This window comes from Cydia splendana, chromosome 3 (genome assembly GCF_910591565.1).
Source record: "Cydia splendana chromosome 3, ilCydSple1.2, whole genome shotgun sequence".
Classification (NCBI taxonomy): domain Eukaryota; kingdom Metazoa; phylum Arthropoda; class Insecta; order Lepidoptera; family Tortricidae; genus Cydia; species Cydia splendana.
Window position 1 is genome coordinate 3216098 of NC_085962.1, and position 288358 is coordinate 3504455.

At 38.7% G+C, this 288358-nt stretch overlaps 7 protein-coding genes and 1 long non-coding RNA gene across 8 annotated transcripts; 3 read left to right on the forward strand and 5 right to left on the reverse strand.

Moving 5' to 3' along the window:
* Positions 1-13718: 13718 nt before the first annotated feature.
* LOC134806244 (uncharacterized) lies at positions 13719-15564 on the reverse strand. The gene is made up of 2 exons (XR_010146490.1): positions 15305-15564; positions 13719-13872 (listed from the first exon to the last, which is right to left on the reverse strand). It is a non-coding gene; the product is annotated as an uncharacterized LOC134806244 (long non-coding RNA).
* Positions 15565-35431: 19867 nt separating this feature from the next.
* On the forward strand, positions 35432-129852 carry LOC134806451 (venom dipeptidyl peptidase 4-like). Its single transcript, XM_063779732.1, has 20 exons — positions 35432-35579; positions 84286-84355; positions 91514-91699; positions 93118-93262; positions 94800-94894; positions 95770-95847; positions 105214-105226; positions 113068-113319; positions 113868-114037; positions 118606-118697; positions 118920-119040; positions 119549-119641; positions 120392-120528; positions 121200-121410; positions 122823-123007; positions 123686-123880; positions 124491-124648; positions 127818-127903; positions 128595-128720; positions 129717-129852. The coding sequence occupies exons 2-20, from the start codon at positions 84305-84307 to the stop codon at positions 129804-129806; spliced, it is 2484 nt and encodes an 827-aa protein (XP_063635802.1). The 5' UTR covers positions 35432-35579; positions 84286-84304; the 3' UTR covers positions 129807-129852.
* Positions 129853-136095: 6243 nt separating this feature from the next.
* LOC134806650 (juvenile hormone acid O-methyltransferase-like) lies at positions 136096-142273 on the reverse strand. The gene is made up of 3 exons (XM_063779978.1): positions 141890-142273; positions 139872-140043; positions 136096-136196 (listed from the first exon to the last, which is right to left on the reverse strand). Exons 1-3 carry the CDS (start codon positions 142252-142254, stop codon positions 136188-136190), a joined length of 546 nt encoding a protein of 181 aa, XP_063636048.1. The 5' UTR covers positions 142255-142273; the 3' UTR covers positions 136096-136187.
* A 1124-nt stretch (positions 142274-143397) lies between these two features.
* Positions 143398-150596, forward strand: LOC134806441 (juvenile hormone acid O-methyltransferase-like). The gene is made up of 4 exons (XM_063779721.1): positions 143398-143600; positions 146442-146616; positions 148299-148407; positions 150459-150596. The coding sequence occupies exons 1-4, from the start codon at positions 143482-143484 to the stop codon at positions 150485-150487; spliced, it is 432 nt and encodes a 143-aa protein (XP_063635791.1). The 5' UTR covers positions 143398-143481; the 3' UTR covers positions 150488-150596.
* A 22978-nt stretch (positions 150597-173574) lies between these two features.
* LOC134806351 (acyl-CoA Delta-9 desaturase-like) lies at positions 173575-185092 on the reverse strand. Its single transcript, XM_063779563.1, has 4 exons — positions 184870-185092; positions 179724-179854; positions 174850-175055; positions 173575-174079 (listed from the first exon to the last, which is right to left on the reverse strand). Exons 1-4 carry the CDS (start codon positions 185090-185092, stop codon positions 173575-173577), a joined length of 1065 nt encoding a protein of 354 aa, XP_063635633.1.
* Positions 185093-221013: 35921 nt separating this feature from the next.
* LOC134806352 (acyl-CoA Delta-9 desaturase-like) lies at positions 221014-233220 on the reverse strand. Its single transcript, XM_063779564.1, has 4 exons — positions 232998-233220; positions 232259-232389; positions 223190-223395; positions 221014-221518 (listed from the first exon to the last, which is right to left on the reverse strand). Exons 1-4 carry the CDS (start codon positions 233218-233220, stop codon positions 221014-221016), a joined length of 1065 nt encoding a protein of 354 aa, XP_063635634.1.
* Positions 233221-267732: 34512 nt separating this feature from the next.
* On the reverse strand, positions 267733-285380 carry LOC134806354 (cytochrome P450 CYP12A2-like). The gene is made up of 8 exons (XM_063779566.1): positions 285159-285380; positions 283935-284050; positions 282116-282232; positions 271929-272207; positions 271284-271452; positions 270345-270557; positions 268587-268758; positions 267733-267885 (listed from the first exon to the last, which is right to left on the reverse strand). The coding sequence occupies exons 1-8, from the start codon at positions 285192-285194 to the stop codon at positions 267734-267736; spliced, it is 1254 nt and encodes a 417-aa protein (XP_063635636.1). The 5' UTR covers positions 285195-285380; the 3' UTR covers position 267733.
* Positions 273951-277572, forward strand: LOC134806353 (uncharacterized). Its single transcript, XM_063779565.1, has one exon. The coding sequence runs from the start codon at positions 274480-274482 to the stop codon at positions 275860-275862; it is 1383 nt and encodes a 460-aa protein (XP_063635635.1). The 5' UTR covers positions 273951-274479; the 3' UTR covers positions 275863-277572.
* Positions 285381-288358: the final 2978 nt, after the last annotated feature.

Here is a 288358-nt window from a genome sequence, read left to right on the forward strand (position 1 = left end):
TGAACTAACGGGTTCACAATCTTACGGTGTCATATACAATAGGTACCGAAATAGATAGGTATATTTAAAATCTCTCTTTGTCAAGTTACAGCTTAGTGCATAATTGTTTTTGAAAAGTATGAAGTGTCTTGCTATTTCAGTCAGTCTCGGTACAAAAAGTGCTGACGTTGACCGAGTAGCATGACAAATACGAACGTTTCCGAGAAAATACGATGGAAAACAATTAAGTATGCACTACATCTGTACTTACCAATTAAACAGCCACTGAAAAAAAACCGGGCAAGTGCGAGTCGGACTCGCGCACGAAGGGTTCCGTACCATAATGCAAAAAAAAAAAAACAAAAAAAAAGCAAAAAAAAAAAACGGTCACCCATCCAAATACTGACTACTCCCGACGTTGCTTAACTTTGGTCAAAAATCACGTTTGTTGTATGGGAGCCCCATTTAAATCTTTATTTTATTCTGTTTTTAGTATTTGTTGTTATAGCGGCAACAGAAATACATCATCTGTGAAAATTTCAACTATCTAGCTATCACGGTTCGTGAGATACGGACGGACGGACGGACGGACGGACGGACAGCGAAGTCTTAGTAATAGGGTCCCGTTTTACCCTTTGGGTACGGAACCCTAAAAAGGTAAATATTTACAAAAGCTAAAGCCACGGTAAATCCGATAATTTATTGCTTCAGCTGTTTTCATATAGGTATTTGCAAATTGCTTTTCAATTTCTAAAATATGAATTTACGCTTTTCGCTGCCGTCTGAGAAATACTAACACACAGGCCAATTCGAACGTACACTGACATCAGAATGATGATATTTGAATCATGTTATTTAGGGGCTGTCCATAAATTACGTCATCGTTTCTTGACGATTTTTGATCCCCCCCCCCCAAAATTCATCCAAAAATCATGCTTCGAATGACCGTTTCCTCCTACGTCATGCTACCATCATCCGATGTCCAGAACCCCCCCCCCCCTAATTTCATCATCATCATCATCTCAGCCATAAGACGTCCACTGCTGAACATAGGCCTCCCCCTTGGACCTCCATTCGTACCGGTTGGCAGCGACCCGCATCCAATCCAGCGTCCTCCGGTGCCCTTAACAAGGTCGTCTGTCCATCTTGTGGGTGGACGTCCTACGCTGCGCTTGCTAGTCCGTGGTCTCCACTCGAGCACTTTTCGACCCCACCGGCCATCTTCTCTGCGTGCAATGTGGCCCGCCCATTGCCACTTCAGCTTGCTAATCCGGTGGGCTATGTCGGTGACTTTAGTTCGTCTACGGATCTCCTCATTTCTGATTCGATCACGCAGAGAAACTCCGAGCATAGCCCTCTCCATAGCTCGTTGAGCGACTTTGAGTTTTGAGATGAGGCCGATAGTGAAAGACCACGTTTCGGAGCCGTAAGTCATCACTGGTAACACACATTGATTAAAGACTTTCGTCTTGAGGCACTGAGGTATGTCGGACGAAAAGACATTACGTAGTTTCCCGAACGCTGCCCAACCGAGTTGGATTCGGCGGTTGACCTCTTTCTCGAAGTTGGACCTACCTAATTGGACTACTTGTCCTAGGTAGATGTACGAGTCAACAACTAGAGACTGGGATGGGTACAACATTGGAATTTGACATAAGTTTCGTCTTGTCCATGTTCATTTTCACCCGTTGTGAAACTCGGTTGAGGTCATCGAGCATCATGCTGAGTTCCTCCATCGACTTTGCCATGACTACGATATCGTCGGCAAACCGAAGGTGAGTGATGTATTCGCCGTTGATATTGATGCCAAGTCCTTGCCATTCCAGGAGCTTGAAGGCGTCTTCCATTACGGCAGTAAACAGTTTCGGAGAGATAACGTCTCCCTGCCTTACGCCTCTTCGCAATGGAATCGCCTTCGTGCTCTGCTCCTGTACTCGGACCGACATGGTGGCGTTACTATACAAACACTTCAACACTTCGATGTACCGATAGTCAATATGGCATCGCTGAAGAGACTCAAGCACCGCCCATGTTTCCACCGAATCGAAGGCTTTCTCATAGTCCACAAACGCTAAGCATATTGGCAAGTTATACTCTTCGGTTTTCTGTATAACTTGCCGCAGCCTATGGATGTGGTCTATGGTACTATAGCCTTTTCGGAAACCGGCTTGTTCGGGAGGCTGGAAGTCATTCATCAAGTCTGTGTTCGAGACGGTTCGTGATGACCCTTGAAAACAGCTTATAGACATGGCTCAGAAGCGTGATGGGTCTGTAGTTCTTCAATAGGCTGTTATCACCTTTTTTGAAAAACAGCACCACCTCGCCTCTACTCCATGTTTCAGGCGTTTTGCCCTCGGACAAGACGGAATTAAAGATCTTCTGGAGGACTTTAAGTACCGGTGTTCCACCCGCTCTCAGAAGCTCTGAAGTGATTCCGTCTTTGCCCGGCGCCTTATTGTTCTTAAGCTGCTTCAGGGCCATCCTAATCTCGTACAGACTGATGTCCGGGATATCTTCGGTATAATGTCGGGACAGCTTGCTTGGCTCTTGGATCTCCTACCAAGCTGTCAACAGGCTTTGCGATCGAAGTGTATAACTAGAGAACCTCTCGATCTCGCCTAAAACCTCCGCTTTGCTCGACGCTATACTGCCATCTTCCCGTTTCAGCTTTGTCAGCTGGCTTTGCCCAATAGACTTGTCCTTTGTTCTTTCGCAACTTTGGAGCCTTGGTTTCGCTCAATAGTCTCTTTAATACGGTTAGTATTAAAGAGGTTAGAATTCTCGAGTTGAAAGCTTTCGGGGTTTTGAACATGGGCTCGAGTAGGTCGGAGCGTAGACTTCATCAGGCTGGACCTTTCAAGTTTAATATTGATATTTAGTGAGCCTCTTACGATTCGGTGATCACTACCGGTCTTTACCCCGTTGATCACAGAGACACAGTGGCGTGCACTTCATAAAGGCAAAAAGGCACTGCCTACCCTACTATAATTCCGATGTCTATCCTCTTAAACTACTTAATTTAATTTATACTTGATCGTACTATCAGTAATCGATATAACTTAAAACATTCTAAAAATTAATAAGCGCTCCATCTACCGGTTATTTTTTGTCATCAAGTCATCATCTATAATATTCTACGCGACGAAGTTTACACCACGCGGCACTAGCGCCGCTACGTGCCTTGCACGGCATAGACAGAAAACATTTCCGTCTAAATCTTTCTATGTGTGCCTCTCCGTGAGTCGTCGTTACGCGGTTACAGTGTAGTGGGCCTTCCTATAAGTACGAGCACACAATTATACAAGTAACGCACACATTTAGACGCAATAGGCAGTGTCTTTCGTACCAAACCTAAACGAATGACGCCCGAAAGTTTCCGAATAGTTCCGATGTTTATGTGACTATTTTAAAAAGTAGCATTTGCTATGGTAATTTAGTGCAAATACGAGACTATTTTTTTATTCGTTTACAGTATTTGGTTAAGTTTATTTTCATTTTTTATTCGGTCGCCATTGTTTGTTTGTTTTGGTGAGTTTATGAGATAACAGTTAACAGTTGCCGGAAATTATAAAGTGCGATTAGTGAAAAAATGGATAATTTAACTGTGAAAGTTGTGGTGGGTGTGTGTGTGTGCAAACTATTAAAAATGATGCGTTTTCGAAGCTTTCGTTTAGCCAAAAAAAGAAGTAATTGAAAAGACTTGACAACAAAATGAAAACCATCACGCAATTTTTTTGGTGAGTTAGTAGCTCTCATTTTTTAAGGATCCGTATCCAAAGGGTAAAACGGGACTCTATTACTAAGACTCTGCTGTCCTTCCGTCCGTCCGTCTGTCATCAGGCTGTATCTCACGAACCGTGATAGCTAGACAGTTGAAATTTTTACAGATGTATTTCTGTTGCCGCTATAACAACAAACACTAAAAACAGAATAAAATAAAGATTTAAGTGGGGCTCCCATACAACAAACGTGATTTTTGACCGAAGTTAAGCAACGTAGGGCGGGGTCAGTACTTGGATGGGTGACCGTTTTTTTTTTGCCTTTTATTGCATTATGGTACGGAACCCTTCGTGCGCGAGTCCGACTCGCACTTGCCCGGTTTTCTGATATAATTTTGCCTACCCAGTCCCAAATCTCTGTGCACGCGACTGCAGAGACATCACTGAATATCCTTTTCTTGTCGGTCATGATGAAGTCTATCTCGTTTGTCGTGGAACCGTCAGGACTCATCCAGGTCCATTTCCTGTGAGGCGGCTTCTGGAAGAAAGAGTGAATCAATCATTTATTAATAACAACCAAAATGAACACAAGGAACTAAACGTTAAAATTAAAACTAAAATAAAACAAATCTTAAACTAAACTTATAAGTAAAAAATGCTCCCCAGGTCACCTTCGTGCCCAGAAGGCTGGCAGCGTTCTTTTTGGATGGCCAGGCTTATCCTCTGGCCGAGGTAGCTGCCAGCCCTCCGGTCACCTGAGGTGTCAATGAGGCGCTGTGATATTTCCTTAAAAAGGCTTTTTGCACTAGGCCCCCACGGTCCCAGAGTCTCTACGCCAAACGGCGCAAATATGTAGCCCTCGCCGAGGACAGCATATTTGCGCCGCTTGTTCTGCTCAGCACCTCTAGCACATCTTGCATCCGCGACTTAGACCGCGACTCGAGTCGACATTCCCGCGGCTGTCAAATCTGTCGATTTCCGTAGCACAACTTGTACCCGCGACTGCAACAGCCGCGTAGAGAACTCAAAGTCGCGGCGCGACTCATCAGTGTTCCCCGATGGAATCAAAGTCTAAACATAAATGCTATTTACATGTGACAACACTGAATCGGAAACAGGGTTGCGCTATTTCATTCGTTCTTTGGTGGTAAAAAATCTAGTTTATTGTCGATGGTTAAGTTTTTCCTGTCAAAGTCAAGGAACTTTCAAATTTTGTCAACATTTAATTACGAGAAAAAATATGAAAAAAATGTAAGTAATAGAGCCTTATACTAAATTTTGATAATATTCCTTAAAATATATAATATATAGTTTATTAATTTATGTTTAATAAACCTTTTAAATAAAATATTTTTGTAAATAACTATAATTAATGGAATTGCTATTATTGGTTTGGTTCTCATATTCCTGTTGTAAATTGTGTTTTTTTTTCAGAATAAGTCCAGCATTATCCTAGACACGATTGATATCCCAGCACCCAAAGGAAAATATTGTTAACAGGAATGTGCCAACGGGACCCGAAGTGGAGAGTCAGGAAAAGAAACACACTAGGCAAGCTTGTAGGTTTCAAACGCGGAGCTGTCCATTTCTAAAGTCACTAAGATGTGAGAAGCGCTTTAGCTTTAAGAAAACCACCGAGGAAGTGAACTATTATAATAACCATAATGGTTATGGCGTACCTATCTATAGTTCATTTTTTTTTTAGCATTAGAAATAAGGTAAACAATCTTGATGTGTCCTTTAATTGAAAAACACATTTTAAAAATAAGTTACAGCAAATATGTAACAATTATGAATCTAATACGATCATTTATATTTTTCTGCTTTCATAAGCAAATATTGTGCCAATAATGGATGGCATGTGTGTGTACCTGTGTAACTGTTTATGATTTGACAAATTGATATAAAAAGCTTATTTCATAGTCCTCGATGAAGTCACGACCATATTTTATTTTTTTGTTTACAAACCAATTTTCTTTCCAGGGTGATATGTAATTGTCCTACGCCGCATGTCGAATAAAAAGGAAGAGAGAAAATACTTTTCACGGGTAATAAAGAAGATTCTTACAATTTCTATATTGTGGTTCTAGATGTTAATAATATATTAGGTTTATAATAAGAAGTCGAATATTGCAAGAATATATAAGGCAAAGCAATATACTATTAATTTAAATATTGCTTTTTTTTTTCACTCCTGTATTTTTTACCTGAAATTAAATAAACATAAAGTAGGTAGGTACCTACAACTCCTAGAAGCCATGATTAGCTCCCCAAGGCCCACTTCATACCTAATGCTGACAGCAACGTATCATAGCATGATCGTATCAGGCCCTGTCAAACATGAAGTGAAACATCTAGAACGCGGGTATGATCTAGAGGAGTTTCAATATGGTAGACCATATGATAACCGTACCTATGCTACGCAGACTATGACATGAGCGTAACGACTCCTTCAAAATATTGTTGGTCGGGTCGGTCCAGTCACGTCACGGTATGGTGTTGGCAGGGGACGGAATGGTTTAGTGGGTGATGACTGATAATATTTCATACAAAGCATGATTTTGAGCCGGACATGATCCTGTTACAGCCACGTATTACATCATTCTGTTACAGTACGATGCAGCGGGCACAGGCCACATGTAGGTATGTTTTGTTGAAGTCGAGGAAGGTTCCAAACGGTACCTAAATAGTAAGAGATTGTTGAAATTAGACATCTAACCGTGATCCTAAATACTACTACTAAGACTATGGCTTACTTAATAAGTTGGATAGTTTGTTTTGAACATTTGTACCTACCCACCTCATCGGCTTCGTTTATGTACAAGCAAGCGGGCTCCGTTGTTAGGTTGATGAAAGTTTTGTGTAAGGAAGTCTTAGGATTACTTTTACAAACTTACGAACCTGAATTGAAATTTAAAAAATCCTACATATGTACCTATTTACTTAATTGAGTACCTACAAGCTAGCTGTTTGAAATTAAAGTTGTAAACATGATGGGTGTGCATGTTGTGGTACTTGTAGGTATCACCGTGCATAATCGATATAATAAGAATGCGTAAAGCGCATTTAGTGATTATTCCATACTTCCTTATCCCTTAGGGCAATAAGTAATTATACAAATTATATTATTACATAATATATGAAACTTGTTTTTAAGTTATAATTATCATGAGTTCAGTTAAAAAAGTACAAGCAAACCACCCGCGAGAGCGAGTCGCGTTATAAAGTCGCGTAGACTTCAACTCGCGGATTGACATAAAGCCGAGAGAATATTTTGTCTCAAAATAGGCAGTTGTGCTACGGATTTTAGTTCAAAGTCGCGATCGTTGTCATTTTCTGACAGTGACACCTGATCGCGAGATTGTCGCGGCTCTCGCGCGTGAGTTGTGCTGCCAACACGCGACAAGCCGCCAAGTCGCGCCGATCTGTCTCTTCTCGCGCCTGTCGCGGCCAGTTGTGCTAGAGGTGCAGCGGTTGTAGCCACCGCTCCCGCCTTAACGGAGGTCGCCTGTAGGTGGGACGGCGCGAGCGTGTCAACGCAGGTGGCGTCCCATACAAGCGTCCTCCCCAGCCTCCACGGAATAAGTGTCATTCCGTCGGGCCGCTTGCCGTCGTCACGTGCGATACCGTTCGGCTCTAGGATAGCCGGCACGCTAACGGAAGCAAGCGCCCTCCGGATGACATCATTCAGGGAGGCGTGGCGAGAGATGCGGCCCGCGCTTCTCTGGCATGACAAGCCGTGGTGGCCCAGCTCGCCAACAATGGAGCCACAGCGGCAGCGGTGAGGCTCATTGGTTTTGACTCCCAATCGCAGACTGGTAGCGAGTGCGAGGATCGTTCTCTCTAGGAGGGTGCCTATGTTGGGGGATGGCAATGCATGGAGCCAGAGCCCCGACTCTGGCTCCGATACGGCTAGGAGACGAGCGCGCTCTGCAGGGCTTTGAGCATTATCAATAAGAGCTTTTAGGGTGGCTCTGCAGAGGGGCTCATCCCAAAGTTTTTGGGAATGAACGAAGGCTGGGATTGGATTTTCCGGGCAGGCTTGCGTCCAAGCATTTTTGGCCTCGATCTGTATTTGGATGCAGATATTGTCGGCGGGAGGGCAAAAAATTTTATTGGCGAGATCTTGCGTGCTGTGGAAAGAGGACAAAAAAGCTGGGAGGGCAACGCTGACAACTTGCCGGATGCCCAGGCCGCCATGACGGATTGGCAAAGAGGCCTGGGTCCAGGCACGGTTGTCCAGGTTGATATTGAGGATTGATGAAAGTGTGAGTTTAAGGACGGAGTCTAGGGGTTCGATGAGATGAGGGTATTTCCAGACGGGGCTGCATCTAAGTATGTATGTGAATTTGGGCACAAAAAGACAAAATTTAATGATTACTAAGTTAGTAATACTAACGCCATGTGTGCGCTGATTTTTAGAAGGCGGTCCGAATAAGCTTTGTGAGTAATTAGATGTTCGCTAATGATAGGTTCTATGGATTCCGGGAAGATAGGGGCACCAAGGAGTCTAAGAGATGTTTTGTCTATGATTTTGATATTAGGAGCTAAAGTGTTGAAATTGGAAATAATGCTTTGCAGGTCGGTAGTGGGGAGAGGATTATTTATAAAAAGTTCACATTTTGTAAAGTTTAATTCTAAGCCTATTGTGTTAAAAGAGTCGGTTAGGCTTCTCAAATCATCTAGAACAGACCTCCAATCACCACCTAGAGTTCCGTCGTCCAGGTACCACGAATTAAATTTTGAATTTATGTTTGAAATTATGGGGTCGATGGCAAGGCTGAATATAGCTGGTCCAAGTGGGTCGCCTTGCTGACAGCCCACTGCTGATGCCAAGCGATGGGTTTTGAAGAGGAGGTTTGTGGATTGGTGGTAACATTGCCACAGGTATTTGTAGATAAGAGGTGTGGCATCTTGGATTTGTGTCAGTAGGGCGCCTCTATCGACGGAGTTGAAAGTGTTTTTCACGTCCACTTTCAGCAGCAACTCGCACGAGTCGTCATTGACAAAGGCGCGCGCTGCGTGAACAGCAGCCTCGCAGCCGCCTTTGCTGCCGAAACCAAGTTGGAAAGGTTGAAATTTTTTGGTGAGTGATGGAAAAATGTTTGCAGCAAATTTTAGAACAAATACGCCGAAAGGTAAAGCCTACAGCGATAGGCCTTATGCCACCGTCTTTCTTTTTAAGGGCGCAGAGGTTTGCGCCATATAAGATTCCTAAGACCTCGCTGCAGACTTTACCAGACAGCATGAGGTTTATTAGTTGGGTGATACCGTCCAATAGACGCTCGCCAGCGTCACCGGTGGCACCGCATAGCAAATCTTTTAGGTGTTGCGGCGAGAGGCCATCGAGGCCACCGGCGGAGCCGTTTTGGAAAGACATAACTGCGGCCAACACATCTTTCTTATTAGCAATCAGGTGTGGTGCATCGGGCTCCGGGGGTTCAGGCAGGCGGAGGGATGCTGCTGGAAGTGGATGCTTTGACGTTAATGCTGCGACGGTATCAGGGCAGTCTGGAGCAGTTCATCATGAAGAGTTCCTCTCTCCAGAAAGTCGGCCAGCCTCTGACCCCTAGGGTTCCGTTGCCCATACCCAAATTTGAAATGACGTAATTTATGAATAGCCCCTTAGTTATTGTGCATTTGGCTCGTGCTCGTCCGCACATTTGTGTTGGCGCGCGTAAACGCACGATAACTAAAAAAACATGATATATGATTCAGAACCCCTAGTGTAAATTTAGGTATTTTATTCGATAGCGTGACGTACGGTTCGTGACACGTACTTAAGTATAAACGCGTTCGCGTCAAGCCTCATTTTGGGATATTGAACAGCGCGCCAAGCTGGACGTTTAGGAAACATCAAAATCCCATTATGATTTATGAGACTTAACGCAAACGCGTACATCACGTCACGCTATCGAAAATTTACACTAAGAGTTCTGAATGATTACCTATAACCTATAATAATATAAATCATGTTATTTAGTTATCGTGCGCCCGCGCCAATCAATACAAATGTGTGGACTAGTACAAGCGAAAAGCACTATAGGGACCGTGCGCATTGGAGGGTCTACCATCTTGTGGCCTGAATCGGAAACATATTGTGCACATGTACATTGCCAAAGCAAGTGCAAACATTGCAAAGTCTACCGTCTTGTGGGCTACGCGCTACGCCTAACGCTTACGCCTCGCGCCAAAAATCTGACGGCTTCTATGCTGCCCCCTATAGTTCATGCACGGGGCTTATAACTGGACCCCTATATTCGACAAGCGACGTTAGACGTATCGTATTGATCTCCCGTTGATGTATGAAAAATCATAAGTTCTCGAATACGTACAATGTCAACATTAGCAATCCACAGTTTGGTGACACCCAAACCAAACCGAACCGCCCCGAGCTCAGAGTTGAGTTTTAGCTGTACCAAATGATATTATCCACAGTTGATCGAATCAACACTTGATAGAATCAACATGCAATCAACTGTTGATTCGACGTGGATGCGAAATCTGACAGTTGTACATGTCGAATTTAGCCCCTGAATAATATGAATCAAATATCATTCTGTCAGCGTATGTACGTTCGAATTAGCCTGTGTATTTCGTTTAAATATTCCGCTCGCGCCCTGAATCTAATAAAGAGAATCCTGCCATCAGTCAACATTAGCTTGAGATTGCGTAAATAAAGACGTGGTATTAGATATTTATGAACTAGTTCATACTTACTTTATTAGATATTTATGAACTATAAAGTTTATTTTTTAAAGTACTTTATTTAGTTCATAAATATCTAATAAATATCCTGATTTGTAATTCAAAACCCCTAGTGTACCTAAATTTATTTCATTCGATAGCTTGACACGTAAAGTGTCATTCTATGGAACTTGTTAGACCAAGAAAAGTCTGCAGCGATTTTGATAGCCCACGCAGCGCAAGTGTTATTTATACGTCATAATTTCATAGAAGTTTGACGTTTAAAATAAGGCGTGCGTTGGGCTATCAAAATCGCTGCAGACTTTTCTTGGTCTAATTCTAACTACCCATGTAAACAAACCGCCATATTGAAATTGTCACTGAATGATGATTTCAATATGGCGGTTTAACACATTCATTGCCACTAAGTGCTACAGGTTACGCTCGTAGCGCGAAGCCACGTCTTTGCCGTATGGAGCGCGTAGTCGCTAGGAACAATGTACCCGACTATCGGGTTCTTGGCCCTGAATGTGTTAAAAATAGTCCTCTACTCTAATGCATGAAGAGTAATACGTACTTATAGAGAAATTACCGTTTTGTTCCCTACGGAGGGAACGATTGGCAATTTGGCTAGGCACCCTGGTAATTATCGGATTACCTACGTTTAGCTTAAGCCTCTTTACTTGCCCTAGAAAACATTAAGCCTCCAATATGTTGGATAGGCATGTCCCTTCCACCTAATCAGCTTTGCGGTTAGCAAAAGTTAGACTAGCTGAGTACATACATAGACACCGCATTATATAGGTGATTCTACATGTAAAATCCTACACCATTTTAAACTAAAATAGCCCAGGTGCAGAGGCCTGAAGATCAATTTTTAGGGTTCCGTACCCAAAGGGTAAAACGGGACCCTATTACTAAGACTCCGCTGTCCGTCCGTCCGTCTGTCTGTCACCAGGCTGTATCTCACGAACCGTGATAGCTAGACAGTTGAAATTTTCACAGATGATGTATTGCTGTTGCCGCTATAACAACAAATACTAAAAACAGAATAAAATAAAGATTTAAGTGGGGCTCCCATACAACAAACGTGATTTTTGACCGAAGTTTTGCCGAAGTTAAGCAACGTCGGGCGGGGTCAGTACTTGGATGGGTGACCGTTTTTATAGATAATGGTACGGAACCCTTCGTTTGCGAGTCCGACTCGCACTTGGCCGGTTTTTGTAAATATTTTGGATTATTTACACGAGTACCGGTATTAACTTGTTGTCTATTACCAAGCTGTCAAAAAAAGCACCCCTCTATATCTACCCCGGCCGGAGATCTCCGTCAATTATTCTGTACCCGTATATGTTACGGACGGAGATCTGCGGCTATTTTAACCTGTCGAAAAGCAGTTTTTTTAAATGAAATTAAAGCTGCTTTTCACCTGTCAACTCGGGTGCAAAAAAAACTCGGTCGTAACAAATACGGGGTGTCCGGCGCGTGTGGCGAGCGGGAGATAAGGGCAAAGAACAATTGGCCGGAGATCTCCGGCCTGGGTAGACGATAGGTTAATTGTGGGCGCAAGTGAAATAATCGTTCTCGCTTCCATACTTATTTTGTAGGGTAGCGCTTGTGTGTGTAGTGTACTTATTTAAGAGTATCTGGTGCTCTGAAGATCTAATAAAGGGGCGTTGCACGCAATTTAATTAGCCTCATTATCACGGGAGAGCTCTTGTCTCCATTAGTTTCCACTTTAACCTCCTGAGTCCCTGCGTACAATTTTTTGTACATATTCCAAAATCTATTTTGAACTTTTATTGTGTAAATAAGGATTCCAATTTGAAAAACAAAACTATTGCTTCTGGGTCTCAGCCCTCAGGAGGCTATATTATTATGTAAGTATCTAATATCATCATTTTAACTCGAACTTTCTAGTCCTTACGCAATTAGGTCAACTATCTATGGAAGAGTTTCCTCAAAGGAATTATAGTTGGTCAGGTCAAACCAAATTTTTAAACAAGAACAAAAAAAACTGTACTCGTCCTTTTCTTTTGGGTGCTAGTAATACTAGCGTAAGACAAAGATAGTATGGTTCTCTCTGTCTATGTTTGAAATGAGAGTCCTTTGACAAACTACAGTTTGTTTGACTGCTATTATATTGATACAGATGTAGTGCTAGTGCATAATTGTTTTCCATCGTATTTTCTCGGAAACGTTCGTATTTGTCATGCTACTTCAGTCAACCTCAGCACTTTTTGTACCGAGACTGACTGAAATAGCAAGACACGTTCGTACGTTGCCGTGAAAATATGATAGAAAATAATTATGCATTAAGTATTACATCTCTTACTTCTTTTCAAGCTTTTACAGTTAACTTGAATTATATTGCCCTCTACCTATACCTACCTACCTTACCTATGTTAGTATGGGATGATCTGTGGTGTGGGGGGGTCAAATCTTGGAAGCTAAATTTGATTTGACCCACTTCCCGATTTACATTTGAGCTGAATATTTGCATAGGTAAGTAAGTAGGTACATATGATAATACTTATGTAAATCGGGTGACAATGCAATGTAAAATCGAGCTGATCTGATGATGGAGACCTACCCTACAGGAGGTGGGCATAGGAACTCTGTGATCAACTGTGATGAAACAACGCAACTATTGTGTGTTGTTTGGGGTTTTTAGAATGATCTCGATAATATAAACTATTAACGCCATCTACACGTTCCGCTGTGAACTAATACGACGCGGAACCCACCAAAAATTTAGATAAAACACTTGTTATTATCACGCCATCTGTTAATAACTGTTGAATTTTCTGGCATAATGATGCCTGTGGAATAGGTAGGTATGTCATAAACCCAGAAAATTCAGCAGTCGTTCACAGATGGCGTGATAGTTAAATATTGCTTAATACATTTTGGCGTACATTCTTTTATGTATTCATTTAGATTGACTATTTGTTAGTGTCATGCATACAAATGTAGTGAATAATCCTTTACCATGTTATTTTAATGGAAATGCACGAACGTGTTATGCTATTCTATTTCAGTCGGTCTCAGTACAAAAAGTACTGAGGTTAACTGAAGTAACATGACAGTTTCCGAGAAAATACGATGGCATGGGATTGTTTACTACATTATAATACCACTAGCAAAGGGAATTTACCCAACAACCTTTAATAGGTTGAAGTTGAAACAGATATTATAGTTATAGCAGTTATAGTCATACTTTAAAGAAAAATTAACTGTCCTACCGATTTAAGGGTGGTATTCCATCTGTCCAATACCTTTGTCCAATGTGTATTGCGTCTCACATTTTGCTTAATGAGAGAGTGAGACTGCGTTTTAAATCTACAATTTTATTTAAACTTAAATTAATAAAGACTAAATAACAATAAAGTGGTAAAGTTTTATGATTTCCATTGTACCGCCTCTAATGATCTCTTCTCAAATGGGAAAGTCTGTTTATATCTCGCTATGCCGAGACTCACAAATGCTGTAACAAACAATAAATTATTCCTTACTTTGCTAGTACATCCAAAATCCTGGACATATAACCTTTGTACATAAATATTGATTATATTTTAATAATGTAAAATTTAATAACATATATGGAAGCAGTATTAAATATAAGTAGTCAGAATATTTTAAAACAATCCGGAAGAACTTAATCAATAAGGATTAGTATGACTTTCATTTTAATGTTAACGACGACTCCATAGCTCACTTTAGTCTTACCGTGCGAAAAATACTCCCGATGCCTAACGATAACTATTGAAATTATTTGTGTCAATGTCAATTCAAGGGACATTAAGTACTATTTTATCAAATGCATCAAATAGGTCAAAAGTAAGTAACTTTGGAAAAAAATCAGGTTATTTTATCAGATATTTTAATTTGTAATTTTTTCAAGTAGGCTCACTATGTCTAGTAGATTATAAAGTAAATTAGATGTCATATACCTACTGAAGAAAATCCGGCCTCGGCCAATGCTTCTTCACTTTTTTTCTTTGTTAGTATTAGGTCCTTACCTATGAAATTGGCGTTTTTGTTCATAGATATAAGTCTGATCCTAGTTTTTTTTTTTTTACAAAAGTACATACACAATTACAATAAAACTACAGTGCACTCAATAAACAACGATTTTACATACAATTAATTGTTATTTTTTATTGTTAAGTGTTCAGAATTAAGCCTTGAAAATAGGTCTTTTCATGTGCTGTCGGTTCGAGTATTAAAATTACTTATATTTTTCTAATGGTACCAATTTTCAAGAAATGGTGATATTGAAAACATACCTTAAAGGTGTCAAAAATTACTGGAAAAATTTTGTTTGGTTTGAATTAGCCATCAAAAAAATATCCGCAAAATTAATTGTATGGAAATTCGTGTTTCGTTGAAATTCTCCGGACAAAACGCCAATTTCATAGGTAATGACCTAATATAATACAATTATGATAACTATTTCAGCTTATGTCTTACTCTGTCAGACATTCATCAATGATAACATAACATGGGTGATGCAATTTTCTTCATGGAAATGGTAAATTTTTAGCTTGCGGCTTTACTTAACTTTTGTTGTGTTGAAGTGTAAGTAGACTTAAATTTAGTCCAAATATTTATACATTACACTGCTTAGTTGCTTACAGTACTAAGAAATGTGGTACTGTGTGAATTTTGAATGTAAAAATTAAGAGTGATAAACACAAATATTTGTTCCTGAGTCATGGGTGTTTTCTATGTATATAAGTATGTATATAGTCATAGTACAAGCTTTGCTTGGTTTGGGGCTAGATCTGTGTAAGATGTCCCCTGATATTTATTTTAAAAGATGTTTGGAGCAAGTGATGCAATAAGTACTACTTTTGTAAATTTTGCTTTCTTACAGCGTTTAAAAATAACTTTTACAATACAAACGAGTTACTTACTGAGGGAAAAAGTAGAAACCAGTATTCTCCCAGGCAGAGTCTTGTTTTTAAACGCTAAATTTGCAAGATAACCTCCAATGCCAATCAGACCCACGGCTCCGAAAATTCTGCAGCCCAAACAGTCGCGAGGCGCTGCCTCCTCGGTTTTCGCTGACATTTTTAAGAAATATACTTGGATAAGTATTACTAGTATTACTTTATTATTATGTAAAGCTCATAATTTTTATAAAAGAAAGTTTTGCTGTTTTGATACTTTTGATTTTAGTTTTTAAACGTCAATGTCAGTGTCACATTCTCAGCAGTCATGCAATGTCAAACGCGTTTAGTTACTGCTATTTGTTTTTCCGAAATTCAGAGTCTCAATTTCAATGGTGACTTAAGGCGTTTAGTCAGTCAGATAGTCTAGATTAGTCAATTTTTCGCCAATCTGATTAAATTGCCCGATCGAATCAGGACGTGCGGACGCAAACGCTAATTTGGCTCGCCGAATTCAACCACCGATAATTACCGATATTACCGATAAAATGAGGTGCGGACGCAAGAATACCAATTTGTGACGCCAGTATTTTCGTTCTGGGACATTTTTTCAATTTAGAGGGCTCTAATATCACCATAAATCTAAAATTGGTGATTAAATTGGAGATTTACTCCAATTTAATTTCTGATCAAATCGGTCGATTTGATCATCTCGTCTGGATACCGCTTTATAGTTTGTCAAAGGACTGTCTCATTTCAATCATATACAGAGGTTATTCATCGGCCGCCAAATTGGTCGTGTCGCTTCGCGATTCATTTCTTTGTTTTTGCTCATTAATGTTGTTTAAAGTGTAATATTGATAGCGTATTATGCAGTAAATTAATGTGGAAGTGTGCAGATAACGAAAAATTGATCACGAAACGCGTTTAACCACCATTCTGGCGTCAACGCTGGGTAGCTCACGCAGGCCCGTGTAACGTCCAGCTATCGCCTTACAAGATCCTTAAAATTCAATTATCGAACAAGATTTTAATGAAACTGAATGAGAATGGATATGACCAAATAACTGGAAGAGACGCTTTTACTTAAAGTATTTTGAAAATGAAGACTACTGAAGACATTACTATCGGAATTAACCTAATATGAATAGTATTTACTGAAGACGTTTACCGGATTGAACTTACTGAAAAGACAAAAAATCTACTTATGACTAGGCAGTATGGCTTAGAGCTTTAGCCTGTCCTGATGGACGAAAAAAAAAAAATCAATCATAGACAGAGAGAATCATAATATCTTTGTCTTAAAATACTAGTACTAGCACCCAAAAGAAAAGGATGAGTATAGTTTTCCTGACTGACAAATTGGTTTGACCAACTATAATAAATAATCCGTAACTAATACAAATTTTTCCATATAAGCTGGCCGATGCACGGTTTCCTGATGAGGAATCTGAACTGGGAATACAGATTCGGAAACCTGAATGCACAATTTTCATACTAAATGTTTGACCAGCACACGTTCTGTAGTTTTCTGAACGGGAAAAATACCTAAAGACCCCTGTACACAATGGGCCAGCGCCGGCCAGTCCAAGGGAGGCAACCATGCGGTAGAATGAGATAGCAATATCACTTGCTCTCTAACGCATAAATGCGTCCCCCAGTCTGGCCCACGCTGGTCCATTGTGTACAGGGGCCTTAACGTTCGGTCCGAAGCGCTGTCTCGCTTGCACATGTCATTCCGATTCTGTGCGGAAAATTCCGTGCGTCTGCGGCCAGTCTAAAGCTGTAATACAAGGGCGTACCGAACCGCGACCTGGGTTCGGTCAGTAGATACACATATTTTTCTTGCTCTCACTGATCTTGTCTTATAGCTGCGTCCTTAACAGACGTGCGGCGGACCACCTTCCACTCGATCGAACAGACCTCAAACCGGACCAAAGTCGCAGTCCGGTATGCACGTCTGTTAGAGCTTTTAAAAACGTGGCGGAGGCTTCAAGGCCTGTCCAGACGGGTACGATTTTACGCCAATCTGATTAAATTGTCCGATTAAATCAGGCCGTGCGGACTCAAACGCCAATTTGGCTCGCCGAATTCGACCGCCGATTATGACCGATATTACCGATAAAATGGGGTGCGGACGCAAGAATACCAATTTGTGACGCTATTATTCTCGATGGGGGCATTTTTTTTAATTTAGAGCGTACAAATATCACCATAAATTAAAAACTGGTGAAAGTGGCCATATTGGCGTTTGCAGACGCACGGCCTGATTTGATCGGACAATTTAATCAGATGGGCGAAAAATGATTCCCATCTGGACAGACCTTCACTTTTAACCTACTCTGAAACAAGAGGCTGAAAGCATAAGTCACAAGTTAAAATTTTACAATCGCTTTCTTGTTTTACCGTGTCACCGAATCTGTAGAGGACAGATTGAGGACATTACAAATTCAAATTGCTACGTTGTTTTTATCAGGCGCTCAATTTATGTAAAACAAACGGCTTAAATAAATAAACACAAAGCAAAGTGTAATTTTGGCGATAAAACTTTGCTGTTTTACCCAACAAGTTAACAAGGCGGAATTTCCCCAGATTTTCCCTAAGGTCCCTTTTACGATGTTGCTTCGGTACTAAAACACCCGAGACAATATTCAACTAATAAATTTCGTTTTGCCAAAAACTTCTGGCACTGTTGGCAACAGCTTGGTCGTTATTCTTGAGGGTTACCGAGTTAGTTAGAGTTGGTCAAACCAATTTGTCAGTCAGTAAGAACCAGGAAAACTATACCTACTCATCCTTTTGGGTACTAATGTAAGACAAAGATAGTATGATTCTCTCTGTCTGTGATTGAAATGAGACAGTCCTTTGACAAACTATATCTTTGGGTGAACCATGGAGGGCTAGCCAAGATGATAATCATACGATTATCATACACCCATATGTACTATTTGGTACTATACAGTCCGACAAGAAATTGTAGAAAATTATTGAGGGCGCCACTTCCTACGTAACATGTAACTGTAACGTTTTTGGTACGTCAGTACCATGGCAACATTTTAGTATGGACATTTTTTAGTTCCATTTTATTTAATTGCTACTAGAATTAGACCAAGAAAAGTCATAAAGTTAGTGTTATTTTAAACGTCAAACTTCTATGAAATTTTGACGTATAAATAACACTTGCACTGCGTGGCCTATCAAAATCGCTGCAGTATTTTCTTGGTCTAACTCTAATTTCATAGAAGTTTGTCGTTTAAAATAACACTTGCACTGCGTGGGCTATGAAGATCGCTGCAGACTATTCTTGGTCTAACTCTAGGTGGAATACCACGCTTATGGAAGAGTGCTTGTGCCTATAACCCGACCATGAAAAAATGCTCGGTCGGTGATAGAGACAAAACATGGCACTCTTTTCTATTACCTCTTATAGGAATCGCTATAAGGCTATCTTTCTCTATTAAAGCGCGTCAGAGGGCCTACCGCGAAACACATTCGAAGTGTTGCATCTCTCTCGCACTTGTAAATTTGTACGTAAGTGTGACAGGGAGGCAACGTCGAACGTGGTTCGCGGTAGGCCTCCAGGCCCTTGACGGTGGGCCTTATGTTTCCCTGCTCGTTCGACTACCCTGTCCTCTGTAAGAAATCGTAATAGCACCCCTCTGCTATTGTCTCTAGCTCTCGACGGTCTCGACCTAGTTTCGAGCTGCCATCTTGTTTTGAACGCCACTCGGCACGGATTGTCTATGATAGCTTGTCAGGAAGTCAACAGGTTTACTTAAACCCCATTCAGCTCTGTACAGTCAGCTGCGGAACGATATCTTCCAGACAACTTTTGGGGCTACCCAATCCGCTAGGATTTGATGGACCCACGATTACTTAAACTTAAATGTTCGTGAAGACAATCTTTTTTGTCAATTTTTACATTTGTCTGTCTGTAATCTAAACTTGCAAGTAAAAAGATCCATTTCTTGGTTTCCAATGAAGCTGAAAATCTTCTTCTTCTTCTCTTCTTTCTTCAATATTATGGTACCACCGAGCTGATCTGATGATGGAGACAGGAGGTGGCCATTGGAACTCTGTGATTAAACAACGCAACATATATGTGAGTATAAAAGTAAGTACAATATAAAACACTTACAATAAATATTTAAATACATTATAAAAAACCTAACCTAGGGCCGCCAGCAGCAGGGCAAGGCCCAGGCTGCTGGTGGTCAGGCCCGCAGAGAGAGGAACCGACGTACTATACGCGCCGTGTCCAAAATTACCGCCTTCTGTATCAGACCCTTGATCCAACCACCCAGCGGGAGTCTCACTAGGTGTTGGTCGAGACTCTTCGCTATGTGACCGTTCGCAATACGATACGATGATAGGAACATGATCGTCGAGCCAACATCCCACATGGCGGCAATCTCGTGAGTCAAGGCACAGAATAAGTCCCTCCCTCCCTCCTCCCTGACACTGCGGGGTTGCGTAATGCATCGCAGCCATAATATGATATGTAGTGTTTGTTTAGTTTTTTAAAGTTTTGTTTTAAAATATATTTTTATATAATATGTTGTATGCTAGTTTAAGGTATTTATGTAATATTTTACAGTCGTTGACATCCAGTGTGGCCAGAGTAGAAAAGTTACCCGCCTTTGGTGGTAAAAATATATAATGGAGGGGCAGTTTGATTTACTTTGGAATAGACTGAAGGGCGAGCTAGAAAAGCAGACCACTATTATTACCGAGTCAGTCCACACATCCCTTTCCTTAGCATTTGATGAAAAACTAAAACCTATCATTCAAGAAAATGCAGAAATGAAAACAGAAATAGTAAAATTAAAATCTACAGTGAAGCGATTAGAAATTGATGTCAGAAAAAATAACCTAATACTCTTTGGTGTAAAAGAAGAGGAAAACGAAAATATAGAACTTATGGACATAGTTTTGGAAATTCTGAATGATATCAATAAGAACTCGATAAAGTCCAACGATTGGGATAGGTGGGAGATCAGTGAAGTGCAAAGAATTGGGAAAAAGGAAGAAAAAAGAATCAGGCCAATAAAATTAGTACTCACCCTTGGCTGGAGAAAAATGGAACTCCTCAAAAACAGAAAGAATTTCCCTAAGAATATAAGTGTAACTGAGGACTTCCCAAAAGAGACCCTCGAAAAAAGGAAGGCTCTAATCCCAAAAATGTTAGAAGCCAGAGAATCTGGCAAGTACGCCATCATTAAAAATGATAAACTTATTGTGAAGGAGAAACGTGAAAAGAAAGAGAACAATGATAAAAGAAAACGGGTTCCATCTTCCCCACCCAAGACCCCCCCAAGTAATTTTAGTACAACTTCTGGAGAGAACAGAGTGCCACACTCTCAGCCCAATAAAGTACCAAAAACTAATAATCATAACATAATTACAAAAAACGGGAGCTCACTCGAACAGACTCAATCAAAAAAACAATTAAACTACGGTAACCGAAGAACTCTCCCAAGCCGACTGGTCCTCGTGGGAGATAATGACCGCGACCCTCTAAACGGAACAAACGAAGAAGAAGAAGAAGAAGAAGCAAGTAAACTAAAAGGAACAAACACGGACATATATATAGCGACTCTGAACACGCGAACACTCCGGACCCCAGAAAAACTAATGGAGCTAGAACTGGCCATAGAAAATATGAAATGGGACATAATCGGAATCAGCGAAATGAGACGGTACGGAGAAGAAATTGAAGACAAAGGAAAGTATATAATGCACTACATTGGAGAAACCAAGGGACAGTTTGGTGTCGGTTTCCTGATCAAGAGTCACTGGGCAAACAAAATAGAAGAAATAAGGGGAATCAATGAGAGAATAGCACTCCTCAACATTAAACTTCCAACACATAACCATAGAGAAGAGATGTGGACCATCATTCAAGCGTATTCCCCAACTGAATCTGAAAACTCAGATCACAACACGAAGACGGACAAATTTTACGAAGATTTACAAGCAACCGTTCAAGACTCGTATAAAAACCTAATTGTGATGGGAGACTTCAATGGTCGAATAGGGGTTTGCAATGAAGGGGAAGAACAAATAATAGGAAAACATGGATATGGCCAAAGAAGTAGTAACGGAGAAAGACTAGTCAATTTTGCATTAGAAAATAAACTTAGTATTTTAAACAGTTTCTTCAAGAAAAAGAAGACAAAAAAATGGACGTGGACATCACCCAATGGTAAATATAAAAACGAGATTGATTTTATTCTGACCAACAACCGAAAAATTTTCAAAGACTTACATACAGTACAACAACTTAACTTCCATACAGATCACAAAATGGTAAGAGCATCACTGTCAACGAAGCTGAAACCAAAAAGAAGACAATTTCAGAATAAGTATAAAACTGCCTTGGTGTTAACTGGAAATAAGGAGTCACTTCTTGAAAATTTGAATACTACAATAAACAGACATGCGACCGTAAACTACAAGACGACCCAAGAACGATACGACAATCTACTGGATATACTCAAAACGCAAATTGTTAATACAAATAATCAAAACAAACAAACAGAAAATATACTATCTCCAGAAACTAAACAATTGATTATAAAGAGGAAAGAACTCTTAAAAGAAGGTAAAAACAAGCAAACTCGCGAAAAGATATCAGAAATAAGCAAACAGATACTCATGCATATAAGACAAGATAGAAAAAATAAACGACTGAACCTTATCAAAACATCCATTGAAAAAACTGGAGGACTAAGGAAAGCATTAAAACGACTTGATAAAAAGAAAACGTGGATGCCAAAGATCAAAAGCATACAAGGAAAGTGTACAAGCAAAAGAGAAGATATACTAGAAATTGCCACAGACTATTACAGAATACTTTACCAAAAACAAACAACACTACCGGAAGAAACCCAAATGGAAATATTCGCAGACACCGAACCAGTACCAAATATACTACAGGAAGAAACAATAAGAGCAATCAACACACAAAAACAAGATAAAGCACCAGGCTCAGACCAAATAACAAACGAGTTACTAAAACACACGTTACCAGTGATTGGACCAAGACTAACAGAAATATTCAACGATATCCTAACAACCGAAAGCATACCCAAAGATTGGATGAAATCAACTATAATACTAATACATAAAAAAGGAGACAAGGGAGACATGAGTAACTATAGACCAATAAGTCTAATGGCAAACATTTATAAGGTATTTTCAAAGATAATACTATCACGTATCACGGTCAAACTCGAAGAAAATCAACCCAAAGAACAGGCGGGCTTTCGAAGCAAATTCTCCACGATAGACCACATCCACGTCCTAAGACAAGTGATCCAAAAATACAGGGAATATAATAAAGTCTATTACTTAGGATTCGTGGATTTTAATAAAGCATTCGATACCATATATCATGATAGCATCTGGAAAGCGTTAACAATACAGGGAGTAGAGCCCAAATACATTAGATTACTCAAAAACATTTACTCGAACAGTACGGCCCAAGTTAAGCTGGAAAGAACAGGGGAAGAATTTCCACTCGAAAGAGGAGTCAGACAGGGCGACCCAATCTCACCGAAATTATTCTCCGCGGTATTAGAGATGGTCTTTAGAAACTTGGAATGGGATCGAAATGGAATCAACATATACGGCGAAAAACTTAACCACCTACGTTTCGCAGACGATATCGTCCTGTTTTCTGAAGATCCAAGTAACTTAGAAGAAATGTTACAACAGCTATCTGATGAAAGTGCCAAGGTAGGTCTCTCAATGAACACCTCCAAAACAAAGGTGATGACAAACTCAACTAGAGTAGATATTAAAGTAAATAATGGACAAATACAGTATGTGAATGAATACATATATCTAGGTCAACTAATAGCCCCAGAAGATACGATGCAAAAAGAAATAAACAGAAGGATTACAAATTGCTGGAAACGATTCTGGTCTTTGAGCGAAATTATGAAGGACAAAGACATGCCCATCAAAGAGAAAAGGAAGGTATTTGATACGTGTATCCTCCCATGCTTATCGTATGGATGTCAAACATGGGCACTGACCGAACAACAACTAAATAAAATAAAAGTGTGTCAAAACGGAATGGAGAGAAGTGTTCTAGGAGTAAAACGCAGAGATAAGATTAGTCTACAAATTATAAAGAATAAAACTAAATTCAAAAACATCCAATATGTTTACAAACGATTAAAATGGAGATGGACAGGGCATATGTTAAGGGAAAGAACAGAAAAGTGGACAAAAATAATACGACATGGGAAGACGACATAAGAAAGATAGCTGGCCCTACATGGAGACGAGCTGCAAAAGACAGGATTAAATGGAAAGGTTTAGAGGAGGCCTATGTCGAAAGACAAGCTGTAAAAAGGAAGAAGCGAAAACCGGTTGCCGATTCACTTAGTTAAGGAATTAGATATATAATATATAGTGTAGTATAAAAAAAACATAGTGCAACTTAATACTTATATTCTCTTTATTTATTTTTCGTCTTAAGTTAGGTATTTTTATAATATGAATATAAAAGTAAAATATAAAAACACTTACAAAACAATAAAAAATACATATAAACACATTATAAAAAAACCTAACCTAGAGTGCCGCCGGCAGCGGGGCAGGGCCCAAGCTGCCGGTGGTCAGGGCCGCAGAGTGAGGAACCGACGTACTATACGCGCCGTGTCCAAAATTACCGCCTTCTGCATCTGACCCTTGATCCAACCACCCAGCGAGAGTCTCTCTAGGTGTTGGTCGAGACTCTTCGCTATGAGACCGTTCGCTGACACGACTATCGGAACAATGATCGTCGAGTCAACATCCCACATGGCGGTAATCTCATGAGCTAAGTCTAGGTACTTGCTGGACTTGTCCTTCTCGGCCTTCACGAGATTCTCATCATGGGGGATGGTGACGTCGGCGAGCACGACCCGGCGCTGCGATCGGTCTATCAGCACGATGTCAGGCTTATTGGCGACAATAGTCCTGTCAGTGATGATAGATCGATCCCAATAGAGCGTGGCACGACCATTCTCGAGAACAGGCGCAGGTAAGTACTTGTAGTACGGTACTTCGCGGTCCACAAGGCCGTATAGAAGAGCAAGTTGCTGGTGAATAATCCTGGCTACGAGATTATGTCTGTGCAAGTACTCACCGTTAGCAAGATGAGAACAACCGGAAATGATATGCCTGAGTGACTCTCCGGGACGGCGGCATGCCCGACAAATGTCGACCGTACCGTCCTTCAGGATATATTTCCGATAGTTGTTCGTCATCATCACTTCGTCCGCAATTGCACAGGCAAAACCCTCGGTTTCTCCGAAGAGGTCCCCGAATCGTAACCAGTTCACCGACGCGAGCAGGTCCACATCGGGTCCCGTGAGGGCCTTGTAGAACCGCCCGTGTAGCGCCTTACTCTCCCATGCCGCCTTGCGATCCGCAGTACTTAGTACCACAGGTTTGCGCCAGTTCTCGTTTGCCAAGGAGAGCGGCGTGAGGTTCCTGTCTACTGCCACCACATCACGATGCATCCCACACTCGTTGTTAAGGAAATAATTCCTGAGATTGTACACCTCGCGGTTGTGGAGATCCTTGGCGTTTAGGAAGCCTCGGCCTCCACACTTCCGTGGGATGTACAATCTCATAACTGACGAGCGTGGGTGTAGCATGCGATGTGTGGTGAGCAGTGATCGGACCCTCCGATCCAGGGCGTCCAGCTCGGTCTGAGTCCACCTTAGTATGCCAAAGGAGTATGTGAGAAGAGGCATTACCCAGGCGTTGAAGGCGCGCACTTTGTTGCCTCCTGACAAAAGACTGTTAAGGACTTTTGTGAGCCGACTGAAAAAGCGCTCCTTCACCGACCGTCTAATACCCTCGTCCTCAATACCCAACGACTGTGACATACCAAGGTATTTATAGGTCTCTGATTCAGAGATAGACCTGAAAGACATTGTCTCAGAAAGTTGTAAATTTGTTGAATTTACAACCTTCCCCCGCTGTACATGCATAACCGCACATTTATCGACACCAAACTCCATGTTGATGGCACTACTGAAGACTTCGGTGGTTTTCAGTAGCTCCAACAAGCCTTGGGTATTTGATGCAAATAATTTGAGGTCATCCATGTACAGAAGGTGAGAAATAACTTCACCCTCTCTCCGAAGCCGGCAACCTAGTCCCAAATCCTTCAGCAGGGTGCTGAGGGGATTCAGAGCTAGGCAGAACCATAGCGGACTCAGACTGTCGCCCTGAAATATTCCTCGTTCAATCCTTATAAAATCCTGTGGGCCAGGTCGGTCATCCCCGCCTCCTGGTTGACGAAGGACTGTGGTCCACTGCCCCATACACGCGCTTAGGAAGGCTCTCAAAGCTGCATCAACTTTGTACAGCTCTAAGACCCTCCCCAGCCATGAATGAGGCACCGAATCATAGGCCTATATTATTATTATTATATTACACAGCAATAAAGGCTTATTTTATTTATTTTATTTTATTTATGTAATATGGGCCATTAGTTGCCTGAAATAAAGATTTTCATTTCATTTCATAAGTAATAGTACTACCGTACAGACAGGACACTTCCTACAAAACCGAAGTTTGACAGCGATTCACGGTCGAATCATGATATCCCTTTGTAACTAATGGCTCTATCCCTTTCGACTATTTAATGCGGTCAAAATTCAAGTAATTATCATATCTGTGGTCGTGCACGCAAAGGGACGTCAAGTTGTGCCAACCCTAATAATTGCTCGGAGCAATCTCCCCACTGACCAAGGTAAGGTCATTATTTCTTCCTCATTGGTGACGTCACCCTTAGCGGCGGGGGAGCACCGCGGGCAACGTAAATGGTCAATTAAATGACTAATTATGATAATGCCATGACAGTTAATGTGATTTCGCTTGCTTGTAGGGGAATTATACCTAATAATGACTTCAACTCGGAACAAGAAACTTGGTATAAATACAAATTATCATTACGAAAATGTGTGTAATAAAAACGACCCGTCCCGGCTTCGCACGGGTTACACAAAACCTTAACAAATTATACACCTAAACCTTCCTTAAAAATCACTCTATTGATAGGTGAAAACCGGATGAAAATCAGTAGTTTTTGAGTTTATCGCGAACATACATACACACAAACAGACAGACGCGACGGCGGTGACTTTGTTTTATAAGGTAGTGATGAATGTATAATTAGTTTCGATATCTTCAAACCAAGAAAAGAGCGTACTTACTCCTATCCCAAACGCCGGCAACGCAGTTGCAACCCGTCTGTGCCCATGGACAACGGTAATAACTTACCATCAGGCAATTGGTCTGCTCGTTTGAGTATAAATGAAAATGTCACGCAACCATTGTGAATCGACTACAAATGGAAATGAAGAAATCCTATAATCCATGAGAACCAAGGGCATTGATATTAATATAATAGTCAGTATCACTACAGGGTCTCTATTGTTTCCCATAAAGTTTTAAGTCATAATGTATGGTTTCTCCACATTTTCGTTAGTTATAAATTAGTTTTTCTCAGAAAGACGTAACTTTTCAGGATTGCCATAAAACAAACCTAACCTAACCTATCTATAGGATAACCTTACGATAATCCTGAAAAGTTAACTGTTTATGTGTTATGACCAAAGAGAATAGATAGTATAGAGGGCTATTTCCAAAGTAAATTTTGTAGTCACGGTACATGTTCTGCCATCTATCGACACACGATTTAAACTTAAAATAAAATTGAAAATGTAATAAATGTAAAAAAATGTTTACGGATAAATTATTTTTAATTTTTATTGTTCCATACTGACCCATGTTCTTTCACTGATATTTGTTAAAATTGTTAAATAAATATCAAACGGTGTCGTCAACGCCATCTAGCCGAGAATAGGCCAAAGGTATGGCACCATCTATTCGAGAATGACTTTTTCTTGATTTCCGAGGCACGTTTTTTTCTTAGACTTTATTTATCTTATACGGAGTTATATATATCTCTGGTTATGACTAACGATAATCTGACAATCATTACATTCAATAATTATGTCAAACAAAGGGATCCGATCACTTACATCTTATAAAAGAAGGTCCCCCGCGGCGTCTGTCTGTTTGTATGTTCGCGATAAACTCAAAAACTACTGAACGGATTTTCACGCGGCTTTCACCTATCAATAGAGTGATTCTTGAGGGAGGTTTAAGTGTATGACATCGGTTACACGCTAATTCTGGCGTCAGTTCAGTCCATCATTCTGGTCAGAACGACGAGAGAATTATCGTGTAACACTCGCGACTGATGGACTGATGGTCTGGACTGATGAAAATTTAATATTTTAGATAATATTCGTCAGTCCATTTTGAATGACAGAAAACTGATAGGACTGATCGTGTAACCTGTTTGTGTCATTCTCGCGTCAGTCACCATATCAGACAAGGCTAAATGACTGTGTTGCGTTCTGTGTCCAAACGGCGACTGTGTCGTAATTTTATCAGTCTGTTGTCAGTCTGGACTGATCGTGTAACCGTGTCCATTTTCCCTCATTCTGGCATCAGTCAAAACTCGAATAAGACTTATGACTGAACTGACGCCAGAATTAGCGTGTAACCGATGTCTATAATTTGTTAGGGTTACCCGTGCAAAGCCGGGACGGGTCGCATACAAACGTAGTCCCCATTTCCCTCTCTGGATATTGACATTATGGAAAATATTCTTTCATCACACTTGCTCGAAAAATATCTTATTTCATGCAGGTGTACTGAAGGGCAAATAAATGCCTATATTGTTCCCGCGAGAGTTATGTATTGTGAAAAAGAAGCTATAACTCCCTAAGGAGTTCGATGTACAGTAGAATCCGCTTATAATGACATCGAAGGGAAGTGACAAACTAAGCGGATGTCAAAATAAAGTATAGTTGATTAAATTCTTATTTTTGTTAAATTTCCAAATTAGTCTCAATTTCCTGTGTGAGAGATGAGGTTTGTTAACCTTGTACCAATTATCAACTTTCACCGAGAATCAAACTAACAACTTAAACGCCACGCACGCACCAAACGTCCTCCCAGGGATAGACGCGGGGACGGCCACGAAAACCACCGTATGCTGCAAATGTGTCAGTATAACCGGTCATGATTTCATAAAAATAGGATTTTTAGTTCATAGTAAGCGATTTGTCACTATAAGCGAAGTCATCTTATCCGAAATTGACACAAAGAATTTTATATGAAAACCAAACTTCGCACAGTAATTGCGTCATAGTAAGCGGTTGGTCAGTATAAGCGGAGTCATAATAAACGGATTCTACTATTTCTACTGTATAATAAAAATGGCCCTTCGTTTCACTTTATTCCGTAAACCGCTAAACCGCTTCATAATAGTGTTACCATAACAGTATCAGTATTACACATGTTTGTAAATAAGTTATACTTAGTACACACCGATTTATAAGAATTCAGTGGTGTCACAATACTCACAATACGGCGGCGGAACCAGACTTATCAATAAAAACCAAGTTAATTAAGAACGACGCTTAATCATTTTATTTCAAATAACAAGGAAACATATTAAATGGTTGTGTTTATAAAATATACACCCATAGTAGAAAAAGTAAGAGCGAATCGCGAGCGTGGTATGGGCATGTGATGCGGAGGGATGAAAGTCATGTGACGAGAAAGGTGTTATGAATGAATGTGGAGGGAATTAACGGGAGAGGAACCGAGGAAAAGGTGGATGAACTGTGAGATATGAAACGAGAGATGTTAGTTATCTTCTCTTTTAATGAAATAAGTTTTTACGAAATTAAATATTCCTAGCTTAAAATAAAATTTGAACCCTATACAAATTTTCAACCCCCTTTAAACCCTTTTAAGGAATGAATTTTTAAAAACGCTGAAATTACTTTTCTTGTATTCTAATAATATGTCCTTAAAATACCATGATAAATCGGAATACCTCCACATGAAGCGGTACAGGGACAGTCGCACCCAAAGACAGAACCTACTTGTCCTACTTGTGGGTGAAAACACTTACAAAGGAGTGTCCAAGTTTAAATACCTTGGGTGCACTGTCTCGGATACACATACAAGGGAGGACGAAATCAACATCCGAACTCAAAACGCCTTACGCTGCAGTGCTGCGCTCCATAAGGTTTTGGTGTCCAAGCTTCTTAGTAGACGTACTAAGCTACGGATCTACAAGACCGTGATCCGCCCCATTCTGATGTATGGGTGTGAGGCTTGGACACTAACACTCAAGGAGGAGAACAGCCTTTTAGTCACAGAACGTAAGGTGTTAAGGAAGATTCTGGGACCCGTCAAAAGAGACGATGGCAGTTGGAGGATCCGAAATAATGCCGAAATAGAACATCTGATAGCCGAGCCGAATATAATAGGTGAGACCAAAGCGCATCGTCTCCGCTGGCTTGGCCATCTCGAAAGGATGGGTGAAGATCGGGCAGCCAAAAGGGCCTACTGGGGTCGACCAACTGGGCGCCGTCCTATTGGTCGTCCTAAATACCGTTGGGCAGATAGAGTGGAGGCAGATCTCCGTGAGCTGGGCGTCGGCGAAAGCTGGCGGGATACCGCTCTGGACCGATCAAAGTGGCGTGCTCTTGTGTTGGCGGCCAAGACTAATTTTGGGTCACCGCGCCAACCAAGTAAGTAAGTAAGTAAAATACAAAGATTCAAGTTCCGCACTCACAAAATATTTGATCTCCATACAAACTTTCAACCCCTTTCTCACCACCTTGGGAGATGAATTTTCTAAAATGCTTAAATTCGTTTTCATGTTTTTGCAAAGTTTCAAGTTCGTAGCTTAAAATAAAATTTGCACGCCAAGACGAACTTTCATCCCCTTTTTAACGTTGAATTTCCAAAAACGTTGCAATTACTTTTTTTGTAATCGGCTATTATGCCTTTCTAAGCAGTTTCAAAGCATTTGTAATGGATTCAAACTTTCAACCCCCTTTTTAACCTGTCAGGGGATGAATTTTACAACACGCTGCGCCGACCCCAAATGAATGGGATAAGGGCAAGCGAAATGTTTATAAAATATACAAAACGGTAAGCAGGACCATAGCTATATGTACCGTTTAATATCGCTGATCTAATGGTATTGCCTGTGGGGATATTGCGAAACGGCACCAGCTGCCAGTTACTAGACGGAGAATGTACGGATACAGATATGTTTCACCTCAATGCAATCATTTACACATACCAATGGGTAAACCTATAGCATACCTTGCTTAAAATATACACTTCCAACTAATATTAACATAGTTAACACACATCCGACGACCGGTCTGGCCTAGTGCATGGGTAGTGTAGTGACCCTGCCTATGAAGCCGATGGTCCCGGGTTCGAATCCTGGTAAGGTCATTTATTTGTGTGATGACACAGATATATGTTCCTGAGTCATTTGTTTTCTATGTATGTATATAAAAAGTAGGTACCCACAACACAAGCCTTCTTGAGCTTACCGTGGGGCTTAGTCAATTTGTGTAAAAATGACCTAAAATATTTATTTTTTATATTATTTTGTCCTCCTTTTTAATAGCTTTTTTTCTTTTGTCACTTAACCTATATTTTGTCTTTAAACATGCCTTGTAAGGTACGTATAATAATTATTATAAAATGTAACCAATACTACTTTCTACAAGTACAAAATTTATAGTGCATAACGATAACATAACAATAGGGAGAATTTCCTTAAACAATAGCCAATTTTATTTATGTAATGTTTGACTGACTATAGTGACTATAGGTACCTAGTACATCATATTGTTAGGCACCAGATAAATTAGATAAAAAGATAAAAGATAAAAGATTTTTATTCGTGACGATCACAAAACATGTACGAACATGTACAGACAACAACAGCAAGAACAGAAGAGAACAATAAGTGTGCATCACGAAATTAGCGGTATAACCTATTAGAGTTATTTTGTTAGGTACCAAGGAAATAATTCAAACATCAAAATTCCGAAATGTATTCTGTCCCAAGGGCTCTTTCACAAGTTAATAGAGTTAGACCAAGAAAAGTCTGCAGCAATTTTGATAGCCCACGCAGGGCAAGTGTTATTTATACCTACGTCATAATTTCATAGAAGTTTGACGTTTAAAATAACACTTGCACTGCGTGGGCTATCAAAATCGCTGCAGACTTTTCTTGGTCTAACTCTACAATATTTACGGTATACTCATATACCTACCTAGTGACATTAAAAATACATAGCAGAGTACAACATAAGTATACATATGTTGTACACCCCTCTTTTTCCGTCGGGGGTTAAAATGAGATGGTATAGGGCGACCTACTGTACATGCAGCAGAAGTTTTAAGGGGTCCACTGATTAACAGTCCGCCGGACGGTATCGGCCGGTCAAAATTTTGTTCTTACTGACAGGCCGATACCGTCCGGCGGCGGCGGACTATTAATCAGTGGGCCCCTTTACATATTTACTTACTTACCTACAAAATTTCTACTCGCTCTATTTCTAAGTTTCTTCATGCATACAATTTTGCGACACATCCATATTACTTACTTTGATTTCAAAATGGAAAATGTGTCCCGAGATTATTTATTCTAAAGTAAAATAGAATAGAAGAATAACACTATTAAGTATTGTAATAAATTCACTCTCAAGTAAGATGTTTGTCATTAAGAGTCCGCAGCAAGCTCGGCCGATATTCACCTTCCTATACTTACAAAAGGAGTTTCGTTCTCATTTTAAAACTACGTGTTGGATTGTAATGAAACTTTGCACCTAGAATGACATGAGGTATATATCCTTAGATAAATGCTCTAAGGATATACCTCAAGTTTTTCATACAAAACTTGTTTTTGCTCTATTTCGTTTGTTTTATAAACTGATTATAGAAATAGATATACCCTTAGAGCATTTAACAACTGGAGTTGCGTTTACGAGCTTACCCCTCTGGCGAAAAACTTGCACAACTGTGCAAACTTTTGTATGGACTGACATGGCTATTTGTACGTTTGTACAAATCATGTAGAAATAGCAATACATTTGACGTCCCCTCCCCCGCAAAAATCGGCAGACTATTTCGTAAAGAAAATGACAGCGATGACATCTCCTTTCTAATTGCTCTAAGTGGAAGGTAGAGGTAAGGAATACAATCTCCATGTAATTAGTTAATGAAAAAGTGTCCGTCAAAAACCTTAAAGGGGCCCACTGATTAACAGTCCGCCGGACGGTATCGGCCTGTCAGTTCTTCGGAACTGTCAAAATTTTGTTTTAACTGACAGGCCGATACCTTCTGGCGGACTGATAATCAGTGGGCCCCTTAAGAGGGAAGGATACTACGTAATCGTCCATACAAAAAGAGAAAACGTTTTTCTACTTCTAAATATTTTCCATTCTCCATGATTTTTAGTACGGTATTGACACAATGAAAACTAGGTTTATGGGTTTTATTTTTTTCGCTGCTCTGGAGTGATTTAGAACAGTTATAATAGCTGACAGCGTGCCCAGCTTTTGCAAATATTCTCCCATAAAGGAGTTTTTCCATAAAGTCATAAAGGATTTTCCTTACCTCTACCCTCCATATTGCTAAGTTCAGATTTCGATAGGTAATTTACCGTTTTCTCGTACTTTTGATATTATTTTTTTAGGTGTGTCCTAGAGACGCTGTACAATCCTCCGATATAATTCTTGCTCTTTTTTTAGTATACTTAGAAAGGGACAGTATCGTTTGGAGTGGAGTGAAGTTAGGCACATAAGACCGGAAAGAAACGTAAAACGTGACTGACATACGGCACGTTTATTCACTGAAAGTAAGTGAAAAATACTCTGCCAACTGATGGTAGAGGCTCTGAAGCTACATAAACTAATTACAGGACTGAGTAGTTTCAGAGCAATCTAGCTATTCGTTTTAAAATGAGAGCGTAATTACGTTTGTATGGAACACCAAGCTTGCTGCGGACTTTTAAGAACAGAGTAATATTATTCTTTCAATTTTCTTTCCATTTTATCACTGACAAAAAAGCCCATTTAAGGAAATTAGGCCATAATTACTTTCAGTTATGTTATGAGGACTTTTCTTTGTTTTATTTTTCTGCGGATTTGGCGGGGGTCCGATGGAAATTAGTTTTGTGGTCATATTATTTCATGCTTGGTGGTGGTTTACTACATTTATTTGCGGTTGGATGCTGGGAACATTAATGCATGTACAAATACGCAAGTAGGTAAGTACCATGGATCGCCCATACCAACCCATACGGGTTAACTGTCCATCTTTGGACCTTATGCCCGTTGGAATAAGGTCTAACGACGGACAGTTAACAGTGTTGCTGTTTGTTTAACGGGTTAGAAGGTTATTATTTCGCGGATCTAAAGTCTGACATTTTACGGCATAGCCTAGTCGGTAGTCTACCTACGAAGCAGGGGGTTCGAATCCCGGTAAGGGCATTTATTTGTGTGTTCAACACGAATATTTGTTCCTGAGTTCTGGATGTTATCTAAAAGGATGACTCACGTTAGACCGGGCCGTATACGTTCCGGAGCTAGCTTCCGGCGCCTCGTTTTCTATGGAAAGCACCACGCGATCACCTCGCCATGTCATAGAAAAGTAAGCACCGGCCCGGACACGGCCCGGTCTAACATGAGTCATCCATAATGTATTCATCTTTATAAGTATGTACAATGGTCGCTAGTACACATAGTACAAGTTTTGCTTAGTTTGTGGCTAGGTCGATCTATAGAAGATCGTCCCTAAATATATTTATTTATTCATATGTTTTTTCGATAATTATTCAATACCTAAAGGATACCTGGACGGAGCAATAAAGCCCTTTGACTTTGTGCACGTCACTAGCGCAGGGCGTTAAATGGACATTTTGCATACGATGAATATTCTATTAGCTACTCGTCTGTTAATATATTGAACTTGATTACCTAGGTGCTCTAGGTAATACGGGTGTTAGGTAGAGCTACCGGTAAGGTCCTTTTAAATTTCTGTGTATGTATTGTATAACTATGTACTTATACTGAAATAAATGATATTCTATTCTATTCTATTCATTTATAATTAAATGGGTCAAACACAAAACTGTGCTTGCGTCTTACCTGTAGACATACCCAAATTTAAGGGCTAAAAAGATTAATTTTCTTATTCAACTCTTGTCCGCATGAGGTACTTACTCCTTTTATTTGGATAGGTATGATAAAATCATTATCTACATGCCCACAAGCTGTTAACTAATTGCCCACAGGAGATAAAACTTGTGCGTTCGTCCGAAATGTACAGGAACTTATAGGTATAAGTAGCGTAAAACGGGGTGAGTAGGTTTCGCGGGGAGAGGTGGGTTATGAATGTGGAGAGAAGGTTTGAGAGGGGGGGTGAGAATGAGAAGGGATTTTAAGGATACTGCTACAAAAATAATGTATTCCAATTTAAACTGGAGCTATAGTAATACGCATAATAAAAAAAAATCGATCCACCATTCTTCCAAAATCACCTTTGTATGAAAACCCCTCTCACCCCAAATACGAGGCACTACGGGGTGAGGTGGGTTTTCCTCTTTATCGTCAAAGTTATGAAATGGAACTACCCAAAATAAAATAAAAACTAAAATACAAACGTCCGGAACACTTAATTTATACACCATTCAGTTTTCATATTATGTAAAAATAAAATGTTATCGAGGTTTGAATTTCAGTTTTGACCCTACTCACCCCATTTTACGGTATAGGAAAGACGCGAACACAGTTGTGCGTTTGACCCAAATATGTTAAACTTAATTTCGTCAACTTATTCCAAAATACACGTTTTTTACAATTAATTTGGCGTTAATTTCCTCAACGTATAAAATTACAAAATCTTGATCACCAAACGTTCACTTACATACGTGAAACGATTTAAGTTTGCCGTTTTGTAGCCAAACAATCCATTCAAAATACGACTTTGTCTCCCACGTTTAAGGTTCAACTTTCAACCAGTTGTATCACAAAGTTAGCCATACAGTTGAAACATAGACAGTTGAAAATCGCGGCAGTTGCGGCCCGTACTCCGACAGCGCTGTACGCGCGACGGAACCACGATCGGCATTTGTTTTGTTTACAAAATAAATATGAGACGTCAAAGACCAGACATCGGTTTAAGGTGAAGTGTTAGTTAAGTGGAAGAAACTCTCTCATCATAGCAAATGCGCCATTGGCGTCGGAGCCCACGATTTGTGAGTTTAAAAGTGAAAAATTATGTTTTCAAAGTGTTTTCAATTAAGTGTAACTGGAAAGCTGAAACTGTAAAGTGAGACTGTTCAGGATAAACTTTATGGACTTGACTTTGAAGAATTGGATTGGTAAGTACTGAAAAAACTTAAATTTATAAAAATGCATGATTGTTAGATACTGAGATAAATATTTAGTTAAGCTTGAGAAATTACATTAATTATTTATTTGAAGCAAGACTCTAAGTAAATAGGTTTAATTCATTCTTTATTTTTGTTTGAGATATATACCTATCGGAAACTACCTATTTATGTATTACGAAGAATTCGAGATTATTTTACCTACAGCTAACCTTCTTGAAATTGTTTATATCATTGACTGTTTTTTATCCTCGTAGGTACATTGTTTTCATTTTCCTCGTTAAATTGCCATCATTTACTGAAAATTGTACAGTCAAACAATTAAATTTCAACAGCATTTAGCTGTACTTTCAGTAGCAATTTCCAAAAATTATGGAAACTTTCAGAATCCTCTGCAACTCATTGCTACATAGATATGTAGGTACTATATTTTAAAAGTAGCTTAAAACATAATTTTGCTCTACTTTTAAAATTAAATATTATACCTAATAATAACATGACAATAAAATCAACTTTACTAGTTCAAACAGATGTAGTGCATAACTATTTTCCATCGTTTTTTCACGGAAACATACGACTGTGTTGAATAATTTTACGGTTTAGACTCACTTGTTTTTAGTCACTCGCGCGACATGACTCGTTCGGAGAGCTTACGTTAGGAGCTTAGGTTTTATTCAATGTTAGTAGAGGCAGACCAAGAATAGTCTGCAGCGGATTTGATAGCCCACGTAGGGCAAGTGTTATTTTAAACGTCAAACTTCTATGAAATTATGACGTATAAATGACACTTGCACTGCGTGGGCTATCAAATCCGCTGCAGACTTTTTTTGGTCCAACTCTATGTCTCACAACAGTTAAAATTCGATACGACCGTGTCTTGCTATTTCAGTCAGTGTCGGTACAAAAAGTACTGAGGTTGATTGAAGTAGCATGACAAATACGAACGTTCCCGAGAAAATCACACCCACTTACACTATCACAGCACTATCACACCCACTTACACACACACACACACACACACACACACACACACACACACACACACACACACGAACACATAAATTCCAATAAATGCATACAAACTAATAGATTCGCTCGTTTATGTAGGTACTGTATGTATTTTTTATTTTACTATTTTTTATTTATTGTTTACGCAAAATTAGAGCTATACCTACTATTTTAGGTTTTTTTTTCCAGTTTACAGTTATTATTAAATTTTTCTCTTTTTCCTTGTACCTTAAAGACTTACAAATTAAGTTATATTTACAATTCTTGTACAGCACAAGTTACAAGTCTACCCACAGATGATTTTTTATTATGTATAAATTCCAGGAAGTTCTGTTATTGGCTATGCTATAAGTTCTCATGTTTTTTATATATTATTTAATGTAAACGCTGTTGAACTTCTCAAGAAAAAAAAAATACGATGGAAAACAATTATGCACTACCTATCTAATCTCTACTTACTCGTAACTACGTAACTTAATTAATGCAAGTACAGTAGAGTCCGGTTAGTACGACACGCATATAACAACCAACCGCTTATAGCGACGTAAGTATAGGCACTTGTTTGGTTTTAGTACTAGCTACTATGAAAGTACTACCGTTTATTACGACTCCGCTTATAACGACCGACCGCTTTTAACGACGGAAATTGACACAAAATCCGTCCGTCAAGTCCGGTTACAACGACGAGCGACGTAGTTTTTACAAATAAATTATTGGTAAGAAGTTTACTTCGTCCCGCGCACCCAACTTCCCTCCCCTCTTTGCCTATACTCAGCAAGATGAAATAGTCATGTGACGTTTCGGCTTGTAAGAATTGTCTCAATTGAGTAGGCATAAGTTGTTTGTTGAAACAAAAGTAAAAGTTGACTCAAAATTGAAATGTTTGACAAAAAACTTATTTTTTTTTTCATTGTCGATGTATGATTGTCGTCTTGATTAGATCCCTAAGAATTACGACTTTTTATTTTACGGGGTCGAGTAATTTGCGGATGATGAGTGAGTACGCGTACCTACCTACAAAAGTGGCTTCTTCTAAACACACAAGTCTCTGCATTTAAGACAAAGTGTTGTAATACTAACGTAAATAAATATTTTAGTTGAAATGTTTTTTTTTCTTTGATTGTCGCTTAAAGTATTAATAAATAGAAAATGATGTAATTATTTTGATTAAAAAAATATATTAAAATTGGCAGTTCGTTTAGTGCGACGTCCGGTTAGTACGACGTAATATCAGCGGTCCCTTGGGCGTCGTTATAAGTGTTATAACCGGACTCTACTGTATCAAGAATGTTGTAACAAGTAATGGTTATTTAACAGCCTGGGACTGAAGACATAATAGTTACCTTGAAGCTGAGGTTACTATTCTAAGATAATTACCCTACATCTACAACCCGTTTAGGTTGGTAAACAACTATTACGGTCAACTACTGACTGGGTTAACAGAAGGATTGGCTGATAAGAAAAAGTTAAAATTGGTCAACAATATGACTAAGGTAAGATGGGGTAACTGGGTAAGACTATCACCGGGGTAAGACTAACATAGTTCCCGGACACTCCTCAATATTTTTTTATCTTTTGCACCTGACTGCGACCTGCGACTTGTTTGCCGACCAGAGTCATAAACTTTTAAAAAAGTTTTACGTTTTTGCGAATCAACATAGGTAACTTATTAATTACTGTCATATTTATCTTATAATGTAATGCTGTAAAATTTTATTTCAATAAATATCAATATCAATATCACTTGTACGGAATCCTCATACTGTTTGTTTTGTCCCGAGCTATGTTAGTCTTACCCTATTTTGGGTTTTCCGTGAGGAAAGCCTCACTTTTTGGCACGCTGCGCTAAAGGAATTTGCCGCTTTCCAGCTTCGTTCGATCAGAAAAATAGTAGGTATAATATATACTTCAGCCAGTAAATAAGATACTACCTGATTCGAATTTTAAGCTACGTCAAAAATTTGCGAAAGATACGATATGGATCAGATATATTATGTCAGTGTTAAAACTGACGTTTTTGCTTGAAAAGAGACGAGACTCAGATCACATGAAATTATCTGTTGAGGTCGACAAACATTGAAACGTGACATTTCTTACTGGCCCTACTTGATATGTACATTACGATACAAGTGCGAAAAGTAGGAAAGGCGAATTACCTTTTTGCACGTGTACTGTACAACGTTTTACAGTTCATATGGCCTTTTCAATTTTCGACATTAGGCACGGAAAGTGCTTATTCCCGCACTAGTGGCACCATATGTACTGTACAATTAATTATATACTATATATTATTATCAATATGATGATTTTGTAATTCATCCTAATTATAATAGTACGATATAAAAACTGGACAAGTGCGAGTCCGACTCGCCCACCGAGGGTTCCGTACTATTTAGTATTTGTTGTTGTTAGCGGCAACAGAAATACATCATCTGTGAAAATTTCAACTATCTATCACGGTTCGTGAGATATAGACTGGTGACAGACGGACGGACGGACAGCGGAGTCTTAGTAATAGGGTACCGTTTTACCCTTTGGGTACGGAACCCTAAAAAATTAAACGTAATTGTCTATAGGTAGGTACCTATTATGTATAAGCCGTAGAAAGGGCGCGTGCCTCGGCACTAATGAATCGAAGTGTTTGTTGTTTACAGACCCAGCTACGTTACCGGGTGCCTAGCCAAGGTGACAATCGCTTGCGCTACGACAACGAAACTCTTTGTGTCTCTGTATCACTCTTCTATATTATTAGTGCGACAGTGTTTGTTAGCTATGGAGAGTAAACGATTGGCACGTTGGCTACGCACATTGCTGCGCAAAGATCGTATATTTTATAAAAGACCTTTTTTATATTTTTCATTAATCAGGATAATCTTTGAATAATGAAAGAGAGGCAATTCCATCATACATTATTGTGTTGTTACATCTCAAACGGATTAGGCAGCTTTTTCGATTAAAGCGGCACCCAACGTGATTTTCCAACTTCATTATCATAATCGTCATATTATTTCAACCAATTTACACAGAATCTTAACAAATTATACACTTTAAACCTTCGTCAAGAATCACTCTAGTGACCGCATAAAAATCCGTTCAGTAGTTTTTGAGTTTATTACGATTATACAGACAGACGCGGTGGGGGACTGTTTTATAAAGTGTAGGATAATAGGGAATAGGTACCTACTTACCATTCCTTTGAAATTGATGTACACATCACATTCCGCGATTGTTAAGTCATTTAGGCCCACCTGCACCATCCCACTAGCCCGAGGTTAACCCGTTAAACCGTTAACCCATTGTCAGATTGTACTGGTAACCATGGTAACTCCACGTTTAACCGTTAACCCCGGGTTAGTGGCATGGTGCAAGTGGCGCTTAGGGTCCTAACACTCCTATATAAATTGGTTGCTCCATACTTACGCTTTGGAACGTCCAATTTAGCTAGAACCCAAAATGGCGTAACAATCACGGAGCGTGATTGTAACTTTCATTCAAATTCGTTGCGTCAGTCAGAAGGTACAGCAGCGCCCTTTATTTCACCAAGGGCGTCAAGAGGCATTTGAGAGGCAAGTACTCGCCTGAGACAAAACAACTTGCCCACTCGACTTGCAAGTAGGACAGTACTTAAGTTGAACATTCTAATCGAAGAGGTTACGAGACGTTATTAGAGTTTCGTACCCAGGGGGTAAAAACGGCAACTACTAAGGTAAAAAGAAAAAGCATTCAAAAGTTTGTTCAGATACCGTAAGGGGCTACCTGAGGTTTTCATCGATTTTTGACAAGTTTTGAATCGTATCTCCTTTTTTTGCACTGCTATAGAAAATTATAAGACAAACGGTTATCGGTTCTTCAATATTTTATCTCTGTTTTGGTCTACCGGATTTTTAAAGAAATTAATTTTTATGATTTTTTTAAACATAGTCTAAAAAACACTTTTTTCGTATCTAGTTTGCTGTGAAGGATCTTACATGGACGTAATCTAAAGAAGAAGAAGAAGAAGAAGAAAAATCTGTCCGGGGTTTTAATTTTAAACTAATTACTTAACACAAAAGTTATGGCCAGAAAACCAGTTTTGTAGCCTAAAATTTTTCAACTTTGATGCCAAATACATATCTCGAAGACTGAACTTTGAAGTAAATATGGGATATTATATTGCTTAAAGCCGTTGCTGTTAATATGATAAGCTACAAAAAACATTAGAAAATTAAGGGATTCAAATCGAAGGTCATTGGCGTGGGGTAGCCCCGTAATGTAATAAAACTAATAAATTGAAGTTCTCGCTAGTCTAAACCTCGCTTAATTTTCCCAGCAAGCATGCTTCGTCGCAAAAACAAACAATCTTGTCAACCAGTGATTACGTATTTCACACGCGATCTGACTGACAATGGGGCGTTGACCAGAATTAATAATTAGCACTTAGTAGTTGGCATGCTACGCGCATCTGTAACACTTTCTCTGCGCGTAAGTGTTATGTCATTGTGGACCGTCGCTATCGGCGAGGAGTTGATGACATTACTGTATTAAATTGAGGTAAATTTAATGTTGAATTGATCTTGGACTGTCCGTGAACAAGTTAGTAAATTTTTTTTGTGACACACTTTTATTGTTGACTGTACTTCTTCTCATTCGCATGTCTAGCCAGACCAGCCAAAATTTGTTGACAGATATTTCGTTGTTGTATCACCAATTGTCTATGATTTTAAAAAAAAGCTAAAAGTCAGTTGTCAATTTATGTTTAATTTAAATAATATTAATAATGTCTATACTGAGTGAGGTTATCAAACTATTATTTAAGCTCGTAAATAATTACGACAATGTGCGGGGTGTGTAATGCTTAATATAATTATAAAAAAACTATCATACATTTGTTATAACGCCATTTATATATTATTTTATGTTATAATGTAATTTTCAACCGACGAAAAAAAAACGGAGGAGGTTCTCAAGTCAACGCGTATATTTTTTTTTTTTTTTTTTTTTATGTATGACCCCGCATAACTTTTTACAGAGGTGTTCGATTTTGATAATTATTTTTTTATTGGAAAGGGTATACCCCGAAGTTGGTCCCATATAAATTTGGAAAAAAAAAAATCCAACCTTAAGGGTAGGAAAATAGGGGATGATTGATTTTTTCACTCACCGATTGTAACGTATGACCACGCATAACCTTTTACAGAGTAGTCGTAATAATAATAAAAATTTGGAAAAAAATCCTACCCTAAGGGTGGGGAAATAGGGGTAATTTATTTATATTACAGAACATAATAGTTAAAGTAGGATTATTAATATAACAGTTAATAGCTAAAGCAAGGTAGGTAGCTATTTTAAAAGTAGTCAAAAATTAAGCATGTAATAATTTGTATAAATTATAGCCACAGAAAATTATAAAATAAAAACTTTTTAACAAAAAAAATAACCGCCGAAAAAAAACTAAAAGGAAATAAAAAACCGCACTAACACGAAACGAGTCGACCAACAAAAACAATAGCACACTGAAAAGAAAAAAATAATTATTTTGTCTTCAATAACGCAAGTGAATACCTATGAACTATGTATATACATACTTCTGAAATCAATCACACAAATCTGCGTATTTATATATTTACAATCTGTTATTTTTGGAGTCGGTGCAGGTGCTTCACTAAGGTGCTCAAGTTTGTTTGAGGCTGGCACCGACTCCAAAAATAACAGATTGTAAATATATAAATACGCAGATTTGTGTGATTGATTTCAGAAGTATGTATATACATAGTTCATAGGTATTCACTTGCGTTATTGAAGACAAAATAATTATTTTTTTCTTTTCAGTGTGCTATTGTTTTTGTTGGTCGACTCGTTTCGTGTTAGTGCGGTTTTTTATTTCCTTTTAGTTTTTTTTCGGCGGTTATTTTTTTTGTTAAAAAGTTTTTATTATTATACGTTTCCTTTGTTATATTGTGATTTCATCTAAACTGTCATTGTTATAATGCCTATTGCAATATAATTTTTAAATAGTATATAGACATATTTTATAATGACATTTGTTATATTATATTTTTCTATAACGTAATACTTCATACAATTTTATCAAGTATAAAAATACATATATTGTATAACATTTATTGTCATATTTCATTCAATAATAAGACAATAACGTAAAGTTTTACATAATTTTTTATAAGTAGTACGCAGGCCTACTTCTTTTGCTAGCTATTTTATTCTAGGGAGGTCGCAGTTCTAACCTAACCTAACCATTTTTTTTACGGTTTTCGATTCTGCGGGGCTCGCAGTTCAAACCTAACCTAAACCACTTTTTTGATAGGTATTTTATTCTACGAAGGGTCAAAGTTCTAACCTAACCTAACCCATTTGTGACGTTCCACGGGAAAAGGTACTTTATGGCGGCTGGCGCTTACGTCGCATAGCGCCGCAATAATATTGGAGCGGCGTTAATAATAGCGTAAGCGCCAACCGCCATAAGGTACCTTTACCCGTGGGACGTCACATTTATGTCATGCAACTATTATGCCACACAAATAATTATGTGATGTCACTTGTTATAATAAATAATATGCTTTAGACTATGTAATAATTATGGCAATGTATATTAAACCAAGTGTAAATATACCTTATGACCATTATACCAATTATAACATTATGTATACCGTTAATTAGATATTACGGTAGTATGCCATTTATTACGTTATTCAAAATAACGATATAACAAGCTATAATATATGAAAAGTAATTATAACAAATGTAATGCACCCCAATGTGCGAAGTCGAGGTGTAGCGTTGTATAACGAAATACTGCAATGTTTTCAACTCCTAAACAAATGTAAACAAATTAGGAGGTTGGTGATCTATAAATATTTTGATACTTAGCATTTAGCATAGTACTTAAGTACTTTTTTGGTGATGGATTAATATTACGGTATTATCGAGCTAGGTCTTATTTACACTACATTTCAATTTTCGCCTTGTTACAATGGTATATGGTGAGAAAGTGTTACCATATGTGTTTATCGTTGACTGTACTTTACATAGTGGTTGAATTTATGTGAGCTGACTTTGAGTGCACGTCAACGTATTTAATTTATATTCTTAGATACCTTACGTGTGCACAGAAAATCAAAAATATTTTCTAGTATCAAAACTATAATTCCTTCTACACAAAGTGTGACCAGACCAGCCAAGATTTTTTGAATTTCCCGCCAAAAATTTGTGTAATATTTCAGTAGCCAGACTCTATCAAGAACTTCAACCTTTCTAAATTTAAATTACTGTAATACTTATGGAAATGTTTTTTAATGCAATCTCATTCTTTCCAAATGGTTTTGTGTTAATAACATTTTACATAAAGTCAGTGTTCTTATCATAAATAAATAAACAAGTATTATTATTAAACTCGTGTAAAGTTTATGAACTGCAATAATCGAGTGACACGTGGTATGATAATCTTATGTAAATAATGCTATTTTATATCAATGTGTCACAGATTACTACAACTAGATAGATCATAAATTAAAAGTGGAAAAATTAGGCGACTAGGGCTCGGGCGAGGCTCAACCTCACGACTCTAGATCTGACCATCGCTCTGAAAACTAAGCTACCGAGACTTCACGCGAGTCGAGTGAGTTTTTAAATATTTGTATGTACTTTATTTTTCGCTCCTATATCTCTTACAGAAGAATTGAAAAAAGTCAAACGAAGGGGAATAGATATGGCTATATACCAACAATAAATTGAGTCGCTTAACTTCAAACTCGGGTAAATCCAACTGTCAGATTTTGCGATTTTGTTATTAAGTAAAGGGTAGATATTTCCTATGAGGGTCGAGTGGATTTACCCGAGTTTGAAGTTAAGCGACTCAAATAGTCAGTCTGCGCCGGTCCGTCAACGCAAGCTCCTGATGATACTCCTCGGTATGGAGTGAAACATGTCGAGCGTTTTTCGACTAAAAATATACGTGAGTGACCCGTTTTTAACAAATTTAATAACTTGTGTAAATATATTTTTCAAAATGTCAATATGTAGAGAGGAAAATCGGTACTAAGTTACGAAGAAGCGGTCGTGCACTATCCTCTTAATCCTTTCTGTAGCTCGTTATTCAATTAGTAAGGAGCAGATGTTATTATTGTATTATTTTTGCGTGTCTGGTTTTTCTCACTAGGTACTTATTTTATTATTGCTATCTTGTATATTTCTCATTTATTTGGATCATAATAGTACCTACACTGTGCAATAAGGGGGGCAAGTGAGAAAAAATAAAAAGATCACATCTCTCTCAATATTTATTTGATATTCTGAAAAGCATTTAGGTAAGGATAGCTAATAATTGATCTGGAGCCGATTTTTGAATTCCGATCGCTCGATTTCGTCACTCGAAAATCTGTGGAAAACGGCGAAATGCTAATTTTTGAAATACGAGCGATCGAAACTTGAAATCTAGTGGTATTGATCACTCGATTTCAATTCTATTAGTAGAATTTACATGCCTATAGTTCGTTTTTTTCGCATTAGAAATAAGGTAAACAATCTTGATGTGTCTTTTAATTGAAAAACACATTTAAAAAATAAGTTACGGCAAATATGTAACAATTATGAATCTAATACGATCATTTATATTCTTCTGCTTTCATAAGTAATAAATAGTTACTGATTTTGAAAAAGCGTTGTTCAATTAAAAGACATGTCAAGATCGCTTACCTTCTTTGAAGTTCTTTCTAATGCTAAAAAAAACGAACTATAGTAGTGGAGATATTATTGAACGAAATTCACGAAATCGAGCGGTCGAAATTAAAAAATCGGCCCCCTGAGCGAAATGAATGCGTGAATGACAGCTAACTTACTCGTATATGAATCCAATCATCACTACCACTACACCTTATAAAACAAAGGCCTTCGCCGCGTCTGTCTGTTTGTATGTTTGTTCGCGATAAACTCAAAAACTACTGAACGGATTTTCATTCGGTTTTCACCTATCAATACTTAGAGTGAATCTTGAGGAAGGTTTAGGTGTATAATTAGTTAACCCGTGCGAAGCCGGGGCGGGTCGCTAGTATCATTCTAATACCGGTTTGATGACAGTGCACGCTCGCTTACGCAGCAGCGTACTACATAGGCGAACAACTCGCGAACGCGGCGCGGCGCGGCGGGCCCAAGGCGTTCGCGTTCGCAACGAGATCGCCCACGTAGGACACTTCTATAGTTACCAAAGGATTGATTCACCCCGCACCGCATCGCTTTGCTTCGCGTTCGCGGGTCAAACAGATCACTGTGTTATGTCTTTCCTGTAGACATACACAAGAGTTAAGGGCTATAAAGGTTAATTTTCTTATTTAACCCTTATCCACGTGAAAAGGTCTTCCTTTTATTTAGAGAACCATGATAAAATCATTGCTTACATGCCCACAAGCTGTTAACTATTGCCCACAGGAGAGAAAAATGTACTGTTCGCGATAACACCCTAGTTTTCTCTCCTGTGGGCATTAGTTAACAGCTTGTGGGCATGTAAGTAATGATTTTATCATAGTTCTTTCAATAAAAGGAGGATCTTTTCACGTGGATAAGGGTTAAATAAGAAAATTAACCTTTATAGCCCTTAACTCTTGTGTATGTCTACAGGAAAGACATAACACAGTGATCTGTTTGACCTCGCGTGTTGTTCGCCATCGCTACGTAAGACGCAGCGTTAGCCTGTCAGTCTGCGATGGCCATGAAATTAGTGAGTAGAGTGGGGTAAATCGAGTTTGACGGAGCTCACTCGATTGTCGGGGTAAGTTCGTTACACTAACATGGTCTAACTGCGAACGTTTAGGGTTTACGTCGCTGAGGGACTTTAGATTTTTTTTAAATTTATTTGGGACAAAAAATAGTAACAGGGTTTAGACACAGAAATAGAGTACAAAGGATAATAAAGTGTGAGACCAACAACCTAGTCCACAGATTATTAGATTACCTAGGTAGGTACTGATAAATCTACAATAAATACTTAGTAATAATATAAAGGATATAAAGCTAGAAGTAACAAAGCTACGATTGCAAAATAGGTTTGTGGATACAGTAACAAATTCGTATATTAGCAGAAGAAGTGTTACATATATATTATAGATGTCGCCCAGAAATAGGAGCCCCGCGTAGCGGGGCTCCGTCGACTCAGGGAAAGAGTCAAAGATTTTCACGTTTCACGATATGCCAAGGAATTTCACGATATGCCTGATGTTACGATCGGCCGCCGACGTAGATATACAGTTTAATGAGCGAGTAAAACTGAAAACAATTAAAAGAATTTTAAGAGCAAACTGTTCCCATGTCTATTGCACGCCCATAATTATTTTGCTCTTTAAGATAGAGTAAGACCAAGAAAAGTCTGCAGCGATTTTGATAGCCCACGCAGTGCAAGTGTTATTTGCACTTAATAATTTCATAGAAGTTTGACGTTTAAAAAAAAATTGGGCGGTGGTGTTCTTATTGCTGTTAATAATAAACATGTGTCGAGAAGGGAGCAAGGGTGGGAAAGTGAGTGTGAGGACTTGTGGGTCACATTAGACATAAGGTGTGGCGAGCAGGTAGACAAGTTAAGGTTATGCGCAGTTTATTTGCCTCCTCCGATCTCGAAAAAAACGTTGGATGAATTTGTTGATAAAGCAAATAATGTTCTAGAGATTCCATGTAAATATACTATAGTAGTGGGGGACTTTAACCTCAGCGGTATAACGTGGACTGCCGATGCTTCGTATACTATGCCTACTCAATATAATAACTGCTTGCTTAAAAGTACTTTGGTTGATTTTATGTTGTTAAATGATTTCAAGCAATTCAATGCGGTGACTAACTCGAGAGGCCGTATTTTGGATTTGGCACTGTGTAATGAGGAAATTCTAAGAGTTTCAGAAAGCTTGTCTCCGATTAAACACACAGATGTTTTTCACCCGCCGTTGGACTTAGTAATTGAATTACCTGGTAAAATAGTGCCTAGGATAAATAAATCTAGTTCCAATTTTAATTTTTATAAAGCTGACTATGACATTATTGTAAGAGAGTTAAATAAAATTTCATGGCGCGACGTACTAGACAAATATAGCGATATAGATGAAATGGTAGAAAGGTTCTATGAGATTTTGCGTGACATAATCAAAAGAAATGTGCCCATGACTAAACACAATTGCAACCGTGCCTTTCCGGTATGGTACTCAACTCATCTAATATATCTTTTAAATAGAAAACACAAATATCACGTTAGATTTAAAAAGTACCAAAATCCACTAGATAAGCTAGAGTTTGATTACCTGAGGGTTGACTGTGAAAAGATTATGAAAACATGTTACAATAGTTATATACATTCTATAGAATCACAGATTAAAAAAAATCCTAAGTATTTCTGGACCCATATTAAGAACATACGTAAAAATAGTTCAAATTATCCTCCAGTCATGTTGTATGAGGATAAACAAGCTAGTAATTCTAGTGAGATTGGTAACTTATTTGCAGAGCATTTTAGTTCAGTGTATGATGACAGCGATACGAATAATAGTGTATATCAACCAAATTGGAGTAGCGGGGAACTAGCTGTAATACGGACGGGAGATGTATCTGGTGTATTAGCTTTCACACAGTTTGAGGTTGAATTACAATTGCGAAGGTTAAATGCTACGAAGGGTAAAGGCCCAGATGATATTCCCCCCGTATTTCTAAAAAACTGCGCGAAGTCACTTTCCATGCCACTTATGATTATATATAATGCATCTCTAAAGTCAGGGTTATTCCCATCAGCGTGGAAACGAGCCAGAGTTATTCCGGTATTTAAAAGCGGCCGTCGGGAATTAGTTGCAAATTATAGACCCGTTTCCATATTGTCTTCGGTGGTCAAAGTGTTCGAGAGGCTGGTGTATGCTGCACTATTTGATCAGGTTAAAGGCGGGCTCTCTCCATATCAACATGGGTTTATGCCCAAGCGATCGACTTGTACAAATCTTTTTAGCTACGTCACTGACCTTACAGAAGCTGTCGATGGTGGTCATCAGGTAGACGCGGTTTACACTGACTTTTCGAAGGCTTTTGATAAGGTTAATCACAAAATCTTAATTAATAAATTGCACAATTTCGGCATTACAGGTAGGTTACTTAATTGGTGCCAGTCTTACCTTCAGGGCAGACCTTCAACTGTGGTAATTGAAGGCACTCAGTCTGACTGCTACACGGCACTCTCCGGTGTACCGCAGGGGTCTAATTTGGGGCCATTATTTTTTAACATATTTATTAACGACATTACCTATGAGTTCAATAATTCGGCTGTATCGCTGTTTGCGGATGATCTAAAATTGGTACGGGTAATAAAAAATCCGTCGGACGTCCATCTGTTACAAGAGGACGTGGACGTATTAGTAAAGTGGTGTAGGACTAACAAAATGGTTCTGAACCCTAGTAAATGTTACCACATAAAATTTAATCGGAAACAAAATCCTATACCATCAAAATACTTCATTCTCAACAAGGCTTTGCAGGAAGTCAATGAAATAAGAGACTTGGGTGTCACAATGGACAGCAAATTACGTTTTGTGAGTCATGTAGATAAAACAATAAATGCTGCCTTTAAATCTCTAGGGTTTGTGTTAAGATGTGCTAGGGAGTTTAAAGAATGTTCAACAATGGTGACCCTCTTTAACTGTTTTGTAAGAAGTAAACTAGAGTACTGTAGCATTATCTGGAATCCTAGTTACAAAGTACATATTGAAAGGATTGAACGACTGCAAAAACGATTTACTAGACATCTTGCGTATCGCTTTGGAACAGGCCGCCAAGGATATAATACAAGACTTAAACAATTTAAATTAATATCTCTTAGTAGTAGGCGTAGTACGCTGGACCTGATGTTCATGCATAAGCTTCTAAACGACAAGATTGATTGTATGCATATGGTTAGTCAGATAGGGCTAAAAGTGCCGTCTCGTTTGCCACGTTATCCTTGTGCCTTACTCTATGTGCGTCGTAGTCGAACTAACCTATTAGCTCACTCCCCTCTGCCTCGCCTAGCTCGCCTATACAACAAGCATGCTAACATTGTCCCCTCACTGGATGTGTTTCACGACAGTGAAGCCTCATTTAAAAACAAATTATTATCTGCTGGCAACCTCAGCTAGCTCGTCTAACTCACCTTAGTTACGTTGTGTGGAAAAATTATTGTTAATATTGAGTTGTTAATTAGTATTTTATAGTGACTTATTCTAATTATTGTAACTTATACTTACTTAGTTTTTTCTTGAGTGTTAACTTGAATGTGTAAATTATACATTATAATACTTAATGCATGCTGTGATTGCCTGTAAGTGGGGGAGCAATAATGAAATGAAAATGAAATGAAAAAAATGAAAAATGATTTATTTCGTTCTTACCATTTACAAAATAAGAATCAAGGTTGGAATTTCCTAGTAAGCATATGAAATACTTGTGGCAGGAAATCCCGCTCCTCTAAAATTAGCATTGTCACTATATTACTATAGTACAGGAAACATGCAAATTAAATTAAATTAAATAATATTACATTAAAATTCATATAAAAGCATCCAAATTAATGTAGCACAAAAAAATTTAATTCTAATTAAATTAATAGATAAAAGAAATTAAATTAAATTTAGGCTAAAATCAATTACATTAGATTGTTACTAAGTATTAGCTAACTAAATTAAATTAAATCAAATAACATTATATTCAAATTACATTAAATGAAATCAGCCAAAATAAAAATAGACTATTTTTAAAATTAAAAAACCAATATGCATATTAAGTAAGTTGGTCTGTGTGTTTGTGAGCTTGGGGTAACTAAGTTTTATGATGAAGCCTTGTATAATAATAATAAATGTGCCCTCTTAGTATGTTACTTATATTTAGTATGTAAATTGTATCTTCTGTTGGTGATCCTAATAAATAAACAAATAAACAAACAAATAACACTTGCACTGCGCCATCAAAATCACTGCAGAATTTTCTTGATCTGACTTTAGGAACAGGTGGGTCGATGTACTAAATTCCTCGTGGCAAGCGTCCTTTTTTACTATTGATGATGATTGTACACATTTATTATAACAATACATCTTTCACATCACCTATTCGAAAAAGGGCTTTTTCTTCCCCGCTAGGAGGGATAAAAGTGGCACTTTTCTTCCCTGCTAGGAGGGATCAAAGTTGTACTTTTCTGTTCGAGGACACGATTTTTTCTTTCTTGCATACAATTTTTTTTGGTCAAATAATACATATTTTGGAACAAAACAATTTCCTCATAGTTGATGTGAAAAGCAGTATGTGTCACACGGTATCAAAATTATTTCGTCTTGGGCGTTAACACTTGAATCCCTCATTACGCTCAGGATTCTACTTTAGAATCCATCGCTTCATTCAGGATTCAATGTACGCCCTTGACGGAAATACATAATTTTGATCCCTTGTAACACAAACTACTATTGTCCAAACCCTGGGCATCAAATTATTAAGCCCCACGTTTCCCCTATTAATAACCTAATAAGATTTCCTTTTCCTTAGGCATTGCAATAATTCATACCCATTTACTGTGTCCTCTATTAATTAGAGGTAATCTCGACACGCTGCGTGTTAGGCCAAGTTCAAGGAAAAGGAACTGGCGACGCAAGCCCGCGGTGTGGCACCGTCCGTGCCGATCACTGGTAAAGGATGAGTCACGCTAGACCGGGCCGGGGCCGGGCCGGAGCTTCCGACGCTTCGTTTTCTATGGAAAGAACCACGAGATCACCGATCAGCCGTCATAGAAAATGACATGTCAGATGCCCCGGCCCGGGCACGGCCCGGTCTAACGTAAGTCATCCTTAATGTGGCGGATTAAAATAAAGATAAAATATTAAGAATAGGCTATATACTAACTAAAAAATATATACTTAATAACTTTTTCCTACACATTAAGTTTACGACATCACTTTTGAATGATTAATTTAAATGATACTTCACTAAAGTGTTATATGCCATTAAATACGTAACAGTCAAATCAAGCAATCAAGTTCAGTATTACTTGACCGACAAAAGAATCGAGTTCTGTCTGCAGTTTCTAGTTTTTGTCGGTGAAGTTTTGAACTTGGCTGCCATTTCACATTTATGTTTGTGATGGGATGCCATTATACCTGAAAGTAATTAACGTAATTATTATACCTTAATGACCCTTAATAATGTTTAAATGAACTCTTCAGGCTCCAGCGTAATTTTATATTTTAACTTGAACGAAGTACTTATACTTCAAAACTATAAGACATTTGATATTAAGAGCCAACGGAAGTGGTCATTTCTCCATACAAACTTACTCCTCGTTTTCCTCCGTGGTTTTTGAAGCTAGAGCAATGATTTTTTCAACACAGATTAATATTGTCAATATCTGTATGGGACCGTTTTCCTTTTTTTGATATTTTTGTTTTTTAAGGCGCTAGAGCCCTTTCTAAAATGGCCAAAATGGCCTAATTGACTATGCCGCAATGAGAGGCGTGGCATTCAAAACTGATATCAATTAGCCAAAAAAGCAAAACGGTCCGACACAGATAATTTCATAATCATTTAGATTTCCAAATTTGGTTACGATTGGTTAAGTTTTGGAGGAGGAAACAGAGGAGTACGAAACCTCGATTTTTGAGATTTTTACGCAGGATTTTTCGCCTTGTCCTTATCGCACTACTTTTAGGTGCCGCTTCCGTTAGCGAGACGGGTATTTTTACCTAAAATATTGAAAACTCAGCTCCTGTTTCGTCTTAAACTTGGGAAGAAATGGGAGGCATAAAATGGGGCATTGTCTGTGAAAAGGGACCTTATTGTCGATGGCGCTTACGTCGCGCGGCATTGTATTTACCTATATAAGAGCATCGTTAATAATGGCATAAGCGCCATCGACAATAAGGTCCCTTTTCATAGATAAAGTCACAAATGTACCTGTCCCTTGGTTAGAGTCCGTCCAACCTAACTTTGCACTGACTTGAACAGAATAAAGTGAGGTAGTGTCAGTGTAAGCGTCATATTATCATAGAAATTTGACATTAATAATGACATTACTACACATTGCAAATGTCAACCAGAGTTAGCTTGGTCGAACTATATTTAGTAGGTAGCTGGTATAAAATTATATTTACCTCAAAATAATATTACTATAAGATTTACCTCCGACGTTTCGAGGACGGCGTTGTCCCCGTAGTCTCGGAGAAGACTGGCTCAAGTTGACATCAACATCTTCTAGCCGCCCGAGTTTATCGAACTACCCGCACTTGGTCTTGTTTATCAGTTTGACCGTTTTGCGCACTAGGGATGTCACTCTGTCGACACACAACACTAACGATATTCGATTTATCGACTGTCGATATTCGTTTCCGCTTACATTTACTAATGACTGGATTCCATGTGGATCAGATCTTAAAACCCTCGTTCGGAATATCATAAAAAAATCGAATACATATTATTAAATGTTGAAAAGTTAAAAGTAGGTAGGTAAGTACATACAAAGTCACAACAACATAATGTCAGTTTTTATTTAAGTACACCTGTTAAAACTTAACATGACTTCCGGTTCGAGCGCCATCTTGATGGTCACGCGTCGTGATCAATTGCTTTGTTTTTTGCTCATTAATATTGTTTAAAGTGTAATATCGATAGCCTATTATACAGTAAACTAATGTGGTAGTGTGCAGTGAATGGAGAATTAATCTTGAAGCACGTTTAACCATCATTTTGGAGTCAACGGCCGGTTGTCCACGTGTTTCTTGTAAAGTCCGCTATCGCTTTACAAGAGCTAAATCACCGTACACTGTCTTGTACTAACCGTACAATCTCAATCTGATGATGATGACAATCTCAATCGTATTACCTTGCTACTACGACCTTGATACTGGCGAAATAACCCCAATGGGCTGAAGCCATAATTTTAAAAGAATGAATGAAAACTTAACATGAATAATTATTGCACGTGTATTGTTCATCAATCATCATTTATTCAATGTATCAATTTGACTCAGTCCTGAAAAAATAGGTAAGTATTCTTTACATAGTCAGGAAAGAAGGTCATAATCTTGAACAACTCATAGTTGGCAAGGTTGATGGCAAAAGACCTAGAGGCTGGACACCCAACTGCATGTCGCGCTTCACGATTCCAGAAACAGGCACAGATGGCGATACCGTCAAAGAGAAGCTGATTCCACGGGGATTTCACGACCCTCAGCAATGAGGAACACGGCGCGAGGAGGATTGTCTTTCCGTCCCTTGAGCAAAAGGGAGTACATATATTTTTAAACGTACCTAAGCAAATTTTGCCAGTAGAAACGAGCGTGACATTTTGAAAAAATAAAAAAAACCGGGCAAGTGCGAGTCGGACTCGCGCACGATGGGTTCCGTACCATAATGCAAAACACGGCAAAAAAAAAACGGTCACCCATCCAAGTCCTGACCCCGCCCGACGTTGCTTAACTTCGGTCAAAAATCACGTTTGTTGTATGGGAGCCCCACTTAAATCTTTATTTTATTCTGTTTTTAGTATTTGTTGTTATAGCGGCAACAGAAATACATCATCTGTGTAAATTTCAACTGCCTAGCTATCACGGTTCATGAGATACAGCCTGGTGACAGACGGACGGACGAACAGCGGAGTCTTAGTAATAGGGTCCCGTTTTTACCCTTTGGTTACGGAACCCTAAAAATGAAGGCGTGAAGTGTAGTTGCACTCACACTTTAACATTGCATCTTCATCCACGTCGTCGCCAGTTAAAATTGTTGTATAAGTTGTATGAACTTTTGTACTCTCGTTAGGCCAATGAAGACCCTTTTCATAGATAAAGTCACAAATGTACCTGTCCCTTGGTTAGAGTCCGTCCAACCTAACTTTGCACTGACTTGAACAGAATAAAGTGAGGTAGTGTCAGTGTAAGCGTCATATTATCATAGAAATTTGACATTAATAATGACATTACTACACATTGCAAATGTCAACCAGAGTTAGCTTGGTCGAACTATATTTAGTAGGTAGCTGGTATAAAATTATATTTACCTCAAAATAATATTACTATAAGATTTACCTCCGACGTTTCGAGGACGGCGTTGTCCCCGTAGTCTCGGAGAAGACTGGCTCAAGTTGACATCAACATCTTCTAGCCGCCCGAGTTTATCGAACTACCCGCACTTGGTCTTGTTTATCAGTTTGACCGTTTTGCGCACTAGGGATGTCACTCTGTCGACACACAACACTAACGATATTCGATTTATCGACTGTCGATATTCGTTTCCGCTTACATTTACTAATGACTGGATTCCATGTGGATCAGATCTTAAAACCCTCGTTCGGAATATCATAAAAAAATCGAATACATATTATTAAATGTTGAAAAGTTAAAAGTAGGTAGGTAAGTACATACAAAGTCACAACAACATAATGTCAGTTTTTATTTAAGTACACCTGTTAAAACTTAACATGACTTCCGGTTCGAGCGCCATCTTGATGGTCACGCGTCGTGATCAATTGCTTTGTTTTTTGCTCATTAATATTGTTTAAAGTGTAATATCGATAGCCTATTATACAGTAAACTAATGTGGTAGTGTGCAGTGAATGGAGAATTAATCTTGAAGCACGTTTAACCATCATTTTGGAGTCAACGGCCGGTTGTCCACGTGTTTCTTGTAAAGTCCGCTATCGCTTTACAAGAGCTAAATCACCGTACACTGTCTTGTACTAACCGTACAATCTCAATCTGATGATGATGACAATCTCAATCGTATTACCTTGCTACTACGACCTTGATACTGGCGAAATAACCCCAATGGGCTGAAGCCATAATTTTAAAAGAATGAATGAAAACTTAACATGAATAATTATTGCACGTGTATTGTTCATCAATCATCATTTATTCAATGTATCAATTTGACTCAGTCCTGAAAAAATAGGTAAGTATTCTTTACATAGTCAGGAAAGAAGGTCATAATCTTGAACAACTCATAGTTGGCAAGGTTGATGGCAAACGACCTAGAGGCTGGACACCCAACTGCATGTCGCGCTTCACGATTCCAGAAACAGGCACAGATGGCGATACCGTCAAAGAGAAGCTGATTCCACGGGGATTTCACGACCCTCAGCAATGAGGAACACGGCGCGAGGAGGATTGTCTTTCCGTCCCTTGAGCAAAAGGGAGTACATATATTTTTAAACGTACCTAAGCAAATTTTGCCAGTAGAAACGAGCGTGACATTTTGAAAAAATAAAAAAAACCGGGCAAGTGCGAGTCGGACTCGCGCACGATGGGTTCCGTACCATAATGCAAAACACGGCAAAAAAAAAACGGTCACCCATCCAAGTCCTGACCCCGCCCGACGTTGCTTAACTTCGGTCAAAAATCACGTTTGTTGTATGGGAGCCCCACTTAAATCTTTATTTTATTCTGTTTTTAGTATTTGTTGTTATAGCGGCAACAGAAATACATCATCTGTGTAAATTTCAACTGCCTAGCTATCACGGTTCATGAGATACAGCCTGGTGACAGACGGACGGACGAACAGCGGAGTCTTAGTAATAGGGTCCCGTTTTTACCCTTTGGTTACGGAACCCTAAAAATGAAGGCGTGAAGTGTAGTTGCACTCACACTTTAACATTGCATCTTCATCCACGTCGTCGCCAGTTAAAATTGTTGTATAAGTTGTATGAACTTTTGTACTCTCGTTAGGCCAATGAAGATCACCTTGGGTCGGTACCTAGGCATACACCTGACAATGTGCATGTGAATTGAATGATATTGCCGATTTTTAGAAGCAATTTTTATATTTTTGTGCATAATTTGTTACAAATTATTAAAGTGCATTTTAGACCTATGTTTCAGATTTTTTTCTATCGAGCGAAAGTCTAAAACTCTGGGTTCGAATCGACGCAGTCCCTCGAGAAAGGCCTCCAGATTGCTAATAAAATTTATGGCAGCCGTATTTTGATAAAAAAAAGCGCTACGACTTTAAAAACTCCGTTGTCTGAACCTACGGTTCAACAAACTTTGCTATAGTGCGACATAAAATAGCAGAAATTAAATAAAATGGTACTAAAACATTTCCATACTCAATTGTTGCCATGATTAAGCATTTTACGTCAAAAATGTGACAGTTACGTAGGGGGCTGTCCATAAATTACGTCATCGTGTTTTGACGATTTTTGGACCCCCCCCCCCTCTAAAATCATCCAAAAATCATGCTTCGAATGACCCCGTTTCCTCCTACGCCATGCTACCATCATCCGATGTCCAGACCCCCCCCCCCTAATTTGAAATGACGTAATTTATGAATAGCCCCTAGGAAGTGTCGCCCTCAATAATAGAGTATTTGACTGTATTTAAAATAAATTAATTTACACCATGCATGAAATAAAGCATCAGAAGATTAATCGAGAAAATTAGACAGCAGTTATTTTTAGACACAATTCCTATTAGTCCGGTGGCCGGCTGCATGAAACAAACCTCATCAAAAAATAGAATATACCTAACCTGTAGAGGTACCTGACATTTAGTAGCTTCCAACGCACTTGGTCGGCCTAGGCTTAACCTGGCAGATTTTGTACAAATGGCAAAAACGTTGGACAAAAATTCATCAAAAAAAACCTCATCGAAAAATAGAATGAAACTTGTATGGTAGTATACCTGACCTTGAGGACAGTAAAAAAAAAGTGGTCGGCCTCACCTTAGCCTGGCAGTTTTTGCAGTCCGACCAGATTTATTGGGTCACGTGAGAGCTACAATTTACCTCATCGAAAAATAGAATGAAACAAACGGATTATAATAGCTAAAATAAGCCTGTTGACGTATGTCTTGGTCGGCCTCACCTTAACCTGGCAGTTTTTGCAGTCCGACCAAATTTATAAAAAAAATATCAAAATATTTTTATCGAAAAATCGTATGAAACTGGTATGGTACGATGGCTGCCTTTGAGGACAGTAAAAAAAAAGTGGTCGGCCAAATCCTGTGTTGGCAGGTTCCTGTGTCCGACCAATTTTGTGGTACCACGTGAGAGCTACAATTTTACCTCATCGAAAAATAGAATGAAACAAACGGATTATAATAGCTAAAATAAGCCTGTTGACGTATGTCTTGGTCGGCCTCACCTTAACCTGGCAGTTTTTGCAGTTCGACCAAATTTATAAAAAAAACATCAAAAAATTTTTATCGAAAAATCGTATGAAACTTGTATGGTACGATAGCTGCCTTTGAGGACAGTAAAAAAAAAGTGGTTGGCCAAATCCTGTGTTGGCAGGTTCCTGTGTCCGACCAATTTTGTGGTACCACGTGAGAGCTACAATTTACCTCATCGAAAAATAGAATGAAACAAACGGATTATAATAGCTAAAATAAGCCTGTTGACATATGTCTTGGTCGGCCTCACCTTAACCTGGCAGTTTTTGCAGTCCGACCAAATTTATACAAAAATCATCAAAAATTTTTTATCGAAAAATCGTATGAAACTGGTATGGTACGATGGCTGCCTTTGAGGACAGTAAAAAAAAAAGTGGTCGGCCAAATCCTGTGTTAGCAGGTTCCTGTGTCCGACCAATTTTGTGGTACCACGTGAGAGCTACAATTTTACCTCATCGAAAAATAGAATGTAACAAACGGATTATAATAGCTAAAATAAGCCTGTTGACGTATGTCTTGGTCGGCCTCACCTTAACCTGGCAGTTTTTGCAGTCCGACCAAATTTATAAAAAAAACATCAAAAATTTTTTATCGAAAAATCGTATGAAACTTGTATGGTACGATAGCTGCCTTTGAGGACAGTAAAAAAAAGTGGTTGGCCAAATCCTGTGTTGGCAGGTTCCTGTGTCCGACCAATTTTGTGGTACCACGTAAGAGCTACAATTTACCTCATCGCAAAATAGAATGAAACAAACGGATTATAATAGCTAAAATAAGCCTGTTGACGTATGTCTTGGTCGGCCTCACCTTAACCTGGCAGTTTTTGCAGTCCGACCAAATTTATACAAAAATCATCAAATTTTTTTTATCGCAAAATCGTATGAAACTTGTATGGTACAATAGCTGCCTTTGAGGACAGTAAAAAAAAAGTGGTCGGCCAAATCCTGTGTTGGCAGGTTCCTGTGTCCGACCAATTTTGTGGTACCACGTGAGAGCTACAATTTACCTCATCGAAAAATAGAATGAAACAAACGGATTATAATAGCTAAAATAAGCCTGTTGACGTATGTCTTGGTCGGCCTCACCTTAGCCAGGCAGTTTTTGCAGTCCGACCACATTTATAAAGAATAATAATTTCTATATTGAAAATATGGTTTCTTCGCAGCTTGAACTTAACTTTATAATGCTAACTGAAAAAAGTCATAAGTAAATGAGTCCATGGAGGTCTTAGAGGGTTTTTTTAAACCCTCTAAGACCTCCATGGACTTGACATGGACCTCCATGGAAAAGAAAACATTCAGTTCAAATTTTATTCATAAATCTATCTAATATCTAAATAACGTTTTCTAACTACTGACGTGGTTTCAGAGTAACACTTACGTTGAGGTGATGTCTCACAGATGTCAAAAATAAAAAGGTTTTCATCGATTTTTGCTAAGTTTTGAATCGTATATCCTACTTTTCCACTACAGATAGAATGATGAGGCATAACTGACATTTTATCACGCCAGGTGGCGCCTCCATAGTGGAGTTGCTGTCACTGTCAAATCACATACATTGTTTCCAATAAATTGTAAACATTCTCCATTTTTAACCGACTTCCAAATCCCAAAGGAGGAGGTTATCAATTCGGTTGTATGTTTTTTTTCTCCACAATACTGCAATAGTGTGCGACAAATTGTGGAAATATACCTATAGGATCTCCCTTTTTTTCCAAGGACCCGATATGCATAAATCGATGAGAAAAAGCTTTGAGTACCAAAAACTAAGGCAAATGACAAAGACCGTGGAAAGAGTAAATACACAGGTAAGCTAAGTTTTAACGAAGTAGTACATAATTTAGGGCATAATGGCTTGGCCACACATGCTGTATTCCATACGCATCATGACTTTGTGTACCTATCTGATGGGCGGGCGTATATGAAACGCCTTCTTGTACATGCAGGTGATCCAGGTATACACCAAAGCTTAGTTTTCAATCGAACACTTGTAATATAAGAGGAAAAACTGCACGTGAGCCTTCCAAAATTTTAATAAACGGTAAAATACACAAGATAACCTCACATATTTTAAGTGACTATCTTTGCATCAAATCAGCCTTTTTTCCATCAACTGTAGCATTTCTCCTTCGAAGCTCGGTTTGTAGAAAAGAAATTCCCACCTTTTACCAGTGGTAACTACTGGGAATAAAAATTCCCAGTAGGTACCACCAAACCGAGTTGGTGGTAACTACTAGGAATTTTTTTTCCCAGTAGTTACCACTGGTAAAAGGTGGGAAAATAATTCCCAGCAGTTACCACTGATAAGAACTAGGTGGTAACTAGTGGGAATAACCCTTTTATTGTTAATAATTACTGTTAATCATAATCATCTTCGGAGTCGAAGTCTGACGAACTTTCCCCAGACTCCGACTTATCTATTGTTATTTCTTCGACTCGCAAAGGCGTTATGTGTCCTTCAAACCATTTGATCTTATACATTTCATCTCTTAATGTCCAGCCACAATGTGTTGCATCAAATTTGATGCAAGTGGATTCTGCCGCACACTGCCACATTGAATTTATGAAAGCCGTCCGTAACAAGCCATACGTCAACAGGTTTATTTTAGCTATTATAATCCGTTTTTTTTTCATCCTATTCTCGATGAGGTAAATTGTAGCTGTCACGTGGTACCACAAATTTGGTCGGACTGCAAAAACTGCCAGGCTACGGTGAGGCCAACCAAGCCATACGTCAACAGGTTTATTTTAGGTATTATAATCCGTTTGTTACATTCTATTTTTCGATGAGGTAAATTGTAGCTCTCACGTGGTACGTGGTACCACAAAATTGGACGGACACAGGAACCTGCCAACACAGGATTTGGCCGACCACTTTTTTTTTACTGTCCTCAAAGGCAGCTATCGTACTATACAAGTTTCATACGATTTTTGTATAAAAAATTTTTGATGATTTTTTTATAAATTTGGTCGGACTGCAAAAACTGCCAGGTTAAGGTGAGGCCGACCAAGACATACGTCAACAGGCTTATTTTAGCTATTATAATCCGTTTGTTTCATTCTATTTTTCGATGAGGTAAAATTGTAGCTCTCACGTGGTACCACAAAATTGGCCGGACACAGGAACCTGCCAACACAGGATTTGGCCGACCACTTTTTTTTTACTGTCCTCAAAGGCAGCTATCGTACTATACAAGTTTCATACGATTTTTGTATAAAAAATTTTTGATGATTTTTTTATAAATTTTGGTCGGACTGCAAAAACTGCCAGGTTAAGGAGAGGCCGACCAAGACATACGTCAACAGGCTTATTTTAGCTATTATAATCCGTTTGTTTCATTCTATTTTTCGATGAGGTAAATTGTAGCTCTCACGTGGTACCACAAAATTGGTCGGACACAGGAACCTGCCAACACAGGATTTGGCCAACCACTTTTTTTTACTGTCCTCAAAGGCAGCTATCGTACCATACAAGTTTCATACGATTTTTCGATAAAAATTTTTTGATGTTTTTTTTATAAATTTGGTCGGACTGCAAAAACTGCCAGGTTAAGGTGAGGCCGAAAAGACATACGTCAACAGGCTTATTTTAGCTATTATAATCCGTTTGTTTCATTCTATTTTTCGATGAGGTAAAATTGTAGCTCTCACGTGGTACCACAAAATTGGTCGGACACAGGAACCTGCCAACACAGGATTTGGCCGACCACTTTTTTTTTACTGTCCTCAAAGGCAGCCATCGTACCATACCAGTTTCATACGATTTTTCGATAAAAAATGTTTGATAATTTTTTTATAAATTTGGTCGGACTGCAAAAACTGCCAGGTTAAGGTGAGGCCGACCAAGACATACGTCAACAGGCTTATTTTAGCTATTATAATCAGTTTGTTTCATTCTATTTTTCGATGAGGTAAAATTGTAGCTCTCACGTGGTACCACAAAATTGGCCGGACACAGGAACCTGCCAACACAGGATTTGGCCGACCACTTTTTTTTTACTGTCCTCAAAGGCAGCTATCGTACTATACAAGTTTCATACGATTTTTGTATAAAAATTTTTTGATGATTTTTTTATAAATTTGGTCGGACTGCAAAAACTGCCAGGTTAAGGTGAGGCCGACCAAGACATACGTCAACAGGCTTATTTTAGCTATTATAATCCGTTTGTTTCATTCTATTTTTCGATGAGGTAAATTGTAGCTCTCACGTGGTACCACAAAATTGGTCGGACACAGGAACCTGCCAACACAGGATTTGGCCAACCACTTTTTTTTACTGTCCTCAAAGGCAGCTATCGTACCATACAAGTTTCATACGATTTTTCGATAAAAAATTTTTGATGTTTTTTTTATAAATTTGGTCGGACTGCAAAAACTGCCAGGTTAAGGTGAGGCCGACCAAGACATACGTCAACAGGCTTATTTTAGCTATTATAATCCGTTTGTTTCATTCTATTTTTCGATGAGGTAAAATTGTAGCTCTCACGTGGTACCACAAAATTGGCCGGACACAGGAACCTGCCAACACAGGATTTGGCCGACCATTTTTTTTACTGTCCTCAAAGGCAGCCATCGTACCATACCAGTTTCATACGATTTTTCGATAAAAAATTTTTGATGATTTTTTTATAAATTTGGTCGGACTGCAAAAACTGCCAGGTTAAGGTGAGGCCGACCAAGACATACGTCAACAGGCTTATTTTAGCTATTATAATCCGTTTGTTTCATTCTATTTTTCGATGAGGTAAATTGTAGCTCTCACGTGACCCAATAAATCTGGTCGGACTGCAAAAACTGCCAGGCTAAGGTGAGGCCGACCACTTTTTTTTTACTGTCCTCAAGGTCAGGTATCCTACCATACAAGTTTCATTCTATTTTTCGATGAGGTTTTTTTTGATGAATTTTTGTCTAACGTTTTTGCCATTTGTACAAAATCTGCCAGGTTAAGCCTAGGCCGACCAAGTGCGTTGGAAGCTACTAAATGTCAGGTACCTCTACAGGGTAGGTATATTCTATTTTTTGATGAGGTTTGTTTCATGCAGCCGGCCACCGGACTATATTTTAAAACCCGTATAAAACTTTAGCCCTTGAAGTGGCAGGAACCGCTCGCGGACAATTTATGTCATTTAAATTTGAAATTTGATTAAATTAAAATAAAATCGAAATTCCGTCAACTCAAAAATGACGTATGCCGCTTGAAAGGATAAAGAATAGGTAGCTTGATCGTGACGTCACATGCTAGTGTTTCATATTAAATTACATAGTAGCAAAATGGTTTTGACAGTTCGAAACAAGAGACTGATTTGACTAGTAGTTAAATACCCTATTTTCTACGATTTCTTGTCGGACTATACCGAGTGAAACAATGTTACCTAGGCATGTAAAGTTGCTCCCCCGATTTATTTGTGTTCCAATATTGGCTACATTATTAACTGATATTTGATGGGATGTGGGCACGGAAGGACAAATGGATGAACAAACAACCGATAGCACTGATCTTTGGTGGACCTTATCTCATTGAAATACGGTTTATTTTCAGTTAACATTGTGGACGATCGTATACATCAATATCAATTTACGCTCGTTTAATAAAAACATTTATTTTTTGGGGAAGAGACGATGTTTTTTTTGGAATGCTAAGGACTACGTAAACATTCGTATTGTGGCGTAAATAAGCAAACCTGAAAAACTAGAAATGTACAGAATGTTTTATAAACATTAGCCATATGTTACGACGTGAACATATTGAGCAACTTTTACTATGGGGCCAACCACGGGCCAACACCGAAATCAGGACAATTAACTAAGAGCTCATTAATGTGCACACTAGCGCCCACTGCTAAATAATCGTGTTTATTCAAATTTAACGAAAGATATTTAAAAAAGGGGGCCGGTACGTACTGTATTTTGTATTTAAGTACCTTTTGAATACATCAAACTAATTTTTATGTTGCTGGATTCGTCGATCTATAAACTCAAAACAAAAACGGCCGTTTTAACTTTGGACGCATAGATTGACGAATCCAGCAACATAAAAATTAGTTTGATGTATTCAAAAGGTACTTAAATACAAAATACAGTACGTTCGACCCCCTTTTTTAAATATCTTTCGTTAAATTTAAATAAACACGATTATTTAGCAGTGGCGCTAGTGTGCACGTTGATGGGCTCTTAAATTGCCTGTTTCACATATTTTGGCCAGATTATGACGTCAGAAACATGGCGGCTGCTCTTTTGGCGCCAACATTTAAAGTTTAACCCCCTTATTCATAAACGTTTACTAAAGTTGACAAGCCGATAATAATCGTTTGTCCCTTTCCGACGCATTGGTATGATAGAAAGGGACAAACGACTATTATCGGCTTGTCAACTTTAGTAAACGTTTATGAATAAGGGGCTAAGTTTTCAACAATTTTCTTAACTTTGTTATATTCAAGTTATTTTAGACGGACTACATGAATTTCGTAGCTTGTCGCAGGCCAGGGGGCCTACCGCGAACCGCATTTGACGTGTTGCCTCCCTGTCACACTTTCGTACGAATTCACAAGTGCGACAGAGAGGCAACACGTCGAACGTGGTTCGCGGTAGGCCCTCGGAGCGCCTCAGTCTATTCTCAGCGGGCTCTGGCACTCAGTCCAACATTAAAGATGCATCGTATGAACATTCTCAAGAGAAACTTCTCAAAGCCACTTTACTGAATATTTAATGTGGCTGAGAATGTGGTTTCAGTTTTCAATGTGTAATCATTAGATATCTATGTTATGGGCTAGTTTGTTACTAGTCAAATCAGCATTTTTAGAACTGTCAAAACGATTTGCTAATATGGAATTTATATGAAAACGAGTGTAGTGACGTCACAATCAACTCACCTACTTTTTATATTTCTATCCGATTTATTAAATAGAAATTGTGTTTGAAAATAATTGCTATTTATGTTTTCTAATAATTATCGGGTGCTTTATTTCGTGCACGGTGTGAAATAATTTATTTTAAGTAGAGGAGACAAGAATATAGGGATGATGGGATATTCTGACTTTTAAAGATACCAATTTACCAATCTCTTGTTCCATGAGAAATTGCCAGAACTATGAGCTACGGAACGAACTGTCTGAGGTATTTTCGAACGTACTCCCATCTTAAAGGCTGGCAACGCACTTATAACCCCCTCTAGAGTTACAGGTGTCCATGTTCGACGGTAATCGCTTACCATCAGGCGGTTCGTCTGCTCGTTTGCCTAAATCTTAAAAGAAGGACATCATCCAAAAGAAATAACACAAATAAATAACGATAAATTCGCTTAAGCCTTTACATATAAGGAGCCTCGCCGTTTTGTCGCATAAATAGTGTTAAGTTTTTAAGTGTAATACATATGTTTGTTAGTCTGTAAGGTATTTGTAATATGGGCCTTGTTGCCTGACTTAAATTTTAATAAAAAATAAAAAATAAGGCAGAGGGAATATATTTCCCACATGATTTTGAACTTTGTTGCAATGTGATAGGGTTCATAATTTCTGACACCTTATAAAGGGTTAAACGCAGAATCACGTACTTATACTTCATTGTTATAAACAGGATAAAACAATATTTTCTTATCTTTACGATAACATTATTTATTGTTTAAAACCTCACGACATAATAATTACAAGAATACGTTCCATTTGATGTCAAAAATTAAATTAAAAAAAAACATACAACCGAATTGATAACCTCCTCCTTTTGAGATTTGGAAGTCGGTTAAAAATTAATAGAATGAATACTGTACTAACTTCTGCCCGTGACGTATCGTAAAAACAATTGAGCGTATGAAAAAATGTGTAGAACATACCAATTATACCATACAGTAAATGTTATGCTCTACAAGTTTGATTTACAAAACCCCACAAAACTTCATAATATTTGCGTAAACCCAATTTTTGCACAATTTTCGGGTGACGCTCGGATCTACATGCTAGGGTTGAAACGTGCAGATTTTTGCACTAATGTTTAACAAACGGTTAGAAATAATAACGTGATTAATAATGATAAGTAAAAAATAAAGTACGTAGCCTAAACAATTCCCCGTTTGCATAAAAGTCCTTCGTTCTGTTCCACCCGGTACCTATGTACTTATGTTGCCAAAAGGAAAAACATAGTACTTACTCTTTCTCTCTGAGCTATAAAGTCAAGATACATATATTATACGAGTATGTCACTTTACTGGATAAATAACCTAACCTACTTTTCTGGCAGCTGTTCGTTTTTGTAGAGGGTTGCAGTTCTAACCTAACCTAACCTACTTTTCCGGCACCCGTTCGTTTTTATAGGAGGCCGCAGTTCCAACCTAATATAACTTTCTTTTCTGGCACATGTTCAATTTTGTTGGGGTCGCGTTTCTTACTTAACCCACTTTTCTGCTAATAGCAGAAAATATCACTATGCCATAATAAGAGTATGCTGTAGGATGATTATGGCAAATAAAATTATGCTAAACTAAAGTCGGCGAAAGTAATCTTCTGCTAAATAATATGCTGCAAAATGTATTGTATGCGTAGTAATAGTAATGCCAAGTAATAGTTATACAAAATTATCATTCGACTAAAAGTGTTTCTGCGATACATGTTATGCGAAGTGTATTTCTGACAAACAATATTATGCCAGATGAGGGGAACCCTATTTAAGAACAGTAAATTTACTTCCTTCGCTTTAGTTAAGTATACACACAGAACCCCTAGTGTAAATTGAATTCGATAGCGTGACGTCCGTTCGCGTCGCGTTATGTCTATTCTTGTATGGGATTTTGAACAGCGCACCAAGCGGGACGTTTTGGAAACTCAAAATCCCATACGAAATGAGACTTAACGCAAACGAGTCCATCACGTCACGCTATCGAATGATACACTATTAGGGGATCTGTACTTGATACTTATTTAAGTGACTTTGTTTTCTTTTAAGAGCCCATCAACGTGCACACTAGCGCCACTGCTAAATAATCGTGATTATTTAAATTTAACTATAGGTATTTAAAAAAGGGGGCCGCTACCAATGACCTTTTATTTATGTAGACGTGTGACGTTCATAGTTGACAAAACTAAAATTTGATCCAAGGATTTTGACAACTTGACAGGTTGGCGTCACCTATACGACTAACTAAATATAGGTTCCGGAACCTATATTTAATGGCTCACGATCGTGCGCCTGGTACCATATCTACCTCAATTTACTTACATCTATGGCCGCTACGTACTGTATTTTGTATTTAAGTACCTCTTGAAAACTAGATCTTATGTTGCTGGATTCGTCAATCTATGCGTCTAAAGTTAAAACGGTAGTTTTTGTTTTTAATTCATAGATCAACGAATCCAGCAACATAAAAACTAGTTTAATGTCATTCAAAAGGTACTTAAATACAAAATACAGTACGGGCCCGATTCGGATTTTGAAATAGACATCTATTAGACTTCTTTTAGACATCACCAAGATACGATAACGATATGTTTAAGATCTAACCTGTCAAATTTGACATTTGCGCGATTCTGGAGATACTGTTGAACGATTTCCACAGGATATGACTTAGAGATCCAATTCACATCTAATAGATATCTTACTCTATCTAACGTAAAAGTGACATTGGTTGCCTGAATTGCGCTGCAAAAGAGAACTAGTTGATATCTAAACTATAACGTATCTAGAATGGATCTAGTTAGTACGTGTCGTCTCTTGTGAATAATCTTGAAGTTCGAATACGGCAGTACGTAGCGGCCTCCTTTTTTAAATATCTTTCGTTAAATTTAAATACTTAATCACGATTATTAAGCAGTGGCGCTAGTGTGCACGTTGATGGGCTCTTAATGTCCATGCGTGCTGTTCGACAAATATTCCTACTACTTCCTACGTCAACTTAAATTCGAATTAGGGACATATAAATAATTATAGCCTGCCGAAAATAGAGAATACTTTGAACTTTGTCGTTTATAGGCTAAGTAGAAGGCTTAAAATAAACTGAATGGGGAAAACTGGTCAGTAGGTTAACATTTAGTTTCTTGGGTCATATAAGTAATGTCTATACGGGTAAACTAAAAAGTGAGGCTGAGGCTGACCTTCTTCCTATTGGTAAATGTATGAATTCGCAATAAACACATCAAGCTGCCCCCTCCCCCTCCTCGCCCTGCCTGGAGCTCAAGTTTTCTATACAATGTATGCGACTCTGGGATACCAGCCCATCGCTCTACCAATTGAACTACATATTGAGATTTACTTGCAGACAGTGAGTCTTTAGTGAGTATATCCGAGCATTATATGTACCTATAATGTTATTCGCTACTTCATTGTGGTATTTACTTTTATCATTTATCTAATTATTACCAGATTACACACCGAAGGCTCAATTATCTGATAGTGCAATCTTAATCTTATTTTATCCAATATTAAATTCAGTGTGGCGGGGCGTCGGTCACGGCGGTTGTTTTTTAATATAATTGGCTTGGTAAGTTATATAAGTATTATTTATTTTAATATATTTAAAGAGTACTGGGGATAAAAGACGGGAAACATTTTTTTATCCGTACAAAATAAATTTAATCCTTCTTTATCCTTGAAAGTAGGTACCTAAGGCATTTGTTTGATTGAATTTTACGTCCCATTTATCCACGATCTTTTTGGTTTTAAGATATTTTTGCTATCAAAAGTAGTTTTTCAAGAAGATGTCAGAATAGTGATGGGTAACTACCGGTAATATTTCCAAAGCGAGTATTTTCCCAGTAACGCTACTGGTAATATTACCAAAAACTGGAAATATGCGGTACGATTCAGTATTTTAATGGAAAATCAAGGTTTTTTCGTGGTTTATATTGAGAATGGACAGTATTAACATCATTCATAATGAAAGGAAATGCAGGGCTATTGTCAAAAAGTAAATTACCAATATTACCAGTAACTTACTCAATATTACCAGGTATCTTACCAATACTACTAGAAATATTACCGCCTCGTAAATTCTACACAAACCTTTTTTACTTGTTCCAGATCAAGTTTGCTAGGTCCAAAATAAAATAAAATATTGGTATTAAAATCACTTTAATCACAACAATACTTATAATAATATAAATCAACAAACAAGAATGATCATAGTCCAATTACAATGATGTGTATATTAATTTAGGTAGGTTACATATCACAGTCAAATTTTGTATATGAACACGTGTTTTACGACTTACATTTAACAACAATTAAATAATTCAAGTAATCTCAGTAAATCAGTCTTAGCAAAATCACACTTCAATCAGGTACTTAAACATTTTGTTCTAAAACGAATAAATCAGTTATTTTTAAACTAGATAATTGGATACCAACAATGAGAATCAATGTGTGCTATGGGTTCAAAATTGTCTCAAATGTTATATTTTCACGTCGTCCTAATAAAATTAATTTGTTTTTTTTTTTTATTCTCATTCGTTAGTATTCGTGTCATTACTAGAGTCAGTAACCATATTATGTTCTAATTGAATATAATTTTCTTGGGCATTTTCACAATCATCTTCGACATCTGAAAAATCATCTTCAGAATCAGTAGAATCTGATTCATAAAGATCTTCATTTGTATTTTGGTTTATGGCTCTCGTTACTTTCGGAGGCGTTGATTCGTGAGTTAACTTCCAGTTATGTGAAATATATGTTAATTTTCCAGCCCTGTTTGTTTTGAGGCGGTTTCTTTTTTTTGAATGAATATTAGAGAATGTCGAGAATGACCTCTCTACGGCTGCAGAAGTTGCCGGGATTGTTAATATTTTAACAGCTATTTGCCCTAAAGCTGTGTTAGCAAACAGGGTTTCCCACCATGTGACAGGTTCCGCAGTTGCTGCCAATTTCCACACGAAGTCTTTTTCCCAAATGCCTTTGTGTGTCTTATAATCGGATAATTCCATTAGAACATTGGTTGATTCGCCTCCAAAATTAAATATCACTTCGCACCCGTCCACATTTTCTTGATCAGTCAATTGCATGCCTTGACTCTTGGGATCCAATATCGTTGCCGCAAAATGGATAGGCTTCTGAGCATTGCTCTTTCTTTGCTCATATTTTTCTGTTAAGGCCGGCAAACTATCTTCTAAAAGATCAACCGATTGCGGGTTATTCAACAATGCATCCAATTCTCTGAAAGCTTTGTGTACTAAATGGACTGTGTAGTAATCACCTTCTAAAGTGAAAATCCATTTGACTATTGGACTTAAAAAACATTCCAGGGAACGTAGTTCTGACCATGTCTCCTCGTTCAAAATTTTGTTTCTGAAAGTTCTCAAATTCGTTGTAGAATCATTTATTACAATCGTTTGTAAAATCATCTTTGATTTTATATAACTTTGTAGACACAAGAGATAGCTTCCCCACCTCGTCTTGACTGGTAACTGCAGGGAAACATTGATTGATCTTTCTTCGGCAAGTTTTCGGTACTCTGCACCAAGAATATGAGAACGAGTGATCGTTTTTATAACTCTTACTGGGCCTGCAAACATCTGGCGTACTCTTGTGATTTGCAATAAATCTCCTACTAGCAAATGTAGCGTGTGTGCTAAACATCCTGCCCATATGGTCTGATTATATTTCTCGTGCAAAAGGTGCCCGAGTCTGACCATATTCGCTGCATTATCCGTTACTATTGCAACAAACTTTGAAACGTGAAATTCTTCCATGACGTTGGTGACTTCTTCACATAAATATTCAGCGGTGTGTCTGTTATTTTTTGTTTCGATAAATTTGTAGAAATACGGCTTTGGAGCGTAGAGTATAACATTTAAGATAGACTCTTTCCTAATGTTGGACCATCCGTCAATAGCCAAATGAATAACACTGGCTTGATTGATTTTACTTGTTATATCACTCTGAACTTCTGAATATTCTTGGTTCAACAATGATGTAGCCAATGTCTTTCTGGAAGGTGGAGTATACAATGGATTGACCGAATGAAATGCTTCCTTCCAAAGTGGGTGTTCAAAGTGTGAGAAGGGTGTGCCGGTCACATACATTGCCCTTGCGATTGCTCTATGTACATTCATCTGAAAAAAATAAGTTAATTTAGTTACATAGGTACATCAATCGGTATGCTATATTTTGTTGATATAATGTGAACTAAACAAGATATTATTATAGGATGTGAACTAAGGGTGCTAAATAAATACCATGTTATACAGTGCTTGTAATATACCACGTGGCGACACAGTGCACGTGAATAGAAAGAAACATAGAACACGTGAACAAATAATTAATACGTTTCTTCCTACGTTCAATGTAACAATAAAGAGGTATAACATGAAAGTTAATTTAATTACATAGGACCATCAATCGGTATTATCGGTATGCTATATTTTGTTGTTATAATGTGAACTAAACAAGATATAGGATGTGAACTAAGGGTGCTAAATAAATACCATGTTATACAGTGCTTGTAATATACCACGTGGCGACACAGTGCACGTGAATAGAAAGAAACATAGAACACGTGAACAAATAATTAATACGTTTCTTCCTACGTTCAATATAACAATAAAGAGGTATAACATAAAAGGCAACAAAATAGCCAAAACGAATAGACGAATATTTTAAATGTTTGTTTTACTTATATAAATTTACTTACTTGCTCGTCTCTGTCCATCAAAGTTGGTGGCACTATGTCTTGCGACGAAGACACAGCACGGTCACTCAATATAGGCATATTTGATGTTTTTTTGTCATAATATTTAAATGTTGCCTTAACATCCTCGGGACATTTTTTACATTTTATTATATGATATGCAAACTTGGTAGCATTTTCAAAGTTATACACCACACTGCAAAAGTTACACGTGTAACTTTTTTTATTATTTGTAGTCTTTTCTGTAAAATGGCAATACACTTTACTTCTTGGTTTCATTGTTTATTCTTCACTCACAAGACAAATACGTGCACTCTGAGTCATGCCAAGCTCCGAACTGACCCATTCGTGCCCATTGTTTCATACAAGATAAGAAATTTGAGTGAAAGAGACAAAAGATGATAATGATTTTTGCTTAAGGCTTATTGAACTACGCAAATAAGCAATAACATAAGTGTATTTCGTTAGTTTTTTTTAGTCTCGTATCTTACCACCTTTTGGGAATCTTACTGGTAAGATTGGAAAGATACCGGTAATATTTCCAAACAGAATCTTACTGGTAACGGGAATATTACCGCGGCACATCACTATGTCAGAATGATTCGCAATTTCCTTTGAGTTTGCAGGTTTATCTTAACCGATATTTGATGCTATTGTTTGATAAAGTCACAGTATTTACTAACTCTGTACCCCTAGTGTCAATTTCATACGATAGCGTGACGTGACGTACGCGTTTTGTCTGGGATTTTTAGTTTCCAAAACGTCCCGCTTGGTGCGCTGTTCAAAATCCCCTACAAAAATAGACATAACGAAAACGCGAACGCTCGTCACGCTGTCGAATGAAAGGTATATCTTGTCTCCATTGATGCTTTATTATAAAGGTGACTTTGCAATTCTACATTATCAAGCCTACGTTATTAGTTTAGTAGAAAATTAAAGGGAAAAACTAGTTGAACGTTCAAATTTATCACGTTGAAAAGTGAATCTTGTTACTGAAATGTAAGGTCTAATTTAGAGCTTGACGATAAAATATATATAAGGAATATGCGGCATTGAAATACGCTTACAATATTTGCCTTTGCCTTTTCTGACCGACCTACATAATTGATCAAATAAATCTTGAAACGAAGGGGTTGGCTTCGGGTATTTACTTTTTGCCTTTTTGTTGATGATTAATCGACAGTATTGACTTGACTACAATGTATACTACTTAAGGAACAAATCAAATTATTTTATCAAATATTTTGTGTGTACGTTTGTGGCTGCAGTGGTGCCATATCACGAGGGTCTCCTTTTATGTCTCTCGACGGACTGTCCGTGAACGTGTTAAGTAGTCACACTACTATAATATATGAATTATAAATTGAAATAGATGATATACATATGTTAAAGAAAAAGTGCTAAAAACAATTGAATGTCGTTTTTTATTATTTTATGAATGTTATAATAAACACGAGACGATTGCAGCGAAATGAAAAGTCGGGTTGAACTGAAAATCCGAGTCGTTTCAAGAAATATTCAGCCATGCCAAAAGATCCCGACTATAATCCCATTGGGGTTAAACAGGAAAGGCGGAAGCAGGCGTGCTGCCGTTGCAGCGAAATGTGTTTCCAGTTTTCGTATTTTCTTATTTAGACTGCGAAAATGTTGTGGCATGTTTTTAACCCTTTATAAGGGTGTCAGAAACTATGCAAAATTCAACCCTACTATTTTTAAGAGCCCATCAACGTGCACGCTAGCGCCACTACTAAATAATCGTGATTATTTAAATTTAACGAAAGATATTTAAAAAAGGGGGCCGCTTCGTACGGTATTTTGTATTTAAGTACCTTTTGAATACATCAAACTAGGTTTTATGTTGCTGGATTCGTCGATGTATGAATTCAAAACAAAAATGGCCGTTTTAACTTTGGACGGGATGGGCTCTTAAATAAAGTTAAAGTGGGAAATATATTCCCTCCTCTTATAAAATCTTAATATACTTATTTAAAAAAAATCGTGAGTAAATTACCCTTTTGCCGTCGTTCCACCAGTGGTTGACTCTTAAATTTTCTACTAAGATATGATCCAACTGTGATCCAATGACTGTATTTTCAATGCCAATCATTGGGGAGTTTACTCTAGATTCCCAGATTTATTAACCCACCACCACGACCAGTGAAACCTGTGTCGAAACTCGAAACATCGGTAAGTAAATAAAGTTTTAAAAATAAATTCGCGATAGATCCGGTTGTAAATGTGATTGGCATCTTGGCTAGGCACCCAGAAGTTGGATAGTGGAACTCTTTGGTAGATAGCCAATTGTGATTTTATAATCACACATATATTATGTGTTAGTGCTAATGCTAATTATGTGATTAGGCACTGTTTTTTTTTATACTACGTCGGTGGTAAACGAGCATGCGGCCCGCCTGATAAGCAGTCACCGTAGCCTATGGACGCCTGCAACTTCAGAGGTGTTACTTACGCGTAGTCAACAAAGATCAAGTTAATAATGTATCTAACTAGACCGTAATAGTTTGGCGCGTTAATTTTGTTAAAGCGTGGCTGCACGCTCGGGTTAGCATAATTAACGCGATATCTCATGTGATTAGACTGATTATGTAAGTGTATGTAATTGCATTTATCTAATTTGTAAGCATTACCAATTACAATGAGAGTTTAATATGTTGTATCTACACCAAAGAGAATTAATTGTATTAGACAGGTAAAGTCTAAGAAAAAAACGTGGCCCTTATTTTGACGTCCATAACAGATGGCACTGTACAGTTCCATAATTTTTTCGGTAACTATCTGATTGTCAACAGATATATATATATATATATATATATATATATATATATATATATATACTTATAAGTATGTATATCTTCGCCTAGTACTCGTGCTTAGTTTGGGCTTAGGTTGATCTGTGTAAAATTGTCCCCAAATATTTATTTATTGATATTTCTAGCAAGGCCAAAGAAAAACAGAATTTACTGCCCCAGAATACTAAAACGATTATAATGTTAATTATTTTATGGCACCAATTGATTCCTCTGATAACCGATTGATAAGAAATGACAAGAGATAATAATTACGCTATGATAAGGATAAAATATTATACATATTAATGATAAGGTTTGCGATAGAATTCTGGACCTGTGTAAATAAAATATGACAATGTATACGTAAATAAGTTTTTGGCAAATAATTTCATTTTTGGTAGGTACAAGCTTTTATCGCTGATTGTACTTTTCTTACCAAGGGCAACTAATACCCATCAAGACAATTCTAAAAACCCCAAACACAATTACATACACTCATTTCGAATTTCCTCTTTTCCGCACTTGTATCGTAAATAACTAATTCTCGGATAACAAATTGTATGATCCTTTAATTTTTCCTTCTATTACAATATTTATGTAATCGTCATATCGTGCCACCAACATTAAAGAAGAGGAAATCCTCTTTTGTTTTCAATCACCGTCATAATAAATACCTTTTTATCTTACTAAATTTTATCTTTTCATTCGTTCTTTGTTCTCTTCAACTTCATACCTTCCATCCGTCGCCTTTACCTCATCTAAAACACAGCGCGTGCTGCGTGTAGGCGCATTTTTTATTTTCCAGGATCCGGTCCGGATCCGGAGATTTTAGTCGGATCCGGTAGCTCCTAAAAAGTGCCGGATCCGGCCGGATTACCGGATCCGCCGGACCGGATTGCAATCCCTACTCTGGCCACCTCCTGTCTTGATCATCAGATCAGCTCGATGGTACCATAATATTGCATTGTCATCCACGTTCCACATAACTTCCACGTTCGAACTTCCCCATGCCATTTACGGCTTTTATACTCATGACGCATTTTTCTAATCTTTCTTTGGACTGAGAGGCTGATTCTATTCCAATTGATTTTGTGATTATATCTCCTGGAAATAAAAAAAAGTTCCAAAAAACGCACAATAATTGGAGTCTTAAGGGACCCACTGATTAACAGTCCGCCGGACGGTATCGGCCTGTCAGTTGTTCGGAACTGTCAAAATTTTGTTCTAACTGACAGGCCGATACCGTCCGGGGGACTGTTAATCAGTGGGCCCCTTTACGAGGTTAACAATAAATGGTTTTCATCTTATTTGATATGACCTTGAGTCATCTGGTGTCGCTGCACCAATCAGCGTGAAACTATAAAGCGGTATCCAGACGGGATGATTAAATCGACCGATTTGATCATCCCTTCTGGATCCCGTCTGAAATTGGCGTCAATCTCCAATTTAATCACCAATTTTAGATTTATGGTGATATTAGAGCCCTCTAAATTGAAAAAATGCCCCAAACGAAAATACTGGCGTCACAAATTGGTATTCTTGCGTCCGCACCTCATTTTATCGGTAATATCGGTCATTATCGGCGAGCTAAATTGGCGTTTGCGTCCTGATTCGATCTGGCAATTTAATCAGATTGGTGAAAAAATGACTAGTCTGGATACGCCTTAAAAACACTTCTTAGTATGTTTGGATGTAAGTGCACCTAATTATAATATAATTCATAATCTGATTGGTATTTTACAGTACCTAGAGTACCTAGGTATTAAACATAGTTTTAAATACACCAAATCATTCCTGCATCCAACACCTTGGGGTTTATGCTCATTAGGGCGCGTGTACACGGTGCCGCCTCCGCGCCGACACCGCACTGCTGCCGCACGGGCTCGTGTACACGATACCGCCTCCGCGCCGACACCACACCGCCGCCGCACCGCCGCCGCACCTCCGCGCTATATACACGAGACGCGTAAAGCCCGCCGCCGCGCCGCCGCCGCGCTGCCGCATACATATCGCGAAGATGCGGCAACGGCGGCGCGGCGGCGGTGCGGTGTCGGAGCGGTGGCGGAGCGGTGTACAGGCGCCCTTAGGCATATCGCTCGCACTTAATGATGCGCGTGAGATGCCTCACGCATGACATTACTTAAATAAGATCGTATCAAAATAATTAACCTTATCAAAATGTTAAAATGTAATCGGCCTCCGTTCCACTGACATATGCGGCGGATTTGCGGCAATATTATTTTTCGTAAGCACTCGATTGGTTTTCTTATTTCACTGGGGAATGGGTTTTTTGTTAAAGCTTATTATATTAGGAAAAAAAAGGAAAAGAGGTGAAGCGAAATCTTTTATTGAACGGTTTATGATCCCAAATAAAAAAAAGCGGCCAAGTGCGAGTCGGATTCGCCCATGCAGGGTTCCGTAGCAGCAAGTAACATAATAAAATTGCGGTTTACGATTTATGACGTATTAAAAAAAAAACTACTTACTAGATCTCGTTCAAACCAATTTTCGGTGGAAGTTTGCATAATGTACCTACATCATATATTTTTTTAGTTTTATCATTCTCTTATTTTAGAAGTTACAGGGGGGGGGGGGGGACACATTTTACCACTTTGGAAGTGTCTCTCGCGCAAAGTATTCAGTTTAGAAAAAAATGATATTAGAAACCTCAATATCACACGTACGGAGTGATGGGCTGCGGAAACATTCCCGCTACCAGTAAGTTTCCATTTGGGAATATTACTAGTAAGTTACCAATGTTACCAGTAACATTCCCAAAAGGTGGTAACATACGAAACTGATGATAGTAATGATTTCTATGAGATAAAATAAGGTTAAAAAGTTATTATCATAGTACAACGAGTTATGTAGGTACATAAATATGTCTTTCTCTTTCACACTTGGCATCTGTTTTCTCTTTCACTCAATCTGTTTCTTATCTCAATTGTTACCTGGACCCCTAGTCAGGGGGTTAGTCTTATCTAGAACACGGGTTAGAGTGAACGTATTATTTGTGGTAAGGTGATAACTAGTGGATGGAGGACTGGATATGTTACAATGAAGCCGAAAAGTCAAGTGTATAGTCATTTTACCCAAAATACTATAAACAATAAAAAAAGCTTCACTTGCAACTTTTGCAGTGTTGTGTACAACTTTCGAAACGCAACAAAATTTGCATGTCATATTCTGAAATGTAAAAAGAGTCCCCAAGATGTAAAGGAGAGTTTTAGACAATATGACAAAAAATCAACAACATTATGTGACACTCAACTATCAAGTGACAGTGACCGTGCCTCTACATCGCAAAATACAAGAGATGTAAGACCAGCATTGATGGACAAAGATGAGCAGGTAAATATATTTTTATCTTAATATGGATCGTACCATAAAAAACTGACTCTCTTTTCATAAATTCCATATCAATGGTTTTGCTAGAAACGATAGACTACTCATACTGAATAATTGCATTATATTTCTATCATTTACATTTTATTTTTTTATTTTATATAAACAAAATAAGTTAATGGCCATGTGCAAATAAATACCACGACTCTTTCACTGTTATGAAGTGGTCATTGTCTAAAGGCGTGGTGATTCTTTTTAAATATGACTAGCTACAGCGCAGACATAGCGTAACAATGGCCAGGACAGCGTGGTATTTATTTATTGCGAATATAACCACTAGTACTCTTAATGTACAGGGCGTTTATTATATTTTTGACGCTTATTGTTTCAGATGAATATACATAAAGCTGTTGCAAGAGCAATGTATGTAACTGGCACACCTTTCTCTCATTTCGAGCATCCGCTATGGAAAGAAGCATTTCATTTGATGAACCCTTCATACGGTCTGCCTTCGAGAAAGAGATTGGCTACATCGCTATTAGATGAAGAATATTCAGAAGTTCAGAGTGACATAGTGAGCAAAATCAATCAAGCCAGTGTTATTCACTTATCCATTGATGGATGGTCTAACCTAAGAAAAGAATCTATTTTAAATGTGATTCTTTATGCTCCGAAACCATACTTTTACAAATTTATAGAAACAAAGGAACAAAGACATACAGCCGAATATTTATGTGAAGAAGTCACAAACATAATCGAAGAGTTTCACCCGTCAAAGTTCGTTGCAGTTGTCACAGACAATGCTGCAAACATGGTCAGATTTGGGAAGCTCTTGCACGACAAATATGAACAAACTATATGGACAGGATGTTTGGCTCATACCCTACATTTATTTGTTGGAGACTTATTAAAAATCATGAAAATACGTCGGATTTTTGCATTTACAGTGAGAGTTATAAAAACAGTTACACGATCTCATATTCTTGGAGCAGAATTCCGAAGACTTGCGGAAGAAAAATGTATCAATACATCTCTTCAGTTACCAGTTAGAACAAGATGGGGCAGTTATTTAGCATGCCTTCATAGCTTTATAAAATCAAAAATTGTTTTACAAAATATCACAATAAATGAATCCACAACATCTTTAAGACCATACAAAAATAAAATATTAAACGAAGACACATGGACAGAGCTTCGCAGCCTGGAATGGTTTTTAGACCCCATAGTCCAATGGATATTCATTCTAGAAGGGGACTATTTCGCAGTACACTTAGTTTACAAAGCATTTAAAGAATTAGATGCATTGCTTAACAATTATCAAACGACAAATCTTCTTGAAAATAATTTAACAGATTTAAAAGCGAAATTTGAAGAACGAAAGGCAAATGCTCTGAAACCTATCCATTTTGCAGCGACAATACTGGACCCGAAGAATCAAGGAGGAAAATTAACAGATCAAGAAAATGTTGATGGATGCGAAATCATATTTAATTTTGGGAATGAAGCAACTAATATATTAATGGAATTATCTGACTACAAGACTCACAAAAACATCTGGGCAAAGGATTTTGTGTGGAAAATGGCAGCGACTACAGAGCCAGTCACATGGTGGGAAACATTATTTTCCCATACAGCTTTAGGTAAAATTGCTGTTAAAATACTAACCATGCCTGCCACCTCTGCAGCGGTAGAGAGGTCCTTCTCTACATTTTCCAACATTCATACGAAACGAAGGAATCGGTTGAAGACAAACAGAGCGGGAAAATTGACATATATATCCCATAACTGGAAATTGTCTCATCAATCAGCATCACAAAAACCTATAGACCGAAGTATTACGACCAATGAGGATATTCCAGATGCTGATACTTCTGAATCTGAAGATGATTTTTCAGACGTTGAAGATGTGGAAGATTTAGATTCAAGTACATCTAATGACGTTTTATCTGCAGATTGAATATTAATATTTTAATAACAATATACAATATTTTAGTGATGTAAATTATACTAAATAACCTGTTGTGTAAGTTTATAGTTGTTGATTTGTGTCCCTATTTTAATATGAAAGTAAAATATTTTTATTAATGTAAATTATAGTAAATAAGCTCTTTTGTAACTTTTTAGTTGTTGATTTGTGTACCTGATCATGATCTGTATTATTATAAAAAATGTACAAAGCTCATTTTATTTTAAATAATTTAATTAATATTTTACATAAAACTGTAATCATTATTATACAAAATGTTGATTGTTATATTTGAATAATTAAACTGATTTATACACATATTTTCTTTAATTTTACACAGTTAAGCATTACTTTATCGTTATTTCCAGATAGTATTATTCCCAGTAACTATGGAAAAATACCTGGTAATATTGGGAATATTACCGGTAACATTGGGAATTTACTCTCTCAGAGAATCCTTGACTGTTATATGACTGTAAATAATAGCATTGTTATTTATTTAAGTATTTAACACGAAAAAAGATATACAATTCTAATAATTTTTCCAAAGTTTCTCAATGTTACCGATCGGGGGTAATGTTACTGGTAGCATTACCGGGAATATTCCCACTTTGAGTAAGTTACTGGTAACGACCCATCACTACACGTACCTATGGTTTTGATGAAAAAAAAAAATTTGAGTTTCAGTTCTAAGTATGGGGAACCCCCAATTTTTTGTTTTTTTTTTTCTATTTTTGTGTGAAAATCTTAATGCGGTTCACAGAATACATCTACTTACCAAGTTTCAACAGTATAGTTCTTATAGTTTCGGAAAAAAGTGGCTGTGACATACGGACGGACAGATAGACAGACAGACAGACAGACATGACGAATCCATAAGGGTTGCGTTTTTTGCCATTTGGCTACGGAACTCTAAAAAGGTATATGTACCGCTAGTATAAGAAAGGTACAGCTGCAAAAGTGGCCACTTTATGAATTAATTCCATTAATAAATGGGTTGGTATTCATTTTTGCAGCTGTGTATTTTATGTGTATGTTGAATCTTCTTCTTCCTCGCGTTGTCCCGGCATTTTGTCACGAGTCACGGCTCATGGGAGCCTGGGGTCCGCTTGGCAACTAATCCCAGGAATTGGCGTAAGCACTGGTTTTTACGAAAGCGACTGCCATCTGACCTTCCAACCCAGAGGGTAAACTAGGCCTTATTGGGATTAGTCCGGTTTCCTCACGATGTTTTCCTTCACCGAAAAGCGACTGGTAAATATCAAATGATATTTCGTACATAAGTTCCGAAAAACTCATTGGTACGAGCCGGGGTTTGAACTCCTAACTCAAAAACTACTGAACGGATTTTCATGCGGTTTACACCTATCAATAGAGTGATTCTTGAGGAAGGTTTAGGTTGTATTTTTTAACCCGTGCAAAGCCGGGGCGGGTCGCTAGTTCCTATATAAAAACCCTCTTGTATTCGGTTTGCAGTGTGAGTGGCATTCTACAAACGAGCAGCTGTCAAAATGGCAGAAATGTCACATGTCAGGTGCCAGAACACGAAATGGGTTCACATGTAAACTATTCATGACTTTCGAGCTGCAGTGTGCAGCCAAAGACAAATAAATAATAGAGACTCCTAGTCTCGATACAAACTGTAATCTTTATGGTGCTGAATGCTGAATATAGAAAGAAAAAATATTTTATTCTATTCTACAAACTATTCTAGTTTTAAAATACCTATGCGTAAAGTGTCATGCTATGGAACTTGCTAACTAAAAGTCACTAGTAAATTAATCATTCAAAGACAATTTCAATAAGGCGGTTTGTTTACATAGTTAGCAAGTTCCATCGAATGACACTTAAAACGTTATGTAGAAAAAGATACTAAAACTACAAACAAAGAGAATAGATAGTATAGAGGGGTCCTATCATAGTAAATTTTGTAGTCACAGTAAATTTACTGCCATTTATCGACACACGACTAAAACTCAAAATGAAAACGTATAAAATTATCAAAAAAATGTTTATATATGGATAAATGACTTTATTATTTCTATATCATTTTGACCCATGTTCATTCACTGATATCTATGTGTTAAAATTGTTAAATATGAAACGGTGTCGTCACGCCGTCTAGCCGAGCATAGGCCAAAGGTGTGTGCGCCATCTATCCGAGAATGACTTTTTCTTGATTTCCGAGGCACGTTTTTTCCTTAGACTTTATTCATCTTATACGAAGTTACATATGTCTTTGCTACAAATAATCAAAAATTATCACTAAAATTAAACTCATCTATAACATTCCTAATTATAAAAAGATATACTTAGGTCCATCAGATCAATCTGGCAGATGTATCCTGATTAGAAACATGAACATATTCGTATTAATTGTTGTTAAATTAAAAAAATAAACTTACTTTCACTTTTGTATGATTGTTTGTTAAAGCTTTGCCTTACCCCAGGGGTTCCTAATCTTTTTCAGTCCGCGGCGCATTTGCAAGTTTCATATTTAATCACGGCGCCCTAACCTAGCCAGGTCATTTGAAATAGTAACATGGTGAGAAGGATTGTCTCACGGCGCCCCTCTTTACTGTCTAGTAGACAGACAGTGTCTACGGCGACCCAGGGCGCCGCGGCGCACAGTTTGGGAACCCTTGCCTTACCTTGATGGTGGGTGGGTGTGGGTAGTCCTGATGGATGGCACCATCATTTAGGTACAAGAAACGCCACATGTAACGGCTACCTGTCCTTATTATTTACCTGTCTCTGTCCCGACCTAGATCCTTCTGAACCTCAAAACTAGCATGAGCTGTTATAATATTTAAAGCTACATCACACCAATGACGTAGTTCCAATCGCTTACCGAACACAAGCGAGTCCAGTGGCCTTACCACGGCTCGGCTACCTTAGCAGTGTCAACATATTTCCCAACGTCTGCGTATCTTACTTTCTATACATCTCGCTCGCACGAATCGCATATTAGTCGGGGTAAGTTCGTTAAGTCTAACACGATCTAACTGCAAACGTTTAGGGTCCAGATGAGGGACTTTTCGATTTTAAGGTCACACTTTGAATCTTCAACTTTTGTTAATGTGACGAGCCTTACCACGACTACCTTAGCAGTGTCAACATATTCCTTAACGTCTGCGTTAACTTTCTATACATGTCGCTCGCAATAACATGCGAGTACGAGCGAGATGAATATAAAGTTTACGCAAACGCTAGCGAATATGTCAGTGTCAAAATGGTGGTAGCCGTACAGTGGGCCTAAAATGGTCGCGTCAATAATTATGAATGAGTGTAGGGCTCCGCGATTTTCAATATTTTCCAAAACTGAAGTCGCTACAAAGACATGCGGCCCATTTTGGTGTCTAGCCATAGTAGTTGCCGCGTACCGCTACGGTACGGACGCCAGTACGGTTACCATCAGTTTGTCACTGACATAAACGCCGTCGAGAACGTAATTTACTGTCTATACATCCCGTTTGCACTAATACGCGAGTGCGAGCGAGATGTATAGAAAGTAAATTACGTTCTCGACGGCGTTTATGTCAGTGACAAACTGATGGTAACCGTACTGCTCGCCATTACGCCACCTAGCGCTCATATCTGTTGTAATAGACGCGTTTTGTTCGAGAGTGAACCTTCTGTACCTAGTACTATTATTTTTATTCTGTGGTTGTGCGAGGCAGGAAGTAATCTTGCTTAGACTCGCTCGATGGGAACACTCACTTCTCAACGTCGAGCAGTGTTGAAGGGCTTATAGAAAATGCATGAAACTGGGCTGAGTCAAGCGGTTTTGAGGCCTCTACGTTCCGGATACAATGGATATGTTAAGTAGATTGTACAGTCAGAAATAACTATGCAAACAAGGGGTTATAAATTATATGAACACTGTTGTTAAGATATAAAGATAATAAGAAAGCGCAGAGTTATTTTTTGCTGCTTCTGAATGATGTTGGATAAACGTGTGATATATTTTGTCTAAAATATTGTTATAAGTTATTGCTATAAATGCGTGACACACGAAAATAATATGCGTTAGGTACACTTAAGGTGACGTTCGGATGTCAAATGCAGCCGCATTAATGTTGCGGTGTCAAAGAGAATAGAGTGTATAGAGAGAGAGTTACTGTCATGAGTCAAACAGATCACTGTGTTATGTCTTTCCTGTAGACATACACAAGAGTTAAGGGCTATAAAGGTTAATTTTCTTATTTAACCCTTATCCACGTGAAAAGGTCCTCCTTTTATTTAAAGAACTATGATAAAATCATTACTTACATGCCCACAAGCTGTTAACTATTGCCCACAGGAGAGAAAACAAGCGTGATATCGCGAACAGCACATTTTTCTCTCCTGTGGGCAATAGTTAACAGCTTGTGGGCATGTAAGCAATGATTTTATCATAGTTCTCTAAATAAAAGGAGGACCTTTTCACGTGGATAAGGGTTAAATAAGAAAATTAACCTTTATAGCCCTTAACTCTTGTGTATGTCAACAGGAAAGACATAACACAGTGATCTGTTTGACCCTCATAGTAAATTTTGTAGCCATAGTAAATTTACTGCCATCTATCGACATAGCATTCAAACTAAAAATGAAAATGTATTAACACATTTCTGAGGCACATTTTTTCCTTAGACTTTATTCATCTTAATACGGAGTTACATATGTCTTTGGCGACGGCGTTGTTGCCACCGCTGTATCTCTCAATTTCCATGGTAAAATGAGTAACGGAATGAATATCATAATCGTGGCTAAAAACATGGTACGGAACCCTTCGTGTGCGAGTACGACTCGCACTTGTCCGGTTTTTTTTTTAGTTTACGTGGTTTTAAACATTTTTCTTATTTCAGGTGAGGAGAATATCTCACCATGGCTCAAGATAACAGCAATTCCACGATGGAGATGGGCACCAGTGATCAGGTAAATAGTTATTTGTTTTACAAGGGGGCAAAGTTGTTGTTTAACCTCTCGAGCTAATGCTGATACCCGAGCAAGCGAAAGATTGAACCACGACTATAGTATGAATTATCTCAGGTGATTTTTTCGTGCTCGGGCCCTAATCTGTTAAACAAAAGGTATTGTTTCCTTTATGCAGTGGTTACACTCCTTACTGCTAATAGCCCCGATATAAGTAACGGGAACAAGCCCGTTTAAAAAGAAAATTTACCATTCTAATTATATGGTTCAAATTCACTAAACAGCCCATTCCAAGATAACACGTTTTGTTATCTCCAAAGCCAAGACCACCCGATTGTTCTCTGAATCAACTGTCACATGAATTTGAACCTTAAGACTATCATGATAGATGCTTTTTAAACGACATTGGTTGCTTTGGCACGTGCTGAAGACCGCTCTTGAAAGAAACAAAGGCTTTTCTTTAACGGATTAGGGCCCGAGCCCGAAAAAATCATCTGAGATAATTCATACTATATTATACTCGTATGGTTTTAAAATGTTGGGATTACCTTGAGAGACTACTTGAACATGAATGGCATTGTTATATTTTGTTAAACCAAACCGCTAATTACCTGTATAAAATGAAATGCAATAACATCAAACGATTTTAAACTGATAACTTTACAGCTTGAAGAAAAGAGTTAGGTATATACATTACAATTGCCCTCTTAAGCTAAAAAGCCGTATTTGCATTCAGTTTTCATACAAATTGACTGCAAATACGGCTTTTTAGCTTAGGAGGGCAGAATAGTAAGTACTCCATATTTGTAAATTAAACATGAATCAAACAAACACCAGGGCGACCACGGCTCTGAATTCTAAAAGGTCCTATAGGTATCTAGTACCTGCTATTGTAATTTTAACTCTATTCTTCAAGTGGGAAAGTTGTTATCTGTATGGAATCTTTTGTTATTGCATTTCATTTTGCACACGTAATTAGCGGTTTGGTTTAACAAAAGATAACAATGCCATTCATTGGCAGGTAATCTCTCAAGTGGATCCGGACATTTTAAAACCATACGACGACCGGTCTGGCCTAGTGGATAGTGACCCCGCCTGCGAAGCCGATGGTCCTGGGTTCGAATCCCGGTAAGGGCATTTATTTGTGTGAGTCATTGTTGTAATCTATGTTTATCTAAATAAGTATGTATATCGTCGCCTAGCACCCATATTTAGTACAAGCTTTGCTTAGTTTGGGGCTAGGTTGATCTGTGTCTGTGTAAGATGTCCTACACAGATCATTATTTTTCCACCTCAGCAGCTCGAACAAGGGTACTTTGCTTCTTAAAAACAGTGAGCAAAATGCGATTTTGCTCCCTGAGTCATTTTGTCTCACTCGGTGAGCAAAATTGCGTTTTGCTCACTGAGTGTGTCTCACTCAGTGAGCAAAATGCGATTTTGCTCACTGAGTGAGACAAAATGACATTCAAGTGACCTTTATAGTCAAATGTCATTTCAACATGCGGGGTCTAATACAAGTTCGATATACTTGGGTTCTATTATCTCTGTCCCTCTAGGTATGTTCTCACTGCTTAGGGTGAAAAATTTTGTGTACTACACGAGATCAAAGTTATTTACATCTCGTGCGCTTTTGAATCCCTTACTACGCTCAAGATTCTAAATTAGATCTATTATAGAATCTTTCGCTTGCACGGGACTCAAAATAAGCACTCGAAGAAATATCAAACTTTGATCTCTTGTTGTACAAATAACTATTAACCACGAGCGCACTCTAAACAAAATGCACGCTAAGGCAAGACTATTGTCTATATCAGCGGTCGGCAACCTTTTAGCAGCCAAGGGCCAATAGTAGTTAACGGAGGTGACGCGGGCCGTACTTTGTTAATATTTATGACTTTATGAGACATGCTGCAGGTTGCCGACCGCTGGTCTATATGATTGTATATTTTGAAACTTTTGAAACACATATACTTAGGTACTTACAGTATTTAAAAAAAAATTCCTTAATCGGAACTGACAAAAACGACAATGGGTACTTTTTGCACAATCTGCACTCGAATATCACCTCTATTGTAAAGCATTAAGTTTTTAATAGTTTGTTGATCTCATTTAAACTGGTTTTGCGTGTAGCCATAGATAAATAAATTAACAAAGAGTTTTAAACCTTCGTATAATATTGCGTGCTTTATCATTGTCACAGGTAGATGGCGCTGTTTATGCTTTTCAAATCACCTATATGGAAAAGGGCTTTTTATTCCCTGCTACGAGGGATCAAAGTGGCACTTTTTTGTTCTAGGATATTATTTTTTTACCATGTTGCATACTATTGTTTTAGTTTAAATAATATTTTTATTAAAAAGCATTAGAAAGTAGGTAGGTATCTGTCACATGGTAGCAATTATTATTTCCACCAAGGGCGTTAACACTTGAATCCCTCACTACGATTAGGAGAGCTTAGGATTCTATTTTAGAATCCTTCGCTTAGTTCAGGATTCAATGTACGCCCACGACGTAAATATGTAATTTTGCTCTCTTGTGACACAATCTACTATTTCATATTACCTTATATAAAATGTTAGTGCTATTTATAACTTTGAAACATAAACTTGACAGCTTCCACCGACCCAATACTACAATACCTAAAAAAATAATAATAGTATATACAAGTGCGAAAAATATGAAAGTTGAAACGATTGGCGATAAAAACCACTTGACCGTCCGGCCCGCGAGACTGTATTCCTCTCAACCGTCCGGGTTTTTTTAGCGACGCACGCCCCGCGCTGCACATCCACAACTTTCTACAAAAATTCACAGATTTCGTGCCTCACACGACTATCGAGCACATTGGAAATGAATCTACGGAATTCGAAAAAATATTGTCGCTGAGCGACGAGAAAGTCTGGATAAGGAAAAAGTTACAAAATAAAACTACAACGTTGAATGATAATTATTTTATTCTTAGACTAACACAAGTATCCTGGACATAACGCATGTGAACAAACAAATTGCAAAATTTCCACACGCGTATCCAAGTTTGAATAATTGTCGCCGTGGCGCATAAGTATAGGTACATATTTCATTTTTTGATTAATAAGCAGGATATATTAATGTTCAAAGTACAAGAAAATTATTACACGGCAAATCCGTAGTCAACTCGAGAAGTGGTGATCGGCAGCGGCGCCAGCGGCCCATTTGCTGCAAGATATGAAATTTTCTTGACAGCAGTTTGACGCGACGAGAGATGACCATAACAGCGTTTGTCTATGTTGCACCAAACCTGAGTTCCAATAGGTACTACCAGGGTTCAGCATCAGCTATCTTGGGTAATGCTCATCATGACGAATCGGGTGTCCAAAACAGCGTGTGCCTATGTTGCACCAAACCTGAGTTCCGCTAGGTACAACCAGGGTTCAGCATCAGCTCTATCTTGGGACTACTCTCCTAAGTTCTCATCGAGACGAGTCCGATGACCAAAACAGCGTGTGTTTATGTTGTATTAAACCCGAGCTCCACTTGGTACTGCCAGGGTTCAGCATCAGCTATCTGCTTGCAGTCGCCAGCAACATGCTGAGGTGCGACCATTTCGTGGCACTTTTTCTTTTTTATGTTTCTCTGTATAAGTTTTTATTTTGTGTTTCTCCCTCTCCCTCTCCCTCTCCCTCTCCCTCTCCCTCTCCCTCTCCCTCTCCCTCTCCCTCTCCCTCTCCCTCTCCCTCTCCCTCTCCCTCTCCCTCTCCCTCTCCCTCTCCCTCTCCCTCTCCCTCTCCCTCTCCCTCTCCCTCTCCCTCTCCCTCTCCCTCTCCCTCTCCCTCTCCCTCTCCCTCTCCCTCTCCCTCTCCCTCTCCCTCTCCCTCTCCCTCTCCCTCTCCCTCTCCCTCTCCCTCTCCCTCTCCCTCTCCCTCTCCCTCTCCCTCTCCCTCTCCCTCTCCCTCTCCCTCTCCCTCTCCCTCTCCCTCTCCCTCTCCCTCTCCCTCTCCCTCTCCCTCTCCCTCTCCCTCTCCCTCTCCCTCTCCCTCTCCCTCTCCCTCTCCCTCTCCCTCTCCCTCTCCCTCTCCCTCTCCCTCTCCCTCTCCCTCTCCCTCTCCCTCTCCCTCTCCCTCTCCCTCTCCCTCTCCCTCTCCCTCTCCCTCTCCCTCTCCCTCTCCCTCTCCCTCTCCCTCTCCCTCTCCCTCTCCCTCTCCCTCTCCCTCTCCCTCTCCCTCTCCCTCTCCCTCTCCCTCTCCCTCTCCCTCTCCCTCTCCCTCTCCCTCTCCCTCTCCCTCTCCCTCTCCCTCTCCCTCTCCCTCTCCCTCTCCCTCTCCCTCTCCCTCTCCCTCTCCCTCTCCCTCTCCCTCTCCCTCTCCCTCTCCCTCTCCCTCTCCCTCTCCCTCTCCCTCTCCCTCTCCCTCTCCCTCTCCCTCTCCCTCTCCCTCTCCCTCTCCCTCTCCCTCTCCCTCTCCCTCTCCCTCTCCCTCTCCCTCTCCCTCTCCCTCTCCCTCTCCCTCTCCCTCTCCCTCTCCCTCTCCCTCTCCCTCTCCCTCTCCCTCTCCCTCTCCCTCTGCAGCGATTTTGAAAGCCCACGCAGTGCAAGTGTTATTCTGCCGTCATAATCCCGATAATTCACAACAAACACCGATAACGAACTCTGCGAAACATGAAGTCATAAATGTCCTGTGAAAAATGTCGTTCTGACTTTTTGACTATTTTAAGGTTAGGCTACAGGGCAAACCCTTAACCCGATCGTCTTTGTTTTAGGCTCAAATTGTAGCTGACTAAATTGTCCAGAGCCGTTTTTCTCAAATTTTTGATATCATTCTTCGTTTCCAAATTATCGAGCACCAAAATCAAAAATTCGGAAAAAATTGAATTTTATTTTCACTATTTCGACCATAACTTTTTTTGTTTTTGACGTTCTCGAATAATTATTTTTGCACCTTACAGCTCTCGTGATTATGCGTCTTTTGAGCCTATTTTTTAATATCATATCTTCACAACTTTCCGAGATATAAGGGGATCGCACTTTTTCGTGAAATCGGACCGTATACTGGAGCGAACGAAAAGACATTTCCAATGTTAAAAACTAAAAACTATAACTACACTGCCATCTATATTTTTTAGAGCTACGATCTATATTTTTATTTGGTTAGGCTACGTTATTGCAGCAAGAGAATTAGTAAATAATGCCGAAATATTCCGTTAGATGGCTCTGAAATCAACCGTTCCTTCCACCCCTTGGGATAGTAAGGTTCCCGCGGACGGTTGAGAGCATATTGGTTTCGGATACTATGCTATCGTCGGACGGTCAAGTGGTAACATGACCAAAATAATAGCGCCATCTAAAACAATAATGATTCACGCAGCGGAGATTACAACTCTTTATTAATTCGCTTCTCTCTGTTACTACAGAGAAGATAACCTTTCACGGATAACCCTGATACTACTACGAGTGCGAACCGATTTGAAAGATACCAGTCATTGTATATCGTGAGATCATTCTAAGTGGTCCCGTGTATTGTTCTTAAATTATGTGTTAGTGCGAAATGAAACGGTGAAGTGTGCGTGCGGATTGGTGTGCGTTCGAAAAGGGTAGGTTATTTATTTGGGTAGGTACAGGATATTATAATCTATGCACAATAGCTTCGTGTTCTATCTTTCATTTGTTTGGGTACAGGAATTTTTTTTTGCAGGAAATTGATTGAGGGACCAAATTTTTTTTATTAATTTGTATTAAAGTTCTTTTTCTCAAAAATGGACGGCAAAGTCGACTTTGACGTTTAAAAAATTGGTCGCGAAGCGCGTAGTTTATGGTCAGTCAAAAATTAAAAAGTTAAAAACATTGCAGTCTCGATTTTGGGACTGCAATGTTGCATACAAATTCCATTATTTGTCGTGTTCCAAACTTTTTAAAAGTTGAAATGGCCATATCAAATAAAGACACAGGCCCATTAAACAGCCAAAGAGATGATTAGTACTTATAATTATAATGTTGGTACCGCGACTATTTAGCTGTCTCAAATAGGTTGGCGTATTTTCGGCAGAAAAATACACTTCTATTTATTAATTAAAAAAATAAAAAGGCGGCAAAGCTAATTTTTTCAATTGTTTCTACTTTTTTCTGTGAAAATATATACGTAAGAACGTTGATTCTGTAAAATATTTCTATTATATTTATATTTCTTGCACCATTTTTGAGAAAAACACTATATATGACTCGGCTGGAAGGCTACTTGCTGGCTTCGGATTAAATTAAACGGACTCCCAAGGTCGTCCGTTTAATACGAATCCTCAGCCTGCAAGTAGCTACTTCCGAGCCTCGACAATAATATACTATTAAAGTACCTACAGTTACATTTTACTTATGATCTTATTTATTTTTTCGCGCGCTTCTCGTAATATTATTGCAGGTCTGTATTTGTGGCATTTTCAACCAAAAGGGTACTTACAAGGTTTTCAATAAGGCACTATTTCCATAAAGCTTCAATTTGAAATCGACCTTATTGGCAACCGACAATGTGGTACATTTTGGTTGAAAACGTCACATTTAACGACTAGTACCTGGTAGTAATAATATTCAACTCTATTGATAGATATTAAAGTTCAAAAACCAAAACCTTTTTGACATGTGTTAACATATTCACGACCAAGAGCACGTAGGTGTGTTCATTTTGTACTGGAATCGGGGCGCCCGGCACCGTAAGTGTTAAGGGGTATACATTTTCAACTTTAACAAAACTTTTGTGAAACACAGACATTTTAAGCCGAAGATGTTAACATAACGAGCAATATTAATAAAAAAAAATACAAAAAATATTTATTAAGGAATATTTTTGTATAAATACGTGAGAACCGTTTATAATATGTATTCCCTTATAAATGCGAAAGTACTTCTGTCAGTCTGTTGCCGCTGCATGCTTAAACCGCTGAACCGATCTATAGTTGAAATTTAGTATGGCGATTGTATTAAACCCGGGGAAGAACATAGAATAGTATTTATATATCTATAATTATATTCATTACACGTAGACGAAGTAGACTAGTGCCTACGTCAATTCTTGGAATTATGTAGTTGTCAATCGGACCACAGGCTCCCATAAGCAGTGGCAAAATGCCGGGATAACGCGAAGAAGAAGAAGACACGCAGGCAGAAGGTAGTACATATTTAATATTTCCTACTTTTCACAGGTCCTGGTAGCGTCAGCAAAGAAGAAGACAGTCACGTACATAATCGGCTTCGTAGCCATGGCGGCAGTAATCGCAGTGGTGGTTACGCTAGTAGTCGTGCTGTCAGGGAATGAGGGAGGCTCGTCACCCATCGTCACTACGGAGGGTCCTACTACAGTGTCTCCGCCGACTACTGTAGCGCCTACGGTATGACATTTAAAAAATCATATTTCATACACTTCACTGAACTTCACGTCATTTCAAATCATTTCACTTCACTATACTTCGTAGCCATGGCGGCAGTAATCGCAGTGGTGGTTACGCTAGTAGTCGTGCTGTCAGGGAATGAGGGAGGCTCGTCACCCGTCACTAAGGAGGGTCCTACTACAGTGTCTCCGCCGACTACTGTAGCGCCTACGGTATGACATTTAAAAAAATACATTAACATCATCTTTCTTATCACTTCACTTCACTGAACTTCATGTCATTTCACTTCACTATACTTCGTAGTCATGGCGGCCGTAATCGCGATAATTGCCATGTTTGTAGTCGTACTGCGAATGAGGTAGGCTCGTCACCGATCGTAACTACGGAGGGTCCTACTACGGTGTCTCCGCCGACTACTGTAGCGCCTACGGTATGACATTTAAAAAAACATATTTCATTTCACTTCACTTCACTGAACTTCAAGTCATTTCAAATCATTGCACTTCACTATACTTCGTAGCCATGGCGGCCGTAATCGCAGTGGTGGTTACGCTAGTAGTCGTGCTGTCAGGGAATGAGGGGGGCTCGTCACCCGTCGTCGTCACTACGGAGGGTCCTACTACGGTGTCTCCGCCGACTACTGTAGCGCCTACGGTATGACATTTAAAAAATCATATTTCATATCACTTCACTTCACTGAACTTCACGTCATTTCAAATCATTTCACTTCACTATACCTCGTAGCCATGGCGGCTGTAATCGCGGTAATCGCCATGATGGTAGTCGTGCTGTCAGGGAATGAGGGAGGCTCGTCACCGATCGTCACTACGGAGGGTCCTAGTACATTGTCTCCGCCGACTACTGTAGCGCCTACGGTATGACATTTAAAAAATCATATTTTATTTCACTTCACGTCACTTCACATCATTTCACTTCACTATACTTCGTAGCTATGGCGGCCGTAATCGCCATGTTGATACTTGGTAGTCGTGGTGTCAGGGAATGAGAGAGGCTCGTCCCTCCGCAGACTATACTATAGCGATATGGTACTACCACATAATTTATTTAAAACTTCATATTTCATTTAATTTTTCTTCACTTCACTTCAGTTGACTTCACTTTACTTCATTTAATTCCATGTAGTTTGTGTCTGTACTCAAAATATTGTATATTTCCCATTGAAGTATTGTATTAAAAATTGTACCTTTTTACAAGCTTTACATGTATGTATGTAACTATGTTCGAGTCCAATCTTGTGAGCTATACATATACTTAACAATATTACTCCTAACAACGCAACCTAGGTAATTGTATTTGGGTTTGTTACAATCGTCTCTAAGAGTATTTAGTTGCCTTTCGAAAGAAAAGTACACCCAGCGATAAAAGTGTTAAAAAAACTATTTAAAATTTTTTTTTAGGTACAACCGCCAACGGTGGCTCCTACGGAGGCGCCGACACCGGATCCGGAAACGGAGCCTCCTGAGACAGAACAACCAATAGAATTGGAGGATGTGATCAGTGGCGTGTTCTCCTCGCCCTCCTTTAACGGGTCTTGGACTTCAGGTAACTGACCGAGCGTTAGGGAAAGTATCCGTTTCAGTTTGGTAAAAATGCTTTCGTATGTCCTGTGCATGTCGCATTTCTCAACCGATTATCGTGAAATTTTATGGTTTCGGTAGTTAGGTATACATATGTATATTTTTTTAGAAAAAGTTTACAATAGTGAAAATTGACATTAAAGACTTAAGCGCCAGTAGAGTCTATGGAACTTAGGACTATTGGGAGTTCGCTATGATAGTGTAAAACAAAGTATTTTTAATGTTTACAATTTAAAGCTTATCGCGAATTCGCGAGGTCTACAGCCTTAAGCAGGCCACTGACGAGCCCTCAAAATGGATGCCGTTACAATGGATTCATCCAAATGGACGGCATCCTAATATTAAACATTGTACGTTTTTGACATTCACGGACCGATTTTGGATTGCAGCCACTATTTGGATCAGTGGCCACCTTTAGAGTATTAACTAACTGGAGACGTCATCGCTGTCATTTTCTGTACGAAACAGTCTGCCGATTTTTGCGGGGGAGGTGACGTCAAATGTATTGTTATTTCTACATGATTTGTACGTAACGTACAAATGGATGGTGTTTAGCAAAAATGAGTCATCCCACATCCATTTTGCAATAAAATGTCAACTTTAAGCGTCAATTGTTTGAGTTTACATCTTATTGAAAAATTAATGTGGGTTGACACATTATTGCTTATCAGCATCCAAATAGCCATGTCAGCCCATACAAAAGTTTGCACAATTGTGCAAGTTTTTCGGCAGAGGGGTAAGCTCTCAATGGCCACTCCAGTTATTAAATGCTCTACAGCTCACAGAGCGGTTAGTTTGTCAATTTGGGGTGTAATCGGGTTATTTCGGAAAGTGGGTAATCCCTCATATCTCATATTCCGTTTGTATTACCCCACCGTTCTCATTTTACACCGGGAATTACCTATACCTAGGTCACATAAAAACTGATAACCGAGATGATAATAACTGAGATGAACCACCATGTTTACAGACAAAGCGGTTTGAAGTATTTACGTGTAAATTGTTTACATTCGAGGTGGGAAGTTTACATTCAAGGTGTAACAAAATAAATACTGATCATGTTTTCAAAAACAAAATATATGTTTAATATTTTTTTGTAATTCCTCCCGCGTACGGCTGCTGTGGAATGAGCTGCCGAGGTTTTCTATATGGACTACAGTATGGGATACTTCATGGAGTGCACAGATTTTTATACGCGCGTACCTATGTAACACCCCTAGAATGTTGGCGTCCATAGGCTGCGGTGATTGCTTACCATCAGGAGGGCCATATGCTTGTTTGCTAACAACGTGATACTAAATGGAATTGTATTCTGACAAAAAAGGAAACAATTTATTATACCTACTTGACAAGAACGCGCCAATCCTAAAAAAACTGCGTCGCATATCTTCTATTTACCGTTACTTTATACTATTTATCCATAATAGTTATTAAATGTTTCTTGTTAACGGTACATCAGTATTTTTCTATTTTATTAGCTTAATCATTGTTTTTAATTACAGGAAGTGACATTTTGTTCCGCAACGAAAATGGCGACTTGGTACTTTTCGACTTGGACTCTGACAGTACTACCATCCTGATCTCCAACACTTCTGAGGTACGTTTGTGTAATTACCTGATATAAATATTAAATAAAAATATAAAAAAAACCCTACGCTATATGCCAAAAAAATCATTTTATGCCAAAAACGCCTTACACCATTTTAGAAAAGAGCTGATACTCTTCAAAGAACCACCGCAAAAAAACACGCTTTCACGTAAAAAAAAAACATTGGCGTCAAACATATATAGGTCTCCCCTCTGTTTCCGCAACTAATATAATATGTATATGGAAATAGACACGTGACTTTTCGTAGCATCATCCCGATATTTTTTTTATGTTCGGTATTTGTCGATATACGTATGATCTTGACCCCCTGACACACGAGCCGCCACTATACAGTCTGTTGACTTTCTTTCAAGATAAATCTGTTTTTTTTTTCACAAAATCTGTATAACATCTTCCGTCTTGAATACCGAGCCCAAAAAATGTACGAAGTTAAATAAAATCTCAGTTCTAAAAATCCTTAATGCCTCTTGGCGTTGCCATGGCAACCAAGACCCAAGAGTGTCGCTAGGAAACCGATTAGCTGTTTAATTAACGAAGTGGCCCATAAGAAATCACGTTTCCGTCTCTTTGTAATGAAATGGAACTTTAGTAATGGATAGATCCTAAACTGACATGGCAATATAAATAACACTTGCACTGCGTGTGTTATCTAAATCGTTGCACACTTATCTTGGTCTAACTCTACCTACCAAAGTTTAATAATCTTAAAATTTAAATTAATTTCCAAATTTAATATCAAAGTAGGTACATTTTACGGTACTCAAAGGCTCTAGGCCAGGCGATAAAAGGCTGATATATAAGTATGATGATGATTAAGAAGCTTATATATATGTACCTATACTGTATTGGTAATAATTTTGCAGGTCTTACAGCAGTCGTCCCGCTTCACCGAGCTGTCTCCGGACGGAACGCAAGTGGCGTTAGCGTACAGCGTTGTACCCGTGAGTATTTTTTGTATTGTATCGTGTTCTATTGAGTTGTACAAACCGACGGAACGCAGGTAGCGTTAGCTCACATCGTTGTAATACAAATACAGCGCAGTGCTGTTGACAGCTTGTGGGAATTGAATGGGATTCATTCATAAAGTGGGTATGCAATTTTGCAGCTCGCTGTACACTAATCACTAGTACTTAAAGTATTAGCTAGTTAAATTAATATTTAAGGGTTTCATTGTACCGAAAATATGTAATGTTTAGATTATTATTATACCCGCTTTTAAATCGCTTTCGTTACGTAACGTTTCGCTTAAAGGCATACGCAACGCAAGCGGTGTGTCAACTGACATATAAATCGATACGTTACAACCGGTGGCGTGCACACGTGTACGCAGGGAGATGGAGCCATGCTTTATTTATACACGTCTTCTGTAATGACCTTAATTAGAATTGGCAGGTAAGTAGCTTTACAATTCTACTTAAAGAAAATAGGAAATCATCAAGTAGGTATAGGTAGCTTTAGAGCATTTAATAACTGGAGTCGCCTTTAAGAGCTTACCCCTCTGCCGAAAAACTTGCACAATTGTGCAAACTTTTGTATGGACTGACATGGGTAGAAATATGAATACATTTAACGTCCCCTCCCCCGCAATAATCGGCAGACTGTTTCGTACAGAAAATGACAGCCATGTCGTCTCTAGTTACTAAATGCTCTAAGATAGGTAGGTAAACAAGCAGAAAAGCTATTAGTAAATGGGAATAGTAGATTGTTAACCAAGGGATGAAAGGCCCTAATTTCAGTCGAGGTAGTTTGGCGCTCGAACACAGATGCGTGCATTATTTCCGCTCGCTGTGACGGCGAACCGTATTAAACTCGCTTCACCAATTCGATTATTCGTATCCCTAACCCGATTAAGTCTGAACTAAGCCAAGTAAGACAGACAACAGAAATGTCGCGAGCATTGTGGGTCTATTGTTTTCGAGATACGAACTAGTTTGATTAAGCTTTGTTGTTTAGTTAACTCGCATACTACTTCATGATATTGGCATAGAAACCCTTTTTTTGACATATAGGTATTTGGGTCTTACACAGATTTAGTGTTTTCAATTGTCTGTTTAGTTTACTAGGTACTTCTAGTGTAAACTTCATTCGATAGCGACGTGATGTACGCTTTGCGTAAATTTTTGGGATTTTGAGTTTCCAAAACGTCCCTCTTGGCGCGCTGTTCAAAATGCCATACAAAAATAGACATAACGCAAACGCACGTCATGCTATCAAATGAAATTTACACTAGGGGTTCAGGAAAGAAATATGTTTTAGGTGAATGAGATATATGTATCAATCAACAACAATCAAGCCCGTTTATCTTTTTTTTTCGGACATAGATAAGACAATCTTGGTTTTTCCTACTGTGCAGAACTAACTTCTGGATATTCAGCATAAGAGATAAATTTAACAATTATTTCTTCATTGTTAAGTTTAGTAGGTGACAGCGATACATCTTACTTACCTGAATTGAAATGTCAAGGTAGCATTTATCATTTTAATATCCATACAAAATTAACAATAGATGAATTGTCTTTATGTTAGCGTGGGTAATTTGCAGTTTATACATATAACCATGAGCCGTATTGTCTTCGAATAATTTATGGTAGCCATACCTATCATAATATGGCTACAGCTATAGCTATGTAGGTGCAGTCAGCAAAATACACACGTAGGTAGTCTCTTCTTAGCACAGTCAACTAAACTTTGTTCTGTTCTGATCATTTTTAAAGTTAGGTACGTAATAATAATAGGCATTTATTTTATCATCTGTGTCAGATGTTTTAAGCAGAATTCGCATCCCGGTTACGACACATGCTACCTACATATGTTTTCAATAGTTTTCATCCCCACCACTATGCCGATCCTCATCATATCCGATACTTAAAAATTGTATTCACTTACAAACATAATAAGTAGGTACCTACGTACATACCTACCTGACCCTAAAATCTACAACTTTTTTGATAATAATAACCCTGACACTAAGTGATCAATAAATGACAAAAAACCCAATTAACATCTAGGTCGCTCGCCTTAAGTGCACTTTATTTTCTGAAACTCTATTAGTCACGAGGCACGGCTTCGCTGCCAATTATTGAGAAAACGAAATTGAATAAAGCCAGAGACGAGACGTTAATAAAGACTGGCGATCCACTTACAAAGTCACGTTTTTTGTTAATGTTGTAAGTTGTAAAGGATTGTATGCGCCATCGCTACCTAGCGATACCTTAACCTCTTGTTTGTGTTTGATAAGGACTGACCGAATTTTTCAGTCATGCTTCTGCATTTTTTCGGGACGACTTTTTGCTGTAATACAGCACTTATAAACTAGGTTTGAACCCACGATAGTACCACACACCACTTTTTTTTGTTTTATTAAGAAATCAATGATCGTAGGTTATACAGCAATATTGGACTTAAGTTAAATTTATGAATTAAAAATTGTATGTAAAATTAGAAAGGTGTATTAATTATTAGATTGACGGAGAATAATCCAGACACAATAAAATAGAATATACATTTTTATCGGCTATGTGCAGGACAGCTGCACCCGTCTGGTGGCTATGATATATTATTTTTTTAGGATTTGAAACTCCGCAAAACTTGATGTGGTAAAATGTTGAAGTGAGAAATAATCATGGTAGGTATCTACCTAGGCGAGATTATCTTATTATTATATTGCATTGAAAATCCTGATGCTGCTTCTGTTGAGTTTTTTCTAATCATAATTATACCTTGTGACACGGCACTTTGTATGGTTAGTTCAGTTTAACGTTTTTAGGATTGTCTCGAATATAGTGTAGTTTTGTTCTATGGCAAGGAAGTCTTTGATGTAGCAACAATATACATGACAGGCACTCTGCCAATAGGAAACAAATTGAAGCTGATGGTGTTGCTACTTCAAATTAAATCCTAAATTTATGGAATAATATTAATAAATATTTAAATCAAAAACTTAATTTATAAATACAAAATAGGTTGAAATATATTCAAATAATTGAATATGATTTATTTCTTTGGGTTATACTTGCATATAAAAATTATTCCATGAATTTCATTAGTTACTGTTATTTTGATTGTGTCATCCCAGGGACAGAATGGTTTGAGATCATTTCCTGGCTGGGTTTCGCCCTGGATGGGCATCTTTTATACATAAAACAGTGAAGCGAAGTACATCATGCTCTGGTAGCATCGATCAGAGGCTTGGTTATGCAGTAGCCGCTGCATCCATGAGCTAGGGAGCTCATGCTGTTGTTATTTTGCCACAAACAGTAAGTAGAATATGATAATATATGGATGTCCTCAGGTGCAACTCCTGGTTGAATCTTTGTTTGACCATTTCGCTTTGTTTCCAGTCTGCTGGTAAAACAATGTGGTGGGAGGGAGTATCACAGCTGTGAGATGAGTCCACTCTAGGAATTTCCAGCTGGTGAGAAACTTAGATCATATAATGTCTCTTAGGTTAGCAGAGCACATGCTACTAGTTATTAATCTTGAATTGTTTCTTTCAGCTGACTGGGGTTTTTCGTTTTTATGTTACTACGTATGTGAAATCGTTTCGCATATCAGAGTATGGAAGTCTGTCCATATTCCTAAAACTTCAACTGTGTCTGGTGAGCAGTTCGCCATAAGAATTTCGCTCTTCTGCTGGATGGAGGTGACGTCACCTTCAAACTGAGACCTTAGTCCTTTGGTGTTGCTCTGCGGTGTCGGGTCAGATTCCCGCTGCAGCAAATCAGCTCCGGCACAGCGGAGGATCACACGTCGGGCTTGAACTGGTGGAACATTGTTATGAGGTTGGTGTACGCTTTCCTTCCGTCCTAGAAGCATTTCCAAATTTAAAGTTAAAGAATTTAGTAGAATCATATGTGATGGCAAATGATAATTTAGGGACTAACAAATTTAGATAGGTCTGCTTGTAAATCATTTTAGAACCATTTCTGGCACGACCCAGCTCTGTCGTCTGACATTATTAAAATAAGGTGCTTATGCTAGCTTAATGATTTACATGTAGAGTAACTGCCCGTGTTCGAATTAGTAATAAATGATGTGTCACAAAAACTAACTTTCATTCATGTCCTTTATTGTCCTGAATAGTTGATGGAAATAGGTTTAGCACCTGCTTGAGCTTTTGGTAAGATTTAGTTTTTATTTAATTTAGTAACTTTAATTGTCCGTGAGTTTCCTCAGGGAAAGCCCACAGCCGGGCAAGGAATATTTACGTGACAATTTGGCGCCCACAGATTCCGTCTTAAAGCCCTATTTGCATCATAAATCAGTTTGTATCACTGCCATCACATATAGATAAAAAAAAGTTTTAGTAGTACTTACGTTTAGGTGAAATTTTGAGCTTGTGCTTTGCTTGTGTACGCTCTGACAACGTTAAGTATAGGCTTTAGCTGTTTCACTTTGAGTTTTGCCTAAATTATTGCACGATATTCAGTATATTTTGTAAAAACTTAGAAGTAAGTGCTCGAATTTTCAGTTAGTTACATTGTGCTGACGTTTTGTCAGGAAGTAAAGTGTCAAACTTTAGTACCATTTGGCTACTTTTAATGCATGAGATTTAGACTTAAGAGGCTGTAATTTAAGTTATTGTGCATATTTTCTGAGCATTCTAAAAATAGTGTGTAATTTTAGTGTATAATTCAGTGCTCATACATAAATTTTATTGTAGCTGAGCTTTTATGAGTATTGCAATTGAGTTGAGTTGACACTTTGTTGAGGTGAAGTTCGAAAAGCTTTTAAGCTCGTGCAGAAATTGCTTTAAAAATTGAGAAGCTTTGTATAAATAAGTTCAGACATTTTGACTCGAAAGTTTTTTAATAACAGTAAACATATATAGGACAGGTTATTTTTACACACAAATAAACTAATTCAAAAAAAATTGTTATATTTTATTAGAAAGTATAAAAAAAAAACGAATTGTGAAATTTTGACATTTATGAACAGACACTTTTACTTGATTTTTGAACGATTTTTTTAAATTGTGAACAATTTTGGTTTTGCATTCACTGTTATATTTTGGGTCAGAAAATTTAGTTCAATAAAGACAAGGAAATATACATACACAGATAAAAGGTAAAACGTAGTAAAACACATTGATATAACATTGTTTAATATAATTGTCAGACTACAATAGTGTGAGTTGGATTTGTAAATCTTTTGCCATCATATTTGTTTATTTTTTGAGTTAAACTTATTATACAATGGCCACTTCTGTGCAATTTCACTCTTTGCTGCGCGATGAATTGATTTATGAAGTAAAGATCAGGTCAGAGACACCACACTCAACAGTTGAGGGTCTTAGGAAACAGTTGAGGAATTTGGTAGGTGAGTGTCGGCCAGATGAGATTTTGGATACAGATTTGAACCCGGAGTCAGAATTGAAAGTTATTTCTGATAAATTAAATGATTTGTCATCCTTAGTAGCTAAGTTTGTTCAGTCGAAGGATAGATACTCCGGGAACAGGTCGAAGGCTCTGGGTAGTCATTTGTACTTCAGGCTTCTGCGGGTTCAGGTGGATGAAGATCCGGGGAAGTTGGCTCAGAAGATTCAATTCACAAATAGGCTTGACGCTTTGTTAGCACAGTTGGACAGTATAGGGCAGGCAGGCAGCAGCTCTAGCGACAGTGTGGCAGCAGTGACTCAGGTTTCACAGGCAGTCCCTACTAGGGAGCTGCAAGTTCACTGCTCCGGAGACAAAAATGTGGCTAAATGGGGGGTCAAGTTTAATGGTAACACAGATCCGAGGTCTTTCCTAGAGCGTGTCGATGAACTCAAGTTGGCTTATGGTGTGTCAGATGTGGTTTTGTTTAACTCGGCAGCTCAATTGTTTGTTGATCAGGGTTTGCTTTGGTACAGAGGTATAAAGGAACAAGTTTCTTCTTGGAATGACTTAAAAACCATTTTATTAGATGAGTTTGAGCCTGCAAACTTTGATTTTCGCCTAAGGTGTGAGATTCTTGCAAGAACACAGGGTTTAGAAGAGCCAGTGCACATTTATTTTGCAATTATGTCTTGTCTTTTTGGTCGCTTGAAGAATCCATTGCCGGAGGAGGAAAAGTTGCAGATTTTGATGAATAACATTAGGCCTAGCTTCTCACAACAACTGGCATTAGTAAAGGTTGATTCTATAGCCGAGCTGAAGGATTGTTGTAGGAAATTAGAGCAGGCATCACAGCGTACGCAGTATTTTGTTGAGCCCAACAAGTCTGGTTCGGCTCACACACTTAGTAGTGATTTCGCATATAAAGCCAAGTCCAAGCAGGTGAACGCAGTAGATGTTAGTAGTAGCAAGCGTTCACAAACATTTAGTAGGTCGCCAGCGCAAGCGAAATCGAGTGGGCAACAAAGTAACGCTGTTAGGAACGTCCAACGCTCGTCCACGCAATCCACACATGCACAGAACTCTGCCACGGTTCCTACTTGTTATAAATGCGGTGGCACTGCGCATGATTTTAAGAGATGCAGGGCTAAACCATCTAAAGGCGAGATTATTTGTTATTCATGTGGTACAAAAGATCATATGTGACGTCCCACGGTCAAAGGTACCTTATGGCGGGTATGGAGTTATGCATACCCCAGTAATCTACAATAAATAAGCTATCGATAACACGAAAGATCAACCTTCTAGGTTGCGTAGTTACAGAGATATGATTTTTTGAAAATAATGTTGTGAAATGAGCAACTTTACGATAGAGAAGTTTTAAGTTTAGCCGCCTAAAAAACTATGTTCCTGAAGTAAGTTACATAGTTGACTACAAATAATAATACCTTATATATCTGAAATTAAAAAAATATTGCGACTTGTTCTGTAATGCAAATAGAAACTTTTGATATCGACTGATTTATGTGTATACTAACCAATCTCTTGAAAATAAAGTTTTATTTCATTTTCACGATTGATTGCAATGAGCTCTCAAGATTTAAATTTTATCTATTAGAAAACGACACTGACAGACAGTTTAAGCAATAAACAATACCGATTTAGAGGTAAAAATGTATTTTCTGACTTTTTCATATAAAATCACAAAATTGAATATTTTTACTTTTAATGTGACACACAATCAATTTTTCTGAGCACATATGAAAGAAATTCTGTCATTCAAATGAAATAAATCCTAAAACCCCAACTAAATACTATATTTAACCCCTTATGCCACTTTAAACTTACATAACAATAACAGTATTTGCTCCATACATTTACGAAAAGGTACCTTATGGAAATAAATCTAATAATACATCACTACAAAATATCAATCATATTACAGTTTATCTTTTATGAATAGAAAATATTAATTTACATTAAACTGCCCCCAATTTAATTAGTTCTTCGTCATAATAATCTTAAAAAAGACCAATAATTTGTATGTAATGAAAAGGTACCTTGTGGTCAAGTTACATGATGAGGCATGATGATGATGGAACAGTTAGGATAAACTAATAATATTTTGAGGTTAAGATGGTATAAATCGTCTATTTCTTATCAATAATATATTTCGGTTGCTATTGAAGATAAGCGGCATTGAGGTTCAATGACCTCAGATATTCCATAAGGTAATGTGTCGGGTATTGGCATTTTTCAGCAAACCAATGGCTGATTTACTGCATGCGACCAAACCAAATGAAGATTATTCTAGTTAAGAAAGACTTCACGAGAGTAACTTTGGTATAATAGCAGTCTACTTGGATTTGTGATGTCGGTCTATGTACGGTTATAATATTTGCGAGGCGCCCCAACCAGAACTGAAATTATCAAATTAGTTTTGCAGAATGCTAATACAGTTCTCTACCAAACTTCTTTTCCCGTATTGGCTAGTTTTTTTGGGAATTTTCAATCTTTTTTCCATAAGGTACCTTTTCTACTAAACTCTGAGACGACATTACTAGGCTTATAACTAACTTATAACAAAAATAAAAACAGGTAAACAAACGTTACGCATTAAGGTTTCAGATCACACAATAAAAAAAAATTGAGCATTTTTTCACCTCTTTACAAAACATTTAATATCTCCGAAACTAGAAACCCTCATAAGGTACCTTTTCCCGTGGAACGTCACATATAGCGAGGAATTGTCCGAACCGGCTGTCACAGACAACACAGACAGATCGTAAACGTCAAAGTCAAAGCGCGGAAATACGTTCCGTTTCACAGACAAAAAACGAATAGGGCCGAATTGTAGCAATATTTTTCCGGATAAATTGAGTGCTTCAATGAAAAAATTCTTAAGTTATAATTCGATTGCTACGATTCTCTTCGCACCTAGGGAAGGTGACATTCGGCCATATTTGAAACTTAAGGTGTGTAATTTTGACATTTACGGTTTGGCGGACTCAGGAGCCGCCGTTTCAATTTTAGGACGGCAGTCTTATAAAGATTTTATTAAGTTTGGATTTGAGCTCCAACGAATGGAGTCTAATACATGTAGCGTTGCAAATGGCGTCGTAGTCCAGTCACTGGGGTACATTTTTGTTCCGGTAACATTCAAAAATGTTACAAAGGTTATTCAGTTTTATGTTGTGCCCAGTATTGTCTCGGACGTTATTTTAGGCGTGGATTTCTGGCGCGCATTTAATTTAGCGCCAGAATTATTTGACAGCATCGACTACATAGAAAGACCAAACAATTATTTAAGTTTGTCCAGTATTTCAGTAAATCCGGTGAATACCATTCAGGCATACGACAATTTAACTTCAGCACAACAAGAACTAGCCGACTCAGTGGTAGGGAAGTTCAAGGATATCTCGTTCGAGGAAAAAGGATTAGGTAGGACGTCGTTAGTCGAACACGTAATTGACACTGGCGATGCCCAGCCTATTAGAACGCGACAGTATCCGCTCTCTCCTGAGAAGCGTGCAGCTTTAAGTTCCGAATTAGACCGGATGTTGAAGTTAGATGTTGTTACTCCGTGCGAAAGTCCCTGGAACAACCCGGCACTTTTAGTGAAGAAGCCAAATGGGGACTGGCGGTTTTGCTTAGACTGTAGGAAACTAAATGCAGTATCAAAGGGCGACTCGTATTCCATGCCATACATTCCGCAAATTTTAGATAGCTTAAAGGAAGCACGGTACCTGTCGACCATTGATTTGAGCTCGTCGTTTTGGCAAATACCGCTAAATGAAAGTTCGCAGGAGAAAACTAGTTTCTGTGTCCCTGGTCGTGGGTTATTTAAATTTAAAGTCATGCCTTTTGGGTTGTGTGGCGCGAGTGCGCGACAACAACGGCTCATGGATAAACTCATTGACCACAACATAACCAGTGACATAGAGAATGGTATGGTGTTCTGTTACGTGGACGATATTGTCATATGTTCGTCAGATTTTCAGACACATCTGCTTCTTTTGAACCGTGTGTTGGAAAAGTTGAAAATGGCTAATTTAACGATAAATTTCGGCAAGTCAAAGTTCTTTAGACAGTCCATTAAGTACTTGGGTCATGTCGTTGATGAATTAGGTTTAAGAACTGACCCAGAGAAGGTTTCAGCCGTTTTGAACTTTCCCATACCCACGACTTCTCGTGAAGTAAAGACGTTTTTGGGCATGTGCTCTTGGCACCGTCGGTTTATAAGGAACTTCGCAAGTATAGCAGCGCCTTTAAATAAATTAACTTCAAAGGGGAAGAACGCCCCGGCTTTTCAATGGTCTGTTGAGGCCGATAACGCTTTCAACACCTTGAAGAATGCATTAGTGACAGCTCCGATTCTGGCGGTTCCAGACTTTAGCAAAGTGTTCTCGGTACACGCTGATGCATCTTCATATGGCGTAGGTGGCATGCTCTCACAGACTATTGATGGCCAGGAGCATCCTATTGCGTACGTTAGTCGTTCTCTGAACAAGTGTGAACGGAATTACAGCGCGACGGAAAGAGAGGCTCTTGCGGTTTTGTTTTCGGTTGAGAAGTTCCAAGCATATTTAGGCTCGCGTCGGTTTAAGGTGATTACGGATCACGCGTCACTAAAGTGGTTCATGAACCTGGAAAATCCATCGGGCAGGTTGGCACGTTGGGGTTGCAGACTGTCTCAATTTGATTTTGATATTGAGCACAGGAAGGGCTCCGACAATGTCGTACCTGATGCGCTGTCCAGGCTCATGAAGGTTGACGCCGTGGACCAAGTGAATCCTAACGACGTGACTGACGAATGGTATGACAGGACGTTTAAAGGTTGTGAAACTTTGCCGGCCAATTTCCCAAACTATAGTATTAGGGGAGGGAAATTGTACCGGTTGAGTAAAAACAAGTATAATCTTTTGCGAGAGTTTGACTGGAAAGAGGTAGTGCGCAAGGGTGATAGGAACGCTGTTTTACACGCGAATCATTGCGAACCAACCGCGGCACATTTTGGAGTATTTAAAACTCATAGGCGGTTGTCGTTGACATACTATTGGCCAGGGATGTATAAGGACGTTGTCGATTTCGTGAAGGCTTGCGATACCTGTGCAGCCTATAAGCATTCACAGAAAGCGACTCCAGGTCTAATGGGACAGCCAAAAGTATGTGATCGACCGATGTTAGCGTTAAGTATTGATTTGGTAGGTCCCCTTCCGCGCTCTCGTGCAGGATTTACGTTTTTGTTTGTGGTTACGTGTTGCTTTTCAAAGTATACGCTTCTTTTTCCGCTTCGCCGCGCAACCAGCGCGTTGGTGGCGAAGACTTTTGAGCACCATGTCATTTTGAAGCACGGTGTACCCGAAACCGTAATTACTGATAACGGAGTTCAGTTTACGGGATCGGAATTTAGACAGTTGATGAAGCGTTATAACGTACCTAAAGTTTTTTACGGACCTCGATATACTCCACAGGTAAACCTGGTTGAGCGATACAATAAAACGGTCATGACAGCTGTAGCTTCGTACGTAAAGGAGAACCATAGGACTTGGGACGAAAAATTGCACCAAATTCAGTTTGCAATAAACAGTGCAGTGAATGAAACCACAAGTGAGTCTCCTTTCTTTTTAGTTCATGCTAGAGAGCCAGTTATCAATGGGTCGTTTTATAAGGACACAGATAGGGACTACGAGCCAGGTGTACCTAGGGAGGAATATGCGGGTAATTTCGGGATTTTAAAGGATATTTTTCATCAGGTTAGGTTACGTTTATTGAGAGCACACGAAACAAATGCTAGGAATTATAATTTGAGAAGACGTCCAGAACAATTTGCAGTAGGCGATTTAGTATGGAAACGTAATTATGTGCAGAGTGACGCACAAAATTTCAGGATGGCGAAACTCGCCCCGAAATATGTTAAGTGTAGAGTAAAGGCAGTGTTGTCGCCTTTAGTCTACGAGTTAGAGACGGAAGATGGTCACTGTATAGGATCATGGCACATTAAAGACCTGAAAGGGAAGGTAGCAGCTTCTGGTTTGGTGAACGGTGGACGTGCGGCTCGCGTACAGGGTACTGCTCGCCGCGCCACCATCGTTGACTGAACAGGGTGAACGGTGGACGTGCGGCCCGCGTACAGGGTACTGCTCGCCGCGCCGCCACCGTTGACTGAACAATAGAGCTCATACAGGTTTTTATGGTTGTAGTTTAGCAACAGTGTTAAATATTGCAAAGTCATATTTAATCACCAATTGTCAGAGACGTGGCGAACAGGTATAACTGTTTCACCACACAGTATGAACGTGGAAGGATGCTACGAACTGAAAGCGATGAATGTATGGAGCGGCGCAACCATAGCTCAATTAACGTCAAGAGCGTTGTCTTTAATGTGGGATTATTTTTTGCTGTCGTGCGAGGTCACGCAGAAATTTGGGTGTTATGGTGCTGATGGTTTTAGCCAATACGTGGCGGATTCCGTGCATGTGTGGATTGGCGTTGTTTTTTTTGGTGTGAGAAGGAGAGGCTTTATTTTGTGAGGTATCGCAGGGCGCGCACTGCATACCGCGGACGTTGTTTTTCGGTTTGGTTATGTAGTCCGTTTATTTTTTTCTCTCAGCACACGTTCTCAGGCACATAACACATAATTATAATTTAGCTAACTAGCGGTTAGTAATTTTGGATATTTTGAATTTAGTTTGGAATGCAAATTTCGTTATTTAGCTACTCTAGTTTATATTAGTAAACTTAGTAGTAGGAATTGTTTGATTTTAATTTTGCCCGGTCTAGCGGAGAAATATTTTGAGTATGCTGAACATCGGTCCTGGCAGTTGGTTTGGTTTTGCCAGCGCAACTGGGTAAAGTTGTGCTGGTAGAACCAAGGGATGGTTTACTGGATAGTTGGATATTGCGATGTGGATTTTTCCGGCTGTGCGGATACCACATTTTTTTTTGTATTTAGGTTGTGTGGGTTCGAGATAAAAAAAAAATTCAAAATTTATTGGTTTATTGGTTTTGGTATGTGGAGTTGTGTGGTTTACTTTGGCTTTTCTGTTGGATAGCAATCTCGATCCTGCGGCAATCACTTCGGTGGTGGTTTTGTTTTGGGTTCTCCCATACTAAGTATGGTGGAGGTTGTTCTGTTTGTTTTTTTTTTCGTTTCTTGTGACACATGATTTAGATTTAGATAGTCGCTGAGGACAGCGAGCGTTTTACCCTTGGTAAAACGCAACAGCGGGGAGAGGGGTATTGTGACACGGCACTTTGTATGGTTAGTTCAGTTTAACGTTTTTAGGATTGTCTCGAATATAGTGTAGTTTTGTTCTATGGCAAGGAAGTCTTTGATGTAGCAACAATATACATGACAGGCACTCTGCCAATAGGAAACAAATTGAAGCTGATGGTGTTGCTACTTCAAATTATATCCTAAATTTATGGAATAATATTAATAAATATTTAAATCAAAAACTTAATTTATAAATACAAAATAGGTTGAAATATATTCAAATAATTGAATATGATTTATTTCTTTGGGTTATACTTGCATATAAAAATTATTCCATGAATTTCATTAGTTACTGTTATTTTGATTGTGTCATCCCAGGGACAGAATGGTTTGAGATCATTTCCTGGCTGGGTTTCGCCCTGGATGGGCATCTTTTATACATAAAACAGTGAAGCGAAGTACATCATGCTCTGGTAGCATCGATCAGAGGCTTGGTTATGCAGTAGCCGCTGCATCCATGAGCTAGGGAGCTCATGCTGTTGTTATTTTGCCACAAACAGTAAGTAGAATATGATAATATATGGATGTCCTCAGGTGCAACTCCTTGTTGAATCTTTGTTTGACCATTTCGCTTTGTTTCCAGTCTGCTGGTAAAACAATGTGGTGGGAGGGAGTATCACAGCTGTGAGATGAGTCCACTCTAGGAATTTCCAGCTGGTGAGAAACTTAGATCATATAATGTCTCTTAGGTTAGCAGAGCACATGCTACTAGTTATTAATCTTGAATTGTTTCTTTCAGCTGACTGGGGTTTTTCGTTTTTATGTTACTACGTATGTGAAATCGTTTCGCATATCAGAGTATGGAAGTCTGTCCATATTCCTAAAACTTCAACTGTGTCTGGTGAGCAGTTCGCCATAAGAATTTCGCTCTTCTGCTGGATGGAGGTGACGTCACCTTCAAACTGAGACCTTAGTCCTTTGGTGTTGCTCTGCGGTGTCGGGTCAGATTCCCGCTGCAGCAAATCAGCTCCGGCACAGCGGAGGATCACACGTCGGGCTTGAACTGGTGGAACATTGTTATGAGGTTGGTGTACGCTTTCCTTCCGTCCTAGAAGCATTTCCAAATTTAAAGTTAAAGAATTTAGTAGAATCATATGTGATGGCAAATGATAATTTAGGGACTAACAAATTTAGATAGGTCTGCTTGTAAATCATTTTAGAACCATTTCTGGCACGACCCAGCTCTGTCGTCTGACATTATTAAAATAAGGTGCTTATGCTAGCTTAATGATTTACATGTAGAGTAACTGCCCGTGTTCGAATTAGTAATAAATGATGTGTCACAAAAACTAACTTTCATTCATGTCCTTTATTGCCCTGAATAGTTGATGGAAATAGGTTTAGCACCTGCTTGAGCTTTTGGTAAGATTTAGTTTTTATTTAATTTAGTAACTTTAATTGTCCGTGAGTTTCCTCAGGGAAAGCCCACAGCCGGGCAAGGAATATTTACGTGACAACCTATATTATGACAGTTCAAAAGTTTTATCCCACGAACGTTTGTATTTTTGCTACGTCGATCGCAATACTCACTTTTCCACTGAATATAAGGTTCAATTCCTACCACTTCAAATATAATTAGTATTGACTTCGTTGGTAACAATTATACATGACAATTCGGAACGTAACATTATCCTGTCTGTAGTTAATAACTAGTCTTTGTCAAGATTGAGCTAATTTGTATCAGTACAATGTTCGTATTGTGTACACGGTGGGTGTTTATTCAAGTGAAACTCGAGGCTCCATATTGGGTGTAAAAAAAAACCTGTAGATATTTATTAAATAGTTGACTTATATCTACGTACAACTCGACGTTTCTTTGCGTGCATATCCACAGATAAGTTAATTAAATGAATTTTGACAATCCTAAATAGCCGAAAGGGATAGTTCCATACATTAGAAAGGGACAACATGATTTGGCCACGAATCGCTGTCAAACTTCGGTTTTGTAGAAAGTTTCCTTTCTGTACGGTATTACATTATATTATTTATGTATTTGCGTATATATGTTAGTCTGTAAGGTATTTGTAATATGGGCCTTGTTGCTTGATTTAAAATGTAAAATAAATAAATAAATTATTTATTCTGTGATTCTAGTTTATATAATACTGGAGTTTCTAAGTTAACTGAAAATCTTCATATTTCTTCCATTTATTAAAGTTTCATATTTCTTCTCGTCACTTTTTTTTTTCAATCCTGCACTAAGTACCGTAAAATGGGGTGAGTTGAGTGAAATTTGACTTTCAAACCTCGATAAAATTTTATTTTTACATGTGAAAACTGAATGGTGTATATAATAAGTGGTTCGGACGTTTGTATTTTAGTTTGTATTTTATTTTGGGTAGTTCCATTTCATAACTTCGACGATAAAGAGGAAAACCCACCTCACCCCGTAGTGTCTCGTATTTGGGGTGAGAGGGTTTTTCATACAAAGGTGATTTTGGTTGATTGTTGGATCGATTTTTTATTATTATGCGTATTACTATAGCCCCATTTTAAATTGGAATACATTATTTTTGTAGTAGTAGCCTTAAAATCCCTTCTCACCCCCCTCTCAAACCTTCTCTCCCCATTCATAACCCAACTCTCCCCGCGAAACCTACTCACCCCGTTTTACGGTACAAGTTTTCTGTTTGACCCAAATGACCTTATGGTTGACTGGTAGAGAATGCCTTAAGGCGTCAAGTCCGGCATTTGTACATTTTATTATCGTGCAATAAAGTAAAAAAAAAATCTATTTCCAAATTCCAGGTATACAGATACAGCTCCCAAGTAGCACAGATAGCTCTATAACTACTCACTTTTAGTTCTATCTAACGCTCTGTGCGTATTAAGATACTTATAAGAGCACACTCGTGGTCCTACAGCTGTAAAATAGATCTCAGTGATATTTATATAGCTTAGGGCTGATTAAAAGCTGCATTACGGCTCTGAAAACTACCATTAATACGCAAAGAGTGATATAAAGGTATATTTGCTACGACCCTATACAGCTTTAAGGGTTATCAAATGCTTTAACCGTTATAAGGTCTGTCTAGTGGATAAAATTACGCCATGTGCTGTATAAGGAGGTAATTGTGGACTTTTATTACGTTGACTTATTAAGGGAGCACAAGTGAACTATTATGAAGCTAATAGACGTATAATGGAACACATGTGGCACATAATACAGCTTGTCGCTTAACATGTTTACCGTTAAGCAGCTTTTATTACACTGACTTTTAAGGGAGCACGAGTGAACTAATATGAAGCCAATAGACGTATAATGGAACACATGTGGCGTATAATACAGCGTATCGCTGAACATGTTTACCGCTAAGCAGCTTTTATTACGCGGACTTTTAAGGGAGCACGAGTGAACTAATATGAAGCCAATAGACGTATAAATGGAACACATGGGGCGCATAATACAGCTTATAGCTGAACATGTTTACCGCTAAGCAGCTTTTATTTCGCTGACTTATTATAAGGGAGAACGAGTGAACTATTATGAAACCAATAGATGTATAATCGAACACATGTGGCGCATAATACGGCTTAGCGCTGAACATGTTTATCGCTAAGCAGCCTATACTACCATTGGGACTGTCTGCATAGCGGCTGTTTAAACGTTCACAAGATGCCTTATAACTGTTTAGAGGTTCACTAGTGTATCGAAATAACGACTTGGACTTTATAGTGGTTCACTTAAGTATCTTTATCAGATATATAACAGTCGTATGCTGAATATAAGAATTTTAACGGTTCACGTTGCTTTTTAACATTGACCGCCATTTTATTGTATATATACCTACAAAATTGAAATTGTATTTCCAACTTTTAAGGGTAACAATAAGGTTTTGTGCCTGAGTTCTTAACCTAAATCATTAGTTTAGTACTTCCTATAACGTATTATTAACTTTTTATCTCATAATTCTGTCCAAACCACTGGAATAGTTTTTACACATAGCTTATTTATATCACTAATTTAAATAAATACTGATTATTTTCGTGGCGCACTGAAATTTTCTTAGATAATGTATATATATAATGTCAATAAACTTGCATTCCCAAACATCTTTCTCGCATTAATATATAAAAGATCATGTACAAACATTTAACTAAACACTTTAACAAAATGACTTATGGTGTCGTTGCGCTTAACGTTTTTGCTTCAATATAAATATGTTCACCTCTGCGTTCGTCGTCACTATACGAAATATAATAGCTGATTTTTAAGGCAGAGGTGTAAAAGTATGTTATTAATTATCTTTTATTCAGCCCAACGTCAATCTTTCCCGGTATTAGGGCGCACATGTGACATATTAGCTGAATAAAGGGTAACTGGTGATCTCTTACCCAGTCAATATACACCTCTTATAACTCCTGTTACCCCTTATAATTCCGTTAAATTGCCGCTACAACGCTCTTAAGTAGCTATGTGAACTTAAGGCTGCTTAATTTGTGCCCATTTAAGAGTTATAAAAGCTGAAAAGACGCTTATACAGCTCTTATGCAGCTTTTATATTCCAGCTTCAAGCGTATTCGTACTTCATTATGCGGCTGCTATACAGCTAATCTGTGCTACTTGGGCTATCTGGCCCGCTACACCGCTTTCGACATCACCACAGGGGAAACAACCGACATCCTCCCCCCCACCGTGGCCAGCAGCACCGAAGGGTTCCTCCAGAACTTCGTCTGGGGCCCCTCTGGGACCTCCCTGGCCTTTGTTTATACGAATAACATATACTATCAGGCTAATTTGACTGAGGAGCCTGTGCAGATCACGACGAGCGGGCAGTTGTATGTCATTTATAATGGCATTCCTGATTGGGTGTATGAAGGTAATTATTTTTAACGTACTCGCGCTTGTATCGTCTCTCAGCGTGGCTCCTGGCCTGCGATCGTCGCCGTCACGTTCTGATAAGTGACGCATGATACCATTTCTGTCATCTCTATCTGTCATTTCCTATCTCTGTCCTACGCGCATAATTATATGGCTGTACCGCTCGCACAGTAGCATTGACCGCTGTAGAGATAGGAACAGGAGGGTCAATGTACGGAACTCTTCGTTCTTAGCGTTCTTACTTTACATCTGGAATTCTGGATGGACCTTACAAAATAATCTTTTAACATATTATAATTTTTGTACGTTTAATAATCTGTAAAGTATTTATTGGCCTTTGTGTTCTGAAATATATTTAATTTGACTTGATATAGAGTTAGACCAAGAAAAGTCTGCATCGATTTTGATAGCCCACTCAGTGCGTGTTATTTTAAACGTCAAACTTCTATGAAATTATGACGTATAAATAACACTTGCACTGCGGGGGCTATCAAAATCGCTGCAGAATTTTCTTGGTATAACTATACCTACTCCTTTAATTTTCAGAGGAAGTATTCGGCTCCAACAACGCCATGTGGTTCTCAGCTGACGGCGAGCACTTAGCGTACGTCACGTTCGACGACACGAATGTTCGCATCATGCGTGTACCCCACTACGGTGTACCCGGCTCTGTCGACTACCAGTACACGCAGCACCATGAAATCCGGTACCCTAAGGTAAGCTGTTCGACACGAATTTTCGCATCATGCGTGTACCCCACTACGGTGTACCCGGCTCTGTCGACTACCAGTACACGCAGCACCTTGAGATCCTGTACCCTAAGGTAAGATACAAACTAAAAATAAGTTACCTAACTAAAATGTTACCTAATGTGTATTGTGAGCATCATGCATGTACCCCACTACAATGTACCCGGCTCTGCCGACTACCAGTATACGCAGCACCATGAAATCCGATACCCTAAGGTATACAAACTAAAAATAAGTATGTATGATGTACCCCACTACGGTGTACCCGGCTCTGTCGACTATCAGTATACGCACCATACCATGAGATCCGATACCCTACGGTAAAATAAAAAATAAAAATAAATTAGCTAAAATGTTAATGTGAGCATCATGCGTGTACCTTACGACTACCAGTACCAGTACCAGTACCATGAAATCCGTTACCCTAAGGTAAGCTGCTTTTACGTTTGACGGTATCAGTGCAGAAATGCGGGTACCCCACTACGGTGTACCCCACTCATTCAAAAATCAGAATTCATAATTTATTCCGCAAAATGTGGTTTTTCCTCACCTGTACCTGCTCGTATATCTCAATATTGATTGATTGAAGTCTAAAGTGCTATTACGTGATAAACGTTTTCCGCAAGTAGGCTTCGAGAGTTATATCACAAGTCAATACAACATTTACCGTGACATGTAGTGACATAAAATAGTAGATTGTACAACAAGAGCATAAAATGACCCATTTTTACCCGAGGCAATGTTTTAAAATTTAAAATAGTAGACGAGGGTAAAAATGGACATTTATGCCCTTGTTGTACACTCTGCTTTTCACTTCGATTGCGAGGAAAATATACAAAAAATCAAATATTTTAGGTTATTTTAACGTATTTATTCAAGACTAAAGAAAATTGTTCTTGGGCCGGTCGGAGGCGCGGGGCACGCCGATCGGGAGAGCGCCGGTCGGGGGCGCGCCGGCAGGGCTGGCAGTTTGTATGGCAGAATTTGGACTTTATTGCTAAGTCAATAAGGGTCGTAATAGATGATTTTACTTTATGCTCTAGAGCATAAAATGCGATTTTATGTCGTCTACGCACGACATAAAGGTGCACTTTTTGAGCATGAGAAGTGAAAAATACATAGCGACATTTATAAATATAGTTTTTCAAAGGACTGTCTCATTTGAAACATAGACAGAGAGAATCATACTATCTTTTGTCTTACACTACCTAGTACTAGCACCCAAAAGAAAAAGAGGAGTACTTATAGTTTTTTTGTTCTTATTTACTGATAAATTTGGTTTGACCAACTATACACCAGCCACCGACGTGGTATAAAAACAGGTATACGTGTACATATATACCTGACATACCTGTCCACAAAAAGTTCCGTTCACACTAGCCGCAGCCGTAGAATGTAAGGTATGTGGATTATGTCGTCCAGTCACGACCCAGTAAACTCCGTGATAAAATTGCGTCAGCCATTCACGGTGTTTAAGGAGAAGTTTTTTAATGTTAACCCTTTCCTTGACAGTGTATTTTGCAAGATAAGAATATCATTTTACACCATCTTTTTGTATTTACACAATTTTTTTGAATCTTTGCTTAAATTTGCCAAGAAAAGGGTTTAAAATCAAAAATTAACTCTTAACAAATAATAGACTGTGCTTAAATTTTCCGAAAAGTTCTCGGAAATTTCACGAAAATTTAAAGGAAACCTTCATTTTGGAAATTCAAATTCAAATATGTCAATTTTCCGAAATTATTCCGAATGTAATTTTCGCAACGTCTCATCAGGTAGGCATTAGACTAATTTGTAGTTGTCTTATCCTATTTTGTCTTCGCGCTTATACCGCTAAACCGGTTCAGATAAAATTTGGTTTGGACTATGGATATAATTTGAGTCCCGGGAAAGTACATATAGTTGGTCAAACTAATTTTTCAGTCAGTAAGAACCAGGAAAACTATACTCATCCTTTTCTTTTGGGTGCTAGGCTAGTACTAGTGTAAGACAAAGATAGTATGATTCTTTCTGTCTATGATTGAAATGAGACAGTCCTTTGACGAACTATACAATAGTTTTTTTAAATTTTAAGCAGACGGAATCGCGGGCAGCATCACTAGAGTTAAATTTCCGATTTGTTAAGCGTTTGCGTTAAGTGTCATTTTGTATGGGATTTTGAGTTTCCAAAACGTTACGCTTGGTGCGTTCTAAATACCATACAAAAATAGACAAAACGCAAAAGCGTACGTCACGTCACGCCATCGAATGAAATGTACACTAGGGGTACACAAACTAGTGTAAACATTTTAACATTAAATCGAGATAAAGGTCGCATTAATGTTGCGCACTGCAGTGTTATTCAATTTGAACAATAACAACACTACCTATTGCATAAAAAGATAAAATAAATGGCCCGAGATGAACCAGGGTCCATTGACATAGTTTCGTTATGGTAACGTTCACCTTAATTCGAGCCAGAGACAAGAAAATAGTTAAGACTGCTGCTAGTTTTGCAAAGAAATTTTATCTTTAGACATTGCGACATTAGCTAGATCTTGTAAGAGCATTAGGGTAACTTTGATGGGGGATAATTTTGAAAATAGACTTAACTAGAATCACTTTTTACTCTGAGCGCCTACCGCCAAAGTCAATAAAATCGGAAATCGTTCTGCATCTCTATCGCTCTTGCATATTCGAGCGCCAAAGAGGCATATAACGTTTTTCGATGTTTTCGGTAGGCCCCTCTGGTATCAGTCAAGCAAGCTGCCGTAGTAAGCGTTGCTGTAGTATTTTAAGTGTTACCAAAGTATGAAGAGCTTCTGGTTTGGATATGAATTAACGATTTTTAAAACTACCCACTCAGCTTTCCAAGTTAGCCAAATGCATCTTACATTACAAATATTTTAACAATGCACACAATAACAAATATACACCTGCCCAAAATGTATACAAAGATTTATTTCGGACCAAAATTACTTTAATTTTCTGGATGTTCGATAAAAATACTATATCAACTGCGATAGTTTACCTATTAAGCTATGAGGTGGGAGTGATTATTTTAATGGGAATTAACTATGTATATTATTAACTAGTCTGTAATTCGAGCACGGCGCTAACTGCAAGTGAAAGTACTCTGCAAACGGGTTTGGCACCGTTCCCGTATACGGAATTAATTTCTGACCAGAATCCAACGGATAATTTGATCGTGATGATAAGAATAAGTACATATATTATACGTAGGTATATTATATTGCCATACACACTTATAAAATTATAAATATGCAAAAAAAATGGACATGTAAGAACACACTGGCAAATATGAATATACATACATTCCACACACATTAGGTTAGCTGGAAGAGATCCCTTTTAGGGATAAGTTCGCCTTTGTGCATAACATTTTTGTTTTTGTTTTGTTTTTGTCCGTTCTATGTAAACCTGTTTATGTGCAATAAAGTGACATACATACATACATACAGACATGACATACAAACTATACATTCCTGTTATTATAGTCAGAATAACAGGAATGTATGCTACCTATAGGAATGTATGCTGGTATGCTTGTTTGCCACCGATGTGGTATAAAAAAAAATATGCCTCCAAGTCTCGTTATTGTCTTGTAACTTATGCAATTATGTCACGGTCTCTGCGCCGGCAATTGTTTTTGACGTCACTGGTAAGGTTGATTGATAATAATGCTAATAATGATCTGCGTCATATCAGAGGCAAACCAGGCCTTATTGACTTTTATATTAAAAAATGCTAGGACAAATGAAATTTACTATAAGTCGATATCGTTAAAATGATGACGTAAGACACATTTATGTAACTATGTAAATAAGTATTAGGTATTTGGTATTATGGAGTCTGATCCATAGTCTAATAAAACATGGTCTTCTCTTCCCAGAGTGACACAAGCCTACGTCACAATAACATTGCCACTTTGTATAGCGCTATTGCATACTATTATATAGCGCTGTCGCATGATGACGTAGGCCTTGTGTCAGTCACGTGGTCGGAAGAGAGTACCAGGCGGAGTATATTATTATACCATGGTCTGATAGGAAAGAGAAGAGTCGTGGATTGTATTGTGCTCCATACATTCCACGACTCTTCTCTTTCCGCACAGACTCTATTCGTTTTTACAATGAAGCAAATTGAAATATTTTCCATGTAATTTTAAATATTGTCAGAATGACTAGAATCAATGTCAGATATCAACTATTTAAATACATAGTTGCAATAGGTATGAATAAATCAAAAAGGTCTGAAAATTAAAGGAACGGGTACTCATAAGGAATATTGTTTACTTAAATGATCAGTCCCTTATTTATTCTAATTAAGAAATTGCTTGCAATCGTTAACACTTGAGTCAATATTTTATTTACTTATCAAGTTATCACTAGTACTAGCAATTTTTTGCCCACGAAATAGCTATATGCTTTTTGATATTAGTCAGAACTTTTGTACCTTATGCTCTTCAAATGATTTCAGTCTAGATTTGAAAGGATCTGTCTATAATATTAAAATGAAATAAATGTTGATTTCAGCCTGGCACTACCAATCCGACGGTGACAGTCACACTCCGAAACCTGGAATCCGGCGCTAATACGGTCTACTCCGCGCCTGCTGACTTGAATGAGTAAGTATTGAATGTGTGTAACAATGAGATGGTAGTTTCAGCCTGGTACGACCATCCCAGCGGTGACAACGGTCATTACACTTATTACCTGACACCAGCAACCTAACGATGACGAAAGTCATTTTAGCCTGCCTGGCATATTTATTTGGGGTATTTATTTTTGCTAACATTTATTTTTCATCGACTTCAGACCTTTTTTAAGCGAACCATTTAAAATTTCAGGCCAATCCTGAAAGCCGTGAAGTTCGTCACTAGTGACACCATCGCGCTAATGTGGACCAACCGCGTCCAGACCACCATGCGGGTGCTCACTTGCACCCTTGGAACGGCCGCTTGCACCCAGGTAGGCTTCCTCTTGTATCAATCCTGAAGGCGTGAAGTTCGTCACTAGTGACACCATCGCGCTAATGTGGACCAACCGCGTCCAGACCACCATGCGGGTGCTCACTTGCACCCTTGGAACGGCCGCTTGCACCCAGGTAGGCTTCCTCTTGTATCAATCCTGAAAGCCGTGAAGTTTGTCACTAGTAACACCATCGGTCTGATGTGGACCAACCGTGTCCAGACCACCATGAGGGTGCTCACTTGCACTCTTGGCACAGCCACTTGCACTCAGGTATCAATCCTGAAGCCGTGAAGTTCGTATAGTGACACCATCATAATATAAAGATTTTTTATTTGCGTACTCAATTTTAATTACTTATTGTGCTATTTCCATAGAGTATACATACATTGATCGAAGAGCCCAAGATGCTGTGGATCAGTTACTATTGAAACATATTTTTTACTATAACAAAAATAATAATTTAAGAACGAACACGTTGTGTAACAAATTGTGTAAAACGTTTCAGATTTACACATACACTGAGACCAATGGCTGGATCGACAACATTCCTCTCATCTTCAACGCGCAAGGAACCGCTTTCATCACCATCCTGCCTCAAGTAAGTCATCATTCTCTTGCCCTTGTCCCATTCACTTGGGTCGGCACAGCATGTCTTTCTCTTCTCTTCTCTGTTGCCACACCTCTCTGTCGCCCGTCATTTCATCATTCACTTGCGTTCGTATCATATCATCTCTCACACAGTCCATCCACCTTTTCCTCGGTTTTCCTTTCCTCGTACTTCCCTCCACATTCATTCGTAATACCTTTCTCGTCACATGACTTTCATCCCTCCGCATCACATGCCCGTACCACGCTAGGCGATTTGCCCTTACTTTTTTCTGTTATGAGTGCAACTCTATGAAGTATTATCTAAATTAGAATCTAATGAATATAGATATTTCTGTAATTTTATTTTAAAAAGTGAAAAATTATTGATTTGTTCTCAAAAAAATCTGAATTTTATAGTCATAATCACTAAAATAACTACCTACTTAATTGCATTCTCGTGAGTGCAGCTTAATTAGTACGGGAGCGCCAATGTGTGGTGATCTCAAGTAGGCTTATACGCTCCATTTAGGAGAAAGGTGATCCATGCTTCCCTAAATGGCATGAAGTCAAACCCCCTTATTCATAAACGCGCCACAAACCTCAATTAGCTAATAATCGTTTGTCTTTATCTGTCATGTTGACTTATGTATTTGTAAGAAAGGGATAAAACACAATTTAACTAAATCAGGTCCGTAAACTTTTATGAACAAGGGAGAAACGCTCTTAGCCACTCCACTCAACTACAATTTTAAAATTCCAGGCCGTCGACGGTACCCTTTACAAGCAAATTGTCCAAATCTCGGCCCCGGCTACCGGCAATGACTGGACTCTGCAGAACCGCGTCAACACTGCCCATACTGTCGCTGAGATTTTGAAGTGGACTGAGAATGATATTATGTAAGCCCTCCGTTTATATCTAATGTCAGGACGTGTTAAAGGAATTTGAATTCTTTATACAGGTTGTCGCGTTGAAAGGAAGGCCAATGACAGAGGTTCTTAAAGGTGTCATTCGGACTCAGCATTCAACATTACATTTTAAATATCACACCGCAATTCTGCAGCAGTAACGCTAGTGTAGTTTGAGTCCGTATGGCACCTTAAGAGCTAAGTAAGTTCAGCGAATGGTTTCGTTGAAAATCATCGGTGACACCTTGTATAGAAGTGACAGTGACGACCAATTCCCCATCATCATTACCATTGGGCACAGCGTCTTTGGAGATGATAGTTACAGCAACTAAAGAGATATTTTGAGGAGGTAGTCTACAGCCTACATAGACTGCGATGACTGCATAGCCCAATGGCCGATCTCTCTCTCTCTTCCTAGCTATCTATCCCACATGGTGGCGGGGTCAGCTTTCCTGCTTAACCTTCTCCACTTCGCCCTGTCCACGACATCGTCCTTGGATAACTTGCACTCACTCATATGACATGTCCTTTAGCACTACATCCTTCCATCTTGTTCTGGGTCTGGCCCTAGATCTTCGACCTGGGATGGAAAGTTGGGCCTGTATAGACCAATGGCCGATAATTCCCCAAATTCTAACTAATCTCACATTCACAAATTCCAGCTGGTACAAGGCCACAAGCGTGAATGACTCCGCCGAGCAGCATATCTACTCCATCAACTCCGAAGGCTCCGTCGACTGCTTCACCTGCGATATAGCCAGGGAAGATGGCGGCCAATGTTTGTACAATGATGGCATTGTTAGTGAAGATGGGAACAGAATTACTGTGAACTGCGCTGGACCTGATCTGCCGCAGGTCTTCATCTATAACTCTGTAAGTACTGTTTCTGTGAAATATACCCTTTCAAATAAAAAATAATTCGTTTTACAAATCGGTTTAACCGTATTTAAGAAATCAGGGAGCATACAAATTATACACGGTGGCCAAAAAATAAGTGCATTCCCGTTGCCAGGGAGGTTTTGGGTATAATGAACAACTTTTACTATGGGATCAACCACGAAATCGCGAATAAAAATTTACCCTTTATATTTTTTTTTCGAGATTTCGGGGTTGGTCCCATAGTAAAAGTTGCTCAGTATAATCCCAAAACCTCCCTGGCAACGGGAAATCATTTATTTTTTGCATAGAAAATAAAGATCCTGATGAATTTAAAACATTCTATATAGTGCCGAGCACATAAGTAGGTATCATCGACTGGTTTACAAGGTTTGCCCTAAATACATACAGAAGCGATAACATATTGCTTGATAAATACAATAACAATTACGTTTATCTTATCTTTACACACTATCGCCTGGCCTTGAAGTATCAGCAGTATTGATATTGTTTTTCAGGTCAGTTGAACAACCTAATAACAATTAAGTATAAGAAAGTACGTGTTGTAATACAATACACTCTCAATGTCAAAAATATCTAAGCGAACGAACTGCCTAAATAAACTATTATGTATCTACTCTTTAATTTTAATCGTCGGCGCGAGCTATCAAATAGCGAGTTTTTATTGTTTATTGTGTTTCTACTGATTAATGTAAACAAATAAATCATTTTTGGTAACCTAAGTCTTCAAAGGGCCCGAATGCTTATTAAGTATTATTTTTAGCTCGAGGAAACGAATTGCCACATGATATCAATACCGATGTTTTTCGACTGAGGAATGCACCTGAATGCTTGTCGCATAAATTTAAGAACTGCGCTCTTGTCAGTGAAGCTATTTCTATGTATTTCTTTCCATAGCCTTTTCACTTTCTCTTTCACTTGATTGATGTATGCCCTTTTTGGCATCCAGCTCTTCCTGTTTTCTTCGACTTTCCCTTCTATGACGATCTTGATGAATTCATTGTGTCGAAACAGGTGTTCCAAATTCCCATGTTTCCTCTTCTGTTTTCGATGGTGATTTTTTAGACCTCTATTGAAGACCTCCTCATTAACTACTTTTTCCGTCCAGAAAATAAAATACCATCAGCCTTAAAAACAATGGGACCAACTAGAAAATTAAACCGTTTCTTAAAATCAATATTCCGGCGAGTAACTGATTCTCTTTTTTCCTGTTTCTTAAGGCCCCAGTACACAATGGGCCAGCGCCGGCCAGTCCAAGGGACGCAGCCATGCGGTAGAATGAGATAGTAATATCACTTGCTCCCTCTAACGCATAAATGCGTCCCCCAGACTGGCCCACGCTGGCCCATTGTGTACAGGGGCCTTTAAAAATCTAACCTGTCTTCCAGAACGGCACGCTCGAGCTGGAATGGGACGACAACAACGCAACAAGTGCCGTGGTCTCCAACCGCATACTGCCCGTGACCCTGCGGCTTTCCGTGCCTATTGCCACCGGCTTGCCTGACGCTGACGTCCAGCTGTTGCTACCGCATGACTATGAGCTAAGGACTAACGTGCCTATGCTTGTATATGTGTAAGTATACTTCGTACTATGCTCACCTCAATGAGACGCCTAGTGACATCATCACATCAACCGTGAAAGTGCTAGACCTAATACGATTTGTGTTAGTGCCATTATAGCCTAGTTCTCTTATGACAGATGTCGCTAGGCGCTGTGATTTGACGACACCAATTTTAGATCAGTCCTTTTATAGCTTAGCATTTTGAAGTTACGGCTGTAACGCTATTGTAACAGCGTGACGTCACTGACAGTTTTTTTCGGTAACTTGAGAATCGCGGTCGCAAAATGATTAGAACATTCAATCCGTTACTGAAGTTATCTGAATTTATAGGGAGATTGACTGTGATATCGCCCATTTCCGTCTGCTTTGATGCTACACCAGCAACGCTGTACTGCAATCTCTATGGGAATGTCATCTTTACAGTAGATATATCTTCTCTTGGAACCGTCAGTAAATAATTTCAGACTTTCAGTACATATTTTAGAATATGAGGGACGCGGCAAGTGGGGGTTTGTGTGCCGTAATACGGCGCGAGTTTACCACGATAATTTTAGGTAGGTACCTTTAGTCTTTAGCCGGCAACCGTGAGGGCGTCTATTTTTGTCGTAGATGTCACTAGTCATTGTGGTTTCTAGCCGCACTATGAACAGACTGAATATTATCTACAACTATGTAACTTCTGATTCCAGCTACGGCGGTCCAGACACAGCCCTCGTCACGAAACAGTGGAGCATCGACTGGGGAACCTCTTTGGTCAGTCGTTGGAATATCGCCGTCGCTCACATCGATGGTCGAGGCTCAGGGCTGAGAGGCGTCGCAAACATGTTCGCGGTCAACCGGGCGCTGGGAACAGTGGAGATTGAGGACCAGATCTCTGTTACCAGGTAATTAGGGGCTTTTACACATAGAACACTTTAAAGATTAAACAACGTTGAGTTGTTTGAGCCTGGCCGCCAAGCAAATTTTTAGGCTAGCTGAATTCTAACAGAACTATAATATATTATATTAATGTGGCAACCTCATAACAATCGTCCAAATTCGAAATGCATTCTAGAGTTGCCATAGCGCTGCAGGCTTAAAAGAACTTTATCAGTGGTTTTCTGTAGATTGGTAGAACGTGAACATAAAAGCAATAGGCAAGGTTCTTCAACCGGGGAACGTACCGGTAACGTACGTGTACCTAGTGAGTCGCTGCAGATGGAATATCGCCGTCGCCCTCATGCACACAGCTCAGAGTTCAGAGCAATAGGCACAAAACAACACAAAAGACTATGCGTGCGTATAATTTTGAAGCCTTTCTGAATCGTTCCCTTTTTGAGAAAACCTATATAACAGCAAAAATATAACCCGTATAACTTAATAACGATTACCATTCCTAATATTTCTAGGTAGAGTCTGTGCGGAAAGAGAAGAGTTGTGGAATGTATGGGGGCCAATACATTCCACGACTCTTCTCTTTCCGCACAGACTCTAATTGGTTCTTTCTCATTTCAGATACCTCCACGAAAACCTCTCGTTCCTGGACTCGAACCGCACCTGCATCTGGGGTTGGTCTTACGGCGGTTACGCTGCTTCCCTGGCCTTGGCTCGCGGAGGAGATGTCTTCAGATGTGCAGCGGCTGTCGCTCCTGTCGTTGACTGGAGATTCTATGGTATGTCTTAGTGTAAGATCTGAGTGGACGCTCGAAGCGGAGTACCTATTCGGCGGGGCGTGCAACGTGGCGTCGGGCCCACAAGTGATTTGAGCAACGTGCATGAAGGTTGCTCGTATACGTTTGCGTGCACGCCGCACGCCCCGCCCCGCTGCAAGCCCAAGTCGAACGCCCACTCAGGCCTTACACTTAGTGACTTTGCATTAAAGACTAGAAAAGCATCGATTTTGTGACCGTTACGCCCATTTCGCACCAGTACAGGTCTATGTTATTATCTATCTTAATGAGTGGACGTTATAGGCTAAAAGAGCAATAATTGTGTAGCTGGCGCCCCGTCGTAGACTGGCGGTTCTATGACTGTCACTAAGACACACAGTTAGACTTGGCATCAGATGGTAAAATGGCATAAGATAATTTTGTAGCTGAAGAAGAATTATTAGTCTTTCGATGTTATGCTACTATTATCCCTGTTATTGATTAGCGGTAGGTATGTGTGTAGCTAACATAGCGCTTAGGAAATGATTGACATCTTTAGGTTGGGTGCAGAATATATCTTTTACTTTCCGTAAAAGTTGCTATTTCCAATAGTTGGATAATTTGTATCCCTCATTAAGGTATAAAGAAGCGGTGGTGGCCGAGTGGATATGACGCCCGACTTTCAATCCGGAGGTCGCGGGTTCAAATCCTGGCTCGTACCAATGAGTTTTTCGGAACTTATGTACGAAATATAATTTGATATTTACCGCTAGCTTTTCGGTGAAGGAAAACATCGTGAGGAAACCTGCATACATCTGCGAAGAAATTCAAAGGTGTATGTGAAGTCCCCAATCCGCATTGGGCTAGCGTGGGGACTATAGCCCGAGCCCTCTCGCGCGTGAGAGGAGGCCTGTGCCCAGCAGTGGGACATATATAGGCTGAATTATTAAGGTATAAATAGTTTTCACATGACGCGGTTACACTACCCTCAATATGCAATCTGAAGATATTTTGGTGGTTGTACTATAACGAGGTTGGCGAACGTCCGATCCCTAGCGCGTTCCGATCAAGAACCCCATCGGCGGAGCCCACTGCTCCCGCCTCAAAAGTCTAGTTGGCTCACCTGCTTGACCAGTCTACCAACATAATGACAAAACTCCACTTCGTACCGAACTACATATAGACAGTGTAATCTGATTTGATCTCTCATGAATATTTTCCGGATTTTCCTTGGGTTCTTCAGAACATTATTTACAATACATAACTAGCCCAAAAAAGTTGAGCGCGCTCGTCACTACTAGCTCCATAATATTTGTTAATTATGTATCTAATGTTGTACAATAATATTATATCATTGACAGTGGCGTGCACTTCATAAAGGCAAAAAGGCACTGCCTACCCTACTATAATTCCGATGTCTATCCTCTTAAACTACTTAATTTAATTTATACTTGATCGTACTATCAGTAATCGATATAACTTAAAACATTCTAAAAATTAATAAGCGCTCCATCTACCGGTTAAGCTTTGTCATCAAGTCATCATCTATAATAATTCTACGCGACGAAGTTTACACCACGCGGCACTAGCGCCGCTACGTGCCTTGCACGGCAAAGACAGAAAACATTTCCGTCTAAATCTTTCTATGTGTGCCTTCGTCGTTACGCGGTTACAGTGTAGTGGGCCTTCCTATAAGTACGAGCACACAATTATACAAGTAACGCACACATTTAGACGCAATAGGCAGTGTCTTTCGTACCAAGCCTAAACGAATGACGCCCGAAAGTTTCCGAATAGTTCCGATGTTTATGTGACTATTTTAAAAAGTAGCATTTGCTATGGTAATTTAGTGCAAATACGAGACTATTTTTTTATTCGTTTACAGTATTTGGTTAAGTTTATTTTCATTTTTTATTCGGTCGCCATTGTTTGTTTGTTTTGGTGAGTTTATGAGATAACAGTTAACAGTTGCCGGAAATTATAAAGTGCGATTAGTGAAAAAATGGATAATTTAACTGTGAAAGTTGTGGTGGGTGTGTGTGTGTGCAAACTATTAAAAATGATGCGTTTTTGAAGCTTTCGTTTAGCCAAAAAAAGAAGTAATTGAAAAGACTTGACAACAAAATGAAAACCATCACGCAATTTTTTTGGTGAGTTATAGTGTAAACAACTTTATTTACGGTATTTGACACATTATGACTGACGTATATAGAGATGTAACTAACGCAAATCGATTGTCACAGCAAGCGATTACGATTGGATGGCACGTAGACTGAGGTATCGAATTGTGACGTATAATGAATTTTTATTTGAGATTTAAATAAAGCTAGAATTATATGGTTTTCCCGCAAGCTACCGGTCGGTCGGTGTATTTAATACACCGACCGAGTAGGTCGCACCCATTGTCAAAATTGAAACTAACTGGGGATCTATTTTAAAGTTTATTTATGTTATTTCTGTGTCAAATTTGTTGTCTGTTAAGTGACGATAAATATATCCATATTTACAGTTAATTATCCACCTTTTCCTTATTTTTATTAAAAGAAAAATGAAAAATTCATATCGATTTACTTAGACGACTACCGATTCATAACGATGGTGTTCGGCCAACCCTAAAATTAAAAAAAAAAGACGTAGAACGTAAACGTTCGCAGTGCAGTTGTTTTCCTTTGTGATTTCGATGTGCAAAACATTTTACGTAGTGTTGCTGTAGTGAGTGACAGACGTCAAATACCGTAAATAACGTTGTTTACACTATAGTAGCTCTCATTTTTTTAAGGATCCGTATCCAAAGGGTAAACGGGACTCTATTACTAAGACTCTGCTGTCCTTCCGTCCGTCCGTCTGTCATCAGGCTGTATCTCACGAACCGTGATAGCTAGACAGTTGAAATTTTCACAGATGTATTTCTGTTGCCGCTATAACAACAAACACTAAAAACAGAATAAAATAAAGATTTAAGTGGGGCTCCCATACAACAAACGTGATTTTTGACCGAAGTTAAGCAACGTAGGGCGGGGTCAGTACTTGGATGGGTGACCGTTTTTTTTTTGCCTTTTTTTGCATTATGGTACGGAACCCTTCGTGCGCGAGTCCGACTCGCACTTGCCCGGTTTTCTGATATAATTTTGCCTACCCAGTCCCAAATCTCTGTGCACGCGACTGATCATTGATGTACTTTAATTGATTACAGACACAATATACACAGAGCGATATATGGACACTCCGCAGCAGAATCCAGCCGCGTACACTGCATCTTCGCTTTTGACAGATGAAGTGGTGAGTTGGTTTGAAAATTATCACATACAAGTCCAAAACTACCAGATACTATTTGTGATATGTTACAAAAAGACTTATATCTTTCTGGAATACCATGTTTGAAAATATACCAATCAGTATCCTGCAAATTAGAATGAAGTTTCATAAAGTACCTATGTTGACTCTTCACCGCCATTGAAGCAGAATATATGGTGGGAGTTAAAACTGTAGCAAACCTCTGTTAAATTTTATCCTTTTCTAACAAACAGCAAAATGCCGGATATTAATAAAACTACTTTCAACGCCTTGTTAGATCTCATTGACGCTTATGAACAACGCCATAGATTTCAATTTCAAAATTTACTTTTCTTACCTATTAGAACTTAATTCCTGAACTTAATTCTTGAAGTTTAAAGAGTATTATTAAAAATAGAAGAGGAAGAATGATAGGCCACCTCCTACGACACGACCACTTCATCAGAAACATCATAGAAGGGAAAATAAATGGAAGGAGAGGGAGGGGAAGACCAACGAAAAGTTATATGAGCCAAGTAAAGGAGCATGTAGGGGCCGTGTCGTATCAGGACACTAAAGGGCTGGCTTTGGACCGACCAAAATGGAGACAACTTCATCGCGCTGCACCGACAAGAGCCCAGCTCTTAAATAGAAAGAAGAAGAAAGGAAGAACTTAATTCAAACTTGAATTTTCCAGGTGGAAGCGTACAGAAACAAACGCTACTTCCTGATCCACGGGACAGCAGACGATAACGTACATTACCAGCACGCTATGCTGATCTCACGGTTGCTACAGCGGGAAGATGTTTCCTTCACGCAAATGGTACGTAACCAACCCAACCAACCAACCACCAACCACCCAACCAACCAACCACCAACCAACCCAACCCACCAAGCAACCAACCAACCTACCAACTTCTGATTAAGAAAAACACCATCAGGCATTGACGTATATCTTAGGACGGGCCTTACGGGCAGTAAAAATGGTACTAGATCAGCGGTGTCACTCACGAATTCGAGTCAATCGTGCAATCTAACGCAACTAGTTGCGACCAATCGCGCGCGTGATGCGAACTCATCAACCAATCGCGTTGTAGCGGTGTCACACCGCTGTACCGGCCCCATTCATGCACCATTCTTATAGCCCGTAAGGCCAGTTCTGAGATATACTTACGTCAATGCCATCAGGCCAATTCAAACGTGCACTCTATTTTCTCTATTTACTTGTAAGAGTATTTATTTTTTATTATTGTAAAATATATGTTTTTGACGTGATAACGTCTTATAAATCGATGAACACCGGTATCATGCACGAAAAAATGTCACGTTGTGGACGGATCTCCATGGTAACGCTGTGGACAGATATCCACGGTAACGTTACGTAATGGCAAAGACATATGTAACTTCGTATAAGACGAATAAAGTCTAAGGACAAAACGTGCCTCGGAATTCAAGTAAAAGTCATTCTCGAATAGATGGCGCACACACCTTTAGCCTATCCTCGGCTAGATGGCGTGACGACACCGTTTCATATTTAACAATTTTAACAGTGAATGAACATCGATCAAAATGATATAAAAATAATAAAATCATTTATCCATATATATATACATTTTTTGATAACTTTATACGTTTTCATTTTGAGTTTTAGTCGTGTGTCGATAGATGGCAGTAAATTTACAGTGACTACAAAATTTACAATGACAGGACCCCTCTATACTATCTATTCTTTTTGGAAATGGTAATGTTTTCTTATGACGGTATCACGCAAAATTATCGCCCGTAAACCGACTTTACAGACAACCATTTTTTTTTACAGAGTTATACTGACGAAGATCATGGACTAGTCGGTGTCCGGCCCCACCTCTACCATGCTTTAGAGAAGTTCCTAACAGAAAACATGCTGTAAATACTTATAACAATGTATCGAAGTAAGGGCGTCCGGTAACTGGCGGGGTTGTACAGTCGCCATCAGATATATCGGACCGGCCAAGGTGCTCACAAATATCTGAACACGCCTCTATTGTCGAGGCGCTAGAGTGCGTGTTCAGATATTTTTGAGCACCCCGGCCGCTCCGATATATCTGATGGCGACTGTACGGAGCGGGTGAGCGGGTTAACGAAAAGTACGCGTGCGACGGATTTTACGTATTTGTTAACTGACATTTATAGACGGGTCTATCGGGTCTTTTCGTTGGGTAGTTGCACAAATCACTGTTTTGAAATTTTGCTGGGACATCAGCAGTGATCGTTAATTTTCCAGCAATTTTGGTGCAGCATAGTAAAAATAAAGGATTTTCTTCAATTTTATTCTAGGGAGAGGATTAATTGGTTAAGGTTAATATTACTGTTATTAACCCTAATTATCTATTCTACCTAGAGTAGGGCATACAGATGCTTTTAACCAACAATGCTGCACCAAAATTGCTGGAAAATTAACGATCACTGGACATCAGTTAGCCGCGACCGCGACCAGTGAAACCTGTGTCGAAACGTCGGTAAATAAAGGTAATAAAATAAATTCGCGATAGACCCGTCTATAAATGTGAGTTAATATGTATGTGAAACGCAAAAGTTTTAAATATTATTTTACGTATTTGTACGTGCACCCGCCCACGCTAGCGGACGCCTAAATATTGCTCAGTGAAGTTATTAGACACAATAACTAATTTAGGAACATGGTTCATTGAAGCAATAATGTCTACAAGTATTTTACTAGAATAGATGTGGACAGGAACACTTGGAAAAGCATGGTACATCGCGCAGGACATGTAGAAAAAAAAACTTTTCAAACTAAACACGACCTCAGCAATGAAGACGCCGACTAAGAAGATGTTCTGAAGATAATCTGTGACGAAAATTTCTAAAGTCTATTGTGGACTCGATGGATTTTTGTTAACCATGAGCCCAATTCAGATTTAAACAATTTGTTATAGTTTTGATTTTATTTTGATACGACATTGAAATTCGCTCACGTTGATTGGTTCATGCGAAGTGAAGTGAAAATCATGCGTAATCTGACCGAAGCCTCGACTTGATATGAAGTCATGGCGTGTGATACTAAATGTTCCTACTGACTTGATATCAAGTCAATGGCCGACCTTCAAAGTCCCTCACGTTGATTGGTGCATGCGAAGTGAAGAGAAAATCATGCGTAACCTGACCGAAGCCTCGACTCGATATGAAGTCATGGCGTGTGGGGCACTAAATGTACCTACTGACTTGATATCAAGTCAATATCCGCGAATAGGTTCATTAGATTTCTGTTTGTATTAGCAATATCTACATACCTCTTTTGTGTCTGATCTATTACTTCAATCTACCATAATGACAACTCTAGTCGCCTAACGTTAACTCCAAGGCTTTTTAAAAGAATAAAAAGTTTATGTATACATTTGTGGCTTTCCTCTACAAAAGGGTCCTTATGCTTCATGTGCAATAAGGACCATTCTATCAGAATTCTGTTGGAATTTCAGATAAAAAGGTCCGTATTGCATTTGAAGGACCCTTCAGTGTTGGAAAGCCACATTTGATAATTCATTATCAACATTTCCATTGTAAATGAGTAGGGACCTTGTTTCTGCATTTAATATATAGATATTTCGAGTTTTAGTCCATCTGGATGTTTTATATGTAAAATTAGTTATGAGTCAAAAAAAATCCTAAAGCATATAAGATATAGAAACATCGCAAAAGCTGAAAATCTTAATTTGATATATTTTGTTATTGCTAATAGTTTTAAGGCGAAAGTGAACTAAAACAGGGTATGAAACTTCCAATGTCTTGATTTAAATGGCCGAAAATCTATGTAAAGTAAGGACGCGAAGCGCAAAGAATGTCGTACATTGACCCGCATATCTACACAGTGGCGTTGGCCACCGCCATCGTGAGCGGGACAGCTATATAATTATGCGCGTGGGACAGAGTCAGGAACAGGAGGGTCAGTGTACGTAATTCTTCGTAAGAACAAAAAACATGAACAATTATTGTGCAATATTTTTTACCTTTTTTTTAACAATTGTTACCAGTTCAAAATATTACAAAACAGTATTCCGTTTTACACTTAAATAGAAGTATTTATGTTATAATAAATGGAGTTTAAATGTCGTTAAAGAATAGTTGAAAAATATAATATATCATGACATTGTAAATAATTTTTATTTATAAAGGTATACCAAGACAAGTCTGCAACGATTTTAACAGCACACGTACGCAATGCAAGTGTTATTTATACATCATAATTTCATAGAAGTTTGACCTTTAAAATAACACTTGCACTGCGTGTGCTATCAAAATCGTTGCAGACTTGTCTTGGTCTAACTTTAAAGTCTATTTGTATGTTTTTGATCAATCATAATATTAATATTGATTGTTGCCTGTAAAAGTCGATAATAGAAACCAATATTTACAAAGAATTATAATAATACGCTATTCCGGAAGAGTACAGTCGCCATCAGATATATCGGAGCGGCCAAGGTGTTCACAATATCTGAACACGCGCTCTAACGCCCTGACAATAGAGGCGTGTTCCGATATTTGTGAGCACCTTGGCCGCTCCGATATATCTGATGGCGACTGTACCTACCTAGTTGTAACTTCAATAAGTATTATAGTTTCAGTGGAATTTCTATAGTAATACCATATCTTGTAAATATTTAAATGTAATGAGAAGAAAAAATCCTTTTAAATAAATAATATTTTGTATAAAAAACGTCTGTTAGTCTTTGAACCCCATAAACAATGCAAAAAATATATATTACAGAATAGCCGGACTGCGCTAAGTAATACTGCCAAGTGAGGAGCTACATATGTAGGTATGCAATGTTACTGTCAAGTTTGTGCAAAGTTAGAGTGGTCAGATTCCGTTAGTTAGAGTGTAAATTTCATTCGATACCGTGACGAGCGTTCGCGTTTGCGTTAAGTATATCATAGAGAAATATAGTAAGAATAGATACTCACTCCATAGTTTTGGTACCAAAACGGCTATTATTTTCGCAGTCGACATCTAGCATCGAGTAGCGGAATTATCAATACCGCTACTTGATACTAACACTGAAGTATGGAGTGAGCACTCTATGTATTCTTTTCTCTATGGTTATGTCTATTTTTGTTTGGGATTTTAACAAGCGCGCCAAGCGGAAAGTTTTGGAAACTCAAAATCCCATACACATACAAATTTACACTAGGGGTATGGAGTAGGTACATTATTAATCCCTCTCTAGATTATAAGAAGAAAGAAGGAAAGAAAATACATTTATTTACATCAAAACAGTTACTCGTAATTACATATAAGTGGGTAATAAAGTGATAAAGAGACAAATTTGGATGATTCAAAGTGTATTTCTGTTATAAATTGCCATCATTTAAATAATGAGGCATTTACGTTTGCAGTTATACAAGAAATCCTACCGAAAACGAGTTTTAAAGTGGCGATATTATATTTTTTACGTATCGTCGTTTTTATGAATCAATGTTTAATAATGAGTTCGTTTAGGTACTTTGCTAGAATATCATATTTATTGAAAACACTCAGTGTCCTTAGAATCGTTCGAAAGGCTATCCGTTTCATTGTTGTTTTAATAAAATATTGTTCATTCCAACAAAGTTTCTTAAGAAAGATGCAGTGCTTAAAGTGTTTTGGAGCATTACAGTTGCTGATCATGTTTATAACAGTGCTCGTAGCTGCGTCGGATCCTACAGATTGTGATGTCTGTCTGCGCGGGCGCTGCCTCAAAGAAGCTGCATTCTTTGACAATGTAACTAGACTACACAGCATCGCTACAACAATTTATCACAAAAACAACATAATGTACTACAGAGATGACAAGATCATACGAGCAATCAACTTGGATAATAATACCGTTACATCAATACCAGTATCAGACATTATCAATTTTCATTTAACAATAGATGAAGAGGCTGGTGATTTATACTACTATAAATTTACTGACGTTGATAAAATTTACAAATATGAACCTAATTCTGGAGAAACTAAAGCTATCACGCTAACAAAAGATCCAGATGACAATGTACATCTACACAATATATGGGCGAACAACGGTACATTGTATTTCACAAAAATTAATTATTTTTATTCACGATTCAAAGAAGGATTAAATTTCTTTGACGGAACTGAGATAAAAAGTATAACTGCTCTTGGACATCTTGTTGTAAACGATTTGGTATTCGATACCTTTGGAGATATGTACATCCGTGCTAATAGAAAACTTTACAAATTCAAAGTAAACGAAAATAAAATTGAAGAATTGGTACCAATATACATCAGAGCTGTAATTATGCACGGGATCGTGAACGATGAGCTGATTATTTTGAATATGGATAAAAACACAATTTACCAATTTGATGAAGTTAATAAAGAATTCAAGGAGATTGGTGCCTTTTCAAAGCCCAAATACTCAAGTCTGCTAATGTTCGACAGAAATCATAATATAATTTTAAGAAGCTCAGCTGGTCTTTTATATTACAAAGTGTCTTTTGATCGTTGTGATTATTATATAGACGAGAGCCCTGTACATATATCTAAAGTAATAAACGCATCAGAAAATTAATGTGGGTTTGATTGTGTGTGCCTGTGTGGGTACCTACTGGAGGCCTAATGAGCACCATTTTTTAAAATATTTTAAATTTAATAAAATTAAGAATATAACAATAAAGAGAGAGAGATAGATAAAGATACCAGACACAAAATTGTATGATTACAGTTAAAAATTAAATGTATCAGAAGTTACATTTGTTAATAAGCAAAGGGGAGAAGAATGACATTATAAATAAAAAATATGTCGTAAAAAATATTGTGTACATGAATTTACCCCAGGAGAAATTTTGAGGTTACAGGATACGTTTTTCATCCTTCTCTAGTTAACAACTCTTAACAAGGCGGCGAAGCGTGCGCCTAAAACTCAGTAGAGTTTTAACAAAGCTGCTTTTCAACTATTGTATACAATACTCGCATTAGTTGACTGGACACCTTTTTATAATTTAGATTTAGAAAAGACGTACATATACGACATATACCGTAAAATGGGGTGAGTAGGGTCAAAACTGAAATTCAAACCTCGATAACATTTTATTTTTACATATGAAAACTGAATGGTGTATATAATAAGTGTTCCGGACGTTTGTATTTTAGTTTTTATTTTATTTTGGGTAGTTCGATTTCATAACTTTGATGATAAAGAGGAAAACCTACCTCACCCCGTAGTGCCTCGTATTTGGGGTGAGAGGGGTTTTCATACAAAGGTGATTTAGGAAGATTGTTGGATCGATTTTTTTTTTATTATGCGTATTACTATAGCTCCATTTTAAATTGGAATACATTATTTTTGTAGCAGTAGCCTTAAAATCCCTTCTCACCCCCCTCTCAAACCTTCTCTCCCCATTCACCCCGTTTTACGGTACCCTAAAAATGTTCAAATTGGTCTCCTGTTCGCAATATAAAAAGGCCCGCCACTCTCAAACTCGTTTTGCACAGGATATTTTTGTCATGACCTACAAACACCAATGCGTCATTAATATAAATGGCGGCATTTATAACAGATTGAGTTTTTGTAATAGATGGCATAGTTTGAATCATAGAAATCTGTCTTTTTACACTTTGTTAACTAGAGAAGGATGAAAAATGTATCCTGTAACCTCTAGAATGTCTCCTGGGGTAATAATAGCTACATAATGGTGTTAAAATAGTAGATTGTTAACCAAGGGATGAAATGATGCCTTTCACCCGAGTTAAACACTCTACTTTTCATTTCGAATGAGGAAACTAAAATGCATGTGTTTTTTTAAAAACATGACTAAGTATAAATTTTATAGTATTTTTTGAGGGTACTATCAATTGACAATTAAGGCAAAAGTATCGTTATTTATGGAATGGGGAGTCACATATCAGAATGGAAATTGTATAACAAATCCATTTATACCCAAATTTCAATAGCTTATCGTAAAAAAAATTATAAAATCGTACTTAGAACCTAAAATGCTCTAGTGCAGAAACGTATCATTTTCTGCACACCTTTTAGAATAACAATGACCCTCTTTCAGAGAATGAGAAATGAAAAGTTATATCTCTACTATGATTTAAATTGTATATTATTAAACCTATAGATCTAGTAAGTACATATATTTTTAGGGTATCTAGTGAAACTTATTTATTTCACAGCTTTGGCTACAATAAGTTCGTAATCGACTTTTATAGCGTTTGGATTCAAGTTGAAATAGTCTGCCATGAATTCGTCCCATCTCTTATTGAGATTACCGAATGGATTGATAGTCTTTACCAAGCCTGAAAAAAAAACAAGAACAGATAAAGTAAGTAATAAACTTTTTTTAAACTGCGACTTTGTATTTTATCTAGAGAGTAAGTTAGTTTTCATCATGCTAAGTAAGTGCTATGTCAAGTATGGAGCTTGTAGGGATATGTATTGCATTCTTACCGCCAAGTTTGTGCAAAGTTCGATCGATTGACAACTACATTATTAAAAGGGTGAATCAACTTTTACTTTGCACCGTTTGCTCTAGTTGTACAATCTACTATTTAGTATAGTACCTATAGTATATAGTCCTCCTCGCCGTGTCCGACGATGGTGACTCCTCCAAATGTTTTTAATTAGGAACATGGAGAAAGACGTTCTCAAGCGTCACCACTACTATTTACTTAATATGTGTTCAAAACGCGAAAGTTTTCAAATGTTATATTACTTACTTTTAAACGTATTGTCATCGTCATACGTATGCGTGTTGTCAGTAACGGTCACTTCAATTGACTTGAAACCTAATGATTCCATTAGAGAAAAAACTTCCCCCGCCGGGTCCTATAAAAAGAAAAATAAAGAATTACAGATAAAAATAATGTTTTTTGTATGATTATTTTGTATCATAATAATAAATTGCAATATACAGTATGTAAGGAAACGTACAGTTGTGTGTAATATAATAGCAATAGGAAAATGAAAATTAGGGGAAAACTATATCTTTATATCAAATTATATTAGTTTTTTTTAGGGTTGCGTACCATAAAGGTACTAAAGGAACCCTTATGGTGCGACTCTGTCCGTCTGTCTGTCTGTCACATTGCTAAATATCTCGAGAACTACCTACTTAAGCTATAAATAAAATGTGAAATTAAAAATGGCTGCCGTTTCTTATAATCTCGACTACGGATTTATGTTAAAGGGCCTTTCAGACCCTCATACAATTGTTATAAAATAACTTTAGGAATGAAATATTAATTGTCACTGATATTTTTCATATTTAAGTACGAACTACAAAGTATATAAATAAATATCAGGGGACATCTTGCACGGGTCAACCTAGCCCCAAACAAAGCTTGCACTATGGCTGTTAGGTGACAATATACATACTTATATAGATAAATACATACTTATATACATAGAAAACACCCATGACTCTCCTTCCATCCATCCTCTCAGTCAAAAAACATCGAAATGCCGGGATATGCCCCTAGCCAGCCGTGTGTGGTCCAAGTAGAATGTAAGAACTTCGCTTCACAAACTCGTTCGATAATTAGGTAGGTCTTCTTCTTCGTCGGTATCACTCTTGACAGAGTGGTCGTGGTCATCACTTCAGGTGTTGGTGGCAAGCTTCACAACACGTCGCCACTCTTCTCTGATAGCCGCCTTCCTCGTGCATTCATGTAGTGATGATGAGCCATTTACTGCCGCTTTTATCTGGTCAGTCCACCTCATAGGCGATCTTCCTCGTGGCCTGGTACCCTCAACCTTTCCCTGGACCACAAGTTGCTCAATAGCCACCTCCCCTCGGCGGCATACGTGACCAAAAAAGGTGAGGATACGAGACTGCACCAAAGATGATAAACGCTGCTTGATGCCGAGTTCTCGAAGTATAGACTCGTTGGTACGGAATTCAGTCCACGATACTCCGAGCATTCTTCTCCAGCACCACATCTCTAGGGCGTCTATCTTCTTCTTCTCTACTTCGCGCAGGGTCCACGTTTCTGAGGCATACAAGAATATGGGAATACAAGTGCCCGAACTAGCCGGATTTTTGTGGCTCTATATATGTCGCGATTCCTCCATATTTTCCTCAACTTGTCCATTGCAGACCTAGAAATAGCCATACGCCTTTTCACTTCGTCGATACATCCACCGTTGTTCGTAATTAAGGCTCCCAGATAAATGTATGATTGCACCACATCACAATTAGCAATTTGTGTGGTTTCTGGAGAATTGTTATTCATGCGGTCGACAATCATCATTTTTGTTTTATTCCGGTTTATCTTAAGTCCAAACTCAAGGCTAACGCGTTCCATCTTGCCGAGAAGTTCTTCCATGTGCTGGGTACTGGTGGCGAACAAAGTGGTATCGTCTGCATATCGCAGGTTGGAGACCTTCAAGCCACCGATCGAGATGCCATCTGTCCAGTCTTCAAGTGTAATCCGCATTATGAGCTCTGTGTACACATTGAACAGTAGTGGTGAAATAATACATCCCTGACGGACTCCGGCGCTGGGGTGGAAGTGATTCGATTGAACGTCATCTGCGCGAACTGACGCTGTGCCATCCTCATACAGTCTTCGCAGGAGGTGTAACAGGTGTTTTGGAACACCCATCGCCGTCAGCGTTTCCCAGAGTTTGGGCCACTTGACAGAGTCGAACGCCTTAGAGAAGTCCACAAAGCATATGTAGGCGGGCTTGTTGAATTCTCTGGCTTTCTCTATAATTTGTCTATCTGTCAAGATTTGCTCCCGGGTTCCCTTCCCCTTAACAAAACCAGCCTGTTCAGGAGCAATTTCTTTGCAGTAGGGCTTTAGACGCTCGTTCAGTACGTGCAACAAAATCTTGCTTGCATGAGAGATAAGAGCAATAAGTCTGTAGTTGCTGCACGTCTTGGTGGAACCTTTCTTGTGCAAGGGCACAAAACAGTGTGAGCCCATTCTTTCGGCCACTGCCCCGTGAGCCATATCTTATTGCACAGGATGTGGAAAATTTGGACACCATGTTCGCCCGATGCCTTGATCGTCTCGATCGGTATGGCATCTGCCCCTGTGGCTTTGCCGTTCTTTAGATGTTTAATAGCGGCTCGTATTTCATCTTTCAGAATATCGGGCTCAAGTTCTTCATTTCCGGGTTCCGTAGGGGTGTAACACTCTGATTGCGGGTCGTGAAAGAGAGACTGACAGTATTGCCTCCACGTTTCAGCTATTGCCTCTATGTTCGTCACCGTCTCTCCAGTAGAGTTTTCGATGGCCCAGGCTTTGCAACCCAGGGTTTTTGTGATGGCGCGAATTTTTTGGTGTAGGTCCCTAGATTCATGCTTATTTGCATGGACTTCCACTTCTGCACAAATGTCCCGAAGTTGGTCGTTCTTGTCCCGCCTGCAAGCTTCTTGAATTCTAGCGGACTTTTCGTTGAGGGATCTTATATCAGCTCCAGCTGCTTTCATGTTTCGCCTTTCCTCCACAAGACTTAACGTTGCATCGCTCATCCAATGCTGCCGTTTGCGTTTCCGTACGTTTACACTAGACGATCCCACAACTGATCCGGAGTTGGAGTCCACGTTCGTCCACGGTATCATCATGTGTTCCAGTGCACTTAAAAACTTCGCATTGTCAGTAACTTCAATCTTTCGTCAAGTCTCGAGTTTCCTTTCGAGGTTCCTAACCTAACTCTTAACTTTAATTGCACTTTCGATATCAGCAATTGATGATCTGAACCGCAGTCTGCTCCCGGTAGAGTATGAGCATTCTTGATAGATGTTTTCCAATTAGGTAGGTACCTATATATTTGTGACAAAAAGCATTACGGAAAATAGCTGCCTAATGGCTGATTTAGACGGCGCGCGAACTCGCATACAATTTTAGTTACATTGCGGACTGTTGGTTACCAATTTAACCGACCGATCAAAACCCGCAATGTAATGAAACTCGCATGCGAGTTCTCGCATCGTCTAACAGCCCTGAATTATTAAAATATCATACCTGAGAATCATGATAAGGTGAGATAAACATTTCGACGTTCTTAAGGTCTTCGGCCCACTTCTTTGAACGGGAAAGAGCGCGAAAGATGTCGTATGGGGAATAACGTCCAAGGAAAAGAAGAAGACAGCTGCCTCCGACCTTCAAGGAATCATAGATGTTTGAGAAAGCACGCCTGTAAAAGTAAGGTAGTTAATCAATCATTAATTGGTACCTGCGTGTTTCGTCTACGATATCTATTACCTCTAGCGTCTTTTAACATTTTAAACCTATGTTCGTAATTTTTTCTATCGAGCGCAAGTCAAAAACTCAGCGTTGTAATCGCTGAAGTCCTTATAGAAAGGCCAATTGCTAATTAATTTTTGGCAACTGTATTATAATCTAAAAAAGCGCTACGACTTTTCAAAAACTCCGTTCTCTAAGCCTAGTAGCACCTCAAATCAAAAACTTCACATTAAAATAATGAATGTAGGCATTATAGTTATAAACTTATTATTTTTAATATCTATGTAATTTTCGTATAGTTATTAATTAGGTAGGTACCCTCTCCTTTGTATTATGTAAGTGTATACATGTATTTCTCAGGATGTGATTATTCTTCTAATCTTTTGAGAAATAAACATCTTAAACCTAAAACCTAATTGTATTTCCGAAGCTTTTCGGCCAAAGTATAAGAGGTAAGTTGTTACCACAAAAATCTACAAACAACATTGATTTACTTTGAATACTTTGATTTTATTGACCAATCATTAGCGAAAGTCTCCGATTCAGCTTGAGCAAATACGCTTTCGTATGTCCGGATATTCTCCTCTAATACGGGTCGCATTTTATAACAGAATCTCGTGAAATTTTGTAAACAGGGTCGATAGCTACATGCATTTTTGTTGTCGTTTCGTTTTTGCAAAATGTTCCAAATAGCGGAAATTGGCACAAAGGACTTACTGGCGCATGAGTGAGACGGTGGAAATATTCGCTGGAGTCTCTGTAGCTCAGTTTGGCAGAGCTATGGGTTAGTGACCCAGAATCGCGAATTCGAGTCTCGCCCGAGTCAGTGAATTTTTCCACTTTTCATTTATTACTAAACTTTATCTTTTTTTTTTTAATAGCCTATAGGAGTGTCCCACTGCTGGGCAAAGGCCTCCCCTCTTTCCCGCCATTTGGTCCTATCCGATGCACACTCCCGCCACTCTTTACAAAATGTGTCAAGGTCGTCCCGCCATCTCCGTTTTGGTCTTCCTCTGCCCCGAGATCCGTCCTGTGGGACCCAGTCTGTAGCTAATTTGGTCCAGCGCTCCAGGTGCATTCGGCAGATGTGCCCTGCCCAGTCCCACTTTAGCTTGGCGGCCTTCCTGCCCACATCCACAATGCCGGTTTTGGAACGTCGTTGTCAAATCGTGATTAAATAAATCAATTTCAGCACACACGAACCTAGCCACCGCTATCTATACAATCGGAATTACGCTCACATTTTAAAACGACATGCGTTAAATACATAAAACTTGTCATGACCATTAATGTAACATAATTATATTTTTGGCTTCGTGTGACATTAATAAAAACCAATTGGTTGCCTTTTTAATATAAATGAACGTTGACTGGATGTAAAATTCTTGATAATTTTTTCTTTTGACGTGAAAACTTCTTTAGCGGCGCTGAGCACTTTTTGTGATGGGGAAAAAATGTTAAACTCGCGAGAGCGTAAGACGTAAGACGTGACGTCACGTGTGACGGACACTGTTACAAAGTCAATGAGTTTTTCTTTTTTGATTTAAATGCCATCTAGTGAGTTTCCCTCAAACTGGTACTAATATAACTAGTACTCACAGTGATGTGCTTAGGGGTTTTAAGTAATGCGACGAAATCACGCTAGATGGCGTTAACCTCAATTATACATAGTGCTGCAGACATTTTGCACTAGATGGCGCTGTAATTAATATTCTGAGTTGTAATGCCATTGAGTTTTCACTTCTGCCGGCACTCCCGGAGTGCAACCCGTTGTTTTTTAATATTTAGGTACTTACGTCTGCTCTTGGATCCTTTGTAACGTATATGAGGAGAATGCATGATCAAAGGCTACCCTCCAGGGTTGTGGTAATTCCTCCGTAATATCCCACTTAATAAACTCAATCTTGTCAGTTCCATAGTTTTCATTTGCAAATTCAACCATTCTTGCACTTTTGTCGCAGCCAATTATCTTTTTATAACTGGTTGGCAGATATTTTTGCAATATATTTGTAGTCGTGCTCCCATCGCCGCTTCCAAAGTCAGCAATATACGCGTTTTCTTTCCATTTGTTATTAATAGAGAATTCTTTTAAGACTATATTTGCGTCCCGTTTGGGCAGGAAAGCCACTTGCCTGTATAATTGAGGTAAATCCATCTCCATGATTTATTTATTTTTAATTCAAAAAGTGCTCAATACACGGCCGATATGCCTCGGGCTCTTCGTTACCAGTGAGGTAAAAAGAAAGTTTAGTCAAAAACAAATCTGTTATTTACCTAGTATCAAGACTATCAAGTATTATTATTAAAAGTTCGAGGCCTCTCACTATCACAATACCGAAGCGTGCGACGGATCTTACCTAATTGTACCGACATGCGCCCTCTTCGTGCACCCACGCTAGCGGACGCCTATGCACTATGTAAATTGCTCAGTTAAGTTATTAGACACAATAACCAATATAGGAACATGGTTATTTAAAGTATTACAGGGCGTTTTTTGAACAACTAGCCATATTGTGCGAGGTGATTAGGTAGGCCATTCTGAACAAATTTTTCTATGGGACCAACTCCGATAACACAAAATGGGACAAAGCGCTGCAAAGGTACTCCCTTCCCTTATGATACTTACTAATAGGGCCCCCTTTGGAATATTTTGACAGAATGGTAACTCCGAAACCCTACACTGAGCATGGCCCGACATGCTCTTGGCCGATTATTGTGCTTAAGATGACTGGGCATTGTTCGATAATGATACAAGGTCAATTCATGCGATACTGCAGCAGCAGTAGGTTTGTTGACAACGTCATGCAATTGCAGTTATCGCATGAGATTGCGAACAAACCTATATAGGTAATACCTACCTACATTATATTGGGGATCCTTTCTTTTTTCCTTTGTACGTATGACATTTATATCGTTTATAGTTTAAATAGTAGTGTATCTGAAAGTACCTAAATAATTGAATTTGTTCTTAGAATGTTGTGATAAAAAAATCTGCAATCAGTTGAATGCATCATGAGATTCATGAGTCAGTCATGAGATTAAATAGTATTAAGATAGCTTGACGAGGGTATATAAATACAATGACGGAGCTTTTTATGTCTTTTTAAATTGACATCTCTTCTAAGGTACTAGTACTAGTAAGTACTAGGTAGGTACTAGTAAGGTAGTCTAGTACTTTGTCTGAAAAATATGCGTGACCTAAATATGTATCAGCAGCTCCATGCAATGCCCTCTGAGGGTGTTAGAGTAACGCTTGACGAATTCTCGTTTCCTTGGAAAAACGAATCCTGGACATAGGATTTGGCGATCGCACGCACCGAAAAACTTTAAAAAGATTATTGGCAGCGACAAAAGCCAATCATGTGTGAACTTTGCAACGCAGCATTACATGAGCGAGCGTGTTCAGTTTCTGAGGCTGGACATAGAAGAAGAGTTACAGAAGGAACTAGAAGAAAGCTTCGACCACGTAGTCTCATCTTACACATTTCACTGGGTGAATTTGCAAGAGTAAGTTCCCGATCCCTTAGGGCTAATTTAGACGATGCGAGAACTCGCATGCGAGTTTCAGTACATTGCGGGTTTTGATCGGTCGGTTGAATTGGACGTGGTTACGTCCGCAATGTAACTAAAATCGCATGCGAATTCGCGCGCCGTCTAAATCAGCCCTTATACGTTGAATTTAATAATGCTTTGTTTATGTACTTTTCTAGATAAAAGGTATTGCAGCTTATAGTACGTTGCTTCTGGAAAAAAATATATGGAAAACTTGGCATAATTAATAGAAGACTTTTTTCAATTGTGATATGTACGTTATGGACCGAAATTATTTTTCATCAACCCTCCCCAACCCTCCCCCCTCTGCGTCACCCCCCACACCCCCGCAAAGGGCCCGAAACGCGGTTTTTCTAAATTTTTAAGAAAACCGTTCAAGATATAGAAAAAGTGTGTAGGAACGAAGTGATCCTTAGTAAATTTGCTATTTATCTCTTATACACACTATAGTGCTATCACTTATAGTTTTTGTGAAATCTGTCACCATATATGCAACTTTTTTAGAATTTACGTTTTTTTTCTTTTGTAAGATAACTTTTCTCAAAATATACTTACGATATCGCCAAATTTTGTTTAATTTAAATAAATAGTTAATATGTTCTTTAAAATGGTGTATTATTTATTATTAAACTCCTTGATTTGACGATGCTATGCCATTTTGAAAATACATCGTCTTCAAACATTTTTAAGCTCACCGAACATCGTTACTATTAACCACTTGACTGTGAAACAGACCGCACGGTCGCGTTTTTATAGCTTGCCTCACATAGAAGGTAGGTAGGTTATTTGTTGCCCACCATAACCCATACTAAATGTATGGTGGGGAACAAACAAAAAGTGAGACTGTGACAAGGACAAGCAATAGTACCGCTTTCTTGCTACTCCTACTGAAAGTTCTATAAGTGTATCTCGTTCGGTCATTTGGCCCCTCCCCCGTTTCCTCTCTATTATTGTACCTCTATGTTGCCTCACCATGCCTGTCACGCTCTAACAAGTATGTAAGTGCGAAAGGGACGCGCATAGTGATAGGCGATAAAATTGGAACCGTGCTGCGCCCGCTGACCGAATTTTATACAACACAAACGAGGGTGAACCTACGATTTTTGACCACCACACACATGAAAAGTTCATCATCTTCTTCGCGTTGTTCCCGGCATTTTGCCACGGCTCATGGGAGCCTGGGGTCCGCTGGCAACTAATCCCATGATTTGACGTAGACACTAGTTTTTACGAAAGCGACTGCCATCTGACCTTCCAACCCAGAGGGGAAACTAGGCCTTACTGGGATTAGTCCGGTTTCCTCACGATGTTTTCCTTCACCGAAAAGCGACAACTAACGCGAGGAAGAAGATGTGTGTGGTGATCAAAAATCGTGGGTTCACCCTCGGTTGTGCTGTACCTATAAATTTCGGTCAGGATCCGTTTCATATACAGACAAGTGGTTAATAACGATATTAGCTGACATTAAAAATATTTGAAGGCGATGTATTTAAAAATTGGCCTAGCATCGTCAAATGAAGTAGTTTAATAATAAATAACATGTAGTTACATACATATAATCACGCCTATTTCCCGGAGGAGTAGGCAGAGACCACGGATTTCCACTTGCTATGATCCTGACATACCTCTTTCGCTTCCTTCACTTTCATTACATTCCTCATACACGCTCGCCGGTTTAGGGTGTTCTTGACCTGGCCTTTCTTCAGGATTTCCCCGATCTGATCAGAGAAAATTTTAGTCACTACATCTACATTCAGTCCACACTTTTCCCTTATCACACTGTTCCTAATCCTATCTTGCAGTCTCACACCACACACACTTCTCAGCGCTCTCATTTCCACTGCATTCACTTGGCTCTAATGCCTCTTCTGCCATACCCAACTTTCGCTACCATACATAAGTGTAGGCACCAACACCCCTCTATGAACAGCCAACCGTGCTTTTTGCAACAGCTTCTGGCTGCTCATAAAAGCGTTAAGTGCCCCATTCACACGATTTCCAGCATTTACTCTCCTTTCAATGTCTTTATCATGCTTACCGTCCCACAAACACAAACTCTTTCAATAAATAATACCCATTTTAAATAACTATTTACTTAATTAAAAAAAACCGGTCAAGTGCGAGTTGAACTCGCGTTCCAAGGGTTCCGTACATAAACGTACAGTCCGACTCACGCTTGACTGCACATTTCTAATAGGTTTTCCTATTATCTATAGGTAAAGTATTATCTTGTGTATTATTATCAAAATTTTAGGCCCTGTATTTTTAGAGATAAAGGGGGGGGAGGAATGGTCGGACAGACAGACAGACGCACGAGTGATCTTATAAGGGTTCTGTTTTTTCCTTTTGAGGTACGGAGCCCTAAAAACGTGGATGATATCGTAAGTGTTATTTGAGAAAAGTCATTAGAAGAAAAATAACACTGAAAATGCTAAAAATAGCATCTTCCGTGACGTATTGCGCAAAAACTATAAGTGATAGCAATATAGTGTGTATAAGAGATTAATAGAAAATTTAATAAGGATCACTTCGTTCCTACACCCTTTTTCTGTATCTTGAACGGTTTTCTTAAAAATTTAGAAAAACTTTAGGTTTTGGACCCTTTGCGGGGGTGTGGGGGGGTGACGCAGAGGGGGGAGGGGAGGGGAGGGTTGATGAAAAATAACTTCGGTCGTCAACGTACATATCCCAATTAAAAAAAGTCTTCTATTAATTATGCCGTAATTTTAGCTAATTTCACTGAACTATTAGTGGTCTTAAGCTAAACAAAAATTGAATTCTGTTTCTATTTTATAGGACTGCATTCTCAAATGTGTACAAGCTCCTTGCCGAAGGCGGCAGCTGCCTGTTAATTTTTCTAGGATATTTCAAGCCCTATGAAAATTACCGTACACTTTCTCGTTTGGAAAAATGGAGCGCAGATATAAAAGACGTCGAAACTAAGTTTATGTCTCCATATCATGACTCACAGGCAAGTGTTATTTTATTAATATATATTTTATTACGATATGTATAAATTGTATAATATAATATAATATAATATATTGTGCTACTCTGTGGGTGCAAATTTATTTCAATTGTGATTCTGACACAGAATAATTAATACCTAGTACTACCGTACAGACTTGACACTTCCTACAAAACCGAAAGTTGACAGCCATTCAAGGTCGAATCATGCTGTCCCTTTCTAATGTATGGCACTATCCCTTTCGGCTATTTAGGGTTGTCAAAATTCAAGTGATTATCTTATCTGTGGTCGTGCACGCAAAAGGACGTCAAGTGGTGCCAAGTTGCCAACCCTAATAATTGCTCGGAGCAATGCTAAGCCGAACAGAGCCGAGTTTGCCCGAAGTCAGGTGTCTCCTGTAAAACATTATATAATTGGTAGTAGTTATTCATATTTGTGGACCATGTTGTGTTTGTTTGCAAAAACAATGACATAACAATGACAAAAAGAATAGATAGTATAGAGGGGTCCTGTCATTGTAAATTTTGTAGTCACTGTAAATTTACTGCCATCTATCGACACACGACTAAAACTCAAAATGAAAACGTATAAAGTTATCAAAACATGTATATATATGGATAAATGATTTTATTATTTTTATATCATTTTGATCCATGTTCATTCACTGATATCTATGTGTTAAAATTGTTAAATATGAAACGGTGTCGTCACGCCATCTAGCCGAGGATAGGCTAAAGGTGTGTGCGCCATCTATTAGAGAATGACTTTTGCTTCAATTCCGAGGCACGTTTTTTCCTTAGACTTTATTCGTCTTATACGAAGTTACATATGTCTTTGACAATGATAATGAATTATGCAATACATCAAAATTAATCTCTGTGCCGGCTCCCGCTTTAATAAGCGCGAGCGAGAAGCAATGAGATAAATATCAAGTATTTAGCAACTAATAGCAGAGGGGAAACGCGGCCAGTGTCCTGGGAACAATGTCTCAGGCTAATTCAGGTTTAGATTTATGATAATTCCCTAATTGTGCAATAATGTATGAATAAATATAGTATTGTATTATTATAGGATGCGCTGGTAGCCTAGCGGTAAGAGCGTGCGACTTTTAATCCGGAGGTCGCGGGTTTAAACCCCGGCTCGTACCAATGAGTTTTTCGGAACTTATGTACGAAATATCATTTGGTATTTATCAGTTGCTTTCGGTGAAGGAAAACATCGTGAGGAAACCGGACTAATCCCAATAAGGCCTAGTTTCCCCTCTGGGTTGGTTGATAAATATAGTATTGTATTATTATAGGATGCGCTGGTGGCCTAGCGGTAAGAGCGTGCGACTTTTAATCCGGAGGTCGCGGATTCAAACCCCGGCTCGTACCAATGAGTTTTTCGGAACTTATGTACCTACGAAATATCATTTGATATTTATCAGTTGCTTTCGGTGAAGGAAAACATCGTGAGGAAACCGGATTAATCCCTAAGCCTAGTTTCCCCTCTGGGTTGGAAGGTCAGATGGTAATCGCTTTCGTAAAAATTAGTGCCTACGTCAATTCTTGGGATTAGTTGTCAAGCGGACCCCAGGCTCCCATGAGCCGTGGCAAAATGCCGGGATAACGCGAGGAAGAAGAAGAAGTTGTCTATAATCATGAATAGTACATTTACATTTTCGAATATTTTCTTCTTTTCAGGATCCACAAAACGAAATAATAGAGCTCATGGAGAGAGTTGGCTTCAAAAATATTAATGTGAAATTGCATCAGAGAACCTTTGATTATGCTAGCGTTCAAGATTTTACAAGTGAGTACCGTAAAATGGGGTGAGTAGGGTCAAAACTGAAATTCAAACCTCGATAACATTTTATTTTTACACATGAAAACTGAATGGTGTATATAATAAGTATTCCGGACGTTTGTATTTTAGTTTTTATTTTATTTTGGGTAGTTTTGGGTAGTTCCATTTCATAATTTTGACGATAAAGAGGAAAACCCACCTCACCCCGTAGTGCCTCGTAGTTGGGGTGAGAGAGGCTATTCATACAAAGGTGATTTTGGAAGATTGTTGGATCGTTTTTTTTTTTATTATGCTTATTACTATAGCTCCGTTTAAAATTGGAATACATTATTTTTGTAGCAGTAGCCTTAAAATCCCTTCTCACCCCCCTCTCAAACCTTCTCTCCCCATTCATAACCCACCTCTCCCCGCGAAACCTACTCACCCCGTTTTACGGTATTAGAGCGTTTTCACATTGTCCGATCCGATATCGGATGTCGGAAGGAAGTGTAAAATGTATTATGTGTTTCTCTGTATTTATTTATGCATTTAATATTTTAATAAATCATTACTACTAAAAAACGATAAATAACGCAAAAAGGCGGACTGTTAACACCAATAAATAAATAAATAATAAATAAATATTATAGGACATTTTTACACGAATTGACTAAGCCCCACGGTAAGCTCAAGAAGGCTTGTGTTGTGGGTACTCAGACAACGATATATATAATACATAAATACTTAAATACATAGAAAACAACCATGACTCAGGAACAAATATCTGTATCATCATACAAATAAATGCCCTTACCAGGATTCGAACCCGGGACCATCGGCTTCATAGGCAGGGTCACTACCCACTAAGCCAGACCGGTCGACGTAAACGACGACCAATAGCACTCTCCTGCAGCTGTTTATGTCATGGGCGCCTTCCGACATATCGGAAAGGCGCATCCGATAAATTCAGTCATGTCGGAGCCCTCCGTCAGTTGTCGGGACCGATAATATCAGATACCGAGCGCATCACAGATCCCATTTCTCGAACGGTATTAGACTAATATTATTAGTCCACGAACTGTCAAGTCGTAAGGGTTGCCATGGCAACACACTAATAATATTTGACTAATATCGTTCGAGAATTGGGCCCCTGGATCATAACTAGTGAGCCGTGAGTCCGTCAACACCAGGATAATCCATTGAAGAAATATGTCGTACAAAAATAAGCAAGCCAACTTAAGGAATCTACGTCGACCAAGCGTTCGCGCGATCTATCTCGACGCCAGCGCCATCTCTCGGAATATGTAGTCCCTAACGGCGTAGTTTCGCTACTCGCTACTGGGTGGCGTTAGTAATCTGTGGTTCTAGGTGATTGGTGTTACCATAGAGAAATATAGTAAGACAAGAGTGCTCACTCCATACATCAGTTTTGGTAGTAGTACTGTCAAGTGACAATAAATTTAGCACCGACCGACAACATAAGACTTTCCGGTCGGTGCTACATCTATTGTCATATGACAGTACTACTACTGCTACTTAAAGTACTGATAATTCCGCTACTCGATGCTAGATGTCGACTACGAAAATAGTAATATTTTTGGTACCAAAACTGATGTATGGAGTGAGCACTCTTGTCTTACTATATTTCTCTATGATATTAGGTAATTTTTATTTTACCACTTTGTCGACATTATTGATGTAATGTAGGTATCTATGCCAAATTGCACCTTTCTAGCACTAATGATCACGGAGCAAAGCCGCGGACGGGAAGACAGGCGGACATGTCGAAACTACGAGTATAAGGGTTCCTGGTTGACTACGGAACCAAACAATTACGTGTGCTACCTAAAGAGCGTAGCGCAACGTACTAAGTCGGCGAACACGCGAACGCGACGCGAAGCGAAGCGACGCGGGGTGAATCAATCCTTTTGATACATATAGAAGTGTCCTACGTGGGCGATCTCGTTGCGAACACGAACGCCTTGAGCCCGCCGCGCCGCGCCGCTTCGCTTCGCGTTCGCGAGTTGTTCGCTTACGTAATAAGACGCATCAGCGTTAACCGAAGTCCCTCTTTTCAGATATGATGAAGTGCCTGAATCCCTTCTAGGGTCTGACGGATAAGTGGCACGACTTTATGGATGACTACGTGAAACTGGACCCCAAAGCGGGAAATATCAGCTATCAGTTGTTAGTTGTTAATGGTACAAAATAATAACAAAAAAACCGGACAAGTGCGAGTCGGACTCGCCCACCGAGGGTTCCGTACTTTTTAGTATTTGTTGTTATAGCGGCAACAGAAATACATCATGTGTGAAAATTTCAACTGCCTAGCTATCAGTCTTTTTTTATAGGACCAACCTAACTCTGCATGGCGTTTGCAATTGCAAAGTGTAGAAAAATTTACCATGTATAATGACGCTGCCTCACTTCGTTCAATTCCAGTCCGTGTAAAGATAGGTCAACAAAATGTTAGCTAGATAAAGACTTTAAAAACAAAAACTTTACGATCTCAGTAAAAACGAAATGTAACAGAAGTTACATCCCTAAATAAAACATGTGACATACGCAGAATTTTTATTACAGTATAAAAATGGCTCAGTAAAGATAAACTTAAACACCTTACGAAAACGCGACGCAATCATTTTTGGGGATAAAGTTTTTTATGACGAAGTTAAAAGATCACGAAGTGGAAATTTTAAGCATTATTGGCGAACTTACTTGCTTGTCGACGCTCTAGTGCGTAAAATAGCGGTTTATTACCTGTTATGGGAAGGTATATAAAATTTCATTCGATAGCGTGACGAACGTACGCGTTTGCGTTGTCTATTTTAGTATGGGATATTGAGCGCGCCAAGCGGGACGTTTTCGAAACTAAAATCCCATACAAAATGACACTTAACGCAAACGCGTACGTCACGTCACTATCGAATGAAATTTACACTAGGGGTACTGAAATAATATATATAGGACATTTTTTTTTTTTACACAAATTGACTAAGCCCCACGGTAAGCTCAAGAAGGCTTGTGTTGTGGGTACTCAGACAACGATATATATAATATATAAATACTTAAATACATAGAAAACAACCATGACTCAGGAACAAATATCTGTATCATCATACAAATAAATGCCCTTACCAGGATTCGAACCCGGGACCATCGGCTTCATAGGCAGGGTCACTACCCACTAGGCCAGACCGGTCGTCAAAATGTGACAGAAGGTAACCGGTGGCGAATAATAATAATGTGAACTGTTTTATAAACCACTCAACTATAGTCCAAAAGGTCCCAGCTAGTCCAGAATTGACCCGAATACTTTTGTTGTTGTTTGTTTTGTTTTTGTTGTTGTGCGTCATATGGAAGCGAGACGTGGACATTATATTAACCCAGCGTGATAGAGACAAATTGAGCGCTTTTGAAATGTGGACATGGAGAAGAATGGAAGGTATAAGCTGGAAAGAGAGGAAAACAAATACGGAAGTATTAAATTTGGTAGGTGAGAAGAGATATCTGCTAAGAACAATTGAAAACAGAAGGGGAAACATGTTGGGGCACCTGATACGTCACGATACTTACATAAAGTCTATAATTGATTGCAGAATAGAAAAACAGAGAGGCAGAGGACGACCGAGACGTGCATATATTGACCAGGCCAAAGAGAAAATTAACGTAGTGACGTATCAGGAGCTCAAAACAGTGGCAGAGAGAAGAACGGAATGGCGGTCACTCCACCGATAAGAGCTAGGCTCTTTTAAGAATAATTTGAAAAGATCAGATTTGAAAAGAGTCTAGGGCTATTTTAAAGCACTAAGACTGATAAGGTCCGGAGAACGTATTAAATTCGATCATGGAACGTATTTCAGAAAGCGAATTATCTGATACTGCTCGTAGATGCTCCATCAATGGACCTGATGAGGGCTTTGTGCAATTAAATTATTGGCGAAATGCAAAATCGTATTAAATCCCAGCGTCCGTCCGCTGGCAAACTGCCAGAGGTATATAGTTCCAATAGTTTGCAGAGCTGTCGGTTCAGTTTTATTTACCGCAATCGTTAAAGTAGAAGTCTTTTTTAACTTATTAGCGACTTAAGTCTTTAAGAGACTCGAGTGTTTCGGAAAATAGGTACTCAAAAAAGTCCGGGAATTTTCAAGACGGGTTATCTATTAGGTATTACGATGTAGGTAAAACCCCTTAAAAATATTTTTCATATCTCATGCTCTGAAAGTGGGTCGTTGTTGTTCTAAAAGGTGCGCAGAAATTGATACGTTTATGCTCTAGTGCAGAAAAGTGGTGTACTCCTCTGCGTCCCCGTCCCACGAACAACTGGGTGGAAACAAAATGGAAAAATAGTGTCTTTATTTCCTCGCCTGGAATAATTAGTAATTGTTTAATTTTACTAATCCCACGTTGATCCTTTTTAAAACAAAATTATTCTTGATTTCTTTCGTTGAATTTTATTTACTCGATTTTATAAGGCGGGAACCAAAAGGAATACACCATAAATATTTTTTTAAACCATACACTTGCGTAAATGAGCAAAGGCAGAATCTTATACAGCCACAGTTAAACGTTTGTACTTGGTTTGTACGATATTAAATTGGTTTTTAAAGTTATTTAGCGCTATATTCATGAAAATAAAATAAAATACAAGATAAAAAATTCTTATATTATTAATTAAATTGTTATCTAATATTTAAAATACTTTTATTATGTTATTACGTGGTGCGGCGCACCAAGGTCGCGGTGCGGTCCGGTAGTCTGTTGCGGCTTTTATAACGAAAAAGTATAAAATTAAAAAGTAAGAGGCAATCCCGCTGATTTTCATACTATAATGAACAAATCGTTTTAAAATTCCTGCAGTTTATTAAAAAATGTGTGTTTTCGTAAATATTGCAATCTAAATGATTTTCGCTAGGGGTTATTAATCTTCGCACATGTAAAGTCTCCGATTGCAAGTAAGTCCTAAGGAAAAAATCATGGCCGTAGGTCTATTAGGTATTTCAATTACTGATTTTGCGAAATTGCCTTGTCTTGTTTGGTTTCCTCGCATTCGATATGAAAAGTAGAGTGTTTAACTCGGGTGAAAGGCACCATTTCCGTCTCGGACTATTGACGCTCTCACTGCGTTCGAGCGCCAAACTACCTCGACAGAAATGGGTGCCTTTCAACCCTTGGTTAACAATCTACTATATTTAAACGAGACTTAATCGCGTATAATAAAGTTTTTAAAATACCCCTGACGTTTCAAGGACGGCATTGTCCCCGTAGTCTCGGAGAAGACTGGCTAAAGTTGACATCAACATCTTTTGGCTGCGTGGGCTTTTCGGACTACCCGCGCTTGATCTTGTGTAAACCACCTCGGAAATAAATAACCAACACCTTGAGTTTATATAAAAGTAAATATATTTCAAAGCTGTTATATAAGTTAACAAACCAACAACTTAACTGGCCGCGTAGCCAACATGCCAATTACTTACGCTCCGTAGCGATCGAATGGCAACTGTCACTGTCGCACTAATATGGAAGAGTGATAGAGAGACACAAAGCGTTTCGTTGTCGAAGCGGTAGCGATTGTCACTTTGGCTAGGCCGGCAGTTAAGATAACTTCACTTATTTTATTATCAGAGGGCCTACCGGGAAATTGTTCGACGTGTTGCCTCCCTGTCACACTTACGAACGAATTTACAAGTGCGACAGAGAGGCCACACGTCGAACGTGGTTCGCGGTAGGCCCTCAGACGTCCGTTCGGTTTCGTCGCCCGGCCAAGAATGCCCTTGTGCGCCAAGTCACTCACTCCCGTTTGCCGCCATCGGACATGACGTCACCAGCATAGTCAATGTAGCTACTAATTAATGGCACGTATTTAACCGGTCAACTAATTAATCGTATTTGGGTAGTTTAAAAAAGTAGAAATGGCTACTAAAATTAATAGTTTGCCAACAAAAACAGAGCCTTAAATATATCAATATGAGTTGTATTTTAATGCCGTTACAGCTTTTTATTATTTTTAGGCAGGTACCAAGTATTTATTTGGCAACTGAATTAATATATTTGAGACCATTTATGAAGCACATTTTAAAAAGAAAACGGCTATCTATTAATTAAAAAATGAAGTTCTTATAAAATATTTTGTTTGGTCATTACACGGTCAACCTAACAAGCTCCTCCTCGCTTCGCTCGTCGTCGCACCTATCTGTTGACTCTAGCAGAACACGGTGGTAACTATTGAAATAAGTAATTAAAAATTTAAATATGTAATGGTATAATAGCCTTTAGGCGTTTCATGATTAGATATTTCGACTATAAGTATACTGACCATTGCGCATTGGTAAATTAATATGAGGTGTTTTGTGTAAAAAGTGACCAATATTCATTAAATTTAACTGCTTTCGTGTTAAAATACTACCTAGCTGAAACGATATGCTCAGTTATGATTAGTTGATTACTTAGGTGTGAACAACTAGATGACAACTAAATTTTATGATCGCTTTACAATATTAGTTGCCAATTTATTATTTTAGACGCCAACTTATCACTTTAAGTTCCCTATAATTTTTTTAGGTGGTCTTGATTTTGCTGCCAGTTTTTTTAATAATATGATGCTTATATTTGAGGCTAAAATATTTTTTTTGGCGCTAAATTATTAATGCACAGCCAAATTATATTATTATATGCAATGAAAGTTCCTGTTTAATATTTTAGTTGCCCGGTTAATAATAAGCCCTAATTAATGTTTAATTCTTTTCTAAATATAATAAAACCTTACACTTGTTTATAAACTTGAACCTTTTGCACACATGGGGATGTCAAAATTGGCAATGCATGCCGTTTAAATATGTAATGTAAATTTTAAATTAAACAAATAATTGTTATTCTAAAGGGGCCCATTGATTAACAGTCCGCCGGACGGTATCGGCCTGTCAGTTGTTCGGAACTGTCAAAATTTTGTTCTAACCGACAGGCCGATACCGTCCGGCGGACTGTTAATCAGTGGACCACTGAATTGTAAAATATTTTACCGGACTACAGTCCTCTTCCGTATCCATCTGTTAACTTTACTTCAAGTTCCGCCTCCAGGGGAGAGGGAGAGAAACTAGGGGTGAATTAGCCGCGCTTACTGACACAGACCGAATTCTACGCGGGCGGAGTCGCGGGCACAGCTAGTTAATACTAAATCTATTTCCAAGAAAAAACATCGCATGTTTTTGTAAACTAATGTAATATTTATGAACAAATGGTTCTACTACTAATGCTACTCGTCAGTATACATAGGAGGTATCGTTTTGTGAGTTTTTGTTTCGTTTTCGAGAGTTTATAGATATATTTGATTTTAACTCATAATTTCATTAGATTATTAGATTCCCTCTCAAATAAAACAAGAACTGAATCGTAAAATGTATTTGTTTATTTCTTATAACACTTTAAATGTGCGTCCTCCCAATTACACCCTTACCCTACCCTACGTTACTTTAATCTTACATATTAATCATATTTAGGGTATATTCTTACGGCTGCTGCCACCTCTTCTTTAGTCAGGTCCTTGTCGCCCCATCCCCAAATTTGGTGCGAGCCATCTCCATGTGCGCATTACACGCTTCCGAATGACGTCATCAGAGATGGTCTTTAAATCATAAGCCCATCCAATCCTCGCACATAAATTTATAAATGCTGTAGTCAAACTAAACGAAATGATCGCGCCAAGTTCTGACGTTCTATAATCCCAAGGAAAAGCGTGATGATAGTTATGGGAACTTTCTCCTAGTACTATATAATTCAAAAACTAATTTGTGAAGCCGCAATGTTCTTGTCGTAGGGCTTGTACCCCCATTTGTGGAGAGCGGAGTTGATTAATCCAACGGCGTTGAGTACGCAGAAACGGTGGAACATCCCGGGCACTAACATGGCGTTTATCCAGGTCTCGTTCCAGAAGTAGACCGGGATAACGGTGGGGAGGATGAAGCAAATAAGCGTGGCCAGGATTACGTAATATCTGGAACAAGTAAATTGAAAACACAGAGTTGATGAAAGTAGTACCTAACTAAAATAAATCTAGGACTTCATGACAAGTCAATATCGCGCATGTTACACGAATCGGGTTTGGAGTTCATCGAGTTGTGATATGAATATGTGCGTCGCCCGCATAAAAACGAGGTAATATTCGGATCGGACTCATAGAGCCTTGTAAGGCTACGTTTCCACCAGAGATGTGCGAGGACGCCTTGCTAAGAACCCATAGAATCACCTCATTTGTTTTCCTCGGTCAGCGCGTAGTGTTTTTATTGGTTCTTAACAAACACATCCCTTGCAAGGCATCCTCACACATCTCTGTGGAAACGCAGCCTTAAAAGTCATAGAGTCTGAATATTTTACAAACACCCATAATAAAACACCTCCTGAGCAACCAAGGAGTGAGGGTTTGTTCAGTTGTGCACAATCTAGGGTTACTTGTTGATCAATGAAACACCAAAAGTTCAAATCTTCCTATCTCTGGTGTTTTTAAAGTTATGAGTGTGAAGATAAACAATTTAGTTGGCTATCGTGGTTTGTACTTATCTTTAATAGTTTCTGTATTATAAACTTAAAAAAAATTAAAATGAGTTTTGTTTCATTGTGTACATATTCATTAATTATTTAAAAAAGAATGAGTTTGTTTCATTGTGTACTACTAATTGGTGTTCAGTGAACATCATGTTTCATTAAGCATGGGACCTGTTTCATTGTGACACTAGGGGATGTTTTTATCTTATCTGTGGTCGTGCACACAAAGGGACGTCAAGTTGTGTCAACCCTAATAATTGCTTTGAGCAATGCTGAGCCGGTCGGAGCCGAGTTTGCCCGAAAGGAGGAGATTCGCACCCCTGTCCTTGCGTACGTAATCTTAAAAAAGGCTTCCATTATAAAATATCACCGTTCTCTTGAGGTAAGACTGGAAATTTTATATCAGACCAGATTTCTCCAAGTTTGCGCTTGTTAAACTAAATTTCATTTTAGCCTCGTTTGTGCAACGTCGGTTGAACGTTGGGTGACAGTTATTGCGGGGTCGCATTTCATCTGTATCTGTACGGTTACCATCAGTTTCTCACTGACACAAACGCCGTCGAGAACGTTATTTACTTTCTATACATCCCGTTTGCACTAATATGCGAGTGCGAGCGAGATGTATAGAAAGTTAATTACGTTCTCGACGGCGTTTACGTCAGTGACAAACTGATGGTAACCGTACACACCCCTAGTGTAACTCGATGGCGTGACGTGACGTACGCGTTTGCGTTAAGTGTCATTTTGTATGGATTTTAGAGTTTCCATAACGTCCCGCTTGGCGCACTGTTCATAAAAGACTTGCTATTCTCTCAAAAGCCGGTACCATACAATCGAATCTCATTTTAACACGACACGCCTTGAGTAAATTTATTACATGAAACTTTACCTACGCGGTACCTACCTAAAACCGGTTATACCAAGAAAATAGACCGAGTAACCGTTTTGTTTGTCTTTTACTCGCTCTTATTTCTTTTTGTAGCAACAAAAACTAATAGGTACCAGAGGGCCTACCGCGAAACACGAAAATCTAAATTTCGTTATCTGCCCCCTTATCGCTCGAATAGATAGAGCGTCGACAACAAGCAATACCGTAGCAGTAATACTGGTACACAGGCCTATTCGGATTTCGAGATAATCACAAGATCTTGAGACGATTTAGAGATCAACTAGATCTACATTAGATATCGACTAGATGTGACTTGGATATCTAAGTCATAACTTGTCGAAATCGTTCAAGAGGACCTCCAGAATCGCGGAAACGTCAAATTTGACATATTATCTATCTTACAAATATCTTTAAATTATCCGTATCGTAACTTGTTGAAGTCTAGTAGAAATCTAATTCATTTTCCGAATCGAGCCGACAGTCTCAATTCGAAAGGTACCTTTATCAAGCTTGATGAATTACGTTAAAACTAAAGTAATTTTAAATAACTTTTTGGCACAAGCTTTTATTTCTGACTGTACTTTCCTTTCCACAGGCAAACTTAATACTCATCGAGACAATTATAAAATCCCCAAACACAATTAGGTTGCGTTGTTTTATCACAGAGTTCCTAGGGCAACCTCCCGTCTCCATCATTAAATCAGCTCGATGGTAGTACCATAATATTGGATTTTCACCCGACTTACATATGTATGCAAATTTTTTGCTTCATTGAAAGTCGGGAAGTGGGTCAAATTTAACGTGCAATATTTGACCCGTACAAACATAGTTAGATACCTACATACTTACTTGCAAGTTAAATAATAGTATTTTCTCAAACATGCAATGAAATGTCGTCGCTCCGGGCGTTATATCAGGCTTCTAAGTATCACGTTTAGGGCGGAGCAACTCCAGAGAACTGTAAAGGAATTTCATACAAAATTGAAGGCCTATTAGGCCGGGAAGTAATTTTTTTTAATTTCCATTTCACAGATATTTGTGAGACACCATCGTGGTATTTAGCCATTAAAGTGGTAACACACTATAGCACCGCTTTTAAAAAAACTATAGGCAGTATTTGCTTTATGGTTTATGGTACGATTGCTTTTTTTTAATCTTTATAGGGCTGTATCTCCTAAACCGTGCGTCGTAGCGCAAAAACAATCCAATTTTCGTTCCCCTCTTAAAACCCCCAAGTAATATTTAAAAAACAAGGAAAAAAAAGTAAAGAAAAATGTTTATAGGGTTGTATCTCCTGAACCGTGCGTCGTAGCGCAAAAATAATAAAATGTACGTTCCTCTGTAGGAAACCCCTAATTAAAATTAAAAAAAAAACACAAAAAATAAAAATAAAATAACAAAAAAACTCTATAATGCTGTATCTCCTAAACCGTACGTCGTAGCGAAAAAATTATCAAATTTTCGTTCCCATTAAGGAAACTCCTTTTCAAACATTTAAAAAAACACAAGGAAAGAAAAAAAGAAAAAAAAGCAAGAAAAAATGTATAGGGCTGTATCTCCTAAACCATGCGTCGTAGCGCAAAAATAATAAAATGTTCGTTCCTCTGTAAGAAACCCTTAATTAAATGCTGTATCTCTTAATTAAACCGTGCGTCGTAGCGTAAAAATAATAAAATTTTCGTTCCCCTTAAGGGCCCCATGCACTGAATAACCTATCACATTAGGACATGAAACAATCATCCTCATCAATTTTTATTATTATTTCATTGCATGTTTAAAAAAAGCACTATACATACCCCGGCGTGAAAAGGGGTTGTCGGCCTCATAACTATCCGTCTATATGCATTCGGCCGGCAACCCCTTACTTCCCAGCCTCTGTAGTAATGTACTATTTATATAATCGTGATATAATAGAGAGCTTTTCAGTCGAGTACCGTGTTTAGGCAACGAAGCTTGCTGAGTTGCCTAAGTAAGGTACGAGATTGAAAAGCTTGATTATATCACTATTGTATACAATACTTTTTCTACGAGTCAAATAAAGCAATACTTTAAACTAGTAGAATCATATAGGTAAACAAACCAATAGTATACAGCTAAGATACGCGAGCAGCCGTGATACCTTCATACTCGTAGCTCCCCGGCCGCGGCCCGGCGGGTTGGTCAACGACACCTTCTCGTAACTCATGAGGCCCTGGTACTGCTCCTTGCTAAATTCAAATTTTAAACAGTTTTTTCTCGTTTTTAGCCACCGTAGCTTAGCCTAACAAGTAATGCTAAGCTGTTTTCGTAGTCTATGGATGTTCCTATATTATGGGTGTCACATGCGCGTTTCTGACTTATGAAGCAATTGTTCCTACAATACAACCTAAAATAAATAATTAATTTGAGCTATGGTTTTGTTTCGTCCTCTTGACCGCGTCGAGCTGTGATTGGTCAATTTCATTATAGTTGACTAAACTGTATCGAAATGAATATTATAGTTGAGTTGGGAGCCCATACATTAAAGGTACCCAAATTAATGCAGTTTGGTATACGAAATCTTAATTCAAGAATTACAGTCGACGAGTAAAATAGAAAAGCTTGTAAAGAAGTGCTAGAAACAGAAAATTTGACAACATTCCTTTCCAGCAATTTCACTCGAAATCTGCTGGAATCGCAATTTTCTCCACAATGTCTAGTTGTTTTAGCTTCAATACGCTTCTCGCTCGCTTGAGGCGACGAGTGTTTTCTGAAAGATTGCACTTTTGTTTAAAGTGTAAGATGCTTGCAAGTTACAATGTGCTTTTACTTAGCTAGCTAGCGAAGCGTCTCACTGATGCTGCGGGTACCTAGAGGGCTGGTTACTTCCTTGCCCAGCGAATAGGCATTGCCATTCAGCGCGGCAATGCCACCAGCCTTCTGGGCACCTTGGTATATACCATCCGGCGCCGAGCTAGCTCCCATTTTTTACTCGTAAATATGTGTAGATAAATAGTTGTTAAGAGTTTAGCTTTAATTTTAGTGTTTAGTTTATTTATTTTGTTCATATCTTTAATTAAATAAAGTTTTCATATTTAATAAAGTGTAAGATGTTTAAACAGTTTGATTAGATTAAGCTAAGTTGGTAGCGATTTTGATAGCACAGACTCTAATTTTAAAACGACATGCTAGTACCATGAAAGTTAGCATGGACATTTATGTAACATATATCTATGTCAAATGTAAATTAGAGCCAATAGAAGTTTCACATATAAAACTTCTATTGGCTTTTTTTGTGTAGGTACCTTCTTCTTCCTCGCTTTATCATTTTGCCACGGCTCATGGGAGCCTGGGGTCCGCTTGACAACTTATCCCAAGAATTGACGTAGGCACTATAGTTTTTACGAAAGCGACTGCTGACTTTCCAACCCAGAGGGTAAACTAGGCCTTCTTGAGATTAGTCCGGTTTTCTCACGATGTTTTCCTTCCCCGAAAAGCGACTGGTATTAAATATCAAATGATATTTCGTGCATTTGTATACCGGACCGACATTTTTGTATACCGGACATAGAAATATATGTTACGTAAATGTTCGTACCAAGTTGCATGTGGTTTTAGAATGACAGTGTTAACTTCTATTGTATGGCGGCGGCTAGGTTGTCACGCAAACCTTCATCTTGATATTCAGTACCTATTTATTTATTTCTTGCTTCCATAGTACATTTTTGGGTAGTATTACATATTTCTTCTGGTATCACATGGACCCTGAATAGAGCGTAGTTGATACAAACTGATACAAATAATGTAGGTACCTAATTAAGTTACAGTTACTTAACACAATATACCTAGTGGTTTTTACAAACTTATAACAGAACTAACATATTCAACCTACGGACAAAAGTCGCAGGTAGAGTCTAAATTGCATAAATTTGAACAGGTTCAGACACTTACAATAAGAACTCCCAGATAAGGTGCAAACCTAACTTTGCATCCAAGTTAGTTTGTAAGTTACGCCTGCTTGAAATCGCATAGCAAATTATACTTCGCGTGATTCAGGACTATTCGAGCGAATAAGGCACTTGACTCACGGGTGTAAAGGGGCCCACTGATTACCAGTCCGCCGGACGATATCGGCCTGTCAGTTAACCGCACATTTGATAGTTCGGAACCACTGACAGGCTGATATCGTGCGGCGAACTGGTAATCTGTGGGCCCTTTAAGAGTCAATACTAAAGGGGCCCACAGATTACCAGGCCGCGTAGCCAACATGCCAATTGCTTACGATCCGTAGCAATCGAAACGCAATAGTTAAACATAATAGTTCAGTGGGCGGCAGTGTTCACGACTAACGATCCCGCTGCATTCCTTGAAGACCATCCCTTATGCTCAATGCACATTCATTCAAAGTTGGCATTCTGTGCATGTCGTCTTACCTATCTAGAGCTTAGGCGGTGAACTAAACTAGAATAAACTACCTTAGGTAAACCTTAAACCAAGCTTAGGTGCAATTATGTGAACTACCCGTTCGGTTTCAGAGTAGGTATAGTACGACATAAACTAGTAGAAATAAAATAAAATGGAACTAAAAACTTCCATACTAAATTAAATTGTTACCATGTTTAAAGGGGCCCACTGATTAACAGTCCGCCGGACGGTATTGGCCTGTCAGTTAGAACAAAATTTTGACAGTTCCGAACAACTGACAGGCCGATACCTTCGAGCAACACGGAAGGGAGGCGGCATTCGCACTATTTCCCCTCTGCCGAGGTACAAGATTAGCGCGTCAATCTAATCTAGCGCGGGTAATAAAACTAGTTGCACTTGGATTTTTCACTAGACCGAGTCCAGACGCGCGCGTGAACACTGCTGCACAAAAATGCCTGTTTGCTCGGTTTTTTGTTATAAAAAGAGGTCGGGGACATCAAATTTACAAAAAGAAAGTGTTACATTTCACATGTAATATTTTTTTTTACATATCATACGTTTAATTACATTCAAACACAATTATTATATTTTAGTCTCATGTAATTGTTGCATTTATCGATTTTGCTCGCTCAGTACAAATTGTGGATCGGTCGAGCGACAAATCCGACTTCTCATCTCTCAGAATACAATAACATACTTCAACGAAAATGTGTTAGTGTGCGTGTTGTGACACTTGTCACTCGTCCGTACACAAAAAGAGATCGAGGTTTGCAAGATTTGTCTTTGACGTGTGTCATTTTCTATGTATTTGTGTCGTCATTACAGATTGGATTTTGTATGTAAGTGTGTGAGAAGTGCGACTGTGTGCACCTTTCCCCCCGCGAAAAATGGCAGAAAGATTTGTACGGTGAGATATCGCTTGGGCCCCTCCCTTCCGATGTGTCGGAAGCCGGTTTTGCTCGAAGGCTGATACCGTCCGGCGGACTGTTAATCAGTGGGCCCCTTAAGCATTTTACGTCAAATATGTGACAGTTACGTAGGAAGTGGCGCCCTCAATAATTTTCTACAATTTCTTGTCGGACTGTACACCAGCATTACTGTCGCAGTAATGCAGCGCGACATTACTGCCAACTGCATTACTGCCACACATGTCATACATAACCATCTATGAGTAGAAAATGTTCGTTTACCAGTCTATGGACGTCATTCGGGCATATTATCGTTGACATGTTGTAGCCTCCCCAAATATACATATATATAAATACCCCCTTAATAAATACATATAATAAACCCCCCCCCCCCCCCCTTAATAATTACCCCTATAATTTGGCCTTGTCGTGATCGTCTAGCTAGCAGTTAGGACCCCCTCGAAGTGAACCGCGGAAACCTAGATTCTTTAATGAGTAAAGCTAAATTTTGGACTCGGTTTTTAGATATTATTACCTACCTAGATTTTAATTAAAGAATATTTAATATACTAAAATAATTTATGACGTAGCTAAGAAATAGAATGAAACCTTTTTATTTAATTATAAGAATAGGAAATACTACGAGTTTTATGGTGTAATGTAAGTGTCATTAAAAGAACCAAAACTAGAATGATATTGAAGATATGCAGCGTATATATGATAAATAATATAAAAATATTTGTTGATAAAATCCTGCTACGCCTATTAAGTCCCCGGGATAACATAGAAGTAGCACTCCTGAGGTAGGCTCATTTACTCCCTAGGATTTTAAGGATAATTACAGTTAACTATCAACTTCTAAGCGATGTGTGACTTATTCACACGTGCTACTCCGTATGCCCGATGCAAGTCTGGGAACTCTTAGTCCGATTACAAAATCAATCGAAACACCTAGCCTACCATTTTAGCCGGAAGGGCTATGACCAACACTTCGTAAGATAAGCGCACCTAGATGATGATGAAAAGAAGTGTCAAAGTATCCATCAGTCATCAAAATTACTAATCTTTTTTACATTCAAAAGCTAAGGATACGAATCCTTTCATCCCATTTCCCAGAACTAAGAGTATAAGCAGTAAATCTGATTTTTAGAGGTATAAACGAAGTACTAAGTTTATTTGTTAAAAATTAAACTTTATAAGACTAAGAATATCAAGACGAGTAGATATATTTAGCTCGAAACATCCTCTGGATTACTTCTGCCTGCCAAAGGGTCCCTAAAACAATCCTTTCTTCGATTTTCTATCTCAGAAAAGTCTGTGTTCCTAAACCCAGCTTGATATTAAAGAATTTGTTTTGTAAATACCTTAGAAACCTGATTACAATACCCAGTACTTCATTTCTACTCCAGAAGACCAGAATTGTGATAGATAAAATTGAAATATTACCTTTTTACCCAGATAAATTAAAATATTAGGAGATTTTGACGATTAACCACGTTACCGCATGACTTAAAATAATGATACCATATTTGAAGTCCTTAAAAGGAGAAATATATACCAACCTAACAGAAACCCCATATTTATAGTGTGTGATTCTACCCTATACCTAAACGTAGGCCCTAATCTAGTATATTCAAAGCATAGTTCGTTCTTACCATCGACCTAATGCTTTGTAATATACGCAAGTGTGGTCCCTACGAGAAGCTGTCAAGTTCGGCAGGCGAAACCGAGAAGGCAACCTACAGGCCAGTGTAGTGTGTAGCTCCCCCTTCTGTGCTCGCAAGCTAGGATACAGAAAGTAAGCCGGCCCTATTCCATGTATATAATAGGATCAGTACCCTAGCACACACATATACCAATCACAAGAGAAACTCTGTCATGTCCTAAACCATGAGTAAATGATATCAATCATGACAGAATCCCATCCTGCAACCAGCACAAGCATGCACCAGAGCACCGAAATAGATAAATATATTTAAGCGGGGACCTAGCCTCAATTACTGCCGACTTCAGTGGGCCCAGATTACTCCGGATGACGCACACGTGACGTCCCCACATCCATCTAAACAGCTGGACTTTGAGACCAGTGAGATGCTCATCCCTTGTGCAAGTATAAAAGGGAATGCCAAGCTCTCTCACACTTGGAGCAAAAGACTCCTAACCATCCAATCCTTTGACACCGTTAGGCGGAGTGAATGCTTAGCTGGACAAACTGTCAGTCCAAACAATGATCTGGCTTTAAAAATAGCAAAAACACTCTTTAGGAAGGTATGAGAATATAGTTTACTTTTACAAAAAGAACCCCACGCAAAATAAAACAAAACCATGAAATTCCCTTAAACACTGCCATTCTGAATCCACGCTTTGTAACGGTATTGTACCCTCAAAGCTGAACCCAGAAACACAGTACCCACAGAAAACTTCACGATAAAACCCACACACAAGAAAGCAAAGATACTCCGCCATAGTCCTAACTTAATTCCACAAAGATAGATATTATCTTCGTACAATCAAGCACAGACACACAATCTCCAAGCTTAAATTTACTAGGATAATTCCAGGTAAACCCAAACACAGAAAAAGTAGCAGAGAAACTTCACCCACCAGCGCTATGTACGCCCAAAGCCAGGGACATTGCTAGCCAAAGATTAGAGAATGAATAAGTCCGTAAGCAAGGCCCGCTCAGCCTTATATAATATCCAAATGGCGACAAACGTTTCAACGCTTCAAGAAGAAGAGTCATATATCCCCGTTTGTTTACTATTCGAAAGTGCTTATTCCCTGCATATTAATACTCATAATCGTTTAATGTTAGCAAGGTGGAGGCTATCAATGCAGTCATAAAAATAGCGACATGATCCTCTTAGAAGTAAAGATCTTAAATCCTTGTTTGTTTACTAAGCCATATGTCCCACTCATTAAGGCTCATAATCTGCCGAACCCAACGGAACCATACCCGAACAATACGATCATAAAACTGGCGACAGAATTCGAAATTCAAATATTTAAATCCTATTTTGTTTACATAAGCCTTATGTCCTACACTTTAACGTTCATAATCTATTAATGCTGATGAAGCTATTTTTCAACGATACCTACGCACACTAAAGCAACCAAAAGTATGTTTGAGTTAACATCTTTCCCTTTATGATTCCAAATATTGCGTCCGTACTGAGGTATTTCATGTTTATTTTTATAATAATGTATTAAACATATAATAGAAGTTAATTATTTAATCATTGTAACCTTTTATCTACCTCACGCTTTTTGAATTTTGCGGTTTAAAACGATATCAGAACGTCACCGCGCCTATACCTGTCAAAGTCAATGTAAACAACCTTACAATATTTGTTTTCCTAAGCAAATTCTTGTTATTATTTTGTTTTTACTAAGTTAATTAGCAATTAATTTAATCGTGGATACATATGATAAAGACTAGACTATGAAATCAAGTGCTTCGAGTTACCATCGTTTAGATCTTTCAATGAAAATCAAGAACGTAAACCCACGACCGGCAAGGAAGCTCCCGGAAGCTTTCCTTCACCGCTAAAATGTAAGTTTTATATTGATAAATGAGCTTAATATTACGTAATAGGCATATGGCCAGTTACAATGTGTAAAATGAAGTCTCTGTTGTACGGAAAAATAACGGGTCTATTATTACCTCTGATTCTGTCTGACAGATTAAACACTGTACCTCAAACATTTTCCAATAGGGAATATTAGGCAAAGCTCTACAGCGCAACTAGCACATACAGTAAACAAACATCAATGACACATCATGCGTCACTACGTCAATCACATGGCCTAATACCGTGAAACACGACAATCGAAAGTTCGGTTTCTGTCTCTCTATCACTCTTGCATATTCGAGCGATAAAGAGGCAGATAACTAAATTTCGATTTTCGGTAGGCCCTTTGTTAACAAACCGCCTTGATGCATCAATGTCATATTTTATTGTCTGTGAAAACTTGACAAAAATCTTGCAAAAAACAGTTTAAGGCACAGTACGAGTATGTATAAGTTAGTCTACGAATTTACTAGAGTCGGTAGTGCTGCACTCTGGCGGCAGAACATTGAAGTATTATCCCCTATTAGCAGTAGGCTCAGAACGTCGCAATCTTGTGCGTATCCGACGACAAACTTGGCACTTTACGATTCCAATATTGTAGCAAACAGTATAATCCGCCGCGACCTGTGTCAACATTGCCGAGGCTCTATTCCACATTTTAAATTAGGCAGTCATTGGAGATATTGCCAACATTTTTGCTCGCCTATCTGTGAGGTTTAGCGTTGATGTAAGTACTTAATTAAAGTCTTACGTAAAAACATTTGGTTGCTATATAGAAATAAAAGTTTTTGAACCAAGGAATAGTATTTGTTTCAAGAATTTTTCGAATTTCGATATAAGGAAACTCTAAAATAACTTCGTTCAAGGAATAAAGAGTCTTATATAACAGATCTTGGGTCAAGAACTACTTTCTTAATATTAGAATGTATTAGAACAAATTAAATTATTTTCAGAAAATATTCAATCCTGGGCACTGGAGGCCTTGGTCACTTTTTCTTAGTAAGTATATGACATTTATTTCAGTTTATAACTAGGTAGGTACTTTCTTGTCTCAAATAACAAATTATCATATAAAAGAGGTTCGTTTTGATTCAATATTCCATAAATAATATTGAAAACTTTCGCGTTTTGAACACATATTAACTCATATTTACAGACGGGTCTATCGCGAATTTATTTTATTTTATTACCTTTATTTACCGACGTTTCGACACAGGTTTCACTGGTCGTATGTGAGTCAATATGACATGTATACTGGCTGGCGAACTTTAAGCAGAAAAGTCTTCGTCGTGCTCTACCACTCCTGCGATCTCGCGTTTTGTGTGTGATCGATGTGGCAAGAAATGCCGCGCTGCTATAGGACTTTATAGCCATCAACGACGATGCGGGACTCCATAAACCCACAAGTGCCGCAACAAACATCTACAATCTCATCTACTGTGGCCAGTGATGGTCTTGACCCAAGTAATAAAATTGTTGCCACAAGAATTTCAATCTTGAATATTGAGAATTTAATATTCTTGAACCAGTACATTAGTGGGGGGTACACTACATAATTCCGAAATATTTTATGCCGAATTTTAAAATATCGAATTTTATTATTCCGATTTTTAAATGCTCGACCCATCAAAATTCCGATTGTCGTAATTACCGAACGATGAAAATCACGAAGTTTTATATTTCCGAATAGCAAAACCGACATTTTTTAAAATTCCGAACCACATAATTCCGAATATAACAATTCCGATAGGGAGAAACACCGAATTTAACATTTACGATTTTTGATATCACGAATTCCGAATTGTCATTATTCCGAAATTTTGAATTTCGATTTGACGTGATTCCTATCTTTTAAATTCCGAATAACGGTATTCCGAAATTGTTGTTAATTAATAAAGATACCTAAGTTTCTACGGGGGGTAGCAGTTCTAACGTAACCTAAACCTACTTTTTTTAAAACAGTTATTGACTGTAGAGGTCGTAGTTCTAACTTAACCTATACCTACTTTTATGTAAGCAGTCAGTTTCTAGGGGAGGGAGGGTCGCAGTTCTAGCCTAACCTACACCTACTTTTCTAGTAGCAGATGGTTTCTGTAAAGGTCGCAGTTCTAACCTAACCTAACCCACTTTTCTAGTAGCAGTTGGTTTCTGTGAAGGTCGCAGTTCTAACCTAACCTAACCCACTTTTCTAGTAGCAGTTGGTTTCTGTGAATGTCGCAGTTCTAACCTCACCTAACCCACTTTTCTAGTAGCAGTTGGTTTCTGTAAAGATCGCAGTTCTAACCTAACCCACTTTTCTAGTAGCAGTTGGTTTCTGTGAAGGTCGCAGTTCTAACCTAACCCACTTTTCTAGTAGCAGTTGGTTTCTGTAAAGGTCGCAGTTCTAACCTAACCTAACCTACTTTGCTAGTAGCAGTTGGGTTCTGTGAAGGTCGCAGTTCTAACCTAACCTAACCCACTTTTCTAGTAGCAGTTGGCTTCTGTGAAGGTCGCAGTTCTAACCTAACCTAACCCACTTTTCTAGTAGCAGTTGGTTTCTGTAAAGGACGCAGTTCTAACCTAACCTAACCCACTTTTCTGGTAGCAGTTGGTTACTGTGAAGGGCGCAGTTCTAACCTAACCTAACCCATTTTTCTAGTAGGAGTTGGTTTCTGTGAAGGTCGCAGTTCTAACCTAACTTAACCCACTTTTCTAGTAGCAGTTGGTTTCCGTAAAGGTCGCAGTTCTAACCTAAGCCACTTTTCTAGTAGCAGTTGGCTTCTGTGAAGGTTGCAGTTCTATCCTAACCCACTTTTCTAGTAGCAGTTGGTTTCTGTAAAGGTACAATTTTTTTTTTGCAGGTCAATTTTAAAAACGGCTGACCATTTAATTACTTCCCTTTTGAAAATCACGAATTTCATTATTCCGAGTTTACAAAAGATCTAATTTCTGAATTCCGAATTATTTTATTTCCGATCGGTCAATGATTTTTCGGAATAGACAAATTCGAAAAAAAAAAATCGGATTTTATAAAAATCGGAACTTTAAGCTTTCGTTCATATGACAATCGGATTTTAAGTATTCGGAAATAGCGCAGTTGTGATTTTCTTCTTTCGTGCTTTTCAAAGTCGTGAATTCGATATTTCGGACGTGTAATAAATCGTGATTATGAAAATCGAGGTTATGAAAGTCGGAAAAACATATTTCGGAATATTTGGGTGTTCTCCATTAGTGGGATTATCTTAGTCCAAGGTATATATACAGGATGGCCAAAAAATAAGTGCATTCCCGTTGCCAGGAAGGTTTTGGGATTATACTTAGCAACTTTTACTATGGGATCAACCCGGAAAACGCGAAATAAGAAAATTGGCTGTTTTATACATTTTGGATGGTCCATTTTCTATGGGAGGGTAAATTTTTCTTTCGCGATTTCGGGGTTGGTCCCATAGTATAAGTTGCTTAGTATAATCCCAAAACCTCCCTGGAAACGGGAATGCACTTATTTTTTGGCTACCGTGTATAAGATAGATCAAGATTTATCAGTTGTGATGTGACATATCTGGTTCTTGTTTCAGAAAATTGTTTTTTAATGAAATACCTATCATTTAAATTTAGATTTAAACCCACATCAATTAGGTACCAAATTAGTGTCGCCCACATTAGTGTGGCGATGGCGATGATCTCACAATTCCTGCTATTAATTTTGTATTTATCTTGATCAAATTAATAGAAGTGGTGTGTAGACAACTTGAAATAAAATGGCCCAGCAACATATTTCCATGTCGAATACGGCCCCAGGATTATTCCCCTGTGTCAATAACACATCGGGCAGAGCAAACATTCAAGTATGGATCTGGGAGCGTTTAGGTTTGAGCTGCTATACGTGTTCCGTATTAATGCTTTGTAAACACGGGTTTGGCATGTCTCGCAGTTATATGTTTTTTCCCGGTTGCATGGGGCGCTTTTATTATAATACGCTTGCCGTTTAACTAAGGCGGTGGGTAAGAAGTTATGATGGTAAGTAACGGACTGGTAGAAGGCTGGGCAGCATGGAACTGATTTGTATTATGTAAAAGAATAATCCCCTAAATTCATAAAACTTAGCAACCTCTTACAAATCTTCATTATATTTTGTTACTTTCTAACAATTCTAACAAACAGAAATGTCATAATGACGTATGGGGATAACTGATTTTGTTAGATAAGACAGATGTTTATGAATATCGCAAGTAATATATATTAAGTTTTGGTCTTAAAACTCAGCTATCTTCTAGAAAATCTCCGCGCCTGAGAAATAAGTCAAGTGGTAGATCTATCTATACCCAATACACAACTAGAGATGTGTAACATACAGTGTGGATAAGTTTATGAGCCCTGGAGGGAAAGTGCCCGAAAACCTTAAGTTATAACACTTTAAACTCTCGCGTTTTGTACACATATTTAATTACACAAACGGGTTATACCGGGTCTACCGCGATATAGTTTCATTGTTTTTACCTTAAATTCCGACGTTTCAGCTGAGTATTTAAACCCGTTTGTGTAATTAACTAATTTAAGAAACAAAACTGCATTCAAAGATGTCTCGCCCGGGAATCGAACCGACTAAAAATTCCAAATAATAAACTTTCGCAATTTTATCCTATTAATCGATATAGTTAGTGTTAATGATAAAAGTTCTCCAAGAAACATTAGGTGTTACATTCGTATATTCGTATGTCGTACAAAATATCCATAAAATCCTCCGAGATAAAATCTAATATTTAGTGTGAAAGTCGACCAGCAGGCTTGCTGGCGAGGCGGCAGCAAAAAACATGCCGTATAGGTAATGTCACAGAATAAGTAATAGTACTAGGTACAGAAGGTTCACTCTCTAACAAAACGCGTCTATTACGACTTTACGACAGATATGATCGCTAGGTGGCGCAAGCGCAAGCAGGCGCCGTTCCGTAGCGGTGCGCGGCAACTACTATGGCTAGACACCCATTGGTGTCTAGCCATAGTAGCATAGCCCGGGTGCGTAACGGTCCATATAACAACTTTTGATATATTTTTAGTCGATATAACGATTGAGGGACATAATGCACTTTTGCTATAACAATACATGGTATATTCTTAGAGAGTCTAACTATCGTCAAGTATAATGAACTTGTAATATAACAACATCTAATCTAACATTAACAGCGTATAACGTATATGTGATATAATTATGTTCGATATAACGCTCAGTTGGCATAATGTAGTACTGGTATAATTTGTAATAAGTACTACTATTATAACAACCTACGTATTCGAACTTAAGGCAGGTCTCAGTTAGGTACGACGACGAGCGAAGCGAGGAGGAGTGTTAGGTAAAACTGCGACCCTACAGCGCGCGAGTCGAGCGAGCGAAGCGAGCGTGCCGCGGTAGCGGCCGGCGAAGCGCCAGAACCGACTTTTTTATTACTTTACAAATAAATGTTTTTTAAGTACCTACTGACAAACCTCAACTTATTTTTATACATTAGAATACATTATACCATAAATACTTATAAAAATATTCATTATACCCAGTAAACGTTATATCGAATAGCTTTTATATCGATTAGGCATTATACCCCATGAAAATAGTTATTTTGTTGTTATATCAAAAGTTGTTATATCTTTTGAAAATATATCAAAAATTGTTATACGGATCATTACACATCCGCATAGCCCATTGGCCGCATGTACTTGTAGCGACGCGACGAAATCGCGAAGTGAGCCACGCCTGCTAATGTAAATTTTAAACAAATCTAATTGTTGTTTAACATCTATCATCAAATGGAACCGATTCTTGCTGAAAGACGTTTCAAATGCATGTTGAAGGATCAACGAAATTGGTAAATTAATTTCATTTTATTTCTGTAGGTACACAGTGAGCCAATTAAGCCTGCCCAGTGGTCCGCGTGACTTGTCTCCAACTAACAAATGGATTTTATTCTATCTTTCGCTTTCAAGTGCAGTGATCAAAGAAAATAGAAAAATCGGCCGAGTTTGTTGGACCCAGTGTTGGACCATGCACAGTGTAGTAGGGTTCTGGAGCCCTTACGGCTTACAGAGATTAAGCTAGATGACAAGTTTTTTTTAATCCCTAAATAAATAAATATTGATTTAAAAAAAAAGTTTTTTTAATGGTATCAGTCTATCAGGGTTGTTTTGAGAATCAACCTATTGCATCGTATAGTCTTTGCACGAAGCGTGACGTAACTACCTACTTCATCGAGACGTTAAACAAAAAGATTGCGATTTTGACTGTGAAATTTAGAATGTGTATCAAATTTTAAATGAAATGTAATTAATTGAATAGTAAAAATTGCTCATTTTTATATGACTGCCCACACCAGGCCCAAACGAAAGAGTGTTTTGTTTTTAGGGTTCATGTTTGTATGTAGGAATGTGTTTCTTTGTTCCACCATCTATTTGGCAAAAAGACAAATAATTTTAACACATTGTGAATTATTATTAAATATGTGACAAATTACAACTGTCTAGTACTAAAGTCACTGGCTTCATTATTAAGTTCAAATGTTATTCTTGAGAAATTAAAACAAAGACAAGTTTGTAAAATATGTACCTACATAAAAACACCAATGTTTTCTCGTCTTTTTATGTACATATTTTACAAACTTGTCTGTGTTTTTTTTCTCAAGAATGACATTTGAATTTAATAATACATAAACTAGATACAAAAATACTTTAGCAAGCCCTCAAGTAAATGACATTCGAAGAGAAGGGTAACAAAATTAATCATTATTGAATAATAATACAATAACTTTTGTGAATATTTTATTTATTTATTGACGGGACTTAATCGCCTAAAATTAATTAATTTATGAATTTTACGCGATGAAGTCCCGTCGATTTGAATAATAATTAGTAAAAACCGTGAAAGTTTAAATCAGTATAATTAATCATCTTTAGGGTATATTCTTACAGCTGCTGCCACCTCTTCTTTAGTCTGGTCCTTGTCGCCCCACCCCCAAATTTGGTGCGAGCCATCTCCAGTACGCATAACACGCTTCTGAATGACGTCATCGGAGATAGTCTTCAGGTCATAAGCCCAACCGATCCTCGCAAAGAAATTTATGAACGCTGTAGTCAACATAAACGAGCCTCCTCCAAGTTCCGACGTCTTATAATCCCAAGGAAAGGCGTGATGGTAGTTATGGTAGTTTTCTCCAAGAATTAACGGAGTGAGAAAACTAATTTCTGTAGCCACCATGTTCTTGTCGTAGGGCTTGTACCCCCATTTGTGGAGAGCGGAGTTGACTAAAGCCGTTGCGTTGTATGCGCAGACGTGGTGGAACAACACGGGGACAAAGAAGGCGTTTGTCCAGGTCTCGTTCCAGAAGTAGACCGGGGTAACAGTGGGGAGGACGACGCAAATAATCGTGACTAGGATTGCGTAGTATCTGCAACAATATGGAGACTTAATTAAAGTCACAGAGTTGAAACTTGAAAGAGAGGATTGTATTGTTATATTTAGGCTACTCATTAGGGTTCCGTAGCCAAATGGCAAAAATAAAACACTCTTTTTTTTTGGGCAGTCGTGTAAAAAACGGAACCCTTATGGATTCGTCATGTCTGTCTGTCTGTCCGTCCGTATGTCACAGCCACTTTTTTCCGAAACTATAAGAACTATACTGTTGAAACTTGGTAAGTATGTAGATGTATTCTGTGAACCGCATTAACACACAAAAACAAAAAAAAAACAGTAAATTTTGGGGGTTCCCCATACTTAGGTAGAGCTGAAACTCAAAAATTTATGTTAAATTATGGATAGGTCTTCAAAAATGATATTGAGGTTTCTAATATCATTTATTTCTAACCTGATTAGTTTGCGCGGGGGACACTTCCAAAGTAACTTCTAAAATAAGAGAATGAATGGTTTGAACGAGATCTAGTAAGTAGTTTTTTTAATACGTTATAAATCGTAAACCGCAGGATATACCTACTCGTATATTTAACCACCATCAACTAGCTTATTCTACACGTAGGTACGTGAAAAAAGTTCCTATTGCTTACGTACTTAATTTCGCTGGAACTGCATTATGACGTCGCTAAGATCCAGTCCCATGCTCTTGCGTTCGAACTCGGTGTATTTGTCCGCTATATGATGGTAGCCGTTTTACGAGAATATAAAATTCAATCTCAGCGTGAGAAAGCCGTTGTTGCTACTCACTTTCGCTGGAAGTGCAGTATTGGGTTAGATTCAACGTCGCTTAGGTCCATCCCCTTGCTCTTACGTTCGAACTCCGGGTGTTTGTCCATCATCAGCCACCCGACGTGGGAGAAGAACAACCCTCGTGTGGCGTTGTGCGGGTCGGCGTCCGTGTCCACGTACTTGTGGTGCATGCGGTGGTCGTGCACCCAGTTTATCACCGAGTACTAATTATAAAAAGCCAAAATGAGGGAAAATATATATTACAACCTAAATCTGGACATTCTCTTTAGCGTTGCTTGGAAGTCGAAGGTGGGAATTTTGCGAGTTAGGGAGAGATTAAAAGATATGGAGTTGGTGGATGTGGGGTTCCAGTAAGAGGTCAGACCGAATGCGGTCTGACCTTTTACTCAGAGGGAGAGCAACGAGTGAAAAGGTTTCGGAATCGGGTAGACATCCGTTTTCATTAAAACGATTTGGAATTTTCAGACAAAGAAACATGGTAGGTCACCTAATATACGATATAACAATGACTTATAAAAAAAACCATTGTTAAAGGAAAAGTTGAAGGAAAGCCTTAATGTTAAAAACGTTAAGTACTGGGCAGTCCTAAGCTAAAAGGCAGTTATTCGACATTTTGCCAAAATTGACTTTTTGTGATATTCGTAATGTAGAGATCGAGATGCATCGACCTCTTTGGCCCGTTTTCCGATAAGTGGCTTAGTTTTCGAGAAAAATATCATTAAAAGACCGTATTTGCACTAATTTTCTAAGCGTTCCTAGTCTAAAAAGCGACTATTTGACAAAGCCATGCTAAAACAACGTATATGCAGCTATACGTTTTTTTACGCTCTGGTTTGCGTAAAACCTTATCCACCATGTCTAGCCTAAAATAACGTATAAGCCAAAAACTAGGCTAAAAATACGTAAAAGACGCTATACGCGCTTTAAGATTAGGATCTTTAGCAAAATTTTAGATCTGACACTAGTCTAAAACGTATAGTATCTTTTTTGTTTAAATGTCTCATACGTCATTTAAGCCTAGTATCACTTAACTTTGTTACGTCACCATAATAGTCTTTAGAAACGTATAAATGTTATACGTTCTTCTTATTTTGTATGGACGTCGTATTAAACGCAAACAAACTTTTATAATGGTTGAAAGTGCGTCTAACTAGTCTATAACGCAGTATATGCTTCAACCTTCGTCATGCTCCCCGCGCGCCGAAAGACACCCTTATGCTAAGTAAAAGCTATCAGCCGCAAGCGCAGGCTTGTGGCTGCCGGTATGCGAGCGGAGGTGCCATTTTGCGCCCGAAATATTGACCGAACGCCAAAGTAAGAAAAATACTTTATTATTGCATTACCATCATATTTTATCAATAATATGTAGTGTTTACAATCAGTACCTTCGAGTATTATCATTTTTATCAAGGTATATACTTTAAAATTGCCTCGCAAATACTTACGCTCGACAGCAAATACGTCTTTCTAGCGTAGTTTGTGATGATGAAATTGTTCATACGTACTTTTCTACAGCAAACGTTGTTTAAGTTTTATTTTTTCATTCGACGGTTTGACTGCTTTTATTTAAATAAAATCAAATTTATATTAGAGCTAATTGTATCGGGTTTAATTCCCTATAAGCCAAGTAGGTATTTGACATTACGAAGAGTTTAAATCTTATTGAAAAATGTTTTAAAGGGAAATTTAATGAGAATTCTTATGGACAGAATAACATTTTCCGCCTAAGTATTTAGATAACCAGGACAAAGGACCATGGGCATCTTTGTATGGAACCTGGGTCCATCCAAAAACCAACTAAGAGTTATATATATATTAGGCCATTAAATACCTAAGTGGGTTTTATAAAAAAAGAATATGTATCTTAAAATAAGTTGGTATGTTTGTGTATTAGGTAATAGTTGTATGTTAAAATAGTAAAAGCTATGAGTTTGTAATCTAATAGAAAAATAATTTTATTAAAATTGGAATCTGATTTTTAATTAGGTGCAACCGCTAAAATGCGTTTTAGAATTAAATAAATGACAGAGTATGTGCAGGAATTAATACGAGTTTAATTTTATTGCTAATGTAGACTACACAACTCGCTAACGTCTTACCGTGCGATGAAACTCTCGATGATTCGATGCCTATTGATAACAAACTAAAATAACTATTAGAGATGCCACGAATTCGGTAAAACATTATGCATTATTGTGAGTTACGTGTATGCGAAAACTGGTCACTTACAAAGATAGATGGTTGCTAAGATTTAAGTCAGCAGAAAGCTGGAATCTCCATACAAACGTAGTTACGCTCTCATTTTAAAACGATTAGGTAGATTGCTCTAAAACTTTGTACTCACTAAAGGATAAGGTATATCTATGCCTGTAATTAATGTGTAGCTTCAGATACCATAATAAAAAAAATACAGCGAATATAAGTTTTTCATACAAAACTTATTTTTCCTCTATTTCATTAGTTTTGTTGGAATATTAACTAATTAGGTACTGGTATAGATATACCTTATGTTATTGTATGTGCAATTTATTACAATCCAACACGTTGTTTTAAAATGAGTACGAATCTCCGTTTTTATGGGAAGTAATAATTCGGCTGAGCTTATTGCGAACTCTTTTAAGTTTCGTTGCTCATGCTCATTAGAAGTACATGTAATGTCATTAGTAGAGTCGAGTAAACCTAGCCTATGATACAAATAAAATCAGAAAGACTGTACACATTAAAAATTTGTACATATTATGGGGTTATTCCCACCAGTTAGGTATCTACCACCAAGTTGTTACCAGTGGTAACTACTGGGAATTTATTTCCCACCTTTCTTCCCAGTAGCTACCACCAACTCAGTTCTGTGGTAATTACTGGGAAGTTTTTTCCAGTAGTTACCACTGGTAAATGGTGGGATTTTTTCCCTAGTAGTTACCACCAACATTTTTTTACAGTACAATCTAAATGTCTTTTATTATATGAACAAAAAACACTATACTACTAAGCTTTTATTAAAAAAACGAGGTCCAGCGATTACTTTTTGGATTATAATCTTAATTACCATACAAAATTAACACATAAATTGGGTTATTCCCACTAGTTACCATCAAGTTGTTATAGTTAAATAGTAATAAAAACAGTATAAGTAGAATACTATAAAAAAAGAGGCTTTATTGAACCCTAACAAAATTGTAGTAACTACTGGGGAAAAAATCCCACCTTTTACCAGTGGTAACTACTGGGAAACAAATCCCATTAGTTACCACTGGTAACAACTTGATGGTAACTAGTGGGAATAACCCAATTTATGTGTTAATTTTGTATGGTAATTAAGATTATAATCCAAAACGTAATCGCTGGATCTCGTTTTTTTAATAATAGCCTAGTAGTATGGCGTTTTTTGTTCGTATATAAATAAACATTTAAACTACGTGTCTATTTTTTATTCCCATTTCTCCCATAAATACTAATCTATAAAACCGTATATTCGGTGTTTTTTGGTGGTATACGTTTTTTTACACTAGCACGCTAGTCGAAAATCTGGACAAAATCTTAATTTTTCCTAGTATACTAACCAAAAAGGCCGAATAGCTGCTATAAGGTCTTTTAACTTAGGATTTCAAGTGGGAATTATTCAGCGTTACTAAGCAAAAAGGCAGCATGTGCCATATACGGCGTTTTTACCTAGTTTCTACTTCGTAACTAAGTTAGAACGCCGCATAACGCATGTTTACCGCCTTCTTGACTAGTACGACCTACACATTTTTAAGCTTAATACTAATCTAAAGTGTTTTTTATAAAATTAAAAAAAACTGAGCTGTTTAGAAACATACTATAAATACCTAAAATAAGTACATATATATACCTACCACATACAAAAAGAAAAAATGGAAAAAGTTTTTCCGTTTCGTAGAAATTCAAGAAAGATGTTTGGGTTGGTTTTTTGCGATTATCTCGAAACTAGCTTTTGTCGAAAAACTGCCTTTTAGACTAGGACGGCAGAGTAGGGTAAACGTACTAGTGCTCGACATGCTAATGCCCAATAGATGACACCTTGGTGTCACCTCTATTGACAATGACTTAAGTTTCAAGATGACATGTACTGGGACCGCGTCGAGCGCCATAGTACGTTTACCTTACCTAAATTTAAGTATGTTATATCCGGATCAGGAGCTAAAAATAATAGCTGAAAATTGGGAAGAATAGCGTCTACTACTTCTGTGGAAAGAGCTTGTTCTCACAGAAGACAAAAAAGAAGACAGACATGACAAAGCAAAAAAGCTGGTCCCATATTGGGATACCCTCCTCCAATTGATGAGGATTTAAATCTTCTCGAGGCAGAGGTGTAAGGTTGGAGACAGTGTAGCTTTATTTGACGTTCATAAGCGCATTGTACTTGCTATGCCTACTTGAATAATCAATTTCTTTATCTTTAATAAGTTTTTGGCAAAAAATTCATTTTTGGTACAAGCTTTTATCGCTGACTGTACTTTTCTTACGACAGACAACTAATACTCATCGAGACAATTCTAAAAACCCCTAACACAATTAGGTTGCGTTGTTTCATCACAGAGTTCCTATGGCCACCTCCTGTCTCCATCATCAGATCAGTTCGACAGTACCATATTATTGTATTGTCATCAGAACTACATACAGCTGCGAATTTTCATGATGCTAGATCCTTCGAAGATGGTTAAATTAGTTACCTTAGATTCCATTACATAGTTAGTTACATACAGGTCGACCTAATAAAAGCTTGTTAAAAAGGTTTGACCATGGAATGCTAAAATCGCGTGTAAAATAAAAACTACCAACAGCATTTTGGATGTGACAAAGAGCTAAGTTGCGTTCGACAACTTAATTCCTAGTTTACTGGTGAATCTTACCTGGAGAGCACTAGTTTGCAAGATCATAAGGATGAGTTGAAGAGGCCATTTAGCCTTGTAGGCCCTGTGGCTCCAGAGCCTGTGGGCTCCCGCTGTTACGCCCAGAATTGACGTCACATACAAAAAGATGGCTGTGGAATGAAAATAAATACGAGTAAATAATAAATACCTATACACATAGTAAATTTCTTGCTTAAACAATCTTTACAGTACATATTATGGTCCTATTTTCCCGCACTAGTGCGTAAAATAGCACTTTTCGTGCGTATGTCAAAAGTTTAAAGGGCTATGGCCCTTTGATGCCACGATGTACTATAAAACGTTGTACTATACACGTGCGAATAGGTCATTCGCAACCCGTGTCGATTTAAAACACTCCCTTCGGTCGTGTTTTAATTTATCGCCACTCGTTTCGAATTTCCTCTTTTCCGCACTTGTGTCGTAAATAACTATATTATAATACTATACCCTAGTTTAGTACATTTCATTCGATAGCGTGACATGACGTGACGTGACGTGACGTGACGTGACGTGACGTGACGTGACGTGACGTGACGTGACGTGACGTGACGTGACGTGACGTGACGTGACGTGACGTGACGTGACGTGACGTGACGTGACGTGACGTGACGTGACGTGACGTGACGAGACGTGACGTGACGTGACGCGACGCGACGTGACGTGACGTGACGTACCTACGCGTACACAAAATAGAAGGAGAAGAAACAATTTAATACCAACAGTTCACATAAACAATAGTAGACAATTCGTTTGTAAATCCGTTAAACTATATAATTTTCATCACACTCGCTCAGTAAATGTGGAATTGCACGCAGCTTTAGCGGGAGTTATAGAAAAAGCGTTCTCCCTAGGGAGTTATGAAGTTTCCAGTGCCATGATCAACAGATTTTTGTCTTTATACTTAACTAGCTATTGCCCGCGGCTTCGCACGCGCAGGAGAGTTTTTTTAATTTTGTTTTTTTTTACGGACTGAACAGTGACTGACCTTAGTCTCACCTGCTGGAAAGTGATGACAAGGCCGAAGGTGTAGCTCACTATTTCAGTAAAAGCTTATTCACAGTATTCACTCTTGACTTGAAGACACCAGTACGGTTACCATCAGTTTGTCACTGACATAAACGCCGTCGAGAACGTAATTTACTTTCTATACATCTCGCTCGCACTCGCATATTAGTGCAAACGGGATATATAGAAAGTAAATTACGTTCTCGACGGCGTTTATGTCAGTGACAAACTGATGGTAACCGTACTGAATTGTAATTATATCGATTAATCGAGCTCGACTTATTTAATATAATCTAATGTACGTTTTGTACCTAACACCTTTTAATTTATATTTTTTATTTATGTAGTTGTAGCCTTTTGTACCTATAGCACCTCCTTATACACTACATTACTGGTTCTCCCTTGGATTGCTAGAGGACGATAAACATTTGGGACTCAACTTTAGAGGAAGCTGCGTTGTACGATTCTCCCTTCAAGCTGCGTGAACTTTTCATAATAATGTTAGTTTTTTGTCAACTTACTGACCCGTTAAGTCTCTGGGAAAAATATAAGGACAGTTTTTCGGACGACATTAAACGGCAACTTGAGAGAGAATTGCAAAATGGTGCGGAGTTTTACATGGATGAAGTGTATCAGTGTGTGTGATTTGCTGATACCTAGCAGAGGTGTCACGGTTTACCTCGGGGTGGGCTTGCTGATACCTAGCTACTGCTTCTCTGTGTACATCAGGGTTCATTTTTTGGTAATTGCGCAGCTTGGTGATCTGATGATTTGTTTTGCATATATTTATTTGCGGCAGCTTTTAGTTGTTTGTTCCGTGTAGTATTCGTGAACCTGGCACGGCGTTTTTTAGTAACTGTTTTGGTAGCGGTAAGAGATAATGATGAGTCTGATTCTAAATGGGGTGGTGGGGTGGTAATCTCTTCATTCCTTCTCGTGGTAATCGTCTTGGCAACCACAGAGAGGAGTGAAGAAGGGGGCTCTGATATTGTGGGTCTTACGAGTAATTCACTGCGAATATATACGTCAAAATGACCGCTAGACAAATCACTTGAAAATTTTAGTTGGCCCACCGGATTACCCACAGTACCAACTCTCATATATAGCTCATTGTTGCGGTAAACTTCGAAAACCCACGGAAACAGTTGTCCTGCCGCTACCAACTCGCAGAGACTACCGTAAGTAAACGGGCGCGACATTTCAAGGCAGTATTCAACGGAGCTGGAGTAATTATCACCGTTACTGTTATGAGACATAATAACAAACTCCTCCCAGTTGGCCACCACGTGACTAACGATTTGCTCGCGCACCTCCCTGGCCATCACCTGCGTATCATACAGAAGATAGGAGATGGCGCGAAACAGCCGGCCTAGCCAAGGTTACAATCGCTATCGCTTCGACAACGAAAAGCATTATGTCTCTCTATCTCTCTTCCATATTAACGCGACAGTGACAGTTGCGTTTCGATCGCTACGGAGAGTAAGCGATTGGCATCTTGGCTACGCGGCCTGACAGGCTCCATCTCCAATTATAGGTACTACGGTGTGAGCCAACATGGTCCCATCAATATCCAACGATTCAACAGCCATTGTAGGTACCTATTAGTGAAATTTTCCCTGAGCTAATAGCTAAAAAAATTTACTTTAAGGCATTGCATTCTCAAAAGTCTGGATCACGTGTGGCTGTAAATCAGCGTGTATGTTACAACCGTCTATGCTATCTTCGTAATTAGCATTCCCCACCAGGGGCCATAGTTCACGTCGGCTACGTTATATTTTAATTTTGATCCCATTTTTGTAATTAGCGTCCCACAAAACCATGGAAATGATACCCATATTGATATTTTGAAATTTCAACCCCATTGCACCCCCACCAGGGGGATGATTGTTTACTTCGGCTACGTTAATTTTAATTTTGATGCCATTTTTGTTATTAGCGTCTCAAAATACTATGAAAACGATACCCATATTGATATTTTGAGATATCAACCCTATTGGGGACTTTTCCCCCTCTTAGGGGTTCAATTTTCAAAAAACCTGAAACACGTGTTTACTCATTTATCTTTAGGAATACTCCTGTGAAATTTGGAATAAAATAGTCTAACTAATCTTGTTTCCCCATACAAACTTTGGACCCCCATTTCACTCCTTTAGGGGATGAATTTTGAAAAATCCTTTCTTAGTGGACCCCTAGACCTTATAAGGAATCTAGTTGCCAAATTTGGACTTTCTAGTGCCAGCGGTTTGGGCTGTGCGTTGATTTAAGTCAGTCAGTCAGTCAGTCAGTCAGTCAATCAGGTCTTTCACGTTTATATATTTAGATTTTTGTATCGCAAGTGTGATGAAAAACATTGTGTGTAACTCGGGGCGTAATAATATTGCAAACTAGAGTCTATAAATCGCTCCGGCAAGCCGTCGCGATTTAACTTACTCTCGTTTGCAATATTCAACTTACGCCCCATGTTGCACAATGTACTATTAATTAATAAAGATTTAAATATATATCCATTATCATATTACGAACGTAAAAACATTATAACAAAATGTCTAAAATGTAAAAGTTACCATGATATTGAAAACTTAATCCATAATGTTTTTGATATCTAAATACACAGATACACATTCGCACACACACACCCCCACACACCTCACTCATTCTCTCATTAATTTCAGTTTAAATTCAAATTAAGTATCTCTAACTACTTTGTTATTAACTGAAATGTTAATATTATTTTCACCACACCAGCTCGGAAAGGCTTACTTTGCACTTCAAAAACTGATAGCAAAGTTGCATTTTATTCACATGTGAGTTTTCTTATGTTTGCTGGTCTTTTAAATGATGATTTTGGATGATAAATATTTAATAACATTCATTTGGATTTGATTTTGTTCGATATTTTACAATGAATATTTGCTTCGGGTTGATGTGGTGAAAAATTTTGTGTTTCACTCGGGGGCAAATTTTGTTTAACCCTCGTGCTTCGATACCCTCGCAACGCTCAAGATTAAATTTTTCGAACCACTCGCTACGCTCGTGGTTCAAATTTGGAATGTTTCGCTTGCTCGGGTATCAATATTAGCACGAGCGGTTAAACAACAACTTTGCCCCCTTGTAAAACAAATAACTATTCTTTTAATTTTATTATAGGAAGAGCGGTGCCTCTTAATACAAGTATCTGTTTACTTAAAAAGAGGTACCAACCCTGTATAATGTAACCTAACACTTATAATGAATAAACAATTTTATTATTATTTGTTTGTCGTTTCCACATCTCGGGACCATGGGGTCCCGGACTTTTGGGAGGCGTGCGTGGGGCCAAAGCCAACAGCACAGAGGCCCTTTAAGACAGTTTAATCTAAAAGCAAGGTATACACGTGGCGGATACCATCCCCGAGAGCACAATATGATACATCCGGAGATGGTCCCCGCCAGGTGCAAAGACTATTGCAGTTCAGCACTTTTGTGCTGCGATGAAAACTAAGGTCATAGGCTATTGATTTGAATGTTGGATGGACTGGACAATGGGCTATGGGAGGAGACTAGCGGACACCTGCCGTGACAATCAGTCTCAAAATTACAGACAGGTGGTGACTTGCCAACTCATTGAGTGGGCCCCGCAATGGCCGCACGTACAGTGCGACAACAGGGCAACACTTTGGAGTGGCTGTGAGGGTGTCGAGAGGTGAGTCTGCGGTAGCCAGATCCCGGTAATCCGTTCAGCAGGCCGCCGGCGTTATGACATTTTACACTTCCAACCTGGAGCATAGGTCCCGCTCTTGCAACTCCACTCTGGCCGGCCAGTTAAGGCAAGCACAGAGGCGAGGGCCAGATGAAAGTGCCCTCTGGAATAGGGGTCCGCGGTGTCGCCACTCACCGTCAGCTCGCCACAAGCTGCCCCCGCGGCATTATTATTATTATTATTTGTATTTTGTATCTCCGTTTTAAAACTCTCGGGTTTTTCGAGCCCGGTCATTTATAAGGCTTGCGTGGGGATATAGATCCAACACGTATAGGCCGTTTGGAGAGATTTGATGTCATGTAGAACGCCTACTGGAACCTATTAACGGGTACATTATTATTATTATTATAATTATACCTATATATTATATTCAAATCTTACTGAAAATATTTGTTTGCCATTTCGCCGACACCAGGGCCAGGTAGCCTCCATACAGCCCGCCTGTGTACAGCAGCAGGCCGTAGAAGAGAATATGCTTCACGTATCGGTTGTCCCACTTGGCGTCTCCGGCTTGCTGGACCGGCATCTTCGCCAAGGCCGCATCCTCCGTCTCCACGTCATGCTCGAACAGCACAGCATTCGCGTCCGTCTCGTAAGGAGCCATTTTTTCTGCAAGTTGTTTAAAATAATGTATAACAAAAAAACTGTAGTCGCATTATTCATAATTTTGTGATTTTCATCAGATGTTGGACATTGCAATCTTTAATCTCAGATTCTTCATTATCAGAACACGATACCGAATATGCCCTTAAACGGATCCCCACTATTTTTCTTGTACAGGGGTACAACTGAAAATAAATGAAAATTACGTAGACATGTTTTCGTATTTTTTTCTATATTTCAAGGTCTTGTTGGTTTCCGTGATACAAAAATCCAAATTTTGTTTTAGCCCCCTAACGGTTAAAACGCTACATCAACGTCCTCGTTATTTATTATCGCACTCACCAGATATGGGCAGTCACGGAAATCTGAAGTAGACAACTTTATTTTTCGGCTTATATTCTACTACGCTACATTGTAAGCATAAGGACTACTCACACATAGATAGTGTACTTACGCATGCGATCTTGCACTCTGAGGGCCACCTCCAACCACGTTCGACATGTTGCCTCTCTGTTGCACTTGTAAATTCGTACGTAAGTGTGACAGTGGGGCAACACGTCGAACGTGGTTCGCGGTAGACGCTAGACCACACACAGGCTAGGCGCACACACGCGCTAGACTTCTGATAGTCTAATTATTAGAGATAATTCTGAATAATGGATTTATGTAAATTAGGGGGCACGGCCGTGACCCGCCAAGACGACACAAAATGCAAAAGGAAGTGTATGCACAGAAAAAAAACAACGGGTTGCACTGCACTCCGGGAGTGCCGACAGAAGTGAAAAACTCAATGACTAGTCCAAAATGTCTGCAGCACTATAATTGACCCATCCTCCTTTCTATTGAAAAACTTTAGTTCCGAAATTGCTGGCCAGTGAGCTTAAATTTGTAGCGTTAATTGTTTAAAATTCGAATAGAAATTGTAAAGTTACCTTGCAGACCTCGCATCTTAATATATTTGGTCATGATATTTTGAGTTTTATTCACCAGTACTAGAGTTCACTTTTATTAGCGATTTCATCAAGATGTAGCTTTATTGAATTACTAGCTGTGCCCGCGGCTCCGCCCGCGTGTAATTCGGTCTGTGTCAGTAAGCGGCTAATTTCTAATCCTAATTTCTCTCCCTCTCCCCTGGAGGGGGAACTTGAAGTAAAGTTGACATATGGATATGCTAGAGGACTGTAGTCCAGATAAAATATTTTACAATTAGGTACCACTAAATAAAACTACACTCCAAAATCAATAGTTTTATTCGCCCTTATTCAAATTTTACACGTGATTTAAACTTAGAGAATATAACCAAACGGAGTGGTCATTATATTTTGTACCGAAAATTATAGACATGGCGTCTCCGTTGGTTATATTCTCTAAGGATTTAAACGACAGAGTAGGAGCTAGGAGGTGAATATCGGACGATACAGTAAGGTATACGCGCGCGAGCGAAAGCGAAGCGGCCTGCCTGGCTAGAGCGCCACCCACTCACCGTGGTCTTCTTCAGACTCCTGAGGAAGACCACGTGCCCCTTGTAACTTCAAAGCGTTGCGAAACTTTCGCGAATGATTCGATTTTTTTCGGGAAGGCATGGTAATGCGTATAAAATGCGAGTTCCAAATCGTTTGACTCCGCAAACGACCAGTCGGCCGGATTAAGATATTTTGATGCCCTAAGTATTTCTAGACCATGGTGCCCCCTCTTCCTAGGGTCATCAAGATTGCATTGAATTTTTTTGGTAAATTGAGTGACGTTCATTGCTGCATTTCAGCTGAGAATGGAAATCAGTCACATCATTTTATTACGAAAATTGACAGTGCCGCAGCAGAAACGTTGCAACAGAGTACCTAATGCTGCTGCAGTCGCCACCCAAATGTCACCTTTATCATAAACATCTTAGAATGTTATTGAAAACGCGAGCGAAGCGAGGGCAAAAATTTTTCGATATAAAAACGCAATTTGATAGACAGTTGTACATTTTTACTTCTAGTATGGAAATCAGTCACATCATTTTATCACGAAAATTGACAGTACTGCAGCAGTAAAATTGCAACAGAGTAATGCTGCTGCAGTCCCCAACCGAATGTCACCTTTATCATATCTTAGAAAGTTATTGAAAACGCGAGCGAAGCGAGCGCGACAATTTTTCGATATAAAAAAAACGCAATTCGATAGACAGTTGTATATTTTTACTTTTAGTATGGAAATCAGTTACATCATTATATCACGAAAATTGAATGTCACCTTTATCATATGCTAGAAAGTTATTATAAAAGCGCGAGCGAAGCCAGCGCGAAAATTTTTCGATATAAAAAACGCATTTTGATAGACAGTTGTAAATTTTTATTTTTTAGTATGGAAATCAGTTACATCATTTTATCAAGAAAATTGACAGTGCCGCAGCAGTGACGTTGCAACAGAGTACCTAATGCAAGGGGTCTTCTAAACTTAGAGTTACTTTGGCAAAATCCTTCCTCGGTGGCTTATTTATGTCACATCGTATTAAATTCAGCGCCATCTGTTAGTTTACCAGGGTACTCTATAGTGTTAGCACATATTTGAAAAAAGTTTGCCCCTCCTTCCTAAGTAGCGCCATACGATTCAGGGGCAAACTTAAGTCAATCGAGTGTTGTGGCTACCCCCCCTTTTAGGGGTTAAATTTTTATAGCCTATAACCTGGCCGGGGATTTTCTCGACAGATTAGTAAAGTTTTCATCAAAATCCGTTCAGCCGTTTTCACGTGATACGCGTTTAAATAAACAGACAAACAGATAAACAGATAAACAGACAAACAGACAAAAATTCCAAAAACTATTGGAACGTGTTCTGTTATCAATTCTAAGTATCCCCAGCAAACTTTTTTTCAGATATCTTCCATGTACAGACTTTCGACCCTCTTTAGCTTTATTATATGTATAGATAGATAGATATTGGAGTGATATAAAGTTAGAATGTAACTGTAAGATTTTCGTATTTCAGCCCGTACAAGATTAGAACATTGAGCTTTATTGCTTAATATAAAAGTCCAGTTTTAAATAATTGACCTGATTATGATACGTTATGACTAAAGTTCTTTGGTGAATAACATTGTCCGTCACACATGACGTCAGCGCGTTACGCGTTACGCGTTACGCTGTCTCGAGTTTATCATTTTTTCCCCACCTCAAAAAGTGCTCAGTGCCGCTAAAGAAGTTTTCTCTTCAAAAAAATAGTTCTCCAGCCAATTAAATACTCTTATGTCAAGATATTTTATGTTTCCTATATAAGGAAACAATAAAATTCTTGCGTCAACATATAAAATATTTCAACTTTTATTATTTAAACTAAATATTCAGTACATTATCCGAGTTATATACTAGGTAGGGAATGCAAATCGGTTATTTTTTGTATGGAAATAACCGCGGTTTCGGTTAATAACCGATAATTTCCATACAAAAAATAACCGAAAATAACCGATTTGCATTCCCTAATACTAGGTTGAGTAAGGGCATTGAGCATGCACTTTAGTCTCAGGCGATGCCGTTTGGCATGATTGTTCCTTAGATCAAACATATATTACACCTGTCTCCTAATTCGTAAAATCATGCGAAAAGACCTGCATATTCAGATAACTTTCACTGAAAAGCACAATGTACAAAAAATGAAATTGAGAAACGCTAACAACTTAATACTCCGGACCCCACGCACTAATTACGGGAAAAAGAGCTAACTCTACGAAGGTGGTAATCTATACAACAAATTACCAAATACTATAAAAGATGCTAAATCGAATACCACTTTTAAAAAATTACTTATGCAACATGTTTTAAATAACATTAGTACAAATAATTAATATAATATAACATTATTTTTTATTTACATAAAAACCATAAAATAAACAATTTAACAAATAATACATTACAAGTACAATTTTTATTAATAAAACATGTCTTAATAATATGAATATTATGAGTTAGCCCTCAATATTAAAATAAATAAATAAAAGCAAGCTATTGACTAAATAGCTTCTTTTAAATATAATAAAATATGTACACTAAATATATGTAAAATATTAAATATTTAACACTGAAATATGAAATTAAATTTTTTTTTTAAATATAAATGTACATATAAAATGTTTGTTTAGTTATAAGTACATCCTCTGTTTTATAAGCTGTGTTACTGACTAGTTGTTATCGCTATGTACTATTCTGATCGCCTGCCGAGCGCGGGCAAGTTAATGGCGCGCCCGAGCTAGCTTAGTAACCATGATCTCCAATTACACATAGTCGCTACGCATCCCGCGATCTGCAGTTCTGGTTAGCCTGAGACCTCGCGCCTGCACTCGCGCATGGTAACTAATCTAGACACGCGGCAGCGTGTCAAGCCAAGTTCAAGCAAAGGAACTGGCTAGCCAGAGCCGAGTGTAATATTACACGAACCACTTGGTGCCACTTTTGACCCTTCTATAACTCAAAACCTCTTTAACGTAAACACATAAAACTACGTGTGTTTAATTATATCCATAAGGACATCTAGAAGTCCAAATTTCATAAAGTTAGCTCAAACGGTTATAAAGATATGAAGGTCAAAAAGTCGTAAATTTTAGCACTGACTGACTGACAGTACCTAAACCTAACCTACTTCCAGATGACCTAGAAGGATGAAATTTGGAATCCAGCTCGGTTATTGTGTTATTCAAATTCAAATTCAAATTCAAATTCAATTTCTTTAATGTCAAAATAACACATGTCAACAAAATCACAATAGAACTACGAAATATACAACTAACACTAAACACTCAACTACAAAACACTAACACTAAATTAAAAACACATAACCAGATCAAGGAAAGAAGAAGAAAATAGCTTAAACATCACAAATACATCACAAATGTCATTATTTACGAAATTATTTAATGTTAAATTTACTGTAGAATTCCTTTACCGTAAAAAATGCCTTATCAATTAAATATGCTTTCAACTTCTCAACAAACAGGTCATAAGAAGCCGCCTCTTTAATCTCACGGCTCAGGCTGTTAAAGATTTTAATTCCAACTACCCCCAACGAGTTGGATGTTTTCGCAAGCCTGACAAAGACAGACTTAATGTCCCTATCAGTTCTCCTTTGTTCAGGTCGACGCATCACATATTCACTTTTGTGCATATACATGTACTTCGCCACTTCAAGAATATATAACGAGGGTACCGTTAGAATTTTTAATTCGCGGAAATACTCTTTAGTCGGAGTAAATGGCGGCACCCCAGACAACATTCTAACAGCCCTCTTTTGTAGCAAAAATACTCTGTCTCTATCGGCTGCCAGCCCCCAAAGGTCAATACCGTACGCTAAGATTGAGTTCACATACGCATAATATGCCATACGGAGATTCTTACACGATAGTGCAGGAGCAAGCCGAGAGAGTGCAAACGACGCTTTAGTAAGTCTACTGGTAAGTGCATCAATATGTTTGTCCCATTTCAAGCCACAGTCAAATTCAAAACCAAGAAACCGCGTGTTCTGCACCTGTGGAAGTGTAGTATTATTTATCGTTATGCCAAGGGGGGTCGGATATAGTCCTCTTAGCCAGAAATGCATTATAGATGTCTTATTTAAGTTAATCAAAAACCCATTTACTTGGAACCAACTTGTCAATTTTGCTAATGTATATAAAATGTTCTCTCTTTATCAAGTTCTCTATTTTGCAAGAACTCAATAAATTTGCACTTAATATTATTATAACAAATAAAAATGTACTCGTCAAGATAATTAATTCTTAGTATAAGTATGTTAACTCATGTACATAAGTGAATTGTAATATTCTTATGAGTAATTTCGAAGTGGTCGCCTTGGTCGAAACCGGCCGGAAGGATCATCATCATGAGTAATAAATTTCTTTAAACCTAAACGAAGCTGATTTGCCCCGAAAGCCACGAGATCGTACCGTGCATACCCCCCTAAAAGGGGGGGGGGGGGGGTGAAAGGTCGATGTTTAGAAGCGGTTACGTACATAATTGGATGGCATTACTATAATATGTTGCATAAAATGTATTGTCATTCCGTCTTGTCCGAGGGCAAAACACCTGAAACATGGAATAGAGGCGAGGTGGTGCTAAGCTGTTTTTCAAAAAAGGTGATAACAGCCTATTGAAGAACTACAGACCATCCAGATACCATAAGAAATTCGGTGGAATGTAATTTATGCTACATACAATTCTGCATATGTAAAATCGACTATATTAGTATTCTGCTATTCAAAATTCTGCCACATGCATGTTATGCGACATGACAGTTATGCTAATTATACAATTATGTAAGAGTATCATTCAATTGAAAATGTTTCTGCGAAACCTGCTATGCGAAGTGTATTTCCGACAATCGATATTATGCAAGATAAAGGGAAGCCAATTGAATGTAATTAATGAGGAGGCACACTGAAAGGTTAGGTCAGATGTCGCCACTGCTCCCGGCTTTATTTACGTTTTGTTGTCAAGTGACACGTGCGAATTTTTCAGTAATACTTGCGATTATTAAAGTAAAATGTATTCATTTATGACTGTACGGGAACTGCAAACCGAGCTTCGAAGGAAAAATGCTATAGTAGGTGGAAAAAAGGCTGATTTGATACAAAGATAATTACTAACGCCCTTATTCAAAAACCTTTACTAAAATTGACAAGCCGATAATTGCTTGTCAATTTTTGAAGGCTTGTCAACTTTAGTAGACATTTATGAATAAGGGGGTTAATATATGGGTGTCTTTTAATCAATCTGCAGAATATTCCTATTTTGATGAACAAAAATATATATTTGGTCAGCAGCAGAAATTGATACTTGGTCAGCAATTTATGGTAGGCAAGTATTTCTAAACCAGTTCGCAATTAATATCATACTGAGCTGCTCCAAATTGATTTAGTTGGCAAATTAATTATTTGAGCGGCAGTAAGCGATCAACAATAAATCAAATTTTGTTAAGCAATCAGTGGGTAAGCGAATTATTTAATTTTGGATTACAATTTGACTGATCCGCAAAAATTAGTTAGCTGAAAAATCAGTTGATCAGCAAATGTCCAACTAACCTAGCCTACTCTTTGCGGATCAGTTGACTTGTTACGTAAAAATACATTACTACAGAGGCTGGGAAGTAAGGGCTTGCCGGCCGAATGCATATAGACGGATAGTTATGAGGCCGACAACCCCTTTTCACGCCGAGGTATGCATAGTGCTTTTCTTAAACATGCAATGAAATAATAATAAAAAATTATGATGATGATGATTATTTTATTTCATGTTTTATTGTGTTAGGTTATTCAGTGTGTGGGATTCTTAAGGGGAACGAAAATTTAATTATTTTTGCGCTACGACGCACGGTTTAGGAGATACAGCCCTATAAAGATTTTTTCCTTTTTTTTTTAATGTGAATTAGGGGTTTCATAGAGAGGAACGAAAATTTTATTATTTTTGCGCTACGACGCACGGTTTAGGACAGTGGTGGGCAAAGTACGGCCCGCGGGCCATCTGCGGCCCGCGAATGGATTTATCCGTCCCGCCGCCGGTCCTATGAAGTAATTAGTATATGGCATTGGCCCACGATTATCACAAATCAAAATAAATTTTGGCTACAATTCTGGCCCTCCACTTAAATTTCCTAAAATTTCTGGCCCCCCATGAAGAAAGTTTCCCCACCTCTGGTTTAGGAGATATAGCCCTATAAATATTTTTCTCTCTTTTTTTTCGTTTATTTTTTCTTTTTTTGTGTTCTTTAAATATTACTTACGGGTTTCTTAAAAGGGAACGAAAATTTGATTATTTTTGCGCTACGACGTACGGTTTAGGAGATACAATCTTATTGTACAGCCTCACGCTAAGGCCGAGTACCTGTATTACTAAATGGACTGAAACGATATGGAATCAAATGGTACTCAGGCGTTGCATGTGCCTGCACAGACTGCATAAAATAAGGTGGGAGGCGATAGCAAGGGATCCTATTAGCCTAAGTCCCTACTTCCCTAGCCCTAACTTATTCTATGACAAGGATGTCTGTACCGGGAGACCTATCGGTAACAGACGGATTCCCTACGGGGGGGGGGGGGATCAAGGTGGTTTGGATGGATACTTGCTGCCGATCGCCCAGGCTCAAGCGACCGATTAAGGCTGAAGGAGTCTTATGCCACAGCAAGGGTTCCTGTAAAAAGGTGGTGGATGGGAGCCTCTACTCTCAGAGTGTCGCCCTGAGCAAGCAGAGGTTTTTTGGGTATGGAGGTAGTGAAACACCAACGGACAATTGGTATCTGATTTATTTACAATTTGTATTTCTTTATATACACAATTTTACTTATAGCACACATATGTAAATCTTATTTGTATTCTATTCGTGTAAAGTGCAACTAAGACAATATGTTTCTGCTGGCTTATGCCCTAGATTGATCTGCGTGGATCAGCGCGATGCGCTGATGCAATCTGTTGTTTAAACATCCTGGCGACTCCCGAAGGCAGCGAGGATGATGGGAAGCTGCTCTATAGCGGCTGTATCGGACGTAACTCTATTTCTTCGAACTGGCTGCTGTTGTTGGCCGTTGGGTTTGTTCTGTGGCGCTTGGGTTTCGGTGGAGCCGACCTGGCGGGGGCGGCGGACAGCGGAGCAGACCGCTGGCTGGTTGTGCAGGAACGAATGTGCAACAGGACATGTGGACCATAACAAACTGTTAGAATACAGACTGCTATAACGACGAACCGAGGCTAATTGCTACTGAGTTACTTTGTATCTGTTTCCAAATTGTATTGTCTAATTGTTTTTGGAGTAAATTCTCGTTACTAGTGAGATGTTTAAATGTCTCTGGAGCTGTCAAGAACTTCCTCATCTCTATTTGATTGATTGTTTCGTTTGTATTTAATGAAAAGTTGGCTTGTCTTGAGAACGGTGGTAGGTTGATTGGTTGGTTGGTGGGTTGGTTGATTGGTTGGTGGTTGGTTGGTTGGTGGTTGGTTGGTTGGTGGTTGGTTGGTTGGTGGTTGGTTGGTTGGTTCGTTGGTTGGTTGGTGGTTGGTTGGTGGTGGTTGGTTGGTTGGTGGTTGGTTGGTGGTGGTTGGTTGGTTGGTGGTTGGTTGGTTGTTGGTTGGTTGGTTGGTTGGTTGGTTGGTTGGTTGGTTGGTTGGTTAGTTGGTTAGTTGGTTGTTCCTTGTGGTCTTCATTCTGATAACCATCCATAGGTCACTGGTTCATATCCTATCAAGTTTTTTTTGGTCTCTTTTTTGTGTTTTTGTTAAATATTAATTAGGGGTTTCTTACACAGGAATGAATATTTTGTGTTTATTAAATATTACTTAGGGGCTCATTAAAGGGGAACGAATATTTGATTACTTTTGCGCTACGACGCACGGTTTAGGAGATACAGCCCTATAAAGATAAAAAAAAAGAAATCGAACCATAAAGCAATTAATAAAAAAAATATATACATATATAAATAATAAAAATCCCACGATGCTGTGTCACAAATATCTGTGAACTGGAAATTAAAAAAAATTACTTCCCGGCCTAGGCCTTCAATTTTGCATGAAATTCCTTTACAGTTCTCTCGAGTTGCTCCGCCCGAAACGTGATACTTCGAAGCCTGTTATAACGCACGTAACGATGACATTTTATTGCATGTTTGAGAAAACAATATTAAATGTTGGTTTCTAGTAGCAATTGGCTTCTGTATAGGTCGCAGTTCTAACCTAACCTAACCCACTTTTCTAGCAACAGTTGGTTTTTGTAACGTGTAAAGAAGAAAGAATCCTAGGGGACTACCAATGTGGTTTTCGAAGAAATCGCAGCACGATGGATCAGATCTTCTTGCTTAAGCAACTAATGCAAAAGAAGTGGGAGTACGCACAAAGCATTCACTCATTGTTTGTGGACTTCACAAAGGCATATGACAGCATAGACAGAGGTACTCTATACTCCATTCTTATTAATTTTAACATCCCCAAAAAACTAGTTGCCATAATTACTGCAGCAACCAAAGAGAGTAGAATGCGAATCAGAGTAGGGGACGAGCTGTCTGAAGAATTCACGGTTATAACCAGCCTAAAAGCAAGGGGATGCCCTATCGCCTGTGCTCTTCAATCTAGCCCTAGAATATGTTGTCCGGGAAGTTTTAGTGTTGGACATAGGGGTAGAGTTGAACGGCAAGCACAAGGTAGTGGGGTACGCAGATGACCTAGCTTTATTAGGGGAGACCCGTGAACAGGTAGCGGAGGCAGCTAGTGTCCTGGAACGAGAGGCCTTTAGATTAGGTCTCAGGATCAACCAGGCAAAAACTTTATACCTCCACATGAAACGTTACAAGAATACACGCATCCAGCGTGATAGTCTTCATGTTGGGGGTACCGTCTACCGTGGAGTTGACAAGTTTCGGTACCTTGGATGCACTGTTACCGACACAAACACCAGAGAGGAGGAGATCAACATACGCATCCAAAACGCCCTGCGGTGCAGTGCAGCCCTCCACAAAGTGTCGGTGTCCAGGCTACTCAGCAAACATACAAAGTTACGGATATATAAAACCGTTATACGGCCTATCCTAATGTATGGCTGTGAGGCCTGGTCCCTAACACTAAAAGAAGAAAGTCAGCTCCTGGTAGCAGAGAGAAAAGTTTTTCGTAAGATCCTGGGACCTATTCAGAGAGATGACGGCACCTGCAGGATCCGGAAAAATGCCGAGATCGAGGAGTAAGTGGCCGAACCTAATATCGTCGGCGAAACGAAAGCGCACAGACTTCGCTGGTTCGGGCATCTACTCAGAATGGGAGAAGACCGGGCTGTTAAGAGGGCATTCTTGGGACGACCAACTGGTAGCCGTAGAACAGGATACCGGAGAACCATAGACCTGATCTGTCGCCGGGCGCCGGAGAAATTTCTGGGGCCCGTGGCTTCCTTGTGGCGGGCTCGGAGGGGGTCCGCTATAGTGCAGAATGGAGGCCGAGGAGGAAGGCGCGTCAAACCATCTGGCGCGCCTAGCCTGAAGGACCTTCGGGCATTCGCGAAGGAGCCGCTCGTGGGAGGCTGCCGCCGGTGGGGTCGCGGATGAGTACGCAAGCGTTCAGCTGTAACCCCACCAATAGGGCGGCGAGGCGGCATATGGGGGTTTTTTAGTGGGTATACCGTGGGCCCCTTTAGCCTAGACGGGAGTCCCACATAACCACTCGGGTCACCCCCGCACCCGGGTGGTATGCGCAATGCATTTTCCCCCCTAATTAAAAAAAAAAGGTTAGAACTGCGACCTTTACAGAAACCAACAAAGTGGGGTAGGTTACGTTAGAACCGCGACCTTTACAGAAACCAACTGCTACTAGAAAAGTGGGTTAGGTTAGGTTAGCACTGCATCCTTTACAGAAGCCAATTGCTACTAGAAAAGTGGGTCAGGTTAGGTTAGAACTGCGACCTTTACAAAAACAAACTAACTAACTAACTAATTTGGCTCAGCGATCCAAAGAGAATCTTGGCCTCCCGCCTCCGAAACGAGAGCATGCCACCTATCCCGATCCTGCGCAACTTCCTGCCAGTTACTGACGCGAAGCTGAAGCAGATTCGCCGTCACACTGTCTTCCCAGCGATACCTGGGCCGACCAACCGGACGGCTACCAGTTGGTCGTCCCAAGAACCCCTCTTGACAGCCCGATCTTCTCCCATTCTGAGTAGGTGCCCGAACCAGCGAAGTCTGTGCGCTTTCGTTTCGCCGACGATATTGGGTTCGGCCACTTACTCCTCGATCTCGGCATTTTTCCGGATCCTGCAGGTGCCGTCATCTCTCTGAATAGGTCCCAGGATCTTACGAAAAACTTTTCTCTCTGCTACCAGGAGCTGACTTTCTTCTTTTAGTGTTAGGGACCAGGCCTCACAGCCATACATCAGGATAGGCCGTATAACGGTTTTATATATCCGTAACTTTGTATGTTTGCTGAGAAGCATGGACACCGACACTTTGTGGAGGGCTGCACTGCACCGCAGGGCGTTTTGGATGCGTATGTTGATCTCCTCCTCTCTGGTGTTTGTGTCGGTAACAGTGCATCCAAGGTACCGAAACTTGTCAACTCCACGGTAGACGGTACCCCCAACATGAAGACTATCGCGCTGGATGCGTGTATTCTTGTAACGTTTCATGTGGAGGTATAAAGTTTTTGCCTGGTTGATCCTGAGACCTAATCTAAAGGCCTCTCGTTCCAGGACACTAGCTGCCTCCGCTACTTGTTCACGGGTCTCCCCTAATAAAGCTAGGTCATCTGCGTACCCCACTACCTTGTGCTTGCCGTTCAGCTCTACCCCTATGTCCAACACTAAAACTTCCCGGACAACATATTCTAGGGCTAGATTGAAGAGCACAGGCGATAGGGCATCCCCTTGCTTTTAGGCCGGTTATAACCGTGAATTCTTCAGACAGCTCGTCCCCTACTCTGATTCGCATTCTACTCTCTTTGGTTGCTGCAGTAATTATGGCAACTAGTTTTTTGGGGATGTTAAAATTAATAAGAATGGAGTATAGAGTACCTCTGTCTATGCTGTCATATGCCTTTGTGAAGTCCACAAACAATGAGTGAATGCTTTGTGCGTACTCCCACTTCTTTTGCATTAGTTGCTTAAGCAAGAAGATCTGATCCATCGTGCTGCGATTTCTTCTAAAACAGGGACAGGGAGAACGGCACATCGTAACACCGACACTCCTCTTCCTCTGCAGCCCCACCAACGCCGCTACAGTGGAACGGCCCCACCAACTTCGGCCTGACCATAGTGACCATCGGCCGAATATCCGGTATCCGGCCGCCGAATATTCGGCCAGCGGAACTGTACCTACATTTTGGTTTATCAGGTGCGCATTCTGCAGGATTGACCTGTTTCCTAGTGAACGTTCGCGCGGACACATTTCTAGGTTCGAAATGAGTGCGCGTGCAAGTTAGTGGAATGTCTACATTGTTTAAACATAATAAACAAGTACGATTATGACCGTGTCTGTTTCTTAAATCCAATTTGTTTACTCCAAAATCAAGCAATGTTACTATCCGGTATCCGGCCGGATAGTAAAATAATGGACGGATAGGCCGGATACCGGATAGTAACCGAATATCCGGTGCATCTCTAGTGCGCGCTGTTTCAGCGCCATCACAATGTTGACCGTTTGTGAATTATTTGCTGAACATGAGTTGTAGCTCGATTTTTATTTATTGCAAACAAAACATTTAATTTGTATGCTGTCCAAATTATTTAATTGTTATTTTTTTTTCAGATCAATTTTTAAAACGGCTGGTCATTACCCGACTACGGCAACGCAAAAGGAGGGTTATGATTTTGACCGGTATGTTTCTGGGTATGTATGTATGTATGTATGTTCATCTGTTCCCTCATAACTTCTAAAGTACCCATTGAAATTTGAGAAACGACGTGTCATTCGAATCGTCTTAATCGTCCGCTGGTTAGGCTATATGACGTCACAAAAAAATTAACACGGCGCCCTCTAGAGGTCATAAAGTCACGAACCAAAAAAATAAAAATAAGTAATGATGACGTGTTGTATATCATTTGAAAGAGCTCAATTAGCACATTTCAAATATATACATATTGTTAGCTTTTGCACCCGGCTTTGCTTGCATGCACCCGATAAAACATTAATTTATCTGGTACACTGAAAAAAAAAACCTGGTACTGGTAACCAGAATCTGGTTAGCTGTACTATATCGTCTTGTTGTATATGTGACGACAGGACACTTTGTAAACATAACCAGACCATTCTTGTTAAATTAAATTTGTTAATTCTATGAAGTGTATAGTAGTGGGTATAAGACTTTTAGTAAACCCAACTAGCCGGTCTGTTAATGGTTACTAAATAATACAGTAACATATACGTTACTGTCCTGTTGTTATAACAAGGTATTCAGTATATGTAACTGAACGATTTGTGCAGTGTACTGGTTTTATATTGTTCACGTTACCAGAACGCACTGTGCTAATGGGGCTTCTAAGCGAGCCATATGTTCACTGCAATATGTGGCCGGCAACTATTGGTGTCCTCTTACTCACATGTTAGAGAGGGACACTAATAGTTGCCGGCCACATATTGCAGTGAACATATGGCCCGTTTAGAAGTCCCTTCAGCACAGCGGGTTCTGGTTACGTGAACAATATATAACCAGTACACTGCTCTTCTAGTAAATACAGACAAGTTTTTAAGCACACTTATTTTTTTTTATTTTATTGATCAAATACGAGTAAGTAACACAGCATTACAGTAAAACCAAGGCACTGTGACACTACAAAAGAAAAAAACAGTTTGTCTCCACAAAGAAAACAATAGACACAAAAATGACATACAAATTAAACATTGGATTTGGGCGACGACGTAACAGCGTGGCTCCGTAGCGTCGTCTGACTCGGCGTAGGATTCGGCAGGTTGCCCCGGAACCGCCGAAACACCACACCCTTCGGCCAGAAGTCCGCGCTTGCGATGGTGTCCTGCAGAGGCCGCGGCACGCGCACTACAAATGAACTGAAGTGCACATAGTGACGCGACTGTAGCTGGTGCACCCTCAGCGTGTAGCCAGTCTTCCGGCGGACGTACTCCACCACCTCGTCGGCCCCGGCGGAGTAATGCAGGCGAGACACGTAGAGCGCCTTACTCGGTGTCGCAACTCGTAGGCCCGTAGGAGTTTTACGAGGCGCCCTGCGCGCCTTGCGTTTCCTTTCCACCAGTGTGAATCCCTCCTCCACATCGGTGCGGGAGGACTTTTCCTTAATCGGAGCCCGCACATTTCACTGTGTCAGCAACACGCAAACAACACGCACTTATACTATACACTTCTACGATAATAAAACATCGACCGGCCGGAACGTAAGACGCTGGCGTAATGGCTGCCATTCTGTGACTTGCGCAATTCCTTTCTCCGCCCCCCGCCACCCGCGCATACACCGTGGTGTTGGCACAACTGTTTGATTCGTTCAGACTACAATGCATTATAGTAACCACAACATAATAACTTGTAACGTGTACACTCGTATCTTTATTTTTACATATCAATAGTTAGTTGTTACGATGCATATATTAAACGAGACAAACGTTTAATATTTACAACACTTGCATCTTTACATATACAACGAAATTGTAAGCAGTACTAAATTGCATTTAACTAGAATTAAACAGTGATGTTTAAAAAACAAGTTTTACACGATACAACATTTTTAATTACTGTACGTTCTGGTAGTATTGTAGAAAATTATTTTTTTCGGTGTAGGTAATTCGAACTACGAATCTACAATCGCTCTGGATTCTATCTATCCGCGTGTTACGCGACTACGGCGATACAAGAAGGATTTTTCAAAAGAAATTTGTTTGGCCGCTATATACATTGTGTTTTTTAAAATGACCTGCAATATTTTATAATGGGAATAGGTATAGAAGTCCAGATCAGCAAATTTTTTTACGAGATCGGGTTAGGTCCCATGGTAAAAGTTGCTTAGTAATCTTAGTATATTCACCTCGTTAAAATTCGCAGTGGTCAGGCGAAGCATACTGAAACGTACCTATGTGACGCATCGGACTCGGTCCAAAAGGCGACACTAAAAGGGTCAGGCGTAGCCCGATGTACGTGGCGCGTTGTACGCGGTCCAAAGCCGGGCGCCTTCGGCACCCTCATACTAAAAGAGTCGGGCGTAGCCCAACGTACGAGGCACGATGTACGCGTTCCAAAGCCGGGCGCCGAAGGCGCCCTCATACTAAAAGAGTCGGGCGTAGCCCGACGTACGAGGCTCGCTGTACGCGTTCCAAAGCCGGGCGCCTTCGGCGCCCTCATACTAAAAAAGTCGGGCGTAGCCCGACGTACGAGGCTCGCTGTACGCGTTCCAAAACCGGGCGCCATCGGCGCCCTCATACTAAAAGAGTCGGGCGTAGCCCGACGTTCGAAGCACGATGTACGCGTTCCAAAGCCGGGCGCCTTCGGCGCCCTCATACTAAAAGAGTCGGGCGTAGCCCGACGTACGAGGCACGATGTACGCCTTCCAAAGCCGGGCGCCGAAGGCGCCCTCATACTAAAAGAGTCGGGCGTAGCCCGACGTACGAGGCTCGCTGTACGCATTCCAAAGCCAGGCGCCGAAGGTGACTTCAAATATTATTGTAAGTAACGAAATCCTGACCCCGAAATTAATTAAATAAAAAATAAGTTTAAAAACTAAAACCCGACTACTGCAAATCGCGCTCTAAAAAGTATGAAACAAGATAGAATTCTTATCTGAAATTATCATATAGGAAAATTATAAGAGTTATCATTTTTTTATATATTTACAGAGATATTCAAAGGATCGCCGTGGACGTATGCCACGATTATAAACTTTAAGGTAAAGTGGCATACGACCACGGCTATCCTCTGAATCTCTGTAAATATATAAAAAAATGATAACTCTTATAATTTTCCTATATGATAATTTCAGATAAGAATTCTATCTTGTTTCATACTTTTTAGAGCGCGATTTGCAGTAGTCGGGTTTTAGTTTTTAAACTTATTTTTTTAATTACTTCCCGTAATATATTTGAGGTTATCTTGTGTATTTTACCGTTTATTCAAAATTTGGAAGGCTCACGTGTAGTTTTTCCTCTTATATTACATGTGTTCGATCGAAAACAAAGCTTTGGTGTTTTATAATATTTATTAAATAGTTCCTACTATTGATAGTAACATACATACCAAGTGACTGTGAATATCCTCTATATCATGATAAAAAATAATTAACCAGATATATCAACAAATAAGAAAAGTACATAAAGTTGAAAAAAGTATAATTTTCTGTTACATTAAACTACAATTATTATTAAAACAGACAAAAAAACCCGACTGTTGACATATATTTTTGTTGTGGTATTAGCTTTCATTTGGTACCCATATTGGTATAGTAAGAATAAAAAAAACACTCCCCCCTCCATGTTTTCATTGGCGGGCGTCATTTTCAAAATTTATATCGTCTGAATTCAACCACACCTCATATGTCAAAAACTATCCAGCCGCTTGGGCTATATAATAGGGCGTGCCAAATAAATGGACATATACATACCCACGCTCTAACAATTAAAGTAAAAATACTATATTATACTATTTTGTTCCTGGAAACTTATTTTTACCCGACTGCATCAGAAGGAGGGTTATGTTTTACGAGCGTGGGTATATATATATATATATATATATGTCCATTTATTTGGCACGCCCTACAGCCTAAACGGGTAGACATGTGAGGTATGGTTGAATTCCTCAGAATTGTGGTAGTGACATAGGTTTTATACACCATGAAATTATATCAAAAGTTGGTATATCTTTTGAAAATATATCAAAAATTGTTATACGGATCATTACACACCCGACATAGGCTATAACAATTTTGAAAATGGCGTCCGCTAATGAAACTATGGCGGGTGGAGCGGATTGTTTTTTTTTACTATAGCAGCATGGGTACCAAATGAAAGCTAGTGAAAAGACCACTACAAATATATATGTATATAATATGTCAACAGTCGGGTTTTTTGTTTGTTTTAATAATAGTTGCAGTTTAATGTAACAGAAAATTATACTTTTTTCAACATGATGTACTTTTCTTATTTTTTTATATATCTGGTTAATTATTTTTTGACATTATATAGAGAATATTCGCAGTCATTTGGTACCTATGTATTTTGGACTAATCCATTTAGCCATTTTCAATTTAATGCACTTGAAAGTCAACTGTGGATTGTGAAATTTTTGAAGGTTTTCTAATAATTTGTTAGACCAAGTATTGAAAATGGTACAGTATGTTATATATTTGTGATCTACCCACAAAGCCCTTTCATTTGGTACCCCACATGGTATGTTTAAAAAAAAAGTTTGTACTGCCGACTTTATGACGTCACAGCAACTACCCCCACCACTTTCGCGCGGGCTACTATCAAATTTACCTTATCGCTAAACGACCATTTCAGCTAGATAACATAAAAGTAAAATACACAGTCAGCATAGAGTCAATTCAGTTGGACGACATGAAAGTAGAATTGGAAATTAAACGAACTTACCTGTAAGTGAAGTTCTATTTCAATTATATTAGCTGCACAAACTTCGAAATGATAAATATTAACTGTGTAGTACGCGCTTATCATTCAGCCCATTCCACATGAAAGTTACAGAGGCAAAGCTAAAATTAAAAATATGTATCTGATTTATGAACGCAACTCCCACGCTGACCGGCTCCCGCGCTGTCAGCTGTCACGTCATTTAGTTTAGAGTAACAAGCCAAGACATAACACTTTCACTGCCAGTAGCCCGCTAGGGTTCTCTATTCTTAGGTACTTATCGCTACAAAGCGGAAAAAAAAAACATATGGTATCCGCTATGCTTGTAGCTTACGCTGGCAGTGAATATGCCAATAGATGGAACAACTTCGCCCCCAATTCAGCAAAGCCAATATTACCATAACTTTGACAGGGATTATAGGTACACGAATCCCTGGTTGTCTCAGGACAACGTGGGTAATGGGTGGGATGGGTTATCATTTCGAAGTTTGTGCAGCTAATATAATTGAAATAGAACTTCACTTACAGGTAAGTTCGTTTAATTTCCAATTATTATTACGCTGCACAAACTTCTTCAATGATAAATATTAACTGTGTAGATGTTTAGAGATAAGTATTCAAAGTTTGTTTTGGCTTTGTATTGCAACAATGAAATCATTGATTAACTATGATTTATGATTTCATTTTAAATTAGGTACCTTTTTAGTTATCATTAACTATTTTCAAAATATATGTATATTTAGTTTACAATACAACATTATTTAGAGATCTAGTGATATCATTTCATCAAACTGTCTATCTCGTATGTCTATGTCTAAATCGTATAGATAGTTGAAACAAAAATAATTTAATCCTTATTAATAGGTGTATTTCATTTATACCACCAAATACCACATAAAAACTTAAATAATTATTATAGGAATATCAAAGAAATCAAAGGATAGCATGAGATGCAATTATTAACGAATACAACAGTTACAATTTTTAGTAACACAAGAATCACTCCACCTTGATGTTTTTCTTCCACCAATATTAACTCCTAAACGATTTACAGTTGACACCAACACATAACAGGCTAAATAGGTGGTGAAAATAAAAATATACTTATCAATACAAATCTTTAAGAGTTGACTTAGTCCCTCTACAAATCGTTAGGGAAGTGATTTTTTCATGATTTTGAGGGCAATAAATAATCACTAACAAGTTAATAACTACCATCCTCTACCATCACGAATATTATTGTTTGTTATTTATGTACAGGTAATCAATAGATTACACCTCATTCAATTTAAAATTAGTGTTTTCCCTGAAAAAAAAAATAATGCTATGGATAGCAAGGGTTGCTGAAATTTATCAATCAGAATAACAGTAAAGTTTGATATTTTATCAAGGACAGGGTTTTCACGTTGTGTACAATCACAACAGCTAATAAAAGTGATAAAGTAATTTTTTACTTTTCTTAATCCTGTAATGAATGATATTCATTAGTTGGTGACATTGTTAATAAATAATTTAAGACCGATTAAGGGTACCTAGGTCACACTTTTAGGTTGAGTTTGATGTAATCGAAAAAAAGTTCTTCATAAAGTGTTCAATTCTATCATTTTGAGGAGAGCCTATTCCCCAATAAAAGCACAAGAGCAGATTTACAATTATTTACACATCTATACCTAGCTCCCTCATTACATATGTAATGCTATTAAAACGGCAAGCACTTCTGGAACAGATGCCATAATATAATGAATGTAATTATTTTTACATAACATACACCAGTATTTCAAGTGTGTGTGTGTGTGTGCTTGACGGTGTCGGGCGCAAGGGATTACACCTGGGGATTACTGTACTCCTTTCTCCTCTCCCTCTTCTCCTTCAGTGATGGCTGATGGCACTTCCTGGATAACACTGGGGTAACCAGGATAATACGCTGTTGAAACTAGAAACCAGTTAATAAAATATGTTTTTATAAATGAGAATGACATATAAATATTTTGTAAACTGAGCAGTTCCAATGACCGTGCCTTAATGCCTTCTACTTTTCCTAAAACTTTAATGCCTTAGATTTCGTTTCAATTGGAAGGACAACCTAGATAAAATATTTTTTGCAAAAGCATCTACTTATGTAGAAAAAACATCTGGGTTACTTCACAAGGATATTTGTATAATAATCAATAACCCGGTAGGTACTATATATATTTCCAAACAGTTGTAAGAAATTTCAAATTTAATTTGCGTTAAATCTGAAATCTTACATTATTTTCACTCAATCAGCTTATGACACTTAAAGCACATATATCATTTAAGTAGAATATTGTAATGTCTCTTTTCACACTACTGCCTAATGTTCCTAGACATAAAAATATTGTATTTCATTTCACCAGTTTGTAAATAATTGCGATAGCTGTGTTGTCTTCTCTCAGATGTATCTCAGTCTGGTAAACCGGAAATGAGGGTCTTTAAACATAAACAAGACCACCATAAGCTGAACAAAATGAATGTAATGCATTCTATTAGGCTCATTTCATAATTTCCACACGGGTGTAAGTATTACTGTAAGTAATTAAATATCTGCAAAAATTATACATTTATAACCCTTTATTTTAATTAACCGCCAAATTATGTCACACTAGGTGATATATTGGCATTGTATTTCTTAAAAATATACGAAATTCAGTATAGGTAAGTACTTTTTTTCTTTTCAGCTCTTTAAATACACACATAACCATATTCATTAGCCAAACTTGTAGGTATAGGTACAAACAACCCATTTATATGAGCAAAGTTCATTAAAACTAATCACAACGAGACCAATATATAAAGGACTTTTTCTGTTTTATTTAAGTTTGTATTTGTTCTTATCGGCTAAAGAAATAATTCTAGTATTACCCAGCTCTTTGAGGTAATAGCTATAGCTCCATATAGGTAATGGTATCAAGACTAATTAAGTGTATCTTGTATAGGTATGCACCTACATAGTATAAAAACATTTATAATAATGAGCTTCAACAATAGATAGGTATATAATCTAAACAATTGCTCATTGTGTGACCTCTAGATCTTAGACACTTCATGAAAGGTCTGACACATATAGACACCTAGACTAATAAAAAGACTTATGTCATTACTCCATTAGTTTCATAACAGTTCCAATTCCCTGTTGACTTAAACTGCTTAGTTGCAATAAATTTACTTGTCTTAAATATATAGTATATTTATTAGGTATTTATTTCTCTTAGGATTTGGTACAGAAAATATTTAAGTCAATAATAAACTGTATAAAGTGTACATTATTATATAAGAACATCATAGGCATATACACACAGTATATATCACAGTCACATTGTTTTCTAGTATTTGACTATCAATTTCACAGAAGTGATCATATTTTGGAATACCTGTAGGTATTGGCACAGACAAAAAATTGAATTTTGTATGACAAAATCCTTGTAAATATGATGTCACTGCAATTAAAAGAGTGTATTTAAATAACCCACAGCTTTTGAGAATTTGTTCTAAATGAACACAGGCTGTTGTAATGTCACTTGAGTGCGACCACATTGTGACTGCAGAGAGGAAAGTATTGCTCCGCTTTGTTGTAATGTTAAATGAATACTTTATTGTATGAAACAAATACAAGTAACAGCAAAACATACATTGGAAAATATGATTGATAATTGAGGCCTTGAAGTTGAAGTACCAGGCCGTAAGCCATTAGTTTTTCTGCTAGATTTTCTTATAATATCACTTGTCGACAGCATGTTTTAAAGAAATCTCTAATGCCATTTATTTTGCTTTAGTATTTAAAGGACCGCTGCCTTAGCAAAGATTCTCAGTGATGATCATCACTCAAAAGAAAGTCAGTCACTTAAGAGCGACGCCAGGTTGTCATAGCTGGTTGCAGCACACAATTGATTAAGAACTAAATCATCACAGTTAGCAACCAGGAAACTTATTTTGTTTCATTTCAATACTTAGCCTTGTTCCTTACTGACAAGAATCTCACCAGCGGCAGTTTAAGTTGCTGGGTTCATCTTCAGAGCACCAATAAAAATTTTCAGCGCAGATTATTTTTGCATAATGTTGTTTGGGCCATATTGGTTCTGTAATGTTCTTAATTATACATCTGAAAACAACAACGAGGTTGTCCTATTAGGATTTTTCCCTATCCAAATTTCTAGTGCCTCCGTCCCACGATGTCAAGATTTACTCGCTTAATTCATTGCTTGCTGAAATAAGAATAAATGTTTTAATTCACCTACTTGAAGATGAGTATATATGAAGACACGGCCTATTTGGCATACCACATTGATTAGCTCATGGGGTTAAGAGCTGTGTCTAGTCCAACACGCCACAAAACTCAGTTCTAGCAAGACTTGTGGCCTTAAGTCCACTGCCATTGGCAGGGCATGAGCAATATCTCAGTGCTGTTAGTAAGGAATATGACAACACCACAATGTCCCAAGGATACTGGCAGTGAACGCACCTAGTATTAGTATGTGAAAGATTGTCAAGTGCAAATATCATCAGAGATACCTAGGTTAGTACTCCAAAAAGCTTAGCATAGCCATTTTGCAAACAGATGCACCTAAATTAGTGCTCCAAAATGCAGTGCACAGCTCAGTCACCATGTGCAGTTAGCAGACAGACACACCTAGTATAGTGGCCCAGAACGCACAGTGCACGGCACAATCACTGTGTGCAGTTAGCAGACAGATGCACCTAGCATAGTACTCCAGAATGCAGTGCACAGATCAGTCACCATGTGCAGTTAGCAAACAAACACACCTAGTATAGTGGCCCAGAATGCATAGTGCACGGCACAACCACCGTGTGCAGTTAGCAGACAGATGCAAGTGCTCCAGAATGCAGTGCACAGCTCAGTCACCATGTGCAGTTAGCGGACAGATATATAGCTAGAATAGAGTTCCAAAAAATCCAGATCGAAAATCATGAACGAATAAGCACTTGATATTTCTCCACTGTATTTCTTACCTTGCGCTTTCTTTCCCTTTCGGAATTTTAGATATGTATTAAACATTCGGTCGCTGGCGAGCGAGGAGGGCACAGATTGCTTTTTATACGCCACGCGAAAAATCGCTTTTTTCTCTACGCAGCTGGCGGAGATGGAGATGATAATGCAGACCTAAAATAAAAAGTAGGTACGTCCATGGCCTGCTAGATTCTTATTTTGATATGCAACATGTCCGGGCATGGATGGCTATCCATGATATCCACGAAACGACGCTGCCTCTGACCTTGGTCGCGAAAGTAGCATTTTCTTCTTCAATCTTCTTGTATTTTCTTCCAATTTTGTAATTGGTCGGACTGTCGTACATTAATATTGAATTTTTTCACATATTTATTATGTATTTACTATTATTTTCTGATAAAATGTTATATTTTATTAAGCTCCAATGGTTTAGGCTGACATGAATAAACACAATGACGTGACAGCTGACAGCGCGGGAGCCGGTCAGCGTGGGAGTTGCGTTCATAAATCAGATACATATTTTTAATTTTAGCTTTGCCTCTGTAACTTTCATGTGGAATGGGCTGAATGATAAGCGCGTACTACACAGTTAATATTTATCATTGAAGAAGTTTGTGCAGCGTAATAATAATACTCAGTCAGCAAAGAGTCAATTTAGCTGGATGGCAAAGAATTAGAATTAATAAGCAGCTAAACGTCTGGAAATATAAATAGTCCGTATGATTAGAATACCTAACAAGCCGAAAGTAAAATTATTTGATTGACGTGAACACAGAACGAGTTAGTAGCAAAACGTCTGGAAATGTAATGTGTCAATGTGTTTACAAAGTATGTGCGGGAAGGTTTTAGTTATCAAGTGTCGCTAACGGGTCGTTTGGCGTTTATTCCATTTAGTAAAAAAGACATTACACAATACATACTATTTAGCGTTTATGTCTATAAAGTAATAAAGACATTCAAAGATAAATAATTTTTGCTGCTAAATCATTTTAAATTGTAACATTCTAAGATCCAGACGTTTTGCTAAAGGGGCATTTAGCATTCATGTCTATGTTGTTACAAAGACATAACACAATCCAGACATTTCAGCTATATTATCCTTTAGCGATAAGGTAAATTTGATAGTAACCCCTTTCGCGCTTGTCATCTCATATATTTTTGTGCAGGGCATTACACTGAATGCATCGATACCATATTCAATTCATCCATATCCGAGACGACATGAGCGAAAACTAACCTAAAGCCTGTGCCGCCGCTGTACTATATGTATTGTTCAGCGGTGAGGTGGAGTGCGCTGGTTCCGTAGGGGCGAAGAAGTAAAACCGTCTCGTAGTCACAATAATTATATATTTAATATAAAAGCACGATTACGATAAGCACATATATTATTTAGGTGGTAATGTGAAGTATTGATCCCGTTCACATGGTAACCAAATTCAAAGATAGGATAAGAGCATAGACAAATGTAAAAATTACTTCTGTTGAACTTGCCAACATGTATTATCTAAATTAGAATTAGTCAAATGTAAATTAGTGGGAGTAGAAGTTTTACATACCTACTCACAGTCGAGTTAATAAATATGTATATATTTCATCACCTTAACCCATTGCGATGAGGTGAAAAAACCGGCCAAGTGCGAGTCGGACTCGCAAACGAAGGGTTCCGTACCATTATCTATAAAAACGGTCACCCATCCAAGTACTGACCCCGCCCGACGTTGCTTAACTTCGGTCAAAATTCACGTTTGTTGAATGGGAGCCCCACTTAAATCTTTATTTTATTCTGTGTTTAGTATTTGTTGTTATAGCGGTAACAGAAATACATCATCTGTGAAAATTTCAACTGTCTAGCTATCACGGTTCGTGAGATACAGCCTGGTGACAGACAGACGGACGGACGGACGGACAGCGGAGTCTTAGTAATAGGGTCCCGTTTTACCCTTTGGGTACGGAACCCTAAAAATGTACTTATACATATTTAATATTTATGAACTCGACTGTAACTACTTCGAAAACTTCTGGCTTTTTTAGTATAACAATATTAGCGCTGAAAACCAGGGATGTTGCGAATATTCGGATTCGCATCCGCATCCGCGGAACTTCCGCATTATTTTCAACATCGTCACCCGCATCCGCAAAAAAACCAATGCGGAGCTTATGCGGATGCGGATGTCAAACAAGTCGGTACAGGAACGTCTTATCGGCGGCGTAAGTGCTAGGTAATTTCGTCATTACCTATTAACCAAATCGTCTAGATCCAGAGAAGTCGGTCAAGTTACTGTTTATTAAATATAACGCACCTTTATTCTTGCTCAAATACTAAACCTTTCTTTTTTTTTAAACAAAAATTTCTACAGATGAAATGAATGAAATAAATTTGACGTTTTTTAAGTACCTAATCTTGACATCCGCATCCGCATCCGCGGATGTGAGCCTTTAAATATCCGCATCCGCAACATCCCTGCTGAAAACTAGTACCGGACATAGAGATTATGTTACGTAAATGTTCATGCCAAGATTCATGTAATTTAAGCATGTGGTTTTAGACTGACAGAGTTTTTTTGATTGTATGGCGGCGGCTAAGTTTGCGTGACTCTTAATATTCAGTACTTACCTATTAATTTATTTATTGCTTCCATGGAACATTTTTGGGTAGTATATTTACATATTTCTTTTGGTCTCACATGGACCCTGAATAGAGTGTAGTTGATACAAATAATGTAGGGTAACTTGTTGATCAATGAAACACTAAAAGTTCAAGCCTTTCCATCTCTGGTGTTTTTAAAGTTATGAGTGTGACATTTCGTATGAAGATAAACAATTTCGTTGGCTATCATATGGCATTCTTGGTTTCTACTTATCTGTAACAGTTCCTGTGTTATAAGCGTTTTTTTGAAAAATTAGTTTTGTTTCATTGTGTACTTGTGCATGTTTTCAATGAAACACTCTGATTTTTACAGTGAAACAAATGTAATAATTATAGTCTACCATGAAACATCGTTAATAAACATTGAAACGGTGTAATAAATAAGTGACATTAATACATATATGCTTTCACTCAATTAATGAGAAAGGAAAGGAGAAAATAATGGTAGGCTGAAATTAGTTATTTAAAAGGTTTCCGACATATGGAATCATTATAAGATTGCTGAAATATCTAAAAGCGAAAGACTTGTTTCATTGTACACACACCTGAGTTTCATTGTGAATCGAAAATCTGGTCGGCAGGTACGGCATGCTGCGAAAAAGGCGCCTTTTATGTCCACGGAGCATGATTGCCAACTAGGTAGACGCGGGAGGGTTTTGAACATCTCCATGCTTGATTTCATACACTTTCTTGCAACATAGTGTTTATACACGACTGTTTCAATGTAAGACATGTGTCCTTAACCTTGCCATCAATGAAACATTCAACATATAAGCCATCCTATCTCAGCCATTCCTAAAGTTAAGTATCTTATATTTTGTCATATGATAGACAAATTATTACCAATTTTCATGGTATTTTATTTTCACAAATTTAGCACATAGGTTTTAATTATTTAAAAAAATAATGAGTTTGTTTCATTGTGTGCCGGTACTGGTGTTCAGTGAACATCATGTTTCATTGTATACTACATAAAAATGTTTCATTGTGAGACTAGGGGGTGTTTTTTTAATCAATTAATAAAAACTGCACCAAAGAGTGAAAGAAATTTAAAAATATTTAGCTCTAAATAAACTTTAATACACATAGAACATAACAAAAACTTATAAAACGCCAAACTCGAGTCTATATGTTGGTAAAAAATTGCGAAACTTAAATGAAAAAAATTACTTTTGTTGCACGAATTCACAATAATGCTCGTAGCAGCGTGCTCCTTCTCCGAGGCGCGCTCGTGTTTTGGGGAGGTGCTGGGGGTCCCTGAGCCTGCCCTTGCTTGACAGACGGCACTAGCTGGTAACACCTAGTTTCCGAGATATCGCAAAGTTACACTGTGTCCGATTGTTTCAATGTAGAACAACTGACCCTACCTAATTAAGTTACAGAGTTACTTAACACAATATACCTACCTAGTGGTTTTTACAAACTTATATTTGTAGTATCTTTTACTATTGTGACATTTTGATGTTTTTAATTTATTTCGATTTGAATTGTTTTGATTTGTTATGTACTAATTTTATTTTATTTTATGTTTTGATGTTCGGATCTAATTCTTATTATTATTCTGATAAACGATCATCATACGACAAGTAGTACAAGCTGAAATGTATGTATATTTTACCTGTATGAAAATTGTATATTGAGATAAATAAACTAAACTAAACTAAACAAAACTAAACTAAACTATAACTAACATATTCAACCTACGGACAAAAGTCCCAGGTAGAGTCTAAATTGCATAAATTTGAACAGGTTCAGACACTTACAATAAGAACTCCCAGATAAGGAGCAAACCTAACTTTGCATCCAAGCTAGTTCGTAAGTTACGCCTGCTTGAAATCGCATAGCAAATTATACTTCGCGTGATTCAGGACTATTCGAGCGAATAAGGCACTTGACTCACGGGTGTAAAGAGGCCCATTGATTACCAGTTCGCCGGACGATATCGGCCTGTCAGTTAACCGCACATTTGACAGTTCGGAACCACTGACAGGCTGATATCGTGCGGCGAACTGGTAATCTGTGGGCCCTTTAAGAGTCAATACTAAAGGGGCCCACAGATTACCAGGCCGCGTAGCCAACATGCCAATTGCTTACGATCCGTAGCAATCGAAACGCAATAGTTAAACATAATAGTTCAGTGGGCGGCAGTGTTCACGACTAACGATCCCGCTGCATTCCTTGAAGACCATGCCTTATGCTCAATGCACATTCATTCAAAGTTGGCATTCTGTGCATGTCGTCTTACCTATCTAGAGCTTAGGCGGTGAACTAAACTAGAATAAACTACCTTAGGTAAACCTTAAACCAAGCTTAGGTGCAATTATGTGAACTACCCGTTCGGTTTCAGAGTAGGTATAGTACGACACAAACTAGTAGAAATAAAATAAAATGGAACTAAAAACTTCCATACTAAATTAAATTGTTACCATGTTTAAAGGGGCCCACTGATTAACAGTCCGCCGGACGGTATTGGCCTGTCAGTTAGAACAAAATTTTGACAGTTCCGAACAACTGACAGGCCGATACCTTCGAGCAACACGGAAGGGAGGCGGCATTCGCACTATTTCCCCTCTGCCGAGGTACAAGATTAGCGCGTCAATCTAATCTAGCGCGGGTAATAAAACTAGTTGCACTTGGATTTTTCACTAGACCGAGTCCAGACGCGCGCGTGAACACTGCTGCACAAAAATGCCTGTTTGCTCGGTTTTTTGTTATAAAAAGAGGTCGGGGACATCAAATTTACAAAAAGAAAGTGTTACATTTCACATGTAATATTTTTTTTTACATATCATACGTTTAATTACATTCAAACACAATTATTATATTTTAGTCTCATGTAATTGTTGCATTTATCGATTTTGCTCGCTCAGTACAAATTGTGGATCGGTCGAGCGACAAATCCGACTTCTCATCTCTCAGAATACAATAACATACTTCAACGAAAATGTGTTAGTGTGCGTGTTGTGACACTTGTCACTCGTCCGTACACAAAAAGAGATCGAGGTTTGCAAGATTTGTCTTTGACTTGTGTCATTTTCTATGTATTTGTGTCGTCATTACAGATTGGATTTTGTATGTAAGTGTGTGAGAAGTGCGACTGTGTGCACCTTTCCCCCCGCGAAAAATGGCAGAAAGATTTGTACGGTGAGATATCGCTTGGGCCCCTCCCTTCCGATGTGTCGGAAGCCGGTTTTGCTCGAAGGCCGATACCGTCCGGCGGACTGTTAATCAGTGGGCCCCTTAAGCATTTTACGTCAAATATGTGACAGTTACGTAGGAAGTGGCGCCCTCAATAATTTTCTACAATTTCTTGTCGGACTGTACACCAGCATTACTGTCGCAGTAATGCAGCGCGACATTACTGCCAACTGCATTACTGCCACACATGTCATACATAACCATCTATGAGTAGAAAATGTTCGTTTACCAGTCTATGGACGTCATTCGGGCATATTATCGTTGACATGTGTAAAATGAAGTCTCTGTTGTACGGAAAAATAACGGGTCTATTATTACCTCTGATTCTGTCTGACAGATTAAACACTGTACCTCAAACATTTTCCAATAGGGAATATTAGGCAAAGCTCTACAGCGCAACTAGCACATACAGTAAACAAATATCAATGACACATCATGCGTCACTACGTCAATCACATGGCCTAATACCGTGAAACACGACAATCGAAAGTTCGGTTTCTGTCTCTCTATCACTCTTGCATATTCGAGCGATAAAGAGGCAGATAACTAAATTTCGATTTTCGGTAGGCCCTTGTTAACAAACCGCCTTGATGCATCAATGTCATATTTTATTGTCTGTGAAAACTTGACAAAAATCTTGCAAAAAACAGTTTAAGGCACAGTACGAGTATGTATAAGTTAGTCTACGAATTTACTAGAGTCGGTAGTGCTGCACTCTGGCGGCAGAACATTGCAGTATTATCCCCTATTAGCAGTAGGCTCAGAACGTCGCAATCTTGTGCGTATCCGACGACAAACTTGGCACTTTACGATTCCAATATTGTAGCAAACAGTATAATCCGCCGCGACCTGTGTCAACATTGCCGAGGCTCTATTCCACATTTTAAATTAGGCAGTCATTGGAGATATTGCCAACATTTTTGCTCGCCTATCTGTGAGGTTTAGCGTTGATGTAAGTACTTAATTAAAATCTTACGTAAAAACATTTGGTTGCTATACAGAAATAAAAGTTTTTGAACCAAGGAATAGTATTTGTTTCAAGAATTTTTCGAATTTCGATATAAGGAAACTCTAAAATAACTTCGTTCAAGGAATAAAGAGTCTTATATAACAAATCTTGGGTCAAGAACTACTTTCTTAATATTAGAATGTATTAGAACAAATTAAATTATTTTCAGAAAATATTCAATCCTGGGCACTGGAGGCCTTGGTCACTTTTTCTTAGTAAGTATATGACATTTATTTCAGTTTATAACTAGGTAGGTACTTTCTTGTCTCAAATAACAAATTATCATATAAAAGAGGTTCGTTTTGATTCAATATGCCATAAATAATATTGAAAACTCTCGCGTTTTGAACACATATTAACTCATATTTACAGACGGGTCTATCGCGAATTTATTTTATTTTATTACCTTTATTTACCGACGTTTCGACACAGGTTTCACTGGTCGTATGTGAGTCAATATGACATGTATACTGGCTGGCGAACTTTAAGCAGAAAAGTCTTCGTCGTGCTCTACCACTCCTGCGATCTCGCGTTTTGTGTGTGATCGATGTGGCAAGAAATGCCGCGCTGCTATAGGACTTTATAGCCATCAACGACGATGCGGGACTCCATAAACACACAAGTGCCGCAACAAACATCTACAATCTCATCTACTGTGGCCAGTGATGGTCTTGACCCAAGTAATAAAATTGTTGCCACAAGAATTTCAATCTTGAATATTGAGAATTTAATATTCTTGAACCAGTACATTAGTGGGGGGTACACTACATAATTCCGAAATATTTTATGCCGAATTTTAAAATATCGAATTTTATTATTCCGATTTTTAAATGCTCGACCCATCAAAATTCCGATTGTCGTAATTACCGAACGATGAAAATCACGAAGTTTTATATTTCCGAATAGCAAAACCGACATTTTTTAAAATTCCGAACCACATAATTCCGAATATAACAATTCCGATAGGGAGAAACACCGAATTTAACATTTACGATTTTTGATATCACGAATTCCGAATTGTCATTATTCCGAAATTTTGAATTTCGATTTGACGTGATTCCTATCTTTTAAATTCCGAATAACGATATTCCGAAATTGTTGTTAATTAATAAAGATACCTACGTTTCTACGGGGGGTAGCAGTTCTAACGTAGCCTAAACCTACTTTTTTTAAAACAGTTATTGACTGTAGAGGTCGTAGTTCTAACTTAACCTATACCTACTTTTATGTAAGCAGTCAGTTTCTAGGGGAGGGAGGGTCGCAGTTCTAACCTAACCTACACCTACTTTTCTAGTAGCAGATGGTTTCTGTAAAGGTCGCAGTTCTAACCTAACCTAACCCACTTTTCTAGTAGCAGTTGGTTTCTGTGAAGGTCGCAGTTCTAACCTAACCTAACCCACTTTTCTAGTAGCAGTTGGTTTCTGTGAATGTCGCAGTTCTAACCTCACCTAACCCACTTTTCTAGTAGCAGTTGGTTTCTGTAAAGATCGCAGTTCTAACCTAACCCACTTTTCTAGTAGCAGTTGGTTTCTGTGAAGGTCGCAGTTCTAACCTAACCTAACCCACTTTTCTAGTAGCAGTTGGTTTCTGTAAAGGTCGCAGTTCTAACCTAACCTAACCTACTTTTCTAGTAGCAGTTGGGTTCTGTGAAGGTCGCAGTTCTAACCTAACCTAACCCACTTTTCTAGTAGCAGTTGGTTTCTGTAAAGGACGCAGTTCTAACCTAACCTAACCCACTTTTCTGGTAGCAGTTGGTTACTGTGAAGGGCGCAGTTCTAACCTAACCTAACCCATTTTTCTAGTAGGAGTTGGTTTCTGTGAAGGTCGCAGTTCTAACCTAACTTAACCCACTTTTCTAGTAGCAGTTGGTTTCCGTAAAGGTCGCAGTTCTAACCTAAGCCACTTTTCTAGTAGCAGTTGGCTTCTGTGAAGGTTGCAGTTCTATCCTAACCCACTTTTCTAGTAGCAGTTGGTTTCTGTAAAGGTACAATTTTTTTTTGCAGGTCAATTTTAAAAACGGCTGACCATTTAATTACTTCCCTTTTGAAAATCACGAATTTCATTATTCCGAGTTTACAAAAGATCTAATTTCTGAATTCCGAATTATTTTATTTCCGATCGGTCAATGATTTTTCGGAATAGACAAATTCGAAAAAAAAATCGGATTTTTTAAAAATCGGAACTTTAAGCTTTCGTTCATATGACAATCGGATTTTAAGTATTCGGAAATAGCGCAGTTGTGATTTTCTTCTTTCGTGCTTTTCAAAGTCGTGATTTCGATATTTCGGACGTGTAAAAAATCGTGATTATGAAAATCGAGGTTATGAAAGTCGGAAAAACATATTTCGGAATATTTGGGTGTTCTCCATTAGTGGGATTATCTTAGTCCAAGGTATATATACAGGATGGCCAAAAAATAAGTGCATTCCCGTTGCCAGGAAGGTTTTGGGATTATACTTAGCAACTTTTACTATGGGATCAACCCGGAAAACGCGAAATAAGAAAATTGGCTGTTTTATACATTTTGGATGGTCCATTTTCTATGGGAGGGTAAATTTTTCTTTCGCGATTTCGGGGTTGGTCCCATAGTATAAGTTGCTTAGTATAATCCCAAAACCTCCCTGGAAACGGGATTGCACTTATTTTTTGGCTACCGTGTATAAGATAGATCAAGATTTATCAGTTGTGATGTGACATATCTGGTTCTTGTTTCAGAAAATTGTTTTTTAATGAAATACCTATCATTTAAATTTAGATTTAAACCCACATCAATTAGGTACCAAATTAGTGTCGCCCACATTAGTGTGGCGATGGCGATGATCTCACAATTCCTGCTATTAATTTTGTATTTATCTTGATCAAATTAATAGAAGTGGTGTGTAGACAACTTGAAATAAAATGGCCCAGCAACATATTTCCATGTCGAATACGGCCCCAGGATTATTCCCCTGTGTCAATAACACATCGGGCAGAGCAAACATTCAAGTATGGATCTGGGAGCGTTTAGGTTTGAGCTGCTATACGTGTTCCGTATTAATGCTTTGTAAACACGGGTTTGGCATGTCTCGCAGTTATATGTTTTTTCCCGGTTGCATGGGCCGCTTTTATTATAATACGCCTGCCGTTTAACTAAGGCGGTGGGTAAGAAGTTATGATGGTAAGTAACGGACTGGTAGAAGGCTGGGCAGCATGGAACTGATTTGTATTATGTAAAAGAATAATCCCCTAAATTCATAAAACTTAGCAACCTCTTACAAATCTTCATTATATTTTGTTACTTTCTAACAATTCTAACAAACAGAAATGTCATAATGACGTATGGGGATAACTGATTATCAACAGTTTGTTAGATAAGACAGATGTTTATGAATATCGCAAGTAATATATATTAAGTTTTGGTCTTAAAACTCAGCTATCTTCTAGAAAATCTCCGCGCCTGAGAAATAAGTCAAGTGGCAGACCTATCTATACCCAATACACAACTAGAGATGTGTAACATACAGTGTGGATAAGTTTATGAGCCCTGGAGGGAAAGTGCCCGAAAACCTTAAGTTATAACACTTTAAACTCTCGCGTTTTGTACACATATTTAATTACACAAACGGGTTATACCGGGTCTACCGCGATATAGTTTCATTGTTTTTACCTTAAATTCCGACGTTTCAGCTGAGTATTTAAACCCGTTTGTGTAATTAACTAATTTAAGAAACAAAACTGCATTCAAAGATGTCTCGCCCGGGAATCGAACCGACTAAAAATTCCAAATAATAAACTTTCGCAATTTTATCCTATTAATCGATATAGTTAGTGTTAATGATAAAAGTTCTCCAAGAAACATTAGGTGTTACATTCGTATATTCGTATGTCGTACAAAATATCCATAAAATCCTCCGAGATAAAATCTAATATTTAGTGTGAAAGTCGACCAGCAGGCTTGCTGGCGAGGCGGCAGCAAAAAACATGCCGTATAGGTAATGTCACAGAATAAGTAATAGTACTAGGTACAGAAGGTTCACTCTCTAACAAAACGCGTCTATTACGACTTTACGACAGATAATTATGATCGCTAGGTGGCGCAAGCGCAAGCAGGCGCCGTTCCGTAGCGGTGCGCGGCAACCTTGGTGTCTAGCCATAGTAGCATAGCCCGGGTGCGTAACGGTCCATATAACAACTTCTGATATATTTTTAGTCGATATAACGATTGAGGGACATAATGCACTTTTGCTATAACAATACATGGTATATTCTTAGAGAGTCTAACTATCGTCAAGTATAATGAACTTGTAATATAACAACATCTAATCTAACATTAACAGCGTATAACGTATATGTGATATAATTATGTTCGATATAACGCTCAGTTGGCATAATGTAGTACTGGTATAATTTGTAATAAGTACTACTATTATAACAACCTACGTATTCGAACTTAAGGCAGGTCTCAGTTAGGTACGACGACGAGCGAAGCGAGGAGGAGTGTTAGGTAAAACTGCGACCCTACAGCGCGCGAGTCGAGCGAGCGAAGCGAGCGTGCCGCGGTAGCGGCCGGCGAAGCGCCAGAACCGACTTTTTTATTACTTTACAAATAAATGTTTTTTAAGTACTGACAAACCTCAACTTATTTTTATACATTAGAATACATTATACCATAAATACTTATAAAAATATTCATTATACCCAGTAAACGTTATATCGAATAGCTTTTATATCGATTAGGCATTATACCCCATGAAAATAGTTATTTTGTTGTTATATCAAAAGTTGTTATATCTTTTGAAAATATATCAAAAATTGTTATACGGATCATTACACATCCGCATAGCCCATTGGCCGCATGTACTTGTAGCGACGCGACGAAATCGCGAAGTGAGCCACGCCTGCTAATGTAAATTTTAAACAAATCTAATTGTTGTTTAACATCTATCATCAAATGGAACCGATTCTTGCTGAAAGACGTTTCAAATGCATGTTGAAGGATCAACGAAATTGGTAAATTAATTTCATTTTATTTCTGTAGGTACACAGTGAGCCAATTAAGCCTGCCCAGTGGTCCGCGTGACTTGTCTCCAACTAACAAATGGATTTTATTCTATCTTTCGCTTTCAAGTGCAGTGATCAAAGAAAATAGAAAAATCGGCCGAGTTTGTTGGACCCAGTGTTGGACCATGCACAGTGTAGTAGGGTTCTGGAGCCCTTACGGCTTACAGAGATTAAGCTAGATGACAAGTTTTTTTTAATCCCTAAATAAATAAATATTGATTTAAAAAAAAAGTTTTTTTAATGGTATCAGTCTATCAGGGTTGTTTTGAGAATCAACCTATTGCATCGTATAGTCTTTGCACGAAGCGTGACGTAACTACCTACTTCATCGAGACGTTAAACAAAAAGATTGCGATTTTGACTGTGAAATTTAGAATGTGTATCAAATTTTAAATGAAATGTAATTAATTGAATAGTAAAAATTGCTCATTTTTATATGACTGCCCACACCAGGCCCAAACGAAAGAGTGTTTTGTTTTTAGGGTTCATGTTTGTATGTAGGAATGTGTTTCTTTGTTCCACCATCTATTTGGCAAAAAGACAAATAATTTTAACACATTGTGAATTATTATTAAATATGTGACAAATTACAACTGTCTAGTACTAAAGTCACTGGCTTCATTATTAAGTTCAAATGTTATTCTTGAGAAATTAAAACAAAGACAAGTTTGTAAAATATGTACCTACATAAAAACACCAATGTTTTCTCGTCTTTTTATGTACATATTTTACAAACTTGTCTGTGTTTTTTTTCTCAAGAATGACATTTGAATTTAATAATACATAAACTAGATACAAAAATACTTTAGCAAGCCCTCAAGTAAATGACATTCGAAGAGAAGGGTAACAAAATTAATCATTATTGAATAATAATACAATAACTTTTGTGAATATTTTATTTATTTATTGACGGGACTTAATCGCCTAAAATTAATTTATTTATGAATTTTACGCGATGAAGTCCCGTCGATTTGAATAATAATTAGTAAAAACCGTGAAAGTTTAAATCAGTATAATTAATCATCTTTAGGGTATATTCTTACAGCTGCTGCCACCTCTTCTTTAGTCTGGTCCTTGTCGCCCCACCCCCAAATTTGGTGCGAGCCATCTCCAGTACGCATAACACGCTTCTGAATGACGTCATCGGAGATAGTCTTCAGGTCATAAGCCCAACCGATCCTCGCAAAGAAATTTATGAACGCTGTAGTCAACATAAACGAGCCTCCTCCAAGTTCCGACGTCTTATAATCCCAAGGAAAGGCGTGATGGTAGTTATGGTAGTTTTCTCCGAGAATTAACGGAGTGAGAAAACTAATTTCTGTAGCCACCATGTTCTTGTCGTAGGGCTTGTACCCCCATTTGTGGCAAGCGGAGTTGACTAATCCAGTGGCGTTGTACATGCAGAAGCGGTGGAACAATCCGGGCACTAACATGGCGATTATCCAGGTCTCGTTCCAGAAGTAGACCGGGATAACGGTGGGGAGGATGAAGCCAATAATTGTGGCCAGGATTACGTAATACCTGGAACAATTAAATTGAAAACACAGAGTTGAAAAAAGTAGTAACTAAGATAAATCTAGGACTTCTATTTCGCGCATACACGAATCGGGTTTGAGATTCATCAAGTTGTGATATGAATGTGTGCATCGCCCGCATAAACACGAGGGAAAGGGAAAAAGGGAATTCGGTGTGTTTTTAGTTAGAATCGCAGTTTCATCTTAGCGGTGTTATCTAAGCCTCTGTATTTTGACTTTATGATTGAATCTTATAAAAAAATATTCGGACTCTATGAGTTTAAAGCTGCCGTACAAACACTTCCTATTACGCAACCAAGGAATGCGGGTTTAACTCCGCATACGTTAAACTTTGCGCATTTAACTGCTGTACTTTATAGGGTTTTATATTGATTTCCTTAATTTCACAATTTTCGTTGCATTAATATATTGAGATTGGGAATGGAACTTTATGGAGCTCTTTCATCGACCTCACGATTTTTAGTGTACTGCACAAAACTTTATTCGCGGTACACTTATGGGATCACTTCGGTCTTGAAAATCAGTTAAATGTGTTTTTTTCAGAGACCATTGACGTAGATAGCAAAAATTTGGAACAGTTACAGCAATTACCACCTCTAACATTATGAATAAGTCAAAACCGCTTACTTATTATTTTAGGGGAAAATTGGGGGTTGAGAGGGGTCAGTTGAAATTATTTTTTATTTGTAAGAATCGTGTCGGGTACCATTAGAAAACTTGCAAAAATTGAGTCGATGGAATGATTTTGACTTCATTTTAGACTGCAGTGGTTACGATAAAAAATGCATTTAACGTTGCAAGTATTCATACAAAAAAAATCACCTCTATCCTGGCGATTTTCGCGAAAACTATAGCTAACAGGCAGCTGACCAGTCAATACCCAACTTAAAGAAGCATGGAGACGGCGGGAAAATTATCAGGTTAACTTTATTAGTTTTTACTGCAGCCTGATCTTTGATTCGGTCAACTTGTGTTTTTTGAAAAACGAATTATAGCCAGCATTTAATGAATGTAGTATGATACCTTTAGGTATGGTGCTTTACGCACACTAGCGTCCCACCCCCTCCCCCTGACACAACCCCCCCTTTTAGCATGAAATATGTCCCGGTTGACGGTTTTTGGAGTGTCAAGGTAAGAAATAATCCTTAATAAATTTTAAACATAACATGAATATGGTCGTCATATCAAAAAAAAAATATTATGACTATGATATAATTATTTCTTTCATTGACACTTTTCCTGTATTGTATACTATCCCCAAAAAATTAAAAAAGCTGTCAACCGGGACATATGTATTTCATGCTAAAAGGGGGGGTTGCGTCAGGGGGAGGGGGTGGGATGCTAGTGTGCGTAAAGCACCATACCAAAGGTATCATACTACATTAATTGAATGCTGGCTATAATTTGTTTGTCTTCCCCATACATAGAACATAACCGAATCATTGCGACTAGATGGCGTTACCAGGGTCATGTAATGTATATTACGTTTTATTGTCATTATCGTATGCACAAGCATTACAGTACCTTTGGTATTAGCTTCGAAATCGATCGAATTCCCTTGCTTTGTTGCTGAAAAGCGCCAGAGCAAAGGATGTTTCTCTAAAATCTACCCGATGATATACAAGGTCCTTGAGAAAACATGTTCTGTATTACTCACTTTCGCTGAAACTGCAGTATAGCATTAGCTTCGACGTCGCTAATGTCCAGCCCCATGCTTTTCCGCTCGAACTCCGGGTGTTTACCCATCGTCACCCATCCTATATGGGAGAAGAAAAAGCCTCGCGTGGAGTTGTGCGGGTCGGCGTCCGTGTCCGCATACTTGTGGTGCATGCGGTGGTCGCGCACCCAGTTTATCACCGAGTACTAAAAACAACACGCCAAAAGGTGAGGAAGTAATATAACAAATAACCTACGCCTGGATATAGTGGATATTCTGAATTAGCGTCGCTAGGAAGCCTAACGTTGGGCTTTTTTAGCAAAGCAGAGGAAAAAAAACAACAGGTTGCACTCCGGAAGTGTCGGCAGAAGTCAAAACTCAATGACATTGTAACAGTTTTTCGATCACGTCATGTGTCCGTCTTACGAATCTTACTTCTTACGTCAAAATATTAATAACAGCGCCATCTAGTGCAAAATGTCTACAGCACTATGTATAATTGAGGTTAACGCCATCTAGTTTTATTTCGTCGCATTACTTGAAACCCCTAAGCACATCATTGTTAGTACTCGAGTTATATTAGTACTAGTTAGAGGGAAACTCACTAGATGGCATTTAAATCAATAAAGAAAAACTCAATGACATTGTAACAGTTTTTCGATCAGGTCACGTGTTCGTCTTACGTCTTACGAATCTTACGGTCACGTGACACCTGTTACGAGTTTAACATTACTTACATACACTGCTTTATCTACACACATATATAAACTTTCTATGATATATTCACTAACCTCATATTACAGCCGACATTGGGGCACTTCGCTCTCTAGCGGAACTCGCGGATATGAGGTGGCGTCTCCGAAATATCTTTATCGCACATTTTACACGAAATTTTTGTTATAGTTACTTTAAAAACAACAAAACAAATAATTTTTTACTTACAAACTAATTAAAAGGTAAACTGTATGTCAAATGGCGGCAAATGAAAACTTTTTTCACGCACGTCACGCATCCGTAGTTTTTTTTTTATATTCAGTTCAGAGACAAACTAGAGTCGGGGTCGATTGCCATATCGTTCGATACCAACTAACATGCGAGGTTTAAAATAAATAAATAAAGTTTTATTTTCAGGCATCACGTACAGTAAATAGTACACCCATATCAAACTAAATATAAAAACCTAAAACTAAAATAAACTAAAAGCAAAGTAAAACAAGTTAAATAGTTAATTGTTACTATTTTTTGTTTCCGTTTCGATGTACTGAAAGCCAGTGCCTAAACATGTTACAAGTAATGTTGCGGCACACCGACATGATGATGGTGTTATGCGAGCGGCACATCCCCTCCCAGAAGGAAGCAATGCGTGCTCGTACCACTGCAAAGAAGTCAGGGATTCTGGCTTCCGCGAACATGGTGGAGGCACTGCAGGAACGCGGCAGCCCCATCAGTGTCCGGAATATATTATTACACTGCACACGGATGGCGCTGTACGATTTCCTACTGTACTTGACCCACAGTTGACAGGTGTAGAAAGAGAGACAATATGCATTAAATAATGTACGTTTGACTCCCCTGCTACACCCGGCAAACCTGCGGGCTATCATGTTACCACGGACAGCCAAAGCTCTTCTTTCGCGTTCCATGTCACTGTCGTCCCTCATGTCTTCCGTCACTATATGGCCAAGATATTTGAACCGCTGCACAATACGCAGCTTCTCTCCATTTAATTTGACTTCCGGTATGTTATCCGGACCCCTTCCAGCCTTGAAAACCATCAGTTCTGTCTTAGCCACGTTGTAAATCAGCCCATGAGAATTAACATAATTTTCACAGACTGAAACCAGCTTTCTCAGACCCTTGATGGAGGGGCTGAGCAGCACCATGTCATCAGCGTAGCTGAGACTGTTCAAACAGACGTCACCCACGTGACACCCGACTCCAGTGCTCCTCAGCCTCCCCATCAAGTCATTGACGTAAAGGTTAAAGAGGTCCGGAGAAGTAAGTCCACCCTGGCGTACCTACCCCGCATTCTAATATATAACTATTAGATGTCGTGTCGCCCCATTTCACACAGTTGGATTGGTTTTCGTACCAGCACTTGAACACGCGTACCAAGTCCTCAGGTACTCCCGAGCCGCGCATTTTACCCCACAGAATTTCATAATTCACAAGGTCGAATGCACGGCTAAGGTCGAGAAAGCATGCGTAGACCAAAGATTTGTCAATATTGTATGCAATTGTCATTTGATTTCGTATTAAATAATAAAATAAAAATCATTTTATTTCGGATATAAATCCATAGTTGTTAGTTACATTTAAGATTAACTTATAAAATAGTGTTAGTAGAATTACAATATAATCTTAACCTAAGTACTTAACTACTTATTTACTACAGTGTGGAGTTTTGTCCACTGCTGCAGCAGAGGGGAGTCCCACCTATCCAACAACGCTATCATGATACTGTTAGCGCTGCCCCGCCAGCGGCTAAGTAAAGAGGCGCACCGCTTCCGCATGATAGCCGCAAAGCCGTCGACTTGCGCCTCCGCAAACATCCCGGAGGCGCTACAGTGACGAGGCAGCCCCATCAGCATCCTGAAAGCGTTGTTGTATTGCACTCGTAGGTCGCTGTACGCCCGCTGCGTATAGCTACCCCACAGGCTGCAACTGTAAAAAGACTGGCAGTAAGCTCACTTTAACTGCATGTGTGCAACGTGCAAACCTGCGGGTAAGCATATTGCACCGCACGGCCAGCGACCTACGTTCCCTCTCTATATCACAGTTATCGCTAAGATCTTCGGTAACCCAATGACCTAAGTACTTAAACTTACTTACTCTAAGCATAAGAGGTGTGCCATACAGAGATACATCCGGCAAACTGGTGTAGGTTTTAGATCTGGGCTTGAAAACCATTAGCTCACTTTTTTTACATTATACTTTAGGCCATGCGTTTCCGCATAGCCTTGACATATTGAAATTAGCCTTTGCAGCGCCCTGATTGAAGGGCCTAGCAGCACCATATCGTCAGCGTAGCTTAGGTTATTTATACACACTCCTCCTACATGGCAGCCGACTCTGGTGCTGCTAAGCTCCTCAATCAGCTGGTTCATGTAAAGGTTGAAAAGTCTGGGAGAGGTCAGACCCCCCTGCCTCACCCCACACCCCAACCTATACTCCCCAGAGACCACGCTTCCCCACCTGACTTGGTTTTGTTGGTGGTTATACCAGTACTGTAACAACAATATGCATTCAGGAGCCAGGGTTATTTCCTTCCTTAACTTATCCCATAACAAATCGTACGATACCAGATCAAATGCTTTAGAGAGGTCTAAAAAAGCCGCAAATACAGGGGTTTTTCTGGTCGTATAATACTGCACAGTCTGTTTAAGGCAAAGCATAGCACTCTCCGTAGACAAACCAGGTCAGAACCCAAATTGCGCATCGTTAAGTAACAAGTGCTTCTCCATTTGCCGATCAATCAGGCCGTCCAGTACCTTAGCGATGATAGAGGCTAACGATGTTGGTCTATAATTAGATAAGCTAGAGAAATCACCCGTTTTGTCTTTAATTATTGGCACTACAATCGTACGCATCAGGTTTTCCGGCAAGTACGAGTGACGCAGACATAACGAGTAAAACATTGCCAGAGACCTGGGCAGATGGATGCCCGCATATCGTAAGTGTTCGACGCTGAGATCGTCATGCCCTGGGGATTTTCCTCCATCTAAACCTTTAATAACACTCCACACATCGCTATCTGTAAAGCTGATACTACACTTCAGGTGGACATCCGAACTAGCCCCGGACACCGACGACGCAGGGCCCAATGGCGACTCTAATTTAAAATGTCTTTGGAACAAGTTAGCAATTTCAACGGGCTCATGTATCCCCTCCACGCTCACAGGGAGACCCGCCTTATGGTTTAATCGGTTTGTGTTTTTCCAGAACTTGCCAAACTTTTTACTTGAATGGTGTTGCGCAATAATATCCATTTTAATCTTTTCCGCGTTATCCTGGCACCATTTAAGTTTTGATTTAAATATTTTTCTGGTTTCACACATACGGTTATAAAAGAAACCAGATTTTGGTTTTCCATATCGCATCCAAGTTTGAAACCATAAACGAGCCTCCCCATGCGCCTCTCGCACGGGTTCAGGCGGAGTATGTCACTTTCTTAGGACGTCACATTCTGAGGACGTCACATTCTGAGTTCGTCACTTTCTGAGTACGTCACTTTCTGAGAACGCCACTTTCTGAGGACGTCACTTTCTGAGTTCGTCACTTTCTGAGTACGTCACTTTCTGAGAACGCCACTTTCTGAGTACGTCACTTTCTGAGTACGTCACTTTCTGAGAACGCCACTTTCTGAGTACGTCACTTTCTGAGGACGTCACTTTCTGAGAACGCCACTTTCTGAGGACGTCACTTTCTGAGTACGTCGCGTTTTTTAGCATAGGTACGATTTAACAGTATAATATACCTGCACGAAAAATGTATACTGCCAGCAACCAGATTAGCTGTTCGACATACGGTCGCTTTTATATCTTACATACCAATACCAATCTCTGTTTGCCTTACGCCTGACTGGTAGAGAATTCCATTTGGCAAAACGTCCTATGTTTCGTGCAATAAAGTGAAAATAGAGAAATAAATAATATAAAAACAATCTAATTATGTTTAAATCATTATTTAATTCAGAATACTTAGAAACTACAAGCACCAAAACATTTAGCCACAGATTGGAGTTAGGCCGGCAACAGCTTCGATTCAATACACATAAATGTTTCGCACAGTAGGAACCATGATTTTATCATCCGCCGCTGTGATTAGCTGGTGAAGGTATCACGCCAAGCTCGCTGACACCAGTAGAAGGTCATTCCCACATATTTACATTTAAACGGACTGCCGCTCCTTTCGTGACAACATATTCTTCAACATACCGCGTCTTCTGTCATGTCTCCATAAACTCACGTCTTTTTTTCAGATGATGGTGTAAATTTTGGATATCTGCGTATAAAAATCAGCTCTTGCAGTTTTGGTTCAGACAATATTTCTTCTCGTGTCACCTGTGGAGAATAGGCGTCAAAGGATTTTTTCTTCATATCGGCAACGGCATATTCAGAATATATGTTCAGCCATCAATCACTTCTGCGTATGGATCACTCCCATACTCTCATAGTTCTCATGTTCTGCATATATTTAATGTAATTTATTTGTTTGTTTTCTTCCTATATAGGTTACACGATGAATTTTTAAATTAATATTACATTGTACTTTTAGCCTGACAATAAAAATCTATCATGTCGCCGATTTGACATCGCTGATTTTTTTCTATTTAAAATCCGAAACTACAAAAAGGTTATAAAGTTTGTCAAAGGACTGTCTCATTTCAAACATAGACAGAGATAAACATACTATCTTTGTCTTACACTAGTACTAGCACCCAAAAGAAAAGGATGAGTGTAGTTTTTATTGTTATTATTTAATGACAAATTTGTTTGACCACTTACAGTCCGTTAACTCTCAGAATGAACTTCGTTTTTCGGGTAAAATCGGACGTATTCGCGTAATAGAAAATGACAGCGTCGTACTGATTTAGTTGCAACTTGCAATCCAACACTCAAAACTATACAGGGTGGTCTATACCACGACGTCCAAAATTTTTTTTAGAATCCTTAATTCAATTATAGAATATGTATGTTAGCCGGTTTATCGTAGTTTACGAGTTATGAATTTTTGAACTTTTAACTTTTGTTAAGAAATTCCGGGCCAAACCAATTAATTTATTTAAAAAGACTATTGAACTTTTTTGAATGTTTCTTTTTATAACATAATCCTTTACAAACGACGCAGTTGCTAAAAAAATCAGCATCCTCACTTGGCTGCGAGTTGGAAAAAAAAGTCAAAGTTTTACGTTCAAGCAGGTCAAGTTTAGATTTTACCTAATTAAAAAAAAAACAAGCGAGTCAACGACTTTTGGTTATTTTAGAAACTGCTAGTCCTTAAGTTTTTGTTAAAGGTTAAAAAAAAGTGACAATAGTCATAATTTGACAGAGTCACCGGTCAAAGGAATCGAGGTGGAAAGTTCCCAAATTAGTAATCTGATAGCCCACGTAGTGAAGAATCTAAAAAAAAAAACAACGGGTTGCACTCCGGGAGTGCCGGCAGAAGTGAAAACTCAATGACATTGTAACAGTTTTTCGATCAGGCCACGTGTCCGTCTTACGTCTTACGAATCTTACGGTCACGTGACCTGTCGCGAGTTTAACATTTTTTCCCCATCACAAAAAGTGGACAGCGCCGCTAAAGAAGTTTTCACTTAAAAATTTTGGACATCGAGGTTTGTACCATCCTGTATAGAGTAGTTAATACCACCATAACTAGTAGGTAAATATTTAAATTCATATTAAAATATGTGACTTTTAAGTACTGTGTAATTATTTACAAATTAAATTTAAAATTTTTGTTTTAATTTATTTTTTTATGTTAAAGTAAATTTAAATTAAAACTAGAGATAAAATAAAAAACACAAACTATAAAAAATATACTTACCTACAAAAATTATGTGACTGTTATTATTACCACTCTGTATAATTTCAGCCAGAAGTTGTAAATGACGGTGTGACGTTCTGCTTTCAAATTCTGATTCTATTTTATTTAGATTATGACAAAAAGTCAAATCGCAATATAGTCATCAACCAAATATTAAGCATAACGTCATTAAATTAGGGCTTGTTTTACATTGAGACAATAATCCCTAACTTTTGGCGAGTGAGTAAGAAAGCAGAACAGCAGTATCACCTTCGCGTGTTACCGCCGATACCCGATGTATCTTTCTAAAATCCGAAGGTCATTCTGAGAGTTAACGGACTGTAAATAATATATTGAGCTAGCTTCGACCCGCGACTTCATCTGCTTGGAAATATGATGATGATGATGATATCGTACCTATGCTAAAAAACGTGACGTACTCAGAAAGTGACGTCCTCAGAAAGTGGCGCTCTCAGAAAGTGACGTCCTCAGAAAGTGGCGTTCTCAGAAAGTGACGTACTCAGAAAGTGACGAACTCAGAAAGTGACGTACTCAGAAAGTGACGAACTCAGAAAGTGACGTCCTCAGAAAGTGGCGTTCTCATAAAGTGACGTACTCAGAAAGTGACGAACTCAGAATGTGACGTCCTCAGAATGTGACGTCCTAAGAAAGTGACATACTCCGCCTGAACCCTCGCACGTTACCTATTCCAGCCGGCAGTATATTTATTTCTTTTTGCACTACGTTTATTGACATACGTTAGCACAGCAGCACCCATTGAGAGCGTATCGATAATTTCCTTGTACATGCCATCCAGTAGTAAACAATGACTCTTATCTGTACACAATTTATCTGCGCAGTCGCAAAAACATTGGTTAAAATCGAGCTCTCTTAACCTATTATTACAATATTCACGATACCTATCAATCTGATTTTGGTCGCGTTCACCCCATTTTACTTTATTTTGCCGCAAGGTGTCCCTCGGTAAGATTTTTGGTGTTAGTAAATCTACGTCACACTCGCACAAGACAGGGTAGTGATCAGACCAATAAGTGTCGTGTAACACAGATACATTTGAAACCGTTAATTTTGCCGCATTTGTTAGTATACAGTGATCTAGCCACCTGCGGCAGCCGTGCGCTTCGCTCACAAATGTAAAAGTGTCCGGCGGTAAACACTCCATATCAATACACGTCCACGACCGTTCCGCACAAAAATTTGCAAGTTCATATGAGAATGACTCACCTGGGTGCGCATTATAGTCCCCCAACATGTACACACACTCGATATTCTGGCTCTCGGTGATTGCATTTATTTCGCTCATGCATTTCGTAAACTCAACGAGATTATCGCTTGAATCTGTTGGCATGTATACGGAAAAAACAATTAACGAACGATTATGTAACACTACCTTAATTGCCGTCAAGCGCACACTATGACACTGCACTACTGATACCGTCGGGAATAATGTCTTCCTCCATAGTAGGGCGACCCCTCCGTACGGTCTCCCCCGCAAGAGGCCCGCCGACGTATCCACTGCTGACTTACCGCTAAACGCAAAATTATCGTCAATGCTTCCCAAAAAAGGCACGTCGTTTTCTAAAAGCCAAGTCTCCTGAAGTGCAATTATATCTGCAGACTTGCACAACTTCCTGATACAGTCAACAGATCTTTTAACATTTTTACAGTTGAACGTAACTAGTTTTACTTTTTTTTCCATCATTGATTTATTTTATTATTGACTTATCTGAGTCTGTTTTATTCATAAAGTTGATGAAACGGCGATAGGATACCCCTTCAGGCCAGAAATCATTATTTAATAATCATTCTGCTTTACTAGTAGGTACGAAGATCTTAAAAGAATTGTAGGGTTTTTCCGCTTTCATGATCATTTTCTTAATCATCACATTTAGCTTAGTCTTATTTTCAATGTATGTTTCAATATCACACACGGACACCTCCTTCGCGACATCATAAATATAAATAGGGACACACGATTCTGCCGCTTTAAAATTCGTTTGGGGGCCAGTAACCGCTACTCCTTTATGGCCAACAAAACGATCATTTACTTTGTTTTTCGGTCCCGTTTTCTTTTTTCGCTTTTTTGTTTGTGTTTTCCATTCGCCTTCCTTAGCAACGTCCGCAAAGGAGACATTATTTTGTTGCTCGTTCTGCGCGCCCGTATGTATGATGATGGCGGTTGCGTCATCCTCTTATCAGTATTAAACCTCATCTCAACTGATATTAGAATAGGGGTCAAATCAAATTGCCTTTTTTTTTCAGAGATGTTCGAAATTTGAATGCACCAAATTGATTTTGATATAGTAATGAAGCTATTACAACATTTTCATAGATGAAAAATTTGCTGTAACAAAACAGTTTATCGTAATGTGGGCCATTATTTACGGATTTTGAAGGCATAAAGGGTTTATGATATGTGTGTAGATAAAAAATATAACTAAAATCCGATTTAATTGTGTGTATAATGCGACAAAGAGATAAGTCAAGTTAGAAAACTTAATTATTTTTCATAATTCTTACCTGGAGAGTATTAGTCTGGAAGATCATAAGGATAAGTTGGAGAGGCCATTTAGCCTTGTAGGCCTTGTGGCTCCAGAGCCTGTGGGCTCCCGCTGTGATGCTCAGGACCGACGTCAGGTACAAGAAAATGGCTATGGAATTGAACATAAGTAAATCGCATGTTCTTAACGTACTGCCTCATCACCAAGGTCTTCTAACTCGAGCTGGATTTCTGGTCCTTTGTTGATGAGCGACGTATTGATCTTTAATTACGTCACACTGGTCTTGCATTTTACTGCGGGTGATTCTCATAAAAGTACCTCGATAGCCGCTTAAAGAGGTGCATTTCATACTTATACATGACTTAGCAATCGCACACAACGATACTCGTACTCGTGTTTCTCAAACTGCATGTTATCTGGGGCCAAATTCGACGTGGGCTCATTTAGACGACGCGCGAAATCAGATCACAATACATCAATTCAGCCGACGGATCAAATAACGCAATGTAATGAAACTCGCATGCGAGTTCTCGCACCGTCTAAATGAGCTCTTAGCTTAATGGCCAATCAAATTAGATGAATAAAAAGCGTTTTGGGGAATCAATTCCCAGCAAGCTGGAAATCGTTTATAATACCTTCATTTGGTCCTTACCTAATGAGCGTAATCCGAGTTTGCGCAATCCAATTTCCAGCTTGTTGGAAAATTATTCTTTGAATTCATTGGCCTATTAGACGGATTATAGATATTTAAATCTTACTAAATATCTTCGTTTGCCATGTCGCCGACACCAGGAACAGGTAGCCTCCATACAACCCGCCTATATAGACCACCGGAAGGAGGAAGATGATATGCCACTCGTAATGGGTGTCCCACTTTTCGTCTCCGGCTTGCTGGACCGGCATCTTCGCCAGGGCCACGTCCTCCGTCTCCGCGTCATGCTCGAACAGCACACCATTCGCATCCGTCTCTTGAGGAGCCATTTTTTCTGCAAGTAGTTGTTTGAAATTATTTATTACAAAAAATTGTAGTCGCATTATTCATAATTTTGTGATTTCCATCAGATGTTGGACATCGCATCTTTATTCTCAGATTCTTCATTATCAGAACACGATACCGAATATGCCCTTAAACGGATCCCCACTATTTTTGTTGTACAGGGGTACAACGGAAAACTGTTTTCGTATTTTTTCTATATTTCAAGGTCTTGTTGGTTTCCGTGATACAAAAATCCAAATTTTGTTTTAGCCTCCTAACGGTTAAGACGCTATATCAACGTCCTCGTTATTATTGCGCTCACCAGATATGGGCAGTCACGGAAATCTGAAGTAGACAACTTTATTTTTCGGCTTATATTCTACTAGGCCTACGCTACATTGTAAGCATAAGGACTACTCACACATAGATAGTGTACTTACACGTGTGATTTTGCACTCTTGGGCCACCGCTAACCACGTTCGACGTGTTGCCTCTCTGTTGCACTTGTAAATTCGTAGGTAAGTGTGACAGTAGTCGAACGTAGTTCGCGGTAGGCCCTCTGGTTGATACACACACGCGCTAAACTTCTGAGAGTCCAAAGTCCGACCGCTAAATAATTCTGCATAATGTATTCATATATTTTAGGGGGCACGGCCGTGACCCGCCAAGGCGACGCAAAATGGAAAAGGGAGTGTAGGTATGCACAGAAAAAAAATAGTTCTCCAGCCAAGTAAATACTCTTGTGTCAAGATATTTTGTGTTTCCTATATAAGGAAACAATAAATTCTTGCGTCAAGATATAAAATGTATCAAAACGTTTATAATTTAAGCTAAAAAATTCAATACTTTATCCGAGCTATAAAAAGTTTTTTTTTTAAAAAGCTCAATATTCTCACCAAGAGCGTTTGCGTTTTGTTTTATATATTGTATTTTTTGAATTGAACCTAAGTGTCTTAGTGCAACTTAACCCTTAAACAGGCCTGACGCGTTTTTTCCCCCTTTTGTTTACTGATTCGGGTAGATAATAACTTTATAAGAATAGTTATTTGTACAACAAGAGATCAAAGTTTGATATTTCTTCGAGTGCTTATTTTGAGTCCCGTGCAAGCGAAAGATTCTATAATAGATTCACGAGCGTAGCGAGTGAATCTAATTTAGAATCTTGAGCGTAGTAAGGGATTCAAACGCGCACGAGTTGTAAATAACTTTGATCTCGTGTAGTACACAAAATTTTTCACCCTATGCAGTGAGAACATACCTAGAGGGACAGACATAATAGAACCCAAGTATATCGAACTTGTATTAGACCCCGCATGTTGAAATGACATTTGACTATAAAGGTCACTTGAATGTCATTTTGTCTCACTCAGTGAGCAAAATCGCATTTTGCTCACTGAGTGAGACAAAATGACTCAGTGAGCAAAATCGCATTTTGCTCACTGTTTTTAAGAAGCAAAGTACCCTTGTTCGATCTGCTGAGGTGAAAAAGTAATTTCAATACTTTATCCGAGCTATAAAAAGTTTTTTTTTTTAAAAAGCTCAATATTCTCACCAAGATCGTTTGCGTTTTGTTTTATATATTGTATTTTTTAAATTGAACCTAAGTGTCTTAGTCCTGGCTACTGTAGCGGGCCGATACGACTCACCTATAATGCGGCATTTTGAGCGTGTTTTAACCGCTACTAGGTGATTATTATTGTTATTGCTGTCTGTATTGCTGTCTGTGTGTGTGTGTGTTTGTCGATTTATGATTTTGTTCCACTAACACTTAGTTTTTAATATTAATTGTTACTAACCATTATGGGCCATTGTTGTCTTTTAATAAATAAATTAAATTAAATTAGTGCAACTTAACCCTTAAACAGGCCTGACGCGTTTTTTTCCCTTTTGATTACTGATTCGGGTAGATACACTTTATAAGAAAAGTAATTTCTTGTTTTTTTTTTTATTGTCACTAATTCATTTAAAAAAAAGCGGTGGTTTTTATATGCCCACTGCCCGTTACCAATGGTGCTACGTGGTCCTTATATGACCACTGCCTTGTTAGCTACAGACTAGTTTTAAGGGTAAGTCACGACCACATCACTTTTATACTTGCGTTACAAAATGCACTAACTTCCATTATTATTAGAGTTAAATAATGAGTTAAAAGACAACAGTACGGCTACCACCAGTTTTGACATTGACATAACGCTCACGTTTACGTAACTTACTTTCTATGCATCTCGCTCGTACTCGCATATGCGAGCAATAGTGGAAGCGAGATGTACAGAAAGTAAATTACGTAGACGTGAGCGTTATGTCAATGTTAAAACTGATGGTAGAGGCTCTGAGGTAGGATCGCTAACATGAAACTGTGACTTCAAAACACGTGTTTACATGCGCGACACATACTTTCACAACTTGATAGCTGAGCGCTGAATATCTCAAACCCGATGCTTATGTGCGTGCGATATCGGTTTGTCATGAAGTCACAGTTTTGTCCTACCAACCCCATCTCTTTCAAAATCCGTGGTTACAATAAAGTCACAGGTATTAAGTATCAAATTGTTCCAGGTATTACGCAATCTTGATCACGATTATTTGCTTCATCCTCCCCACCGTTATCCTGGTCTACTTCTGGAACGAGACCTGGAACAATGCCATCTTCCTACCCGTGTATTTCCACCTCGTCTGCTTATACAACGCTAATGGATTAGTTAACTCCGCTCTCCACAAATGGGGGTACAAGCCCTACGATAAAAACATGGTGGCTACAGAAATTAATTTTCTCACACCGATAATTCTTGGAGAAAACTACCATAACTACCATCACGCCTTTCCTTGGGATTATAAAACGTCAGAACTTGGCGGTGGCACGTTTATGTTGACTACAGCGAGCGTTCATAGATTTCTTCGCAAAAATCGGTTGGGCTTATGACCTGAAGACCGTCTCTGATGACGTCATAAGCGTGTTATGCGTACTGGAGATGGCTCGCACCAAATTTGGGGGTGGGGCGACAAGGACCAGACTAAAGAAGAGGTGGCAGCAGCTGTAAGAATATACCCTAAAGATGATTAATGATTCGGTCAAATTGTGTTTATTGAAAAACAAATTATAGCCAGCATTCAATGAATGTGGTATATGCTAAAAGGGGGGGTTGCGTCAGGGGGAGGGGATAGGACACTAGTGTGCGTAAAGTGCGCAAAGCGCCCGGCTATGGAACGCGTACAGCGCGCCACGTACGTCGGGATAAGCCCGACGCTTTGAGTATGAGGCTTTGGTAAGCGTAGCCTTGGAGGATAGCCGTGATTGTACAGGTTGGCCCAAAAATACGTTGACAATGTTTTTCTAATTATTTTATTAAGTACTTACGTAACTAGTACAAAATAAGTTTTAAAATAAAAACTAGACTCTTTTTATGCAACAAAAATTTATTGTTTTCAAAATAGCCTCCTTTCGCTTTGATACACAAACGAAAACGTTTGTTAAAATTTTCATCGAAATGCCGCAGCTCCTCCAAGCATATTTTGTCATATTCTTTGGTAAGTGTTGCTTTTAGAGCGTTTACACTTTTGTGTTTAGTAGCACACAGGCCCTTGTCTCTAAGATTGACCGCAAATTATAATCAATTGGATTTAGATCAGGCGAGTAAGGTGGGCACTCTTTTGAATTTATGAATCCGGGAAAATATCTTTGCACCACTGCTAATTTCCCCGGTTTCATAACTTCAAAAGAGTGCCTAGCCACTCACTTGCTTTTGGTAACTGTAGCTACCAGCTGTCACCCTTATTTTATTATAATAATAGAGGTCACTGAAAAATATCAATCATGTGAGTGGCTAGGCTACGTCCGACTCTTTTAGTATGAGCCAGCCACGGCCACCCAAATAATAAGTTTTTGGCAAAAATTTAATTTTTGGTACGAGCTTTTAACGCTGACTGTAATTTTCTTACGACAGACAACTAATACTCATCGAGACAATTGTAAAAACCCCTAACACAATTAGGTTGCGTTGTTTCATCACGGAGTTCCTATGGCCACCTCCTGTCTCCATCATCAGATCAGTTGGACAGTACCATATTATTGTATTGTCATCCGAACTACATACAGCTGCCAATTTTCATGACGCTACGATCCTTGGAAGATGGTTAAATTAGTTACCTTAGATTCCATTACATGTTAGTTACATACAGGTCGACTTAATAAAAGCTTGTTAAAAATACTGCAGGCTCTCTGTGGGCTGTAAATCGTACGCCATGCAATATTTTGGGAAATGTTAGTTATGCCTAACGATACATTTGACTAAATAATATTTGGTAAAATGAAGTATGACCAAGTAATTTTTTGTTAAACAATAACTTGCCAAAAAAGAGTTTTGCTAACTGTAAAATAGCGATAAGTTGATTTGCCAAATATTTTTTTGGGAAATGATAATTTGGGTAAAATAGTTTGGGATGTGATACTTTGGGAAACGTTTTTCACCCATTCGTTAGTAAACCATTAACATACAATAACTACATTATATAACAAACACGTAAGTAGGTACATTTTTCCTCGTGAATTTCATGAATATTAATAGGGTTTATTGAACTGAGGCCAATTCGACCATACACTTGACATCAAGGCGACATCTGAATGATGTCAGTTAGCTATCACTCGCCCGTCCGTCTTGCTTGCGCTAATACAGCTACGCCAGAGCAAAGTGAACGCGGTAATGATAACTAAATAACATTATTCTGATGTGAGTGCACGTGCGAAATTTAAAATTTGCAAAGTATCCGGAGACCAAGAGGTTAAATAGGTAGGTTTGTTTTTAAATGAGCATTTTTGCTGCGTGAAGGCTATAATCTATAAATATAAATCTATATACATATACTAGGCTGTTGCCCGCGTCTTCGTACGCGTGTATTTGTATGTCGGTGGTTATATTTATATTCTACATGAGCTATAATAAGTTAATAACATTATGCAGCAAAAGAAGTAGGGGTAGCAATGGTTCATCATTTGTTAATTTATTTTTATTTAGAAATTTAATTCAGGCAACAAGGCCCATATTACAAATACCTTACAGACTAACATACATATATTAATAATTACGTAGTTTCAAGCCCCTAACTGAAAAAATACTAGTTCCCGATAATAATCCCTTTCAACCCCCTTAGAAAATGATCAAATCAACGATTTAAAAAAATGTTCCTTCCGATGCAAACGTTCAACCCATTTTAAGCTAGACTCCTAGCAGGGAAGAAAAGTGCCACTTTGATCTCTCCTAGCAGGGAAGAGAAAGCCTTTTTTCAAATTGGAGATGTGAAAAAATTGTGTGAACCACGGAGAGGCTAAAAAAGCATTTTTGACTTAAAAAAATACATTGTCATGCAAACGAACTCCAACATCACGAAATATCCGATATTTTGAGATAATGGTAACTGCAGGTATTATTCACCTTGCACTGGGTTGACTTCAAAAGTAGGGGTCATTACGAAAATGGCACATAGGTATCTATAAAACCAGAAGCACTTCATAATTTAACGACACTTACGCTACTGCAATGCTTACTAAGGCATCTTGCTTACTGTTGCCACAGTAAAAAGTGCTTATATAGCTTGGGGTGGTATCCCACCTCCTGCCCAATTTCTTTGTCCAATGTGCATTGCGCCTCGCTCTCTTATTAAGCAAAATGTGAGACATAAATACACGTTGGACCAATATATTGGACAGATGGAATACCACCCAGTACATAGTTATTTCCCATTTTCCATATTATCCCGCTTTCAAAGTAGGTACTCCAATACCTCAATATCAGTATTTCGAGTAGCTAAATTTAAAATACAGTGAAACCTGGTTAATTGGCACCTGGATAAATGGAAAACCTCAATAATTGCAACCAAAAGACCGGTCCCAGTCCCTTGAGACCAAAAGGCCTCTATAATTGAAATTTTAGAACCTCTATAATTGCAATTTAGATTTTAGTGCTTTTCGTAATTTTGCCTCTGTAATTGACCACATCGCAACTAAGACCTCTATAATTGACACTGTGCTAAAAAAATCCGTTATTTTGCTCTTCTTTTTACCTCTATTATTGAAACGAGTCTTACTTATTACCTCTGTAATTGAAATAATGTATTTGTAGACAGCAGAAACAATATTTTAATAGCAATGATAATTTTATTTATATCTTCATCCAGAATTTAATTTATTTATTGGGTATCTATCACAGCCTGTAGTAGGTTAAATAGTTTTGATTAAATCAAAAACAAAGTATGCTTTTTACATTCTAATAAAACTTTCTTCTAACATTCAAGGGATTTTTTTAAACCCAAATGATAAGAAAATAAAGTAGTAATTAATGTAGTGTAAAAGTGCAAGTATAGACAGAAGCAATATGTAGACCAGAAACCCAGAACGTAAGCGTGTAAATCTACTTTCAATGGTTATTTGCACCTCCATAAAATAAATTTGTCAGAACGCAACCTCTATTAATGAAAACCTCTATAATTGACACAACGATCTTTTGAACCTCGTTAATTGACACGACCTGCTTAAATGAAAAACCTGGTTAATTGACAAAAAATGGCCGGTCCCTTGAGATTGCAATTATCCAGGTTCAGATCACATTTCCATATTGATATGGTATTATAAACGCAAATGAAACTAATATTTGGTGAAAATTAAATGTAAATCTCAAACTATCATTTTGCGAATAGTTAAATATGAATATGTAAGCATTCGTTTGCCCGAAGGCATGAAATGTTAGTGAAATAGTTTTAATATCTGAATCCTGAAAATTTAATCTCACGAGACTCGTGTAATTAATTTCTGGGAAACGTGAAACTGACTCTGGAGCGGTATTTGGAGTTTGAAAATTGCAACTGGTTTTGACATTGAAGTCGTATTTATTTTTATATGACGCATGTAGGCACATTACTCTTATAACTCGATAATTTGCATTCAAAGTGCCCCTATTGTAAATTTCATTCTATAGCGTATGATTTTTTTAGGCCTCAGAATTGGAAAATTTTCTAGTTTACTATACCGGGTGTGGCCCAACACGAGCAAATAATTAAAACATAGATTGTACTCCTCAGACGTTGACACTTTTGTTCAACAACTTTTAAAAATTATAAAGTATTTAGACTTCTTATTTTTTATACAAAATAGATATTATCTTCAATGGACGGCATCGCCACGCCATATCATTGTGATTGACGTTGCTTGTCACGCCTTAAATATAACAAAATTCGCAATACATTGCGTCTTAAAATAAACTTTAAAGTGTATTAAAAATCAAACCACATGTTATTTTTCAAAGGTCGCTGAACAAATGTTGGTCAATATGAGGAGTACAGCCTACAGTTTAATCTTTTGCTCATATTACAGGCCACACCCGGTATATCTTGAAGTAAATTTTAGGTCATTTAAAGTTTATCATTTTTCCATTCAAAATATGGTACTGTATGGCACCGCTAGTCTATAATGGGTGTAAGTGTCATTTTGTATGGGATTTTGAGTTTACAAAACGTCCCGCTTGGCGCGCTGTTCAAGTTTCAAGTTTTTAAAAACTCTAACCTAGTTCCTAGACACCTAAACTCCCGTCATTAGCTAGTGCATCTTAAATTAATTAACTTTCATCAAGTCGGGCGCGGCATAATGGCGCCGGGCGAGGCAGCACTAATTATTTCAGCACTTGCCTCGTCTGCTCTACTCTCGTCAAGGCTTTATTAAGGCTTTGGTAACACTATGCCTCCGTAAATATTTTGTTTGTAATGTACCTATGAATAATATGAGTTTGGCCCAAAAATACATTAAAGTAATCTCTAGGTACCTACTAGATTCTTTTTTTGTTTAAATCATCTTTTAAAATTAACTACTAGATTTGAAATCTACTAACAAGACGACTGCTTGAAAGTCATATACTCGTACGTGCTTTTTAATAAGTTATTAAAACACATGTGAACTAGATAAAAACATTTACATTACATTTTTATTCCATACCTAATTGCTCAAACAAAATAACAGTAAAAAACCAGAGAAGTACGAGTTGGACTCGCCCACCGAGGGTTCCGTACTGTTTAGTATTTGTTGTTATAGCGGCAACAGAAATACATCATCTGTGAATATTTCAACTGTCTATCTATCACTGTTCATGAGATACAGCCTGGTGACAGACAGTGGAGTCTTAGTAATAGGGTCCCGTTTTTACCCTTTGGGTACGGATCCCTAAAAAGCTTCAGTACAAATGTCAGAGGTCACAAACATTATTACCTTTGTTTAATTATTAACGCTCTTTTAAATGACTTCAAAGAAAATGTAGTAGGTAGATATATTAAAGAGACATACATCGTGATTTTAAAGAATTAATTCCCAATTATAAATAGAAATCCCATTAAAATAAACTAGAAATCCCACTAATACGCAGGGCTCGGAAGCGGATTTTTTCGAAACCCCGAGATAGCCCAATATTTGAAACTATTTTATGCTTATTACGTAGGACTGAATCATGTAGGTATTTAGGTAATTACGAATTATTAGATTGTATTAAAAATTAAATAATAAACCAATGAACTAATCAGCCTTGCTAATACCTTGAAATTATGAAAGGTTGAAATTACTTAGAATTAATTATGTTTGTTATGAAAATGTTTAAATGTGTATTTTATTTTTTTCCACACAAGGCCCTAGTAAGTACTTATAGTCAGTTATTTGAATTGTAGAGTCATTGAGGGTTTACCGTAAAACGGGGTGAGTAGGTTTCGCGGGGAGAGGTGGGTTATGAATGGGGAGAGAAGGCTTGAGAGGGGCGTGAGAAGGGATTTTAAGGCTACTGCTACAAAAATAATGTATTCCAATTTAAAATGGAGCTATAGTATTACGCATAATAAAAAAAAATCGAGCCAACAATCTTCCAAAATCACCTTTGTATGAAAACCCCTCTCACCCCAAATACATGGGTTTTCCTCTTTATCGTCAAAGTTATGAAATGGAACTACCCAAAATAAAATAAAAACTAAAATACAAACGCCCGGAACACTTATTATATACACCATTCAGTTTTCATATGTAAAAATAAAATGTTATCGTGGTTTGAATTTCATTTTTGACCCTACTCACCCCATTTTACGGTACTTTACTTTGGAAATTTCATACAATTGGTATATTACTCATGTAATTCGGTGAAGTTATATATTTGGGAATAAGAACAAATATTGTTACTACTTATACATATAAGGCACGGCACGATAGTAGGTAGATGCACGATATATAATTATATATCTTCGGTTAAAGTATATAGAATAGTAACAGACGAAGTCACGCGGAGAAGGCAGTACTTTTAAAGTATGTAATTTCATCGCATCAATGAACAGACATACATACATAAATGATGCATGGAAGTACCCATTTTACGATGAAAGTTTAAAAAAAATGCGACACCAAATCACCCAATCTCAGAGTAAGTACCGTAATAAATCTATGAGTAATACGGGTCTTATAATCTCCGCCTACAAAATACACTTGAGAGCAAAAAAATGGGGCGTCTGACCACGCTATTGTTTACACCGGTGGACTTGGCAGTGACATCGTATGGCCGCACCAATGTGTTTTTAGCGGGCTACTTAGTCCGGCTGAGTTACGATTTTATACAAACTGTCCGGTTTTCATTGCTACTGAGTGTAAACTTATACAGCTAGAGGCGATAATCTTCAAAGGTACGAATCAATCACACAGTACGTCGTGAAAAGAATCCATTTTCTCCTAATAGTGCTTACTAGGCAAAATCTGATGGATTCGGGGGTAATCTGATAGAATCCTATTTGCTATATGGCATTAGGTGAGTACGATGTTAAAATGTGTAGGTGATATAGACATAAATAATCCAATAGAATATTGCGTGAGTTTTTGATACGACCACGTATTATAAGGGTAGGAGTTGCCCAAATGAAAATAAATCCTATGCTACTACACAAATATGATTTTTATTTGGCTTGCAATGTTTCTTTGCGAATAATATGTTTGTTTGGGTCAAATTATAGCTAAATTAGACCCACTTCCCATTACTCGATTGAGCTGAAACTTTACATGCATCTTATACCTTTAAATGTATATTTAGTTATTTATATGTATATTTCGGGGATCTCTGAAACGGCTCTAACGATTTCCATGTATTTTGCTATATGGGGGTTTTTGGGGCGAAAAATCCATCTAGCTAGGTCTTATCTCTGTGAAAACGCGCATTTTTGAGTTTTTATATGTTTTCTGAGCAAAGCTCGGTCTCAAAGATATTATGTATTTAAATTAGCCCTAGCTCTAATTGGAAATTTTAAATTAGCTCTAACTAATAGAGCGCAGTTATTTTTTAATTTTTTTGGAGCGGCAATGCATTTCGTACATAATAAATTAATAATATGTATTTCACGGCACGCCACATTCCACAGCACGGCTCTTCTGGATGTCGTGAATAATATCCTTGCGTCTCAAGACGAAGGCTGTGGGACGATTTTGACGCTGCTTGATTTTTCTCGTGCTTTTGACTCCATTAATATTACACTCTTGCTGTCAAAGCTAGCCTATTACGGTTTTGATAATTCGGCTTTAAAGTTCTTTAATAGTTATCTTTCCAATCGCCAGCAACTTGTAGAGATTAGGAAGTCCAATGGGTTGGTCGTGCATTCCGACGCCCACCCTGTTAGAAGAGGCGTGCCCCAAGGATCCATTCTTGGCCCATTGTTGTTCATATTGTACTCGGCGAACATTGTTAAAAACATCAAAAACAGTAAATTTCATTTATACGCTGATGATTTGCAGTTGATGGTCCCTTTTCATAAACACGACGTCGGGAACGCAATCCATCGTATGAATGAAGACCTCTCGAGGATTGCTGAATGGTCTGTGAAAAATTCCCTAGCCTTGAACCCAGCTAAATCCAAATTCCTCGTCCTTGGAAGTAAAAAACAAATTTCTAGTTTTATGCAGTGTGACGATAATGTTCAAATTGCTGGTATTCCAATTGAGCGAGTATATAAAGCTCGTAACCTTGGTATTTTAATGGATTGTCACCTTAGTTTCGAGGAGCATGTTATGGACACGGTCCGCAACTGTTTCTATAGGCTGAAAGTGCTTTACGGGATGCGTCAATTTATTTCTGTAGACCTGAGAATAAAACTTTGTGAAGCTCTGGTACTGTCCAAATTTAATTACTGTGACACAGTTATCGGCCCGTGTTTGTACAAGAAAACTCAAAAGCTGATCCAAAGGGTTCAAAATGCCTGTGCCCGTTATTGTTTCAACATACCTCCTCGAACATCGGTTTCACCTTACCTATCGAGTGCAAGGCTGCTTAAGATGGAACATAGGCGACACCTTCACTTAGCTTCTCTTCTGTTTGGTGTAATTAAATGCGGCAAGCCCACCTATCTTTCGGAGAAATTACGTTGGCGACAACAAAGGCGGACCGAACGTAATACAGCCAATCTGAAGCCGCTCATTGCCCCGAAATATAAATGTGCTGCATTCCGTGGCAGCTTCCGGTTCCAAGCTACCAAGTGCTGGAATGACTTGCCACCTCCTATTAGAAACTGTGGTTCCAAATTCGGTTTCAAACGGAAACTGCGTGAAATACTTATTAACACTCAAATTGAATCTGGACCCGCTGCACATTAGTTATTTGTATTTTTATTTTTATTTTTTTATTTTTATTTATTTATTTATTTTTTTCTTATCAAAATATCGGTAAATAAATCATAAAAATTTTTATTCTTTTTTTTTTATGACGCTTTCGTTTTTTCTTTACGCCATATTTTTCTTTTTTGCTGCTTTTAAACTCAAAATAACTATTAATTTATTTTTCACTTACCGTACTTTATTATTATGTTTTTTTTATATATATATATTTATATTTTACTAATATTTAATGCCACTCCCTAAGGCCTTGGCAGAATAACAGCGTTGGAATTTGCCTCGTTTGCAAATTGCAACAATATGCTGAGACAGGGCCTTTTCCCTACGGCACACATTGCTGGACCCAAGTGTGTATTCTTTTCTCTGTTTTTTTTTTTTAATGTGTACATAATTTCTTTGTTTTGCTGTTCTAATTATCTTATTTCTTTCATCTTATTGTCCTGTGTATGTGTGTTTTATGGAATAAATGTCTTTCTTCTTCTTCTTCTTCTTCTATTTAGTCATCACTTGCGGTGAACCTAATCCCAAGAATTGGCACACTACTTTTTACGAAAGATTTTGCATTTCGAATCGATGCCAGGTAACTCCTAGCAGCAATTTGTATTTAAATCTGTGACCTAGTCCAGCGCGTCTATTCTCGTAGGGATTTGACGTGCTTTGCAATCATATTGGGGATAGATTGGTCGCCTGACCGATTTGAAAATATTTTTTCTACTCGTCGACTGTAATGGTTGAATTAACTTTGAATACCAAACTGAAATCGCATACTTTTCACTATCGGCTCCTGACTGAACTATAATATTCATAAACAAACGCTGTAGTCAACTATAATGAATTTGATCAATCACGTGCCGCTGCGGTCAAGAGAACGAAACAAAACGATAGCTCAAATTATTTATTTTAGGTAAAAAGTATTATTTCACTAAATGGCGACGGGGTGAGCATACCGTATGTGGCCGACGCTGTGAGACAGTGGTTGGCTATCAACCCAGGTGCGTCCGTCCCGGAGAACCCAAGACTCCAGCGCGCGTGGGATGAGGTAGGGTGTAAGGCCACCTTGGACGGTCTGGTTGGGAACGCTTCGGGTGTGGACCGCGCAAGGCTTCTGGCAGTGGCGCGGCCAGAATCAGGGGCTTGGCTGCAGGCGTTACCCTCCCCTCAACTGGGTACGTTACTCGACGGTGACTCGTTGCGGGTGTCCGTCGCTCTCCGCCTGGGCTGCGATGTATGTCAACCACATTTATGCATCTGCGGTTCCACGGTGGGGGCTGACGGCCATCATGCATTGAGTTGCCGTCGATGCGTCGGGAGGCATCCGCGTCACCATGCCTTGAACGATATTGTCCAGAGGGCGCTCAGATCAGCGGGTGTTCCATCCGTGCTTGAGCCTCCGGGTCTAAGTCGCACGGACGGCAAGCGGCCTGATGGCCTAACCTTAGTGCCGTGGGAGAGAGGGCGGTGCCTGGTCTGGGACGCTACGTGCGTCAGCACCTTCGCCGCCTCTCATATCAGTCGCACGGCACGCGCGGCCGGAGCGGCGGCCGAGTCTCAGGCGGCGGTGAAGCGCCAAAAGTATGTTCCCTTGGGCTCGGGTTATATTTTCGTCCCTTTTGCGGTGGAAACGGCGGGCTGCTGGGGTGCTGACGCGAAACAATTTGTGCGTGACATAGGCCGTCGACTCAGGCAAAAGGGAGAGGATCCCCGCTCCGAATCGTTTCTGGTGCAGAGGCTGTCCATAGCCATCCAGCGGGGTAATGCCGTGAGTGTTATGGGCACTTTTGCACCGGAAGCGATAAGGAACGGGTTTTGACGGATAGTTACTTTCGTAATTATTTAAGATGTATTATGTATTGTGTCCAATATTAAAAATTATTTTAGTTGAATCATAGTAAGAAAGTTATACGTCTGAGATTGCAACGATCCATTGGCTACATGAACCGCTTACAATTATGACATGAATGGTAAATTAGTCATCGAAGAGACATTAGTATTTTCTAAATTGAATTAATTGGAATGAATTTGTGTCTATAATTGAATTTGGGCGTACTTTTAATGGAAGCAGAGCAAGAAGCAAAGGGGATCAAGTGCGTCACGGTCTGTGATCGGGACGTCCCGATAAAGCGGGACCAACGTGGACAGGCTTATGCGATGACTTTTCGAATCAATAGAATATCTAAATATTAAAATAAATAAGTAATAATATTACGCTACGACTTGGTGAATGCGGATCTGCGCGAACTTCGAGACAACAATTGGCGAGAGGTCGCACAGGACTGAGAAAAGTGGCGCTGTCTTGTGTCGGAGGCCAAGGCTCATTTTAGGTCGCTGACCCAACGGAGTAAGTAATAGTAAAACAAATAAATATTTAGCACATTATATTATCAACGCACAGATTACATCCCTGAAATTTCAAGAAATCATAGGCTATGGAAAATGCTTACTATCAATCGTATTCATTGTACACTTGATTATCTCCGTAGCGGTATAAAGTAACGTTAGTATATTAAATCATAAAATTCTTTCAAAAACTCGTATTAAATTAAGATAAAATAGTTAGTGCCTGAATTTGGGCGTACTTTTAATGGAAGTAGAGCAAGAAGCAAAGGGGATCAAGTGTGTCACGGTCCGTGATCGGAACGTCCCAATAAATTAGCGGGACCGACGTGGACGGGCTTATACAAGGACTTTTCGCTGTAATTGGCTGTGTTAATCTAAGATCGATGTAATTATAACCCAAAAAAAACCGGACAAGTGCAAGTCAAACTCTACCACCGAGGGTTCCGTACTTTTTAGTATTTGTTGTTGTAGCGGCAACAGAAATACATCATCTGTGAAAATTTCAACTGTACAACTAGCTATCACGGGTCATGAGATACAGTCTGGTGACAGACAGACGGACAGTGGAGTCTTAGTAATGGGGGCCCGTTTTTACCCTTTGGGTACGGAACCCTGAAAACTGTCAAACGATTAAATAAAGACAAAATTCCTAATCCATTATTATTAAGATTAGAGAGAAATACCCACACAAATTTGTATTATTCGATTGAATATACAAACTTGAAATGTAATTTAAGCAAGGTAAGACTAACATATTTATTTTGTTCGCGGCAAGACAAACAGTATGAGGATTCCATACAAGTGATAGTCTTACCCCATCTTACCTTACCTGACAATTTCTAAATAACTACCCACGGAAAATTTATCATACAAAATCTACTAATTCACCCCAGCTATCCCTATTCACCCCGGTTGACGGTATTATAAAAAAAACCTGTCTAAGCATAAAAATAATTTGGCTAGTCGATATATATTTCACTCCGCAAATAAGATGTGACGTAACTTAGTTAACTTTGACAGATTTCCAATACTTTGTAGTAGAGTTGGAGGCAAATATGTAATATGGTCATGGAGTTAAAGGACTATAGATAGGTATTATATTTCAATATATTTTGCTATTTGCATGTGTAAATTTGCCTGCGGTTTGGTGTGAACTGTCATGCTGTGTAAATATTTTTTTTTAGCCTTCTTTGGTGTCCCACTGCTGGGCAAAGGCCTCCCCTCGTTTTGTCCACTCGACCCTGTCGTCGGCATTTTCCCACCATTTGGGGTAGTATGCGTCCAAGTCGTCCCGCCATCTCCTTTTCGGTCTGCCTGAACCCCGGCCTGCACCGTCTATTGTGTAAATATATTGTAATATAATATTCTTGGACCCACCCGTTGGTCCGATCAAGTAAGGAACATTACAGGACTTACTGTCACTACTGCCCTTAGACAAGCCGAAGACAGGGTGAAATGGAAGCAGCTCGTCGAGGCCTCGGTGAAGGCATTTCAAGACAGGCACGACCTTCAGTAATGAAGAACACGAAGAAGAAGATAATATTGTAATAAATAAATAAAATAAGAGGCCGATTCTTAGTTTTAAATCTCTACTTGTTTTCTTTTTGTTATGATACGACCATGACGCGACTTTTTAGAGCTCCGTACCCAAAGGGTAAAAACGGGACCCTATTACTAAGACTCCGTCCGTCCGTCCGTCCGTCTGTCCGTCCGTCACCAGGCTGTATCTCATGAACCGTGATAGGCCTAGGCAGTTGAAATTTTCACAGATGATGTATTTCTGTTGCCGCTATAACAACAAATACTAAAAACAGAATAAAATAAAGATTTAAGTGGGGCAACAAACGTGATTTTTGACCGAAGTTAAGCAACGTCTGGCGGGGTCAGTACTTGGATGGGTGACCGTTTTTATAGATAATGGTACGGAATCCTTCGTTTGCGAGTCCGACTCGCAATTGGCCGGTTTTTTTTTATTCATTTTATTCAACGGACCAATGTAGATTTTAATTAAAGAGCTCAGTCGCACAATCTTTTCTTCCTGACGGTCCCTTTTACCGTAATCAAGGTTCACTTCCGTATTTTCTATTTTCAAGACTTGAGTATGCAAATCCTTTGGGAATTAAAGAAAAGTTCAAAAGTAATTTAAAGTTCTATTCCTTCCAGGTGTTGCGATGGAATGTAAAATAAATATCGGCTAAGGTGCTTTGGGGTTATTCCGTGACGAGGTAAATTCGGTAATCATAAAGTATCTACTGTAAGTATTTATTTAAACTCGATGGGTAAGGTGTTAACTCCATATCATTTATAACCTAAAACGTACCTACCGAGGTCGAAAAATACTATAAGCACGAAGCACTATTCTCTTGCATCACTTGCCAACACGCCATGTCACTGTGAAATGTGAACTGCCGCCGTTCGCTCCAGCCCCCAGCTGTAGGTGTGTAGAGTACCTACATATGCTATAATGAAACATCGAAACCAACTTATGTTAGTTGATGTGCTTTTTGGTCTATCAAAAATTGGTTCAGATTACACATATCAACATTTTTTTATAAGAATAGTTTTAATGGGGACCTAGCCAAGGTGACAATCGAACATCGACAAACGGCAATCGAAAATAAAAAATGTATCGGTATGATGGATGCTACGAAACGTCCCATGACTATTTCCATACATTATTTAAGTTTCAATTTGCGTTTTCTATCAACGATTGCCAATTTGGCTACGCCCCTGTTCTTCGGACATTCCGAACTACCCCACGACTTTATAAATGCAATTAAACAATAACGGATAACAATTACTTTCAAACTTCGAATATTAGAAAACCCCTCTTCCCTCACCCAAAAGCCTATCGTAATAACCCCAAAGTACCCTACTTCGTTTGATGAGCAAATAATTTATCCCTCTGGGTCTATTCCCGTTATAGGCCTGATATTTCTGCGCCATGAGGCTGTAATCTGGCTCTTTAAGGATGACTCACGCTAGACCGGGCTGTGTCCGGGCCGGAGCTTCCGGCGCATCGTTTTCTATGGAAAGCATCACGTGATCACATGTCAAGACATAGAAAAGTAAGCGCTGGAAGCTCCGTTCTGGACACGGCCCGGTCTAACGTGAGTCATCCTTTATCCGAGACTTTCAGATGCCGAATGTACCCACATTTAATGCAGTATTACATTTAATGCAGTCGTTTAATGAACATTGTCTCTGTTTAGGGTTCCATGGCAAAGTCCCTCTTTTTATGAAGAAATTTACAGATACAGTGGCGGAAACAAAGTTTCATTTGTAAAATGAGTGGCGGAATGAATGACATAATCGCGAGAGTAAGTAATGCGGCGGTGAACATCACTCATTTTTACACGACTGCCCAAAAGAGTACCCCTAAAAAAGATATTTAGCCGCGTCCCACCGTCCGCTGGGCCCTAAATAAGCGCTACGATTTTTCAAAAACTCTGCTGGCTGAATCTACTGCACCTTACAAGCAAAAACGTCATGACATAGCCCTAACGCCCGAGCCCGACTCGCACTCTAAATAATTCGAGATCGTCTTGGTACCAAGCCGAGTGAATGACAGAGATTTTCTTGGATTATGTTGAGTTATCCCAGTCCGTGGCAATGATTATTACCCCTGATTTTTCTCAATATTACCCCGAATAATTACGGTATTAAATTAAATATCTAGGAGACCGAGCTTTGCTCGGAAAACATATAAAAACTCGAAAATGCGCGTTTTCCCAGAGATAATACATAGCTAGATAAATTTTAGCCCCCAAAAACCCCATACAGCAAATTTCATCGAAATCGTTACAGACGTTTCCGAGATCCCCGAAATTGAAGTTTATAATGACATTATATACCCCTCACTATCTTTTGAAGTAGGTATTCTCGTAACACATTCAGCGCCAAGAACCCGACTGTCGGGTACACTGTTCGTAGCGACTACGCGTTACATACGGCAAAGACGTGGCTACGCGCTACGAGCGTAACCCGTAGCACTTAGTGGCAATGAATGTGGGCCCGATTCGGATTTTGAAATAGACATCTATTAGACATCTTTTAGACATCACCAAGATACGCTAACGATATGTTTAAGATCTAACCTGTCAAATTTGACATTTGCGCGATTCTGGAGATACTGTTGAACGATTTCCACAGGATATGACTTAGAGACCCAATTCACATCTAATAGATATCTGACGGCTCGATTCGGAAAATTAATTAGATTTCTACTAGACTTCAACAAGTTACGATATGGATAATTTAAAGATATTTGTAAGATAGATATGTCAAATTTGACGTTTCCGCGATTCTGGAGGTCCTCTTGAACGATTTCGACAAGTTATGTCTTAGATATCCAAGTCACATCTAGTCGATATCTAATGTAGATCTAGTTGATCTCTAAATCGTCTCTAGATCTTGTGCTTATCTCGAAATCCGAATAGGCCTGTTACTCTATCTAACGTAAAAGTGACATTGGTTGCCCGAATTGCGCTGCAAAAGAGAACTAGTTGATATCTGAACTATAACGTATCTAGAATAGATCTAGTACGTGTCGTCTCTTGTGTTTTCTTTTCAAGTCGGTGCAAAGCTTAGACATGCTCACGGCGCGATTCGGGAAATGATTTAGAGATTCACCTGATATGACATACTAAAGATATGTGACGTTCCACGGCAAAAGGTACCTTATGGCGGCTGGCGCTTACGCTATTATTAACGCCACTCCAATATTCAGCCGAGGCAATGGTACCTTTTTTCGTGGAACGTCACATATCTTTACTATTTCATATCTAGTGAATCTCTAAATCATTTCCCGAATCGCGGCGTTAGTCGCTTAGCTTAGACGAACTTTATGATCTAAATTTACTGAAAATAATGACTTCATCTTGTAATGAAAATTTATATCATATACATTAACCTTTTCACACTCCCGATAATCATATGTCATTATGTCATCACACGTCCCTGTTATCTAAAGCAGTACCAACTTATCTAGCATTTACCAAAGCTCTTATCTCTTGCATAAAGAGCACAATATCGTTTGAGCCGTGGTTAAGTTATATTGGCAGGTTTAAATAAAGCAATATAGAAAACAAAGCCCTTATCTAACGGATACAGGGCACATTATCGCTTGAATCTTGTTTAAGTTAAATTGGTATATTAAGGCAGCGTATGGAAAATTAAATGTAAATGATATCCGCTGAAATGCTTGTCACGTCTCACGCGCGAATCGCTATTTATTTAAATTTAAATGGTAATTTTGGTGAGAGCTCGACGTTTTTTTATAACGTGTATGGAAAATGTATTGTGACAGTTTACAACGTAAGGCTATATTTAAAAGAAAATGAAAGGACGCGTGGTCGCATTTGCGTTATATCTATTTTTGTATGGGATTTTGAACAGCGCACCGACATTGAATAAATTTTACGGTTTAGACTCACTTGTTTTTAGTCACTCGCGCGACATGTTTCGGAGAGCCTAGGTCTCCTTTCTCAAGCACTAACAGTGCGAGTAGCGTTCGCGACTGGTATTCTGCTGCAGAATACCAGTGAGTGTTGTGACAGTGTAGTGGACATAGTGAGTTCGTGCTGTACACAGCACATCGCTACAAGTGTTGGATGACCCAAACACACCACTATGCCCGCCTACAATAACAGCGGAAGACCTCCCCCAACCTGTTTTCTCGGCGCGCGCGCAGCGTGCGACGCGGCGAGCCGCAGTACGCGATACACGGCCGTCGTGAACGCTGCTCGCACTGTTAGTGCTTGAGAAAGGAGACCTAGGCTCTCCGAAACATGTCGCGCGAGTGACTAAAAACAAGTGAGTCTAAACAGTAAAATTTATTCAATGTTAGTATGTCTCACAACAGTTTAAATTCGATTAGCGCACCGACTTTTTGGAAACTCAAAATCCCATGCACATAATTATGTTTCCGATTCAGGCCACAAGATGGCATACCCTCCATCGCGCACGGTCCCTCTTTATAACTTCAAAACGTACATTTGAGATCCGCAGTTATAGTCCTAAAAGTAGATTTAAAGCATGAATAAAGCATTTTGACGCGAGAGGTATGTCTTTTTGACGTTTCACGTCAGACAAAGTTTAGTGTTGGACAAAGCGATCGTATCATAATCAATATCAAAATCATACCAGATTTGAAAATCTCAACACCACCGCTCCGTTTCACGTTTCTAAATACAACTTCCAGAATGATATTTATTAAAATAAATGTCTAACGGCTACCTGACAAGAATTGTGTTCCAAATTCAGTAATTCAATACGAAAACTAACTCAAAAGGATTAATTAAGACGTAGCCTTCAATATTGTTAAGTTAAAATCCGATTGTCAATAAATTATTCAAGAAACAATCCTCCAATCCTAGGAGTAGTACCTATTTAGATTATCCGAATACAAGTATAAATAATAAAAACGATTTAGAGAAGGAAATACCTACAAATAAAATGTGTTTTATATTCATATTATGATTTTCATTTAATAACTATTAAATTAAAATTAAAAAAATACCCTACGCTAAAATAAGATTTAGCCATTCAAACAGCTGAATCGATTGTTACCAAACATAGCTAAGAACCACCACAAGGAAACTCGTTTTCACCTAAGAAAAACCGCATCGAAATCGGTCCATCGGTTTGTGAGCTACGACAGACAGACATTGGCGTCAAACGTATAACACCCTTCTTTTTGTGTGGGGGGTTAAAAACTAAAGATAATTAGGTTATAACTTATCTCAAAAACCATTACGTGTAGGGGTGGTACCTACCTACTCTATATATTTAAAAAAAAACACTCACCTACCCTTTTATCAAGTCTATCATATTTATTTATCTATTTACGTATGATCAAAAGTTTATAAGTAGCGACTTTTAGGTAGGTACAGTCTTTATTGTTTAATTGTCTATGGTTAAACTATTATTTTCACATATAAACGGATACTGGGATCGCGGAATAACTTGAGGCCACAGTAAAATGCAAATTTTATTGATACTTAATCTGAACAACTGAAATTAAACTCTGCTCGTAATCCCAAATTTTGATAATAGCAATTTGGTTTTATCTTTCACGAACTCGATTTAGGGATAATCCTGTATTTAATTTGGATATTTTCGGAGCTTTCAGAATAATATTTGATATCTGTATAATATAGGTACTTCGCCGTTAGGCATAGCCGGAGCGGCCGAGTTGCTCAAAATATCTAAACATGGATGAAAAAGCCACTACCATACAATCTGGACACGCGATAGCGTGTCAAGCCAAGTTCAAAAGAAGAGAACTGACGATGTAGCGGCAGTGTGTTATAATACACGAACCATTTGGATACGACGTCACCATCATTTGCTTGCCCTTATCCCATTCATTTGGGATCAGCGCAGCATGTCTTTTTCTTCCATACCTCATCTCATCATTCACTTGCGTTCGTTTCATATCATCTCTCACACAGTCTATCCACCTTTTCCTCGGTTTTCCTCTCCCGTTAATTCCCTCCACATTCATTCGTAATACCTTTCTCGTCACATGACTTTCATCCCCCCGCATCACAAGCCCGTACCACGCTAGACGATTCGCTCTTCTCTTTTTTTTGGATACGACGTCGTATCGTGGGATAATGCGACATGGTGTGACGTCGCAACGTTATACAACATCTCAACGTGACACCACGTCGCACAGTGCCGCGATATTACGTCATATTATGTGTTGGCCCTTCATGTTTATTAAACGTAGCTGTGATTTCCAGGTGATCAAATTCAAAGAGATTAATCGGGGAATTGCAAATCCCGGTACATAACGAAATGTACGAACGGTTCAATGGTTCATCGATTTTTCATTTGATTGGAAACGGCGTTCTCGGGGTAGTTTAATGAATATTATGCGGAACACGATGAAAGTTTAAATTAAAATAGGTAACTCAAAGAATGAATGTTTTATACAACTGTAAATATCTGATTCATATAACTAAAAATATATACTTACATTCTTTTAAGTTATCGGGTTTTCAATAACATTTCTTGGAAGTGTTTTGCGTTATGTACCGTGTGCAATCTGAAAAGTCCACGTTAGTGAAAAAAGTATCTACTCATGTGGTAGGTATTCTTTCTTACTTTCGTTCACTGTAGAAAAATACACGTGAGGTCTCCTTTTCAGTAGTTTCGGAGATAAAGGGGAGGGGGGGATGGCAGACAAACGTACGAGGGATCCTATTAGTGTTCCGTTTTGTCCTTTTGATGTACGGATCCCTAAAAATGCCAATGCTAATGTTTACTAATGTATAGTACCTATAGGTACAGTCATAACAACAACCTTATGTATATAGATAAGTCTACATGTATCCCGTAACTAATCTAATAACTTTTAATAACCATCTAGGGCTAGGTTTAGTGTGGATGATCCAGCCGACACGTCACTGTCCAATCAAAGTTTCTTCAGCAACTAATAATAACGACCTTACTCCCATTTGAAAATACATTCAATTATCAACCTTGTTCTTACTGGATAAGGTACACTTTAGAAATAGGGTTCGAAGGCAAAAAGGTTTGAATGTTTAAGCAAGACTACCCTCGTCAATTCGGTTGACGCCTTTCAAAAACCTTCCGTGTCCTTAATAGAAGAAGTGTGTCGTAGTTTGGGTGACCGCTACCTCAATCTATCTTATATGTGTTATACCTTACGTACTTAACTATTTTAACGTGAACCAAGCCTCGCTATTACGACACGTCTTTCTACGTTTTGTAAGGCTGACAGGTATTGCTTTTAAATAGAGCATTCTTACGGTTGGTGTCGCTATGCGCCTCCCTAAAGTGTTTAAGAAAATGGAAGGCATGAAAAAATTCACATGCTTCTGGTAAGCTTCTGTATCTCCGTTGGTTTAAGACCAATTGGATTGGTGTGCCGGTGTTCCAAAAAGTCGCCAGTTCGAGTCTTGCCCGAAGCGGTAAATTTAGCAATTATCCTTTAATTAAAAAAAAACTCAGGTACAATAGTTTCAAATGTTGGAGTATAGTTAATTCAGGTTAAAAGGGTCCCACACTAGCGTCTCACGAGCGTCAGCGTATAGCCAACTGTATGGCTGCTGCTCGACGCAACGTTGGCGTATCTGCGCAGCGACGCCATTTTCCATACCCCTGACAAGACGTCAACGCTCAAAAGACGCTAGTGTGGGGTTTCTAAAACGTTATACATCTACTAAAACTTCGGGAATTAGTTTCAACTACTGAATGATCTTGTCTAGTAGTACTAATGAGGTAAGTTTCAACTATATATGTTGCTATTATAGCTCCACATATTAGTTTAGTTTTGATATTAACTTGTTCCATGAATGTCTAGAATGTTGGATTTGTAGTAAATGTAATAAAAGTCATCAACTTGTTTACGATGTCAAAAATATGAAATAAAATTGTATTGAATTGAAGTACCTAACACTGCTATCCGTGTTATTTGAATTCAATACAATTTTAATGTACCTACCTACCTTATATGTACCTACATACTAATTAATGTAATTTCAAAGTGCTTTATATTATACGACGATCTGTGTTAGATTGTTCTTAAATAAAAAAATACCAGCCAGGTGCGAGTTAGACTCGCGCACGAAAGGTTCCGTACCATTACGCAAAAAATCACGTTTGTAGTACGGGAGCCCCACTTAAATATTTATTTTATTTTAAGTATTTGTTGTTATAGCGGCAACAGAAATACATCATCTGTGAAAATTTCAATTGCTATTACGGTTCATGAGATACAGCCTGGTGACCGACAGACGGACGGACGGATGGATAGACGGACAGCGGAGTCTTAGTAATAGGGTTCCGTTTTTACCGTTTGGGTACGGAATCCTAAAGAAACCGCAACCACCGGATTAAAAGTCGCACGCTCTTACCGCTTACCCAATCTCTCTTCTCTTCTCTCTTCTTCGTCGAAACCTCATGACTGAGGGTCGTGACCGCCATAAGTCGCTTTAACTTGGATTGCTCTCCAACCTGGCCGATCTTCTGCCTTCCGCATAGAGCCCTGGAACTTGACACGTGTGACTTCCTCAATGGCATCAAACCAACGTGTGGGTATTCTGCCTCTGCCTCTTCTGCCCTCAACCTTTTACCCAATCTACACAGTATCAGATCTAAACCTCAAAGAACAATAACAACTTCATACATAAAAACTTGATGGCTACAAATTAAGGAAACTTCGAAAGCGGTTATAAATCTCTGTTATCGCGGGATTTGCTCCCTCTGTGCGGTTTATAATTTTTAACGGATGGATACCGACCTTAATGTTCAGATTAAGAGCCACCCCACACTAGCGTCCCCCGAGCGTTGGCGTCTAGTCAACTCTATGGGCCCGATTCGGATTTTGAAATAGACATCTATTAGACATCTTTTAGACATCACCAAGGTACGTTAACGACATGTTTAAGATCTAACCTGTCAAATTTGTCATTTGCGCGATTCTGGAGATACTGTTGAACAATTCCACAGGATTCATCTAATTTGACTTTGATTCTAAGATGACTTAGAGATCCAATTCACATCTAATAGATACCTTACTCTATCTAACGTAAAAGTGACATTGGTTGCCCGAATTGCGCTGCAAAAGAGAACTAGTTGATATCTAAACTATAACTTATCTAGAATGGATCTAGTACGTGTCGTCTCTTGTGAATATCTTGAAGTTCGAATCCGGCAGTATAGCTGCTGATCGACGCAACTTTGGCGCAAATGCCCAACGACGTCATTTTCCGTAGCGCTGATTAGACGCCGTTGCTCAAAATACGCTAGTGTTGGGTGGCCCTTAGCTTAACATGAACGCATGGCATAAGCCCCTGCTACACGGTCGCCGACAAGCCTTCAGACCGCGTGGCCTTGGTCTGTCCCGGACCGTGTAGACAATTGTTACCAACAGAATTTGACCAAAACTGACCAAGGACAGACCAAGGTCAGACGGTTAGAAGGCTTGTCGGCGACCGTGTAGCAAGGGCTTTAGCATGACCGTGCTTATGCAGTAAAACACCATGAAAGGTAGGATGGTTTTTATGCAACTTTCAGTTCAAGTAAAAATGACTTATTTAGTTAATTGTACTTGTAATAGCCTAAGGCGTACAAAATATTGGCAGTTGAATTTGAAATCAATAGTGAATGAAATATGGTTGAATTTCTTTTGTTATGAAATGGAACAAAACAAAAAAATACTCTGTTGGCTAAAAGAGTGAAAGAGTGTGAGTTAGTTTATTTTATTGTTATAATACTTAACTAAACTAAAACTAACTATAAACAAGGTATAAATTGTTTATTTCTGACTAGGTAATATAATATAGGTATAATTATGGATGTTACTGTAAAACCCCGTTTTTAATTAAAACGCGTTTTCCCTAGTTAAAACTAGTTTTCCGTAAGGCCTCGATGAATACTAGTTTTACCTGGGATTTTCAGTCAAAACTAGGTTTAGCTAACCGCCTTGGTGAAAACTAGTTTTGATTAATTAGTTTTTGACTACGAGCCACCCCACACTAGCGTCTTTTGAGCGTCGTCGTTTAGTCAACGCTATAGAAAATGGCGTCGCTGCGCAGTTCCGCCAACGTTGCGTTGAGCAGCAACTATAGGGTTGACTTATAAACTAGCAAAAAGCAGAGCTTTGTAAGGGCTCGCGGAGGTTTTCTACCTTAACGTACCGAACCGGTTGCTGTCCGGTACGCCTGTCTGTTACAGCTTTTACTTTGTCCTTTAAAAACGTGTCCAGACGATAAAATCAAATTGCCAATATCATCCACACGTAATATACAATTTCATAAGTGCATTACATCCTACACGGTCGCCCAGTACTTTTTGTAAGGAACCCAACTGGCTTTCCTACATAATGTTGGGTCAGCGAGCCAATGTTCTTGAATTTATTTTTGCGTCCACTCCACATAATTGATCGAAAAACTATCCCGTCTGGACACCTACTGGCGGTAATCACGCTGCTCCGCACATAAACTAACACACACAATTCCACTAGGTACAGCCAGGGTCCAGCATCAGCTCTATCTTGGGTACTGCTCTTCCAAGTTCTCATTAAGACGTGTCAGATGACCAAAACAGCGTGTGCCTATGTTGCACCAAACCTGAGTTCCACTAGGTACAGCCAGGGTTTAGCATCAGCTCTATCTTGCGTACTAATCTCCTAAGTGCTCATCAAGACGAGTCGAATGGCCAAAACAGCGTGTGCCTATGTTGCAACAAACCTGAGTTCCACTAGGTACTGCCAGGGTTCAGCATGAGTTCTATCTTGGGTACTGTTCTCCCAAGTGCTCATCATGACGAGTCGGATGTCCAAAATAGCGTGTGTCTATGTTGCATCAAACCTGATCGAGTTCCACTAGGTACAGCCAGGGTTCAGCATCAGCTCTATCTTGGGTACTACTTTCCTAAGTTCTCATCAAGACGAGTTGCATGACCAAAACAGCGTGTGCCTATGTTGTATAAAACCCGAGCTCCATTAGGCACTGTCAGGGTTCAGCATCAGCTATCTTGGGTACTGAAAGTACTGATCTACCCAGTGATCATCATGACGAGTCGGATATCCAAAACAGCGTGTGTCTATGTATGTTGCATCAAACCTGAGCTCCACTAGGTACTGCCAGGGTTCGGCATCGGCTCTATCTTGGGTACTACTCTCCTAAGTGCTCATCAAGATGAGTCGGATGACCAAACCATAATGTGCCTTTGTTACACCAAACCTGAGTTCCACTAGGTACTGCCAGGGTACTGGGTCATTTTGCTGAACTGCACGCCGACGTTTCGATTGGCGTGCAGTTCCCATACAAGTTGCAGTCGGGTTGTAGTCCGTCTGTATCGGCCCTAAGTCCAATAGAAACACTAAAGGCGCCATTCATTAATTACGTAAGACAATTTTTGCCAGCTTTTGACCCCCTCCCAACCCTATGTAAGAAATAATAAGAATAGGCTGACCCCGTCCAGACACCAATATAATTTATTTTCAAAAAAATATTTTTATGAATGTTTATTTGTACCTGTACAAAGGTACTTGAGCTCGTTTAAGCTAACACCGTGTTTGATAGTGTACTAACAGGATCGAGTAGGGTGACTGGAGAGGGTTTGAAGTTATAGGCTCGGTGTCTAGTATAATAATTCCATAGAGTGTGGAAGTAATTATTTTAAACGTCATAATTTCATAGAAATTAAAAAAAATATTGCATCTTTGTGATCTTACTTAAGAACTATGAAAACCCCCTCCCACCCCCTTGTAAGAAAACATAAGATATGTTCGACCCCCCTCCACCCCAAAATCGTCTTACGTAATAAATGAATGGCGCCAAAACTGTATCTCGAAGTGAAAATACCCGATTTAAGTTTGCTAACACAACATGACTGATCATCACATCGTCAGCGTCACAAAACATACGAGTAAATTGACCTCCGCAGTAAATATACAGCAAGATTGATTGTTCTAGTAGGTATTCACAAAAACTTAATTGCTAAAATGGGAATCAAACCAAGTGAAGCGAGGTGGGTTGAATCCAAAATTGTACCCACTTTGGTAGTCATCGTTGTTAATGGCGTAAGCGCCATCGACATTATTGAACTTGAAAACACCACATAGGTATCGTATTGTCTGAATACCCACAACACAAGCCATCTTAAGTAGTCAATTTGTATAAGAATGTCCAATATTTATTTATTTATTACTATCGCCATCTGTTAGAGATAGAAATAATTAACATTAGCACGAATGTTAATTCATCATTTTGCCAACAGATGGCGCTAGTAGTAATACAAAGTGTTATTACTTTATTTTATTTTTTTAGGTTTATAAAATGATATTTTTATGTTTGATAACACATCTAGACATGAATTTAAATTACTATGTTAAATTTCAAACCTAACAGTGCAGTAGTTTTTCCGTAAAGTGTACCACAAGAATGCATAGTTCGTCGATTAGTGATAGGGCTCGCTTCGCTCGCCCTAACTAGGAATCCTCTAGACCGAGTTTAAAGCAATTATTTCATGCAACCGATGATGCCAAAAATGCGGGGGTGCGCGGGACGATGTGAGCGAAGTCCCGTGCCGTGATTGGTCCGTTCAAACGACGAACGAGTTCACGGACGTCACACAAAGACACTCTCGACTCGAACATGGAGTAAAATTACCGTATGCGTGGCAGAGGGGGTAGCGCGACTATGCTATTTAAGTCTGGAGGATGTTTTGTCTGTGGGTTGACTAGACGCTGTCGGGAGACGCTAGTGTGGGGTGGCTCTAAGTAATTTCATTTAGTATGGAAGCGATTTATGGCTTCGTGTTCGACTGTTCGTGTGACTCTCACCAATGACTTTAAAAAAAAGTCACCCATCTATTGTTTTAAGTTATCTATTCTGTGGGTTGCTAACACGAAAATGATTATGATTTACGTCCCATCGCTTCACGAGGGCTGTTACGACCACTGAGTCGATAGCTAGACAGAGTAAGCGTAATATTCCATTTCTGACCGCAGCTGCACTACTAGTACAAACGCGTCGGTGTTATTGTCAATTTCCATAGTAAAATGAATGGTAGTGCTGCTGTCGTTGGAAATGGACTGCCACCTTAAGGGTGACAATTAAAGTAAGTTGAACAAACACTTTCAAATTGGAAAAAAACAAGATGCGACATGCAGATTCTACCAGGAGTCGGAGGAGACTGCAATGCACATTCTCTGTTCCTGTGGACCACTAATGTCAAAAAGAAGTACCTACTTAGGACCGTATTGCAACCCTATGAGGTACAGAGTATCACGGCCCAAAGAATCTGGAATTGGGTACTTTCCTCTAGGTAAGGTACTTAAAATAAATCATTTCACACTGTGCACGAAATAAAACACCAGATAATTATTAGAAAAACATAGAAGCCGTTATTTTTTAACAAAATTTAACTACATTTAATAAATCGGATTGAAATATAAAAAATAAATTAATTAAAAATTAAAAAACACGACTGCGAAAAAGCGAACTGAAAAGACAAAAATAATTTTTAGTTGTGTTAGTTACCCAGTCACATGATTGATATTTTTCATTGACTGTACCTGTGTATTTTATTTCAATTGCAGTCGGGGACCTTGATGTATTGACATTTTCCCATTTAAAAGGTCCCCGACTGCAATCGAAATAAAATACACAGGTACAGTCAATGAAAAATATCAATCATGTGACTGGGTAACTAACACAACTAAAAATTATTTTTGTCTTTTCAGTTCGCTTTTTCGCAGTCGTGTTTTTTAATTTTTAATTAATTTATTTTATTTTATACTTTTTAGATTTTTTAAACCAACCAAATGTTTTATGATTTGCACCTGGCTTTGGACCGCGTGCAGCGCGTCACATACGTCGGGCTACGCCCGACTCCTTTAGTATGAGGGCGCCTCCAGCGCCCAGATTTGGTAAGCGTACAACGTGTCACGTACGTCGACTCTTTTAGTATGAGGGCGCCGAAGGCGCCTGGCTTTGGAACGCGTGCAGCGCGCCACGTACGTCGGGGTACACCCAACGCTTTAAGTATGAGGGCGCCGAAGGCACCCGGGTTTGGTAAGCGTTCAGCGCGCCACGTACGTCGCGCTACGCCCGACGCTTTAGTATGAGGGCGCCAAAGGCGCCCAGCTTTGGTAAGCGTACAACGTGTCACGTACGTAGGGCTACGCCCGACACTTTTAGTATGAGAAGGTCGAAGGCGCCTGGCTTTGGACCGCGCGCAGCGCGCCTCGTACGTCGGGCTATGCCCGACGCTTTGAGTATGAGGACGCCGAAGGCGCCTGGTTTTGGTAAGCGTGCAGCGTGTCTCGTACGTCGGGCTGCGCCCGACTCTTTTAGTATGAGAAGGTCGAAGGCGCCTGGCTTTGGACCGCGTGCAGCGCGCCACGTACGTCTGGCTACCTACGCCCGACTCTTTTAGTATGCGGGCGCCGAAAGCGCCTGACTTTGGAACGCGTACAGCGCGCCACGTACGTCGCTTTAAGTGTGAGGGCGCCGAAGGCGCCCGGGTTCGGTAAGCGTACAACGCGCCACGGACGTCAGGCTACGCCCGACGCTTTGAGTATGAGAACGCTGAAGGCGCCCGGCTTTGGTAAGCGTACAGCGTGTCACGTACGTCGGGCTACGCCCGACACTTTTAGTATGAGAAGGTCGAAGGCGCCTGGCTTTGGACCGCGCGCAGCGCGCCACGTACGTCGGGCTACCTACGCCCGACTCTATTAGTATGCGGGCGCCCGGTTTTGGAACGCGTACAGCGCGCCACGTACGTCGGGCTACGCCCGACGCTTTGAGTATGAGGACGCCGAAGGCGCCCGGCTTTGGTAAGCGTACAGCGTGTCACGTACGTCGGGCTACGCCCGACGCTTTTAGTATGAGGACACCGAAGGCGCCCGGTTTTGGAACGCGTACAGCGCGCCACGTACGTCGGGCGTCCTAGGAAAGAATCTACAATTATTTTTAGAAGAAATCATTTATCCAGAAAATACCAAGCTGACTTTGCATAGCATTCGCTAAGACAAAGTGTGAAAATATCATCATCATAAATGTTAAAATTAAATAAAAACATACGGTTATTATGATACTTTCACAATTTGTTCTACCAAAGTTGGTGCAGAGTTAGCTTAGAGAGACTGCATCATATCGATTGATAAATAGAAGCTATATTTTAAACTTTTCGATTCCATTAGCGCAATTTAGAAGGTGTATTAAAAACTATGAGTAGTATACTGTACCTAATATAATAAAATTATATTTTTTTATGATCAGCGGTCAAACCCCTTCTTTTTAATGTCCCATTCAATAATAATATTTGGTTTTATGAGATAAGCTTTTCTTAACATATTTTGTCAATTCTTACTTTCTCAAACTTAAACTTAAACCCACATGTTGCGTATATATTATTAATCGGCTTTCACAGCCCTTCATTTTGATACCCTACTCGATAGGTTTGCACGATATTTTTTTCTAAAGGTTGCGTAATATGGCGTATTAAGTCCGCCATATTGTTTTTATAATGACGTCACATAGCCTATGTCACCCGGGATGAAGTAAGGATTCTAATGATGTACCATACGTCTAAATCGGTTAAGGCTATCAGAAGTTAAGGTGGAATAAAGAAACTCACATACATACAAACATGAACGCTGAAAACAATACACTCTTTTTTTTGGGCAGTCGTGTAAAAAGAAGGTGAGTTGACCGTGACGTCACTATACACGTTTTCATATAAATTCCATATTAGCAAATCGTTTTGACAGTTCTAAAAAAGAAACTGATTTGACTAGTAGCCAAGAAAGAAGTAGAAGTAACAGTAGTGCCAATTTCTTGGATTCAAAGGGCATTAGTAATGATTGTAATGAACTTTAAACGGCCGTCACAATAGATTACTGCTTAATCGACGTGGCACTAACGTATCCCAACAATATAATTAATAATATATAATATAGAGATAAACAGAGCCAACAAAATTAGAAACCAGTTAAAGAATAAACAAGTCATTAAGTTTATGAAAAATCTCTGCCTGTTTTTTAACTCTGTGGATGCGACTTGTTTATCCAAATATTTCATAATTTGGACCTCGGGTTTTCGCCCCCTGGCTTTGTTTTGTTTGTTTACATTGTAATGTATTAGAAAGATGAGTTTGTTGACTGTTGAAATAACTATCACCGAAAAAAAACGAACCTATACTACCTATACGAACTAGCGCGGACACGTGCGACGGACTTTACCCACAATACACCCGGGTCAAACACAAAACTGTGTTCACGACTTTCCTGTAGACCAGCGGTGGGCAAAGTACGGCCCGCGGGCCATCTGCGGCCCGCGAATGGATTTTATCCGGCCTGCCGCCGGTCCTATGAAATAATTAATATGTGTCATTGGCCCACGATTGTCAATTTATCACAAATAAAATTAAATTTTGGCTACAATTCTGGCCCTCCACTTAAATTTTCTAAGCTTTCTGGCCCCCCATGAAGAAAGTTTGCCCACCACGCTGTAGACATACCCAAAAGTTAAGGGGTATAAAGGTAAATTTTCTTATTTAACACTTATCCACATGAAAAGGTACTTTTATTTGGATAATTATGATAAAATCATGACCTACATGCCCACAAGCTGTTAAGTATTATCCACAAGAGAGAAAACTTGTGTGTTCACCAAAACTGCACCTACACTATTCTCTCCTGTAGAGTACCTAAGTACATATGTATTTGTTTAATATCGAACGAGAAAAAAGCCGCAGCCGCAACCACACTATTCATCCACAGCCGAATTTCAATGCGCATTGAACATTGGAAATAACAAATGTGTAGGCCGAGAGGTGAAAGGAAAAACCCATAGCCGTTAGGGCCGGCAAACAGAGTGTTAATAACGCTAAAAGCTCCAGAGGTCTGCGGCACAGGATACAGATTATCCAACAGTAAGGGCCAATTGCACCAACCACATTTGACAGACTGATCAACGTCAGCCGGCGCCCCCCGGCACTTTACTATGAAAATTTCCATACATAAAAATTTTGCGAACTCTTTAACGATACGAACAGTTTGGTGCAACCGACCCTAGAATAGGATTAAAACAGCGACAGAATATGTAGAATAGACAAAGCTTTCAAAACATTTTTGATCAACGGTTCACATGACTGCCACGTATCAACGATTCACATTACTGACACTTATCACAGTATCACTAGAAGTTATGTCTTCTCCATAAATATGTCGCTCGCAGAGAATGACGGCATTCGCAGGGACACTAGAGCTGCGGGCTGCCCTGGGCTAGTAGGATACTTAAATTAAGTGATTCTATTGGTTTATGACAATTATGACAAATACACACACACAAATCCCTCACTACGCAAGTACGCATCCTCGAACATCTCTGGTGGAAACACAGCCTTAGGCAGGTTTCTAGCTCTCCCCTATTTTAATAACCAATAGGTAAGAATATCACGGAAAAATACAAGCGGAAAATGGCAATAAACTTGCATTCTGCATTAACCAAGCGAGCGCTTTAATGATATCTGGCTTAAACCTCATAAAATAAGAGCGCAAACTCGTCCAATAAAAATATTTAGTGTGCATTTAATTTGAAAAAGAGGAATGAATGAGCTGGGTAATGGAGTTTCATTCGCTTGTGCTTTGCAATTACCGTTGTAAGCATTTTTTAAAAGTTATTCATTTGAAAGGACAGTTCCATTTGGTACGGTTTAAAAAAAAAAAAACTTTAGTTAATGTTAATTGCAAGTGACACTATTTCTGTTAATCATAAGTAGCATAATAGATTAGGTCAACAAATAAAAAACGGTATCTTTCTTGATGTGACTGGTAAATCGTATACATTTTTGAGAACCAGGAATTCAAAAATCCGGAGGTCGCGGGTTCAAACCCCGGCTCATACCAATGAGTTTTTCGGAAGTTACGTACGAAATAAATATCATTTCATAAAGTCGGACCAAAAAAAGTCTGCAGTGGATTTGATAGCCCACGCAGTGCAAGTGTTACTTATACTTACGTCATAATTTCATAGAAGTTTGACGTTTAAAATGACACTTGCACTGCGTGGGCTATCAAATCCGCTGCAGAGTATTCTTGGTCTGATTCTATTTACCAGTTGCTTTTATACCGCATCCTTAAATTACCTTAAAACTTGGCATGATCATTAACGTAACATATACATATCTATGTACATATGTCGCTTCTAGGTTTCGTTGTACAAACGGCGCGATTCGGGAAATGAATCCACGGCAAAAGGTACCTTATGGCGTTTGGCGCTTACGCTATTATTAACGCCGCTCCAATAATTATTGCGTCCGCCATAAGGTACCTTTTAATAATCGCGCCGAAAGACATTATACAAAGAAAATAGTGATTAGAAGTTTTGTATGTAATCACGTTTTAAAATAAGATTGTAACTTAGATTGCATGGCGGCGGCTAGGTTCATGTGACACTTAATTGAATTTTAGTTTTGCTCGCTGTTAGATGTCATGACAATTAAATTCTGTGTGCTGTGACAGCGGAGTCACGGCTAAACTTTCAATATTCGTAATGGTGGCTGGTGGGCTACGTCCGCGGAGTGATGCGTCGCGTCACACCTCGCCTTTACCGTGTCCCTATAGTGTAAATTTCATTCGATAGCGTGACGAAGGCGTGACGTGACGTACGCGTTTGCGTTTTAAGTGTCATTTTGTATGAGATTTTGAGTTTCCAAAACGTCCCACTTGGCGCGCTCTTCAAAATCCCATACAAAATGAGACAACGCTAACGCGAACTTACCTTATTAAGGATTCTCTTCTGGACAAATACCTATAGCATTACAATTTAGAGGAAAGTCAATAAAATAATAAGTAGGTAGTCAATATAATTTATATCACAAATCTTATATTTAGTAATAAGTACCTAAATAACAGGATGTAAAATTACATCTTTAAAACTAGGTACCCCCAATTCTAAGTTTAGGTTTAGATAAATTGATATACCTAGGTATTTATGCCCAATTTTTTAGCAGTTAATTTTTATAAGTATACTTTACTAAAGGTCATTAAAAACAAAATTAAAAGGCCCAGTAACGTAGTTAAGCGAGGTGCCGGAAATTTGAATAGCTCCTCCTTTCCAGCCTATTTGAAAGTTTTCCGTAATTTTTGATATTAACGTTTCTAGCTCTAACTCGGATATACGTCGACCTGAAACAGAAATACCTGTATTTGTTTTTGTACCAAGCTAATACCCCTACCCCTAATGTAAAAGACCCCGGACCTAAAGTATGGAAAATGTGGTTTTAGTTAAATATCTTGAGATTTTGATATGTTATAGATTTTAGAGTCCTGAACAAAAGTCTCTAGGGGTGCTACCACTATTTCCGAGTCCCTTTCAGAGTTTCGACTGATTTTGTACTAGATAACAAAGTATTTTGGTATTATGTAGTCCTAGTTGAATATACGTTTGAAGTTGACATTGCAGTCATTTTATCTTTCTTTAAATGGCCAGCTTATCGCTGTAATATGGCGATTAGCCAGTTTTAGTGTTTAGCAGTAACGCTTTGGTTTACTGCGACATAAACGCATATTGCTTGTGTCAGCGCAACCTATCGTGTATATATAGGCAGGCATTTAGAGAATATACGTTGTTATACTATCACACATAAGGTGTTTCAATACATACTCCCTGCTACTGCTCGAAACAACATAACAAGGTGTCTCTTGTTATTTGATCGCAATATAGGTTCAATCTAATGTCAAGTGTTTAAATAAATAGTTGGGAATTGAATCTTGTTAAAGTACTCTGTAGTGACTGTAGTGTCTTGTTGTGGTATTTTGTTATCTAGTACAAAATCAGTCGAACAATTATGCACTACATCTGTAAGATGAAAAGAATACAAGCTTACCAATACACATCCTGACTCCAAATCCAAACGGGCTGGTAACGAAGGGATGTGTGTTGCCATGGTAAAGGGGATCGTGTTTGTCGACCAGCCATCTTTCGGGGATAAACTCGTCAGGTCTTGGATAGTGGTCTTCCTTTATTGACAGGTACTGGTGGGAGAGTCCTATCATAATCTGGAAAATACATTTTGTAAATACAATTCGACGGTGGAAGAACCCTTGAAGCGACATTTTGGTCGAAAATAAGTTATTATAATGTAATTAATCTTCTAACCGATCACCAATCGTTCAAGTGATGACCACTTGAATTGGTCTTCAATAGTGAAACGATAGGTAAGGAAGAAGAATTCTGACTCACAGTTACTACTACTGGTACTGGTGGTGGTACTAGTGCTCGACATGCTAATGCCCAATTGATAATACCCTGCTGTCACCTCTATTGACAATGACTTAAGTTTCAAGATGACATGTACTGGGACCGCGTCGAGCACCAATACCACCTTAAACTATTTTTGAAATGGAAAATGCACCACCGTGAGACATTCCAACTCGCAGCTCTCAACACCGCAAAATCCATTATTTTCTCAATCCAACAAAAAAGCAGAAGAATTTTGTTTCACGCTTAGCCTTCCATTATTAGGAAAGACAACATCTATGCGTACAAAACAACACATGGTAAGCGTATTCAAATAATTATGATCATGGTATTGCTGAAGATGAAAATGATTGGACATTTGTTACGGCACGACTATTTCTTTAAAACCATCATATAAGGCAAGATAAAAGGAAAGAGAGGCAGGGGCAGACCAAGACGTAGCTATGTCGACCAAATAAAAGAAAACATGGTATCGTGTCGTATCGAGAGGTCAAAGATATGGCATTATACGAGAGGGAGAAATGTAAAATATTCCACCGACAAGAGGATACCTCTTAAATTGAAGAATTGAGCGCCGAGTCGGTCAGTTTGCGAGTTGCTGACACTGTAACATGTGTCGCATCAGCCGTGTCGCCGCCCGCGAGCCTCCCGCGCGCGCGCCCTCCCCCCGCCTCCTCCAAATCACGTCATCGTGTTTACGCGGATGTCGTCGCCGGTCCGAAAGTCGCACCGAACCGGGTTAGTATACCTGTAAAGGGTACTGAAGATCGAGCGGCTCCCAAGGAGAAGCTCCCTGTTACCAGTGTGGATGAAGAGGATTTCACAGTGGTATCAAGAAAGAAGAAGGCGCGCACGGCGCCTCGTAAGACTCAGTGTGGTACCGCCGAACCGGCTAATTCTGGCTTGCGGGTTGCTACACCGAGTAAGGCGCTGTACGTATCGCGCCTGCATTACACCGCCACGGCTGCTGAAGTGGTGGAGTATGTACACCAGAAGACCGGCTACACGCTGAGGGTGTTCCAGCTTCGATCGCGCCACTACGTGCACTTCAACTCTTTTGTGGTGCGCGTGCCGCGACCGCTGCAGGGAACCATCGAGTGCGTCGACTTCTGGCCGAAAGGTGTCGTGTTTCGGAGGTTCCGGGGCAAACTGCCGAATCCGACACAAGAGCAACCGATGCAACGGAGCCACGCCGTTTTGTCGACTAAATAGTGTTTAGTTTTAAGTTTATAAAATACATATGTATGTTAGTCTGTAAGGTATTTGTAATATGGGCCTTGTTGCCTGAATTAAATTTCTAAATAAAATAAATTGCTGAAGATACTAGTCCTATGACCATTGATTGGGATCGAATACCTCTTAAAACATGAAAATATGAACTTACTCCTTTCGGTATTTTATATCCAAGCAGATTGTGTTCCTTAGTGGACGTTCTTGCGTTACCAGTGACTACAGGGAGTACCCTCATAGACTCTTTTATACAAGCCTTTAGGTATGGCCTCCGAGTTTCCTTGCTTAAAACTTCTTCTCTTAGCTTCTTTTGTTTCTCAGGGTTTGTTGCCAAAAGGTATAACGTAGCGAGCGCTGTGTGGGCTGCCTGTAAATTGTTGTTGTTATACTTGCAGGTAATGTTACTAATTAAATATGCAAAAAACCCTAAAGCGTGATGTAGTTACTTGTACCTAATTTACTACTTAAATAGTTGATTTATTTTACTGACCAGAATAAATAGTGTCGGCTTAAATACCGCCTAATTATTAAGATGAAATATTTTCATAAAAGTTGTATAAAAACTTCGTTTCATTTCACCAAATTAATTAATTTACCAAGAAGTATGAACATAACTTAATTTCAGAACACTTAATTAAAATGTACCAATCGATAAGTCAATTTCCTCATTACGGTTGTTTCAAAAATAATCTTCTCTTTAACGTCGATTGAAAACATATTCTTTTCCTCCATGTAACAATTTTAATTTGCAACATTGGCGTTCCGCAAGGAAGTATATTTATTGGGGTTTTTGCTTTTTACCTTATCTACGTAAAAGATTTACTTAAGGTCAACACTTATTACAAAAAAGAATATGCTGAATGATTTTATTTAATGATTTGGGTAATTATTTTAAGGAAAAGTATTTTACTAAAATGCACACTCCATGCATTCAACGTTATGCCTTATCGTCCTTAGTCTTGCTTTTTCTTTTATTATTTTTATCAGATGGTTCATCATCATCATCATCATCATCAGATGGGTACTGGATCCTAAGTTGATGGTAGAGAAAATCCAACCAGAGATTTACTTTGTATACTTATCTGAAACTTACCGTGTCTACTCCAGCCATGAGCATATCTGAAGCCATCACATGTGCTATTTGAACATCGATCTCCAATATTTTTTCCAGTATTGGCATCTCTGAGTTCGAGGGTTCCGCACCATTCTTTTCTGATTCCTTCATACTTTTAAGGGCTTCATCAATGAAGTGCTTCGTCAAACTAAAGAGATATTAAAACCTTAACTGTTTGTAATTTTCCACTAAAGAGAAAATTTTGAGATTCTTCAAAAAATATCTTATATCTATGGTCACTTTTCCGGGATTTCCTATAAGCAGCAGAACTTGTCAGTTTTTTAAAAGGATAATAAAAAAAAGTTATAGCTCCCTGGGGTGTTATTTCTTGTTTTACAATCCATAACTCCAGCGGGAACAATATAGGCCTTTATCCTTCAGTACACCTGCATGAAATAAGATATGTTTCGATCAAATGTGATGAAGAAATATTTAACTTCGCATTGAACTTGTATACCATAGTTGTAGTATTACCCCTTTATTCATAAACGCGCTACAAACCTCAATTAGTTAATAATCGTTTGCCCTTATCTGTCATTTTGACTTATGTATTAGTATGAAAGGGATAAAACATAATTTAACTAAATCAGGTCCGTAAAGTTTTATGAATAAGTTTTACGTTACCTTTCCTGTTCTTCATAAAGTCGCATTGCTCTTCTAAAAGCCGGCGTTGAGAACCATCTCCAAGGGCTAGTCCCGAAATCTAGCTTCCCTGGTATTTGGAAGACATCGTGGATATTCTGTATCAGTTTCCTAGCAGGCGAGTCTGCTGGTAGATTGGGGTCAAAGCAGTTTAGCCGGGTACCCAGTGCCACTACTCCGATGGACTCCAGGGCCCATAGGTTCATCTCGATGTCGAGGTTCTTCGTTATCATGTTGTTTTCATCGCGAAGCGATTTGATCCTGTCGGAATATTTCATGTTAGGCTGTTTGTAAGTCTAAGTAGTAAAAGAAAGTTTGTTAACTGACCGTCAGTGGTTATCTATACATATGTACAATTGTAGTGCTTAATTATTTTCCATCGTATTTTCACGAAAACGTATAAACTTGTCTTGCTATTTCAGTCAGTCTTGGTACAAAAATTCTAACGTTGACTGAAGTAGCATGACAAATACGAACGTTTCCGACGAAATACGATGGAAACCAATTATGCACTACATGTATAATGAATTAGTATAAAATTGACAGTCAACCTTGTGGTACACGAGAGGGATGACGTGGCAAACAATATATTTGTTAAAATTCTTGAACTTATCCGGATCAATAAACAACGAAAGACTATCTCTTAATATATTCCATAGTATAGACCAGCATTAAAACAAAAATATATTTAGTTAAAGAAAGGAATGCAAGCTGTGTTGATTAGTTCCATTTTATCAGGGAATTCAGGGGTGAATAGGGATGATTATGGAGCAACAATACAACAACAACACAACAATAAGCAACCGTTGGTTTAAAATTGAAATTTTAAGACTATCTCTGATTGACCTCAATCTGCACTTGTAACGGTTTACCGTTATTTCCAATTAAAATTCTACAAAATAAGAAATAAACTTAAACCTAAATATAACTATAAACTACTATAATACACATTTCATACTTATTATCTAAAAAAATATACACAAAAACCTTGAAAACTAATATATACAAAATAAATCTACGAACAAACAGAATTGACGACTGCATTTGCTATTAGGTAAAACTAGATGCGAATACAAAGGACTACGTCACCCGGCTCGCGATAAGCGATGTGAACCGGCCAGCTAATGAGACACATACGCGTCCGAGACATTGCTACCACGGCTTTGACAGCGAGAGGTCAAATCGACTAAATTCAAAGATACAATTTTACAGTCATGATGTGACAAATTTTTAATATGGTGTAAAATTTATTCTAATATTAAATGTGTTAAGTTCCAGTATTTCCCCAAATAGGGTGAGTGTTTTGAATATTTTGTAGTTTTAAGAGAAAGGTAACTTTCATAGTAGTAAATTAAGGAATCATTTTCTTCTTGCCATCACATTTTCATTTAGTTCTTTCTGGGTACATTTGGCTATCACTATCTGCTTATTAACTGTAATTTTCCTATAAAAATAACGCTGGAAATAACAAGCTTCTCGAACCTTCTGGAAATATGAGTCTACCCACTTTATAAAAATCTTGTAGATTATAATCAAAGTTAGGCTTAATTCTAATTTAAATGTATAAAATTACATGCCAAATTGTAGTTGACATGCATTAATAAAGCTTTTAGTTGTAGAAGTACATTTAGTAAATTTAACTTCACTTTCTTCTTTGTTTTAAATTTAAAATGATGATTCTACTTGTGACTGCCACATCATTGATCACCTTTTAATTCTTTGGGGTTCACTACACCAGCCTACTTTCTCATTAGCGCATTAATTTGGCCTAAAATCCGGATGTCGCAGTCACTTGTACAAAATTGGACTTTTCTTGAAATGGCCATTTTTACCGGAATTCCAGGGACCAAGTCTGGGGTTGGAGTCGGAACCTACCAACCTGAATTCGCATGCTCCGCTTCGTTCCGGAAGGTTCCCGTGCTGGATCCGGAACCCTTTTTTTTGAAGACGGCCACCTCCAAGTTCGACGTTCTGCGACGTAGTGCAGGGAAGTGAACCCTATCAAGGACTCGTTTCACCACTGTTAATTGCCAGCTCAGAAAAGATCCACGACCTTGTCTTTCCTTTAGTTTTTTTTATTTTTTTTAAATTATATTTCGTAAAATTTACTCTGGTTAGTTTTCTTTCGTCTCATTTTGCAATCTACCTACTTCATGCGACGCTAAACGTCACATTGGCGCCCATACTGGTTATTTCTGAGCTGTGCATTATTGAAGCAAGTCCTTGGCCTTTTTCTCCTCTTGGTTTTCATTGGTGTTGGTGGCTTTCTAATATTAGCACTTGTAATTCATCTAGTTTTTAAGTCTGATTTGAGCAGTTGTTTGGTACGTGGTTGTCAGTTTCTCACTTCATATAGTTATAGCAAAATTCTTGTTTAAAAAAAAAAAAAAAAAACACTACACTTCACTTATTCCGATTTAAAATAATTTTAAAATTCTATCGTATCTCACATTCCACTTACTTAGCAACTAAACCTAACTGCTTTTTAATCAATTGTAATCAAAACACACACTTTTTACGTTAAGATTTAAACATGTCGTACCCAATTAAATATTTGTCACTACAAAAAGCTGAGCTTGAATATGAGGTGATCCTTAGAGGTGGTTCAACTGGTTCGGTGCAGGACCTCCGAAGCCAGATAGTAAAATTGGCCATACCTCCTGAGGACATTTTGGAATCACATTTAGAGCCTGCGGTTGACCTTGATGCTGTTAAAGACAGTCTAACAAAATCCCAAACGATGCTAGCATCCCTCAAATCTAAATTTGATAAGACCCTGTTCTTGCGTACCGAAAATCTACTACACCACATATATCACAGATTAAGGCGTATCTCAAACGTTAGTGCCACGTTAGTTGACCAGCACAAAAATTATTGCACTACCTTTAACAACCAATACAAAGAAATTACGACGTTGAGGCCGGCATCAACCTCAAATGCAAATGCAGTCTCAGTTTTGGAACCTGAAGCTACGGCGGTACTCCACTGTGATCGTAACCTGACTTCTGACTTGGCAAAACTAAAGTACTCTGGAAAAGCCTGCGTTTTTTCTTTCATTCAAAGAGTTGAAGAATTCGTAGAGGTTAGGAATATATCAAAGGATCGTGTATTGAAGTTTGCCTACGAGATTTTCACTGATGACGCATTACATTGGTTCCGTTGCAATAAAGAAAGTTTTCAAAGCTGGGACGATGTCGTCGTCCTATTAAAAAAAGACTTTAGTCCAAAGAATTACGACTATCGCCTGACTAATGAAATAAAATATCGTACGCAAGGGGAACAAGAAAACATTTCTATTTACTTGTCTATTATGCATGGCATGTTTTCGCGATTGGTTAAACCGTTGTCTGAGGAAGAAAAACTCGAAATTATCTTACATAACATCCGGCCATGTTATGCCAGCACCCTAGCCGCTTCACCTGAGATCAAGGACCTAAAGACATTAAAAACCCTTTGCACAAACTATGAGGACATTCAGTCACGCATATCCTTGTTTCATGAACCGCCTAGGGTGACTTCTGAGACTCTAGCCCCAGAATTTGCCTACACTAAATATCATAAAAATAATATCTACTACACAAATAAAAACTACCAAAATACAAATTCAAATGAAAAACAGAAAAACTACTGTAATCAAAACAAATATCCTAACTACTCGAGCTCTTACAACTACAACAAATCTAAAACTACAGAGGAAAAGCCTACTACTACTAATGCTGTACAAGCGACAGCAAACAGTACAAAAAATGTCAACACTGCTAGTAACTCGCGTAAGTACTGTCCTAGGTGTCGCACTGATACACACTCTTTGAAAGAATGCAAACAGCCACACTTCCCTATCTGTTTTAAATGTGGTAATAAAGGTGTACGCTATCCTGATTGTAAATCCTGTAATCCTAAAGATGCAAAAAACTAAATTCAGTGGATTGTAGTGTACATAATCTTTCTAAAAAATCTAGTGAAAACTTTAGTGATTCAGAGTGGAAATCTTGGCTCAACTTCATATCTAAATTTTTCACTTGCTATTCAGTCACTGCAATCCACGATTCAGATAATATACATAACAGACCGTATGTCTCAGTTCAGATTAATGGTAAAACTATCCATGGTTTGTTAGATACGGGTAGTGGTAATACAATTCTAGGTAATAACTATCATAAAGTTTTCTTGGATGCGGGTTTCAAGCTCAACAGTACGGATACGATAAATTTATTCGCAGCTGGCAGGCATAGACTAAACAATATTGGTATGATCAATCTGCCTGTCTCGTTCTTAGATCAAACCCACATCTTGAAGGCCTACGTCGTACCAGAAGTCGAAAACTCCTTGATATTAGGCATGGACTTCTGGAGAATTTTCGAATTGTTTCCTAAAAAACTAGATTCCGTAATTTTACCTAGGGATGTTGATAAATTAGCCTCTCTATCACTAGACCCTCAACCTACACACTTATGTGACTATGATCATCTTTCGCCTGAGCAAAAAGTTACGGCTGATCATATCACTGCGCAGTTTCGTAACATTTCATATGAAGAACGTGGTCTAGGCCGCACTTCTCTAATTGCTCACAATATAGATACCGGTAATGCTGTTCCTGTTCGACAAAGATACTACAGAATGTCTCCTGAAAAACAAAGAATACTAAACACTCAGCTTGATGAAATGTTGCGTGAAAACGTGGTAGAACCTTGCGAGAGCCCTTGGTCGTCCCCTGTTCTGTTGACACCTAAAAAAAATGGCGAAATGAGATTCTGCTTAGATAGCCGTAAATTGAATGCAGTTACCATCAAGGATGCTTACAGTATTCCATACATTTCTGAGATACTCGACAATCTGCGTGACGCTAAATATCTCTCTAGTTTAGACTTGTCAAAGAGTTTTTGGCAAATTCCTATTAAGGAAGAAGACCGGTGTAAAACGGCGTTTTATATTCCTTCGCGTGGTACCTTTCAGTTTGTTTCTATGCCCTTTGGCTTAACCAATGCTCCAGCGACGCAACAACGACTGGTTGATATGTTGTTCTATGGGCCTGATTTTGAGCATAAAGTCTTTGTCTACATCGACGACATTATCATTGTCTCATCGACCTTTGAAGAACATATCTCCCTATTAGTTAGAGTTCTAGAGAAACTTAAAATGGCAAACTTAACCATTGGTTACCAAAAGTGTCAATTCTTCAGAAATAGACTGAGTTATTTAGGATATGTAGTAGATGGAAATGGACTACAACCGAACCCAGAAAAGATTGAGGCAATCATTAACTATCCAACTCCTACTAATCGCAAGGAAGTTCGTCGGTTTATTGGAACGGCATCATGGTATCGCCGTTTTATTCCAAATTTCAGTTCTATAGCTGCACCTCTAAATAAACTTACTTCACAAGCTAAAAACTCACCCCCTTTTAACTGGTCTACCGATGCTGAAGTCGCCTTCCGTACGCTAAAGGAAGCCTTAGTATCTTCTCCTATATTGTCGTGCCCGGATTATACGCAGCCGTTCCAAGTGCATACAGATGCGAGCGATTACGGCGTGGGTGCGGTCCTGACACAGGTCATAGACAATCAAGAGAAGGTTATAGCGTACATGAGTAAGTCTCTCTCTAACCAAGAGCGTAACTACAGCGCAACAGAACGAGAGACACTTGCAGTACTTACAGCGATTGAACACTGGAGGTGCTACTTGGAGAACGGCAAAAAGTTCGTCGTGTATACCGATCACTCGTCACTTAAGTGGTTTCTAAATCTAAATAATCCCACGGGTCGTTTAGCCCGTTGGGGAGTTCGTATGTCCTCATTCAACTTTGAGATCAAGCATCGTCGTGGCTCAGAAAATGTAGTACCAGACAGTCTCTCCCGTTCTGTTGCTATTGCCGAGATTGATGAGATCCCAACTAGTCCTGACATGTTTTATTCTACAAGCGACTCGTGGTATCTAAATATTTACAACGGTTGCCAAAACACTCCTACTTCATTTTTAAATTACAAAGTAACTAACGGCAGACTATTTAGGTTTAAAAAAAGTCTAAATCCTTTAACTCGAGAGTTCGAGTGGAAAGAAGTCATTCCCCTCGAATTTAGACTCGACATTATTAGTAAAAATCATTCAGAACCTACCGCTGGCCACTTTGGCATATATAAAACACATAAACGGCTTTCTTTAAACTACTTCTGGCAGGACATGCATCGCGATGTAGTTAAATTTGTTTCTAATTGTGATATTTGCTGTGCTCACAAGCATGCTACTCATGCTACTCTAGGCATTATGGGCCGTCCTAAAGACTGCTCACGCCCTTTTCAAATGTTAAGCATGGATCTCATAGGTCCCCTACCCCCATCGAGAAAACAGAACACTTTTATATTTGTTGTGACATGCTGTTTCTCGAAGTACTGTTTATTATTTCCCATTCGTCGCGCAACCTCCGAGATAATAGCTAAGTTAATCGAGGAAAAAGTTTTCCTAGTTCACGGCGTGCCTAGTACTGTTCTTATGGACAATGGAAAGCAGTTCACAAGTAACGTGTTAAAGAAATTGTTTAATGACTACAATGTCCCTAACATAAGATTTACGCCTAAATATACTCCGCAAGTGAACACAGTAGAACGATACAACAAAGTGATTATTACAGCAGTATCATCCTACATTGAAAACGACCATAGGTTCTGGGACTGCAATCTACCTAAAATTCAATTCGCTATGAACACATCCAGTAATGAGGTAACAAAATACACCCCCGCGTTTCTCGTTCATGGACGGGAATTGGTCACTAGCGGTTTACACTATATTGACCCAGAACTAGGTGACGACATAATATTTACTCCTAGAGATGAATATGCAGAGAATCTAGGTCATTTGCGGAAATTTTTTGATAAGGTTCAATCTTCTCTAGTGCAAGCCCATACTAGGAATAGCGAACACTATAACCTACGCCGTAAAGATCATGATTTTAAAGTTGGCGATACTATTTGGAAAAAAACGTTCTACCTTAGCGACAAAAACAACATGTTTGCGAAGAAACTTGCACCGAAGTATTGTCCATGTAAGATCGTTGCTAAAAAGTCTAATTTAGTATACGAACTAGAAGACATGCAAGGGAGGAATATAGGTAACTGGCATGTTAAAGATTTTAAGATCACCAACTACAAAGTTTAATATGATTAAGTAGTCCCCTATGTACGATTTCTACATTAACTGTCTAAATTTATTCACTAGCCTCATGAAACTGACGTATAAGCGCTGGCACATACTCTAAATACACTAACTGTTAGATTAGATTATTTATACTTTGTAAACCTCTACCGGTTTGTGAATTTCAGGCCTATCAGTAGGCTATCAGGTCTTCTAAACAGCCTGTAGTATGATCTAGACCACTGAGGTTAGTGATTAATATATTTAAGAACCATTAATAAATACATGAGAGTATTTATACAATCGTAAGTATAATACTCAATCTGCTAGGACGCAAAAACATATATAGAAATGTTTATTGCTTATTTGGCTGTGTGATGCATGTATGAAGAGGAGGTGTATGTTGAGATTGAAGCCTGAATGATGACTAGTGTATCTATTGAGTAGACAACAGAAATAGCGGGTTTTCCTAGCAAAAACCCTAACCTAAAAAGAGGGGTATGTAACGGTTTACCGTTATTTCCAATTAAAATTCTACAAAATAAGAAATAAACTTAAACCTAAATATAACTATAAACTACTATAATACACATTTCATACTTATTATCTAAAAAAATATACACAAAAACCTTGAAAACTAATATATACAAAATAAATCTACGAACAAACAGAATTGACGACTGCATTTGCTATTAGGTAAAACTAGATGCGAATACAAAGGACTACGTCACCCGGCTCGCGATAAGCGATGTGAACCGGCCAGCTAATGAGACACATACGCGTCCGAGAGATTGCTACCACGGCTTTGACAGCGAGAGGTCAAATCGACTAAATTCAAAGATACAATTTTACAGTCATGATGTGACAAATTTTTAATATGGTGTAAAATTTATTCTAATATTAAATGTGTTAAGTTCCAGTATTTCCCCAAATAGGGTGAGTGTTTTGAATATTTTGTAGTTTTAAGAGAAAGGTAACTTTCATAGTAGTAAATTAAGGAATCATTTTCTTCTTGCCATCACATTTTCATTTAGTTCTTTCTGGGTACATTTGGCTATCACTATCTGCTTATTAACTGTAATTTTCCTATAAAAATAACGCTGGAAATAACAAGCTTCTCGAACCTTCTGGAAATATGAGTCTACCCACTTTATAAAAATCTTGTAGATTATAATCAAAGTTAGGCTTAATTCTAATTTAAATGTATAAAATTACATGCCAAATTGTAGTTGACATGCATTAATAAAGCTTTTAGTTGTAGAAGTACATTTAGTAAATTTAACTTCACTTTCTTCTTTGTTTTAAATTTAAAATGATGATTCTACTTGTGACTGCCACATCATTGATCACCTTTTAATTCTTTGGGGTTCACTACACCAGCCTACTTTCTCATTAGCGCATTAATTTGGCCTAAAATCCGGATGTCGCAGTCACTTGTACAAAATTGGACTTTTCTTGAAATGGCCATTTTTACCGGAATTCCAGGGACCAAGTCTGGGGTTGGAGTCGGAACCTACCAACCTGAATTCGCATGCTCCGCTTCGTTCCGGAAGGTTCCCGTGCTGGATCCGGAACCCTTTTTTTTGAAGACGGCCACCTCCAAGTTCGACGTTCTGCGACGTAGTGCAGGGAAGTGACCCCTATCAAGGACTCGTTTCACCACTGTTAATTGCCAGCTCAGAAAAGATCCACGACCTTGTCTTACCTTTAGTTTTTTTTATTTTTTTTAAATTATATTTCGTAAAATTTACTCTGGTTAGTTTTCTTTCGTCTCATTTTGCAATCTACCTACTTCATGCGACGCTAAACGTCACACACTTAATATATTTCATTTAATGTCAATGTGGAGAATACCACATGTGGAATGTGTGTGTGTGTGTGTGTGTGTGTGTGTGTGTGTGTGTGTGTGTGTGTGTGTGTGTGTGTGTGTGTGTGTGTGTGTGTGTGTGTGTGTGTGTGTGTGTGTGTGTGTGTGTGTGTGTGTGTGTGTGTGTGTGTGTGTGTGTGTGTGTGTGTGTGTGTGTGTGTGTGTGTGTGTGTGTGTGTGTGTGTGTGTGTGTGTGTGTGTGTGTGTGTGTGTGTGTGTGTGTGTGTGTGTGTGTGTGTGTGTGTGTGTGTGTGTGTGTGTGTGTGTGTGTGTGTGTGTGTGTGTGTGTGTGTGTGTGTGTGTGTGTGTGTGTGTGTGTGTGTGTGTGTGTGTGTGTGTGTGTGTGTGTGTGTGTGTGTGTGTGTGTGTGTGTGTGTGTGTGTGTGTGTGTGTGTGTGTGTGTGTGTGTGTGTGTGTGTGTGTGTGTGTGTGTGTGTGTGTGTGTGTGTGTGTGTGTGTGTGTGTGTGTGTGTGTGTGTGTGTGTGTGTGTGTGTGTGTGTGTGTGTGTGTGTGTGTGTGTGTGTGTGTGTGTGTGTGTGTGTGTGTGTGTGTGTGTGTGTGTGTGTGTGTGTGTGTGTGTGTGTGTGTGTGTGTGTGTGTGTGTGTGTGTGTGTGTGTGTGTGTGTGTGTGTGTGTGTGTGTGTGTGTGTGTGTGTGTGTGTGTGTGTGTGTGTGTGTGTGTGTGTGTGTGTGTGTGTGTGTGTGTGTGTGTGTGTGTGTGTAGCTCTTTCGTCGCTTTTAACTCTTGCGTTTGTACCCATACTCCACTTGCACCATTCCACTAACCCGGGGTTGACCGGTCAAAGCTGGAGCTACCATGGCTACCGGTACAATTTGACACTGGGTTAACGCTTTAACCGCTTAACCCCGGGTTAGTGGGACGGTGCAAGTGGCGTTTATAGAAGATCGGTAGAGCAGGAGTCTTTCCTTTCTGACTGTGTGTTGTATTTCGTTCATCGCTCAGTACGAACGAAATACAAGTACGAAAGTTATTGCCCTATGAAGGTCTTCCCAGTAATACATTTTATATGCCAGTTTTCTCTACATGACCTTATGCTATAGTAATTGGCTACTCCTAACAATGAGAATTCTTTTCGCTTGTTTCTTTCTGATTTGTTAGGAAAGGACAAATACTATGTAGTGACCAATAACTGTAATTAGGGGTAAGTATCTCACCTCTCAACCATATCAGTGGACACTTTTTCCAAAACATCAGTATATAGTTTGATGGTCTTCGGTTGTAGCATTACAGAGTTCACTTTCAATCTAAATTCTTTCCAATTTTCACCGTGGCTGGAATTTAATAAACAGAATAGGTACAGTCAGCAGCAGAAGTTGCTAAGCGGACCAGGTGCTCAAAATGATCTTGACGCGACTTTATTGTTAAGAGAATAAGAGAATAAGAGAATAAGACTGTACCTACATGTATAGTTATTAAGAAGAAATGTTTGTATTAAGGATGACTTAAGGGGCCCACAGATTACCAGTTCGCGGGACGATATCAGCCTGCCAGTTGTTCGGAGCTGTCAAATTTTGCTTTTAACTGACAGGCCGATATCGCCCGGCGAACTGATAATCAGTTGGTCCCTTTACGCTAGAACGGTCTGTGTGCGGACAGAGGCGTTCTTCGCTTTTTAATAGAAAGCATCATGTGGTCACCCATCATAGAAAACGATGTGTCGGACGCCTCGGTCCGGACCCGGTTCTAGCGTGAGTCCTCCTTTAGCAGACTCGAAAAGTATAAACAACAACAAACTTTTTCAAAGAGGAAAATGATTGACTCTAATTTCACCTTCTAATCTAAAGACATATTTTGGTCGAAGGTTTCGTTTTCCGTTTTAGGCAAAAAACCGGTTTCGGTCGGACACCTAAAAACCGGCCAAGTGCGAGTCGGACTCGCGTTCCAAGGGTTCCGTACATTACCCAACTTTTAACATTGTTTTTTATTGACGTCCAAATTTTTTTAGATTCCTCACGTCGTGGGCTATCAGAATATACCCCATGTACGTTAGCCGATTTTTATATTTAGTTTAAAAATTTAGTTTTATATTTAGTTAAAAAATTCATAACTCGAAAACTGCTAAATATCGGCTAACATACATTGGGTATATTCTGATAGCCCACGACGTGACGAATCTAAAAAAAAATTTGTACGTCAAGGTTTGGACCACCTTGTATGTGAAACGCGATTGAATTGCCTTTAATAAACCCATAGGGGTCGGATCAAAAACTAAGTAATTAGTCCGACTCACGCTTGACTGCATCTTTCTAATAGGTTTTCCTGTCATCTATAGGTAAAGAAGTATTTTGTATATTTTTTTCAAAATTTTAGACCCAGTAGATTCGGAGATAAAGGGGGGGGGGGGGGGGGGGGAATGGTAATTTTTTGCTATTTTCTTAAATAATTTCTAAACTATTTATTTTAAAATTACAAAAAATATATGTTTGAGCTTCTCAAAATGAGCTCTTTCATTTGATATGTAACACGATATAGTTTAAAAAACATTATTTTTTAATTTTCTCATTTACCCCCCAAAAGTGGCCTCCGTGTTTAAAATTCATTTGTTTACGTAAGATGTCCGTCTTTGGGTCACGAATTTACATGTGTGTACCAAATTTCAACTTAATTGGTCCAGTACTTTTGGAGAAAATGGGCTGTGACAGACGGACAGACAGACGCACGAGTGATCCTATAAGGGTTCCGTTTTTTCCTTTTGAGGTACGGAACCCTAAAAACAGGAGAATTGCGAGCCGGACTCGACCACCGTACTTTTTAGTATTTGTTGTTATAGTGGCAACAGAAATACATCGTCTGTGAAAATTTCAACTATCACGGTTCATGAGATACAGCCTGGTGACAGACAGACAGACGGACAGTGGAGTCTTAGTAATAGGGTCCCGTTTTCACCCTTAAGGTACGGAACCCTAAAAAAGACAATGCTAATACGCTTCTTGTAAGTAGGTACCTAAATATTTTGCGCGTTTTTAGACTTACTCAGTAATAAGTCCGGTTAGTCTCTTGGGATCATATGTTTTATTGTGCCGGTGACGGTAGTATGCCAGTGACTCGAATCCTGGGCGTATGGGCATTGAGTTCTCTGATCGAAGCACCTGCGAACAAATTACATTATTATTGTTCTGTCTAGATCTAGAAAGGAAAGATTAGAGGGCGTGCACCCAGTAGATGGTCAGATGTCCAAAATATTACCCAGACTTCGCTCCAGGCAACGATGCAGATGGCCGAAGATCGAGAGGCCTGGAGAGCAGTGATAGGAAGAATACCCCAAAGGAGTCACGTCCCTCAAACATGAGGTCACGCGACCAAGAAGAAGAAGATCTAGAAATTAAGGAGGTCAAACACATGCATTTTACCTCCTAATTCGCAACTCCCTTCGGTCGTGTTGAAATTTATCGCCACTACTTGCTAATTTCCTATTTTTGACTTATTTCACTTGTTTCGTTATGAACTATTACAGTACATATAGAGTCGGACCAAAAAAAGTCTGCAGCGGATTTGATAGCCCACGCAGTGCAAGTGTCATTTATACATCATAATTTCATAGAAGTTTCACGTTTAAAATAACACTTTCACTGCATGGGCTATCAAATCCGCTGCAGACTATTCTTGGTCTGACTCTAGTCTCTTCCTTCGTTTGTGTTTTAATTTATCGCCACTCTTTGCGAAGATTCACTTTTTTCGCACTTGTATCGTTATTACTTACTTATAAAGCATTTACAAAGATCACTCCCACACATACGTGCAATTTGACTTGTAAAATGCTACGATTCCCGTTGAAAACTTACACAATTTTATAATATAGATTTATCCCTAAAAATTGTTTTATGTGCAATTGTACATAGGTATTTCTAACTTAAGTACACGAATTTGTAATTGTGGGCGCAACTGAAATATTATTTACGGTGGCCAGAAAATAAGTGCATTCCCGTTGCCAGGAGGGAGGTTTTATGATTATACTGAGCAACTTTTACAGTGGGACCAACCCCTTTTTGCGATTTAGGGGTTGGTCCCATAGTAAAAGTTGCTCAGTATAATCCCAAAACCTCCCTGGCAACGGGAATGCACTTACTTTCTGGCCACCCTGTATAAGCGGCCGCGCTCTAATAGTACCCAGCTATATGGGAACGCTTATCTGTGGTGACCTCGATTATCTTATGTGCTCCATCTAGGTCTCATCTAGGTGGTCTGTATCATACTTACATGTTCTATTGCTTTTACATCAAACAATACGATCATGTCCGGTGAACCAAAGTTTCCTTTAACTGTTACTATGGGACCATATGTTTTGTACAGGGTGTCGTAGATTTTAACCGGATCTGTGAATTTACCTATTGAACGTTTAAATTTATTAATTATTAAAAACTATTGAACCCCTAGTGTATATTTCATTCGATATCGTGACGAGCGTTCGCGTTGGCGTTATGTCTATTTTTGTATGGGATTTTGAACAGCGCGTTGGAAACTCAATCCCAAACAAAATGACGCTTAACGCCAACGCGTACGTCACGTCGCACTATCGAATAAAATTTACAGTCTAGGGCACAGACAAGCTGAGCATAGTGTAGCTCTACCCCCTCTGCCTCGCATACGGTAGTATTACTCCATTTTCGAGTCGAAAGTGTCTTTGTGTGACGTCCGTGTCTTTGAACGGACCAATCACGGCACGGGACCTCGCTCACCTCGTCCCCCGCACCCCCGTATTTTTGGCAGCATCGGTTTCATGAAATAATTGCTCTAAACTCCGTCTAGAGGATTCCTAGTCTATGGTCTAGGGGTACAGCATTAATTTCGATGAATGAGCTGACAATCCAGAGTCTGTCTAAGCTAAATTTGCACTGATTTGAATGGAGCAAATAATGGTGTTGTTATAAACGTCATATTTTCATAGAAATTTGACATTAATGATGACGTTGACACACTTTGTCACCGCAAATGCCATACAGATTCAGCTTGGTCCGACTCGATTATTCTTATCTTCCGGGTGACAAAGACTATATTTTTAACCAACTTTCATAAATGAGGAGGTTATGTACCAAAATTACCGTCGTAATAATCTCATTACGGTACTTTTGGTACATTCATACGGAGTTTCGTTCTCATTTTAAAACTATGTGTTAGATTGTATTCGTAATAAAACTTTGCACATAATAATATGTATAAGGACATCCCAAGTAGCACAGATTAGCTGTATAGCAGCCGCATAATGAAGTACGAATACGCTTGAAGCTGGAATATAAAAGCTGCATAAGAGCTGTATAAGCGTCTTTTCAGCTTTTATAACTCTTAAATGGGCACAAATTAGGCAGCCTTAAGTTCACATAGCTACTTAAGAGCGTTGTAGCAGCAATTTAACGGAATTATAAGGGGTAACAGGAGTTATAAGAGGTATATATTGACTGGGTAAGAGACCACCAGTTACCCTTTATTCAGCTAATATGTCACATGTGCGCCCTAATACCGAGAAAGATTGACGTTGGGCTGAATAAAAGATAATTAATAACATACTTTTACACCTCTGCCTTAAAAATCAGCTATTAAATTTTGTATAGTGACGACGAACGCAGAGGTGAACATATTTATATTGAAGCAAAAACGTTAAGCGCAACGACACCATAAGTCATTTTGTTAAAGTGTTTAGTTAAATGTTTCTACATGATCTTTTATATATTAATGCGGGAAAGATGTTTGGGAATGCAAGTTTATTGACATTATATATATACATTATCTAAGAAAATTTCAGTGCGCCACGAAAATAATCAGTATTTATTTAAATTAATGATATAAATAAGCTATGTGTAAAAACTATTTCAGTGGTTTGGACAGAATTATGAGATAAAAAGTTAATAATACGTTATAGGAAGTACTAAACTAATGATTTAGGTTAAGAACTCAGGCACAAAACCTTATTGTTACCCTTAAAAGTTGGAATGCAATTTCAATTTTGTAGGTTATATACAATAAAATGGCGGTCAATGTTAAAAAGCAACGTGAACCGTTAAAATTCTTATATGCAGCATACGACTGTTATATATCTGATAAAGATACTTAAGTGAACCACTATAAAGTCCAAGTCGTTATTTCGATACACTAGTGAACCTCTAAACAGTTATAAGGCATCTTGTGAACGTTTTAACAGCCGCTATGCAGACAGTCCCAATGGCAGTATAATAGGCTGCTTAACGGTAAACATGTTCAGCGCTAAGCCGTATTATGCGCCACATGTGTTCGATTATACGTCTATTGGTTTCATAATACTTCACTCGTTCTCCCTTATAATAAGTCAGCGAAATAAAAGCTGCTTTAGCGGTAAACATGTTCAGCGATAAGCTGTATTATGCGCCCCATGTGTTCCATTATACGTCTATTGGCTTCATAATAGTTCATTCGTGCTTCCTCAAAAAGTCAGAATAATAAAAGCTGCTTAGCGGTAAACATGTTCAGCTATAACCTGTATTATGCACCCCATGTGTTCCATTTATACGTCTATTGGCTTCATATTAGTTCACTCGTGCTCCCTTAAAAGTCAGCGTAATAAAAGCTGCTTAGCGGTAAACATGTTCAGCGATAAGCTGCATTATGTGCCACGTGTGTTCCATTATACGTCTATTGGCTTCATAATAGTTCATTCGTGCTTCCTTAAAAAGTCAGCGTAATAAAAGCTGCTTAGCGGTAAACACGTTCAGCGATAAGCTGTATTATGTGCCACATGTGTTCCATTATACGTCTATTGGCTTCATATTAGTTCACTCGTGCTCCCTTAAAAATCAGTGTAATAAAAGCTGCTTAGCGGTAAACATGTTAAGCGACAAGCTGCATTATGTGCCACGTGTGTTCCATTATACGTCTATTGGCTTCATAATAGTTCATTCGTGCTTTCTTAAAAAGTCAGCGTAATAAAAGCTGCTTAGCGGTAAACACGTTCAGCGATAAGCTGTATTATGTGCCACATGTGTTCCATTATACGTCTATTGGCTTCATATTAGTTCACTCGTGCTCCCTTAAAAATCAGTGTAATAAAAGCTGCTTAGCGGTAAACATGTTAAGCGACAAGCTGTATTATGTGCCACATGTGTTCCATTATACGTCTATTAGCTTCATAATAGTTCACTTGTGTTCCCTTAATAAGTCAACGTAATAAAAGTCCACAATTACCTCCTTATACAGCACATGGCGTAATTTTATCCACTAAACAGACCTTATAACGGTTAAAGCATTTGATAACCCTTAAAGCTGTATAGGGTCGTAGCAAATATACCTTTATATCACTCTTTGCGTATTAATGGTAGTTTTCAGAGCCGTAATGCAGCTTTTAATCAGCCCTAAGCTATATAAATATCACTGAGATCTATTATACAGCTGTAGGACAACGAGTGTGCTCTTATAAGTGTCTTAATACGCAC

Coding starts and splice junctions, on each gene's coding strand:
- LOC134806353 (XM_063779565.1), top strand. CDS start 274,480: ATGTCGTACCCAATTAAATATTTGTCACTACAAAAAGCTGAGCTTGAA.
- LOC134806351 (XM_063779563.1), bottom strand. CDS start 185,092: ATGGCTCCTTACGAGACGGACGCGAATGCTGTGCTGTTCGAGCATGAC. Junction 179,855..184,869: donor ATGGCAAACAAATATTTTCA/GTAAGATTTGAA, acceptor TTCATTCCACAG/CCATCTTTTTGTATGTGACG. Junction 175,056..179,723: donor TGCAAACTAGTGCTCTCCAG/GTAAGATTCACC, acceptor TTTTATAATTAG/TACTCGGTGATAAACTGGGT.
- LOC134806650 (XM_063779978.1), bottom strand. CDS start 142,254: ATGGAGATGGATTTACCTCAATTATACAGGCAAGTGGCTTTCCTGCCC. Junction 140,044..141,889: donor CAAAGGATCCAAGAGCAGAC/GTAAGTACCTAA, acceptor TTACTTTTACAG/GCGTGCTTTCTCAAACATCT.
- LOC134806352 (XM_063779564.1), bottom strand. CDS start 233,220: ATGGCTCCTCAAGAGACGGATGCGAATGGTGTGCTGTTCGAGCATGAC. Junction 223,396..232,258: donor TCCAGACTAATACTCTCCAG/GTAAGAATTATG, acceptor TGTTGTTTTTAG/TACTCGGTGATAAACTGGGT. Junction 221,519..223,189: donor ATACTGCAGTTTCAGCGAAA/GTGAGTAATACA, acceptor TAATTGTTCCAG/GTATTACGTAATCCTGGCCA.
- LOC134806451 (XM_063779732.1), top strand. CDS start 84,305: ATGGCTCAAGATAACAGCAATTCCACGATGGAGATGGGCACCAGTGAT. Junction 118,698..118,919: donor GCGCCTGCTGACTTGAATGA/GTAAGTATTGAA, acceptor TTAAAATTTCAG/GCCAATCCTGAAAGCCGTGA. Junction 119,642..120,391: donor TCATCACCATCCTGCCTCAA/GTAAGTCATCAT, acceptor TTAAAATTCCAG/GCCGTCGACGGTACCCTTTA.
- LOC134806441 (XM_063779721.1), top strand. CDS start 143,482: ATGAGCGAGCGTGTTCAGTTTCTGAGGCTGGACATAGAAGAAGAGTTA. Junction 143,601..146,441: donor CACTGGGTGAATTTGCAAGA/GTAAGTTCCCGA, acceptor TCTATTTTATAG/GACTGCATTCTCAAATGTGT. Junction 148,408..150,458: donor TAGCGTTCAAGATTTTACAA/GTGAGTACCGTA, acceptor CCCTCTTTTCAG/ATATGATGAAGTGCCTGAAT.
- LOC134806354 (XM_063779566.1), bottom strand. CDS start 285,194: ATGATCGTATTGTTTGATGTAAAAGCAATAGAACAT. Junction 284,051..285,158: donor ATGTAAAAGCAATAGAACAT/GTAAGTATGATA, acceptor ATTTGTTCGCAG/GTGCTTCGATCAGAGAACTC. Junction 282,233..283,934: donor CTAACCGGACTTATTACTGA/GTAAGTCTAAAA, acceptor ATTAAATTCCAG/CCACGGTGAAAATTGGAAAG.